Here is a 219,072-nt window from a genome sequence, read left to right on the forward strand (position 1 = left end):
TGCGTTTATGTCAACAGCCCCAAATGATTCCCATCACCAGACAAGGCTAGGAAATACTGCTCTGGAAAGATTTCGGTCATCCTCAGTGGCTCAGTGCCAGCAGTCCTGGGAGGACCCAATGACCAAAGTGCTGGGCATTTATTTATATGTTGCCAGTGGTTTGTTAATAGCAGGGTTTAAAGGAGGCTTGATGCCAGAGAGCCTAGGCTCCATCTTTGGTTGTAGACAGGTACTCTAGATGGAGGTGAATTATAGGAGACTGAGGAGTTAAGAGGAAAGGGCTAGGGATCTCACTAACAGTGACTGACTTCCTCCCTTTCTGGCCACAGCGTGCAGCTTGTGAGATCATATTCCCCTGTCAGGGATTGAACCTGGCCCCTGGCAGTGGAAGCATGAACTTCCAACCACTGTACCACCAGGGAATTCCCTTCAGTTCAGTTCAGTCGCTCAGTCGTGTCCGACTCTCCACGACCTCATGAATCACAGCTTGCCAGGCCTCCCTGTCCATCACCAACTCCCGGAGTTCACTTAAACTCATGTCCACAGAGTCGGTGATGCCATCCAGCCATCTCCCTTAACCCTCTCTTAATTTGTCCAGGCCTGATGGCTTAAAACTCAACATTCAGAAAACTAAGATCATGGCATCTGGTCCCATCACTTCATGGCAAATCAATGGGGAAACAATGGAAACAGCGACAGACTTATTTTTTTGGGCTCCAAAATCACTGCAGATGGTGACTGCAGCCATGAAATTAAAAGATGCTTGCTTCTTGGAAGAAAAGTTATGACCAACCTAGACAGCATATTAAAAAGCAGAGACATTACTTTGCCAACAAAAGGTCCATCTAGTCAAAGCTGTGGTTTTTCCAGTAGTCATGTATGGATGTGAGAATTGGACTATAAAGAAAGCTGAGCACCGAAGAATTGATGCTTTTGAACTGTGGTGTTGGAGAAGACTCTTGAGAGTCCCTTGGACTGCAAGGAGATCCAACCAGTCCATCCTAAAGGAAATCAGTCCTGAATATTCATTGGAAGGACTGATGTTGAAGCTGAAACTCCAATACTTTGGCAACCTGATGTGAAGAACTGACTCATTTGAAAAGACCCTGAAGATGGGAAAGATTGAAGGTGGGAGGAGAAGGGGATGACAGAGGATGAGATGGTTGGATGGCATCATCAACTCAATGGACATGAGTTTGAGTAAGCTCCAGGAGTTGGTGATGGACAGGGAGGCCTAGCGTGCTGCAGTTTATGGGGTCGCAGAGTCGGACACAACTGAGCAACTGAACTGAACTGAACTGATGTTGCATCTGACCTAGGTTTGCAGTTTGGATGTGTTCTCTTTCCACGAGGGTTGACAAGTCCATTAGTAGTACAGTATATAGGATTAGTAGTACATCAGTATTATAATACAGAGCTATTTCTCTGCTTCTCAGAGAATCTTCTCTGCTCCAGGCAGTCTTGGAGGGAATGTGGTGGTGATGGACCAGTGGGAGCAGACTGACAGGTAGAAGCTAAGTTCTAGAAGCTTCAACTTGAGACCATATACCTTTCTGGGGTTATGTAAGGCAGCAAGGTGTTAGGATTCAACATGTAATACTTTGGTTAATGGGCTTCTCCGGTGGTTCAGTGGTAAAAAGGATCTACCTGCAATGCAGGAGATGCAGGTTTGATCCCTGAGTTGGGAAGATGCTCTGGAGAAGTAAATAACAACCCACTCCAGTATTCTTGCCTGGGGAATCCCATGGACAGAGAAGTTTGGCACAGTACAGTCCATGAGGTAGCAAATAGTCAGACATGACTTAGCGACTAAACAACAACAGCTTTGTTGTTGGTTGAGTCGCTAACTTGTGTCCGACTCTTGTGACTCCATGGACTGTAGCCTGCCAGGCTTCTCTGTCCATGGGATTCTCTAGGCAGGAACACTGGAGTGGGTTGCCATTTCCTTCTCCAGGGTTATCTTTCTGACCCAGGAATTGAACCCAGGTCTCCTGCATTGCAGGCAGATTCTTTACTGACTGAGCTATGAGGGAAGCCCCAACAACAGCTTTAGTTAATCCTAATTCATTATATTAAGGGATGATTGTTTCTGTTCTGTATGTCAAATTTTAGTTTCCCATGGTGACGTTAGGTATTTATAGAGCAAAGCTGAACATAAAGTTTTAGATTCCCAATGATCTTAGGCCTATTTTATTTTTAGAGGATAAATGATCTTTGAATTGAAATAAAGCATGAGTTAGCTTTTAGTTATAAACCATTACTGTGTATTTTGTGCCTGATAACTTAACCATGTCACTCTGGGATTGATGAATCTGAAGAAACATGGAAATTTATTGGCTGTGGCTATGAATCTAGTGATGTGGAGATGCTGGATTTATGTATGTTAATTTGAGTCATATGCAAGTCAAAACACGCATATTTTTAATCAGCAGATGGTTTAGTATGCTTTCCACACTTGTAAAAAATGAAAAGTACTGCAAGCTATTTTTTGCCTTGTCATTCATTCTGTCAACAGTATTTATTGTGAGCCCAGTGAATGTGGTACATTTGGGTACAAGACAGAGTTACAAATGCAGTGGAAAATAGGTCCCCTTTGTCAGGGAAGATAGGATAAGCATGGACACAGATTTTGCTCACTTTAGGCTTTGAGGAGAGGTTTTCTAAGATTACCCGTGTCATTTGAACTTTTATGACTCAATGGATTTCTTATATAATTTCAGAGCTGCTTCATGACTAACTTTGTTTGACCTTTCATTGACATTTTGTACTAAAGTTATTAACTAATTCATTCAATAAATAATGATATGCATCCAGTGCATGTGGCATACTTGCAAGGTAACATACTACAGAGAAATCGGATCCTTGCCCTCAAGGAGTTTGTGGTCCAATTGAAAAGGTTGCTGAGTGATTGAAATGAAAGCTCAGGTCATCTACTTAGAAGGTAGCTAATGCTCTCACCAGGAGCTTTCCTGGTGGTTCAGGCGCTGAAGTGTCTTCCTGCAATGCAAGAGACCTGGGTTTGATCACTGGTTAAGGAAGATCCCCTGGAGGAGGGCATGGCAACCCACTCCAGTATTCTTGCCTGGGAAATCCCAAGGACAGAGGAGTCTGGCAGGCTACAGTCTATTGGGTCACACAGAATCAGACATAACTGAGCAACTAACACTTTCAATTTTTCCTGTTTTCACCATTGTATCCCCAACTCACTTCAGCTATGTTGGATTCTCCTAGAAGCCTTGAAACGGGCCAGAGCTCCTCTGCGGAGAGAGAAACACATGTGGTTGGTCTCCTGTGTGAGAGACTGTGTGCTAGAGAGGGACCTCAGCTTCCTGATTCCTCTTTCCATAGAATGTTTCTGCTCTCAACAGACTTCTTGGGTTGCTCGTGATCAATTAGCAAACAATAAAGTTTACCGGGGAAGCTCCTTTTTAAAGGAATACTTGGATAAGTCCCTCTATAAAATAGATCCATTTATTTTTATACTTCTGTTAGATTTCCTCAAGTGGGGACACACATAACTTATAGCCTTAGATGCATATATTGGATGTTTAATTTTGATCATAGACTTCAGTGAGCAACTGATTTCTGTATTCCGAACCATTCTTCAGTTTGTTATTTGTTGTAAGTGTAGACATTTTTTATTGTGCTAAAATATAAAGAGCAAAAAGTTTACCATTTTAACCATTTCCAAGTGAATAGTTTAGTGGCATTAAGTATTTTGCAATGTTCTACAACCATCACCAATATCTGTTTCCATAATTTTTCATCATCTCAAACAGAAACCCTATACCTATTAAACAATAATTCTTTCTCCTCAATCCCTGTTAATCTCTATCCTATTTTGTCTCCATGAATTTGCCTTCTTTCAATATTTCATATAAGTAGAATCATATAATACATATCTGTATATGTCTGTCTTCTTTCACAAAACCTGTTTTTAAGATTCAGCCATGTAGCATATATCAAAATACACTTCCTTTGTAAGACTAGTAATATCCTACTGTATATCTACTATATTTTGTTTATCCATTCATCTGTTGATGGACACTGGGCTGTTTCCATCTTTTGGCTCTTGTGCTGCTGTGAGCATTGGTATATAAGTATCTCTTTGGGTCCTTGCTTTCATTTCTTTTGGGTATATACCTAGGAGTAGAATTTCTGAATAATATATATTAATATTTTTTGAGGAATGACTAAACTGTTTTCCATAATGGCTAGACCAGTGTGGTTAAGTGTAAATATTAAAACTTATTCTTTCAGACTCCTGGACTCATTCAAATAAATAACTCAGATACTCAGATACATAGAAGATATTCTGTCTTCATAAATGGAACAAGTTTTTGTTCCTGTTGGTTGCACCTTAAGGCTACTATTACAGAAAAGAAAAAAAAGAAAGAAAGAAAAGAAAAAGTGGAACTGGAAGAGTTTTTTTTTCATGATTCTGCATCACATTGTACTTGGTAGAAATTGTAGCAGTCTATTATGCAGAGTACATCATGAGGAACGCTGGGCTGGAAGAAGCACAAGCTGGAATCAAGATTGCTGGGAGAAATATCAATAACCTCAGATATGCAGATGACACCTCCCTTATGGCAGAAAGTGAAGAGGAACTTAAAAGCCTCTTGATGAAAGTGAAAGAGGAGAGTGAAAAGTTTGGCTTGAAGCTCAACATTCAGAAAACAAAGATCATGGCATCTGGTCCCATCACTTCATGGGAAATAGATGGGGAAACAGTGGAAACAGTGTCAGACTTTATTTTTTTGGGCTCCAAAATCACTGCAGATGCTGATTGCAGCCAGGAAATTAAAAGACGCTTACTCCTTGGAAGGAAAGTTATGACCAACTTAGATAGCGTATTAAAAAGCAGAGACATTACTTTGTCAATCAGGGTCCGTCTAGTCAAGGCAATGGTTTTTCCCATGGTCATGTATGGATGTGAGAGTTGGACTGTGAAGAAAGCTGATCGCCGAAGAATTGATGCTTTTGAATTGTGGTGCTGGAGAAGACTCTTGAGAGTCCCTTGGACTGCAAGGAGATCCAACCAGTCCATTCTAAAGGAGATCAATCCTGGGTGTTCATTGGAAGGACTGATGCTAAAGCTGAAACTGCAATACTTTGGCCACCTCATGCGACTAGTTGACTCACTGGAAAAGACTTTGATGATGGGAGGGATTGGGGGCAGGAGGAGACGGGGACGACAGAGAATGAAATGGCTGGATGGCATCACCGACTCAATGGACATGAGTTTGAGTGAACTCTGGGAGTTGGTGATGGACAGGGAGGCCTGGCGTGCTGTGATTCATGGGGTCGCAAAGAGTTGGACATGACTGAGCGACTGAACTGAACTGAACTGATTCTGACCTGCGTCCTTACCTCTGTTTATTTCTTCCATTTCACTTTTAGGGCAGAAACCATGACGAAAGGTGACTTAATGGGAATTGTGCTCAATAAATAATTGTTGTTGAGTCAATTGATTCTGCACAATAAAACTTAAATGAATATCTGATGAATCTGCTAATATATATTCCCTGTTTCTGGACATTAAATTCAATGCTCCACCAATACAGATATATCAGATTGCCGGGAGAAATATCAATAACCTCAGATATGCAGATGACACCACTCTTATGGCAGAAAGTGAAGAAGAACTAAAGAGCCTCTTGATGAAAGTGAAAGAGGAGAGTGAAAAAGTTGGCTTAAAGCTCAACATTCAGAAAACTAAGATCATGGCATCTGGTCCCATCACTTCATGGGAAATAGATGGGGAAACAGTGGAAAGAGTGGCTGACTTTATTTTTCTGGGCTCCAAAATCACTGCAGATGGTGATTGCAGCCATGAAATTAAAAGACGCTTACTCCTTGGAAGGAAAGTTATGACCAACCTAGATAACATATTAAAAAGCAGAGACGTTACTTTGCCAACAAAGGTCCATCTAGTCAAGGCTATGGTTTTTCCAGTGGTCATGTATGGATGTGAGAGTTGGAATATAAAGAAAACTGAGCACAGAAGAATTGATGCTTTTGAACTGTGGTATTGGAGAAGACTCTTGAGAGTCCCTTAGACTGCAAGGAGATCCAACCAGTCAATCCTAAAGGAGATCAGTCCTGGGTGTTCATTGGAAAGACTGATGTTGAAGCTGAAACTCCAATACTTTGGCCACCTGATGCGAAGAGATGACTCATTTGAAAAGACCCTGATGCTGGGAAAGATTGAGGGCAGGAGAAGGGGACAACAGAGGATGAGATGGTTGGATGGCATCACCGACTCGATGGACATGGGTTTGGGTGGACTCCGGGAGTTGGTGATGGACAGGGAGGCCTGGTGTGCTGCAGTTCATGGGGTCACAAACAGTCAGATACGACTGAGCGACTGAACTGAACTGAAAGTTTTTAGAAGACAAAAGAAACCAAATGGTGAAAAAGGAAATTACTAGATAGGATTAGCGTGTCTAGTGTTAAATGGGGGTGGGTTTTTGAGGAACTGAAATACTTAACTGCAAAATAATTTGAACTGGTGACGGATGAAAGGAAGGGTGGAGTTTGTGGTGTGGGAATGGAACTTTGAGATTGTTTGGAGGTAGGAGTGAGTTTGGAATGTAAGGGAGCATGCAAGAATGTTTGCCATGTAAGAAAGGAAACAAAGACTGATAAGTAGTGGAAAAGGAAAACACTCAAGTGTTAGTGATATGGGGCAATGAGGTTAGAATCCTGACTGGTAACCACAGCCTGGAAATTGAGATGGTCTTGCTTCTGTTCCAATGGAGGGCTTCTCTGCACTATTTGGGGGCACTAGCAAATGGGAACTAGAATAGGTTTAAGGTTTTTTTCCTCTGCAGAATGAGATCAATCATATAAAAATATTTATTAATAAAGAAAATATATCAAAATGTTGACAGTAGTTTCCTTTGGAACTGTTGTCATGGGTGAGTCTTTGAAAACCTTTTGTGTAGTGTCTAACTATTATATAATAAGGATATCCTACTTTGGAAATCAGAAAAAAAAGATAACATTTTCATCTTTCTCTGAAAATGCAGTTTCAAAAGTTCACATGCTGTTGCTTAGGAATTTTTTTGGTCTAAGTCATAGAAACAGGCAATGACTGATTTAATCAGGAAGGAAATCCACTAGGAGGAAATAAGGTAGTTTACAGGACTGGAGGGAGACCAGAAGAACCAAGGAGGATCCTGAAGGGCAGCCTCAGGTGGGATGTCCCAGCACTGCAATCAATGAACTCCAGGTAGGTTTTGGTCTTTGCCTCCCTCTGCACGGTATCAATTCACTCCAGTGTTCTTGCCTGGAGAATCCCAGGGACTGGTTGGCTTCCGTCTATGGGGTTGTACAGAGTTGGACACGGCTGTAGCAACTTAGCAGCAGCAGCACAGTATCAAGTAGGGGGCTTCTGAATGGCCAAATGTGTGTCATGTGCTTGCCCCTGGTAAGGACTGGCACCTTGATTTGGAGGCCTTGCTGAGTATCTCCAAAGCAGGAGGAAATTGAGGTGATATTTCCAAAAGGGGGAATAAAAAAAATAAATGCCTGCCCTGTCATATTTTGTAAAAGAATTCATTTTATTACACAAGCAATTATAATTGATTTTTAAAAGTGAAACAACTATGTTCTACGTATGCTTGTTTAATCATATTTCTGAGACAGATATGCTTTCTTCATGTTCTTCCTGGAGCCCTGAAAACGAGGCCTCTTTAATGGGTAGGCAAGGGCACAGGATGATAGGGGTACAGAGGTGATACTGACCCTGGGGGATCCATTGTTTTTTTAAAGAAATATTTTAATATTTTAACTCACTCACTTTTCAACTAAAGAACAGTAGGCAAAATACTTGATTCATTAAATACAACAAATTTATATCATGGCCAATTAAAAATGCTTTAAGTTGATCTTATTGGATTTGAGGTGAGATGACTTGTTTTAATCAAAGTTTTCTAAAAATATATATATATATTTATTTACTTATATTTCTGGCTGTGCTGGCTCTTCGTTGCTGCATGTAGTCTCTCTCTAGCTGCGGCGAGCAGGGGCCACTCTGTTGTGCTGCCCGAGCTTCTCACTGAAGTGGCTTCCTCTGTTTCTAGGGTGGTTGGGCTCAGTACTCGTGGCACATCGGCCCAGCTGCCCTGTGGCATGTGGAATCTTCCTGGAGCAGGGATTGATTCCCAGCTGCTAGACCAGTTGGGAAGCCCTAATCAAGGTTTTTTGATTTGCACATACAAGATGCCCACTCTGAAGCAGCTAAAGCCACAATGGAGTGCAATGGAAGAATTCTATGTAAAAACTTCTGAAACCTCAAGGATCGGGCTTTCCTGAAGAAATCCAGAAATAGAAAGTCTTTAAGCAGGGCCGGAAGCTGTTCAGAACACAAAACACACCACTGTGTTCGCGGCCCATGTTGTCAAGAGTCTCTGCCCCCCGTGATGTCTGTGCTTCCTTCCTCTTTCTGCAGAGTGAGAGTCTTGGCTTCCTCCTGGAAACACAAGCCCCTGCAGTGCGCCTAAAGAGGCCTCACCTCCCTTTCAGCTATGCAGGGATTCCTTTGGTAACGAATCCCAGCACGAGAGGGACTCGCTCACGGGCTGGCCCAGCCTGGATCACCCCAGGCCTGTCAGCCCTAAGGGACGAATGAGGCAGAGCTGGGGACCACCTTGTTGTGGCTGAGAGAGTGAGAGAAAGGGGAGGGTGTGGTTGGGCAGACTGTGCTAAAGGTTCCCCCTGTGACTGCTGAAGAGCGACAGGGATAGTTGGGGAATAGAAGAGAGGAGAGGGAACAGTGGTACTGAGAGAAACGTGCAAAACCGGTGGCTATTCAAGAAGAGAAAATCAAAGGGGTCGGGAGGAAGTGCCAGAGGGGAGTGCTGGATAAAACAGAATTCTCTGAGATGCGTGAAACTGAAAACCTTGCTTACAGTGTCTTCCCCAGCAAGTTCCCCTGTGACAGGAAGTCCCGAGAGGTTAAGTCAGCGAGGCAACGAGCCCGGCCGGGTTCTTTTCACTTTCTCATTCTGCCCGGCTTGCAAGTACATCCAAGGCCAAGAAGAAAACTTCTCTTAGATGTGAGGAAATACCCAGCAGATTCTCCTCGTTGACTAGAAGTGTGTCTCATGCCCGTTTCTGAACCAAACACTGGTCAGAGCCGGGTTTGGCTCAGAAGGTGAAGATTCACCCAGTGGAGCTGGGCCGGGGCTCATCTTCCCAAGCATATGGACATGAAAAGAGCGGGGACCTTGGAACAGTGGGTGGGGAGGCAGTCGTCTTTGCTGGCCACAGAGAAGGAAGAGAAAAATATAGGACTGGAGGAGCAGAGAAACAGACATCGAAAGACAGAAGGGAGGGAGGCAGAAAGGTGGTGGGAGAGCGAAATACAGAGATAGACAAGCTCATTAAATCTGGTGTCTTAGGTTAAAAAGCTACTGTCGTATCTTGCTGCTTAGCTAGGCAACTATTAAAAGAACATGCTTTACCTATTTGTACTGCCACTGAAAGATTAATTATCTTTTCAGTGATTAAACTTATTAACAATTTTTTTCAACATCAGAATTATAAAGGAGATGGCTGTAGGGGAGTCTCTGGGGAGAAAATTACTCTCATTGTTTTTTCCCCTTAAAATAGTCCAGAATTTATTGAGTCATGAAAGGTAGTGCTGAAATAAATATAATGATTACTTAGTTATTTGTTTGTCTTTACTTATAATTTTATCTTTGTCATTGTAAAAGCGATATAACCACATTAAACAAAAACCAGAAACATGCAAACACAATCACCCACAATCCCACAGTCTAACAACTATTATAATTTCGAAAGAATTAACACCTAAATTTTTTTCATACATAGCCTACTCATTAACAAGGGAAAGTGTGCACAGATAAATTTTCCATTCTTCTTTGTCAACACGATTTATTATATTTATTATTTTAAAAAATGGCAACCTACATTGTATACCATTTTGTATCTTGCTTGTTTCATTTAACTGTCCTATTACTTGGAGATATTTCCACAAAAATAAAATTGAGCATTATAATACAGTCACGTTACCACATACTCTTTATAATCATCATCCTTAATGTCTGTAAAAGATTTGAGTAAATGACTCACCCATTTTTAAAATAAACATTTATCAAGCACCTGAAACACTGGCAGGGCGCTAGTAATTCTAAGATTAAAAGGAGATGGACCACACCCTTGAAAGAGGGCGCAGCAGAGTAGAGGAGACAGGCAGGTAAACAATAATTACAGGTAGTCTCCAAGTGCCAAAAGGGGAGAATGTAGGAGGTGCTGAAAGAGGGAGCCTGGAAAATGCTGATTGAAAGTGTTGAGGATAAGTAAGAGGGCTCAGCTCACAGACACAGGGCAAGGAGAGTGCTTAGGGAGAGATCAGGAATGACGTGTGCAAAGAAGAGAAACACAAAGCAGTGTTGTGGTCCAGGGGGCTACAGGGAGTTGGGTATAGCTCCTATTCTAGCATCTTTAAGTTGTCACCAAGTTTACAATACTGCTGTGACGTACAACTTGCGGCACAGAACTTTTCTCATATTTTGGAGTATTTTGTTGGCTAGATTCCCAGAAGTGGGACTGCTGAGTCAAAATGTAGGAGTACCCTGACCTACGACATATAACCAAAATGCTTCCCAAATGGATGGAATCATTTTATGACACCAGCAATGTATGAGCAAACCATTGCTTATTATCTCTGTATCTTTACCACTGAGTTAACATCTATTTCTTTAATTACTGTAAAGTTAATTTTCACCATATTTATTACTATTTGATGTCTTTGTATGTGATCTGTTTTCTGCTTTTATTCAATCACTGAGATTTTGTATTTTAGTTTACTGTATGAGCCCTACTAAGATATTCATACTCTTTTCTTTATATTTGCTGTCACCATTTTTCGGTTTAGGTTTCTATGTAATATTGATCTATTTGACTGTGTTGGTTCTTAGTTGTGACATGCAACATCTTTGTTGTGTCATGCGGGATCTAGGCTCAGTAATTGTTGCACTTGGGTTGCCCCGTCACATGCAGGATTAGTTGCCTGATCAGGGATCGAACCAGCCTCCCTTGCATTGCAAGGCAAATTCTTAGCCACTGGACTGCCAGAGAAGTCCTCTGTGTTCTTGTTTAAAACAATGTTTGACACACAGAAGTTTTAAGCTATTACCCAGTCATCTCCATTGATTATTTCCTTCTATTGCTTCTAAGTTGAGAAATACTTCCAGCCAGAGGTTTACCAAATAGTATTCTATTTTCATTGGAAAACACACTGATGCTGGGAAAGATTGAAGGCAAAAGGAGAAGAGGTGGCAGAGGATGAGTGGTTAGGTAGCATCACAGACTCAATGAACATGAATCTGAGCAAACTCTGGGAGATAATGAAGCACAGGGAAGCCTGGCATGCTATGTCCATGGGATCAGAAAGAGTTGGACTTGACTTAGTGACTGAACAACAATTCTATTTTCTGGTTTGCTTTAAAAAATATATTTAACTCACAAATCCTCCTTGAACTTGGCTTTGACATATGAAATGAGAATTCAGCTAGTCCCCCTGCCCCAAATTACCAGAGTTATCTGAACTTCTCCTTCTCTGTTAGGTTTTATTTCAAAGACAAATCCTGCTTAGGATCAACTCAGTTATCAGCTGGATCTAATTTCTAGTACTTTTCTGAGTTGTCATATCACCTTAAGATAGACATTTCCTCTGACTTACCCAGGAATCTGCAATAACTGCTCTACTTACATATACGAAGAATTACAATATAGCACCAACAGCTTATGTAAAGTGTGGCAGTACCTTCCTGTTAGTGGGGAATCTGATACTAAAAGTAGAGTTTACCTTTGAAGCCCACCAGATTGGTGGTAGTCTGCTGTGTGCTTTGGGTGGGCAGAGGACACTTTTGAGGTAGAGAGGGTTATTTCATCCAAAGGGCTGAAGTCACTGTTACCAGTGTCATAATTCTATGATTTTCTGGTTCTTCCACCTTTGTGGTTCTTCCACCTGGCTCCTACCTGTGACCTCAGTATAGCCCCAATCCCTCTCAAGGCCAAGCCTGTTTAAGTGTGGTTTATTGCAAGAAAAAGTAACTACTTGCTCCTTCATGTAGGCTGTCAACTAGCTAGCTAGGTTTTGAGAAAAGTGAGGGGGTGGTTAGCTAGGGAAATCCTATGCCAAATGTTATCAAGCCTATTGAAGGATCACTCGGGAGCTTAGGAAGCATGCAGATTTCTGTGCCCAGTACCAGGTTTCACTGGCATGGGGCTGGAAAGTTTCCCTGATCTCATCTCTTTGCAGCTTTTCAAGCCTTAAAAAAACACCCACAAATGTTTGCACACCGTTCTGAGCAGTTCTTCATTGTTTTTCCTTGAAATACTGATACCTGCTTGCCAGCGCCTATGAAAGAGCCCCAGGAGGAAGGCAGGCCACACGAATGGGCGCACATGCTCAGGTAGGGCTCCAAAATAATTTCTAGCTTCCTTCCATCCTTCCGCAGAGGTCAAAAGCTTAGTGGTTCATGATCTGTAAACCCAATTCAGATTCCCCAGAAGACCGTGCTAGAACTCCAGGATTCCTCCTTAGAGTGAGGACCGGTCAGGTTCCTTCCGCGCTATTCCGTCTTGTGGGGGCATCTGCAGCCCGGATTTCTGTCGGCGACAGTGCGTCGCATTCCTTTGGGCCATCTCTCCTTCCTCGCCCCCGTCTCCAGGATAAGCCTCTCTCTCCCGCAGGTGGGGAGGTTGAGTTGGAGCCACATTCAGGGGACTTTCCTATGCAATCCTCCGGATTCGCTCCCATTTCCCGTCTCTTCCCCCCGCTTCCCTAACACCTTATCCTTCCCCTTTGCTCCCAGCAAAGTCTGTGACCTCTTTCCTCTCCGCCTCAGCGGCCCGGCGTCTTTTCTTGCTACAAAACCAGGCGGTGGAGCAGGGGGTGTGAGTGAGGCTACACCCAGAAGGATGCTCGTCCTGCAGTGGGGGGCAGGGGGAATGATGCGCCCTGAGGGTCCCAACTCAACCAGCCCTCTCACCCCGAAGCGATCCTTTCCCTCTGGTCCCTGCAGAAGCTGTCTGCTGCCGCCGGTGGCAGAGGGGGACCATTGGCTCCAGTCGCTCCTCCAAGGCTGCTCCCAGTGGGCGCGCTCTCCGGGCATCCTTACACCTCCCTTCGGCCTGCCATCCTCCCTACCTACCCGCAGTGCTCGGGGGTCCGCGGCGCTCCCGGCCGGCCTGAGAAGCGGCGGGATGAAGCGAGCGGGAGGAGCGGAGAGCGCTGGAAGGAGGGGGCGGCGCGGCCGCGTGGAGCCTCCCGCCGCCCGGGAGCGCCCGAGCCCGTGCGCGCGCGCACCTCGCGGAGCTCGGGCGGCGGGAGGCGGGCGGAGCTGAGGGCGGCGCGGGCGGAGGAGCAGCCGGCCGGGCGGGCGGAGCGATCGGCGGGCGGAGCGAGGGGCGGGCGGGAGCGCGCGAGCGGGCAGGCGGGCGAGTAGCGTCTCCACCAGCATCCGCGGCGGTCGCGTTTGCCCGCAGCCCGGAGGCTGCCCAGCGTCCGGCGGACGGGCTTGGGAGCTCGCCTTGTGCTGGGGGCCAGCCTCGGCGAAGCTCTGGGTTTGCAGCGTGCTTCCCTGCCCGCTCGCGGCCACCCCGGCTCCGGCGGCCTCGGCGCGCGCCAAGCGCTGGAGGTGCGGGAGCCACTCTCCGCCGCTCGGTCCCTGCGCTGCTCAGCCCGGGTTGGCCGCCGCGCCGCGGCCCCGAGCGGCGGCCCCGATCCCCAGCTTCCCGCCGGCTACTCCGAGCAACGGTGCTCCGGGGCTCCAAACTCGGGCTGCCGGGGCAAGTGTCTTCATGAACCCAGAGGATGTCCGGGAAGCATTACAAGGGTCCTGAAGTCAGTTGTTGCATCAAGTATTTCATATTTGGCTTCAATGTCATATTCTGGGTAAGTTGGAGCGCTTCTGGGATTTCAACTATTGTCGCTGATCGATTCGCGAGGATTTTGCGCACGTTGCTCTCAATCTTTACTTTTCGCAGCCCCTCGGGCGCTTGTCGGAGCTCGCAGAGGCGTTTGCCTTCCGCCCTTTCAGCCTGCGCGTTGGAGAAATAAACATTTAATCCTTTCTAGGAACGCGAAAAGGTAAAAAGAAAAACGGAGCCGGAAAGGGGGCACCCAGGCCTTGAGGTTGCTTTTTAAGGGACGAATAACGTAGATGCAGATGAAAGAAAGGGTTCGGCAGTTGGAGAAATGAGCAACCACTCGAATGAGATTTGCTCCCGGTGGAGTATGGATGTTGGGCAGAGCGTGGTGTCATAATAGGGAAGGCTAATCGGGCAGAGTCGACCCTGAGGTCCACCTCTAACGGGGATCTGATTGGACGAGGGCTTGGCTCCGTGTTGCCGCGGCCAGTCTGTGCCATGCTCAGCGTGTATCTTCTTGCACCATCTCGGGCTTTGTGTAGGATGCAGATGCGGCGGTATATGGTTCTGTAATGTGCACGTAAATATCGCTTCCTGCACGCTCCTCTCCGTCTTCATCGGGAAAGCGCTCCTTTTGCATAATGGACTGACCAGTGGGTGTGCGGGGTGGAGGTGTTTATTTCTCTGTCTGTATTATTGTCAGGATAATAACAAGTCACCATCAACATATGTTTCAGTGTGTTCGTATCTCACGACCTGCTTTTCTGAGGAGTGACACATAGAGCGGGCCGTTTGGGGGGAAACCTTGGAGAAATGCAGAGGAGAAGGCATATGAGACATGTTTTGTGGGGATACCGGGAGAGCAGATGCTTGAATGAAAGGTTCATCCATCCTCTGCTGGCACCACAATATGCTGGGCACCTATTGTAATTAGGCTGGGATGTCTACTCTTTTGTTTTGTTTGGATTCTCTTCTTTGATCTCACAAACATGTTCAGCAACCAGACAAAGAGTTCACTAGGACAAGGGGAAACGTTGCTTCAAAGACCGTGTTCTTTTTCTTCTCCATCCCATCCCATTCCATCCTCTTCCTTATTGGGCACTCCCTCTGCCCCCAGTGTTCCCCCCATGGAAAGTAAAGATGGTGGCTGGCTGGGGTGGAGGAGGGGTGTTCTCCAAGTTGCTGTTTAGTGCGGATTCAGTGTGAGGTCAACAATAATCCAGTAGTGGTGGTGGGATCAGTGATAATCCACAGCAGTCTGAACATGGGGTGTATTTATTTTGATTCTCCTTTAGTTTTGGCCGTTTGAACATATACATTGATGAGAAGAGTTGTCAATACAGCTCTTTATATTGTTTTCTTCTTACCACGCATTTACTAGGCTATTTTATTTTTATTCTATTTTCTCTGGGAGTGTCTTGCATTGCTCTTGCATGTCTTGCAAAAGGGAATGAGAGGGATTAGAGACCACTCTCTGTGTCAGCATGTCATCTGGCCTCAGGACTGATAATGGGGTGGGGACACATGAATAAATATCAGAGCCAGTCATTCACAAGCCACTTTTTGCCAGAGATTGGACATGATTCCTGTTAGCAGTCACCCCCCCCCCCACTCCCAGCTTAGTCAAACACTGCTACAAATGTAGGAAGAAGAAATTATTTTCTTTCCTTGCTTCCTTTTTTTCAACCCTTGTTGGACATATTTAAAAGTCACATTCCTGGGTGAGGCGTTTTGATTTTATCTGAACTTGAAACTTTCATCACTTTGAGAGTCAGGGACTACCGAATTGGGACTGGATCTTCTTGGGGTGATGAGTTCAAGCCTCTTGATTTTAGTTGAACACTTCCAAAAGCTGAACATTTCAGCTACCAGGCAACAGAAAGCACCCAAGGGCTTTCTCTGCAGTTTCATAGCAGGAGGTGGAAAAGAAATAAAGGGATTTGGGCCTGTTTCCCTGACAGTTTGGTGCAGTTTTGTAGTGTGTTCAGTTCAGTTCAGTCACTCAGTCGTACAGAGGCACATTTAGTGTTTTCTGTGGCTTAGGTTGTAGCAGAACCTCTGAAATTGTAGAGGGCTGCAAAGAATTGCAGAGTGCTTGCATGGAGAGTTCCAAAAGAAAGTCACATTTTGTCTGATTTTGAAGGTCTTCATCTCTTGGGAGGAGTTTTATGGGAAGCCTCGAAAGAGACAGGGTGCTGTGGAACTAAACCATCTGTCCCAGGCAGAATTGTTATGTAGATACCGTTGTTATAAGGACCCTTCTCTGACTCTGCTTCTACATGCCTGTCCCTCCCTACTGTGCCTAAAGTCTTCCACTCATGTACACCCTCATACCTTTGCTATCTTGCTGTCTGCTTCAAGGTTACCTCGTAATTTGGGGAATTATTTGGGAATTATGGAATCTCTGAGTTTGCAGTACCCCGGTCTCTAGAGTGATGGTCAGCAGGAAGGTAGCCATGATATTTGATCACAGTAATTTAGATGTTAGTGACTGACGAGCCGGGCCTGGCAGCCTGATCTGTAAAGTTACACACCTCTGCTCCTATCTGTGACTGCTGGATTCAGCAGACTGGGGCTGCTCTTACACAGTTATAAAGAAGACATTGATTACAGAGAACATGGTTTCCTAATCTTTCCACACCAAAACTCTAGAAAAAAAAAATTTAAAAACACTGTAGACATTTTGAGAGAAAGTTCTGGTAAAATAAAAACTGAGAATTTGGTAGCCCTAGCACTAAGTGTTTGGTTCTCTTAGTAATGAGCAGTTTGACTTTTCACTACTCAGTTAACTGCCCCGGCCTCAGTATCTCAACTGTTAAAATGAAGAGTTAGGGCTCACTCCGACAGTACAGATAATAAAATTGGAACAGTACAGAGAAGGTTAGCATGGCTCCTGCACAAGGATGACATGCAAATTCATGAAGCGTTCCATATATTTACGGCCACTATGGAGAACAGTATGGCGGTTCCTTGACAAACTAAAAATAGAACAACCGTATGACCCAGCAATCCCACTCCTGGGCATATACCTTGAGAAAACCATAATTTGAAAAGATACATACACTCTGGAGAAGGAAATGGCAACCCACTCTGGTGTTCTTGCCTGGAGAATCCCAGGGACGGGGGAGCCTGGTGGGCTTCCGTCTATGGGGTCACACAGAGTCGGACACGACTGAAGTGACTTAGCACATACACTCCAGTGCTTCTTGCAGCATTATATCCAGTAGTCAGGACATGGAAGCAACCTAAATGTCCATCAACAGAGGAGTGGCTAGAGAAGATGTGGTACACATATGCAATGGAATATTATTACTCAGCCGTAAAAAGGAATGAAATTGCACCATTTGCAGAGATGTGGATTGACTTAGAGACTCAGAGAAATAATTCAGAAAGACGGAAGCAAATATTGTATATTAATGCGTATATGTGGGATCTAGAAGGATGGTATAGATGAACTTATTTGCAAAGCAGAAATGGACACACAGATGTAGAGAGAAAACATATGGATACCAAGGAGGGATGAGACTGGGACTGACATATGCACTGCCATGTATAAAATAATAACCCGTGAGAACCTACTGTATAGCACAGAGAGCTCTATTCATTGCTCTGTGGTGACCTGAATGGGAAGAAAATACAAAAAAAAAAAAGGGGATATATGTATAGATATAGCTGATTGTAAAGCAACTATACTCCAATTTAAAAAACAAAAATTGAAGAGTTAGTCAAGTTGTTTCTTTCTAATTCTGAAAAAAAGAATGGGTCTTTTGAGCTCCAATATGCTGGGCAAGAAAAATATAAGAGATGGGCACTAAAATATAATGAAAATAGCATATTTTGGGACACATTAAATTATAGACTTTTTCTCTCACCGAGATTTGTCTGAAAGTAACTTTTATTAATTAATTTATTTTTCCCTCAAGGATTCTTTCATTTGAAAAAATCTTTCCCTAATTTCTTCTTGGCTTATTCACTTATTGGTGCAATATGCATACTTTTGTGTCCCCACTATGAATCTCAAATGTAGTCTTGTGAGTCATTAAATATATTTTTTATTATTGGAGTTAGAGTTTCATGTGTAAAATCTGGATCCTTTTATGTAATACTTGTAATGGTATTCTGAGTAGCAAAGTCAACATCTTGTACAGATTCCTTTCTCATTAGTTATCACAAGGTGGTGGTGGGAGAATCTTATTCATCCTAGTTTATATTGGAAGAACTCAAGCCAGAAGGGAATTGATTTTATTGAGGGTGTCACCATACTAGGACATTTCTTGGAAACCCTGAGACTGCTCTGGGGTAGGGGAGGGAAGAGAAAGAGAGTTGCTTCTTTTGGGTAATGAACCTCCACATCCCATCACCCAGCATTAATAGATATTTTGTTCTGGACCTTTTTAGGTTCTGACTCTAATACTTAAAAACTGTTACTGGGCAAGTAAATTGATATCAGTATTCTGGTTATCTATTGCGATATAACAAACAACCTCAAAACTTAGTGGCTAAAGATAAAACTTGATTATATCTGACAGCTCTGGGATTTGACCAGGCTCTGCTGGGCAGTTTGCACTTGGAACCGTCCATTGCAGCTGCAGTGAGATGGAGCTGGCTGGAGTTAACTGAAGGCTCATTGGGGTGGGATACCCAAGATGGTTCACCCACATGACTGGCAGTTGATGCCAGCTGAGAGCTCAGCCAGTATTGTTGGCTGGAGCCCCTCAGCGTGTTTTCTTCCTTTCTCTAAGACTAGAAGAAGACGCTTCCAGCCAGTAAAGACTACTCCGTGAACTGGTCCAGTGTCACTTTCATCTCTTCTCTGGCTTCCGCATGCATGTTGCCTGCTCAGTTTCTAGCGGGTGAAGAGACAAATTCCTCTTTTGTCAGACGAGTGTCAAGGTTGTGTGGGTTGTGGCCATCTTTGGAAAATATAATCTTGAGCCTTGTTTAGTCACTGAATTGTGTCTGACTGTTTTGTGACCCCATGGACTGTAGTCTGTCAGGGTCCTCTGTCCATGGGATTTCCCAGGCAAGAATAATGGAGTGGTTTGCCATTTCCTTCTCCAGGGAGTCTTCCTGACCCAGGGATCGAACTTGCATGTCCCTCATTAGCAGGCGAATTCTTCACCACTGAGCCATTTTTGTTTATAAAGGAAAGATAACATTATCCAATGGGCTTCACTGGTGGTTCAGGTGGTAAAGAATCTGCCTGCAATGCAGAAGACCTGAGTTCGATCCCTGGGTTGGGAAGATCCCCTGTGGGAGGGCATGGCAACCCACTCCAGTATTCTTTCCAGGAGAATCCCCATGGACAGAGGGGCCTGGCGGACTGCAGTCCGTGGGGTCGGAAAGAATCGGTCACGACTGAGCAACTAAGCACATTACCCAGTAGAGTTGTAGATTTGAGGGTGCAATCAGATAAGATATTACCGAGCACACTGTCTCAATATTTAACAAATGGTGGATATGGTCTGTGTCATTGTCTCCAGATTTCATACTATTTCCATCCTGGCTATAGAACTTCTAGAATACCTTAGCCTGGTAGTTTGTCATCATTACAACCAGGTAATGATGCTCCTCTTGATACCTACCAAGGAGATGAGGTGAATAGATTCAACAGATTTATTCCTCACTTATTTGAAAAGAGCACTGTGGATCAGTGGAAGCCTTAAATGACTTAGGAGAGCCAAGTCATTTTTCTCTTTTCTGTACAAAGATTAGAAAGCCTTGGATCCTTGAGGCCAAATTTCTCCTTGATGTGCTTGCAAATATTACATTGCATCTTTAAGCGTAGGTTTACCCAGGTTTGATGGCAGAATGTTGCATCTAATTTGTTTCCACAGGGCTTCAATTCAGAGAGAAGAGAGATTTAGAGAACCTTGTGGGGGGCATCAGGTTGGAAGCCTTATCTTATGATTCACTGTAAATTGTAAGATGTTCTGGAATGATGATACATCAGCAGTTTATAAGTCATAATTTTTGTTTTAATTTGCTAGACATCTGTTAGCTTCGATGGCAACCATATGGGAGTCTAAATTGCCTTTTGAATTACAGGGAGATGGTAGGAAGAAAGCTAAATATGGTTATGAAAGTGTCAAATGGGAAAAGTGTAAGAAGGGTGTGCAGATTTCAGTGGGGAAAGTAATTGAATACTGACTTGCTTGGTCTGGCCTCTCACTCTTGGGTCAGTGAGAAGGCACCAAAGCATTCTCGCTTGATGATATGCTTGGAAGATTGAAATGAAGCCAAGGGGAAGAGTTGGAAAACCAACTAATGTCTCACCCAACATAAAATTGCCAAGGTGAGCTCATTTAGATGGATCACTCTGTCTTAATACATCCACAGTAGTAGTTAGTCCCTGGCAAAAGGTGAAAGCAACCTGTATTTTAACAGAGCTTTATAATTATGGTGTCTTTCTTCTAAACATTTCAAAGCGTCATACAAGCACATTATGACATGTTTGTGACAGATGTAGAAATTGGAGAACAGAGACGTGGAGTGACTTTTAAGGTGATAAACACATCAGGGTCCACTTTTAAAGTGTTAAGTCTCTAGCAATAACTATAGCCCTAGCTTCTTATTTTAAACTTATTTTAGAAGATGCTTGTTGCTGCTGCTAAGTCGCGTCAGTCGTGTCCGACTCTGTGCAACCCCATAGACGGCAGCCCACCAGGCTGCCCCGTCCCTGGGATTCTCCAGGCAAGAACACTGGAGTGGGTTGCCATTTCCTTCTCCAATGCATGAAAGTGAAGTCGCTCAGTCGTGTCCAACTCTCAGCGACCCCATGGACTGTAGCCCACCAGGCTCCTCTGTCCATGGGATTTTCCAGGCAAGAGTACTGGAGTTGGGGTGCAATTGCCTTCTCCAGAAGATGCTTTGTTACTCTAAAATAAAACATCAAGTAAGTCATTTACATCTGTTCATAGTTGAAAAGTGATAAGGTTTTTGCATATGCCTCAATTAACACCACCCACAAGCACAGAAAAGTTAGGATGAAAATGTTGTTAAAGAGTATGATAGAATAATAAACTATTGTGTAGTCTATTGAAAATTCATAAATGAAAAATGGAATATTAAAGACAGTGTTCCTGAGTCACATGCTTCTTGCCATATGTAACGCTGATGACTGTCTTAAAATGCTACCGTCAGACTTCCGAATCATCATCCTTCATTAGACTATGAAGGCTTTAATTGCAGGGACTCAGTTATTTTCATAAGTGCAGTGTCTAGCATATTGTCTGAAACACAGTATGTGTTTAATAAATGTTTGTTGAGTGAATGAATTACAAAATCATTGGAGAGTACACAGACTTCTCTCACTTACTATACAGGGAGGCATTTTCCCTGTAACATCTGGCCAACCCTCCTTAGGATGGATTTCTTTGGGACCACTTTAATCACTTGAGAGTTTCATCTTTCCTGCAGACTAGCTGGAATCATTCCCCCTGGAGTGTCCATTTTCCTAATTTGCTGTTGTTGAATTTTTATTTTTATTTTGAAACAGTCTCACACCTGCAGAGAAATTGCAAGTGGTACTATCTGTTTTTATCCTGAATCATTTGAGAAAAAGTTGCTGGCAAATGGCTATCACACACCAATACTTTAGTGTCTGTTTTCTGAAACTAGGATGTTCTCCAAGATAATCACAGTGTAGTCATCAAAGCCAGGAATTTACCGCTGATACATTCAGTTCAGTTCAGTTCAGTTCAGTCGCTCAGTCGTGTCCGACTCTCCGCGACCCCATGAATCACAGCACGCCAGGCCTCCCTGTCCACCACCAACTCCCGGAGTACACTCAAACTCATGTCCACAGAGTCGGTGATGCCATCCAGCCATCTCATTCTCCGTCGTCCCCTTCTCCTCCTGCCCCCAACCTTTCCCAGCATCAGAGTCTTTTCCAGTGAGTCAACTCGTCGCATGAGGTGGCCAAAGTATTGCAGTTTCAGCTTTAGCATCAGTCCCTCCAATGAACATCCAGGATTGATCTCCTTTAGAATGGACTGGTTGGATCTCCTTGCAGTATAAGGGACTCTTAAGAGTCTTCTCCAACACCACAGTTCAAAAGCATCGATTCTTCGGCGATCAGCTTTCTTCACAGTCCAACTCTCACATCCATACATGACCACGGGAAAAACCATTGCCTTGACTAGACGGACCTTGGTTGGCAAAGTAATGTCTCTGCTTTTTAATATACTATCAAGATTGGTCATAACTTTCCTTCCAAGGAGCAAGCGTCTTTTAATTTCATGGCTGCAATCAGCATCTGCAGTGATTTTGGAGCCCCCAAAAATAAAGTCTGACACTGTTTCCACTGTTTTTCCATCTATTTCCCATGAAGTGATGGGACCAGATGCCATGATCTTTGTTTTCTGAATGTTGAGCTTCAAGCCAACCTTTTCACTCTCCTCTTTCACTTTCATCAAGAGGATTTTCAGCTGATACATTACCACCATCTAAATCTTAGACCTCATTCAAGTTTCTCAGTTATTCCAATCTTATCTTCTAAAGCAGAAGAATTCAGTTCAGAAGACACATGTATTTAGTTGGGTCTTTAGTCTTTTTCAGTCTTTCACTGGTCAGATTTTGGACACTTTTGAAGATTTTAAACTGGCTATTTTGTACCATGTCCCCTAATTGGGGTTGGCCTGCCATTTTCTCATTCTTAGATTTAGGCTCTCCATCTCTGGCAGGATAATTACAGAAGTGGTGCCAAGTTCCTCTCATTGCATCCATCAAGGGGCACTGATTTCTGTTTGTGTTTGTTCCGTTCCTGATGATGGTCACTTGACTGAAGTGTTGCCTGCCGTTTCGCCATCGTAAAGTGACTTTTTTCCCCTTTTGTAATTTATGTATATATCTTGTGGCAAGTTATTTTGAAATTATGTAAATAGCCCATTCCTCATCAAAGTTTCAGTTAATTAATCTCCATGAGAACGTTCGGTCTCTTTTTCTCCAGTATGTTTTAGTTAAGCTGGTACTCTCATTATTGCCTTTAATGTTCCCATTGGTCCCAGGTTTGGCAGTCAGCGGGTGTCTTTATGCCCTTTAACTCCCATCATTCTGTGAACACATCTTTGCTTTCTTTCAGAAAATGATATTCTAAGCTCATTTTATAACTTACTAGTGTCGTGTTTTGTATCAGTCATTTCTCCAAGGAGCCCTCGTTCCTTTGCATAGAGAATGATATGTAGAAACCAATATCTGGTTGCTAAGTATGCTCATTGCTTGGAGGCTGTCACCACCTCTGGGCCTTTTTAATGGAATATGTGTGTATATACATATGCACACATAACACCTGTTTACATCTGTGTTTGTATATCTAGCTATATATTTTCAAAACCACGCGTTCACGCTGGTATCTCAAATCCTCATCTGACACCACAGGGCTTACTTTAGATTTTTCTTTTCCATATTTATAACTACCTCACTGACTGTGAGAATCCTGGCTCCCATTGTTCTTAACAGTTTACTCATTTGCTTGAATCTCCCCTTATGTAGCCAGTTTTCCACTGCTGCCGATGACCCTTACCTGGTTACTCTCCTTGCCTGTTGGTGCTGCAACCTGCATCCCACTGTGAACACCTTTCTCTGATGCCCGGCTCTGGCCTTTCACATCTCTCTCCATGCCCGTTCCTGCACAAAGGCCTATCTTCCTTTGTCCCTTCTCATGGCTTGAAGACTGAATTTTTCAGGAAGGAGAAGGGGAAGGCCCTGGGTTACTCTTGTGTGATATAAAACTTATCTGCCTCTGCATAGACCTTCATTATTTAAAAATTGCTAAACCCTCTGCTTTCCGTCTTTAGAGGCTCTTAGGTTTTTCGTGTGATCTTCATATACTATTTCCAGATTGCTCTTTGCCCTGATTATTGTACTCTGCCTGTGGTCCTATTAATGTAGCAACCAGAATGGACACATTTTTTCACACGCTGTTCCTACCATCCAGAGAATGGTGGGTTGTTATTCTCGAAGTCCCCCTTAGGTTCTGGGTTAGGAGGTAGAGCCTGGATTCATCTTTGAGTAAGCTACATTTACATGTTATTGCCTCAGTTGCTCATCTAAAGTAAGTAAAGTGTCAGTTGCTCAGTCGTATCTGACTCTTGTGACCGCATGGACTGTAGCCCACCAGGCTCCTCTGTCCATGGGATTCTCCAGGCAAGAATACTGGAGTGGGTTGCCATTTCCTTCCCCAGAGGATCTTCCTGACCCAGGGATCAAACCCTGGCCTTCCACATTGCTCATCTAAAATACAGCGAAAATAATTCCTATAGCTTACAGAGTTGTTGCTGCTGCTAAGTCGCTTCACTTGTGTCCGACTCTGTGCGACCCCATAGACAGAAGCCCACCAGGCTCCCCTGTCCCTGGGATTCTCCAGGCAAGAACACTGGAGTGGGTTGCCATTTCCTTCTCCAATGCATGAAAGCAAAAAGTGAAAGTGAAGTCGCTCAGTCGTGTCCGACTCTTAGCGACCCCATGGACTGCAGCCTACCAGGCTCCTCCATCCATGGGATTTTCCAGGCAAGAGTACAGGAGTGGGGTGCCATTGCCTTCTCCGGTTACAGAGTTGTTATCCAGTATTAAATGAGATCATACACATGAAAGTGTTAGTTGCTCAGTCGTGTCCGACTCTTTGTGATCCCATACACTGTAGCCCGCCAGGCTCCTCTGTCCATGGGTTTCTCTAGGCAAGAATACTGCAGTGGGTTGCCGTTTCCTTCTCCATACACGTGAAAGTGCTTTCTAAAAGGTCATTCTCTAGGTGCAAACAGTAGGTATTAATGCAGGCTAAACTGCACATGCTTTTCCTGGCAGCCAGAGAACATTGTTGGCTCAAGTTGAATTTCTAGTGGAATGAAACCTTCATCTGTTTTTCAAGTGAACTTCCTTTAAACCCATCTCCCTAGGCTAAGAGTAATCAAAAGCCCTAACCCTCCAGTTAATTATTTGCATTTAGATTTAGTATTATATGTTTATCATATTTAAACGTCTTATTCTGGCCCAGTGGTTTTCACTTCCTTCCAGCAGCTGTAGGCTTCCTTAAGGTGTATGGGGCCTGAGTGGGAGGGTTTCTGCCCTTTGCTGCTCCTGGAGCAGCTCAGATAGTAGGTTTGGTATTTTGAGATACCATGAAGGGTTTTGCTTGAAAAAGGGGGTCTACTGCTTAAACACACAATTGAAAACCACCATTCCAGCCTTCAGATAAATTTGTCTTGAAGGTCAAGGCATGTTTAGAAAAAGTTATTCCTCATACAGGTTTTTCTCCTATGGATTTTCTTCATGCATAGGAAATCCCTCTCCCTAATTCGGGGCTTCCCTGGTGTCTCAGATGGTAAAGAATCTGCCTGCAATGTAAGAAACCCAGGTTTGATCCCTGGGTCAGGAAGATCACCTAGGGAAGGGAATGGCTACCCACTCCAGTATTCTTGCTTGGAGAATCCCCTGGACAGAAGAACCTGGTGGGCTACAATTCTTGGGGTCTCACAGTGGAACACAACTGAGAGACTCACACTTTCACTTTTCACTTTCTATAGGGTTGGTTGATATTTCACCCCTTTATAGACACAGCAGCATAATCAGTGAATTGTTAGGAAATTTCAGTCTTCCCACCTGGGAATCTGATTCTGTAGGTCCAGGATGGGGCCCTGGTATTAGTGGGGATTTTTTAAAATCCCTGCAGGTTATTTTGATGTCCAGCTGAAGTGGAGAAGCTCTAGCTTGTTTTTCTTGGCAAGATGTGTCATCTCTTGCTAGTACTCTCTGGAGGGTCCCTGGGGGAGCTGGGAGTGGGTGGTATAGGGCTCTGAGCAGAGGGTGACTGACTTCACCAGCACACACAGCTAGTGTTCTTCGCTTATGAGAAAAAAAAATTATGTGGCCTATTTTATCCCTCATGGAATTTTTTATTAATCCAAAAATGCCAGTTTATTTTTAAACCTGAAAACCCTAAAAACAAAAGGAGAAAATCTCCGCTAGAGAGAACCTCTTGTGCTGCAATTAGTATGCTAAAAACTAGCATCATATAGGGGTAGAAGCTAGTTATTCATTCTACAGGAAGAATGAAGAAGCAGACGTTTCGTTCTTTTGCCCTTGCAGTCCTGCACACTTCAGTGCAGTGCACTGGGGCTAACCACAGACGCAGGACCCCAGACCCTGCTCTTCTCCACAAACCTGCCTCCCTGTCCAAGGTGCTCTTCCTTGCAGTCTGTTTCCAGAAGCTCCTTCCTGTGCCCCCTGCCCTGAGTGGACCGGAGGTGGGGAGAATGGGAGTTGCTCTCTGCACCTCTGTGGCAGTTTTGTTGACTTCCCTCTGCCGACATGCCAAGCAGGGACATTTCTTCTCTCATATCTAGGTTTGCAGCATGAGAGCCGACAGTAAAGCAAACAGGAGAGATCTTCCAGTTTTCCTTAGAAAGAAAAGTTTCAATGCGCATAACACGTTTTTTTATTTTTTTCTGACTTATTCCTTTTTATCTACTCCCTTTTGAAACAAACAAACAAACAAAACATAAGAATTAGATGTTCAATTATGGCTGGGCACCTAAAGTGGAAATCTTTTGAAAGATATAAAATTTACAAAAAACTTTTATTTTATATTGGGGTATGGCCAGTTAACAATGTTGTGATAGTTTCGGGTGAACAGAGAAGGGACTGAGCCATAATATACGTGTATCCATTCTCTCCCAAACTCCCCTCCCATCCAGGCTGCCATAAACATTGAGCAGAGTTCCATGGCTATACACAGTAGGTCCTTGTTGGTTATCCATTTTAAACATAGCTGGGTGTACATGCCCATCCCAGACTCTCTAACTATCCCTTCCTCTCATTCTCCCCCTGCCCCGGCATAAGTTCTTTCCCTCAGTCAATGAGTCTCTGAAAGAAATAAAATTTTGAATTAAAATCTGAATGATTTCTCTGAGATGTTTAACTGGAGCATAGTTATCAGCACTCATAAACACACCCAGAATAGTATACACATTCTGTGGTTAGCACTATGGTATTATCTGTACATAAAGAATCATTAATTATGAAATATAAGGTATAATATTTAAGTAACGTAATCACCAACCTCAGTAACAAAATAGCGTTGGGAAGTGGTTGGCCAAACATTTTGGCTCTTCTCATTGAAAAGGCATAGTAATGTTCTATAGCTCTTCCAACTAGTATTTACTATTTGGATAAGTATTGCAAGACATAGGGCTTTTTCTACTTGTTGAATTTTTTTTTTTTCTAAATTATACTTGGCACTTCATCTTGAATTTCTAAAAATCTGGAGGGAACAGCTGGTGCTCTAATAAATATTCAGGCCAGCTATTTTAATGCTTTGTACTTAATTAAGTCGTCCTAATAAAAGAGGAATACTTGACTTAAGCATTTCTCAAAGTATAATGTTTTGCTTCCAACAAAAATTTCCCCCAACTGTTAATATTTCCCTGAAGCGGCCTTAAAACTTAGTTCTGCCAAGTGAGTAGTTCTAATCACTTCTGAAGCATTTAATGCCAAAACTCAGTTTTCCTGTTTTAAGGTACAGTCCTATCAATATAGCCCAGCCCCTTAACTTGTGAAGATTCCACAGGCATTGACCTTTTACAAGAATTCTTTGTAGGGTCCAGTATTAGAGAGTGATAAAATGTTCACCCTGCGTTGGGCATTCTGGTGATCTGGTGGTAGACAGAAGTCTGGTGGTAAGGAGTTTGGATTCTGAATGTGTCTGGATTTTCACCCAGTTTTATTTCCAGACTTGTGATCTTAGGCTACTTACTCACCTCACACTTATGTCTCCTCATCTGCAAAATGGCATTTTTAGTAGTAATATTAAGACCCAGCATCTATCTCATAGTTGTGAAGATTTAGAGGAGTTAGTATATATAAACTGCTTGGGATGATCGATAGGTATTAGCAGTTACTACTTTTATTTTCCTCTATGCCTATAATTTCATTTTGGTGGTTTTTTTTTTTTTCTTGATTTCTTTCAGAACCATTACAGTAATCTTACACTGTAACATATATTTTTTTGTTCTCTGTAATGTTCTGCCTACATAAGTACATTCCCAAAATAACTAAAGGGAAAAAAGATCTAACAAATGTTCACAGTGTTCTTTTCATTGTAATGAATGGCATGTAAGTCTTATCATGGATACCAGACCATGAATTCCTGTCGATTGTTTGTTGTTAATGTTCCCTTCTTTCTTTACCCAATTGGATTCACTCTTGATTTTCTCTGCAAAACCAGACTGTCTCATGTTGGTGTTTTGTACTGGGAAGTTGAGTCTCTATTGTTGGATCTTGGTGTTAGGACTAGCACCTGTGAGAAATAGAAACATTTTATTAAAATCTGTTAAATCTGGATATTTTGAAAATACCTAGATGGCTGTCAGTTCAGTTCAGTTCAGTCGCTCAGTCGTGTCTGACTCTTTGCGACCCCATGAATCACAGCACGCCAGGCCTCCCTGTCCATCACCAACTCCCGGAGTTCACTCAAACTCATGCCCATCGAGTCGGTGATGCCATCCAGCCATCTCATTCTCTGTCGTCCCCTTCTCCTCCTGCCCCTAATCCTTCCCAGCATCAGAGTCTTTTCCAGTAAGTTGACTCGTCGCATGAGGTGCCCAAAGTGTTGAAGTTTCAGCTTTACCATCAGACCAACCTAGATAGTATATTAAAAAGCAAAGACATTACTTTGCCAACCAGGGTCTGTCTGCTGCTGCTGCTGCTAAGTCACTTCAGTCGTGTCCGACTCTGTGTGACCCCATAGACGGAAGCCCACCAGGCTCCCCTGTCCCTGGGATTCTCCAGGCAAGAACACTGGAGTGGGTTGCCATTTCCTTCTCCAATGTGTGAAAGTGGAAAGTGAAAGTGAAGTTGCTCAGTCGTGTCCGACCCTTAGCGACTAGTCAAGGCTTTTTTTTTTCCAGTGGTCATGTATGGATGTGAGAGTTGGACTGTGAAGAAAGCTGATCGCCGAAGAATGGATGCTTTTAAACTGTGGTGCTGGAGAAGACTCTTGAGAGTCCCTTGGACTGCTGGGAGATCCAACCAGTCCATTCTAAAGGAGATCAATCCTGGGTGTTCATTGGAAGGACTAATGCTAATGCTGAAACTCCAATACTTTGGCCACCTCATGCGACGAGTTGACTCACTGGAAAAGACTCTGATGCTGGGAGGGATTGGGGGCAGGAGGAGAAGGGGACGACAGAGAATGAGATGGCTGGATGGCATCACCGACTCGATGGACATGAGTCTGAGTGAACTCTGGAAGTTGGTGATGGACAGGGAGGCCTGGCGTGCTGTGATTCATGGGGTCGCAAAGAGTCGGACACGACTGAGCGACTGAACTGAACTGAAGTCCTGTATATTTTAGTCATTGTTTTACTCTGTATTTCTGACACATTCTTTCAGGTTGTAAAGGTGAACACTGAGTTGGCGATACAGATAATTCAGCCTTTCCCCTTAGATGTCTTTCCTGCTGATGAAGAAGTAGGATTTTGGTCAGAACTCCCTGGATCATTGACTAACTAGGCTGCCGCCCTTGGTGAATGAGTGACTGCCTCGCTTCTCCTTTGACGTGTCACTGAGGTGCCCACAGAGTGTTGTACTTCTGCTTCCAGTAGTGTCACCTGACGGAGAAGGCGATGGCACCCCACTCCAGTACTCTTGCCTGGAAAATCCCATGGACAGAGGAGCCTGGTAGGCTGCAGTCCATGGGGTTGTGAAGAGTCGCACATGACTGAGCGCCTTCACTTTCACTTTTCACTTTCACGCATTGGAGAAGGAAATGGCAACCCACTCCAGTGTTCTTGCCTGGAGAATCTCAGGGACGGGGGAGCCTGGTGGGCTGCTGTCTATGGGGTCGCACAGAGTCGGACATGACTGATGCGACTTAGCAGCAGCAACAGCAGTGTCACCTGATTCAGAAGACCTAGGCTGCCCTATTTCCAAGCATAATTCTCTCTCTAATTGGGCTTAACTCTGAGAAAGGGCCAGGGGATGCGAATTCAGTGGGTGCAAGGGGCCTGGGCCCTCATTCCCATGCTGAAGTTGTTCAGAAAGCCCCAGCCATTGAAGGAAGAGAGGAGGGATGAAGGAAGGGTTAGGTAGAATTTTCATTATATTATTCATTAGTAAAAAATATGATCTTTGTGGCACGATCGGATATTATAAGAGCACTTAAAGTTTTTTTTTAAATTGGAGGGTAATTGCTTTACAATGTTGTGTTGGTTTCTGCTGTACAACTATGTGACTCAGCTATATGTATACATGTATCCCCTCCCTCTTGAGCCTCCGTCCACCCCATCCCGATCCCATCCTTCTAGGTCATCACAGAGCACTGAGCTGAGCTCCCTGCCTTCTACAGAAGCTTCCCACTAGCTAACTGTTTTACACCATGGTGTAGATATGTCAGAGGTACTCTCTCAATTCATCCCACCCTCTCCTTCTGCCGCTATGTCACAAGTCCATTCATAAGAACATATTTAAAGTCATTTTAGCATACCCACAGCACCCCCAAAAGTGCTGCTTTATATTCACTCACTGACCTCACCATCCATTGATGGTTTGTGACTTGCCAGGGAAGGCACTGGAGTTTCCTCCTGGTCCCCCTGCCCTCCGCTGGGTGGTTTCAGTGAGTGTCTGAAGGATGGCTGTCTGATGAGTCAAAACAGCAGATCCCAAAACGAATGGCCTGCATGGTTTCAGACTGACGTTTGTGCTACCCCTAGAGTTTCTCAAATTTTAAGTCACATGGGGATCTTGATTAAAATGCATTTTTTTGGTTCAGTGGGCTTGAGAAGGGCCTAAGATCCGGTTCATTAACACGCTCTCAGGTGAGGCTGGTGCTGCTGGTTCACTGATCTCATTTTCAGTTGCAAGGATCTAGACCATTTCAAACTATTTTTCCTTTAAATTGACTCCATTTTTAAACCTTAAATACATTTATTTAAAAAGGAAACTTGAAAAAATCACTATTCAAATGCGTACAGTGACAACTATATGGCTTGTTAACTTCTAGGTGATTCTTGGTGCCTGCTGGCAGGCCTGAGTTGCAGACGTATTTTCCTTCGTGACAGTGGAGGTTAACAAGTATTCCAAGTGCTCAACATCCTGGCATCAAATGGAGGCTTTCTCCTTGACTAGACCAGAGGATAAGGAGAGAGTTGAAAAGGAAATGACTTTCTTCTTCTAGGTTGTTTAATGCTGTATTCTAAAATTGTCTCCTCTGTCACCAGAGGTCACCAGGGAATCTCACTTTGGGGAACACTGCTTTTAAGTAATTTGCAGGAAGACATGCATTTATAAGCTGAAACCTATTAGTTAGATGGATGAATCTCTAGAGGGAAAATGACTGGGGGGATGTGTTCAAATTTTTGCCTCCTCTAGGTTGTATTTCCTATTGGGAAAAAGGAGGGATACTCCCAATTTCTGAAGAGTTGCTAACCCCAGCCTCAGTGAATAATTACATCTTAGGTATAAAAGGGAAAATGCTTTGCGAAATTGGATTTTTGACGAACAGAAAGTCAACCTGAAATAGTTGGAAACCTATCTCAGTGGGCTTCTTCCTCTACTCCTCTGTCTCCTCTTCCTTCAATTTACTGAAACTGCAATACTTTGGCCACCTCATGCGATGAGTTGACTCACTGAAAAAGAGTCTGATGCTGGGAAGGATTGGGGCGGGAGGAGAAGGGGACGACAGAGAATGAGATGGCTGGATGGCATCACCGACTCGATGGACATGAGTTTGAATGAACTCCGGGAGTTGGTGATGGACAGGGAGGCCTGGCGTGCTGTGATTCATGGGGTTGCAAAGAGTCGGACACGACTAAGCGACTGAACTGAACTGAACTGATGTTCAATTTGGAATGAATTCATTTATTTGCTGCATTTTTTAGAATTTTTTGTTGTTGTTCAGTCGCTAAGTTGTATCTGGCTGTTTGCGACCCCATGGACTACAGTGAGCTAGGAGGCTTCCCTGTCCTTCACCATCTCCTGGAATTTGGTCAAACTCATGTCCATTGAGTTGATGATGTCATCCAACCATCTCATCCTCTGTCGTCCCCTTCTCTTGCCCTCAGTCTTTCCAGCATCAGGGTCTTTTCCAGTTAGTCGTTTCTTCACATCAGGTGGCCAAAGTATTGGAGTTTCAGCTCAGTTAGAATAGGGTACTTTACTTATACTTTCTATTGTAAAAACAATACATCAACATTAATATACTTTTTTAAGAAAAAGAAATTGTACTGCATTCCCAATAATAACTTTCAGTTCAATTTTATTAAAAGTGGAGAGTCTTAGTCAAATCCTCTGAGAGTAGTGAACAAACACCCCAAAATAAACCAAAACGCCCATTTTAGAGTTTTAGTGGCAGGCATCTACAAGAACTCTAATTTAGCAAACCACAGTTACTTGACTTTGTGAAGTAAAAATGTGCTTTTCCATCACTAGCTTTTAAGCATTTCTTCTGACTTTACCAGTATTTCCCCTCTCAGGACAACATTTAGAATAAGTATTTCAACATACAGAACAAATACCTTGTGAATAAACATCAATTTCACACAACAACAACGACAAAAAAAAAAAATCAATAAATCTGCTTTAGGCATTTGAAAGCCCCTGTACTTTTAAAGGAAGGAGTTATAGTGTTCAGTAACTGAAAAACAAAACCTCCAAACATGAGCTCTTAGCTTTAGATGTTTTTCAGCATGACCTTTACTTGGGCAGAAAAATGTAGTTGGGAACTACATTGTTCCCATTGAATGTTTTAAGGTATCTGCTTGTTCAAGGATGGACAGCAACTGCCCATATGGCAACTCATGTGAGTAAAGCTACTTAGTATTTTTGTTTTCTAATCTCATTACTGGAATCCTGGGGGAATAGTGTTTTTTTTTTTTCCTTTTTAGTACTTTTTAGCTTTGTCTATTGGTTTTTTAAAGACTAAATTGAGTGAAGAGGTGACTTGATAAGATCATTATATGTGGCATTTAAATTTTTTTCCTGTCTGTAACATTTAATAATCCCTAGTATTCTTACTGTATGCTCTGAGAGTTTTACAGTTGCTCTCCAGTGAGGGCCTGAAACAACTGCATAGAAGTTAGAAAATAATGTCTTATTCATCCTTTTATAGAAATGAAAGGATTGGTTTCACTAAAAAGAGGACTGAAATATCTTTTATATTTTGTGAAATACATAGTGAAGTCGCTCAGTTGTGTCCAACTCTTCGCGACCCCATGGACTCTTATGCCTACCAGGCTCCTCTGTTCATGGGATTTTCCAGGCAAGAATACTGGAGTGGGTTGCCATTTAGTATTCCATTTAAAATTGATATATGGCCTTGGAATTTTTGCATATTAAATGTTGATTTATGTCTTTTGCTTTTTTTAAAAATAAGTAGATACGTGCTTTCTTTGGATAAAGAAAGAGACACTACTTAAATGACTATGTAACCTCCAAATAATTTAATTGACAAGAATACTGGAGTGGGTTACCATGTACTTCTCCAGGGGATCTTCCTTACCCAGGGATTGAACCCAGGTCTCCTACACTGCAGGAAAATTCTTTACCATTTGAGCTACCTGGGACGCCCTAATTTGTGATAAAAGATTAAAACTTCCTTATTATAGTTTTCTATAAAGATCCAAGGGCTTCCCTGGTGGCTCAGATGGTAAAGAACCTGCCTGCTAATGCAGGAGATGTGAGTTTGATTCCTGGGCTGGGAATATCCCCTGGAGAAGGGAATGGTTACCCACTCCAGTATTCTTGCCTGGAGAATTCCATGGACAGAGGAGTCTGGCGGGCTACATACAGTCCGGTGTGGGAATCGAAAAGAGTTGGACAACATTGAGTGACTAACAATAACAGTATAAAGATGCAAACTGAAACTTTTTTTTTTTTAAGTAAAAAATAAAACTCAAGAGATCAATCTTAGTACCTAATACCTATGCAGGAAAAACACTATTCTTGCTATTTTGGTTCTTGGATGAAGAGTAGAAAATAAACTCTTTTGAAGTATGAAATTACTACAGCTTAGCTGGAGGCACCAACAAATCATTAATTATTGCTAGGAACTTTTCAGAATGCAGTTTTTTCATTTCAAGCATCATTTCTATTGAATCCCCTCCTCCCCCTGCCCCCTTTCCTGTGAATTTAATTCCAGAACTGAGAAGATAGGACTTTTTGCTTTGGGGGTAACTAAATCTCTTTCTCATACTTTAAAAAGGGTAGCCTGCTGATAAAAACATGGAAGGTTGGAATTATTTTGAAGAGGAATGGCTGTTCAAATATTTGAGTGTTCTTTGGCAAGTCTTTTCAGTGCTCAGGTATGGGACCTACCATTTAATTGGTCTTTTGCATTCTTGATTATATAATCTCAAGGCTTACATATTGAAATAGACCTGAAAAATCGGTTCCATCTCTAGGTATTGGCCCTCTTCCCCACCTTTTTCCCCCTCTTAATAGAATCCTTTCTTTTTTCCCATCGACCTGTGCCTCAAAGCCCCCAGTTTATAGAGCAGGGACAGCTGGTGTCCTGGGCGCAGAGCGTCCCCGTGGGCTCAGTGGTTCCGGCCACGCTGCTGGGGAGAGCGCAAGGAGGGGACGGCAGTGGGCGTCCTGGCGGATTTGATGTCGTGCTGAGGACGATGGAGAAGGTATCTGTGTACCGTTTTATTCCTTGAATGAAGATGCAGTTGGCATTTGGCATGGAGGCTGGGTGCTGGCTGAACCGCTCAAGTTTCCTGAGTCCCAGTGCTCTGACCGCCTTTGGTTCTACTAAACAGTTTGGGGCGGTCACTTTTAACATCAACCTTGCTTATGTTAAGTAAGTATTCAGGTTATTTATTATGCATTACTCTTGTGCTTTGGAGTGAGCAGATTCAAAAACTCCTTCTTCGTATGGGTTCCATATGTGGCTTTTAAGTCAGCAGAGACGCAAAAATTTCCAATTAAATTGCACATAAAGTTGCACATTGAATAGATTAAGCTTGATGGCATAGGTATTATCTGAAATTCTTTGTCATCTCTAATATTGTTCATATTTCATTTAAACAAGCTGTTAGGTGTTGGGTGATTCTGTGGTGATGAACTAAACCTATGAATTCACGTGTGTCCTATTTGGGTTTTTTATTGTTGAACGAATATGCCCATGGGATTTGTTATTTGTTTTGTACTGATGTGCTCCAGATAAAATTACAAATGATTTTTAAAAAATGATACATTTACTCTTTATTTCTTCCTCACCCCAGCTTCCCACTCCCCCTACCCTCTGCTCTGCAAACAATGAAGTGAACATTGAGATGTTTAAAATAGGGGTTAAGAGTGAGACTGCTGCTGCTGCTAAGTCACTTCAGTTGTGTCCGACTCTGTGTGACCCCATAGACGGCAGCCCACCAGGCTCCCCCGTCCCTGGGATTCTCCAGGCAAGAACACTGGAGTGGGTTGCCATTTCCTTCTCCAATGTGTGAAAGTGAAAGTGAAGTCGCTCAGTCGTGTCCGACCCTTAGCGACCCCACGGACTGCAGCCTACCAGGCTCCTCCGTCCATGGGATTTTCTAGGCAAGAGTACTGGAGTGGTTTGCCATTGCCTTCTCCGTAAGAGTGAGACTACTTGGGTTCAAACATTGGCCTTGGCACTGCCAAGCTTTGTGACTGTGAACAGCTGTGTCATCATGCTGGTCTGCTTCTTATGGGCAAAAAGTGGCTAACAGTAATGCCTACCCCTAGGATAATTGTAAAGATTCAATGAGATGATGCACAAGCAAAGCCTGAGGGCGCAAGTGCTCCGTGACTGCTGACCTTGGAATCAGGTGTGGAATGGGTGGCTGCTTGGGACAGGTGTAGGCGTTTGATTCATTATCACCTGGGAAAGGTGTTGTCAGAGTCCAGGAGCTTCAACTTGCTCTTCTAGGGAAGTGCTGTCTGTATGATAGGACTTTTCTGGCGGAACTTTGTTTCCTTTGGTGTTTCACCTACTGGAAGAGATTGTGTCTCCAGGCTTCCTTTGGCAACTTCCTTTCCTTCCTTTGCTTCCTCTCAGATCTGTCTGAGAGTTTAGGTTTTGAGCCAAGCAGCTGCTCGGCTCCCTTGCCTGCTGGACCCTGAATTCCTCTCCCCTCACATTTAGCAGCAGCTGTTCATCTTATCCATTGTTGGCATGACCGGATCACCCCTCCATTTCTTTAATCACAAATACCAGCATTTCTCTTGGCTTGCCTTAGAGGGTCATTTTGAGGCCACGGACCTACCTGTTTTTTTTTTTTTTAATGGTAGTATATGTAGAACATTACAGTTCCAATAAAACAATAATTCTAATAATAGAAATATGTCTGGAAAAATGCCTGAAATATAGCAGGTATCCAGTAATTGTTAACTGAAATAAGTTAATTGAATCTATAATTTTCTTTCTCAATAACCGTTTTTCAGTTGGTGTATAACTAATTTACAGTGTGGTGTCAGTTTCAGGTATACAGAAAAATGATTCAGTTATACACATACATCTTCTTTTTCAGATTTTTCCCATCATAGGTTATTGTAAGATACTGAATATAATCCCCTGTGCTATACAGTGGGTCCTTGTTGTTTATCTGTTTGATCCATAGTCGTCTGGAACCGTTAATCCCCAAATCCTGCTTTGTCTTTCCCTGTCCCCTCATCCCCTTTGGTAACCAGAAGTTTGTTTTCAATCTGTGAATCTATTTCTGTTCTGTAAATAAGTTCTTTGTTTTTAGATTCCACGTTGTACGTGGATATCATATGATATTTTTCTTTCTCTGTCTGACTTACTACACTTCATATGGTAATCTCTGTGTCCATACCTGTTGCTGCAAATGGCATTATTCTCTTTTGTGGCTGACCTTTGTATGTAAAGACTACATCTTCTGTACCCACTCATCTGTTGATAGACACTTAGTTTCCATGTCTTGGCTGTTTTAAATAGTGCTGCAGTGAACATTGAGGGTACATGTGTCTTTTGAATTATGGTTTTTCTGGATATATGCCCAGGAGTAAGAGTATAGGATCATATGATACTTTTATTTAGTTTTTTAAGGAACTTCCATACTGTTCTCCATAGTGGCTGCACCAATTTACATTCCTGCCAGAAGTTAGAGGAGGGTTCCATTTTTTTTTTTTCGGTACACTCTCCAGCATTTATTGTTTGTAGACTTTTTATTGTTGGCCATTTTGACTGGTGTGAGATGATATCTCATTGTAGTTTTGATTTGCATTTCTCTAATAATTAGCAATAATGAGCATCTTTTCATGTACCTGTTGGCCAAATGTATTGCTTTCTAAGCTTCAGAAAAAGATTAGCATCCACCTGAGCCCCTCTAAAAAAATTTGTTATGCACAAGTAGGTATGTGTATGAAGTTTAATTTATTAATATATAATTTATTTTGATTATAATTATAGATTTTCTAATTTAATTTTTATTTAGATAGTTCCAAGTTTTTGTTACAAATGGTGTTTTATGAGCTGTTGAACTTTAAGGAATCTGGCATTTTAAATTGTTTTCCACTGTATGCTGCCTAGTCACTTCAGTTGTGTCTGACTCTGTGTGATCCCATAAACGGAAGCCCACCAGGCTCCCCCGTCCCTGGGATTCTCCAGGCAAGAACACTGGAGTGGGTTGCCATTTCCTTCTCCAATGTGTGAAAGTGAAAAGTGAAAGTGAAGTCGCTCAGTCGTGTCCGACCCTTAGCGACCCCACGGACTGCAGCCTACCAGGCTCCTCCATCCATGGGATTTTCTAGGCAAGAGTACTGGAGTGGCTTGCCATTGCCAGGAAGTAAAAAATATGTCTGAAAAATCACTAACATTATAGTAAAAGCAAGCAGTTTCCCTCCCTGAAGTTAGTGCCTTTCAGAGTGTGAGCATTTGTCAAGTGGACTTTTGTTTTTTGTTTGCCAAGTTATCGTAAGTGATTTCTCTTCCTTCAGCTATATAGATGAAGATTCATGGAACTAAAATCTTGCCCAGATTGAGACTAGCTTCTGTCCTATTCACTATTAATATATAGTTGTTGTTGTTCAGTCTCTGTGTTTGACTTTTTGCGACCCCATGGATTGCAGCCTGCCAGGCACCTCTGTCCATGGGATTTCCCAGGCAGGAATACTGGAGTGGGTTACCATTTCTTTCTCCAAGGGATCTTCCCAACCCGGGAGTCAAACCCACATCTCCTGCATTGGCAGATGGATACTTTACCTCTGAGCCACCAGGGAAGCCCCATATACACAATATATGTATATATACACTTTATTTTTTAAATTTGTTGTGCATTTCTAACTACAGATAAGTTTCCAAAAGTAGGGGAGGTGAAACAGGAAGGGGGTGGAGATGCAGAGGTGGTTTTGGCTACTGTGTTGAGGGAGGGATATGCTTGAGAGATCTCAGACTGTGCTGTTCAACAATTATGGGGTGTTTCACAGTACCTTTCCAACGAAGGGCATAATGCGGCTGCTTTTGCAACCCATGGCATGAAGAGTAGAGGGGGCCTCCCGTGGAGGAGTTGTTGGGACCGTGAAGCCCATCAGGACAGTCGTTGAAATTGAGGAGAACACACAGGTTGCTTGGAGATGCTTCTTCACATGTCTCTTGTGCCCTCCATGGCTTGCTGGGTGGGCCGGAAATGCTCTTGGCCTGTCACTTAGAACCCTAAGTTGTTTGTGGCAGGCAACTTTGAAAGATGAGATCATGTCTCTCTGGGACACAGAGAAGTCTCACCTACTGCTTGTTATAAAGCAGTAGGTTCCCAAAGCACAGGTTCCACAGCTGTGTGTGAAGCAGCACTTCTGTGGCTTCCTTCTGGGCGCCTCAGTGTCACCGCCGTTGGACTTTGGGGTGAGCAGGACTGACAAACACGGCACCCATGTTGCCTGCTGTGCTGTGGATAATACAGTCCTTTGTCTCTGACCCGGGAGTTTTATGTCTTCTGCCAGCTTCCATGAAACAGTCCTGAGGCTGATTTATTACCTTGGAAGTAGGGTAAAAGCAAATCAGGACCAGACACAGGTGTGCTGTGTATAAGTTGAATATATAGCCAGTTAAATGTGTTCAGATGTGTCCTGTTTAGGACATAATCGCCTGGGCCTCATCTACCAAGAATGTGGCTAGGAAAGCCAGGTTTAGAAATCTCAGGCTTCTCTGATTTCTCAGACCTGATGAGGGCTTCTCAGATACTTCATAGCTGTGCCCTGGGCCAGTGTGACTCCAGGGAACCAAAGGAGACCAAGGCACCCTTTTACCAAGAAGTGTAGCATCCTGCCTTAGAGAAGACGGAGAGCTGACACACAGGACCGGCTGATGGTAATGGTGCCAGGCAACAGGACCCAGGATTACTGGTGGCAGTGGAGGAGGGCCCAAAGTCCTGGGAGCCTCGGCAGCCCCAGAGGGCACAGACAGGGGAAGTTGTAGAGACTGTCAGGTGTCTGACCCTGAGAGAAGCGAGATGGAAGTCCGGGCCAAGTCTAGGACCAGAGCTGAGCAGGAGCAGGAAGTGCTCATCTCAGAAGCAGTCTGGCTCTGCTGACTTGGACTGGGGAAGAGACTTTCTGTTTGCTTTTTGATACTTGTGGAATGAATTGTTTTCAAGCAATCAGTGAACCTGCGTCTTGGAGTGACACTGAGATCACCTCCAAGCTGGTATAGGTAATTTAGAGAAGCATTTGAAGTGGCACCACACTCCAGTATTGTTGCCTGGAAAATCCCATGGATGCAGGAGCTAGGTAGGCTACAATCCATGGGGTCGCAAAGAGTTGGACACGACTGAGCGATTTAACTTTCTTTCTTTTAATTAACAGTGGTGTGCCTATGAAAGCCAAGTAAGACCATTTGTTCAGAAGAATAACTTGGGTGTGTGTTTTTTCAAATAGAACTGTAAAAGCCTAGTTACTGGTTATATGCAGTAGGTATTTACTTCTTCATCCATCAAAAGAATAACATGTTTGTGTGGTACTCGTTGTTCAGTTGCTAAATCGTGTCCGACTCTTTGCGACCCCATGGACTGCAGCACACCAGGCTTCCCTGTCCTTTACCATCTCCTGGAGTTTGTTCAAACTCATGTCCATTGATTCGGTGATGCCTTCCAGCCATTTCATTCTCTGTCACCCCTTTCTCCTCCTGCCCTCAATCTTTCCTAGCACCAGGGTCTTTTCCAGTGAGTCAACTCTTTGCATCAGGTGGTCAAAGTATTGGAGCTTCAGCATAGTCCTTCCAATTAATAATCTCAGTGGATTTCCTTTAGGATTGACTGGTTTGATCTCCTTGCTGTCCAAGGAGGCCTGCTATAAAGATTCTAGATGGAGAGAGGACTCTCAGGGCTCAGATATGTGAAATAAGTTGTTGTTATGTTTCCCACTCCTGTTGTTTCCAGTGTGAATCTTATCAGCAGCTAGTCAGAACCAAATTCTAAATAATATTTTTCATTCACTTAATGATATGTAAAAATTATTAACTTCCTTCAGTCATCGGTTGAAATAAATGATGACTGCTAGAATCTGGGGGATTTATAGATTAGGTTGAAAAAAAATCCATGGATGAGGAAGTGAACTTTGATGGGGAAATATCTTGGGAGTGACCCCTATTCCTGAGGGCTGCCATCACTCATAGCTGCACAGGTTGTAAACTGCACAACCCTCTGGGATATGCATGGTGCTTGCTCCCTGGATTGTGCACTGTGGCAGCTTGCATGCATTGGGCAGCCATCCAAAGGTTTAAATAAGTGGCCTATAAAGTGGGTGATCCTTTTAAGTTGAGTGGATTCAGACATTTCTGTTAGTGTGATAAGCACCACCTGTGCCTTTCACCACTGGAAGAGGAATCTGGTGGTGATGGTGGGGGCTTCTCATGGGGAGTGGGAACTTTCTGCTGAGGGATAGGGCTCCTCAGGCTGACAAGGACTGCTCAGGTGGCTCAGGACCTTGAAGACTGAGCTAAGAAATCTCAGAAGAGAGTGTGCTGTCCAGCTGTTCATCATTGACACCAGGAAGACCTAAAGTCCTGCAAATGCCAGACATCTCTTATTGTCCCCTTGAAGCTAAGCAAGTCGTTTTTTCACTTTTATGTTAATAAATGAATAAGCTTGATCACTCATGTTCAAAATAATGAATCCATAAACTCAAAATAATGAGTTTATGAAGTAACTCTGAGGTTACCTTTGATTCTTGAATCCAGTATGTTTGTTATCAAAATGAAGGGTCTGCTAACCAAGTTATTTTCAGTTTCTTAATCCAGTTGCTTTTGCTGCTATTGTTTGGTGGCTGAGTCATGTCTGACTCTCTTGCCACCCCATGGACTGTAGCCCACCAGGCTGCTGAACCACCTGGGAAGTGTATATATTTACTTTCTTTTAATTATGTATGTGAAGTGTTAGCTAATTTAAATGCATGGATGAAGAGAGATCATCTTTATATGGAAAGTTATTCTGTTTCATACCTCTGCAAGTAGTTTTAGGGAATAAAGACGGAGTATTAACATATAAACTTTCTTTACCATTCTGATAGCATTCCCCCATAAAACTTGTAATTTTGCAGGGTGGATTTAGGGAGGGGCTAACCAAGGACTTGGGAGTAGATCTCCCCACCACATGGAGATGCACCACCGTTGACTTCTATAGCAGCCTAGTTCTGCTCTATCATTCAAGTTTTGAGATACATGAGCCAAGCAGAACCTTCATCTTTGGAGCTGGGCAGAGTTCCCAGCCTCTAGTGTGTCCCTATTCCCTTCCAGGCAAGCTGACAACCTCCAGGAGAGTCTGAAGGACCCATTTATTGTCTCTCTACTCCTTCCACTAGCAGAAGTCCCTATGTTCACGTAATAGGATTTTGAATAGTGGGGAGGGCAATGGGACTTGGCATCCTAAGGTCTGGGTTTGAATCTCACTTCTGTTACCTTCTAGCTATGTTACCCTGACTCATCTTAAGCTTTTTGAGTCTTAGTTTCCTCATAGGCAAAGTGAGGATGTTGGAAAACAATTCTCCATAAATCTCATGTTTCTTGCAGGATACTGCAAGCTGAGGTACTGACCACCTTTGTTCTGGATCATCTTTTCAAGGATGTTTGTAGAGTGAAAGGCCTTGGAAGATAGACACACGTGAAAAAAATATTTGGGCTCCCTAATTTAAGGGTCCTGTCTTGTAGTGCAGTTCATGATGTGATCCCTTTCTGCGTGGTCCTGTGGGAATTGTTGCCCAGGGCACTGGGGCAGATGCTGTGGCTCCTGTACTGCTGTTGAGTGATGAGCCGGCCTTTGTCTCTGACCCAGGGCTGGCACGGGTCCTGCTGGCATCTGAAACTGTGGCAGGCTGACTTGTTAGCTGACTAGAAGGTTGAGACCTCAGAACCTGCACAGTACTGTCAGCAGTGACACCTGCTCAGTCTTAACTCTGTCAGCGCATTCTCTCATCCTCTTCTCCACCACCTTTCTTTGCCTTGGTTCATATCATCAGCATCTTCATTTGCAGGGTTGTAATTCTCCCTTCCTTCCCCCACACTCCATCTCCCAGAGCCTTCTTTAGTGGTAAATCTGATCCTGTCACATCACCTGCTTTAAGTACTTACTAGTGTGTGTCTGCAGCCCCATGGCCTTCAGCTCCTGTGTGCATGGGATTTTCCAAGCAATAATACTGGAGTGGCTTGCCATTTCCTCCTCCAGGGGGTCTTCCCAACCCAGGGATGGAATCCGCGTCTCTTACATCTCCTGCATTGTCAAGTAGGTTCTTTACCACTAGTGCCACCTGGGAAGCCCTTAAGTACTTAAATGACTCTTAATTTGGATGGGATTAAAGTCAAGCTCCATTACAGGGACTTCGCTTATTTCTCACCTTTCATCAGCATCCTGTTGCCCAGCCACACCTGTGTGGAGCAAAGAGATAGGCAAATATGTCCATTATGAAATATTTGAGTTCCCTATGGCTTGAAGCTCAACATTCAGAAAACAAAGATCATGGCATCTGGTCCCATCACTTCATGGGAAATAGATGGGGAAACAGTGGAAACAGTGTCAGACTTTATTTTTCTGGGCTCCAAAATCACTGCAGATGGTGATTGCAGCCATGAAATTAAAAGACGCTTACTCCTTGGAAGGAAAGTTATGACCAACCTAGATAGCATATTAAAAAGCAGAGACATTACTTTGCCAACCAAGGTCCGTCTAGTCAAGGCTGTGGTTTCTCCCGTGGTCATGTATGGATGTGAGAGTTGGACTATAAAGAAAGCTGAGCGCGTAAGAATTGATGCTTTTGAACTGTGGTGCTGGAGAAGACTCTTGAGAGTCCCTTGGACTGCAAGGAGATCCAACCAGTCCATTCTAAAGGAGATCAATCCTGGGTGTTCATTGGAAGGACTGATGCTAAAGCTGAAACTCCAATACTTTGGCCACCTCATGCGACGAGTTGACTCACTGGAAAAGACTCTGATGCTGGGAGGGATTGGGGGCAGGAGGAGATGGGGACGACAGAGAATGAGATGGCTGGATGGCATCAGTGACTCGATGGACATGAGTTTGAGTGAACTCCGGGAGTTGGTGATGGACAGGGAGGCCTGGCGTGCTGTGATTCATGGGGTCGCAAAGAGTCGGACATGACTGAGCAACTGAACTGAACTGAAGGTTACTCTAAGTTCCCTAAGAGTCTTGTACTCTCATGCAGTCTGCTGTGTTTGCAAGTGTCCCCAGGTTCTCTCTGCACCACCCTGTGGGAATAGGGGCTTTGTAACTAGCCCTAGATTGTGGGCTTTTTTATGTTTGCTGACTATAACTTTGCACTTACCTCTGCTTTCAGTGATTTGTCTGCCATTTCTGTCTGTGTTCTATCAAAGATGTGGTATCTACCATAAAAAGTTGTGAAGAACAAAGAGGCCATGAGTGCAAAGCACTTAGCTCAGGGCCTGGGGGGCTGCTGCTGGAGCTCCTGTAATTGTTCTTGTGAGAGCTGTTTCTAGAATTACAACCTTTGGGAACACTGCTGAACTTCCACTAGGTTATCCCACCCCATCATTTAGCTATACTTCATTTAGCCATTTTGTCCTTCCGCATATATTTCAGAAATGTTTTGAAAACCATGAAAAATACACCAACATCTACTACAGTACTGAAAAGAAGGAGCTTATGTATTTTGCTTCTGGCCAGTTGGATGGCATGTCTAGAGGGCGACTGTGGGATGCTCTTAGCTACAGCGTGCCTGGCACTCTGCCTTTCTCAGTTTGAGTGGTTCTGGGCAATCTGTTTTGTTTTGTAGTCTCTCTTTCTTCCTTTTAACACCCAGTTTTTCACCTCAGAGTCTTTGATTCACAGCAAATTGTTTGTTTTTAAAAGGATACATCAAAGGTGGGTTTAAGCAGTTAAAATACAAGCTGGCTATTGTGAGTTTTACAAGCTGTCAGATCATATGGATTGTGTTCTATCTAGCTAGGTCCGTCCTTGGAACCATTTTAAACAATGGTGAAAAGATGAAGACCTGAGGCAGTGAATCCCTCCTTCCTGTAGGGATTCTGTCGGTGGAATTACACCTCCAGGGGCCCTTGTCGCAGTGGTCGTCTCTGGTGCTGATTCAGTGAGGGGGTCTTTTCCACTGTTCTTTGAGGTCTTTGTGGGACAGGACCTGAATGAGGTTTCATTCCAGGTCTTGACAGGGCCTGGCTCCTAGAAGGCATTCCAGAAATTGTTCTGCATGCATGAATGCCCAAATAAGAGAATGCGAGAGGGTCTGGTTAACTGTTAGTGCAACTCGGACTAATTTGTTCCCACTTCGCTGATGTGGAAAGATGTGCTGGTGCGGGAGCAGGGGCTGACAGTGGAGACTCGGGGTGCTGGGAAATGCCTGTTTTTCTTGGCTTTTTCTCTGCTGAGCTCCCATCCTGCTTGACCTCTCCCTGGAAGCTAGCAAGCTTGGCTGTGGAGGAAGCCCTCAGTACTGTCACCCTGACTTCTGTGATCCGTTTTAGCTCAAACCTAGAGGGCTTTCCAAAGATTGGGTGTCTTTTGTCACTTCTCCCACACCATCCAGTTGGGTTGATAACCTCTTCAATTCCTTAATTCTCTCCACCTCTGTTCCCTTCTCCATCTGTAGAGACTTCTCTCTGATACAATTTTGCATGTCCAGGAGACTGAATTTCCTCCCAGAACCATAGATTCCTCCTTTGTGTTTTAAAACCTTTCTGTTTTTGAGTGAGCTGGAATATGTCTGGTAAGATAAGAGAGAGGTGACTGTATATTTTAAAAAATCCTATTGGGGCAAAGCATCCAAAACAGATTTTCCTCTGTTTGTGGACTGCTTTTATAGCAAACACCTTGTAATCAGCTTCTCTGGTGTCTCAGACAGTAAAGAATCTGCCTGCAATGCAGGAGACCCAGATTCGATCCCCAGGTCTGGGAGATCCCCTGGAGAAGGGAATGGCAACCCACGCCAGTATTCTTGCCTGGAGAATCCCATGGACAGAGGAGCCTGGTGGGCTACAGTCCATTGGGTTGCAAAGAGTTGGATGTGACTGAGCGACTAACACTTTAACTTTGTAATCACATACAAATTAAACTGCATTGAATGAACTGGTTTCATTGCAAAGAATACATTTACTGAAAAAGCGGGAAAAAAGTGCACATATGTGTGTGTCAGTTGACAGTATTTGAATATTTGCAATCTGGAACACAGCACTCTCAGATAGGGAAACTTTACATACTGTCACGCAGACTTTGGTCCCAGACAGGCTTCCTTTGTTAGCTTATGTAGGGCCCTTGTGACAAATCTTGATAGTTGTGTGTATTTTTCTGCTTGTGCTTTCAAGGTCACTGGGAAAAAAAATCAGAGCTTTGCAAACTAGAGGGTATGATATGAATGTAAGTTGTAAGTAATTTTTACTATGATCATTGTTAGTTATGTGCATGGGAATTCTGACACACAAGAGAGGCTGGACACTGTTTTATTTTCTCTTTGTGATATATTTCATGAAAAGCTAATCTTTTAGGGGTCATGATATGGGACGGTATAAACTCTGTAACCAAAATGATTCCTTTCCATTTATTTATCATATCCTCTCAAAGGGTGACTACTAATCATTTTTAGTTCTGTTCATCAAAGTGATGAAATAAATGGGGACCAGATGTGATTTTATAGATTTTCAATCCTAGATTTAAATCCCAGGATTTGCGATTTGAATACCATCTCTAAAGATAAAAGGCAAACTTCCTGTATCACTCAGAGCTCTTACTAACTTCATTTTCAATTGTATGATTGGGTGATATAACTAAAGAGGTCAAGACAGACACTGAGACTATTGGTTTGTTGAAGTGAATCTCTCTTTAGATGTGTTGAAAGATTCATTGGTTTGTGGAAGAGGGATAATTGTGGTTAGGGTAGTTTTAGCATTTGTATTTAATTTTAACATTATGTTGCTCAGGGTTTTAGAGGCTGTGTGAGCAAGGTTACAAGACAAATCTAGGCATTTTCGGGTTGTTTTGTGTAAGGAACTGATTTTGCTGTCTTCTGTGCAGGGCCCGCATTTTTTTCCGGCTTAACCTTCGTGGCAGCCTTTTCCCCGATCACTAGCATAATCCAGCATTAAGTATCTTTAACATGTGCCCTCACTAGTCCTCTGACCAGCCATCGCCCTGGTCTGAGCCTTCATCTTCCTGGCCTCCTGCTCTTTCCTCCCTGAGTCCGCTCTTTGCCCTCGGCTGTTGTGGTCTGGTCCTGACACTCTTATGCTTGGAGTGATCTCCTTGGCTTCCCACTGCCCTTGGTCTCACCTGAGGTTCTCGCTCTCGTCTTTGCCTCCCCGCCCCCGCCCCACCCAGTTCGTGGCTTTGTCCCCTCTTTCCTCCTCTCCCACTCCAGCGCTCTGGCCTCTCTCTTCTCTCCGAAACGCCTTCCTCTTCGGAGCCTCGGCACAGAGAGCGCGTGGACACCAGGCTGCAGAAGTCTTAGTGCGGCGGTCGTGTCCGACTCTGTGCGACCCCGCGGACGGCTCTGTCATGGGACTCTCCAGGCAAGAATACTGGAGTGTGTAGCCATTTGCTTCTCCAGGGGATCTTCCAGGCCCAGAGATCGAACCCGGGACTCCTGCAGTGCGGGCGGATTCTTTACCATCTGAGCCACCAGGGAAGCCCAAATCTGGTTAACTTGGAATGAATATTCTCTCCCAACACCCAGGACTTTTCCTTCCAAGCACCCATCATAATCAGGTGAGATCATCATAATTTATTGGGGGTAATGATGTGATTGTGCTCTGCACTGGTCTGTCAGCTTCGAGAGGGTGGGGGTTACCCAATAGATGTGACTTCAGTGGTAATCGCAACACCCAGGGCTGCATGTGCTCAGCGCGTCTTGGTTTTCTGCAGCACTTTCGGTTTATACCTGTAGTCCCCATGAAATGATTAATTGTGTCCCCTTTGACTTGGAAAATTATTCATTTTGGATGACAGGCTACATAGTGATCCTGCTGAAAGCCCGAGGATGTTAATCACTCTGGTCAAGGGTTCCCCTGTCAGGCGTCTAGAGCAGGAGACCCTCACACAGGGTGGGGAAGGGAGGGGCTGTCACTGGGTTCTGATTCCGTCCCAAGGTAATTTACACTCTTGAAACCCTGGCGGCATATACAGACGTGCGTGTTTTTAACATTTGGAAGAGCTGAGAACATTCCCTGTGCACCTGGGATTTTAGAATGTGACAGTGGAGGCATCGAGGCTGTTTAAAAAAAAGAAATGGAAAGTAAACACAGGGTAGCGGCAGGTAGGTGCTTCCTCCGTCAGAGGCTGACAAACTTGATCGGAAAGGGTTGAGGATGCTAACGGCATCTTTTGGGGTCAGCCAGCAAGGTCCTTGCCATCCTCAGACTTGGGCAAGCTGGTCTCCAATGGGCATTGTGTCTGGGAGTGCCTGGTGGGAAGCACAGAGCTCATCTGTGCTCCAATTTCCCCGCCCATCTGTAGACTCAGAGAATGTGATGCGGACAGTGCCAAGTGATCATGTGGAATTAAAAAAATACAAAAACCTGAGAGGCAGCATGAGGAAGGCCTGGGTTGGTGAGGTCTGCTATGGCCCAGGCCCCCGGAGACGCAGTTTCCTTGTATCTGACTTAGAGCTGCCGTGTGCCCGCCTCAGGGAAGACTCTGAAGATTAGAGCAGGAACATGCTCTGTGAGACACTTTCAAATTGCTGGGTCCCATTAGGGGAAACGGGCTTTTGTGACACTAGCCTGAAGATAATTTTTATCAGATCCCATCGCCTAAGGTCTCACAGCAATGACAGTGGCAGGAGCCCCTCTAGACCTGGCTTCTCTGCACAGCAGCCCAGCCAGACGTTGGAGAGGTGGTTTCCTTCCTGCTGTCCCTGCAGGGCTGGGGAACCCCCAGAAGACCCTCAGGCAGGCAGAGGTGCCAGAGAAGCAGACAGACAGCAGAACACAGATGAGTGCGTGTGGGTGCACGCTCAGTCATATCTGACTCTTTGTGATCCCCTGGACCGTAGCCCACCAGGCTCCTCTGTCCATGGGATTCTCCAGGCAAGGACACTGGAGTGGGTTGCTATGCCCTCCTGCAGGGGATCTTCCCGACCCAGGGATTGGACCTTCGTCTCTTATGTCTCCTCCATTGGCAGGTGGGTTCTTTCTTTCTTTATTTTTATTTTTTTTTAATAGAAAGATTAATTGCTTTACAGAATCTGTCAAACTTCAACATGAATCAGCCATAGGTATTATCACTTAACCACCTGGGAAGCCCTGATGAGAGCACAGGTGGGGTCATCTCAAGGATGTCGACTCAACCAGCCGGAAGCTGGGGCAGGAAGTGCATGTTAAGGCCCCAAGCTTCTGGGATGTGCAGGTGGACCTCGAGTCCTGATGGGTTCCATGAAGCTGAATGCAGCCTGCCTTGCTCTTCTGCTCTTTCAGTCAGAAGGTTGTGTGCAGAGCGGGGGTCTCTGTTTGCTTCCAGTCAGCTCAGGCCCCAGTATCAGCAGGTAGATGCGGAGCCTCGTGGAGACTTTGCCACTCGAATGATTCAGCAAAGCCCTTGCAAGGTTTCTCTGTTAGTTAACCGTCTACAACAGGCGGAATTTGGATTGGCTGTAAAGAAAGGTGAAATGAGGTAATCGGAATTCTGTGATTTTTTAAGTTCTGGCATCTTGTGTTCTCTGCCTACCAGAAATATTCCAGCAGAACCGTGATAATGCCTTTCATGTGCTAAGCCTTCCAGATGGCAGTTGCTCAGCCAGGGAGCAAAAGAGGGAGTGGTGTGTTGGAGATTTATGAGTAAGTTAATGCCCTTCCTCGCCGTGACCCAGTGAACTCTTGCTCTCTGTACGAGCATCCCAAAGTGCTCAGGCCTGCGGGGCCTTTAAAAACCACCACCCCTCATTTTAAGGGGCGGGTTCACGTTCCTGCTAAAAGGAATGTGTCATTAGAGAGCTTAAGGTGCTTTCTCAGACAGTTTTCTGGAGTCTGGGTAGACTCTGAGTTCCTTGAGGACAGAGGCCCTCCCTTCTCTGGGGAGCACCCACGTGCCGGGGAGCACGGCGTTGGCATGCGTGGGCTCCACCTCAGTGCCTCACTGTTCGTGGGGTCCTGCCCCTGCCTGAGGCAGCCTCCCCTTCCTCTCGCTCCAGGGGTGTTCACTGAGCCCGCAGGCCTAGGGCTGCAGTACAAGATGGACTGGAGTTCTCGGCCTAGCGGAGGGAAAACATAAATACACATCATGGGAACAGTGTGTAAGCCCGAGGAAGGAGTGGCCAGGCAGTGCTTCTCAGGAGGCTGTGAACTGTGCATTTTGAGAAGGATTAGGGATTTGCTGAACAGAACAATTGTACTTGTACTGCCATGGCAAATAGATGGAAAAGCAATGAAAACAGTGACAGACTTTATTTTCTTGGCCTCCAAAGTCACTGAAGATGGTGACTGCAGCCATGAAATTAAAAGACACTTGCTTTTTGGAAGAAAAGCTACGACAAACCTAGACAGCATATTAAAAAGCAGAGACATTACCTTGCTGACAAAGGTCTGTCTAGTCAAAGCAATGGTTTTTCCAGTGGTTGTGTGTGGATGTGAGAGTTGGACTATAAAGAAAGCTGAGTGCTGAAGAATTGATGCTTTTGAACTGTGGTGTTGGAGAAGACTCTTGAGAGCCCCTTGGACAGAGAGTAGATCAACCCAGTCAGTCCTAAAGGAAATCAGTCCTGATTATTCATTGGAAGGACTGATGCTGAAGCTCCGATACTTTGGCCACCTGATGAGAAGAACTGACTCATTGGAAAACACCCTGATGCTGGGAAAGATTGAAGGCAGGGGAGACGGGGACAGCAGAGGATTAGATGGTTGGATGGCATTGCCGACTCGATGGACATGAGTTTGAGTAAGTTCCAGGAGCTGGTGATGGACAGGGAGGCCTGGCGTGCTGCAGTCCATGGGATTGCAAAGAGTCAGACACGACTGAGCCACTGAACTGAGCAGAATACTTTCAGTTATTATTATTTTTTTTTTCCAAAAACAACAAACAGCCCACACCGCCCGCCCAGCTAGCTAGGATGCGGCATGTGTAATGCATGTTACACTTGGGTGTGTGCAGCATGGTGGGCAGACACGGCTGTGTGATGGTGCGCTGAAGACCTCCTCCTTGCTCTGGATCCTGTTCTTGTTCCCTTTGAGGGCACTTGCAGTGTCCCCTGGGTGCCCCTCTTTGTGAACCCTTATAGTAGATACTTAGAGGTTGTTGTTTAGTTGTTAAGTCGTGTCTGACTCTTTTGTGACCCCATGGACTGTAGCCTGCCAGACTCCTCTGTGGATTTCCCAGGCAAGAAGACTAGAGTGGGTTGCCGTTTCCTTCTCCAGAGTAGATATCTTCCTGACCCAGGGATTGAACCTGGGTCTCCTGCATTGTCAGTCGGATTCTGTACCAATGAACCATCAGAGAAGCCCACTCAGAGGTTTATCACTGTTAGTTTTGTTCCCCCCAACTAGATTTTAGATTCAGGGCAGGGACTACCTTGTTAATATGAGCACAGATACATCAATGCATACACAGATTGTTGAGGGAATGCTAATTGAGTATTTTCGTATGTCATTATTACCTGGCTCTGTAAGTATGACAAGGCAGTTGACTTTTAAGTATAAGCATATTAGATTTTTTTTTAAAGAAATTACAAATTTATGATCAGCTGCATATCTCCAGTTTGTTCATTTGTGGTCATTTGTTTAATTTGTTCATTCATTTACAAGGCCCTACCTTTGTGAATAATGCTTGTCTTTTCCTGCTTTGAGGGTTTTTATTTTATCTTTTTTTTTTTTTTTTTATTGAGAAAGCACAAATGCAAAGAAATGAACAGAGGAAAATTTATGCGTCGAACCTGGACTGGTCACTTATGATAATATACATGCTACAATTCCATTCTCCCCAATCATTCCACCTTCACCCTCTCCCACAGAGTCCCAAAGACTGTTCTAAATGCCTATGTCTCTTTTGCAGTCTCTTATACAGGGTTCAGGTTACCATTTTTCTAAATTCCATATATATGCGTTAATATACGGTATTGATGTTCTTCTTTCTGGCTTACTTCACTCTGTATAATTGGCTCCAGTTTCATCCACCTCATTAAAACTGATTCAAATGCATTCTTTTTGATGGCTGAGAAATACTCCATTGTGTATATGTACCAAAGCTTTCTTATCCATTCATCTGCAGATGGACATCTAGGTTGCTTCCATGTCCTGGCTATTATAAACAGTGCTGCAATGAACATTGGAGTACATGTGTCTCTTTCAATTCTGGTTTCCTCGGTGTGTATGCCCAGGAGTGTGATCGCTGGATCATATGGCAGTTCTATTTCCAGTTTTCTGAGGAATCTCCACACTGTTCTCCATAGTGGCTGTACTAGTTTGCATTCCCACCAACAGTGTAAGAGGGTTCCCTTCTCTCCACACCCTCTCCAGCATTTATTGCATGTAGACTTTTGGATAGCAGCCATTCTGACTGGTGTGAAATGGTATCTCATTGTGGTTTTGATTTGCATTTCTCTGATGATGAGGGATGTTGAGCATTTTTTCATGTGTTTGTTAGCCATCTTTATGTCTTCTTTGGAGAAATGTCTGTTTAGTTCTTTGGCCCATTTTTTGATTGGGTCACTTAGTTTTCTGGAATTGAGCTGCAGGAGCTGCTTGTATAATTTGGAGATTAATCCTTTATCAGTTGCTTCATTTGCTATTATTTTCTCCCATTCTGAAGGCTGTCTTTTCACCTTGCTTATAGTTTCCTTTGCTGTGCAGAAGCTTTTGATTTTAATTAGGTCCCATTTGTTTATTTTTGCTTTTATTTCCAATATTCTGGGAGGTGGGTCTTGGAGGATCCTGCTGTGATTTATGTCGGAGAGTGTTTTGCCTACGTTCTCCTCTAGGAGTTTTATAGTTTCTGGTCTTACATTTAGATCTTTAATCCATTTTGAGTTTATTTTGGTGTATGGTGTTAGGAAGTGTTCTAGTTTCATTCTTTTACAAGTGGCTGACCAGTTTTCCCAGCACCACTTGTTAAAGAGACTGTCTTTTCTCCATTTTATATTCTTGCCTCCTTTGTCGAAGATAAGGTGTCCATAGGAGCGTGGGTTTATCTCTGGGCTTTCTATTTTGTTCCATTGATCCATATTTCTGTCTTTATGCCAGTACCATACTGTCTTGATGACTGTGGCTTTGTAATAGAGCCTGAAGTCCGGCAGGTTAATTCCCCCAGTTCCATTCTTCTTCCTCAAAATTGCTTTGGCTATTCGAGGTTTTTTGTATTTCCATACAAATTGTGAGATTATTTGTTCTAGTTCTGTGAAAAATATTGTTGGTAGCTTGATAGGGATTGCATTGAATGTATAAATTACTTTGGGTAGTATACTCATTTTCACAATATTTATTCTTCCAATCCACGAACACGGTATATTTCTCCATCTATTCGTGTCCTCTTTGATTACTTTCACTAGTGTTTTATAGTTTTCTATGTACAAGTCTTTTGTTTCCTTAGGTAGATATATTCCTAAGTATTTAATTCTTTTATTTTATCTTTTTAATGCAGTGTTTTTACTGTGCTGGGGGTTTTATTCTTCAAACTTGATAATTGTTTTGATAAATCTCTATCTCTTGGATACTGGCTTAGAGTGAATTCTTTTCTACTAAGTCCTTTTTAGAGTGGTTGACCATAAACCATTTGAGAAATCACTGCTTTTATTGATGACTTTTGAGATTTAACTTAAATTGATGGTAGTGGAATGTCCTTTGAGTAGAAAACTAAGTAAGACAGTGTTTCACTGTGCAAAGCAGGGCAGAGATGAGTTTCTGATAAGAGAATATAACTTATCAATAATTTAGGTTATTGTATCAAGTGATGTAACGCCAGGCAGTAGTGATTGTTTCTTTTTAATTTTTATATGATGTTTATGATATGGTAAGCACTGTTCCCAAGCGCTGCTTTTATATTAACTTATTTAATCTTGCTAGTGGACCCCATGCGGAGAAGGCAATGGCAAGACACTCCAGTACTCTTGCCTAGAAAATCCCATGGACAAAGGAGCCTGGTGGGCTGCAGTCCATGGGGTCGCTACTAGTCGGACACGACTGAGCGACTTCACTTTCACTTTTCACTTTCACGCATTGGAGAAGGAAATGGCAACCCACTGCAGCGTTCTTGCTGGAGAGTCCCAGGGATGGCGGAGCCTGGTGGGCTGCCATCTATGGGGTTGCACAGTCGGCCATGACTAAAGTGACTTAGCAGCAGCAGTGACCCCATGAGGTGTCTTTGAGTTCTTTACATTGTACTGGTGAGCACACTGGTGGACAGAAAGTGTATGACTTGCCTGTGGGCATGGTTATGTGCCCATGGACAATTACTCTGGGGCTAAAGATATTCTGATTACACATAGAATGCAACTGGAAAATTGGAAAATATTTGGAAAGAAGTTAAAATATTCATTCTTTTGACAGTTTAGGGCAGTTAATGTTTGTTAAATTGTTTCCATTACAGTATGTATGTATGATTTTTTTCCTTTTTATTTTCTAAAGTGTAGTAAGATATAACTGTGATGGTTAGTTATCGAACTCATGTAGAGGGCTTCTAAAACAAACAGCTTCACATTTTGATAAGCTGAGAGACTTTCAAAGGATTCCTGTTCCCACAGCAAAATGGTTTCAAATGATAAACCTTGCCTCTGACAGTGAGGCTTGTGAGAATGCCTTTGGAAGAATGTGAATGTTGTTTATTCTGCATAATGTTATTAACTTGTGCTTTCTCTCTGAAGTCTAATTAGTGCAGAATTTATTATATAAGACATGGTTCAGTTTTGCTATCCTTGCAAGTTGGGTGTTTTGTCGTCAGTGTTGTTCTGGAGTTTTTCAAAGCTGGGGTTACAGGTTCCTCCACTTTGAGGGACCAGGCAAAGGACAAGCCACTGAGGGTCAGAGGTGGAGTGTGGTGGAGGGTCAGAGGTGGACTGTGGTGGAGGGTCAGAGGTGGAGTGTGGTGGAGGGTCAGAGGTGGAGTGTGGTGAACGGTCAGCCACCCTTCTGCCCAGTGTGTGTGGTGGGGGGTGGTGGCGGGATTGCTTACCCACAGCTGATGGTTGCCCAGAGAACAGGAGCCTGTTCTGTTGCCAGAACTAACCATTTCCCAGGAATGGTTAGAATTTCATGTTTTTACAGTGAACAGTTTCTCAACTTCACTGCTTTGGAATAAAACTTAAAACCATCCAATCTCAGAGAGCAAGCTGGACCCCAAATCCAGAGGATGGCAGGAAATTGGAAGGTGCTCTCCGCCTCTCCATAGACCCCTGCTGTGGCATTGAACTTCTGCTTTCTCTTGCCTGTTGACGTTTGACTGTACTGAACATAGCTGCGTCCCTGAGAAGTTGTATGTAAGCTAATTTCATTGCTTTCCTGTATTTTAAAATAGCCTTTTCCCTTCTTATGGAAGACCAGAGAGCTTCTTGTGAGTTCTTTTTTGTGCAGTGTATTTCTTTTGTATGTTTGCACTAATGTGTTGTTGAAATTGGAGAACACTGTTTTCACATAGTGCTGGAGATGAGGAGGTCATTAGCTAGGTACCCTTGGGGTCACTCAGAGATTCTTATGGCTGTGGTGTTCGTCGTAATACTATTTGACCTGTCAACGGAGCTGTAGATGCTTGGAAGAGCGTTCAGTCCTTAATACTGGTGTCTAAATTCTAGTCATGTTGCCTGTAACTTCCAGTTTCAAAAAACAAACAAGCTGTGTCAATCTGTTTCTTGCTACCCCAGTGCTGTTCCCCCGACTCTTGTTTTATATTTAATCATTCTCTTTGGCTCACAACAACAGTCCAGTCCAAAGATCTACTTTTTCTGTTTCCATCCCCATCATTATTTTTATGTGAGAAGTATGTTTTGAGTTACAGCAATTCATGGGGATCAAGCCTCTACTCTGTAGGGAGAAGAGAGATGTCATTTACTACAGAGTTTATACAGACGAATGTCCTGCTGCATGCTGTGTTTCCACTGTAATTCATGGGGTTTATTTGTGTTACACTTAAAGAAAAATGACCATATTTGGCCTGACTCTAAGCCAAGATGCTATGGGCCCAAAGTTTTTCTTGGAGGAATGGGGGAGCAAGGGGACTAGAGATATTTGGAAGAAATAGTCGTTTTTCCTCTTATTTTATTCATTAGGCATTTAATCCATGGAGTATTTAATGCATTGCATTCACTCATTCACTTGTGTTTTCTTCGCCTCCCCCTCCCCTGCCACCTTCTTTTTCCTTCTTTTGAAACAATTTAGAACTTAAGGGAAGCTGCAGGAATACTAAAATAGAACTGCTATATGTATACCTTCGCTGATGGACTCCAGGTTTCTTTAGTTTTCCCAATAATGTCCTTAGAGCAAAAAGATCCAGTTCAGAATAGCCTACATGCAGCTATTACGTCTTTCTAGTCTCCATCAGTCTGGAATAGTTCTTAATTCTTTCCTTGTTTTTCATGACGCTGTTTTTGAAGATTGAAGGCCAGTTGCCACAGAGAGTGTCCTTCCTTTTCTTAGAGGGTGTTCTCTGTTCTTCCTTCAAAATCCGGCTTGCGTTACCTTCTCTGAGAGGAGCTGGGCTGTTCCCATGAGGAACTGGTAGTCTCTCCTCTTGTTTCCTATAGCACTCTGTTAATATCTTTATTTGAGCATTTATGATACTCATTCATTTCTTCATCTATCCAGTGAGTACTTTTTAACTTCTCTGTGCCAAATGGGATGCATTTAGGATCAAAAGTGATAAAAAAAAAAATGCCTGCTTCTTCTGAAGCTTACGTTTTCAGACACTAAGAAAGATACAATAAGTAAATTGTTAAGGAAACTTCCCTAGTGGTCCAGTGGCTAAGACTCGGCACTCCCAATGAAGTGGGCATGGGTTCAGCCCCTGTTTGGGGAACTAGATCCCACACACAACTAAGAGTTCTCATGCCTCAACTAAAGATCCCACATGCTGCAGCTAAGACCCGACACAGCTAAATAAATAAATGAATATTAAATAATAAACTAGTAAGTATTTCAGATACTGATAAGTGCTAAAGAGGGTAAAATCAGGAAATAGTGTGTGTGGGGGAGTGGGTAGGTGGAGTGGTTCTTGATAGGGTGGCTTGGTGACACTGGAGCAGAAGTGACGTGATCTCACTTATGATTTAGGAAGGAACCCTCTGTCGCATAGCAGGGCTTCCTGGGTGGCACCTAGTGTAAAGAACCCACCTGCCAATGCAGGAGACATAAGAGATGTGGGTTCGATCCCTGGGTTGGGAAGTTCCCCTGCAGAAGGGAATGGCAGCCCATTCCAGTATTCTTGCCTGGAGAATCCCCTGGACAGAGGAACCTGGCGGGCTCCAGTCCATCCTTAGCGTCAGGAAGAGTTGGACACGGCCGAAGCAACAGAGCATGCAGGCACGCGTGCTGTTACACAGAGAGGAGCAGGTGTGTGGGGATGCGGAGGAGGGTGAGACCAGGGAGGCCAGTTAAGGGGCTGCGATGAGCTCTTTGCATGGTTGTCTAAATTCTGTCTAACTTTAGGGTGCCTAAGACTTGCATACACTGTTTGTGAGTGATGCAGAGTTCTTCACTAGGAGTGAAATTCGTTAGCCTTCACCTGTGTCAACAGTCGCCTCCTGGTGATTTTCATGTGGATGGTCCTTGAACCACAGGTTGATAAATAGAGTAACAAGTGATTCTGGAATGAGTGAATAATTGGTTTATGGAATATCCTTTAGAGACACTTGGATATGAAGTGTTTCCACTCTTATTGACACATTTCTTATAAACATTACTCAAAAAATTATTCGTGGTAGTATAAATTTCCTCTTGCAACTTATCTAGTAGGTAAGGATCTAACTAGGCAAAGCTATTTTTTTTTTTAAAAGATGAGATGTGTGTTTTATGAAATAAACGTAGTATTCTGACATGCTATTTTCCTGCCTCCAAATACAGGGTTTCAGAGGGAATGAATAAATTGTGCTAATAGGATTCATTCACAAAAAAGGTATTAAATGTATTCAAGAGGAAATTGGATTCAGGGAGTAGTAGGAGAATCCCAGGGACGGGGGAGCCTGGTGGGCTTTCGTCTATGGGATCACACAGAGTCGGACACGACTAAAGTGACTTAGCAGCAGCAGCAGCAGCAGCAGGTTGGATGAAGCCATTAAAGATATGAATGAGTATTTTAGAGCTGGAGAGAACCAGATCTGGCTTGGCATTTTATTGTACTAGAGGCTCACAGGACACGTGTCAGAAAGAGCCCTGGAAACAGAGTTGAGAGTAAAGCATTAAGGGATTTCTGTTTCTTCTCCTTGGTGAAGTATGTTCAGTCTTGCGTGGGCAGTCCCGAGTTCACCGTGAAAACAAGTTGTGCCTTGTTTAACTGTCTGACGTTGTGGTCAAGAGCACAGGCTTTGGAGCCAAACTAGCTTTGAATCCTCTGAACTCTTGCTGTGACTCCGGTCAACTCCCAGACCTCAGTTTCCTCATTTGTTGTTTAGTTCAGTGACTAAGGCCTGTCCCACTGTTTCTTTACAATGCCTGGGACTGTGGGCTGCCATTTCCTTCTCCTGGGGATCTTCCTGGACCAGGGATCGAACCCAAGTGTCTTCTGCATTGGCAGGCAGATCTTTATCACTGAGCCACCTGGGAAGCCCTAGTTTGCTCACAAGCTCATTATAGGCATTAACTGTCAATCCTCACAAGGTATGCAGAACAAGGCTGGGCATATTGTACTCATTCAATGATAATTAACATTCCTCTTCCAGCCTCTATTACTGGTATTACTAATATTGTATTTCAGTGCTTTCAAATCATATTTGGCCTTCTAGCATACTACAGATTTTCAATTGTTGTTTTAGGATGAATGTGGTTATTGTGGCTAAAAATACGTTCATCCATGCCTCTGTGTATTCGAGGAATTTAAAGTCTTCTGTGCAGTGTTTGTCCTTTGTAAATATGACCAACACTTTTCTGAAAGTAGGTTACCGTCACTTTTGTACCATTGCTTTCCCCCCTGCTGTGAAAGAGCAAGCATACCTGCTTCCGGGACGTGTGGTGAGAATTGACGAGTGAGTTAATGCTTGTGGCTCTACTCCATTAAGTGCTGATTAACATTAGTTACTGCTCTTTTATAATCTAAGTGCCATCATCAAGCTGATTCTCTGAACCAGGGGCATTGAGAGGACTCTTCTTATGTACTGTGGGGGATGGTGTTTTATAACACGTTGGCTGTTTTATTACTTCCACATCGAAAACATGATGAAAATGACTCCACATATCTAAAATTTTATCCCTCCCCACCACCACCAACAGAATCATGTAACCACTTCTCGTAGAATTTGTAGTGTTTGTCTTCTGGAAGAGCACTGCCTTTCAATTTTGACTTTATGTTTTGTCATCATTATGCTGTGGTTACGTCTGTACTTAGCGGTAACATTCTGAGAAGTTCCACAACAGGTTTTTGAAGGCCTAGTATGGTAGAGGCAGTTGTATTCCGGTTTAAAAAAGAAAAAAAGGTTTGAATTTCAATTTCTGTGTCACCAGAGGCAAGATTTGGAGTTTCTATGCTTCCAGACCTTTGTAAAACAGGGATAATAATACCTTTGGAATAACATGTCAAGTACCAGGCACAAATACCAGTGCATGAAGGCTAACTGGCTGATATTCATAGTGATTTTATTACTTTTCCCAATGTTATTCAGTTGTCTAAGGTAACTGGAACCAATTTCCTAGTTTTCCTGTAAAGCAGAAGATATGTTTTAGGTCCTAATGTCCATTGGATTTCTGCCAGCCATGGACTTATAAATAGCTAATTTCCAGACTTACTCTGGAAGGACACCTCTTCTATCAGTCGGTAATATTGAATCTGAAAGGGATGTGACTATAGAGTGAATAAGGGAATTGTGTGTTTTGTTCAGATAAAGTAATTCAGTGTAGTGCGATTTTACATTCCCCGATTTTGTATCAGTGTGGCGGGTCACCAAAGGAGTAGGCTATCCAAGCACAGGTCTGTACCCAGATGTATCTCAAGAGGGTCGCGTACTCAGTTCCTTTCTCTCCCTTGAGACAATGTTTCTTTAACCCCAAGAGATCTTTGTTCACCTAGTTAAGAGTTAAAATTCAGTTCCTTGTAATGTTGGCCTGAAAGGTTTGGCTACACTCTCAAGTGACATGTATAGCTTTATAATCTGTGATATGGCTTTTGAGGTCTTCCCTGTAGCTCAAATGGTAAAGAGTTTGCCTGCAGTGCAGGAGACCAGGGTTCCATCCTGGTCAGGGTTCCCTGGGTTGGGAAGATCCTCTGGAGAAGGGAATGGCAATCCACTCCAGTGTTCTTGCCTGGAGAATCGCCTGGACAGGGGAGACTGGCGGGCTGCAGTCCATGGGATCGCAAAGAGTTGGACACGACTAAGCAACTAACACTACTGCTGTGGCTTTTGAGGAACAAAGTAATCTAAACTGTAGTTTTAAAATGGGACAGATGTTATTACAGGTTTATTCTTAGGATTCTCATCTTTTGATTTGCCTCTGTAATTAAATACCTACTTCTTGGCTGGGAGGGTACGTAGAGGATTTTTCTCCCGGTTGAATTGCTGAGGATTTCTTACTTTGAAGTTGTGCGCAACCGTCCTCCCTGGCTTTCAGACACTTTGATGAAACAATAGGAACTTGTTAAGTACATAACCAGATTCTTTCCATGTGGCTTCCTGATGGGAGGTCTATTTTAAATTAGGTTTGATATCCAGACTGAAAAGCATTTATTCACCAGTTCTGATAAAAGGTCAAGTAGTTTAACCTCTCACAACATTAAGACTGAGGGAACTAAACCAGTGCCTCTCTGTTACACGCCACCTCCCCTTCCCACTAAAAAAGGATGGGGGGGGTGGTAGAGAAAAGGAAAAATGTAGGAAGAAGTAAAATGGTGCTTATCTGATTCTTAAAGTATAAGGACTTACTCTTTTCAGATCTTCTGTTTGTTATTACAGTTTTCTGTCTCTTTCTGTTGTCTTTTTTTTTTTTATTATCTCCTTTCTCTTCCAGGGATGGGGGCGCCTGGTTGGCTGCTGTCTATGGGGTTGCACAGAGTCGGACATGACTGAAGCAACTTAGCAGCAGCAGCAATAGCGAAGGGAATAGTATTTCCTTTTCAGATAGGAAAATGTTCTAGAATTCGGTAGTAGTAGTCGTTGCACCATAGTTTGAAATGACTGAAAATCACTAAATCACTTTAAAGTGGCTTAAAATGGTGACTATTTTGGTTCCCCAGGGCTGCTGTAACCTGGATGATGTCAAAAGCAGGCATTTACTGTCTCGAAGGTTCTGGAGGCCACATCTGGCAGTTTCCTCTGACGGCCATGAGGGTGACTGTCCCGCACCTCTCCTGAGCTTCTGGTGTTTGCTGGCATCCTGGGCCTTCCTTGGCTTGTGGACCCATCACCCCAGGCTCTGCCTTCATTTTCGCATGCTGTCCTCCCTGTGTACTCATCTATGTCCAGATTTCCCCTGTTTATAAGGACACATCCTATTGGATTAAGACTTACGTTAATTACCTCACCTTAGCTAATTACATCCCTGGTGGCACAGATGGTAAAGAATTTGCCTGCAGTGCAGGAGACCTGGGTTCAATCCCTGGGTAAGAAAGAGCCCCTGGAGAAGGGAGTGGCACCTCATTCCAGTATTCTTGCTTTGAGAATTCCATGGACAGAGAAGTTTGGTGGGTTATGGTTCTTGGGGTCCCAAACAGTTGGACATGACTGAGTGATGAACATTTCCGTTTCAATTTTAGGGTTTCCCTGCTGGCTTAGAGGGTAAAGAATTCACCTGCAATGCAGGAGACCTGACTTTGATCCCTGGGTCTGGAAGTTCCCCTGGAGAATAGAATGGCAACCCACTCCAGTATTCTTGCTGGAGAATTCCATGGACAGAGGAGCCTGGCTGGCTACAGTCCATGGGGTCACAAAGAGTCAGATGCTACTGAGCCTCTAACACTTACTTACTTCACTAATTCTATCTACTGTGACCTTCTTTGGAAATAAGGTCACATTTTCTGGTCCTGGTTTTGACTTCATATGAATTTTGGGAAGACAGAATTCAACAATAAAAGTGACTTTTATGTGAATTTTTGCCTCAATTATAAAAACCCAAAACCCTAAAAACAACCCTCTAGGAACTTCTTGCTGCTGACGAGTAAGAGACCACAGCCCCGAACATGGTCTGCCCTTGCCTTCCGCGTCGGTCTTTTGCTCCTTTTTCCGTCTTTGCTCCGGCCGGCTGGCTTTTCCCCCTGTGCTGGGCATGCTCCCTCTGACCACAGGGCCTCTGCTGCAACCTGCTTTTATTCCTTTTGGACCATCCCCTTGCTTTGTGTTTGTTGGAAGCCTTTTCACCCTTCAGATCTCAGCTCTAATGTTCCTTGCGTGTGTAGGACTGGCTGTATAAGGCAGGCTGTTTTACTGCAGACACTACCTCTTATCGCTGGGTAACAAAGCGCTCTAAAGCTTTCTGGTGTTGAACAACCATTTTGTTATGCTCTTTGATCCTGTGGGCCCGAACCTCAGATACACTGAAGACGGCTTGTCTGTCCTCTGTGATGTCTGGAGCCTCAGCTAGGAGATTTGAGCCACGGGGGCCTAGAATCATCTGAGCGCATCTCCCCTCTTGTGTCTGGGGCCTTGGCTGGCATGACTCAAAGACCAGGCTTGGCTGGGACTGTTGACCAGAGCTCCCCTCCAGGGTTTCTTCACGTGGCTTAGACCGCCTCATGCAGGGGGTCCTTGAGGGTAGTCAGACTTCTTACATAGCACTTCAGGGCTCCAAGGCTGACAAGTCTAGTAAATAAAAAGGAGCAGGAAGCAACATGAATTTTGTGACCTCGATTTGCAAGTTACATAGAATTGTTTCCACCCGACTCTGATAATGGAAGCTGTCGGCGCCTACCCAGATTCACAACAAGGGGACACAGACCTCACCTCTCAATGCGAGGAGTGTCAGAACCTGCAGCCGTGTGTAAAGACTGTCACAGTGAGCACTGATCTGAGGTCCTCACAGTGCTTCTTTGCAAATCACTCTTTTGTGTCCTTATTTGGCTCATTCTGCCTTTCCAACTAGGCAATCAGCTTATTTTGCTCACCCTCATAGTCCCAACATCTAACACAACAGATGGCACATAATAGGTGCTTGGTAAGACTCTATGAAATAAAAGTTGACTGTGAAAAATTAAAAAAGGTAGCAGGGGAAGACATTTGCTTAGATCATAAACATCACAAGCATTCGTGGCTGATCCGAGCATGATCACCTAAGTAAGTGTGCCCTGTGGCCTGTAGCTTTATTATTCCATCCTTTTGATCTTAGCTGTGGAGCAGTAAATCTGTGGCTGCCTTGTGACTATCGATATTCCGTGAGGTGCCTGAAAGTTGCTCCCCAGGAGAAAGTCATATTGATGTCTGCAATAAAACATAGCATCAGTAGTATAAGTGAAGCCAAATGTTTGCTGAATGAATCCCCCCAAAGAGAATAAACAGTATTAAAAATTTACAGTTTAAATAAGCTAATATTAATAGGGTTTTTGTTGTGTGTTCACAGATTTCTGTGCTTGTTAGGTGAAGAAGGGGAGGTTAATAAGGGATACAGTTTTTTTTTTTTTTAACCCACTGCCTATCAGAGCTGTATGGGACTGATCATGTTTATTTAACATTCTCTGCAGAATTTAGAATGAGAGTCTCCTCTCATCTCCTTGGCTTCTCATTTCTTTTAAAAATGTCAAGCCTGAGACAGATGCACACGTAACTTTGCCAGGCACACGGTTCCCTCGTCCCCCCGGCTTCTGCACAGCTGCCTGACATCTGTGCTACAGACTTGGTAGATGAGTGCCAGTTTCCCTTCCTTGCCTGTGAAAAAAAGATTTCAGGAAAGTCATTTACACAGAAGAGGGATACGGTTTGATAAATTAAAATGCAGTTGTCGTTTTTGCTCCCACACACCTAAGCTCCCAAGCCTGAGTGGAGTAATGTTACGAACACTGGCTTTGGAGTTACATGGATGCAGCTTTGACCCTTGACCCTGCTGCTTTTTATTGATGTGACCTTAGGCAAGATAGTTACCCTCCATATGCATCCTTCACTTTAAAACTGAGGTGGTAATAGTAGAGCTGTTTAGAAGAATCCAGTGAGACCGTACTTACAGAGATCCTAGTGCAGTCTGGCACACAGTGAATGCTCAGTGTTAGTTAGTTTACGACTATTATTATACAAATGGAACTGCTTGGGGTTTACTTGGAATTTAAATGTAATGGTGTTGGAATGGCTTTCAAAGAATGTTCCGTCTTCTGGTTTTGCTCTTAATTGGAAAGTCAGTTTATGCTGTTTTTAGGTCTGAGATATTTGTGTGTTATTAGTGTGATTGTTCCTACCTTGTCTTTAATACTTATAACTTTTGCTTTGAGAAGTGACTGTTAAATATAAATTGAAATGGAGAAATGGTTAAAATCCTAGGACTTTTAACAAACAGAATGTGTTTTTCTGGCATCTACTGTGGTTAATGCTGCCAGCAAATACACGGAGGGGTTTGATTCAGGATGTCTAATGTGAAACCGGCAGCCCCCTTGCTTCTGGACAAGGTCAGCCGTGAGAAGGCCTCATCCTTGGCTCAGAAGGCTGTGGCTAATCCCCTCTTGTGTAACCAGGGACAGTGGTGGATGCCACGGTGTGTTTTGAAGTGAAGTTGGAGATGGGAGGGCTTTGTAACAGATGGTTTTTTGAAACCTGGGGGCCTGTCCAGCTCTAAGTTTTGAGAATGATGGGCTGGACCCCGAACAGGCGTGCATGTGGTCCTGACTGCCAGGACAGGAAGTGAGGGCCTCGGGTGGTATGTTCGGGGCAGCTGCTGCCGCTCAGCTAGTTGGCTGGCACTGCAGCGCTGGCTTTCCGAGGTTTGGTGAGGCCGTTGTGTGTGGTTCAGTAACAAGCCATGAGGTGGGAAACCCAGCCTGGAGTCCGAGGAGGTCGTAACCACTTGGGGCTGTTGGCCTGTTTTGGAAGGAGTGTCAGCTCCCGTGCCTCATGGTACTGTGCCACCTTTGCTGCGGATGGAGATGTGTGAGTGTGGGAGCCGAAGATACGTGCGTCCTGCATCCATCTGCCTGGTGTCCCGGCTTCTGTGGAACAGTAAGCGCTGCTTTGTGGGAGGGCTTGGCTGTCCTCTTTGACATTAGCCTCCAGAGACTAGGAGCTTATTCCAGACTCTGCTAGCATCCTTTGATACCTTTTTGGAATGATTAGATCATTCTTGGCTGGTTCCTAGTGTTTGGAACTGGCTGGGTGTCCTTGGACAAATTACTTAATCTCTCTGTGTCTAACTTATCTATATAACGAAGAAACTGGACTAGGTGAAGTCATAGGTATGAGATGACCTTTAATGTCCAACTCTGATTAAACCATTTTATGTTTATATTCATATATCTTGGTATTTGCTTCTTTGACTACTGGGCTTCACAAATTTGCTTTGGTACAAAGTGAGACATACACTTTTTCTTTTGCACTTTAATTCTTCCCTAAAGACTCAGGTGGTACTTCCGCATATCTAGTATGTGGTGTAGAATTTTAGAGGTGTACTATTGCAATGGCAGTAGAGGCTGTGTGGTCAACTCTGTCATGCTGAGAGAGTCTGAGACGCAGAAAGTTTTCACCACCTGTCTGAGACTGTGCCTCTGGACCCCATGAGGACCAGGGTTGTCCTTGGTTCACCTTGATGACTCCAGCGCCTCTTGGGCATTACATCCAGCATCCAGATAATTTCTCTATCAGTGCTTGTCAGAGTGCCCTTAGGTAAAGACGATTCAAATAAATTCTCACCTGATTCATTGGGTTCTAAAATGTCAAGTCACCCGTGTTCCAAAGTACTGTTTTTAGAGCCAGTGCCAGGAGTCTTGGGTTTCTTCCTCTGCATGGTCTATGTAAACAGGGACTGGTTCTCAGGAGTTGGGCTCAAGCCCTGGAAATACTCTTCATGAGAGGTCACTTCTTTCCTCCTCCTCCTCTACTATCACTTTTTTCTCTGGGGTTTTAATTTGCAAGAGGGGAGCAGAGGTACAGTTCCGAGGAGTGATGCAGATTCTATGGAATGTGAGAGAAGCAAGAGCTAAGTGAGTTGGGTTAATAAGGAACTAAGAAGCCATTGTGAAGGAAAAATGCAGCCAGAACAGCCTTGCAGATCTACCTAGTGTTTGGATCTAGTTCTTGTGTGCAGCTCTGGGAAATGGGAAACATTCTCTGGAGACTGCATACACGTTGTCTAAAGTGAGTTTCGGGGTCTTTGTTTTGCTTCCTCTTGCCTGTCATTGCTTTTACTTACCTCACTGCAGCCATCAAATGCTCTGTATGCCATTTCCTAGGACTCTGCTGCCGGCCAGGTTTGGCCATTTCTGCTTTAATTCCGCCACTTCTTCCTAATTGAAATGGACACATTTACCTTTTTTCTTTTTTTAAGGATGCAGATAGTTCTAAGTATAACATTTTTTTCCAAGTATCAATTTCAGTAAACAGTAATAGAAAAAAAAAAGGTTGATAAAAGGTTTGTAATTATGCTGCACAATAGCCAATTAATTACTTGAGTATGTTCTCTCAATTTATAATGAATAGTCTAAATGTGGCTGAGTTTTAAGTTATGTCAAGAAGTTAACTTTGAGCCATCATGTGATACCTGAGAAATAACTTTGTGGGAGGAAAGATAAAACAAGAGATGGCATCTGCTTTCTGATGGCACTCACTTTCTGGAATCATGTCTCTAAGCTCCTCTGGTTTCCTTGAGGATCTTCCAGCCTCCTCCTGTTATCTCCCTTCAGTCCCCATTGACTTTAATCCTCTTTTGGCCTTCTCAATTCAGTATCTAAAAGATTTAGCACTAAGTCTTGGCTGTCTTCTCTGCATACCCCACCCTCCACCCTGGATCATCCCAGACACTCCTGGACTTTAACACCATCTGCATGCTGCTGCTGCTGCTAAGTCACTTCAGTCATGTCCAACTCTGTGCGACCCCATAGATGGCAGCCCACCAGGCTCCCCCGTCCCTGGGATTCTCCAGGCAAGAACACTGGAGTGGGTTGTCATTGCCTTCTCCAGTGCATGAAAGTGAAAAGTGAAAGTGAAGTTGCCCAGTCGTGCCCGACTCTTCGCGACCCCGTGGACTGCAGCCCATCAGGCTCTTCTGTGCGTGGGCTCCTCCAGGCAAGAGCACTAGAGTGGGGTGCCATCGCCTTCTCCGATCTGCATGCTAGTGGCTCCCAAACTTACATTATTTTCTTTATTCTAAGAGACTAACTTGTTGTTGTTATTCAAATAACTCTTGAAATTATTTCTCAGGTACTTGAGAGGAGTTCCTTCTCTTGAGATGTGTTTGAACTCTTCCAGTGGGTGCTTGTGAGTTAAGTCATCCAGTAGTAGTAGGTTTGATGTAACCAGGTGGTGGCGGTTTAGTTGCTAAGTCGTGTCTGACTCTTTGCAACCCCAGAGGACCTCAGGCTCCTCTGTCCATGAGATTTTCCAGTAAGAATTCTAGAGTGGGTTGCCATTTCCTTCTCCACATTCTAAGGTATTAACTTTAAAAAACATGTCTGAAATTCCAGTGAGTCCAAGAATCAATTGTGTATATTTAATGTGGTGTTTTTATTTTCCCTAAAAGCATTGTTAGGAAATCTCTGTATCTGAGAATCCAGAAATAGCAAGAGTTAGCACTTGGGCTTTCTTAGTGAAGAGCAAAGCTGGAGGACTGAGCAAAATGATTAGAAGGAAAGGGCAAGAAAACCATAGAGGTGGGGATGATTGACTAAGTGAGGTGGAAGAGCATTGTGTTCTCTGGCTTGTGCACATTTTGTCCAGGGATGTCATCTCAAGGGTTTTCAGAGAATTATGGCTTTGGGCTCTCTTGGTCCCAAGGCCATGGGTTACATGTGGCAAAGGAGATGGGATTCTTGGGACTGTCTGAGGATACAGATGGTGTCCTAGGCCTCACAGGTACTGGGCTGACAGGCTTGTTTTAGATCCACGGCAGCATTGGGATTGTCATCAGCAAGAGTTCACGATCACCGCTTCCTCCTTGAAACCTGCTAGGATGACTTACTGTGGGTCTAGCTAATACCATCATCTCCATGTCAGTAGAACTTTGACTTCGGTACTTTTTCCTCTATTGCTGTTCAGCAGGGCCTCAGTGTGTGTGTGTGGTCAGGGAGGATGGTGGAGGTGGTTAGCTGCAAGGCCATTTAGTTCAGGCCTTTCCTTCCTAAAGGGCCTCAAATTTATCCCTTTAGTTTTCCCTCCACTGGAACTCATATACTCAGTTGCAGAGAAAAACTGGCAAGATTGAAAGAAGATAGCATTCATCATCCAAATTTAGATTTGTTTCTCATTAACAGACATTCTGCCTGTAGCGCCCTATGAATTAATATGTTTTATAAATCTTGTAACTGTCTTACGAAGAGCATAATTAGTCAGAAGTGTTTGGGTGTTAGAAATGTTAATTTATTCAATGTAGGCATTAAAATGTCTTGCCATCTCTTTATTTTTAACATAACTGGGAGCGTTAAGGGTTGAGAGTGGCTCCATCCTCTTGACTCTGAGAGGCCCTGCTGAACTGTCTTCCCCATTGGTTGTCCAGAGTCTCACGCTCGCTTCTGGTCCAATCAGCTGGGAGCAGGGCTGCCACCTGATACAGGAAACTTTGCCTCCTGGGTACCAGCCGGGACCTTTCACCTCAGAAAGTGCTGTGGGTGTGACAGGCTCACGACTGAGCTGGAGACGAGGAACCTGGGAGTCTGACTTACCAGACTGAAGGATACAGCCCTCAGCAGAGCTCTGATTTAGGCTTGAGATTCCTAAAGTTTTAGGCAGCTCAGTTCATTGCTCTGTATCTCCTTTTATAAACTACAGATGAATGACACCAAATGACTTTTGAAAACTGAAGACTGTAGGACTCATTTGTGCTTTGAGATATCAAGCCAGTGCCAAAATACTTCATTAAAAATGAAGTAATTGTTCAGACAGTTGGCAGTTGTTTTGGTAAAATTTCAGAGCTCTATGGGAAAAACAGTTCCAGAAATAAAAAGGGGATAAAGAGATGCAAGGGGCCATTTAGTCGGCTAGATGAAGGCTGGAAGTGATAATTGGTTGTGTTTCAGTTCAGTTCAGTTCAGCCGCTCAGTCGTGTCCAACCCCCTGCGACCCCATGAATCACAGCATGCCAGGCCTCCCTGTCCATCACCAACTCCCGGAGTTCACTCAAACTCATGTCCATCGAGTCGGTGATGCCATCCAGCCATCTCATTCTCTGTCGTCCCCATCTCCTCCTGCTCCCAATCCCTCCCAGCATCAGAGTCGTTTCCAGTGAGTCAACTCTTCACATGAGGTGGCCAAAGTATTGGAGTTTCAGCTTTAGCATCAGTCCTTCCAATGAACACCCAGGACTGATCTCCTTTAGAATGGACTGGTTGGAGCTCCTTGCAGTCCAAGGGACTCTCAAGAGTCTTCTCCAGCACCACAGTTCAAAAGCATCAATTCTTCGGCAATCAGCTTTCTTCACAGTCCAACTCTCACATCCATACATGACCACGGGAAAAACCATAGCCTTGACTAGATGGACCTTGGTTGGCAAAGTAATGTCTCTGCTTTTTAATATGCTATCTAGGTTGGTCATAACTTTCCTTCCAAGGATGTGTTTAGGGAGGGCTAAAATTGGAAAGTGATGTAAAAAATGCAGCTTGAGTCATTGTTGGGGGGAACTGTGAAATGAAAAACTGGTGTTCAGTAGTAATACTGACCATGCATTTTGAATTCATGAATCAGCCTCCCTATCCCTACCCCAGTTTCTCTTTATCAAACTGTAATTATTTATGTTGTGACCATCACCAGGAAATACCTTAGGCAGTGCTGGGTTGCATCAGTTAAGTTCAGGCACGCAGTCATGTCTGACTCTCTGTGACCCCATGTACCGCAGCACACCAGGTCTCCCTGTCCATCACCAACTCCCACAGCTTACTCAAACTCATGTCCATTGAGTCGGTGATGCCATCCAACCATCTCATCCTCTGTTGTCCCCTTCTCCTGACTTCACTGTTTCCCAGCATCAGGGTCTTTTCCAGTAAGTCAGTTCTTTACATCAGGTGGCCAAAGTATTGGAGCTTCAGCTTCAGTCCTTCCAATGAATATTCAGGACTGATCTCCTTTAGGATGAACTGGTTGGATCTCTTTGCAGTCCAAAGGATTCTCAGGAGTCCTCTCTAACACCACAGTTCAAAAGCATCGATTCTTTGGGGCTCAGCTTTCTTTATAGTCCAACTCAGTCACCGTTTAGGCTGTTGTTACACTAAAGGTTTGATGTCTGCAGTAGGGACTAGAACTAGAAAACTTTATGGGGAAAGATTGGCATGTTCATAGACATTGAGGTAAGCAGTCTGGGAACTTGTTACATTATAAGAGAAGGGATTTCGGACCTTGCATGCACCTTTGCATGACTGGGGAGCACAGGATTATTTAGGGGCCAAATGGTTGTAACTACTCAGCTAGCCAGTATATGTGGATTCTTGTTCATTCACAAAAATAGCTTTTCTGCGTGCTTGTGGAAATTGTAATATCCTGGATAGGTTTTATTACAGTCATTTGTGGTGCAGTCAACGTATCTGGAAATAGTAAGAGAGAAGAGCATAGACTACTGCTGTGTCTGTAAGCCTGCTGCTTTCTGGGCAGATTGTGCTTATCAGAATTGTTGCATTACTGTAAATTTTTCTTCAGACTTCTTTCATAGAGAGCAGTTGGCGTGGTATTTCAGGGTATTATTTTGCCAGGAAAAGGTCAGGTTAGTACTCCTCTCAATAGGGCATTGTGCATCTCCGTCACCTGTGGAACTTAAAAAGGGGCTCAGCCCTGAGCTGTTTGACTCGGTCTCTAGTCCCGAGCCTGTTTCTGTCCTTTTCATTCTAATGTTCCTTCTGGCCTCCATTCTTTCTGTAAATACATATTGAGCTGTTGACTGTCTCTGACATGGGTATAAAATGGCAAACCCAAAGTGATTCTTAACTTTGTGTTGTTTACATCTGCCAGGAAGTAGGGAATAAATATATAAATAGTGCAGGAAACAAATTTCTCCAATTCTGTGGATAGAGCAACAAAACCCAGTGGGGCAATGAAAGAAAAGGACAGGAAGGACAGTGTAGGTGGGAGGGAAAGACTGTCTGAGGAACTGATACTGCAGCTGACCCTGGGATGGGAGGGGCGGCTGCTGAAAGGCCCTGCAGTGGGAGGAGGCTCAGGGAGTTGGAAGGGCTGAGCTGGAGGCCTTGGGGGGTAGGTGGCAGAGAAGGGGAGGAAGGGAGGAGTGTGTTTCTAGGGGAGATGGCTGCTCTGTGTCTATTCTGCCTTCCCTTGGCCTTGGGATTTCAAGATGACTTGCTAGAACGTCCCTTTAAAGGCAGAAGGGTCCTTGCCAGTGACAGCGGTGTCTCTGTTTAGGTCTGCTAAGAAAAATCCCAGGTGTCTGTTGGCTTTGTTTTGGGAGTTGTAAATGATTTTCACTTGAGAACGTCACAAGAGCTGAAAGATTAGTTTAAGCAAAAGAATTTAATTGAAGGACGCATCATTGTTCTTGCAAATCCTCTGATACTTGGCTGTTGTCTCCTAGCCTTTTCATTCAGTGTTCACTCTGCTGGGAGTACTGGGCTGTAAGCCTTCACCTCCAACCTGTCTTTTTGTAATGCTTGCAGCTTTCTTTTTTCCCCACTAGCACATGGAAGCGGAGAAAGCAATGGCAAGCCACTCCAGTACTCTTGCCTAGAAAATCCCATGGATGGAGGAGCCTGGTAGGCTGCAGTCCGTGGGGTTGCTAAGGGTCGGACACAACTGAGCGACTTCACTTTCACTTTTCACTTTCACACATTGGAGAAGGAAATGGCAGCCCACTCCAGTGTTCTTGCCTGGAGAATCCCAGGGATGGGGGAGCCTGGTGGGCTTCCGTTTATGGGGTCACACAGAGTCGGACACGACTGAAGTGACTTAGCAGCAGCAGCACATGGAAGGGAGATGGGAAAAAGAGTTCACTTAGCTGCTCTTCTTTGAAATGAAATATACCTCCATTTCCAATGAAGGAATTCTGGTGGATTTAGTGACAGGTAATGGGACGGGGGAGCCTGGTGGGCTGCCGTCTATGGGGTTGCACAGAGTCGGACACGACTGAAGCGACTCAGCAGCAGCAGCAGCAGTGGGTTCTTTGGACAGGATTGGGGTCCCCAGGAAACATTAGGTACAAGTACATTGTTGATAATAATGCTGTGCACGCATGCATGCTTAGTTGTGTCTGACTCTTTCCGACCCTGTGGACTGCAGCCCACCAGGCTCCTCTGTCCATGGGATTCTCCAGGCAAGAGTACTGGAATAGGCTGCCATTTCCTCTTCCAGGGAATCTTCCTGACCCAGGGATTGAACCCTTGTCTCCTGTGACTCCTGCATTGGCAGGCAGTTCTTTACCACTGAGCCACCTGCGAAGCCCAGTGATGCCATATGTACTTAAAATTTGGGACAGGGCCCTGTGTACAGTTGTAGGGTGTTTTTTGGCACAAGGGCCATGTGGCCAAGGGCTGAATCCCCTGAAATGTAGCCCACTCCCCGCCTCCAAGGCTGTGGAAACGGATCAGCCTGGAGGAAGGGGTTGTTGTTTTGCAAATTTGTTATGAAAGCAACCGAGCAAGCCAAGCCTATTTCTAAAATGTCCCAGCCATAAGGGCTGGCAGTGGCCCTGCCTGGGAGAAACGTCGGGTCTCCGCCTTCCCGCCCCGGGACGCGCTGCCCTGACCTGGTGGCTAAACCACGTTCAGTCCTCATTGCACCACGCCGGGCTGCCTCACTGTCCCCTTTTGGTGTGTCGGCCGGTTTTAATGGACATAACTGTGCAGTTAGTGCATACAAATCACATTTGTAAGTATGCACTGTATTTTAAAATATTTTCGTCACCATGCTGAACTCTCATTTTAGTTTGTCCAGAATAATAGTAGTGTGGCATAATTCAAACCTAATTTCTTTCTGGGGCAGTACTTTCCACAAGTGTGTGGGGCCTGAATTAGTTACAATTCATTATAGTTATGATGCTGCTTCTTAACTTTCCAAAGCATTTGTACATTAATATTGCATTTATTCTTCTTGCTGATAAGATTGAGCAGGTACTTTTTTCCTCCTTTTATAAAGGAGGAAACGGTGGAATGGGAGATGTTAAGGGGCCTGTGCTGCATCGGAAAAGGCAATGGCAAGCCACTCCAGTACTACTGCCTAGAAAGTCCCATGGATGGAGGAGCCTGGTGGGCTGCAGTTCATGGGGTCACTAAGGGTCGGACAGGACTGAGCGACTTCACTTTCACTTTTCTCTTTCGCACATTGGAGAAGGAAATGGCAGCCCACTCCAGTGTTCTTGCCTGGAGAATCCCAGGGACGGGGGAGCCTGGTGGGCTTCCGTCTATGGGGTCACACAGAGTCGGACACGACTGAAGTGACTTAGCAGTAGTAGCAGCAGCTGCATGCATGGTAAATGTCTTCATTCGTGCCCAACTCTTTGCGACCCTGTAGACGGCAGCCTGCCAGGCTCCTCTGTCCACAGGATTCTCCAGGCAAGATTACTGGAGTGGCTTGTCATGCCTTCCTCCAGGGGATCTTCATGACCCAGGGATTGAACCCAGGTCTCTTACGGCTTTTGCATTGGCCAGTGGGTTCTTTACCACTAGAACCACTTGGGAATGCCCAAGCAAATTTAAGGTTGGAATTAGGGCTGAAAGAGGAGTTCTCTGCTTCCTTCTGGACTTAGTCATGAGGTGGATTAGTCTCTTTTTGCGCCACGTGTACCTCCCAAGCGCAGTGGTCCTCAGATCATAGTCCAGAGGGGAGGTGAGGACGGGAAGGGTGGCTCTGCCTTCTTCACCCCTGACCCCCGCAGCTCTGTTTGCCTCCATGTGTCAGCTAGTGGTTCAGGTGGCTGTGTCTTTAAGAAGCTGACCCTGTAGAGAAAAGTAAGTATCATGTGGTATTGCTCTATGTGGAATCTTAAAAAACCCTACAGATGAGCTTATCTACAGAGAAGAAATAGAGTTGCAGATGTAGAAAATAAGCGTATGGTTCCCAAGGGGGAAAGGAGGGAGGGATGAACTGGGAGATTGGAATTGACCCATGCACAGTACTATATGTAAGATAGATAACTAGTAAGGACCTGTTATATAGTGCAGGGAATTCTACTCAATGCTCTGTAATGGCCTGTAAGGGAAAAGACTCTAAAAAGAATGTATGTATAACAGGTTCACTTTGCTCTACGCCTGAAACTAAAGTGCATGCGTGCACAGTCGTATGCCACTCTCTGCAACCCCGTAAACTGTAGCCCACCAGGCTCCTCTGTCCTTAGGATCTTCCCAGGCAAGAATACTGGAGTATTCTGGAGTATTCATTTCCTACTCCAGGGGATCTTCCCGACCCAGGGATTGATCCCGAGTCTTCAGGTCTCCTGCATTGGCACGAGGATTCTTTACCCCTGCACCACCTAGGGGGGCTTATTACCAAAGTAGCAAGAGAGGATGCTGAGGGACTGTCTCCCAAATTATTCCTCATTCCTTTTCTAAAAATTGAGGTGTAGTTGATTTATAATATTGTGTTTCAGATGTACAGTGTAGTGACTTTTTGAGGATTATATTCCATTAGAGGTTATTACAAGATGAGTATAGTTCCCTGTGCCAAGCAGTATACCCTTGTTGCTTCTCTATTTTCTATTTAATAGTTTGTGTCTGTTAATCCCATACCCCTAATTTGTCTCCTCCTCCTTTCCCTCTCTCCTTTGGTATTCACAAATTTGTTTTCTGTGTCTGTGAGTCTGTTTCTCTTTTGCATATACATTCACTTGTATTGTTTTTTGGATTCCACATGTATTGTTCAGTCACTTAAGTTGTGTCCAGCTCTTTGCGACCCCATGGACTACAGCATATGAGTGACAATTGTGTAGTACTTTTCTTTCTTTGTCTGACTTATTTCATTAAGCATAATAGTTTCTCTGGGTCCGTCTCTGTTGCGGCAGATCGCATTATCTCAGTCTTTTTTATGGCTGAGTAATATTTTACCATGTGCTTATGTGTATGTGTATATGTATGTATGTGTGTGTGTTCATTTTTTTTTCCCTGGATATATACCCAGGAGTAGAACTGCTGGATCATATGGTAGTTCTGTTTTTAGTTTTTAAGTAACCTCCATACCGTTTTCCACAGTGGCTGCACCACTTTACGTTCCCACCAACAGTGTGTAGGAGGATTCCTTTTTCTCCACACACACTTTCCAACATTTGTTTCGTATAGACTTTTTAATGATGGTCATTCTGACAGATGGAGGGGATACCTGATTGAAGCTGCATTTCTGTAATCATTAGCAGTGTTGAGCATCTTTTCATGTGCATGTTATTCACCTGTGTGTCTTCTTTGGAAAAAACGTCTCTTCACATCTTCATCCTTCTTAATACATTAGAGTGAGGGGGGGACACACTGTGAGTGGTTCGCTAATAAAGATGCATAAAGAATGACTTCAGCAGAACATTTTGTGATGGTTCTCCTGTAGCTGTCAATTTACCAGACTGCTTTTCATACATAGACTTTCATGTTTTTCTTGGAGTCCAGTTCATTCCCTCAGCAAATACATATTGAGTACTGACTCTGCCCGAGCAGTCCAGTGGTAGATGGTACCTGTAAGCTAGCCTGGACCAACCCTGCTCATGACTCATGATGAAGGTCTTGCTTTGGCGGCTAATTTTGCACCCTAGACAAGAAGGAGATTGGCTTACTTGTCATCAAGTTTTCAAAGAAAGATTTTTGGTACTGAGCGGAGCTCCAGGAGGGAGGGCTGTGTGGGCCCCAGGCGTTTCCTGTACAGCAGCGGAGCTAATGACGCTGCAAATTCTGTTAGTCTGTCTGTGTTGAATGAGGGGCCCTCCCGCTCATTGCATGAAGGCAAGGTGCTCACAAAGCCACAGAGATCAGATAGTCAGCCTCTTCTGACTTACATGCGCTTTCCTTCTGCTCAGAACCCTCTGCTGCAGCAGGTTGTCATGCTCACTTTGGCTCAGCTCAGTCTGCCTAGGCCTGTGATTTTTGGGGGCATGCCCTTCCTGCCTCATTAAGTAAGATAGGGAACCAAGTCTGCTTTGACCCTCAGGTAAGCGGAAGCAGTTGAGGGCATAAGGGGTGCTCTGAACTAAGAAGTGGGAGTGATGGTGCACAGTGCTAAAAGTGTTATCCTTTAACACACCCATGAGTCGGAAGGATATCTTCACCCAAGAGGCTGGGGACTGGGTTGGGGGCCGTGTTCTTGTCCCCCATGCCACATGGGCTGCTGTCCATCTCCACTGTTGGTCAGAGAATACATGCCCTGCAGACACCTGACTTTGTACCAACTTGGCGATTTTTACTGGGAGCACCTGCAGGAGGGATGCACACGGCCAGCCTGATTTTCCTGTCTAGCATTCTAGCGCCACTTCGCCTTTTCCCTGATGCCCTCTCCTGCCTGCCACTTCCCTCAGCAGAAGGGCTGGTTTGGGTGTTTCTCTTTCCTGGCCCCTGTTGGGGAGTAACGTGGGAGCCTTAAAATATCCAGTGTCCAGCTCCCACCTCCAGCAATTCTGAGTTAATCAGTTGTGGATAAGGCTTGGGCAACAGTATTTCTTTCTTTTTTTTTAAAGTTGTGTTTAGTTGAATTTAATGTTATGATTGGGATTGAAAATTCTGGTCTAGGTGGACTATTCAGTGCTGGTGGGATTTGTTTTCTTTCTTTTTTTTGGCTTCCATTTATTTTACTCCCTCAAGGTCACTGTGATTTTCTAGTCTACACTGACATGCTGTATAAAAACCGTTAAATATGTCTTACACAAGGGAGTGATACAAGGTGTGATTTATGATAAGAGATATCTTGTTGAATAAAAAGAATGAATGCAATGTATTGATGACTGCAGATTTATCTGAGGGAACAACAGGAAGGATTTTCAGGCAGTGGTGGGGGAAAAGAAGAAACAAGCATCTGTCTTTGAGGGCAAGAACTAAGGTTTTGGACTAAGGTTTTGGACTTAGTGGATAAAAGTTCTCAATAAATTCACATCACTGGTGAATTTTAACATTTAATGGGGAATTAACCACAATCCTTCTTAAACTCTTCCACCAAGTCTCAAACTCATTTTATGAGGCCCCATGATACCGGAACCACAAAAGGACACTACTAAGAAAGAAGTATATTTTTATGAATGTGTACAATGGAATGTTATTCAGCCACGAAAAATGAGGAAACTCTTCCATTTGCAACATGGGTGGACCTTGAAAGCATTATGCTAAGAGAAATAAATCATACAGAGAAAGACAGATACTGTATGATCTCATTATATGTGGAATCTTAAAAAAAAACCAAAACCTAAATTTAGAGAAAAAGGGTCGGACTTGTGGGCCCCAGAAGCAGAGGTGAGGGGAGGGGAGCTGGAGAAAGGTGATCAAAAGGCACAGGTTTCCCTTTATAAGACAAGTCGTAGGGGATGGAACATACAGCAGAATGACCAGAGCTGACGCAGCTGAATCGTATATAAGAAGGTTGTTGAGAGCGTAAATACTGTCAGTTATCATCACAAAGAGAAACTTTTTCCCCCTTTTTTTCTTCTCTTTTTATTGTGTCTGTGTATGAGAGGTCGGATGTTAGTTGAGCCTATTGTAATCATTGACATCGATAGATCAAACCACCATAAGGCAGGTCTTATACAGTGATGTAGGCCCATTATTTCTCAAAACTGGAAAGTAAACTCTTCAAATCAGGGAGAAATACTCAGGGGAGAGACTGAGGCAGCAGTGTGTGAATTTTTCGGCGGGTAAAAATAAGACACTGCATTTATACAGTCTGTTTCCTCTGTAACAGCGGTGAAGTGTTAGAGTGCTTCTCTTTAGGAAAAGAAAAATCTATGTCACTTAATATAGACAGTGAAAATCACTGGCGTTCGGGTGGGGTCAGGCGCCCCGAGCCTCATTCTGCCCCGTCAGCCGCTAGTGTGGGGAGCTGTTCTCTCACAGATGGCTGCTCCTCGTGGTGACTCGGGGGGCAGGGACGGGGAGAGGGGGTGCTGGGCCCCCCCAGCTCTGTGTGGAGCTGCACTGCTGGGCGTGTTAGTGCAGGAAGGACTCCATGTGGCTTCCTGCAGAAGAAACCAACCATCTTCCTTGCCATTTCTCTAGGAACCCAGATGGGGTGCAGCGTCTGTGAACACCTTAAATTATGTTAGATGGTGTATATTTGAGGGTGTGTGTTTTTCTGGAGAAGTCCCATGGCTTTTAAAAATCAGAATCCTAAAGGAGTTCAAGGACTATAAAAGGAAGCGAAGGATTCCTGTCATAGGTACGTTTCTCTGCAATCGGGGAAGAGGATGTCTGTGTAATGTAGCAGAGAATTCCATGAATTGAAACAGGTTTTTTCCCCACTCACAGTCTAGCAGCTTATGTCTAGCATATGACTCTATAATGCGTATGGTTCCAAACTTAAACCACTTGATGATTTCTCAAAAAATAAAATGCAATTTTATTAATAGTTACAGTGTATATAACTTTTACTGCAGGTATTACAAAAATTTAGATCTCCGGCAGTTGGTGATGGACAGGGAGACCTGACGTGCTGTGATTCATGGGGTCGCAGAGAGTTGGACACGACTGAGCGACTGAACTGAACTGATTAAGCTGTACTTTAATTGTAGGCAAAATATATTTAAGGAAGATTGTAACAATGTAACTATAGGCAACAGGACTGATAAAATACAAATAAATGTACTGAATAATTTAGGCTGGTGAAGTTACTGCAAATGAGTGTTACATTTAAGTTGGAGCTTCCTGGAAACCAAGGTAAAAAGAGAAACATGCTGGGTATTATAATTCTTTCTTAAAGTGAATTATTTTGGTAGGTGAGATACTGTCTGTGGTTAATTTCTAAGATTTTATAGCATATCTCCATGTATGTGACATCCTCTATGCTTTTACCAAACATAGGGAAATGTCCCCCCGGCCCCCGCCACTTCTACAGTTGTTTTATAGGGAAAGTCTTTGTGTGGAACACTTAGCTATTGGGATCCCAGCATATGACTCTGAGTTTTCTCTCTCATCTTCCTGAGAACTTAATTTTCTTTGCTGCCAGCTATTGTAGTAGCTGACAATGCAAGATTGGACTCTGGAACTGCAAGAGTATGGCTATTGTGGGATAGTGTGCTTTCCTTCAGGACCTAGCAACATCAGCGGTGACTTTCTGCTTTGGGAATTCAGGATCTTGACCAAAATATCTGAGAGCTGAGCTATGGGATGGTGCCTTGTTATGGCCAGTCTGCTGCTTGCCCCTTACGAAGAACTGTTTCTCTCACTTCCTTGCGAAGGACATTCACTTCATGGCTGTTCATACATGCCTCAAGGTTGAAAATGTATTTTCTAATTTGGAATGTGAATCGTAATAAAGCCTCTTTAGAATCAAATTATGTTTCTTTTCTGAACTTCAAGGCTTTCTTTTCCTGCTCCTTTTCATCCTTCAAAAAGTCATAAAAATTCAGGAATAGAAAAGATTTTTTATTCAGTTCCTCATTTTCTTCCGTGTGTATTCAATAACTGTGTAAGCTTTTGCACTTAAGGCGTTACTAATAATAGCTTTTAGGTTGTTTCAGAGAACTAAAAACACCAGGTTTTCTAATAATAAGTATTTCAAGTTATATTTCCTTGATAATAGTCTTTGATCTGGAGTGAGGGGTAGCGAATGAGGTGGGGGTGGGAAATATTTAGATGCATAGTTTTTAAGAAGGATCTGTTTCCATTATGATTTTGCCCTGAAATAATATGTGGTGCAGACAGGTGTTTCCTTGTCTTCCTGGGACAGCAGTAGCTGATACTGCTTTGGAAAGTTTTCTTCTCTGAGTATTTTGTGTTTGTCCTGTTGTCTTTTGAGAAGTACAGGTCTGGGCATGAACCTTTCAAAATGAGGGTGAAGCTAGAACTGTACGTGACAAATTAGCTTTATGTAGTAAAGACTGTTTTGAGGGTGCAGGTAATCTGCAGAAATAAAATCAAACTTCTTTGAGTCTGTTTTTTTGCTCTATCACATGGAAATGGTTCAGTGGATTTCCCTTGATTTGGAGAGTACCTTCAGGGTGTTCTGATGTAAAACACAGGTAGTCTCTTGTGATGTGCATAATCTTAGATGGTCCTGGGTGCCCGGACCAGCTGAGAGCGCTGTGCAAAGAGACACATGTTTAACTGCCCTCTGGGAGAAATGTGCCAGAGGCATAAAAATGTCAGAGACGACCAATAGTGGTTTCACTGTGAGCCCACATCAGGTAGCCAGGGCACACTCTGTATTCCAGGGGCAGAGGAGCAGTGGAGCTGCTGCTTCTGAGGGCAACTCCGTGAAGTCCACACAGCAGAGAGAGGAGCTGGAAAAGTGTGCATTTCACAGTGATGCTTGATTTTCCTGAGCAACCCTGGACAAGCCGCTAAGATGTCAGAAACAAGCAACCCAATGCAACAACAAAAAAATACACAATGCACATTAACTGAAAATGGGTGACTTTTAAGTAGCCACGTATATCTCCATTTTGAGACTGTTTAGAATTCTTGAAAATCGGTTCCTCCTACAGCTATTCACAGGGATGGAGTAGAGTACTGCAGTGCCACATGATCCACGGTTGATTGAAGCCATGGACACAGAGGACCGATGAGAAGCCATGCGGGCTTTTTCAACTTTCAGAGGGTCAGTGCCCCTAGCCCCCACCTGGCTCAAGGGTCAACTGTCTTCAGAGGGATTGACCATTTGGGCCTGAACTTGTTAAAAGCTTTGTCAACAGGAGGCATTTTAAATTAGCCTTATAAATGAACTGCAGTATCCTGTAGAGTAGTTTGCTGAAAATTGTATGCTTGTCTTCTGGGCATTCCTTGTTTTAAAGGCTCGAGAGAGTCATGTAGGAGGGCATGGTGAGGGCAGCTGCCATGGGAAGAGGTGGAAGGGCGAAGGGACCTTTGCTCATCTCACCTCTGTAGTTGTAGGTCAGGAGTCTTGTCCACAGGTCAGTCCTGGCACTAGCTTTGGAAGGGTGATGCAACGGTTTTTGGTGAATTAGTTAGTGCCCCCACAATTGAACTTTAGCCAAGTTGTTGCTCGATAATTGGCATATTTTTTCCCTGACATGCTGATAGTCCAGTTATTGCTTCAAGGTTACGTTAAAATGTTTGACTCTTTCCAGCCTTAAGGTTTACGATGATGTCAGCAGAGCACTAGACTTTATGAATAGTTCTTTGTTTTAACAACAGCAACCCCCCACCCCACAAATACACACACAAAACCCAAAGGGAACATGAAGGACCAGGAAGCAGTAACTTGCTCTTATTGATTGTTAAATGATCATGAGCTATCTTCTCTCATGGAAAAATTTATTTAACATATTTAATATATATACTATTTAAAATGTGGAGCAAATGGAACGTGAATTCAGTTTTGGATCTGCTGCCTTTGCAGTGCCTGGAGCAGTTGGATGTTGTAAGAGTGAATCTGAGTGGGAGAGATGGGTGAGGCGTCCTAGCTGGTGTTTCTGGGCAAAGCCTCCTCATATTTTTGAGCCTTGGTTTCCACAGTTTGTACAAAAGGCATGAAAACTCCCTTTTAAGGGTCATATTAGAGATGAAGCAAGGAGTCTTATAAAGAGTACTAAGAGCATAGAATATATTCAGGAAATATTTTCTTTTCCATTTCCCTTCTTATTGGATTTTGAGAATCATTGTATAAAACTTTTGACGCATTTAGGGAACACAGCTTTCTCTAAGCCTCCTGGGCTCATCCTGGTTCATTCACAAATCTTGAACGTTGGAATCTCGGATGACATTTGGAAACTCAGATGACATATGGTATTGCGAGACGAATCCCACCACTGCCTCGATGATGCTAGGGTGGTAACTTCCCATTCCTTACGTACCTTCTTCCTGTGAATACGTCTCAGGTCATGTTAGCTGTTTTGTAAGTCGATTCATTGCTGATTCATCTCAGCTTTTCGGTTCCAGGATGGCATGGTGTCAAAGCTGCCGTGACTCTGTCATTTTGATGAGGACATGTTAGAATGATTTTCAGTGTGAGAATCTGCTTGAGCATTGCAAAACATTCATTTTTGTGGAAAGAAATCTTCATGAAGCCCGGAAATGGACTGAAATGACTCTTCTGGTTTAGTATGAAGATGAGAACATCTTTGAAGTTTGGGTGATTGGTGATGGGGAGCATGATCATACGAACGGTTTTGGCCTGGTTTCCTAGAGGGATGGTAACGAGCTCACCTGGTGCCCCATCAGCCCCCGAGTCACAGAGCGCCCCGAGCTTGCCGCGATGCTGGTTGATGGAGAGCGCTGATATCCTCGCCCTTTCCATCCTGGCTCACGCTGTTTTCATACAGCTGCAAAGGCTGAGTAAGTGTCAGGAGGGGAAATGGCAGGCGAACTGAGTGGTAGTTCAAAATGGCCAAATAATTCCCGAAATTCAAGAAAGGTAATTGTTCTTCAAGTGCCTATTAGGATTGGGCAGCCTGAGAGTCAGCACAACTTGGAAGTGATTAGAGGGGCTTTGTGGCTTTTCTGTTCTCTGGTGGCTGGAGCTGGCTTCAGACTCTAGCCTAAGTAGTAGGGGAGGGAGATGAGAGATGCTGAGGAGCCAGCGTGGCACCGGTTCTCTTTGCCATTGTGGAGAGCTGCGTCTGTGACCTGCCACAGGATTAGCCCACCACATTAAACTGGACCCTCGTGTGGTACATTCACTGTCCATTACTTAATTGAGAGAGCTGTCGTCCGCTTGAAAGTGTTGGTTACACTAGAACTCTAAGATGGTTGCGTAAGCCAAAAGTGGTTTATCTGTTTCCTGGCTGCTGCTAACCTCTGTGGGGAGGTGTATTCATGAGAGTGTGAGATAGGAGAAGACAGAACCCACACTGGCATGGATGAGTCAAAGGCACTGGGGTTTGTTTCTCTTCCATGCCCTAGTGTGAGCTGGCTACCTAAGAATGGTTTTAGACTTGCAGTCTATTGACAGCAGACTTACTTTGGTAGTAAAATTACTTGTAGACTTGAGTTTCTGAAATCTGATCTTCCTTTACAGCAGGTCGATGGCAAATATCCTTTCACAACATCATGAAAATGTATGCTGTTAATGGTATGGCTGGGGGATTCTTCTTCAGCAAGGTGCATGTGTATTTGTTGCTAAGGTCCAGAATGTCACACAGCAAAATGCCTGGTAGGGTGAAGGCTGCAGGAACTAGTGGCTAAAATGATTGTCCAGGATCTTATTCTAGTATAGATGGCAACATCCAGCTTATAAATGACATCTTCTTGCCCTTACCATGCCTTCCGTTACTATGGGTTCTAACATAAAAAGAATCCAAATTCAGAGGTATAGGAGAAGGAAAGAAATGGTGAAGAACAGAAAGAACCCTGTGGGACTGACTCTCACTAGGCAGGTCTAGTCTATGAACGCAGTGAACTTGCTGTCCTGACATGATAAAATAGATCTTCTCCTGCCTTACCTTGTACACCCGCCTTTCTTTATTTCACTCTGTTGCACTGCTGTGTGTCTTGCACGTGAGGGACTCATTTGGAATGAGTAATATTGTAGAGTTATAGACAGCCATCTCTTTAACCTTTGTTTGAACACTTTCCTTTAACCAGTCCTTTGTGCTAATGTCCATATAATCAGATTGCCTCCCTCATCCCTAAACACGAAGAGGTAAACAGAGGGGCGGAAGTTTTGGTTTGCAGTGGGGGAGGAAGGCAAGGGGAAGAAGGTAGCTTTAGAAAATGGAACAGTTTGGAAGAGAGATGGGCCAGTTCTGTAGCTTCATCAGGGATTTAGAATAAGGTTAATGTGAGGGCTGGGAGCATTGAGGCTTCGATGGAAGTGGAGGGATGGGGGAGAACTGCATGAATGGGACTTTGTCCAGAGAAAATTTGGAATGGGCAAAATGCTTCAAGTTTTGCCCATAGAAAAACAGGACTTTCTTCTCAACAATCCTCTTATACTGCTGGACTTAAAAAACAACAACAAAAAAACAGCTCAGTGATAATAGTTTCAGGCACACAGCAGATTGAAAAGACATTTGTGGGTCAGCTTTTAAACTACGCCATTAATTACAATGTAAAATGGCATAGTTACGTTGGAAAACCATTTAGAGTTTCTAGAGTAATTAAAACGTGGTCACAAAAGTCTGGTGTGTGAATATTCATAGCAGCATTATTTGTAATAGGTCAAAACTGGAAACAACCCCTGTGTCATCATCCAGTGAAACAGACTGTGGTATATCCATACAACAGAGTCCTACTCAGCAAAAAAAGAATCTGTGAATGCCATCTTCCCAGGCAGTTATCAGTAGGTACGTAGAAGGTGCTCAGTAAATGTTTGGTGATGAAAAAAAAAAAGAGGAGTAAACTATGGGTAGACAGCAACATGCCTGAGTCTCAGAAATGTTGTGCCCAGTCAAAGCAGTGAGAAACAAAGGAATACATACTACATGAATCCATTTATATGAAGTTCTGGAACAGGCAAAAGCAGCCTGCATTGATAGAAAACAGATCAGTGGTTATCTGGGGCTGGGCATGAGATTAACAAAGCAATATTTTTGGGTAGTGGAAATGTTCTATATCTTGATGTGGAATGACCACATGGTATATATAACTGTCAAAACACCCTTCACTGTCCTTTCTGAATGACTGTATTTTAAATAAATTATACCTCAGAATTGCCTTTTTTAAAAGTTTCGGTTAAAAAGTAAAGACATTTCTGGTGTTTTTTTTTCTTTTTTGTAAATATTGCTACTTCTTATTACCTTGCTTCTATAGACATATTACTTTCCAAGTTTAAAAAACCAATTTAAAAAGTGACTTTAGATTATAATCTATAGGAAATTGAGGATTATCTGAACTTTATATTGTTGGTCTGTTTTAATTCTTTTTGAACAGTGTTCTGGATTATGTGCTATTTTCAGAAAGCTTTTGAAGCCTTTTTAAAGTGTGTGTTTTAACAGGATTTTCCTGTAGATCCTTGGCACACTTTCCACTTTTATTGTTTAAGGAGTATAAATAACAACAGGACAGAATTATTTTCTGGCGCATTTTCCTCTTGTCCTGATTCTTTCATGTTAGGTGACTCTTCAGCTCCTGTAGCTCCTGCATTTGAACTTAGGAAAATAGACCATGTCTCATATACCTCAGGTTAAACAGGAAAAGACAGGAAAACCTGGCAGGACGAAGATGCTAGTTTCTAATGAGTTATCACTAATGGCAAAAAGCAAGGAAAGTTGATGGACACACAGATAATTGAGGTTTGCCAAAATGGATGTTCCTTCTTCCGTCTCTGTTTCTTGCATTGATGGCTGATTATTTGGAGAGTCAGTTATTTGAAGAACTCATACTTTAGGATCTCAAAATTTCTTAGCTATTATGTTGTCAAAGTAAACCTAAATTTGATGACCTGCAAATTAAAGGGAAATGTCTGAAGAAATCAGTATCTTGAATGCTGGGCATGTAAAACATGAGTTGAAGTGGTTTAAGCCCGGTTGTTGAGTTTTCAAGGGAGTGAGGACTGCTCACTTAGATAATATGCTAGAGTCTAAGACCAACCCCACCTGTATTGCCAGACTATTTATGTCCTAGAGTTATCCTCATAGAAGCAGATTAGATCACAGGCAGTTCTGAGCTTCTTCAAGATCAATACTAGTCTTTTTTTAATGCTGGTCACTAGGTTAAACCACTTCATCCTGGTTTAGGTTATGAGTAGAAATTGCACTAGACTTGGAGTTTGACCCATGTTCAAATCATGGCACTGGCCAGCACCATAGCTTTGGGCAAATTAATTCGTCTTTTGAGCCTTAGTTTCTTTATCTGTAAAATGGGGATGTCAACTTCACAGAGTTTTCTGGAAAATGAGATGAAAGAGGGGACAGAGCTGGGCATCGTGCCTGGCACACAACGGGCAGGTGGTGAGCCTGCGTTTGTTTCCTTTCTTTGTTGGGTAGCTTCCTGACTCTCATCCATGTTCCATACCTATGATTGTATGTCCAGGAGCATTGTATTCATTTCATAAAATGCTTGAATGGTAAGAATGAGGTGAGAAGAGTGTGAGGCTGTGTGCTCATGTTTGTCAGTGCGTAGCGCGTTTGGAACTGGAGCTCGGCACCTTCATTTCTTGGCCTGTGTTGTGAACCTTACCTTCACAGTGCACAGCGATGTGACTGGAATTGCAGACAGCAGGCTGGGATGCTGAGAATAAATCTGAGCATTGGGGACTCATTTACCTAAGATTGCAGTGCCGGAGAGGGGAGATGTGACTGTGTAAATGGAGCTTGATGTGCTGTTGAAATAACTCAGCAAATTCTTGAAAAGAGAAGAAAAAATCACCCCACTTTCCAAGGCAATTTTCTTGATCTGTTTCTACTGATACTGCAGTAGAGAGAGTCAGATACTGCCAGAGAGAGAGTCAGTGTATTTTGCTCCAGCGCTTTACACTTTGGTCAGAGAAAACACACTTTTAACACAAGGTGATGAAAGCTTTTGTGCCAGGGTAAAGTAAAAAACTTAATTATTAAGTACAATATGAGGGCTTTTGTTCTAATTCTGGTAGTCTGTGTGTGGATGGCGTGCCAGTCCCCAGTTGTGGGTCTAGGCAGTTGGAGAACAGAAGCAATTATCCAGCTGATATAGAGAAATCCTGCTATGAAGGAAAGAAAGGCACCCCTCACCCTCTCATCAATTACTCCAAATCAGTGTTTATAGGGAATTAAATTCCTTGATAATTGCTTGTTCTTTTCCTTTGTCTGTTAGCATCATCATCAGAGGCCTCACTGAAAACCCAGGGAGTATTTTCAGCCTCTTCTCTAAGTCAGGCCAGTGATCCTGCTGTTAAAACCCACTTGGGTGGGATTGGGGTTGGGGATCATCAGTGGTGCTTCCAGGCCAGGATTGGTTTTCGTTTTGGGGGATTAGTTGACCCTTAAGAAATATTATGGTGCAAATATATGCCCACTCCAGTTTTCTGATCAGTGTTAAATGTGCAGAAATTCACCCTGTGGTGACCTCCAGTTGTCAGTATTAAAGGTAACATGCATCCTGTTTCCAGCAAGATGGACATCATGGACCATCATGGACCAGTGCATGGTGCTTCCTGCCCACCTGGAGAGCACTGGGGTGGGGGTGGGGGAGCTGCAGAACCAGCGCTGGATTAGGGGTCAGGGACGTAGAGCCGGGTCACCTTCCAGCTGTGTGTCATTTTCACGGCCTCTTACCTGTTCTGGGCCTCGCGTTCCTCATCTGTAGAAGATATAGTAGTGGCTTACTTTCCTGCCAACCTTCTAGGGTTTTTATCAAAAAATAACCGTGACATTTATAATGATGCATTGTAAATGAAGACTCCTTAAAAATCAGAGCAGTCTACAAATGTAAGTGTTATTAAATGTAAATTCAGTGACATTATTTCAGCGCTCACGTTGGAGGAGCAACATCTGAAGTCTTCTAAGAGCACACAGATGATTGTAAAGCTTAAATTTCCTCTAGGTGAGGTCCTTCTGGTGGATCAGTACACCACAAGGCAAAGTCCTCTCTATGAGTATCATAACTGGACTTCTCTTTGCTTTCTTTTTCCATTGTTTAATCCTATTATCTTTGTCCTTTATTTTCAGTCATTGGGAATAATGGGGAACACTGGAAAATTGTTACAAATAGTGCAAAATAAGTTGCAAGATCTCTGGAAAGAGAAAAGAGGTTCTTTAAAAATGAAAAATGGTAATTTAAAAATTTCTTTTTTCAGAAGTGACAGACTTGGAAATAGAGTTGACTTAAAAAAAGAAAAATGAAATTGAAACCCAGACTGCCCTTTCTTTACTTAGTGAACATATGGTAGGAACAGACTTTGTGACCCTCTGCAGTCTCTGGTACCGCTCACTGCATTCAGGTGACATTGCCACAGCGGGCTCATTTAGAAGACTCAGTGATGTCTTGGAAGCCTGATGACTCTATTTAATTTTTTTATCCTGCAGGACATGAAGCTAATGTCGTTTCAACTTTCAACCACTTTTACAAAACAGGAAAATGAAAGGGCTCTCAAAAGTGGGACACAGAATATCCAGTTTGCAGTGTAGACAGTACAGGTCTGTGCTCCGCTGGAGGATGGGTTTTATTTAGGAACTTTAAGTAATAGAACAAGGTGGGAAGTGTAAGGAATGCCTTCAGGGAAATACCAAAGGGACTGATTATTATTATTAGAAAAGCTGGAAACGACCAGGCCTTGGAGACCTGGGTCCAAGTGCCCCGGTCTTTGTGGAGATGGCGTGAGCGCCTTGCTTCCAATGTCTGGACAGAGGGCTTTATCTTCCTGACTCGTCTGTCTACCCCTGCCACTGCCTTTAGAGTAGTGAAATATGTTTACTGCTCACGGAGCTGAGAAACAGGCCAGCAGCCGAGGAAGAGACTAACAATTAGGCTTCTTTGGAAGGTATGAGACAAATGGGCAGCACGGATGCCTGGGGAAACACAGTGGATCTTTGTTAGCCACTCGGGACACTGGAAATCACGGTGTCCCAGCGCTTTGCGGGGAGTCCTGTCGCTGTGGGGAGCCTGGCCCCGCCTGGGCCATGCAGGGCCCTCTAATCGGACCACTGGTGCACACAAATGTTTCTTCATCATCTCTGCCCGTGTCCCTCCCCAGCATCTCTTTGATTTTGTTACGGCGGTATTCCGAATTGACCCATCGTGCCCACCGCCCTTTCTTTGGTGTCTTCCATTCTTCTTGGAAGGGGACTCGAGGCAGTCGTTGGTATGTGTGATGGCAGCGCTGCAGGCTGGCCATCGGAGGATAACTGTCAAAGGAAAAGCTGCGCCCCCTTGGGCCCTTACCCCCTGGTTTTTGGCCCCCTCTGCCTCCCCACTGCCAGCGCATTCAACTCCCTGCCTGTTTCCTATTTGGAAGCCAGAGTCACTCCTCCAGCTCGGGAACTGTGAGCTTCTTGTGAAGGCCGTTGGCTTGTTGCGAAGGTCAGGATGGGGACTCTGGCCGACTGTTGTGTGCTGAGTTGGCCAGGATGCCTGTCCTGTGCTGGGCTGTTTGTTGTCTGTTATCTGTAAGCAAACCACAGAAACAAGCGTCTAGAATTAGATCCATTGCTCTGGACCCCCCGTTCCTTTCTGCATATAGACTTCCTCAACAGGAGCTACTTTTCGCCTGATTAACTGTAACAAACTCTCTTTGGATTTTTGTATTTGTTGCCAAAGAAGGATCACTGTGTCTGTTGTAAATGCCTCAAATTAATTCCTCCTAGTATGATAGAAACGGAGCAGGCAGAACAGAGGGCTTTAATGTATCTTCTTGCCTATTAGTGAAATACTACTAAGTGACCTAGTTCATCTGCATATTAAATGTGCTAGACCTGTCTCTGCTTTTTTTCTTTACTTGTTACCTTGGCAACTATACCCTGGCTCAGGAATTGCGTGAGGCATGCTGCAGACCTTCGGGATGGCTTCTGCACACTGAGAAGGCAGTTAATGGGGTAAAGATTGGATTTTTTCAAAGGGTCTTCAGAGAAGCAAGAAGGAGAAAAGTGAGAGAGGTTTATTCTTCTGGTAATATTTCCAGAATAATATTAATACTTTTAAAATACTCGAAAGCAGTTTTACCTGCATTCCAAAGAAAATAAGACTATGGCCTCTGATCACGTGAGACTGCTTTGAAAGAAGAACTTTCCAGTGCCTTTGGCAGTGCTGGGAGCACATAGGAAGATGGGATACCAACCAACACTGAATTCCCAACCTACCATTAGGGAGTCTTGCCTCTTCTGCTTGTTTAATAGCACTGTTCTTCCAGATTGTTTCGTGGCATCTTATCTTCTCAGGCCAACTTTTTCAGGAGACTGAGAAGCAAAATTTAAAAACAGTATTTAGTCAGCAGCCAGAGAGCAAAACTGGCCCATCTTCCCAGATGAATATGTAGGCTGTGTGTACAGTGGGAAACCTCCACGGTCTTCTGCATTCTCAGCGCCCAGGGGGGTAGATCACCCATGGCACACCTCTGCTTGGGAGCAGAGTCTGGACTTCCCATCAGAGTCCTTGTCTCCAGGTGGAGGGCTCTTTGGACCTCAGTCCTGACCTGTTAAATCACTTGCTCTGAGTTCTGTTTGAGGTAAAGTTGTGTGAAGCAAGCGTGAGACGAATGATCTTCTCTTGAGTAAAGGCATCCACCAGTCAACTTGGGAAGGAAGGAGGCACCGTGTCCTCAAATTTTAAATCTCCTTTTGTCGGTGTTTGTTGTTAATGGAAGGAATTAGAGTGAGTCTGGAACTGTGGGGTGCTCTGAATATGCACTGTCAAAAGGGTACCTTACCATTCAAGGCGCATTTGGTTCTCTTCGTAACTCTGTCTTTTCTGAAGTCCCCTTGACCATGCTTTGCTATGGCCATGGACCCTGTGGTTTGAGGAGACAAGATGTCCCTTAGGCTTTTTCTCTTGAAAACTTGAATATGGACAAGTTAGCCTGAGGCAAACACAGAATCTTTTAAAAGGAGACTTCTAGCTAGGAAATGATTTTTTCAGTAGGACACAGGATTCTTGACTTTGAACGGGAAAGTCTGCAGGTCAGATAGGAACCACATATAATATCTTTTGTGTATTCATTTCTCATTTATGTTTTATTGGTGGCTTAGTCACTAAGTTGTGTCCGACTCTTGCGACCCCATGGACTGTAGCCCACCAGGCTTCTTTGTCCATGGGATTTTGCAGGCAGGAATACCAAAATGGATTGCCATTTCCTTCTCCAGGGGATCTTCCTGACCCAGGGATCGAACCTGGGTCTCCTGCACTGCAGGCAGATTCTTTACCAACTAAGCTACCAGGGAAGCCCTGGTATGTTTTATTACCTGATGGTTATTCATTCTTTCAACAGGTACTGGCTTGTATTGAGGGCTACATTCAATTGAAGATGTTAGAGAAACAGAGTTGAGTGTCTGGCTTCAGTAATACTGAGGCATATACTTGTTCAGGAACTGGAAAATTTTAAAAAGAGATGAGCATTTTGATTGCTTACATTTAATGTGAAGGATTGAGTAACTTTTTAAAAGACGGTGGTAGTTCTAGCATTCTTATTATACTGAGAGTAATTAAGAAGCTCTTTCTTTGTAAGGGCTCACCTGTCATTTTCCTCAAACAAGCTCTGGTGCCAGAGGGTATGTGGGGTCCTGTGGCCTTTGGCTGAGGGCGTTACTTGAGATTGGAGGGTGGGGTGGAGAAGGGCCAGGGCCAAGTATAGCAGAGTTTGCGAGAATGTATGTGTGTAAATACCGCAAAGACTTATTGACTGAACAGTGGAGTTCAGAACAGTGGAGGGGAAAGGGAGTGGGGAAGCAGTGAATAAAGGCAGTATTTGGTACAATTTACTGTAATACCCACCGTGATCCAGGCTCCATGCTGGGGACTTCGAATATATCGTTTCACTTACTTCTCTTAACAACTCTGTGAGTTGTGTATTCCCTTATGCTGATTGGGACACTGATGCTGTGAGGATCAACACAGATCGGATCCTGTGGCTGAGCGAGGGCACTGGTGTTTAATCCAGCGCTCTCTGCTGTCCGAGGGCGCTGGTGTTTAATCCAGCGCTCTCTGCTGTCCGAGCCCACCAGCTCTTGTCTCATAAAACACTCCTTCCTCTTGTAATAAATTGCAAATTTGTCGGGACCACAGGGCTAGTTTTTTCCCTCCTTTTTATCATTAAAATGGGATCTCTGTGCACCAGCGAACTGGAGGAAAATTATACAGCTGTGTCCAGAAGAAAGCAAGCATTTAGGACCAAAGGGGTGAAATGTGGTAGAAATGAAAGGCATCACATCCGTGGCTTCCATCCCACTTTGCCTTAGATGATTTCAGTCGACAAGCTGCCTTTGGGTTAGTGTAACGGGCATAGTGAGAGGAGGGGCTGGTGAGTTTTGGATAGGCACAGCTTTCCAAATTCTAGGTGGAAGTAGGTCTGTCCCCTCTTTTTGCTTTTTGTATGGTACTAAGGAGAAATTCTAGGTGGAAGTAGGTCTGTCCCCTCTTTTTGCTTTTTGTATGGTACTAAGGACTGTGTCTTCGGAGAAGGCAGTGGCACCCCACTCCAGTACTCTTACCTGGAAAATCCCATGGACAGAGGAGCCTGGTGGGCTGCAGTCCATGGGGTCTCTAAGAGTCGGATGTGACTGAGCGACTTCACTTTCACTTTTCACTTTCATCCATTGGAGAAGGAAATGGCAACCCATTCCAGTGTTTTTACCTGGAGAATCCCAGGGACGGGGGAGCCTGGTGGGCTGCTGTCTGTGGGGTCACACAGAGTCGGACGCAACTGAAGCGACATAGCAGCAGCAAGGAGTGTGTCTTGCTTTCGTCTCACATGGGGAGCTCATAATTAATGGTAGTTGTTTTACCTTTTAAGTGGGTACCATGCACACTTTTCTTCCTTCTTGGGACTCATGCTTTCATACAATAAAACCAACATAATTTCCCTGCCTTCAGAGAGTTTGCAGGGCATGGCTGGTTACAATATAGTGGGATTAGTGCTGGGGAAGCACCAAGAAACATAGTGTGAATTCATATTTAAACTTTAGTGATGTGGAAAACAAGCTAGTGGAAAGATATTTTGGACTTCATTTTACAAGGAGCTTGAGGAACTCCTAAAAAAATTGTTCTGCAGAATTGTTTGTTATAAGACTTGTAATTTTCAGTTGTGATTTAGTGTTGATCATGTGAGATTTTTCTTCTGATCTGATCTCTGTGGTGGATGCATTCCTTTACTGACTATCAAAACTGCAAGGGACCTTCCCAGGCAGTCCAGTGGTTAGGACTTCACCTACCGATGCAGGGGTACAGGTTCAATCCCTGGTTGGGGAGCTCAGATCCCACGTGCCTCGTGCCCTAAAACCCAAGACATAAAACAGAGCAATATTGTAATAAATTCAATAAAGACTTTAAAAAATGGTCCACATCCAAAAACTGCAAGCAAGTCTCTTCTGTACCCTTTTCCGTCTTATTTGTTAGTGCATGTGGAGTGTGATAAAGACCCTGCCTACCAATGCAGGAGATGTGAGACACAGGTTTGATCCCTGGTTGGGAAGATCCCTGGAGAAGGAAATGGCAACCCACTCCAGTGTTCTTTCCTGGGGAATCCCATGGACAGAGGAGCCTGGCAGGCTACAGTGCATGGAGTCACAAAGAGCTGGACATGACTTAGCAACTAAACAACAGCAGCAGCAGTGTGCATTTATTTTCCTTTCTGGCTTGATGAATCTGGTCCTAGGTAGCACCACAATTTGAACCAGATTTTAGTGGTAATCACTCAAGGCATCTGAGTTATTCTGATCAGCATTTGAGTTTCTTCCTACTGGGACCCTAAGTGACCTCAACTCCTAGCCAGTCTTGTGAAAAATAGTATAACTTGGTTTCATGCAGCATATTTTCTAGACAAAAATCACATCTATAGGCAAATTTACTGGCTGTGCAGTTTACTCCAAAATATTTTTAGTGCTTTAAAAAATCAGAAGGGCTTCCCTGCTAGCTCAGTGCCTTAAAAAAATTCAGAAGGCCAGTAGGGCTGAAGGCAAAGGGAAATAATTATATTTTTCTTTTTCATGTTCAGCAAAATATGCACTAATGATACAATTACAGTATATTAAGTTAATACAGTAAATACAAAGTTAATCCATTTTGGACTTTATTGTGTTGTCCTTGTTTGTGGAGTAATGTAATTGTGACAGGGTAATTAATGTCCCACAGAGGGATTAACGGTAAAGATTGAGATAAAAGTGCAAGAAGAATAAAAGGACTGAGTTGTCCAGAAGACAGGGGAGTTTAGAAAGTGCTGAGGCATGGAATTGCCTGAGGGTGATTTTTAGCTTTCCTGACTCTAATTATACATGGTCACATCTGCTAGTGATAATCAGCTGGCTGAGACAGGTAAAATGTATTAGAAATGATCGAGTCCTGAGATGATGGATCAGCAAGAATGATGTTCCAGCCAGGTCACTGGCCCTCTACTGGGACTTTTCTATGTTCTCAAAGACTTTCTCATCTCTGTAATTCACATGTTGTTACTTTGTTATTAAAATATCTTTCGGGTCATTGTTTCATCTATATAAGTCTTGGAAAACCAGGAGGAGGAGTTCCCCTAAATGAGTGCTTGCTTTTCTGTCAAGCATTGTGGGCCTTTCAAGGCCAACTAATTGTTCCAGTTAATTTTTCTTGCCCCTTTTATTGGCTTTAGAGTTTCCAGCAGTCAGCTTGTGCTTCAGAGTGAAATCATTAACTTGGACCCAAGTAAAACGGATTTGAGAAGAGGAGGCAGTAGAGTAGAGAAAGGGGAGAGATCTAGCTAGCTGTTGCTGCTGCTAAGTCACTTCAGTCGTGTCCGACTCTGTGTGACCCCATAGACGGCAGCCCACCAGGCTCCCCCGTCCCCTGGATTCTCCAGGCAAGAACACTGGAGTGGGTTGCCATTTCCTTCTCCAATGCATGAAAGAGAAAAAGTGAAAGTGAAGTCACTCAGTCGTGTCTGACTCTTAGCGACCCCATGGACCATAGCCCACCAGGCTCCTCCATCCATGGGATTTTCCAGGCAAGAGTACTGGAGTGGGGTGCCATTGCCTTCTCCGATCTAGCTAGAATTTCTTGTTTTCCACAGAAATAATTGCAGTTGGAAAAAACTCTAGGAATCGGATTAGGTAAGCCTTGCCATTCCTCACCGGAGAAGGCAATGGCAAGCCACTCCAGTGTTCTTGCCTAGAAAATCATGGATGGAGGAGCCTGGTAGGCTGCAGTCCGTGGGGTCGCTAAGAGTCAGACACGACTGAGCAACTTCACTTTCACACATTGGAGAAGGCAATGGCAACCCACTCCAGTGTTCTTTCCTGGAGAATCCCAGGGACAGGGGAGCCTGGTGGGCTTCTGTCTATGGGGTCACACAGAGTCGGACACGACTGAAGTGACTTAGCAGCAGCAGCAGCCCTTCCTCACAGCCCCTGCCCAGGCATCAGAGAGAGGACTTTCTTCCTATTCCTGTGTCCACCACACTGACATGGTAAATATTCTTAAGTGGCAGGTGACTCATTTTTGAATTAAAAAAATAGGCTTTCATGTTAAATTATTTAAAAGTCTGTGGTTTGGCTTTAAAATCAAGTAATTTATTCACAGATGAATTAGATGTTAGTTTTAGTTTTCTTTTAGTTATTTGCCCTCCAGTTCACCTTGGCCTTTTTGGGCATGGTCTTGATGTTCCGATGTCTGCTCTCCTTCTGTCCTCAGCTCTGCAGCAGGCAACCTTCTCCAGGTTGGTTGTTGCAGTGTCCGCTGCTGCTCTGTGAGCAGGTACATGTAGGACGTCCTGCCTTCCTTGGCAGACTGAAGCCAGAGTAATTTTACCCTCAAAATCTTTTCTAGAGTTAACATCAGAGTCAGGGAGGTCAGCTGGACAGCTCAGCCTCACTGGCCCCGAGCAGTTCGAGCCAGGTGGTGTTTCCATGGACTGTTTTGTTGGGTCAGATGGACTTGTCTCTGTAGCCAGCGTCCTCAGCCCCCATCGGTACTAGCCTGGTCCTAGCGGGTGGTCACTACCTATACTATCTTTCAGAGACTTCTGCAAGTAAGACCTACATCTAAGCATGTATATTTACAATTGTGATGGGCTAGAGTTTGCAAGTGGAAGTGTTAGTCACTCAGTCATGTCCAGCTTGTGGCTCTGTGGACTGTAACCCGCCAGGCTTCTCTGTCCATGGAATTTTCCATGCAAGAATACTGGAATGGGTTGCCATTCCCTTCTCCAGGAGATCTTTCTGACTCAGGGGTAGAACCTGGGTCTCCTGCATTAGCAGGCAGATTCTTTGCAGTCTGAGCCACCAGGGAATCCCACTTTAGCTAGTGGTGGTTTAGTGGCTAAGTCGTGTCTGACTCTTTGTGACTTCATGGACTGTAGCCCACCAGGCTCCTCTATCCATGGGATTCTCCAGGCAAGAACACTGGAGTGGGTTGCCATTTCCCTCTCCAGGGCAAGAGCTTACTATTTTTAAAAAGGGTGATGGAAATTTGTTTCCACTACTATTTCCATTTCTGTTTTCTAGGGCAAATAGGTATGAATTTTTTTTTTTCCTAGACAAAAACATAGAGGAAATTACTAATGGAAAAAATACTGTTCTGTACTGTTAAAATGTCACAAAGCAGATATCCTAGCTAGTTATCATATGTACATATAAATTCTTTTAAAGGATAATTTAAACATCCTTTCGGATTTATTGTTTTAAAAAATGTTTTTCTGGTAGCTAAATACAAATGTATGAACAATTTTACATAAAGTCTCACATAGAATTTCACATAATAATTACAACCAAATTATTTGCTTTTTTTGAAAATGTCTTTCACATTGTTTATGAAGATTTGACTTGAATAAACACAACCTTGGGAGATTTTGCTTTCTACAGGTAAGCCCAAATTCCATTCTGATGCTGTATAAAATAGCTAGGATTGAACTCTTGAAAAGCAAGATTGGTAATGGGGAAGGATAGCTGTGTGTGAAAGCCTTAATGCTGAAGTATGTTCTTGTAAAGCAATTTTCTCGTCCTCCTTGTTATCTTACTGTTTTAGTGGGAAAACTAATAATAATGTTATTCAAAGATGTGGTTTAAAAATAATCAAATTTAATGGAAAATGGAGCTCTGGCCTTTGGTTAAACATTCATTTACTTTGCTCTCTGTGAATATTTATATATATTTTGCACAGTTGCATGGATTGGTGTTAACTCTTTCTCAGGTTGCTCATTGGTTTGGGGTTTCAGAGGTTAACTTGCTCCTGGTTCATGTGTGAAATGCTGCACTTGGGATAGGTTTGTGGGGTTGATAATTAATTTTTTTCCTTCAATTGTTTTATTCAGTTTATTGAATAAATTCAATAAGTCGAATTTATTTTCTTCCTCCAATTTTTATTGGAGTTTGATCTATTTACAATGTTGTTGTAGTTTCAGGAGCACAGCAAAGTGAATCTGTTATACATTTATCCTCTCTCTTTTGGATTATTTTCCCATGTAGGTCATTACAGAGTTTTGAGAAGAGTTCCCTGTGCTATATAGTAGGTCTCTATATTAGTTATCTATTTCATATAGAGTAGTGTGTATGTGTCAATTGCAGTCTCCCAATTTATCCCACCCCCTGTCTTTCCCTGCTTCCAGTTGGGTTTATGGTGCTTTGACCTGGGAAGAGGATGCTGGAGAGTGCCAAGATGGAGCCAGGAGTGTGGAGGGACCAGAGCCAGCTTTGGCTCCCTGGAAAAGCAGTACCATTGTAGATGTCCTGCAGCAGCTGCTGGGGCCCTTTCTGGGGCCCTTTCTGGGGCTTGTTCTGCTTCAGCCACTCTATGTGGAGGAAAACTGCCCTTCCCCCTGCCCCTCTCCCAACACATCTCCTTTTTTTCTTTGCATTTATACCATATCGGGGATGTAGCTTCCCTGGTGGCTCAGATGGTAAAGAATCTGCCTGCAATACAGGAGACGCAGGTTTAATCCCTGGGCCAGGAAGATCCCTTGGAGAAGGGAACAGCTGCCCACTCCAGTATTCTTGCCTGGAGAATCCCATGGACAGAGAAGCCTAGTGGGCTACAGTCCATGGGGTCGCAAAGAGCTGGACACGACTGAGCAACTTTTACTTTTCTTTCATGCAAGAACAGAGGACAACATGGTCCATGTTGTGGGATGTACACAGGTGAAAAATAGACCATCCTTACCCCTTCAAAGCTCTCAGCTGATGTGTGTTGAGGGAGATGTGTGTTGAGGGAGATGTGCCTTAAGGAAGAGCTGTATTCAGATGAGAGGAAAGGATTTCTTAGGAGGATGGGGTGGGCGGGGAGGAGGCGAGAGCTTGCACCAGATCTGGAAGTAAAGAGGGGGCACAGGAATCTTCCACCGCTAAGTGGGTACTTAACAAGGAAGCGTTCCCTTACTCACAGGGGAGATTCAGGAAGAATGTTCAGGTGTGCGTGGATGTGTGCTTTGGGATGTACAGTTTTGTATGCCACGAGGACCCTTTTGTCAATGTTTGTTCCGCCCAATAGCCTGGCAGCCCTGTCTGTTCCACATAACTTCACCTTACTCTGAGGTAGATTTTTGAAAACTTTAGGTGGTATGAATTTTCAAATAAGGGAAGGAACTGTGGCTCTTTTGCTTGCATCCTGTTCCAGGAGCCCAGCATAGGGTTTGGCATGTAATAAGTGCTGATAAATATTGGTGGAAAGAAGGGAAAAAGTCTAGGGGTTATTATTCGGGGAAGAACTAAGAGGGGAACTCATTTTTGAGTAGATAAACTACATATAATCTCAGGATTATTTTCTCTTCAAGCATTTGGAAGGACTGTGATGAGCTTCCTTCGCAGGTGGGTTGGCTCCGCAGGGATAAAGGGGGTGGGGTTTTCAGCTCTAGTTCCAAGTTCATGTCTCGGGAGGTTCAGCGAGACTGAGGGCTGCCTCCTGACCATACAGCTTTGCATAATTGATTAACTCTGTGTAGCTGTTTGCCTTTCTTTCCTAAAATAAATTAAATTTTCTCATGAACTCTCTGGAGTTAATAAATGCCAAAAACCAAGATATGTGTTGAGTCTTGCGATCTAATGTAACACACTGAGTTCCTCGAAAAGGTGTAGTTAATGATCTTGAGTCTCAGGGCATCCTTTGTTCCCTAGTTGGTAGACAGGCCTCTGAAAAAGCTAGTGTTTGTTGTTTACCATGGGCCAGGCATTGTTTTGAGGTCTTGTCCTGATCACTTCCTTTGATTCTCTTTTTTTGAAGCCATCAAGAACACCAAGAGTTAGCACCATGAGTATCTCCATTGCTAGCTGTGGGAGCAGATCCTTAGAGTGGTGAAGCCACTCCAAGTTGACACAGCCAGTGAACAGTAGAACTGGATTCGAGTTGAAACAGTTGGGCTCCTAAAGTCCAGGCAACACAGCTTTCTGTTGGGCATTTCTGTTTTCCTTACTGCTTCCTCACAGCTTCTGTCTGTCATCCTAATGCTCCCGTCAGATGTAATAAGTAGCATTTGAGCACAGGTCTTGAATAAACAGACCCTGAGACCATAATACAGGTTAAGAAATATTTTGGCAGATCTCATCGCTGTGTAAAGATAGGCCATGATCACAGCAGTGCCTTAGAGGTGAGTTTTGGAGCCATACAATGAGGAAAAGGTGTGTAATCTACACCAGCAGAGACCTGTGGGCTGGGAGAAACCCCCTGATGAGGGGACTGGGGGTTTCAAGGCAGAAAAGATGAAGGATTCTGGTCATCTAGTCTCTTGGAACATTTAAGAGTAGTAAACATTTTACTTTCAGTACATTAGTAGCTTCTGGATGAGGCGTTCCAGGTACATCACCACACTTAAATATAATGTGTGAGCATTGTGGTTGATAAATGGAGATGACACTGATTCTCTCTTCTGTGTTAACAGAAATATGAAAATGACAGAAGATAAAGAATTTTTTAAAAATTAGATTTTAGTAAGGCAGAATATAAAATAACTGAATACTAGGCTAAGAGACTTAATGTGCTCAGTCGCTAGGTCATGTCTGAGTCTTTGCAACTCTGTGGACTGTGGCCCACCAAGCTCCTCTGTCCATGGGATTCTCCAGGCAATAATACTGGAGCATGTTGCCATTTCCTCCCCCAAGGGATCTTCCTGACCCAGGGATCGAACCAGTGTCTCCTGGATTGACAGGCAGATTCTTTCTTGGCAGGCATATTCTTTCATAAGTCTCCTGGGACTTCCCCCAGGAGACTTAATAAAAAGCAATAAATAAGTTTATGCTAGAAAAAAATCATTAGTTATGACATTTATTTGAATCAAATGTATCTAGAAAATCAAAGATAATCAATGTATTCAGATAATCTAATTTGATGTATGACTTATTTTTCTTCTTTTTAAAAAAGCAAATTCGGTGCATGTGGTTGACTTGGTAATACAGCTTTAAATAACTTTTGAGTTAACTGAATATTTTGAAATCTCAGTAACATTGGGAAAGTGAATGTGAGCACGTAAATTTAGGGAAAAAGCAAAAATTAATACTGTTTGGTTTTTAAAAAGATCCTGTTATAAATAATATGAATATCCAGAAAGTGAGAATACTAGGTCTTTGGAAACAAGATAATTTTCTTTCTTTCAAGGGGATGGCATTTGATACAATATTTAGGTTATTATAGTTTTGAATGAAAGAAAAAAGTTCTCAGAATATTGTGTAAATACTGTTTTAAATGCTGATTATTTAGGAAAAAAATTTAAACCCTCAGGAGATGTTTTTCATTAGTTAGAGTATGTACAAGAGTTTAGATACTCTAACTGACCGGCCTTTTCAATATAAGGACACCCAGGGATAAACCCCCATGGCTCTTGCTGGCGAAATCAATCAGTAAGTGATCACAGATAGGTTGTAAGCAGGCAGAGAAGCAGAAAGAGCCGGGAAGCAAGATGTGCTGGGGGCTCACAGACTCTCAGGTCATCCATGTACCGAAGGGTTTAGATCTGAAAGATGAGCATTTCTTTTGTCTTATTGGGAAGGGGAAAGACAGTATGGACTCCTTCTTCTTTCAAAACAAATACCCGCACCCCGCATTATAGATATACTGTGTTCAAATCATTCCCCAAAACTTAAACTTGTATGTAAATATGAGAGAGGGAACGAGAGAAAGAGAGGAGGTGGGAGGGAAGCAGGGGTGGGGAAGGAGAGAGAGTGTGTGTCGGTGTATTGGCTGTCCCGGTTGATCTATGTTTTAAAACAGTTTTCTGTATTTCTGTATTTTCCAAATATTTGCATGTATGTATCCACAGCTTCTTTTCTTTGTTTATGGTTGGTTTTTTCACTGTAGCAGGACATAGTGTCCCCGTGCCACCAGATGCTCTCTGAAGAGGGGGTTTGTAGGCTGCAGGCTCCAACTGGGCCATCCACTCGGCACTCAGTGCTCTAGCACCTGCTCTGCGCTCAGCTCCTGCAGTCTCTGTGCTTTTAACCTACATGGTACTCTTTAAAAAAAAAAAAGTTAGATGGATTTTAATGCTTTGGAAAGTGTGCAAAGACCATTTTCACTGGATTAGGAAAAGTAGGCTTCTTTGGGCAGAACAATCTCGAACCTGTTCAATAACATCATCATTTGTTGTGTGTCCCTTGTGAGGATCAGCCCCTTGCTAAACACTCTTCATGCGTTCACATTGCGTTCATAGTTACCCTGGCTGGGAGGGGCTGTTCTTATTTTAGAAAAGATGAAACCAGGACTGAAAGCCACTTCTGTCTCTTTGTCCTTGGATCCTGTTATTTCTTTTATTTTTGACTCTCTAGGACATTGCCAGGAGCAGAGGGAGAGAAATCTTGGTAGGGCACTTGATGAACCACCACAGCCATGGTAACTGTTAGCTATTAGCAAGGCCCTGTTGGACTGGAAATAGTATTCATTAAAAGACCTCATCCTGAACTACCTTAAGTTAAGGAGGTCTCTGGGAGAATGTTGAAGATCTCTAAGAAATAACTTAAAAATCTAAGGATTAGTCTTTTTTTAAAAAAATTGGTGTATAATTGTTGTACAATGTTTTCTAAAACAGTTTCTGCTGGCGGCAAGGTGAATCAGCTGTATGTATACATATATTGGCTTCCCCAGCCGCTCAGGTGGTAAAGAAGCCACCTTCAGTGCAGGAGATGCAGGTTCATTCCCTGGTCGGGAAGATCCCCTGGAGGAGGAAATGGCAACCCATGCCAGCATTCTTGCCTGGAGAATCCCACGGACAGAGGAGCCTGGCGGGCTACAGTCAATGGGGTCTCAAAAGAGTCAGTCATGACTGAGCGGCTGAACAAGAATCATGGTACATCCCTTCCCTCTTGAGCCTCCTCCCCACTGCCCAGGCCCCTGCCCATCCCACCCCTCTTGGTCATCACAGAGCAGAGAGCTGAGTTCCCTGTGCTATTCAGCAGCCTCCGACTGGCTAGCTGTTTTACACGTGATAGTGTATATATGTCAATGCTGCTCTCCCAGTTCATCTCACCTCCACTTCCTGCTTCCCCCCGCACCATCCACATGTTTATTCTCTACATCTGTGTCTCTATTCTTGTCCTGCAAATATGTTCATCTAATCATTTTTCTAGATTCCATATATATGCATTAATATACGATATTTGTTTTTCTCTTTCTGACTTCACTCTGTATGACAGACTCTAGGTCCATCCACATCACTCCAAAAGACCCAGTTTCATTCCTTTTTATGGCTGAGTAATACTCCATTATATGTATGTACCGCATCCTCTTTACCTGTTCATCTGCTGGTGGACATGTAGATTGCTTCATGTCCTGGCTATTTTAAACAGTGCTGATATGAACATTGAGGTACATGTGAAAAATCTAAAACTTAGTTTTATGCTAAATGTGTATAAGGTAAATGACTGTGGTGCAGAAGGGAAAATAATCTTTAGCAAAATCTCTGATCTCTGAGGAGGAACCCTACCCATAATTAACAGTTGGTATATTTAAAGAAAATAAAGGAACGCAACTCCAGTCAGATCATGCAATATGATGTACTAAACTTTTAAAGGTTTAATAGGTTGATTGTTTCGGTGACAGGGGTTAACTTGAGGATTAATGTGTCAAAAAAGCTGCAAAGTAAAATTTCTCTTCTTTGCACCATTCAGTTCAGTTCAACGAATACTTTCTTAGGCCAAATGAAATCATTAGCCTTGTAGAAAGGTCTTGGCCTTTTTTAAAAATGATGAAATTGTGGTCAGGTTTGTAAATGTAATTCCTGCTTGACTCTGTAGACCTTGAGTCGGATGAATTTTGTGATGACCTGGGGGCAGCTGGTGAACGGAGAACTGGTTTCTCTGCATCTTACCTGCCGTGTTAATAACCCATCTCTACCATGAGATTCGGATGTTCTTCATTATCTAAATGCTTTTGTGTTCCCTGTCATATAATTTTAAATCATAGGCACATTTTTTGGGATACATTTTATTCATATTTCACTTAAAAAATTAAACCAAACTCGAGAACATTTTGTGCGGCTGCTTCTTATTAAGATTGTTTAGTCATTGGTGGGGGATATGAAGAGTATTCAGCACTTTGAAAATTCTCTCATAAATCAAATGAGCATTTGGTGATAGATTTTTGTACTGCTTCAAATGATGATTTAAAATCACTTGTGTTCATGTCAATGTATGGCAAAAACCACTACAATATTGTAAATTAATTAGCCTCCAATTAAAATAAATTAATTAAAAAGAAAAGCAAAAAAAAAAAAATCACTTGTAGTTGTTACCCACTTTAGAGTGGAGTTATTCTGATGGGAAAGTTGATATTTCGTGCCTTGGAGTTCTAAAGTGCACTAGGTGTTAGATAAGAAGGATTGCTTGTAACATGCATTTGCCTGTGTGTGTGTTCCTCTTCACATGACCAGAGCAAACCATAGAAGAGAACCAAAATGTGGGGCTCTAAGCCTGTTCACCATGTGTTTCCTGGAAGAGACTTTAGAGACATTTCTAGAAATTGCTAGGGTTGGTAGCCATGGACAAGACATAAACAGAACAAATTAATGATTTTTTAAATTAAAAAAACACGGTAAAGGAGGAGTAAGTGTGCCCCCCCCGAGCCCCTGCACCCGAGGGTTCACAGCATTTTTCTTGAAGAGGGGTGTATGCTACCCTGGTTCAGCCGTTGATGAAAACAACATATGGTTAGTTTTATGAGGACTTAGAGACAGATGGTGACCTATGGGCTAATTATGTAGTGGGCAAGATTCTTTAAACAAATCACTGTGATTGTGACATAACTCTTTCTCAGGAGTTAGACAATCTGGACTATTTATTGTCACACTAGGTAAGCACGTTCTAGATGAATGGGGAAAAGGTGCTACAAGAGGGAAGGATATTTGCAACTCCTTTTCATCTTCTTATTCATTTTTATGGCAAAAGGGAAAAAAAGAAAAGAGGTTGAGAGAGGCAGTTAAAATAAACCTCAGCTTGTACTATGGCGCTATTTGGGACAGCTAACTTTCTGGAGCGTGCATGCTCAGTCCTGTCCAATTCTTTGCAACCCCACGGACTGTAGCCCACCAGGCTCCTCTGTCCATGGGATTCTCCAGGCAAGAATACTGGTGTGGGATGCTATTTTCTACTCCACGGCTTTCTGGAGAGCTAAGGGTAGTCAAGGCTATGGTTTTTCCAGTGGTCATGTATGGATGTGAGAGTTGGGCTGTGAAGAAAGCTGAGTGCCGAAGAATTGATGCTTTTGAACTGTGGTGTTGAAGAAGACTCTTGAGAGTCCCTTGGACTGCAAGGAGATCCAACCAGTCCATCCTAAAGGAGACCAGTCCTGGGTGTTCATTGGAAGGACTGATGCTGAGGCTGAAACTCCAATACTTTGGCCACCTCATGCGAAGAGCTGACTCATTGGAAAAGACCTTTATTCTGGGAGGGATTGGGGGCAGGAGAAGAAGGGGACGGCAGAGAATGAGATGGTTAGATGGCATCACCGACTCAATGGACATGAGTTTGAGTGAACTCTGGGAGTTGGTGATGGACAGGGAGGCCTGGCGTTCTGCGATTCATGGGGTCGCAGAGGTCGGACACGACTGAGCGACTGAACTGAACTGAAGGGTTTTAAACATCAACATTGGTGTTTTCATTGTTTTGAATAGAACCTTGTTAAAGGCTTTGTTGTGCTCTGAAAGCAAGGGGAGCAGAAGTAAGTTCTGAGATGGGCACCCCCGCCTCCTGGAGTGAATGCTGCTCCCTGAGGCTCACGGTTCACTTGCGCCCCTCCTGGCTCTAAGTTTGCACCCCCTCCCAGGCTCTCCCTCTCCCTGACTTTAGTTTCTTTCACCACACTTTTCAGTCATCTGACATATATATATATATATATATATTTTTTTTTTTCCTTATACATGTGTTCATTTTACAGTTCTTTCTCCGAATGTCAGCTTCATGAGGGCAGGGGTCTTGGACTGTTCTCTGCTGTGACCTCAAGCTCTGGCACATAGCAGCTTTTGAATATTTACTGATAAAGGTAATTGACTGGTTCGAAGTCCTTTGCTCTTCGCCGCGTGCTGCACAGTGCCTTGTTCTTTGGTCTGTGTGCCGGCCTGCTGACCCTCTGAGGCGTGGCTGCTTCTGTGCTTACGGTTGTCGTATTCACTCACTGCCTCGCTGATGCCTTCTCTGGTCTGTCTCGCTTGTTGGACTGGCTCATCCTCAACAGTGGAAATTGTAGAGGTTCATCATTGTATTCACAATGCCTGGTGATACTTACTGCTTGTTTGTTGACAATGTTTGTAAACTAAGGCACCAAGGGAAATGGTCACTGCCTTGGGTTCTTTCCTTCACAAAACCCTATGAGGTAGGTGGCTTCATGCCCATTCACAGATGATCAACTGAGAGAAGCAGCCGTGATTTGAATCCAGATTTGTCTGATTTCAGAGCCCATCTTTGAAGATGTTGGTAATTCTCAGCCTTTTCAAGCAAAAGGATTTCCTTTTCATTCTCAGACTTCCCAGACCTCACACATGATGGCAGATGTACTTTGTTTTTATTTTTATTTATTATTGTTTTAAAATATTTTGCTTTTGTAGAGCAGTCTTAGTTTTATAACAAAATTGAGAGGATGAGACCAAGATTTCCCATATATCCCTTGCTCTCTAGCGTGCCCTTTTCAAACATTTTTTCCTGTTTATTTTACTGCATTGGGTCTCATTATGGCATGGGGGATCTTCATTGCAGCCTGTGGGATCTTGTTCCCTGGCTAGGGATCAAACCCATGCCCTCCTGCATTGGAAGGCATATTCTTAACCACTGGAAGAAGTTCCCCACCTGGCCCTGTGTGCCTTTTGATAACCTCTTCCATTGTCAGTATCACTCACCCAGAGGGATACATTTTTTAACCAAGGATGACCTTATGCTGCCATGTCACCCAAAGTCCATGGTTTACCTTCAGGTTGGGTTTCTCTTGTGGAGACCTGGGTTTGATCCCTGGGATGGGAAGGTCTCATGGAGAAGGGAAAGGCTACCTACTCCAGTGTTCTGTCCTGGAGAATTCCAGGGACTGTATAGTCCATGGGGTCACAAAGAGTCAGACACAACTGAGCGACCTTCACTTTCACTTTTTCAGTTTCACTCTTAGTGCTGTATATTCTATGGGTTTGGACAAATATATAATGACATGCGGGGGCTTCTCAGGCGGCGCTAGTGGTGAAGAACCTGCCTGCCAGTGCAGGAGACTAAAGAGACGTGGGTTCCATCCCTGGGTTGGAAGATCCCCTAGAGGAGGGCGTGGCATCCCACTCCAGTATTCTTGGCTGGAGAATCCCCATGGACAGAGGAGCCTGGAGGGCTACAGTCTGTGGGGCCACAAAGAGTCGGACACGACTGGTGACTTAGCACACACACATATAATGACACGCATCCATCCTGACAGTAGATGCATTTTTTACTTACCTGATTGAAAAATTCTATAATAGAAATGCTATAAGATTAGTAGTGCTTTTATTTAATAGTTTTATTAATGATACTAACGTAGTTTGGAAAGTAGCCTGCATACTCCGTGGGAAGCTTCTCTCCTGTGACGGTGCTTGGTGCTCCCTGGACCTGGCCAGCTTCTTACAGTGACCCTGTGTCCCGCTGGCAGCCCTGGGTGTCCTGCAGCCGCTTCTGCGCCCCTGGGCATCCTCCCCTCTGTGAGGGCCGCAGACTTCTGGACTAGCTTAGTCTCTGTACTGCCTTCCAGCCTGTGATGTCCCCTTGACTGCCAGTACAGCTCATGGCCAACCCTTCTCTTCACTTCTAACCTGCTGCTCTGTCATAAGACTCTGGTTTGAAAGACAGGTGACTAAACCTGCTGGAACTTGTTAGAATGAGGAAAATGGACAGGTGGGCTGAGTGAGCTGAAAGAAATTGTTGTTTGTTACGTCAAGCTGGGCTTTGGCCCTGGGAGGCCCAAATCTTGAGCTCTTTCAGGGTCCCTGCTGCCTGATGTTGCCTGGACGCTTCTTGCACACCAACCAGTTATGCGGGATGTGGGCTGTGGACTTTGGCTGGGAAAAGCAAAGAGGGCGAGACGAGGTTCAAGATGAAAGAGCATGGCCCTGGGCAGAGGTGAGGACTCAAGGGGTGAGTCAGCATTCTCAATGCCGCCTCAATCTCGTCCCTCTGTCTAAGCTGCCATCACCCTGAGTGTTTCAGATTCTATCTTGTGGCTCATCAGATACATGCTCCCTCCCACACTCCCCCGCTACTGTAGAAGGCTGAAATTTGTAGTCAGGGTTTATATATACCCTATGCTGCTGCTGCTAAGTCGCTTCAGTCATGTCTGACTCCGTGCGACCCCATAGACAGCAGCCCACCAGGCTCCCCTGTCCCTGGGATTCTCCAGGCAAGAACACCGGGTGGGTTGCTATTTCCTTCTCCAATGCATGAAAGTGAAAAGTGAAAGTGAAGTTACTCAGTCTTGTCCTACTCTTTGCGACCCCATGGACTGCAGCCTACCAGGCTCCTCCGTCCATGAGATTTTCCAGGCAAGAGTACTAGAGTTGGGATGCCAGTGCCTTCTCCAATATATACCCTATAAAACAAGGCACATGAGGGGTATACATAAGACGTTGTCGTGGATTATAGCCTTTGTACTACAGGGGAGTACTTAAATATATAAAATTTAATATATATTAAAAATACTTATTTGGTTTAAGGAGTCATGACATAAGAGATGTATGGACAGGCTATGATATTAGAATGTCTAGTAATAAGCACTCAATCGATATTTGCTATTGAAGGTTATACTGTTTTTGTTCGCTGTTTTTAACTAGGACAATGTGTGAAGGGAAGATCAGAGATAAAAGTAATACCTTTCCACTGGCCGGTGGTTGAACTTGCTGAAAGTGTGCTCCTAATGTTTTCTGAGCTTCCTGTTAGCCAGTGCAAAAAGGGAAACTTGTCAGACTCATGTTACAAAATACATGCTATTGCTTAGAGAAGTCGCAGGGCCTGGTGGCATGGATGCTCTGTTATGAAGTGGAAAACAGCCATAGCAGAATCCCTGCAGTAAACACAGTAAGGACTTTTTTCCTGTAATACTCCTCAGTATTGGCCATTGATGTTGTGTTGTTTGTAGTCACTCAGTTGGGTCCGACTCTTTGTGACACCATGGACTGTAGCCTACCAGATTCTTCTGTCCGTGGGATTTCTTAGGTAAGAAAACTGGAGTGGGTTGCCATTTCTTTCAATCTGTGCCTCCTGCATTGCAGGCAGATTCTTTACTGCTGAGCCACCAGGGAAGCCCATGTTGGCCACTGGGACAACCAAAGAAAGCCATCTCAGTAAGAGTAGTCCACCAGGGACAAAGTAGTTTTGAAGGTATATTCTATAGACTGTATGATGGAAGTATTTGCAGCCAGATGTTGCCGTTTTAACCTTCTGCAAATAGTGTATGATAACACAGTATGTTAGTCCTTTATACTAAGACTGGTGGATGTGGGGAGGGGGGAAATGCAGGCGGAGGTATGAACTCTAACCAATATTGTCTTTATTTCTGCTTTTGGACCTCTATCTCCACTTTCTTTTTTTTAATGTTTGTCATTCAGTGCTCTTAGTTATGTATTTTTCTATGTACCTCTGTCAGTTCTATCATGGTGATTGAGGAAGATCCTATGTCTTTCCAGCATTTCCAATTTTTCATGGCCCTAGGATATTTTCTTTGATTTATACTCTGGACATCATTACTTTTTTGGAGAAGTCCGTTGGGTTGCATGATGATAATATCCTGGATTTGTCTTGCTTTCTAATTTTGTCCTTCTTATCAACCCGGAGATTTTATGATCTCTTAAATTCTCAGTGACTGGAACATTAAATTGTTAGTATGAATTGCACTTGGGAATTCTGTACCAGATGATGAAACTGGATGAGTGTGTGGTCTTTAAGTAGGCAGTGTCTTACGAGTTTGGTTTTTGGCCTGAATATTGGAAGCCTGCATTTTCCTGGGCTGTCATAGATCTGGCATCTACCTTTATTTTATTATTGGGAGTTTTCTACACATGTTGCAACACATGTCTCAGCTAAGATCATATTTTTCAGTCCTCTTGCTATTTCTTTTGCACCGCTTATAGGATGAACGGAAGTAAGGTTAGATGTGATTTGTTGTCTGATTTAAAATTCAGCATTTCGTTGGATTCAGAAATTCAAGAAGGTGAAAAAGGGCATTGATTCTTCTCTTTGAAAAACGACTGGTCTTTTTTGGCTGAAAAACTTTGGTGTTCCTCCCCTATGTGTGTGCATGCTAAATTGCTTCAGTCGTGTCCAGCTCTTTGCAACCCTAAGGACTGTAGTCCCGCAGGTTCCTCTCTCCATGGGATTCTCCAGGTAAGAATATTAGAGTGGGGTTGCCATGCCCTCCTCCAGGGGATCTTCCCAACCCAGGGATTGAACCCTTGTTGTTCATTATTTCAGAGCATTATACTCTGTGCATACCCTCATCATAGCACCTATATTTACTAAAATAGTAAATTAACCTGTTAACACCACTAGACTGTAAGTTCATGGAAGGCAGGGATTCCTGGGGATGGTGGAGTAACATCTGGCATGTTGTAGGAACTCAGTAAACCTTTGTGGAATAAGAAGAGTGACCGGCAGCATAATAAATGCCTTTATGGTCCCAGCCAGTCATTGGATTGGACAGAGCCATGGTTCTGTCTTGCACGCTAGCTTTGCTGACACCAGTCTCCCTTGCTGGCCCCGCCCGAGTGATACTGGCTTCTCCCAGTATCCCTCCATGAGGTCACCCCTGGAGATGGTCAAAGTGGGTTTTCCCAGGACGATTGGCCAAGTGGCCTATTCCATTCGGCGTCCTTAGGATGACCCAAAGCTCTAAAGTCTCAGAAATGATTTAAGGAGCATAACAAGAGTTCATCTCTGTATCGTGTTAACCTGGTTTAGAAAGTGGCTATAGAAAGCCGGATTGCCAGCTTTACCGACTTAAAATGAGAAGCAAGCTGTTGATACTTGCATTTCACGGCCTGTGATTCCAGTGTGGGAACAACCGGTACACATTCTCTTCCTGTGGCCTGTGTGGGAAGCCAAATCATAATCAGATGCTTCGTTGGCCAGGACGGAGTGAAAACAAAGAGAAGTTAAGTGTCAGATGGCATCAGGTTAAGTCCGAGGCGTCCATTTCACGGTCAGCAGGCTCGCCAGCAGAAATACCCAGAGGGAGTTGGCTGCAGCTGCCTGTGTCCTGCTTGGTGGTGGGGCAGACTTTGCCAGTGGGTCCTGCACTCTCCGAGGCCCAAGAATGTCGCCTATGGCTCTCTGTGTTTGTTGCTTAGAGTGGCAAGGGCACTGTGGCTCTCTTTAGATCTCTACTTTTCTCCACTTTCAGATCTGACCAGGTCCCATCTGACGGTCATTCTTGCCCCTGGATTTAATACTATCAGGTTAGTAGGCTTTGGAGATGTTTCTCTTTGAAAGTCAAGATCCACAAAGATAAACACAAAGTGTAGATCTGAGGGTAGCACTGTGTCCCTAATTTCAGAGCCTTAATACCACCAAACACCCTCTACCCCATAGCTCTCTTCCTCAGAAACCTTGTAAACTCCTTGCCTTTTGGTGGTAGATGTCTGGATTTCTCTGCTTTGCCTTTGAGGTTCTGTTGGCCTTTGTGGCACCATTATCTGCTGTTCTCCTTGTTGGATAAGCCACCCAGAGCAGAAGCCCCAGTGCAAGTTGCTCTGTGTCTCTGCTGCAGTTTCTTAAGCTCTAAAATGTTGTCTATGTCATAGGATTGTTGTTAGGGTCACATAATGTGTGATCATTGATTTGTCGGTGCATGGGTGAGGTGCCTTTTTTTTTTTTTTAAAGCTGCCATGTGTTGAGCACAAGCATTTTATATAGGACACAGTACCTCACTTGTGAAGTCGCTGAGTCGTGTCCGACTCTTTGCAACCCCATGGACAGTAGCCTGCACCAGGCTCCTCTGTCCATGGCATTTTCTAGGCAAGAGTACTGGAGTGGGTTGCCATGCCTCGCTTAGTAGGTACTATTATTGTCCTCATTTTACAGATGAGGAAGGGAAAGCTCAAATGTCTCAGCACTGATCGGGACTGCCAGAATCTGTCCAGCTCAATTCACTCTGAACTTCCCAGTGTCCTCTGCCACATCAGGCCGAATCTCCCACTCACCTTCAACCCAACCCTGCCTGTTTCTACATATCTGCCCTTCCTTCCCAGCCAAGATCTCCTCACCTTTCCAAGTCTCTTTCTCTCCTTTCTTCTCCAGCCTTTTTTGCTCACCATTATTCCTGAACTCCTGTGGTACTCAAGGATGTACTGGAGTCAGAGCCATCTGGCATTACATCCAGGCTCTGCTGTGCTGCCTTGAACAAATTGATTAATATCTCTTGAATCACTGAAAAAAATGGGCAGCTTCCTTATGGGGCTTCTGGATGATTTCATAAACGAGTGTGTGTGGAAGTTCTTTGTAAAGGGCTCCGTGTTCCTGTCTTCTACTACTTTCAAACACTTTTTGAAATGTTTGATCATTTCAAATGATCAGCTACCTTCAAACATTTGAATGATGATCATTTGAATGATCAGCTACTTTCAAACATTTTTTTTCTTCTTTGACCTGCAGCACGGGGTATATTTTAACACCGTGACATGATGGTAGTGAATACACACGTTTGAATCAAAAGTTCCACGAGCATGTTCTCTTTTATTCTTGTATGTGTGGGGGTGAAAAACAAGGCTGATTTTGACCCATTTAATTGATTTTGACTATCCGCTGTGGGAGGCCACCCACGGTTTGGGAAAAAACTGTCTGGCCCAGATGACAATAAGCCCTTTGAGGGCAGAGGGAGTATTTCCCAGGTCTACCCCATCACAGGCTGACAGGTTAGGAGCACCTTGGCCGGGTCTGATGGATGGGTTTTTCATCTGAGAGGGCCGGAGGAGGAGGCTTGAGCCAATTGGACAGTCATGTATCGGATGCCCCTTTGCAAGACTTGGCCATCAGGACCCGGGGGCACTTGGTGTCCGCCCCTCTCAGGAACCTGCACCCTCTTGAGGACATGGTGCCGGCGGCCCTGCATGTGGCTGCCCGGGCTGCGGCACAGCTGTTTCGGTGACAATAGACTCCAGTGTTCGATTCCTCCTCTCTCGGCCAAAGCGTGTGTACTGGCCTGGATGGATGTGCTGTGTCAGATTTTGGATCTCCTGCCCTGGGGGCTCTGCCTCTGCCCAGGGCCCTGCATCTACCTGTCTTGCAGGCTGGCCTCTCTGTGTGCACCATGTCTTCCCTGCTGTGCTGGCGGGGACAGCCTCCTGCAGCCTCAGTGAAGCCTGACTGTGTCTCTTGTCGCCTGCCGGCCCTCCACAGCATCCAGGCTTCCAGGGTGAAAGCCTCTCACAGCTTACATCCTCAGAGCCGGAGAAAACAAGCCTGCCGCTTGTGGTGCCTTAGCACCAATTTGTCACCCACTTCACTCAGCGCTGGCCCCCAGCTTCTCCTCTGTATGGCATCTTTCTTTCCCATGGCTGCTCCAGCTGGGCTGAGGCCTGACATTGGGATCACATGTCTTGGCTCCAGCCATCTGTATTGTTCTCAAAGTTGTCAGCATACCTCCCTATTGCCACCTTTCTCTGATGCAAAGGTCTTTGCATTAATAGACGTTTTTCCCTTTGAGACTTGTCTGGGCTGATGCTTCAACAAACCCCTACCCCCTGAGGCTTTTCCATGCCAAGTCAAAGCCTGATTTCCAACCACTTTCAGAAAAGTGTTAAGGCTTTTTGCTTTGTTTTCAGCACAACCAGCACACGTAACTCTTGTTCTTCTTTACTTCCATTAAATGTCACGTGCTTCTAACCCTAGAAAGAGTTTAGAATTACAGGTTTGGGATGCTAAGCACTTGTAATCTCAGGAGCCAGAGTGGGGAAAACTGTTCTGCACCATTTTCCCCAAACAGGCTGAGCAGACAGCTGCTGCCCCACCTCTCCTCTCGTTTCCCATCCAAATGGATCCAAGATGCTCTTAGCCTCTTTCCTCCGCTTCTCAAAAGCCAAAGAACTTTCCCCTGTGTTTCCTTTTGACTTCTAAATTGCTCACTTGGCTTTTTATCCAGGCTTGTATTAAATTGCTTCATGATTTCATGCCTGCAGAGCCTTTGGCATAACCTGGCTCAGAGAAGTGTTTTTGTGTGTGTGTATTTGGACCACTTCACTGCAGTGGCATCTGCTTATGTCTGAGTTGGGCATGTGGGTGAGAGGCTTGCGCTCTGGGCCAGCAGAAAAGGAGCGAACACAGGCATCCAAGCTGGCCATTGCAGCTATGTTTTACTCAGCAGAGATGTTGCTTAGGTGACTTTCAAACAGCCCCCTGTTGTCCTCAGCTGTTTGTGATAAGGGCCACAAAAAAGCAGGCAACTTCAACCCCTCTGGGAAGTATATAACTTGCCTACTTTAAAGCAGGCTGAATTTAACACAGAGCAATGGAATTAGATGTATATGAATGATGTCACACCAACAACAGAATCTTTCATCATGATTCTCAGCAATTCTGTTTCAAGAGGATTAAGTAAATCCGGAAATCCATATGGGGAAAAATTTCTTGACCACTAAATGTGAGGTCTGCTATGTGTCTGTATTCTCTGCAGTCCTGTAAGACCCACTCCCCCCAACCCCCACAAACCCCCAGCCAAATGGGAAGAAAAATTGCTCGAAAGTTCTCATGCAGAATTACAAGAGCAGGAGATCTGATCCACATGGAGATATATTAGGAAATAATCAGATAAATATGTTGCTAAAATCCTATTAAAATGCTCAACAGTTATATAAGCCATGCAAATATTTAGATATTTTAAGATTTAATTGGCATGAGGAAATTGGATGTTCCTGTGATTTTAATTCAAAAAAATTTCACTGCACAAGGGGGGAACACACCCCTTAAGAGTCAAAAAGGGAAAATGCCCTTTATCTACTCAGGCAAACAGTTGCCTTATTCCTAGTTGTCACAGAGGACACTATGAACCATGTTGTGCAGGGTCCAAGGTTCATGAGAAGCAGGTTTGTAAGTGGCAGGTAGTGGGGAAGTGATTTATGTTCCATGAAAATCCATTCAGCAGTTGTAGCACTCACAGGGCGTCTAATGCCTAAGGGAGCCATTGTCTGGACCTTGGAGGGACAAAAAGGCTTCAGTTACCGAAGGGTGCTGGTTTGGGTAGTAATATCCTTCCTCCCTTTCCAGTAAGGACAGGAGCATGATTATCTAGGTTTTTTATTTATATTTTTTTTAAAGAAAAAGCTTTGGTTCTTTCTCATTTAGTTACAGTGGAAATTAAAATAGAACCTTAACAATTAGGAACACAGTCAATTTCAGCGTCAGGACCCAAGCACATGGTGGAATGTAAATCAGATGTCTCACTGGAAAATCTGTGATTTCATTTAAATTTGGGGAAAATTAACGAATGGCTATTGAGGTTAGGCGTGGGAAGCAGTGACTAGTAACGGGATAAAACGACTCTGAGTGACATTAACTTAGATCACATATTGAGCTTCTACGTTTATTTTACTCTCTGGTTTTTTCATTAATCTAAATTAACTGTCAGAATTGCATTTCTCAATGTGGAAAACAATGGTGAAGAGGTGTTTGTATTTTATAATGGACCCTTATTTGTAAGAATTTGACAGAACTTTATAGAATTTGCTTTGTCAGAAAGCACTTAACTTGTGTATATCATTTAGGTTTCTAACACTTTTTGTCAGCTTTTTTGTAATCTGAATTGGGAGCCTAAATGGAAGGCAATAATAGCAGGAGAAAAAAATAGGTGAAATTGTTGCCTATTTCTTCAATATAGTGCAATAACTGTCTTCCATTCTACTTTGTCTTATCAAACACTTTTGGGCATCACAGGTACCTAGGCCTCAAGAAGCTTATAGTTTAACAGAGCTTTTCTCAACCTTGACTCTTCTGATATTTTGAGTCAGCTAATTCTTTGTGATGGGAGCTGTCCTGTGCATTGTGAGGTGTTTAGCAGCATCCCTGGCCTTGACGCACCAGGGGCCAGTAGAACTAACCCCACTCCATTTTCCTGTTGTGACAGCCAAAAATGTCTTGATATGGTTAAACGTCTTATATAACTGTATGTGTGTTAGTCGCTCAGTCATGTCTGTCTCTTTGTGACCCCATGGATTGTAGTCCGCTAGGCTTCTAAGCACGGAATTTTCCAAGCAAGAATGCTGGAGTGATAGCCATTCCCTTCTCCAGGGGATCTTCCCAACCCACGGATCTAATCTGGGTCTCCTGCATTGCAGGCGGATTCTTTACTGCCTGAGCCACCAGGGAAGCCCATGGGGCAGAAACCAAATCTTCCCACTTCACAACCACTGGTTTGATTCTGTGCATCTTGCTATAGAAACTCAGCAGCATCCTGTGCCATTCCAGATTTTCAGCTACTTATGTTAGTTCCTAGTTTTGGAAAAGCCATTTGGAAATGCCTTGAAGTGATTTTTTGAATTCTAGGCCAGGGAAGAATTGTTAGTCATGTGTAGGGAAGTATATAGATAGGTGTTTTCTTTATCATCGTCATTACCACTTTACAAAGAAAATGCGGCCCTGGAACCTGTGAGCTGAAGGAAGACCCAAATTGAGATCTCATGAGTGAGCAAGCAGGGTGAGGATTGCTTTCAGTAAGCTCCTGGTATTCCCTGTGGTAACCGAACCTGGTGAGACCATGAAAGCTTTAAGGGTTAATACAATTGTTGCAGTCTTCAAGGTAGAGGGTATAGGAGATTTTTAGAGATCAGTTTTGAAATGGATTTGCTTTGTCCCGTTTCTCCCCCACCTGCCTTCTCCCTTTTTCTTCTTCTTGCCTCTGCTTGTTTAGGGGCAGCTCTTTTGCTTAGAAAACCTGTTGTTCATCTACACAATAACTCTGATGAGATAGAAAATGTTGCCCTTCTCTCCAGATAATGCATGGTAATTATCTACCAAAAAAGTGCTGTGTTACCTGAGCAAAACTGCAGTGACCTGGTGCAGCTGATGCCTCGGGAGTTGTGTGGTACATAACTCGTGCAGCAGTACATGGTGGCCACGTCTGAGCAATCTATTTCATTCCCCTGACCTGGATGCTACTGGTTCTTCCATTTCTGAACCCAGACCAGATCTTTTCCTGGAACATCACACCTGCATGCCCAGCTGCCTTTTGGACATTTCCTGGAGCATCCCAAATGTAACATATGCAAAATCAGGTTACTGTTGTTTTCTCCCAGCTTGCTTTTCCTTAAATATCGGAGTCATCTTAGACTGTTCTGTGTGTGTGTATGAAACCATCACAAACCCTGAGTCCTCCCCATATAATTCCTGAATCCTGTGATCTTCATTCTACCCACCCCCACACAAACACACCCCGTATTTCGATTTCCATCTCCTTCTTCTGGAGCCCAGACCCTTGGAATCATCTCCTAAGGATTTCTTCTGGTGGCACACCCCTTCCTGGACCTTTCAACCAGACAGTTAAATCTGATCTTGTTCCCCTCAGGGTTTTGTGATTCCTTCTTTTATCCAGTCCCCTCCCCCTCCAACCTTGTTTCTAAACTTAACCCTTTTCCCCCAAATCTCCTGATCTGCTCAGGGCAGGCTGCGTTCCAGGCATTGGACATTCCGCAGTGAAGAACACAGTGCACGCTCTCCTGGAGCTTACTTTCTAGAGGGCTGAGCTGTTTGCAGTTCCATGAACACTCTGTGCCAGGTGAACCTCTGCTCCTCCCCTTCCTCTGGGGTGCCCACTGCGGCCAGTCTGCCCAGAGAGTTGTGCTGCAGCCTCATGGTCTGCCACGGCCTCACCATCTTCAGCAGAGTCCCCATTCCTTTTTATGTCGTCTTTGCATCCTGTCCTTCAAGATTCGTCTCCAGCGGTGCCTAGCCTTACCAGGCTTTGTGCCTCTAGCATCTTCGATAGTGCCCAGCACACAATATGCTTAATAATTGCTTATTGAATGAAAGATATACAGGTGTGGACACCTTTTGGGTCATGTCCTTCCAATATATCCTATATTTTCTTCCTCTCTTTGCTTAGGCTCTTTCCTCTGCTCAGAATATCTACCCCTACACCCCACCCATCCCTTGTTAAGTCACTCACTCTGTCCTTTAAAATGTCCTTATTGTGAACCCTTTCAGATTCTTTTCCTTAGTTACCTTTTCACAGAATCCCCCCCCACCCAAACTATTTCAGTAGTGTTTGTTCAATTACTGCTAGGAACCTGCCATTCACTAGAAGTCATGCTGGGTTTTAGGGCTCTGAGGATGAGAAAGACTGGTCCCAGTCTTCAAGGAACACACAGTATAACAGGAGACAGCATTTGTTCATGCTTGGTCAGCAGATGGCTGTCCTGATGCAGGAGGCCAGCCCCTTCCACATGGCTCTGCTGATGTCACTGTACTGTGCTTCACAGAAGGGAAAAGCAGGCGTGGAGGAGCCAGGCCTGTTCTGACAGCCTTGCCTTGGAAGTGACACATACCGTTACTCACACATTCCTTTGACAAAGGCAGGTCACCAGTTCTCAGCTGAAGCAAGAACAGCTGAGACTTGTGGTCTCACTGGGTGCCCTGGAAGAAGAGATGGGGTTTTGGTAGACATCTCGCTATCCCAGCCACACTTCTCATTATGCTGCTCACAAACTGGGTTATCATTAGTTGCCTGCATATTAGTTTCTTCTCTCTGTCTAGATCACTTTAACCCCCAATATTTGCAAGACTTGCCCCCTTATTTCTTTTAAATCTAAGTCTCATCTGAAAAATCTTCCAAGTGTAAGGCTACCCAGTCTAGAGAGGCTCCCTGGCTTATTCACTGCTTTTTTTCCTTCCCTGTAGAGCCTCTGTCAGTCACACTAGATTTATACATACACACACATATATAAATACATATATATAGTTTGTGTATATGTATACATTATATATATATGTGTGTGTTATATAAAATATTCCTTACCACTAGCATCACCTGGGAAACCCACATATGGGCTTCCCAGGTAGTGCTAATGGTACAAAATCCGCCTGCCAATGCAAGAGACATAAGAGATGCAGGTTCCATCCCTGAGTTGGGAAGATCCCCTGGAGGAGGGCACGGCAACCCACTCCAGTATTATTGCCAGGCGAATCCCTTGGACAGAAAAGCCTGAATGGGCTGCAGTCCATGGGGTTGCAGAGTCACACAGGACTGAGCATCTGAGCATTGCATACATATAATTTATTGTTTACATTTCTATATAATTTGTTATTGTTTTATATAATGCATATTACATATAGTTTAATATTTTGTCTCCCCCATCTCACCCCCTAAAGTATAAGGGCCTTGAGGGCACAAAGTGTCTTGGCTCACAGCTGTATCTGCAGAACCTAGAATAGAGCCTGATACTTCAAGGATTATGAACTGCTTGAAGACATTTGCGTTTCAGAATTATACAGTGATACTGCCTTTTGCTGGGCAAGCCTCGGGGCACATACTGAACCAAGTACTGAAGCCCCTGTCCTCCTAGAGCGTGTCATTTATTCAGGGTCTCTTTCACCTTGTACTAAGCATTTATAAGTACTTATATTTGTGGAGTGAAAAAAATCATTAACAGCATGCTTAGGAAAAAAATCTCCCTGTGGTAAATATATTATTTAATTTTAGAAAATCATGGTAATTGAAGTGAAATACTTTGCAGATCATGAGAAAAAAAACTTGGATGAAAATCTGTGCTCTGCTCTAGCCTTTGAAAAAGTCTGCCTCTAAGTCAGTCTCTTCATTGCTAATAATACCACCAGTTGGAGGACACTTGAATAAAGAGGCATTTGTCACTAAATGGTAAGTTAGCAGCATGTCTTGTTATCTGGGTGGAACACATAGTCATTAAGTGGCATTTGGACTGAATCTGATTAGAATTTAGAATCGACTTGGGGACAAGCAGAAGTATGTTTCTACTTAGAAAAATTGCTTTTTTCCACCTCAAATGTTTTGAATTATAAAAAGATTGCAATTAATTTTTAATGGAATGCCTTTGAAAGGATGGTTGTATGTTGGTGGAAATTCTTCAGGGAAGTCACATCTTAAGAGGGGGAAGCACAGAAACAGCTCAATACAGTCAGTCAATTCATTTTACTTTGAAGAAAAAAATAACTGAAAGTGCTTGTTGGTTTTCTGTAAGCTGTAACAGTTGGTTGACTCAAATTTTCACTTCCTACCAATTGTGAAAATTCAGGCTCAATTTGAAGAATGCCTGAATGTTCCAATTCTGTACAAAGATATTAGGGCTGAGGAATATAGCTGTGGCTTGTGTGTGGTTAAAGTTTCAGCAAATGCAGAAAAGTTTTCAGAGCTAGTGACCACGTTTTGAAGTATTTCCAACTAGTCGTTATGAAAGTAATTCAAGCAAAATCAGTATCTAAGGATAGTGAAAAACTGCTTTAAAAGTGTTCAAGAAAATTGTGTGTATATAATTTAGCATGTATAAAGCCTTAAAGGCTCTTGTGAACTCCTATGCAGCAATTTATATACTATCCTATTTTAATTTAAATTTATAAATTCTCTTTCCTTTTTGGATAAGGACAGGAATAAATAAGGATAGATATAAATTCTGCCCCCTTTCAGTATAATGTTGCCTCATTAGACCATTAATACCAGCCACACATTTTGAATATCTGCTCATGTTTAGCCATTTGCGTTGTATTTAAACTTGTACAATTCTCAAATTTGAGAGACTTGGGAGATTCTAGGCTGTGAGACATTTTACCAAAACAGTGATGCCCTTTTGCTGTGGAGAGTGTGGAAGACACACGGTCTTACTGTTTTTACTGATGCTGTCTGGATTCTTGAAGAGCTGTTTCCATCTCTGTGCTGCTGCATGGTACTGGGGGAAGGGAACACCCCAGCCAGAAAGAATACAGGTTTGGGGCAAAGAGGCATGGGTTAGAATTCTGCTCTGACATTCCTAGAGGGAGTTACTTCCCACTGCTGATTCTGTGTCATTGTTAGTTAAGTGGGGATATTTCCAGGACCTACGCCGTGGGGTCCTGGGAGACCGAACAAGAAAACATACAGAGACCTAGCAAAGGGTAAGCAGGAACTCTGGGTCTTGCTTCTGTCCTGTGGCTAAAGAAAAGGAATGAAAGTTTTCGATTTGTTGTCTAAATGATGGTCTGACAAATCTTGCATCCTCTCAAGACTCTGGTCTGTTCCAGTCAGATCAGCTTGCTCATGAAGCCGGATACACATGGACGGGTCATCCTAAACACAGAAAGCTAAGGTAGAAGGTAGAAAAAGCTGAAACTAAACATCAGAATTCAGACTGCCTCCTGGAGAGTTCACATGATTCGGGAGGTGGGGGTGGCGGTTTGAAAGGCACTTTGGAATAGGTTGCATATGTTAATCAGCAGCCTCAAAGCTGAGTTGGTAGAGACCTCTCAAGTGACCCACTTTAAAAGCCCCCGCCAGGCCTGTGTGCTGGCAGCAGTGCACTGGTCCTCTTTCTGCAACTTTTTAGAAAACTTTCTGCTTAATAAGCTCAGTCTGAGCTGACTTTGTCAGCCAGGAGATTGAGATCCTGGGGCAATGCACAACATACATTTTAATTACTAGTTTTCATTAAAAATAATGTTTTAAAGACTTTTTTTTGAGCTTTTTAGTTTTTTAGTCTTATACTCCAGTAGAATTTGATGTGCTTTTAATGTTTTAGTGGCTTTTTAATATTACATTAATAGTATTCTAGTAGCATAATATTTTAGAGAAGCTTATTTTTCTTTTAAGTTGATTATGCTCAGTTCTCTGAGAATAACATACTTTTTATTTTTGTTAGTCTTTTTAATTCAAACTGATATGTTTCTAAAACTGATACTTGAGTGATCAATAAAATAGCCTCAATAGCAAAGAGGATTCTAAGGCTGATTCCTGTGTTCTATTCAGGGACTTAACTGGCTACAAAGTTTGGGTAAATAAAACCCTTCATCAGCCACATTCAAGGACAGGCATAATACTGTATAACTGCTACATTATAACCATGGTTAGAATGGCTAGGAAGGGAAATGATTTATTTCAGTATTCATTAAATTAAATCTAATATTTTGGAGTGCCATGCCAAACGTTCTACCTACATACTTATTTGATTTTTTTTTTTTTTTCATTCTAGTTTTGGACTCTGGGAGAAGGCGAGGGGATGATTTGAGAGAATAGCACTGAAACATGTATATTATCATATGTGAAATAGATCACCAGTCCAGGTTCAATGCATGAGGCGGGGTGCTCAGGGCTGGTGCACTGGGATGGCCCAGAGTGATGGGATGTGGAGGGATGTGGGAGGGGGGTTCAGGATGGGGAACTCATGTACACCCATGGCTGATTCATGTCAATGTATGGCAAAAACCACCACAATATTGTAAAGTAATTAGCCTCCAATTAAAATTAAAAAAATACTGTTTAGTGAAGAAATTAAAGAAGAATGAATAAATTTGAGTAAAAAAAAAGTTAGGTTTTTTACCATGTACTGATGGTCCCAGCTGTTAGGCTGTTCAGTCCTTAGAGGATCAGCTCAGAAGGAACCCTAGATCCTGATTCTTGGCTGAAAAAGTTCCTGTTCTTATCTGCAGTGACTGATCCACAATTTATGAAGAAATGTTCCCAAAGTCCTATAACTCTTCCTTCCAAATTAAAGTCAGTAATCATATCTGTGGGGTGCATAGCAACGAGAAAATATACTCTTTGTAAGCTTTTCTTTCTCCCAGATAAAAGCACATGTTAAACCCTCCCACCCTGACTTTTTAACTATAAACTTAAATAGAGAAGTGAAAAAGTTAGATAGAAATCTGGGCTTCCCAAGTGGCACTAGTGGTAAAGAATTAGCTTACCAATGCAGGAGACCCAGGTTTGATCCCTGGGTCGGGAAGATCCCCTGGAGTAGGAAACGGCTCCAGTATTCTTGCTTAGAAAATCCTATGGGCAAAGAAGCCTAGCAGGCTACAGTCCATGGGGCTGCAAAGAGTTGGACCAGACTAAACACAAGATAGAAGTCCATCTGCTTAAATAAATAAAAATAATTCTTAGTTGTTAACTATATGGGGTGGGTAGATGCACAGTGTCAGGAAGCTAAGAATCCTGCAAGTCCTGGGTGCCATAGTGGGAGGCACAGCTTGCCAGAGGAGGCTTTTATAGGAACTGTATTAAGAGCTGTGGTAACACTGCCTTCAGAGTTATGTTTTCCAAAATTAGACCATGACACCTACTCTCAGGGGATGCCCCCTCCGCACCTCCATCCCTTCAAAGTTTTCAGGTTGAAGAAGGTTAGAAGATGATGCAAAAAATATCATCCTTTTCACTGCACGTTGGATTAGAGACTCTAAGATGTTCACCCACAAAGGAGCCTATTTTACCTTGACGTTACTAAGCTTGCCAAGAGATTTTGGCACTGAACATCTGCAACACACACCCACATTTGATTCTTCTCCATAATAGCTCTGTGGAGCTGGCAACTCTGCATCTACTTTGTACAGGAAGTTGGGAGATGCCTGTTAAATTTAACAATATAAGAGATACCACTGCTTCCTGAGAGGGAAGTACATAATAACAAGTTCATCTTATTTTTTTTAAGGCCATGTTGTGGGGCATATGAGATCTTAGTTCCCTAACCAGGGATTGAACCTGTGCCCCCTGCATTGAGAATGTGGAGTCTTAACCACTGGACCCCCAGGAAAGTCCAAGGAGCTCATGTTTGTCTTCCTTCTTGGGATGATGTTTTTAGAATCTCTTGTTCTCATTCAACTTAGAACAGAACAACAATGGAAACAACCTTTAAAATGTCGGCAGAACTTTCATCAGCATATTTCAGTCTTGTCTGTGGGTATAAGGAAACTGAAACATCAAGCTCAGTCAGTTTTAAAAACAAACCTTATTTTTTTAGAAGAGTTTTAGATTTACCAAAAAAAAAAAAAAAAAAACGCAGAGGTAGTATTTTATAAAGAGTTAGTTCCCTTTATTCCACACCCAGCTTCTCATTATTAACATCTTAAGTGCTTCTATCATGCTTTGGTTACAGTTAATGAACTGACATCAATCCATTGTTATTAACTAAAGTCCACATTTCAGAGTTCCTTAGTTTTTACCTTATGTCCTTTTTTTTTTGCCAAGATCTCATCTCTGGACACCACATTACATTTAATCATCATGATTTCTTTGGCTCCTCTTGCCTGTGATGGTTTCTTTGACTTTGATTTTGATGGTCTTGAGGAGCTGCTCAAAGCTCTTTAGGTATTTTGTAGGATTTATCTAATATTTTTCTTACAATTCCACTAGGGTTACAGTTTGTGAGGGCAGATCACAGAAGGAAAGCACTATTGTCATACCAAGGGTACCTGCTGTTACCAGCGTGACTTACCGCTGTGGATATTGGCCTTGGTGCTTGGCTGGTGAAAGGTCTGTCATGTCTTTCCACTGTAAAGTTACTCTCCACCCCCTGCATTCCCCCCTGTTCTTATTGGAAAGAAGTCACTATATAAAACCCTTACTTAAGGAATAGGGTTGTGCCGTTGTGGGGAGAGTGTGTACCGTACTTTCCTTTGGAGTCTACATACGTTATTCGGAATCCTTAAATATGCATATATTATCACACATATTATTTGGGGTTCTTAAATGTATTTGTAAGTGTGTGGCTTTGAAAACTACTTGGGTGGTAGAATGGTTACTGTTGAATTCATCATAGGTACCTACAAACTTGTTTTGATAAACACTTTATTCTAACTAAGAGGGAAAGATAGGTTTCCCAAATTGAAGCCACCCAGCTTTGAGCAGAGAATGTGTGTCACTGCCAGTGTTTGTTCTTAGTAGCATGCCAGAAGTTCCAGATGCTGCCCTCCCTTCTTTTCTGTGTCAAGATTTAATCCTGTTTGTGCATTTTCTTCTGCTTCAGTTGCATTGGTGTCATGTTTGGAGACCACAGACTTATTTGTGCATATGTTACTGTCAAGTGTGGACTCTGTTTAGAAAAAAGCTATTATGACAAAACTTACTATTTTAACATCTTTATGTGTTTTAAGGGCATTTCCATCAAAGATATCCTTTCATGTCTATTAATTGCTTTGACTTTAGTTATCCCCAGTAAGAGAATATAATTAGAGATTTTTCTGTGTAATCAACTTTCAAATTACTCCATATTTGACATTTATGCACATTTTAATGTGATGTCATTGTGGGGATCGTTTTGCTTCTTAGTTCTTTCAAATTATTGGTGTAATTTTTAACAAATTTATTTTAGAATAGCCATTTCACTTTTTGATAAGTATGAACTTGGTGAGAATTGGAAATTTCTTTCTAACACAGAAGTGTGTATATATATATTTTATATGTATATTTAATTATCTTTATGTAGCTATTAAAGATGAAAAAGAAAATATTTTAAAATATTTAATATGAATATATCTTCCTGACCCAGGGGTTAAACCCACATCTCCTGCATTGGCAGGTGGGTTCTTTACCACTAGCGCCACCAAGGAAGCCTATATATACACACATTCATATATACATACATATACATGTATATCTAAAGGTGAATAATATTTTTTTTAGCAAAGAGTGAAACAGTGATAATATTTGGACTTTAAGAGATGATTTCTCTTAAGGTGGTGATTCACAGATGCTCTTCTAACCCAGCAATTTTATTTCTAAAAAGACTAATGCCCTATTCCTAGTCATAGAAGAAGAAAATGGGTTAATAGAAATAGTTTTTCAGTTTCAAGTTTTTATCTTGTCACCTTAACTGTTTGGCGTCAGCCTCCACATACCTGTTAAATATTAGTAGAAGTGAATAAGTTGTGAAAGAATCTGAACAGAAAAACTCAGATGGCCAGTGAGTTCAATAACTGTCTATTAATTTTGTTGAACACATGAGTTTAGGCTGTGGTTTTACATGGCATTCATATTCTGCCTCTTCTGCCAGAAAGATTGCTCCTGGTTCATGAGCAGCAGCAAAATATTTCAGTATTTCATGTCTTTCCTCAGTGGACATCATGACTGTTAGGTGCTCCATCATTGGAGAAGTTGGAGACCCACTGCCCTGGTGAATAAGAGGCAATTAGGGAACCTCTGGGAGCTTCCTGAGACAGGAAGGCATGGGTCATCCTAAAGTTGTGTAATAATTGTCTGTATATCCTTCTGCAGGAAGAAAAGAATTGGCTTTCCCACCCACAGTTTTGGCATAAAATGTCTGTATCTCAGGCCAAGGTTGTGTGTAAGGATTATGAAGTCCCCAGTGGGTTGAGTTGTAGGTGGAAATACTAGTTCAGTGCTGGAGAACCATTCTCACTGGGTGTGGGTGTGTGTGTGCATGTGTGTGTGTTCATGCAAGTGCCTGAAGTGTTTTTCCAGCCTTTTTACAGGAAGGAAAACAATGAATTTATAGAGTTGCTTCTTTCCCCTAGTAACATCCTAAAAGTGTGGTAGATCTTTTTTAATTTAAGAAGGGTGGGTTAGACTGCTGAGAAGCTGTTAGCTTATTGTTTGATCATCAGCATTGTGGAGATACTGATGATGGTGGTGAGTAAAGCAACAAATGTGAAAGCAGTCTTTAGACATAGTTTGCATTCTATTTAATTTCAAGCTAATTCTTAATTTTTATCTACTTATTTTTAAATCTACCTTTTAGCATAATAACTGGAAAAATTTTGATGTGCGGTCCCATTTATTCATTCAGCCAACTTGTTTTGGAACACCTATGTGCAAGGTGCTTTGTGGGGGAAACGCAAGAGGAAATGACATGTATGGTCTCCGTTCTTGTGAAGCATACATTCTAGTAGGGGAAACAGCTGAAAAAACAACTACAAATACAATCAAAAGAGGTAATTTCAGGATGTGGTGAGGTGAAGGGGGAAGTAAACAGCTAATGGAGTCAAGACCAGCAAGGGTGGGCCCAAAAAGACTTCTCTGAGGAGATGTCATTTGCAGTGAACCCCTAGGTCATGAAGTAACACATCTCTGTAAAGGAAAAGGAAGAGATTTAACTAGCACAAGGGTTGAAATGGGAAATTCTGTGGTGTGGTCAGGGAGTTGAAAACAGACCTGTGTTACTGGAGTGAATGGTGAAAAGTGAAGTTGGAGAGGTGGTAGGAAGCAGGACATGGAGGGCCTCACGGATCATGAAGTGTGATGTCTACAGAGAAGTGGTTGTAGTGGCGAGTTTTCACAAATTGAACATAACTGTAACCGGCACGCAGACTGAAAAACCAACCATTTCCACTGGGACCATTAGGAAGCATCGTTTGGGACTGTAGTTCACCCCTCTTGTTACTTGTGTGTATGGTCCAATCAGGTGTCAGGGTTTTGGTTTGATTTAAACTTGTAATTTTCTCAGGCTGTTTCTTTTATAACAACCCAATGCCTAAATGCTTTTAGCAGCACCCAGGGTATTTTTCTGTGGGATTTCATCATGAAAGTGAAAGTGTTAGTTGCTCATCATGTCTGACTCTTTGTGACCCCATGGACTGTAGCCCACCAGGCTACATGGGATTCTCGAGGCAGGAATACTGGAGTGAGTTGCCATTCCTATCTCCAGGGTATCTTCCTGACCCAGGGATTGAACCTGGGTCTCTTGCATTGCAGGCAGATTCTTTACCATATGAGCCACCAGGGAAACCCATCATAGTGCCACATTTCTACCCTACCCCGACCAGCTTTCACAATGAACATGGACATGGAATTATTTGGTAACTAAGATACATATATGTTTTCCAAAAGTTTTTTCTTTAGAAAATGAGCTTTATTCTATCAGAGGATTCTTTCTCAAAAGTATTTGTGAATCTGCCCTTTGGGTCCAAGCTGAAATGTTTGTTTTCGTTGGGAATTTATGTATGTTAACAGAGTTTATATTTTCCGTGGTAATGGAATTTTTGGGGATTGTTGCTTCATTATATTTATAATCTTACATAAAAAGCCTGCAGGGGCATCTAACTTAATTTAAGCTAGAAATAAAGATAATGCAGTAATTTCAGATAGTCATGTGTTCAAGATGAATATTTTAAAGTGATGATTCCATGGTGAATTTTAATGGTTATTGTGTACAATGGCACTTATGGAACATCCGTTCAGTCACTAAATGAATATAACTAGTATGTTAGATTATGGATTTGTAATGTGAGATGAGAACTTTTAATAAGCTTTCTCTATAATGGTTCGTGCTGCAAACACAAAGTATGAGACACTACCCTAAATCATAGCAGGGTTTTTGAAATCAATAGGCTTATGTTTCAAATCAAGATGAGTTTCAAATTTTTAAAAACACAGCTAAGAAGTTAAAAGGCAGTTACATAACCAGATATTTTGTATCCTTTCAGGGATTTGGGATAAGATGTTTCTTTTTATAATGTAAAGAAAATTTTACTTTTGAAGGTATCAAGTATAAAATGGAATTGAAGTTACACTTTGAGAAAAACTTATTGATTGTAAGACCCTGTTAACATTTAACACATCACTGAAAATGCTTTTGACATTGTTGTTGAGAGACTTTTGGAGAAAAACTGGCTGATGTGTGAAATTTGGTTTGGTGTGGTCTTGTCCAAACTGGTGGTTAGTTATTTTGCCCCCCGATCTGGTGATTCCAACAAACTTTCTGAAGATATCCCTCAGTTCAGTTCAGTCACTCAGTCATGTCCGACTCTTGGTGACCCCATGAATTGCAGCATGCCAGGCCTCTCTGTCCATCACCAACTCCCGGAGTTCACCCAAACTCATATGCATCGAGTTGGTGATGCCATCCAGCCATCTCATTCTCTGTCATCCCCTTCTCCTCCTGCCTACAATCTCTCCCAGCATCAGAGCCTTTCCCGATGAGTCAGCTCTTCGCATGAGGTGGCCAAAGTATTGGAGTTTCAGCTTTAGCATCGGTCCTTCCGATGAACACCCAGGACTGATCTCCTCTAGGATGGACTGGTTGGATCTCCTTGCAGTCCAAAGGACCCTCAAGAGTCTTCTCCAACACCACAGTTCAAAAGCATCAATTCTTTGGCGATCAGCTTTCTTCACAGTCCAACTCTCACATCCATACATGACCACTGGAAAATCAATAGCCTTGACTAGATGGACCTTTGTTGGCAAAGTAATGTCTTTGTTTTTTAATATGCTGTCTATATTGGTCATAACTTTCCTTCCAAGGAGTAAGAATCTTTTAATTTCATGGCTGCAATCAGCATCTGCAGTGATTTTGGAGCCCCCTAAAATAAAGTCTGATACTGTTTCCACTGTTTTTCCATCTATCTCCCATGAAGTGATGGGACCAGATGCCATGATCTTAGTTTTCTGAATGTTGAGCTTCAAGCCAACTTTTTCATTCTCCTCTTTCACTGTCATCAAGAGGCTTTTTAGTTCCTCTTCACTTTCTGCCATAAGGGTGGTGTCATCTGCATATCTGAGGTTATTGATATTTCTCCCGGCAATCTTGACTCCAGCTTATGCTTCTTCCAGCCCAGTGTTCCTCATGATGTACTCTGACAATATACAACCTTGATGTACTCCTTTTCCTATTTGGAACCAGTCTGTTGTTCCATGTCCAGTTCTAACTGTTGCTTCCTGACCTGCATACAGATTTCTCAAGAGGCAGGTCAGGTGATGTTGTATTCCCATCTCTTTCAGAATGTTCCACAGTTTATTGTGATCCACACACTCAAAGGCTTTGGCATAGTCAAAAGGAGAAATAGATGTTTTTCTGGAACGCTCTTGCTTTTTTGATGATCCAGCGGATGTTGGCAATTTGATCTCTGGTTCCTCTGCCTTTTCTAAAACCAGCTTGAATGTTGGAAGTTCACGGTTCACGTATTGCTGAAGTCTGGCTTGGGGAATTTTGAGCATTACTTAATGGCAACCCACTCCAGTATTCTTGCCTGGAGAATCTGCCTGGCGGGCTAAAGTCCACGAGGTCACAAAGAGTTGGACGTGAGCGTGTGAGATAAGTGCAATCATGTGGTAGTCTGAGCATTCTTTGGCATTGCCTTTCTTTGGGATTGGAATGAAAACCGACCTTTTCCAGTTCTGTAGCCACTGTTGAGTTTTCCAAATTTGCTGGCATATTGAGTGTAGGACTTTCATAGCATCATCTTTCAGGATTTGAAATAGCTCCACTGGAATTCCATCACCTCCTCTAACTTTGTTCGTAATGATGCTCTCTAAGGCCCACTTGACTTCACATTCCAGGATGTCTGGCTCTAGGTGAGTGATCACACCATCGTGATTATCTGGGTGGTGAAGATCTTTTTTGTACAGTTCTTCTGTGTATTCTTGACACCTCTTCTTAATATCTTCTGCTGCTGTTAGGTCCATACCATTTCTGTCCTTTATCGAGCCCATCTTTGCATGAAATGTTCCCTTGGTATCTCTAATTTTCTTGAAGCGATCTCTTGTCTTTCCTAGTCTGTTGTTTTCCTCTATTTCTTTGCACTGATCGCTGAGGAAGGCTTTCTTATCTCTCCTTGCTATTCTTTGGAACTCTGCATTCAAATGCTTGTATCTTTCCTTTTCTCCTTTGCTTTTCGCTTCTCTTCTTTTCACAGCTATTTGTAAGGCCTCCTCAGACAGCCATTTTGCTTTCTTGCATTTCTTTTCCATGGGGATGGTCTTGATCCCTGTCTCCTGTACAATGTTATGAACCTCCGTCCATAGTTCATCAGGCACTCTATCTATCAGATATAGTCCCTTAAATCTATTTCTCACTTCCACTGTATAATCATAAGGGATTTGATTTAGGTCATACCTGAATGGTCTAGTGGTTTTCCCTATTTTCTTCAATTTAAGTCTGAATTTGGCAATAAGGAGTTCATGATCTGAGCCACAATCAGCTCCTGGTCTTGTTTTTCCTGACTGTATAGAGCTTCTCCATCTTTGGCTGCAAGGAATATAATCAGTCTGATTTTGGTGTTGACCATCTGGTGATGTCCATGTGTAGAGTCTTCTCTTGTGTTGTTTGAAGAGGGTGTTTGCTATGACCAGTGTGTTCTCTTGACAAAACTCTGTTAGCCTTTGCCCTGCTTCATTCTGTACTCCAAGGCCAAATTTGCCTGTTACTCCAGGTGTTTCTTGACTTCCTGCTTTTGCATTCCAGTCCCCTATAATGAAAAGGACCTCTTTTTTGGGTGTTGGTTCTAAAAGGTCTTGTAGGTCTTCATAGAACCGTTAAACTTTAGCTTCTTCAGCGTTACTGGTTGGGGCATAGACTTGGATTACTGTAATATTGAATGGTTTGCCTTGGAAACGAACAGAGATCATTCTGTAGTTTTTGAGATTGCATCCAAGTACTGCATTTCGGACTCTTGTTGACAAGACATCCCTAAAAATGCACAAATGCCTATTTCACCATTAAAGTTTCTTTCAGTAAAAGCATATAAATAGTTTATTTAATGGAATGAACCCATTCTTACGACATTTTGAAGCAGAAGCACATTATTATTTTCACTCTGTATCATTATCTTGCCTTTTGTTTTTAAAAGCTCAGTTTTCCCCCATATCAAGACAGTATGATTTAGACGGCCAGTTTGGGAGAGACAGGATTCTTTTCATTCTCCTTTTCTGTTATACCGCCACCTAGAGATAACAGTTTTCAAACTATCTACTACTTAATGCATTTTTTTCATTTTCAGATACATTTGAGTGTTTTAGCCTTAAACTTTTTTTTTCCCCCTCTTGGAGATTTTGGTTGGTCTTAAAATACTATTATATTGTTTCATCTTTACTTAATTTACTCTTATTACTTTGGACAACGAATCAGATAATTTTATACTAGTAGTGTTTTCTAGGAGAAGGCAATGGCAACCCACTCCAGGGTTCTTGCCTGGAGAATCCCAGGGATGGGAGAACCTGGTGGCTGCCATCTATGGGGTCACACAGAGTCAGACACGACTGATGTGACTTAGCAGCAGCAGTGTCATCTAGCAATATGTTTTGCTTACTGAAACGTTTTAAAAACTTAACTCACAAAAAAGTTTTAGGTGTAAATGCATATTAAATAAAATATTGAAAATACATGCTTGTGTAAATAAAGACCATTGTGCTGTTGACTATCCTTGTAGTGGCATCAAGTAAAGTAACAATAAAGGAGTCATTCATTGTTTTAAAGCTTCCATCTTACGTGACAACCTTAATAAATTCTGGGTAGTTCTTGAGAGGTAAGCCAGTTACAGGAAAGGAATGGAGAAGTCTGGAAGCTGAACTTACTGTGGTGAACCATCAGAGTGTTAGTTGCTTAGTCATGTCTGATTCTTGGCGACCCCATGGACTGTAGCCCTCCAGGCTCTGCTGTCCATGGGATTCTCCAGGCAAGAATACTGGAGTGGGTTGCCATTTCCTTCTCCAGGGGATCTTCCCAACCCGGGGATTGATCCCAGGTCTCCTACATTATGGGCGGAGTCTTTACCATCTGAGCCACTGGGAGGCAAACCAGTTACAGTGAAGAATGGAGAAGTCTAGAAGCTCAACTGTGGTGATCTCTGAAAGTGTTAGTTGCTCAGTTGTGTCCAATTCTTTGTGACCCCATGGACTGTAGCCTGCCATGCTCCTCTGTCCATGGAATTATCCAGGTAAGAATATTGGAGTCAGTTGCCATGCCCTCCTCCAGGGTACTTCATGAGATTGGAGTTTATTAGCGCATATGCTTGAAAAGTGCTTTAGCCACAGCTGCATCCAATGAACAGACCACGTCATAAGGGATCCGTCCATTTCTTGGCTCTGTTTTCTCTTGGGTTGATTCCATTCTCCATCAGGCTATCCCCATATGGTTTCAAGATGGCCACCAGCAGCTCCTGGCATCTTTCCTACTAGTTTAAAAACCCAAGCGAATGAGAGTTTCTTTTGCCAAATGCTTGAGGGGAAGTCCCGATATTGAGTCTCCCAGAACTAGCTTCGATCACTTGCTATTTTTCAAACCGATCGTTGTGGTAAGGTAGGTAGAACGCTGTGATTAGCAGTGTTGGATCACGTCCCTCCTGTCTCACCCAGTGTGTTGCCCCAACGAAGATCAGGATGATGTAATAGAGGAGAAGAAACAGACTCTAAGCAGGAAGAAAAGCCCCTGGCTGTCTGATCTCATGATCAGTAAAGAGTGAAGTCTGCTGCTACTGCTGCTAAGTCACTTCAGTCGTGTGCGACCCTATAGACAGCAGCCCACCAGGCTCCCCCATCCCTGGGATTCTCCAGGCAAGAACACTGGAGTGGGTTGCCATTTCCTTCTCCAATGTGTGAAAGTGAAAAGTGAAATTGAAGTCGCTCAGTCATGCCCGACTCTTCACGACACCATGGACTGCAGCCTACCAGGCTCCTCTGTCCGTGGGATTTTCCAGGCAAGAGTACTGGAGTGGGTTGCCAGTGCCTTCTCCAAAAGAGTAAAGTCTAGTTCCCGTCAAACCTTTCGCTGGATGCCATGTGGCTTGGCATATAACTGTATGTGGACTTCTTTTTCCACCGTTGCTTCATTGCACTGGTTTTGTTAAGATGAAAATCAAACTTCTACTGTTTTAAAATTTCCTTTCAGCACTAAACATGGTCCTAAATAACTGACCCCAAATCCTTCACTGATTATCAGTCTCTGAAGTAGACTTAAGTAGAGTTCAGTAGAAAATGTTGAAATCATTGTTTAGGTTTGGTTTTTGGTATGTGTTTGAGAGAAATCACTTAACTCCGTAAGTGGGCAGATTATTATTTTTTTGCCACGAGGATGTGGAAGAATTTTCCCTATAAATGTATTTAATACTGTAAAAAGCAACAGATTTGGACTGAGAATAGTAACCTGAGGTTCATATGATTTCTGAGAGGGTATGGATGATTTTGGGGTATCTGTGAACCCTCTAAAATTCTAGCAAATTTTTATGTGTGTGCACATCTGTTCCTTTGTGCAACTTCCTTGAGAGAGCATGCATAGCTTTCAGTAGATCCTTAAAGGGGGATCCCTAACCCACAGAAGGTTCAGGACCCAGGAATGAAAATATCTTACACTGACTGATAGTTGCTGACTTTACCAAGGTTAAGCAACTTCTTGTGTGGGGGAGAAGTTAAAGGAATAATGCAACTTTGGAGACACTAAAGGACTTCTGACTTTAGGATGGACTGTTCACTTGTGTTAGTAAGTTCAGTCTGTACAAGGTTCAAGTGAAATATATTATGGATGAACCTGTAATAAAATGGGCTTCCTCACTGCTGCAGTGCCATGGTTAATGACAGGGAACGTGCTGCCAGCTGATTTTGGCTCAGGGCTCTGGAGCAGGTACAGGCTGCCTCTCCTCCTTAGAAAGTAAAGGGAAAGTGATAAAATGCACTACTTTGCTCTCATAGGGCTTTCCTGATGGCTCAGATGGTAAAGAATCCACCTGCAATGTGGGAGACCCAGGTTCCATCCCTGGATTGGGAAGATCCCCTGGAGGAGGACATTGAAACCCACTCTAGTATTCTTGCCTGGAGAAACCCATGGACAGAGGAGCCTGGTGGGCTATGGTCCATGGGGTCACAAAGAGTCGGACACCACTGAAGGCACTTAGCACACACGTTCTCACAAGCTGTTTATGACAACAGATTAATAAAAGTGTGAGAAGCATCCTTTGCCAGGGTGAGGAGGGAGGCCTGGGTGGCAGTTAACATCAGCGGCACATGCCCTCGGCATTTCTTTGTGAGAAAGAGGGAGGAGGGGTGAGCCTGAAGTTTCGTTTAACCCAGTCAGGGCTGCTGTTCCTCTTGTCCATTTTGTTTTTTCCCTCCAAACTCAAGTTGGCCCAGTGAGTCTAAGCTTCAGCCTTGAGTCTGTGGGGCTACCTGGAGCCAGGTGCGAACCTTCCTAGTTCACGCACAGGGCATTCTGTGTTCACGTCGCTGACATCAGTCTTTTCAGTTTTGAATGACTACATAAACATCAAATATTGAGGGTTTGGTGAAAGGATTCAGTCTTCTATTTCGTGAAGGAACAAAAGTTCTCCCAGACAGTCCAGTGGATTCGGGTGAAGGAGTTCCCTGTGACAATATAGTGCCGTGTGAGTTGGTTTGTTTTCCTCAGCTCTTGAGGCCATTTGGTTTTCACGTCTCCCTCTGTCCCCAACCTGACCCTGTGAGTCCTGGTGTCAGGGACTTTACAGCCAGCATGCACAGAGCCTTTTGCTAATTAATGGCTTAAAACTCTTTTGACGATGACCTACAGTATAATATAATGTATATTTTACAGCATGACCCAGTATATACCTGTATAAATGTGCATATTGTTGTTCAGTCACTAAGTCAGATCTGACTCTTTGTTACTTCATGGACTGTAGCATGCTAAGCTCCCCTGTCCTCCACTGTCTGCTAGAGTTTGCTCAGTTTCATGTCCATTGAGTCAGTGATGCTATCTAACCATGTCATCCTCTGCTGGCTCCTTCTCCTCTTGCCCTCAATGTTTCCCAGCATCAGGGTCTTTTCCAGTGAGTTGGCTCTTCACATCAGGTGGCCGAAGTATTGGAGCTTTGGCAGCAGTCCTTCCAACAAATATTCAGAGTTGATAAATGTGTGTGTAGATATATCTAAAAAGGTTTCAGAAAGCAATATTTCCTCTTATACACTGTGCTCTAATACTATATTTTCTATGCCATGGAGGGAAATACTGCTGATATCCTCTCATTGAATCAGTTTCATGACTTGCTAATAATAGTTTGCTACCTGTACTTGGAAAGCTACCTTTCCCAGGGAGGTGCTACCGTGTATTGGCTTATGTCACTGGGGTGATGGGGGTTCAGGGCACCACCGAGCAGTTGAGTCTGTTTGTGGCACAGCAGAACCAAGTTGTGTATTGGCAGTAGCGCTTGTGATCTCTTAGAGGCAGTAGACATAGCAGTTAAGTGAGAATGTTCTAGTTAGACTGTTCTGTTCGTTCTTGGCTTTATGACATTACCATTTGCCTTTGTTGTTGGGTAAGTTTCTTAACCTGAGTTGGTTTCTGTATATTAAAAAGAGAGATAATAAGAAAAAATTTAGCATAAGCACGTAGTAATGTTTAACAAATGTTTGCTGTGAATGTTGTCAATATTATAGCTCAGTATTTACATGGACCCTTAGTTGTCATGCATTTTCCTTCTTCTCTTTGGAATAATGTATACTGAGCCCATTTAGAGTATGTGGCTTAGGTGTAGGGATAAACCGTATGTTCCAAAGTGTGGGTTATAAGCCATATAGTTAAATGGAAACAATATATTGCAACCATTTACACCTTGAATGAGTCAGGGCTGCTTTCAATTACAAGTAACAGAAACCCCAATCAAACTGGCTTCGGTGAAAACAGGAAATTATCGATTCACATAACGGAAAAGTCTAGGTGTATTGCTTTCGGTGTTGGCTCTATCCAGCTGTTGTGACAATGTCAGAAATGTCTTTCTCTCCCTCTCTTGCTCTGCCTTTCCCTGTTGGCTTCATTTTCAGGCACGCTTGCCCCAAGCAGTGGCAGAAACAGCCACCAGCTGCTCTGGTTTTATATATCTCAGTAGCAAAAAGAGAAAGCCTCTTTTGTGGTTTTGACTTAGTGCTACTCTGAGGGGCCTTGACTTGGATTGTTACTGAAAACAAGTCCATGAGCCCAAAGCACAGTGAGGCCAAACGATACTAAAACATCAGAGTTTGGAACAGAGAAAGGTTTATTACAGGGCATGCAAGATGAGTGGCTCATGCCTTAAGAACCCCAAACTCCCCGAAAGCTTCCAGCAAAGCCCTTTTACAGGAAAGGTGAGAGGGGGCATGGTGAGTTGTTGCAGACTTCTTGGTGTCAGATCATTTGTTCTTGAAGTCGGGTCATGATCAAGTAACGATGGTCCTGTAACTCTACCAAATGAATGTTACTGTCTGTTCTGACAGGGAAGGGCAAGATCCCAAGACACAGCTTTACCCCACAAGGTCCTAATCTGGACTAAGGGGAGGCAGATCTCAGTTGGCAGCCCCCTCAGATCCCCAGACCCTGCCCAGTTGTCATTGCTCAGGGAACCAGGCACCCAGGACTCAATTCCTCAGGTCTTCCAAACATCGGGGACCAGGTCCCTCAGACTGTGACCTAGGCAGATGGCTGCTGCTGCTCAGTTACAGAGACAGGGATGGGGGAGACGTTCACTGCCACCTCAAGGTCCAGGCCCAATCAGTGGGTGACCTTGGCAAGGGCTTTGGGGCCCTAAGGGACCCAGTCCCCCATCCTGTTCCCTGGGTCCCCCAGTTCACCCACTGGCCTAAGGCTGGGTGAGCTGGAGAACCTTGGGCAGAAGGCCAGGATTCACCTCTTACCTCACTCCTCCCCTGATGACCAGTGGCTGAATTGCCTCACTAATGGTCCTCTCATTGATAGTTGGTTGCTTATGGGCGGGGCCCACTGTGGCACTGCCCACTGGCTGAGCAAGACCACTAATGGTCACTCATAGACATTTGGTAGCTTGTGGGTGGGGCCCATTGTGTTGCTGACCAATAGGACCCATTGCCTAGTAACCGTGCAAAGTAATGATGCACAGCAATGGCTGCATTCTCAACTCACCATGGTCTATTAAAGGATGGACTCTGGTTACCCCCCTGATTTCTGACACCTCAGTCACGGAGTCAAGGTGGGCAGTGGTACCTGCCTGCCCCACTCAAACCACACAGGGCAGGGCTGCTGTGTGGGCAGATCACAACAGGTGTGCACTCTGCACCTCTACCATTCCTTCTTGGAATGTAGGACTTTTTGCATAAGATATTGTCTTTGACTAATCTGATGCTGGGAGGGATTGGGGGCGGGAGGAGACGGGGATGACAGACAATGAGATGAATGGATGGCATCACCAACTCGATGGACATGAGTTTGAGTGAACTCCGGGAGTTGGTGATGGACAGGGAGGCCTGGCGGGCTGCGATTCATGGGGTCGCAAAGAGTCGGACACGACTGAGCGACTGAACTGAACTGAATCCAGCTGAGAGTAGTGTTATCACTTACTTCTCATTCCAAACTACCTTTTATTTCCACTTGTTATAGTACAGCTATGTAGGAAGATGAGCCATCCCTTCTTTTTTGATTACTACTAAAAAAAAAAGTCTTTCCAGCCATCCCGTCTTTTTTGTTGCCGCTTAGAAGTTATCTTGTCCTTCTGTCTTATTTTATGCCTCCCTCTCTCATAGGCTTTCCCAAGCTTTTAGCGCTTGTTGCTCTCATGGTAAACAATCAAATACAGATATGTGACACCCCATTTCCTCAGTGGTCACCCCCTTTCATTTTGCAGTCTGGCCAGTCTGAGGGTCAGATTGTGTTTGCAGTACCCTTTTCAGCCCTGGCTGTGAGTGAGGATCACTGTTTGCCAGACTCCATGTTGGGCCTCTGAGTTGTTGGACAGCCCCTGACTTAGTGCCTGTACCTGCATGCATAAATGCGCGTGCATGCGTGCACACACACACACACACACACACACTAATGCACACACACACACACCAGTGCACACAGACACAGATGGGGCCAGAGACACTGGGCACTGTGGACATTGGGGCTCCAGATGGTGAACTGTGTCTGCCAGGTTGTATAACAGAATTGTGGGTCTGGAGCCTGTGAAGTTGAGGTCACAGCCCAGAGCCTTTCATCTGCCATGGGCAAGATACGTTTAGCCCACTAATTAAATTAGAAATAAGGTAGGCACTTGTTTATTTTTTATTGTGTTAAAATACATGTAAACTTTAGCATCTTAACCATTTAAGTGCCCAGTTCAGTGATATATTTAGACTGTTACGGGAGCCATCACCATCATCCATTCCCTTCAAACTTTGCATCTTATAAAACTAAAACTGTGTGCCTGTTAAACAATAACTTTCCATTCTCCCCTCCCTCTAGCCCCTGACAGCCACCATTGTACTTTGTGTCTCGATCATTTTGACTTTTTAAAGTACCTCATATAATTGGAGTCATGCAGTATTTATCTTTTTGAGACTGGCTTGCTTCACTTAGCATAATGTCTTCAAGGTTCACCCATGATGTAGCATATTAGAGAATTTCCTTCCTTTTTAAGGCTCCTTAGTGCTCATTGTATATGTATACTATGTTTTGCTGATCCATTGATAGACAGTTGGGTTGCTTCTGTGTTTTAGCTAATTGTGAACAATGTTGCAATCAATATTACCATACAAATATATCTTTGAGACCCTGCTTTCAGTCCTTTTGGGTATGTATTCAGAAATGGAATCGTTGGGTTGTATGGTAACTCATTAGTTTTTAGAGGAAACTCCATCCTGCTTTCTGCAGCAGCTGTACCATTTTGCATTCCCACCAGCAGTGCAAAACGGTTCAGATTGCTTCACATCCTTGTCAGCACTTTTCGTTTTCTGTTTTTTTGATAATAGCCACCCTTTTGGGTGTGATATGTTATCTCATTGGAGTTTTGATCTGCATTTCCCCAGTGATTAGTGATGTGGAACATCTTTCCATGCTTTTATTGGCCATTTGTACATCTTCTTTGGAGGGATGCATATTCAAATTCTTTTGCAATTACTTGCATTCCTTTATTTTTAAAGCCCAATATTGTGTTCTAATATTTTATGATTGTGTAGGATAGATAAGCCAAATGTTGTGAAGTACAGATATACACAAATACATGAATTTACTTATTCCCAAAGTGTTACTTTCAGGGCAAAATTAGGAAGTTCCCTAAAAATATTTAAAAACTCTTTTTAAAGTCACGAAGTTTTTATGTGTAAATTTACACATAAGTGTATGTAAAACATAAGTATATTAAATATCAGACAAGAAACAGATGTGACCTGGATGTATTATCCACTGGGAGCTTTGTAACTCCTAGCATGTACACTTGTGTGAAAACACGTTCACGCACACCGTTGCCGCCCTGTTGTCAAACTCGGAAGAACTGGTCACTAGTTAACCTGGAGACTTGATGAAAATGATGAGGATACATGAAAACTGACACATACTTGACACAGTTTATTTTAAATGGGAAAATTTATAAGCAGCATGTTGATTAGCATTTTGATTTTTACTAGCTAGTGGTTTACACATGGAGACCCTGATAATTTTTTCCCAGTGTTGTGTCACTTGGTATAAAATTTGGAGTACCAAACATTTTCTGATGTTGGCTCAAGTCCTTTTCCTAGAAGAAGGATGCTCTGACTGTAGTGACTGTTATATAAACTCAGCCATAATCTATTGCCTACATCGCCCATTTATATTTCTTTAAGGCAGACCTAGGGTTTAGCAATCCTTGCAAAGGTAATCTACGTTCAGAATTCTTCGAGACTTTTTTCCAGTCTTTAAGAAGTCTTTCTTGTACATCTAATTCACCAGCAGAATTTTTAATGATTTGCCTTCACTGAGCCTTTACAAGGTATTTAATTTTGTTTTTAGAGAAATGACTCCTTTTTGACATTCATAGTTAACCGTTTTTACATGGTGCTTGGAGAGTATAAATGCAAAGCAAATACAATTGGCACAGAAAGGAAGCACAGTTCACCGGGCATGAGCACACAGCTCTGTTGGTGGGAGCAAATGTGAGCAGGTGTGTTGGCGCTCTGACCACCGATGACTGACACTCGTGTGGGAGTCGCCGGGTGTTCTGAGCGCTTCATGTGGATTGACTCATTTAATCTTCCCAGTACCCGCTTGGGTAAGGTGCTGTTGTTTCTTTTTTCTAGATGGGGAGAATGATGCACAGAGAAGCTGCGAGATTTGCCCAAGAGTAGCCTTCTAACTGCCAGCTTTAAACCTGCCTTAGTTATTTCATTTTGGAAAAGGAATGAGAACATTTCACATGGAGGTAAATTAAGAGCAGGGAGAGTGAGTGAGATTGCAGCTGTGTAGAGATATTTGTCCGTTAAACAAAAACCCCGTCATAACACACAAAGCCTTCCAAAACATTCTCCACAGTGCCCTAAAATTAGAATCTAGGCTTTTAGAAGTAGAAATGACCTACATAATCACTTATCCCATCCCCTGCATATCCTGACAGGGTAACCAAGGCCCAAAAGGGTGAGATGATTTCCTTTACAAGGATCCAACTAGTTAGTGGCATGTTCTTTGTGAGATTATGCTTCCTAGCTTGCTCCACATTTTCTTCCAGGAGAAAGGGATGCATGCCTTCCTGAGAGAAACATTCAGGAAATGAGTCAGAGCCTGCCAAGGGAGGAGGAAGGTTGGTAGATAGGAACACCTTAGTGTTAAATCGAATCCACATCTGTCTCAAGCCAGTGCATACCTTGTACCAGAGATTCTTAGGGCTGGAAAGGGTCCAGTGTTGCAGTTTTATCCATCCTGTCTAGAAAAGGAAGGAATGAGGCTAGCTGAGCATCTCCAAAGCAGACGATTCTCTCGCCACTTGAGAGAGCTGAGCCTCAGAGAGGTAAATTCATTATCCAGAATCACACCACCAGAAGGGAGTGGAAGCTGGGTGTGGACCTCTTCCTGATAAAGCTGAGGCCCGGGGTCTTTGTGATGCCCCTCATGGGGCAGGGCAGTTGTGTGACAACAGGTTCTCTTGGCAAGAAGTTCTTATAAAAGCTACTCCTAAGTGTCTCTTTAATTTCAATCTCTATCCTTCTGAATTGCTTCTCTGCCTTTTGGCTAAGACCAGTGTGTGTATAATATCCTGCTGCAGTCCTCAGTAACAATGATAGCAATTGGTCATAGTATTTTGGGTAATAATCTTTATATATTTTTTAAAATTGGGATATAAAGAACAATTTATATATAATTTATATACAATTAATTCTTGTATAAAGAACAATTGTATACACTTTAGATGTACGGTATGATAAATTGATACACACATGCGTTGTAAAATGGTTTTAAGGCTTTTTCTCTGTTATTGAACTTTTAAAAATTGAAATAGAATCAACTTTTAATGCTGTTAGTTCTTGGGGCATATCATAGCGATTCGATATTTCTGTATATTTCAAGATGATCACCACCATAAGTCTTGTTATCATCTGTCATCATACAAAGCTCTTACAATACTGCTGACTTATTTCGCTTGCTGTACTTTCACCCCCGCGACTCATTTACTCTGTAGCTTGAAATTTGTTCTTCTTCATCTGCCTCACCAGTTCTACTCATCTCCCCCACCCAACCCCTCTAACAACCACCTGTTTTTTCTGTTTCTATGACTGTTTTGTTATGTTTGTTCATTTGTTTTGTTTTTAGATTCCACATATATAAATGAAATCATATGGTATTTGCCTGCCTTATTTAACTTAGCATAAGATCCTTGAGATTCATCTATGTTGTCACAGATGGAAAGATTTCTTTCTTTATTATAGCTGTGTAATACTAAATTTTATATTTATACACAAACAAACACTCACTACATGTTCTTTAACTACATCTATTGATGGTTGCTTCCATACCTTGGCTGTTGAAAATAATGCTGCAGTGAACACAGGGGTGTGTGTGTGTGTGTGTGTGTGTGTGTGTGTGTATCTTTTTGAATTAACGTTTTTGTTTTCTTCAGAAAAAATGCCTGCTGCAGTGAACACAGGGGTGTGTGTGTGTGTGTGTGTGTGTGTGTGTGTGTGTATCTTTTTGAATTAACGTTTTTGTTTTCTTCAGAAAAAATGCCCCAAAGTGGAATTGCTGGGACATATGGTAGTTCTGTCTTTAGTTTTTGAGGAAGCTCCATACTATTCTAGTGACTGCACCGAGGTACATTCCCACCCACAGTGCGTGAGCATTCCCTTTTCTCCACATCCTTGTCAATACTTGTTATTTGTTGTCTTTTTGATGATAGCCATTCTGATGGGTGTGAGGTGATACCTCATTATGGATTTGATGATATTTTGTGAGTGAAATTGCACCTTGGATATTTTTGAGTCTACTTGAGGGGGAAAGAAGACCAGTTCGGAGTGTTTGGGTGCTAGTTGAATCCTAAGGTGGAGGGAGTCTCTTTCAGATCACCACTACTCACGGTTGCATCTGTTGTGTAGCGTCTCCAGCAGGCTTGTGCTGGGTAGTTTTCAGTCCAGGAATAAGAGATGTATGACAAAGGGAACTCACCACTTTAGACAGCCGACTCCATCTTTGGCCAGGAAGTCATGCTCACATATAATCTTTTACAGGACGAAGCTTTTTAAAACATTACTTTAGATTTATGTTTACAAAAATAGTTCATGTTTAGTATGGAAACTTGGAGAACTAAAGAAAGCTCAAGGAAGAATATGAAAACATATGCATACTGGTTATCTTTTGTTATATAACAAATTATCCGACACTTAGCAGCTTAGAGTGACTAACTCTTCTTATTTCATATTATTGGAGAGTCAGGATTCTGGGAGTGGCTTAGCTGGCTCAGTGGCTTAGTTCTCTCATGGAGTGCAGCCATGCTGTAAGTTGAAGCTACGGTCATCTGGAGGTTTGACTAGGGCCGGTGCGGCTGTTTTCAGACTCCCTCACGTGCGTGCTGGCAGGAGGCTTCAGCTCTTGCCGCACCGGCCTCTCCCTCGGGCTGGTCATGGTGTTGGCTCCTCTCTGCACCAAGCTGATCTGAGAGAAACACAACTTTCACTGGGGAGTGACGGAGACAGAAGCCAGAATCTTTTATAAGCTTGTCTTAGAAATGGCCTTCCATCACCTGTGTTGAATTCTGTCGGTCACATAACCAACTCAGGTATAATGTCGTAGGAGGGACTAGCTGAGGCTGTGAACACCAGGTGGTGGGGATCACTGGAGGCCACCACGAGGCTGCCCACCACTGTTTGTCAATTAAAGTTTTGTTAGAATAAAGTACATATGTTTTTACTCACTGTTCTTTCTATTCCCCTAAAGGGTATTACAAAATAGAGAAGATCATTGGGGAAAAGAACATCTGAAGGGAACACACTGTAGACAGATGAAGGCACCAAAGAACTGTTCAGGGCACTCCCATCCTTGAGACTTTTGCTGATTTTATTCTGAGTCTGCAGTATTGAGCTGTGTGTAGTCTGGGGAGACGGGAGTGATGGGAGTGGTATGAATGGAAGGATCTGGACAAGCCTTGATCCTGAGGTCGTTCGTGTCTTGGGAAACTGAAGAGTCCTGCTGCCTCAGAGATGGGATAAGGACTTTAGGATTCTGTCCAGGCTGAAGCGTGGAGAGAGTCTTGGCCCCTGGACCCCATTCACTCTCCTATTTTGGATGCACTATAAAAAGCAGAGATTTGTAAGAGATATTCCAATGTTTACAAAAAATTATTTGAAGAAAAGTATGTAGGCACTTCAGTCATAAATGTATAGAAAGTGACTTAAAAGTGTTCTGTGGGGGAAAGAATTTTGTTTATGAAAAACAGTGTACTGAGATTTACTAGGAAATTGTAACATCTGGATAGGCAATAATGTTCCATAACCCCTTCCTCCAGCTGTTAAGTCACACAGATAATACAGGAAACTCACGGGTACACACTTATAGATGTGACATTTTAAAATCATACGTGCAGAGCGTTAAAAAGAAAAGCACATACCTGTATAATATTTTGGTGAATCATGGTATTACAAAAGCAAACTGTAACATCGAGTCCATTTAAATGAATTCTTTTATAGTCAAAGGAAATTTTCAAGTAAAAATTGGCACAAAACAAATAGCACAATGGAATAAGTTTGAATAAGTACCTGCATAGGCAGTCACAGGACATGTTGATAAAATTTCAAAATAAACTGATACAAGTGTAACAAGATATGAATTTTGAAGGAATTCCTCGGTTACAGGTTCAAGAGAAGCTAATACTTCACTGAAATGCAGTGTGTGCGGACAAAGTAACAGCAGGGAAACCGCGTTAGTTTTCCCAGGGTGGCTTGAACCTAGTGTCTAGGACTGCTTGTCTGCTGCTTTGGGTTGCATGTTACACTAGTCTTGCAGCTGTGAATCCTAGAGGCTGAGGGGTGGGGAGAAATCCATTCCCAGCCTCTGGTCAGCACAGTGGTCCGTGGCTCCCTCCCCGCCCATTTGGGGACCCTTTGGCAGACTAGGAGCTAAAACAGCAAACTGGCATGACCTCCCCACCCTGCATGCCTCAGCCAGAGGCAACTCCTGGGTTTCCTCCTCCCAGGCCAGACCTGTTGGCTACCGCTGCTCTTGGGCTGGACCCTGGGAGGTGAAGTGCCCAGAGGCATTGTTTTGAAAATGGAGCGACTTCATGACCAGCAGTTGGTTCTGGAGCCCTTTACATACCCTCTGTTTCAGGCCTGGAGCTCTGTGCGTCCCATGATGGATCCAGATGTGGTCCCCGTCAGAGAGTCTGAGGAACCTGAGACATCCCATGGGCACGTTTGCTCCTGTTGCTGCTTATGCTTTAGAAGATTCTCTGTCAGGCTTTGAGCCGAGCCCCTTGCAGGCGGCCACACACCCCAGCTTGCCCTGCAGTCAGCTGGAACCCAGCCAGCCCTGTCTGGAGCATGCGAGAAGGTAGACCCTGACACCTCTCCCTGGGGAACAGCGCTGCGCGTAATAACAGGACCACAGGGAAGATGGAGCCGGGGCCCGGTGACAGGATGCTGGGGGACGTGGCTGCAGATGGGAGCCACGGCTCGGCTTGTCGCATGCGGGGTCCTCACAGACTCCTGGCAGGAAGAGGCTGTGTTGCAGACCTGAATGTTGGCTCGTTCATTGGCCAACCCTGGGTGGGTGATGAGGACTTTGTAGGGAACACAGGGTTTGGCAGCAGAAGGATCTAAAATCAGTTACATAACCTCATTTGCACCTTAGTGTCCTTATCTGTAAAATGGGGCACCTGCCCAAGGGAGTCACGGCGAGGATAGAATTAGGTCATGTGTTGGGAGGCACTAGGGTCATTGCTGGTACGTGGTGAGGGTTTAGTAATCCTGGTTGAAAATATAAACGTGTGATCCTGTGTGAATCTAATAACCTCTGTGTGCTGTGCTAAATCCCTTCAGTCATGTCTGACTCTTTGCAGCCCTGTGGACTGTAGCCCACCAGGCTCCTCTGTCTGTGGAATCCTCTAGGCAAGAGGAGTGGGGTGCCATTTCCTTCTCCAGGGGATTTTCCTGACCCAGGGATAGAATGCGCGTGTCGTGTCTCCTGCATTGGCAGGCGGGTTCTTTACCACTAGCGCCACCTGGGAAGCCCAAGAGCGTCTTTAGTTTACTATAAGTGAAAGGACTGGACTCTTTGTTGGCTGTCAGTGTCTCATCCTCAGATGAACTCCCCTTTCCTTCTCCCAAGGTCCAGCCTCCACCCAGGATCCTTGCTCCCGCTCCTGTAGTGGGGTACGGGTAGAGAGGAGCAGGCGGCTGGGAAAGTGGGAACAGCTGTGAGCTTAGAGGGCCCGAGCCTTCAGCTGCTTCCTAAGGCTGTCTGCCTTCTGAACTTCAGTCTCCTCGGCTGTGTGGTGGGTGGAGGCTAGCACTGTCTTCTTCATGGGGCGGTGAGAATTCCTACTATGTGGTCTGTAGTTCCTGGCACACACTGGGGACCAGCATGAGGAAGCTGTTGTCACTGTGTCTTAAGAGTCAAAGGGACTTCCACCCCCGGGCATCTGAGGTTGTGTCATGGGCTGTGCTTGTGAGCCCTGTCTGCCTTGGACCTGTGTTTTGCCCCGGTCTCGGGGGCCTCGTCAGCCTCTGGCAGCACACATCCATGTCTGCCTAGAGAGTGAGGGGGAGGCCGGGTGAACCGGAGCACGGTGCCTGAGGCTGGCGGCAGTCTCCAGCAGTCCTTTTCCCACCAGGCAGTCAGTGAGAGACTGGAGGAACCAACCACACTCTAGTTTTCTGACCAACGCTGACCTTTGTGTTTCCGCAGCAGTGTGGACCTCTTTGCTGGAACATTCTCAGATTCTTCATCTTTAATTGTACCACTCCTTAGGGTCCTACTAGTGTTTGGACTCAAAGCCAGAAGGTTCTGAATGATCATAAATCTGTGTTTTTCTGACAGAATGATCTCTCTTGACCAAACAGGACAGGCAGTTTCCAGGGGAAGCTGGTTGCAGAAGTCCCATTTCTTCTCCAGCGGTAATGTAGATGGGGTTCAGCCTCTGGAGTGGGATGCCTGGCTCCCTGCTCCAGGCCAGGTCAGTTATGTCTGCAGGTTCTACACTTGCACACTGAAGGTGGTAATGGTGTTCGCCTCAGAAGGTTGTTGTGAAATGTCTGTGGGATCATACAGAGAAAGTGCTCACCTGTACCAGGGCCATTTCAGGGATTCAAGTGTTAGCTCTTGTTTCTATTTATAACGGGCATGTGATTTTTACATGCTCTCCCACATCTGGCAGTTTCTTACTCATCAGAAGTAATCATTTCAAATCCTAAAATAGACCCTGCCAGTTTGCAGGGCAAGTCTCTGGTCTTTGAGGGCACACCTGTCTTGGTTGAATGCGGAACCACCAAATGAAGATGTCTAGTGGACAGTTAAAGATGTTAGCATCTTCTGGATCATGTGCTCAACCACATTATAAGATAATGCTTGGAGGCAAGGGCTGCACCTGCCTCTGTGTGTATTCTCAGTGTGTGAATGGGGGCCACGTGGCAATTGCAGTGGTCAAGAAACATTTGCGGTTTAGAGCTTGGGGTCTGGTGTCCAAGGAAGGCTTCCTGGTTTCACATCCTGGCCTCACCACTGTCAATCTGACCATGGTGACCGTGGGTGAGTCACTTAATTCAACTGTCTCCTCACCTGTTAAATGTAGATAAAGTACATTTTCCCCTGGGGTAATTGCAAAGCTGGAATAAGATCAATGAGAAGCAGTTTGCACTGTGGTCATTCTGAACTGGCTGCAGTCAGCACCACACTCCCATGCCCTGTGGGACGGTGGGCAGGACCAGCTTGGCTTGTGCACCTTGCACCGTAGTTCCCTGGTAGTGAGCGTAGCTGGTAAATACACAATGGAAAAAAACACAAACCTGTTTCTCACTCTAGAAGTGATTCGATTAGATATGCAGTTAATACATAATCTCATTTATATGTGGAATCTGAAAAAGTCAAACTGAAAAACAGAGTAGAATGGTGGTGGTCGCTGGGGGCTTGAGAGAGCGGAAGAAATGAGATGTTGGTAAAGGGTACAAAGTTTCAGTTATGCAGGGTGAATAAGTCCTGGAGATCTAATGTACAGTAATGTGACTGTAGTTAATGATACTCTATAGTATGTATGAAATTTGCTGAGAGAGTAGACATTAAGTGTTGTTAACATACAGACACACAGAAAGGTAACCCTTTGAGGTCATGGCTGTGTTCATGAGCTTGATTGTAATTATTTCACAATGTATCAGAATATCACATTGTTGAGTAAACATTCTGTTTAAGGTGTACAATTATATCTCAGTACAGCTGGAAAAATGCAAATCTCAGTAATGTTGCAGTGCTGACTCTGAAGGACTTCCCAGCTGGCGCCAGTGGTGAAGAACCTGCCTGCCGACACAGGAGACCTAAGAGACTTGGGTTCAAACCCTGGGTCGGGAAGATCCTCTGGAGGAGGGCATGGCAACCCACTCCAGTATCCTTGCCTGGAGAATCCCACTAACAGAGGAGCCTGGCGTGCTGCAGTCCATAGGTCAGAAAGAGTCAGACACGACTGAAGCGACTTAGCACATGCACACACAAACACATACATGCACACGCATGCTACCTCTGAAGTGAATGGGAGAGCTTTGCGGAGTTATCATGATGCCTTATTATAATAACTGGCTGGCTTTGGGTTAAATATGAGGTCTGATTATCCCAATCTTCCCTCTGGGGTTTTTGCTATTTTATTCAACATTCTTTCATAAACAAGTGTTGTCTAGGTAAACATTTATGAAAGTCAAAACACCAGAACAGATTAAAGCTGGAACCAGGCAGGATGCTACATCAGTGTTTTAGTGGCAGGGAAAAACATCATCTGTTACATTTAATTATTGTAGTTAGTTTGAGTTCTGTTAGTTTGGTAGTATTTGGAGTTGATTTCCAAATGTATTTGGGATTTTATACCAGTTTTCTGATTCTGCACGCTTAAGGACTATCTTAATAAAAGTAGATTAAGTCAACACTGAGAGTCAGAAGTTTTTTCTTTTAAAGAGGGTCCATACGAAGAATTGATGCTTTCGAACTGTGGTATTGGAGAAGACTCTCGAGAGTCCCTTGGACTGCAAGGAGATCCAACCAGTCCATTCTAAAGGAGATCAGTCCTGGGTGTTCATTGGAAGGACTGATGCTAAAGCTGAAACTCCAATACTTTGGCCACCTCATGCGAAGAGCTGACTCACTGGAAAAGACTCTGATGCTGGGAGGGATTGGGAGCAGGAGGAGAAGGGGACGACTGAGAATGAGATGGCTGGATGGCATCACCGACTCTGTGGACATGAGTTTGAGTGAACTCCGGGAGCTGGTGATGGACAGGAAGGCCTGGTGTGCTGTGATTCATGGGGTCGCAAAGAGTCGGACACGACTGAGCGACTGGACTGAACTGATACTTCAGTCAAGAAACATCAGCTAGATCAGAGTGTGCAGGGCAGAGTCCTGTGCTCAGTCCTGTCCTCTGGTCTGCAGGACACTCAGCACACATTCTCTGTGCAGTTCACACACTGGACAGGGAGTCCTTTTACTGTCCTGGTTTCTCTGGGCATTGGGCGTCTGGGTTATTCTGACTGTGGAGGGCTCTTTTGATTCTTGTGTGTGTATTTTTTAATTCTTGTGTGTTGTTTTTAGCAGAAAAAGGGAAGCATATTTTCTCTCTTTTGCCACTCAGTACTCCTGCCTTCCATATTATATCCATCAGATACAGCCACTTCTTACTTTTCTCCTGTTACATGAGACAGACCATTGTTCTATCAACTGTTACTTCTTTTTCACGTTCTTGTGTTAGGAAGTTGACTGTTAGCAGGTTCTCAGCACGCATGCTTCCACCCCCACTCCCATGATGATATCCAGACTTCCTCCAGCCTTTCTTTCCCCGGAGCTCTGACAGATGACAGTCTTAGGCTTCATGGTTGTCCGCGGAGGTAGGTAGGATCAGATGGAGCTTCTGAGTGTGAGAAGAGAGGGCCAGAGTGAGGGAGTCTGAGGAACGCAGTGGGTTACTTATTTTATGTCAGTATTTCTGCTTTCGGCCAACTTCTGCATTTGGACCTATTTTTGTATTTTCCTCAAAGAGTTTTTCAAGTGATAACAGTCACCAACTTCATTACTGCAGAATGAAATAAAAGGTATACTAGTGTTCAGTTCAGTTCAGTTCAGTCGCTCAGTCGTGTCTGACTCTCCGCGACCCCATGAATCACAGCACACCAGGCCTCCCTGTCCATCACCGACTCCCTGAGTTCACTCAAACTCATGTCCACAGAGTCGGTGATACCATCCAGCCATCTCATTCTCGGTCGTCCCCTTCTCCTCTCACCCCCAACGTTTCCCAGCATCAGAGTCTTTTCTAGTGAGTCAACTCGTCGCATGAGGTGGCCAAAGTATTGCAGTTTCAGCCTCAGCATCAGTCCTTCCAATGAACACCCAGGATTGATCTCCTTTAGAATGGACGGGTTGGATCTCCTTGCAGTCCAAGGGACTCTCAAGAGTCTTCTCCAACACCACAGTTCAAAAGCATCTATTGAGAAATAAGAACCTTCACTCAAATCTTTCTAGGGTTATTAAGAAAGTGCAGTTTTAACTGTTGATTTTGGTGTGATTTTTTTTCTCCCCTAGGATTTGAAGTGTATTTAAATTGATCTAAAATTCTTAAACTGAATGATCAAAAGAAACCCCACTAATAATAGTTGTCTAAAGTCAGTTCAGTTCAGCTGTTTGAAAGTACAAGATTAATATGCCTAAAGCCAGGCTCTGATCATTTCATAGTTTTGTTTTGTTTCTTTTTAAATATTATGAGCTTTGAAGTCAAAAGACCTGGCTTCATTTTATGGGCTGGTTATATAATCTGTCTGATTCTCACTTTCTTCCTCTGAAATGGAGATAATAATACCCACTTCAAAGGAGGTTTGTTGAGATTAAGTGAGATCGTGTGTGTGAGATACTAAGCATAGTTCAGTTCAGTCGCTCAGTCGTGTCCGACTCTCCGCGACCCCATGAATCACAGCACGCCAGGCCTCCCTGTCCATCACCAACTCCCGGAGTTCACTCAAACCCATGTCCATCGAGTCGGTGATGCCATCCAGCCATCTCATTCTCTGTTGTCCCCTTCTCCTCCCGCCCCCAATCCCTCCCAGCATCAGAGTCTTTTCCAGTGAGTCAACTCATTGGCAAAACCTAAAAATAAAAAAGGTGAAAAGCTAAAAACCTATAATGACCTCTTTGCCTTTAAAATATAAAATGTATATTCTTTGATAGCATGTTCCAGACCCTCTATAGTCTGGCCTACGGTGACCTCATTACCAAGTTTTTATTTTCCAGCCAGACAGACAATTTCACTCTTCATTTTCCATAAAACTCTCAAACATTTTGACCAAGACCCTCAATAAGAAGTACATTTTACATATGAAATAAAAGTTTCATGAAGCAGTACTTCATCTTGCCGCATGAAATACATTCTGTTCCATATAGAACATGCTGGTCTGACCTATTTAACTCATATCAGCAGATTTTCAAACTTGCTGGTTGAAAACTCACAGATTTAGAAGACTCATCTCCATTCCTTGACATTCTCACCTTCCCTTGATACCCATCTCCCTCCTCCCTACCATGTAATCTTCCTTCATCTTGGCAGCTGGTGGCCTTCTCTGAACTTACCGTTTTTTTCTCAATCTCATTTATGAAATTTACTGCAAATTGGTTTTTAGGTTAATTATTGACTTATCTCTGTGACTAGATGGCAAATGCTTGGTCCCTGTGGTCATTTATCAGCCTGTGTGTGTAGCGGGAGTCCTGCCCGTTGCTCTGAGGTTCAGACTCCAAGGTGTTTGTTAAGAAATTGCCTGGTGTCTTGGCTGCTTCAGTCTTTTGGCTGCTTTGCTGACACTCAAAAGCCATAAAACTGGGTTTGTTGTGGACTTGGGAGCAGCAGGAGCTTCTTGCCATGACTGTTGCCTTGGATTCCTGTGTCTCTGGAAAAGAATGATACAGGTTGGCATCAGGGTTCCAGCTTCTAAAGGGAGATTCTCAATTTCCTGTTTCCTGACATGACTTTGCTAGATCTGAGGTGCCTTTCAGCCCCAGCAGTGTGTGAGCAAAGATCAGTAACAGCCTCCTCTCTGATTAAGCACAGCCTGGTATCTTTAAACCTCAGGCCTTTGCAGCATGGAACAGATAATGATTTTAGCCCATGAAACCTGCATTTTATAACATAAGACATTTTTAGATATGTTTCCATGTCCAGATACACTGTTCTCTAGATCCTGTATTGATGGTATTTATACATAGTATTATTGATGCAGACCCTTTCATCTACCATGAAAAAATATTATATAAACCGTAATAGAGTATTTATATCTTAGCCATGCACCATTATCTCATGTTTGGAGCCCAGTTTTAAGATCCTGACTAACGATGAGATTTAGAGGCATGCAGGACCCATTTTATGTTTACACAGATTATCTACCCAAAGGTCAACCTCATTTAAAGGGACTGATTTAATTCAGGAAAGTTATTTTTCTCTTTTAAATCTAATTTAAGAAGCTTGTCTGAAATAGTAATAGATAGCAGAGAACTGTTTGTGCAGCAGTATAAACCAGCAGATCTAGGCATGGTGACATCTTTCCACAGTGAAATGGACACAGCAGAAATATCTACGGAATTATAGATTAAAAACAAATTACTTAACATCCAGTGAAGCGGTGCAAAGATAAATAGCACACTGATAACTGCATAAAAAGCATCTAGTAGAAGTTACTGATGCACAGTTTTTATAATAACTTTTTTAAGAGGCTGACAGACCCTTAGGATTTTACAGTAAACCTGTTCATACATAGGCACGTTTTTCTCATTTGAGCATCAGACACTTGTAGGGACTTATGAAGTGAGCCTAGTTAAATTCAGCACTCAGAGAATTTGCACAGAAGCTTCCTTATTTTGATTTTTCCCCATCCAGTCTGCCATTTATCAGAGCTAAGATGTATGTCAGAGGAAGCGGGATTTGTCTTAAAAGAGATTTGGAGGAAATCTTCCTTCAATATTTATAGTGCTTGACAAAGTCATGTTCACACGGAAGTCAGTATGGAGATGAGAAAGTTAGGATCAGGTGGCTTATTTTACATTACTGGCTGAAAGCCTGTCTGATGGGATTGATGTGGAGCACTAATTAATCACCCAGGGTCTCCTCATTCACTAATCACATTGCATGAAACTTCCTTGTTGGCTGAGACTCAAGGGTAAACCATGGGCATCCAGCCAGCTTATTTTTCATAAGCGTTATGCTACCTTTATAAATTAGTGTGAACCTAATGTATACTGTCAGCGGTTTACTTTCCCATGGCGACCCTCTCTGGTTAACCAGCTTTAAATGAAATCTTATATTGAGAATGAGAAGAAACTTCTTGAAAAATGGGGGGTGGAGGGGAGAAAAGGTTTAAAATCATCTTCATAATCTTTTTTTTCCAACGATATATACAATTCAGTTCCGGTAAAAAATCTGATGGATTGACTTAACACACAGATGACATGATCATTGCTTTTTGTTGTGAGCCTATATGACCTTTAAGGAAGAGACTTTTTCCATAACATTTTTAATTGCAATAATTTGTTCATTGGGTGCATACTATACACATAACATTTACCTTAACTTAGATATTCTCACATCAGTCCTGTGAGGATGCTGTTACTACCACCATTTATTTATGGGTGAGAAAACTGAGAACTGTCAACTTGTCCAGGGTCACATCTGTCTTGGCCAGGGCCCAGATTTGAACCACAGTTTGTCATCAAAGGCCATGCTCATTTGATTGTGTTACTCTTCATGGCTCATCTGGTCCCTTTATACTGTCCCTTTTAACTTGAGGAAAATGTGGTCTTAGTCTTTAAAAAATATTCCTATTTCCATATTCATTTTTTGCATTCATCTGGATTAATAAATCCTTTTAGAAGCGTGTTGATCTCTAGCACATTGTTGTGTGTCTTCAAATCATGTTAATGTCTTACAGCTTTGGCTCAGAGAACAAAAAAACTGTGGGCATCTTTAAACCAGAGGAAATAGGTACAGCTTATTCACACATCACTTATGCTGTTGTTCATCTTGAAATGGTTCCAGACAATTCCAACAGAAAAGGAAAATTCCAGAGTGCACATGCACGGATAGTTTCCAAGGCAGTGCCTGTTGAGAACACAGTCTTCCATCCTGAAGCTGTGAATGGTTCAGCTACAGCTTGTCCTGTATGTAAATTAATTTCCGAGAGTCTGTGTGATAAACTCTTCTATGCAAGAACATATAAAAGAGTGATTTGTCAAAACCCACTTCCCCTATTAAAAATACCTAACTAGAGACACTGGGTTGATATTTAGTGGTTTATATGGGCCCTGTGTTAAGCCCATACTTTCCTCCTTAGTATGCAGTGCTGATGTTCCTGGTTGAAAAGAATCCATTCCATTTCTTTTTATGGTTTCATGAAAAGTTGGAAAGGGGAAAAACTGAGCCGAACATACAGAATAAATAGCTAAGTGGTGCCAGCAGTCTGCCCTTTTGTTTTCAGACGTTCTGCCTCCCCATCTTTTGTGAGTCATTGAGCCAGTAGGAGCTATCAAAGACGCCTCAGTGTATAGAACATTTATGTGGGGCTTATTTGTCATCCACAGCAAAGGCCTAATTGCCTCCAGGCCTCCTTTCACATGATAATCAATGGATTTGTGTCTCCTGGGTGTGCTCTACATATTCTACATTCATCTCTCAAGATGTCTTAGATTGTGATCAAATATAAAGCATCAGAAAGACGCTGTCAATCCAGTAAAAACATTAAGGGCATTTAAAACATGTACGTGGAAACGTAAAAAGAGCTTGAAATGAAGGTACCTACTATTACTCTTTTTTGTGCATATTTAATTGGATCAAAATTATAACATCTGTGATAGCTATTAAGAAGGCTACATGGCAATTTTAGGGTGTAGCGTGTTTCTCTTAGAACTTAGCATTTCAAAGGCCCACTGGGAGAAAATTCGAGTCCTGTTTTAATATGAAGTAGTGGTTCTCAAAGGTGACTTCGTGGATGCCTTTGTTACTGCTGTTATCAATGAGATTTCATTTCGTACATCCTGAATTCTAACAAGAGGTCAGTATACTCTGAATATAGTTTCCTGCAGTGGTTTTGACTAAGTGGGGTGGAAGGAGGCTGTGCAAGGGGGTGATGAGCGGGCGATGGAGGCGGAGAGGGTAGGCAACGCCATTCCACTCACTGTGTCTATAATGCCTGGAAAATTGGAGTTACATGCCCCTGGTGTTCTTAAACAATTATTTCTAACTAAGACACATGATTACTAAAATTCACCTGAAATATGCAGTTATTTCTTAGAAGAATTTTTAATACTTACAGTTAAATGAGAGCATTTTTAAATGAAATATTTATACATTGACTATAGCAAAAAAATTTGTTCGGTAAGAGAGTCACTTTTCCCCTCAGAAAATGTGTAAATGTCACTATATTTCTCTGAAAAGAAAGACTATATATGTATGTGCATTTGATTGTTGTTGTTGTTGTTTTTTTGCTGTGCCCCAAGGCTTCTGGTATCTTAGTTCCCCAACCAGGGATTGAACCCAGGGCCCTGGCAGTGGAAGTGCTGAGTCCTAACCCCCGGACTGCCAGGAAATTCCCAGGAAAGGATATTTTATGGAATAAGGAAACATTTTTTTAGAAAATGCATGCTCTGCCTTTTGTGTGCTCAGTCGTGTCTGATTCTCTGCGATCCTCTGGACTGTAGCCCACCAGGCTCCTCTGTCCGTGGAATTTTCCAGACAAGAATACTGCAGTGCCTTGCCATTTCCTTCTCCAGGGGATCTTCCCAACCCAGGGATCAAACCTGCATCTCTTGTGTCTTCTGCACTGCAGGTGGATTCTTTACCTCTGTGCCTCATGGGTAGCCCTTAAAAGGCATAACAAAAATTTAAAACACACAGATACACAGGCATGGGGAGTATTTGTATTAGGTTTTTTTTTTTTAAGAATACCAGAAATAACTCTGAGTTAATAGCTCCACTGCCTCCTCAGCTCTGACCGAACTGACTTCCAACATGGCAGACCAGGGCAAGCCATGGGCACCAGGGAACAGTCTGTTGGGTGAGAGGGGAACACTAGCCCTCCTTCTGTAAAACAGTACCACTAAATGTCAAGAGCTGTGAGGGAGCTGAAGTTGTACCCTTCCTGCCAGCTAGCAAGTTACCTACCTCAGTGTCATAGATGCTGGCAGAGACGCCAGACTCCTGGGTCAGAGATACAGGACACAATATTAATAGCCAGTGTGTCAACATTCTTCACTCTTTCCCTGAGCCCCAGTTTCCACAGGGTGATGCAGAGCAGGCCAGTTGACACCTGTGCACATAATGAGCTGTGTTACAGGCTGGGAGCCCTGAATTTAGGGAACTCAAAATTTTATAATGGGTCATAAGCCTGCTGCATCCTTTGCAACGTTTCTGGGAACACTGTCTTCCTCTTCTAAGGCTGTCTGCTGTACACGTCTCTTGAAAAGATAGTCTGTCACAAATGACTCACTTGTAATGCCGATCGATTCACAAGGAGTGCAGAAACTCAAGAAAATGATCTGCCAACATAAAATACTTTGGAAACAGACCCCAAATAAGCACAGATTCCATGAACAGCTCCTGTGCACTGACGTTTCAGGGCTGCATATGTTCTGACAACACAGCCAGTAGCAACAGCGTGTATCTCACTGTAATTTTATCAGATGGGTGAAATGTGATATTTTAATTATATCCGGTATCTGGATCACAGATCCTTTTAAAACGTCTTCCCTTCCCTCGTGTTGGTCACTGCAGTCCTGTGTATCTAGAGCAGGAGCTGTTATTCTCCATCTGTGCTTGAGGAAACAGTTGTCCAGTGACTTGACCCAATTCGCATGCTAGTTTGAAACCTGGGGTTTCCTGACACCCGGTCTGTTAGTCTTTGAGACCCATTGCCTAACTCTTTCCCTTTTGTCTTTTACGAAGGCAGAGGGCATTACCGGCCATTATAGAGCTGACCCCAGGCCACGTTTGTGATGGTCGCTGTCTCAGATCATCTTGGGTCTTGCTCAGGCATCCTGCTGGGATTGTCTGGCGGTGGTGCCCATGGTCTCCAAGGCCAGGGACGAGTCTGAAATAAGGGACGTGATTGTATTGAATGTTTTCTTGTTGCTCTACGTTTTATTTCCAGTTTGGTTGAACACAAGCAGTCTCTACTGTGTCAGCTCTTTTGCTTAGCAGAGCAGCCCCATTCAGCTTCCCTAGAGGCTCAGATGGTAAAGAATCCACCTGCAATGCAGGAGACCCGGGTTTGATCCCTGGGTTGGGAAGATCCCCTGGAGAAGGAAATGGCAACCTGCTCCAGTACTTTTGCCCAGAGAATCCCATGGACAGAGGAGCCTGGCAGGCTACAGTCCATGGGGTCGCAAGAGTTGAACACGACTGAGCGGCTGACCCTTCACTTCAACATTTGATCACAAGTGGCAGACTTCTTATCTTTGTTTTGGGGGCAGCTGTCTGTCTGGGTCTACTGCTGCCCCTCTGTCAACCTCTCGATCCCCTTCCAGTGCCCTCTGTGCACTTGACCATGGATCTTACTGTCCTCAGGATGATGCCTCGGTCCTCTTGTCTACGGACTGTCTACGTGGCCTTAACAATAACCACAGGAACAATTACTCATTGAGCATGTCCTGCGTGCCAGGCCCTTTTCAAAGCACGTTACGTGCATTATTGCTTTCAGCCTCCCTCAGTGGCCCTGTGAGATGGATACTGCTGTCTCCACGTTTAGAGAGGAAGAAATCGAGAGCCGAGAGGGTCAGCTGTTTGTCCGAGGTCACACAGTAAGGGATGGAGCTGGATTTCTTACCTGAGTGTGCTCCCTGGCCTCCTGGCCCTCATGTGACTATGCCAGGACACCTGAACTTGCATATCTGAGACCATCTGAGTGGTAACGTGTCTGAAACTGATTTCACCAATTGACGTTTCTCCTAAAATCTTCTCCCTCACCCACATTCCTAACTTTGGGAAGGACAGTGTAGGCTATTAAGTTGCTTCAGCTAAAATCCTGGGAATTTTCATAGACTCCTCTTTCTTCCTCATCTCCCACCACTAATTCACTCATTCATTCAACACGTGTTTAAGACCTATGTGAAGCACACATTGTTCTGAGTTTAGGGGGTACAGAGGAGCTGGAAGAATCTCTGCTTCCATGGAGCAGTGTTTTCGTGGAAATCAGTATCCTCATTTTATGGATTTGGAAACTGAGGAATAGCGAGATTGAGTGACTTGCCCATACTGTCACGTATTTAGGGTGGAAACTGAAACGTTCTCGTTGAGAAAACCATGGTCTTGACCTTATACCCCATGCTTCCTGCCACCATGTCCTGTGGAATCTCCTTCATCTTACTGCCACTGTCTCTGCCTTTCTGGGCTCGTGTCACTGTCACCAGAGTTACTGCAGGAACCTCCTTACTCATCACACCTGCAGACTCACCTCCCTTCTCTATTCTCTGTACTGGACTGGAATGATTTTTCCAAAATGCAGTCTGATCCTGTGACTGTCTCTCTGGAAATCCTTGGTTAGCTTCAAGTAGCTCGGTGGTGCCTCGGTCCCCAGGACACACACAGCCTACTTAGCAATGTCAGCCTTCACCAAGTACCACAGTTCGCTGGAGTGCTGGTTAAGACAGGGCATGCAGGGCCCCATCCCCAGAGTTGCTGAGGAGGTAGGCCTGGGACCACCTGAGAATCTGCGTTTCTGACAAGTCTGTGGAGCAGGACCCACACTGGGAGTTGCTGCTGGCCCGGGCCCTGACCTGACGTCTCTGCTCCAGCCCAGGCAGCACTCCTTGTTTCCTGCGGGACAGGCTGTTGCAGGCTTTGTTCCTTTTGCAGGCACTGCTTCCTCTGCAGGAGACACTTCCTTTCTCCTTCCCTGTCACTTCCTAGGAAGCTTCCTCTGACCGCCTACCCCCACCCCACCCCGCAGGGAGCCCAGGGCCTCCCCTCTGTGTTTCTGTGGCTCTGCATCTCTGGGCAGGTGCCATGCCATTCCCTGTGCTGGAGTCTTGGTTTTACTTATCTGTTCCCACTTTCTGCCCCTCGACAGTTAGCTCTTTAAGAGACCATCTGTTATGCTTTTCACCTTCCTGACCCTGATCTAGCATAGTGTGCAGTGTATATAGAAACTATGTATTTATTGCTTTTAAAAAAGAGTAATCCTATTTTAATTTTTCTCTGCATTTACCATTAAGCCTTGCCTCAGATATTTCTTTAAAACTTTACGATGTTTCAACACAAAAACAGTGTACCTCTGAGAGTCCTAAACTTTTGAAGCTGCCATTAGCTGGAGCTGCACTGCTCGGCTGTTTAATGCAAACAACAGGAGCTTATTTCCACAAGGCTGATGTTTTTCTGCAGCTTACTTCTCATACTTGTCATGTGAAATTCTTGAGTCCTTCAGTCCTCCTCAGCTTTCAGAACATCTGTGTGGTCTCTTCTTAGCCTTGGTTTTCATCTCATCAGAGAAGTATAGATGGAGTAGCCAGGCAGTATAAGCCTGGCTTTGACTGAGACAAAGATCAGTGGTCTGTAAACTTGCAGCCTCCATGTTTCCATCCAGAACTGCACGATCCCCTGTGTGCGTGCCTTGCCTGAGAGAGTTCCAAGAGGAACATGGATTATATGGCCTGCAGAGCCCTCCCCACCTTTCTCTCCCTTCCCATCTCAGATTACTGAGAAACTGAAATTGCACTAGTTCTTGCCAAATGTTAAGCTCCAAACTCTCAACAAAGGAATTTGTGAATGAGATTGTCCCTGGATTGTAGACATTTCTTCAAGAGGTACTCTTGCTATCTCCTGGTGCAGGGTGAGTTCAAAGGCAGAGAGAGCCCTGTCCTCCTCTCTGGGAAAACAGGAGGAGAAAACACAAGTCTATAATGCTTGGGAACCACATCTCTGCCTGGGAACCATTTCTGGGGTTCTGCCTGTGTCATTCTGCTTCCAAAATTCAATCAGCAAGCAGAAGGCAGCCTTTTCTCTGAGGAAGAACATGGCTGAATCAAGTGTAGCTTCACACACTAGGTCACAACAGCTTTCCCTGTAGTTCAGAGCCACCAGAGTCTGTCCTCAGCTATTGGGAAAAGCACCCTCCACCAGATCATTGTTAGTCTCTGGAGCCCCATCGTGCTCATGCCTATCCCACACACTTAATTGTTTATAGCCAGCTTGTCACAAGAGTAAGCGTGAGGGAAACTGGTCTCTTATTTCTGTCTTAGGACCCTCTTGGTAGCAAGTAACTTGAGTCAGGATGGGAGGAGAACATGTACAGTAGGGACCCAGGGGCATCGCGTGGAACTCAGGATCAGGATGTGTGGCCGGGGTGCTGGGGATGAGGAGTGGAGAGTGGGCAGGAACAGAAGTCGCCCTTTTCTGCTTCTGTATCTGCATGCTCCCTCCATAGCAGCCCAGTCCCTCCATAGCAGCCCAGTCTGTTCCAGCCTAAGGGAGAGTGAAGCTGACAAAAATCACCATGTCCAACACTCAATTTCTGGGCAAGACAGATTCTGGTCCCTTATTTAATGAATGGCTTTCTGAGACGCTGGCCTACCGCAGTCGGCTGCTCAATCTACGGAGGGTGGAGACGGGGTGGGCCCTCCTTTGCATACATGAGTGCAGGGGCCCACCCTTGAGGGGTGTGGCCAGTTTTCATATTAGGAGGGTGTAGATGGAGATGTTGCCCCAGTCAATATTACTTATAATTTTTTTAGATTTTTTTTTTAAATGTAGACCGTTTTGAAAGTCTTTATTGGATATTACTTCTGTTTTATGTTTTGGTTTTTCGGCCATGAGACATGGTCTTAACCTCCTGACCAGGTTTTGAACCCATACCCTCTGCATTGGAAGGCAAAATCCCAACCTCTGGACTGCCAGAAAAGTCCCGATATTGGTTATAATTTATATTCCACATTCTTCCCCAAAGATTCCATTTTTAAGAATGGATGTAATGGAACCAAAACAAATCATGAAGGGTATAAAGTAAAAGTGAAGCGTGATCAGGTTAGCGGTAGGACGCTGCATTGAGAAGCCCTGATGGGGAGAAACTTACTATAATGTGTGGTTTCAGAATTAGCAGGTGTTTAAGTCCTGACGCCAGTGACGCTCAGTATTCATGAAGGAGACTGACAGACCAGCAAGAGGAAAGGCTCGAGGTTGAACTCGGTCTGACTGGAGTGTGTTTCTTGTAAACGCGCCGGGGTGCTTGTAGACGCTGTTCCTGGAAGGAGCCTCCCGCCTGCGTCAGGGGAAGGAGATGATTCATCGGAGGCAGGTGTTCCTGCCCCTTAAATAGGCACATGCCGTGCGGCTAACACGGCGCCGCCACTCGCGGGGGCTGACCTCGGGCCCTGTGGCGCCTTTGCAGCTCCGTGTGTGTAAATGTCAGGTGAGGGTCCGCGGGCGCGGGGTGCCGCGGCTGAGGAGAGAGGGCCCGCGGGCCACTGTGATCGAGGGTGCTTTCTCATCCTTGGAGGAGGCAGGAGTCACCCTGACCTGGCCTGGGTCTGGGGAGGGGAGGCCTTGGCGGCTGAGAAAGGACTGGGGATGGGAAGGAACCGACATGTAGGAAGTGCCAACTATTCAGGCACGTGAGTCGAGTTTACACTGACAGTCCTTACACTGCCACATTGACCCCTGAAGTTGCTCTGTTTCCTCCGGAGCCCTTAGTATCTCTGTTTGACACATTAGGACCAGGGGGCTCTGGGAAATCAGGAAACCCTCCCGTGGTTCTTTCTGTCTCCAGGAGAAACTAGTCACCGCCACGGCCTTCAGAGCCCAACCAGTGTGGCCCCTGTTCCTCCGTTAAACCTGGACACCTCAGCCTAGGCCCCTAGCCGGACTGCTGCTTTGCCTGGAACTCGGTTCCCTGACACCTGCCAGCCAGCTCCTTCACGTCCTTCGCGTCTTTGCTTAACCTGACTTTCTTGGTGGAGACTTGCTCTGTCCGCTCCATTTCAGCGTCACAACAGCTCACTCCTCCCTGGACCACACCTCATTCCCCCGTGCTGTTCTCTTATCCCTCAGTGTTTCTCGTCTTCTACAGCTGTTCGCGACCTAACTCATATATGCTGCTTTTTAGTGTCTTTCGTTCCCCACATGGCCCGATGACAATGTCAGCTGCAAGAGCAGGCACATTTGTCAGTTCTGCTTCCCAGTGATAATCATCCAGGGCCCCCAGAGGGCTACCTGGCTCATAGCAGATGCTCAGTAAATGTGTGCTGAGCAAACAGGGAGCCTTTCCGAGCTCACGAAACCACAAGGCCGGCCAGAGCTGGGCTTCTTCCGGCTGCGTGTGTTCAGGCTGCATCAGGAGGCCACGGGGGTGAAGTGAAGTGAGAGGTTGACCCTGGCTCGGATGGGAAATATCCTGTTTACAAGTCTGGACTTTATCTGCTATGCCATCTTATCATGAGGATTCTGGACACTTTGACTGTACAAACTGGGACATGGGGACCCAGTGGCAAAATTGGGATTGCCTTTCTGCCTATTGAATTTTCCACCAACCCGTGTTTATACGCCTCTGACATGGCAAGAATTATGCCCAGAGGTGTTTTATTCCTGCGTCAGCCCCTGTTTGATAGAGACAATATAGATTTTGTTAACAGAAGTATTTAGCATACTTGTGTGGACTGCTCCGCTCATCCACCCTGCCAGACCTGGAGTCTGGGTCACACTTAGATGTCAGAAAAACATCTTCATAAAATGTACATGTACTGCAGGTTCAGGAAAATACATCTCTTCTTTCCCTTTCCTCTCTTCTGTGCCAAAGGTTTTAAAATGCATCTCTCCTGTTTATTCAGGCACAGCTTAACGATTTTTAAAAACAACGTCATCAGACTGATTAAGGAATAAAAGTTCTTTCCATTGTTATTTAGGATAATATTTTCCAGGTTCCAATTAGGTGAGAAAATTGACCTGATTTTTATTTTCCTCTACTGTTTACCTTGCTGCATTGTTATTTCGAGTCTGTTCACAGGGTGCCAGACAGATGTCATTGTTGTCATTTTTTAAGCAAAGAGGATCAGAAATGTCCATTTAAGAACTGCCTCTGGGGGGATAAAAAAAGAATTGCCTGTGAACTTTAACATACAGCTATACATAACTGCTTCCTTTTATGAATAAAAGTTGTAGGGGGTGGTGGACATGTACATAGGTTTTAAATAATTTATTTTTTAAAAGTATGCAAGCTGAAACTTGCTTCAAAGAGAATTCAGAGAGCAGCCAAAATACCCATGAAAGAAAACTGTCCTTCAGAAATGCTGCTACATCTCAAGCTAGTTATGAAATTGACACCCGAGAGTTATTTCTGTCAGAGAGGACATAGATAGATTTAGAGGAGCCATGGTCTCCACTTAAAAGATGTCAGAAACACAGGCATTATCCTTAGTATTATACTTCCCTCTCCTTCACCCTTACCCCCATGCCATCCAGTCACCATATCCAGGCATCTCTGAAGATGTCAGGTTTACTTCTAAATGCTCTCGATTCCATGTGCTTCTTCGGTACATTTCAGTCCAGGATGCAGTTGGGTCTTGTCTGCATGACCAAAGCTCTCTCCTTCTAGCTGCTGTGCATCTACCCTGAACTCTCAACTCATCTTTTCTGCAACTCAGGTCATTTTCCCAAAGACCGAATCTGATAAAAACCTGCTTTCTCACCCCATCTCAGCCAACTACATACATACAGCCCTGAACGTCTTCCTGTCACTCTGAGGGTGATGACTGGATTCCTTAATGTGACTTACGAGACCCTGAGCAGGCCGGTCCTGCTTACGTCTCTCATTGCACACCTGCCGTGCCTCTCTGCTTCCCCCTCATCTGTGCACCTGTCATACCAGTCACCTTTAGACCCTTTACTAGCTGTGCTTCTCGCACCCCAGGGCCTTTGCACATTCTCTTCCCTCTACCTGAATCATTCTGCCTTCTTTTATTTTCTAGTTAACGTCTTCTCATCTTGCGGACCCCAGTTCCTACGTTGCTTACTTAGGGAAGCCTTCCTGGACTGGCTTTTCCGGTGGTTCAGCAGTAAATAATCCACCTGCCAGTGCAGGAGACATGGGTTCAGTCCCTAGGTTGGGAAGATCCCTTGGAGGAGGAAATGGCAACCCACTCCAGTATTCTTACCTGGAAAATTCCATGGACAGAGGAGCCTTGTGGGCTGCAGTCTGGGGTCATGAAGAGTCAGACACGACTGAGCATACACGCACTTTCTGGACTACTATTCTAGGTCAGATCTCCCTCTTATCATTTGTGTTGGTCTTATGTTCTTCTCCTTTAGAGCACCGTCAAGGGTGATTTTGTCTTTTACACATTATTTGGTGAAGATGTATCTTCCTATCTAGACTTTAAGATCTCTGGAAACAGGAACTGTGTCTGTTTTCTTACCTACATTTATCACAAGATAAAAGCAGTGCCTAGCACAAAGTAGGAACTGAAAAATGTTGAAGGTTGTCGATAGATGAGTGAATGGCTTCTCGAAGTACCCGTTTTGGTACTGAGTAGCATAATGCAACATTGGTCCATTTCTGACACGTTGGGAGCTCAGCAAGGACAAAAACAACAGATGGAGGAAGAGATTTTCTACATGTAGAACCCAGAGAAAAGGGGGCAGATGTGACCCTCCTGGCAGAGAAGCCCCATCGTCCTAGTCATATCACAGGGCCGCTGTCCTCTCCAGCTTTTCTTGAGGATCAGCTCTGCTGGCTCTTGTTCTGCGAAGTCTGGTGGGCTTCCATCCACACGCCCCTCTCTTTTTCTACCTGCATGCTGTTCTCATTCCTAGTCAGGAAAACATACTTTGCTTTGAATACCTAGAGATACAGCATTGCCCAATAGTAATATAGTGCATGCCACATATATAATTTAAATTAAATGTTCCATTAGCTGTATTTAAAAAAAATCTAAGCTTCATGGATACATTATACAGCACAGGGAAATATAGCCATGATTTTGTAACTTTAAATTGAGTATAATCTATAAAAATATTGAATCACTATGTGGTACACGTGCAACTAATATAATCTTATAAATCAACTACTTCAATAAATAGTAAAATGAAATAAGTGAAATTAATTTTTAATATATTGAACCCAATATAGCTGAAGTATTATCATTTCAATGTGTAATCAAAAATAAAACAGCTGTAAAGAAATAAGTCATAAAGAAGAATGAAATAATGCCATTTGCAGCAACATGGATGGACCTAGAGATTGTCATACTGAGGGAAGTAAGTCAGACAGATATCACATGATAGCACTTTTTGAAGCTAAAAAAATGATACAATTATTTGTATCATTTGTTACAAATTATTTGTTACAATTATTTGTAACATATACAAAACAGAGACTCTCAGAAGTAGAAAACAAACTTATGGTTACAAGAAAGGAAAAGTGGGGGTGAATAAATTAGGAATTTGAGATGAATAGATATGTCCTACATATTTAAAATAGATAAACAACAAGGACGTATCATATGACACAGGGAATTATAGCATCTTAGAATAACTTATTATGGAAAAGAAGTTGAAAAAGAGTAGATATATTGACATATATGTATTACTGAATCACATTACTGTATGCCTGAAACTAAGACAACATTTAAATCATCTATATTCCAATTAAAAATAAATAAGCAGCTGTTAATGAGAACTTTTACATTCTTCAAAATGTTAGGTCTTTTGAATTCAGAGTATATTTTACACCTACTAGCATATCTCACCAGAGAAGGCAATGGCAAGCCACTCCAGTACTCTTGCCTAGAAAATCCCATGGATGGAGGAGCCTGGTGGGCTGCAGTCCATGGGGTCGCTAAGGGTCGGACACAACTGAGCGACTTCACTTTCACTTTTCACTTTCACACATTGGAGAAGGAAATGGCAACCCACTCCAGTGTTCTTGCCTGGAGAATCCCAGGGACGGGGGAGCCTGGTGGGCTTCCGTCTATGGGGTCGCACAGTATTGGACACGACTGAAGTGACTTAGCAGCAGTAGCAGCAGCAGGATATCTCACTTTGGACTAAGTATGTTTCAAGTGCCCAGTGGCTGGAGCCTGCTGTGTTAGGCAGTGCTGTTTTAACTCATTCATATAAAACATAGTACTTAGTATGGTGCTTAGTTCATAATTAGCATTTGACAAATGTTGGCAAATTAATATTCATTTTTCAACATCAAAGTGGGATAGATAAACATTTGACTGTGTGTTTGCATATATTGCCACATGGGAGGATGCCTCAGATCTGGTCTTGTTTCTATTTCAAAGGAATAATGAATTGACTTTAATGTTCTCATTTGTTCCCTGTAAGGTGGCCTTTGGGTTTCAGAACAAGGTCTATTTGGGGGTTTATGGTCGCCTTTTCTTCTGGAGGTGGGAAAGGGGAAACTCGGTGTGCTTCAAGTGCTGCGTGCCTGTGTCTGTTCTTTTGGCTCTTCCCTGTTTAATTGTTGGAGCTGGAACAACTTGATTTTAAAAGAAAACATATGGGCTGAGAGTCATTGGGAGGATGTTTGCTGATGATGGAGCAGTAGAGCTATGTATGGGCTGAGGTCCCGGCCCTGCACCACTCGCTTAGCGGCTGAGTGCTTTCCTGGACTTCAGATTCAGTGTCTTTCTCCAAATCATCAAACCTTGTTTGGGAGGTCACAGTTAAGGCAGGAAATATTGGAGCAAAATTGTAAAGGAAATTGTCTTTCAGTCTTCTTTAGATCCTGATTTTTTCCCCCCTCTTTGTCAAAAATTTTGTTTCCAATCTGTTTATATGATTTGGGAAAGAAAAAGATTTTTCAAAGTGACAGATAATCTTTCTTTTTCAAAGAAAAAGATTATTCAAAGAGGAGAAAGTTGACCCACCACTGAATTTCTGTTTTCTATGTTATTCCATTGCTGTCGCCAGCATGGGGAATGTCTGTTCTACAACCAGTTCTTCATGTGAAGGCAAGGTTCCCATCTCTTTTTACCCTCTCAACTTCCCATTGCTTCCTTGGGTGGGTACAGATGATGTCCTCATCATATCCCATATACTTCTAACCTGAATCTATCAACTTTCTGTCCCACAGAGGAAAATGGGGACTTATCACTACTGGTAAGAATGCAAACGTTGGTGTTACATTCATGTTGGTCCAAATCTCTGCTTCTCTACTCAGAAGCTGTGTGCCTCTGAGCAAATTACTCTTTCTTAAAATGGAGTTAATAGTAATGCCTCCTTCAGGATAAGTAGTTGTGATACTTAAGAGAGACAGGGCATACAAAAAGCACTAGGCACAGTGCCTGACAAGTAATAAAGAGAAGTTAATGTTAGCAATGAGGCAGGGGACCTCAGCGATGACCTGTATGCCCTCCTCAGCAAGAGGGGCAGTGGGCCATGGTGTCCTCTGTCACAGCATCCCACCATTGCTCGTGATGACACTGTGATTTGCTGCATCAGGGGAGTGACCTGCCTTTGTCCGCAAAGCGCTTGAACATGAGAAAGTCTCGGGTTCCGTGGGCTGAGTTTGAGGTCAATAAGGATGTTGGTCTAATGGTCTCCCGTGTGTGCCCTTGTCTCTGTTACCCTACTGTGCTGGGACCTGTGAAAATGCGAGTGACATCCTGAGTGGCATTATTTTTATACTACAGAGACCCAGAAACGTTTTGAGTCAGTTGAGAGACTGGTGCATTTGTGGCTTCCGATAGGAACTGTAAAGTGAAATAGCATTCTGGTCAGGGCAGTAGAGAGGCTGAGCATACTGGTTTTTTGTTGGCATGCTGAAAATACATTTTTCTAAATGTTCTCAGACTTCCGTGACCAAGGGTAGCTTGGAAGAAAGGGGTCCTTCAGTTTTGCTCCATCAAGGCCACGGTGCTGAGCTTTTCTGTGCAGGAACTCAGAATGCATCAAGTGCTGTGTCACTGCCGTGTCAGATAATTGTCCAGGGTTGGGAAGTTCTGCTTATAAAAACACCGCCACCTTTTCCGAGCAGTCACTCCTCTGTGTTATTTTCAGTTCCCTCTTTTCCCTCTGCTCCTGCTGTTTTCCCAGCCCATTTTTGGATTTATTATCCATTGCCTACAAAGTGTCAGTAACTCCCCGCTGCGAATGGCAAAGACCTCGCCAGGTGGACCCTTCTCAGCTTTCCCTGAAGCTGGGGAGAGTAACCACCCTCACCCTCATTTTCTCTGCAGCTCCCTCTCGGTGGACAGTTTCCCTGATGTTTAACTTGATCAAGATGTTAGTGAAATAAACAGCGCGCGCCACGGCCCTCAGTCTCAACCTGCCCACCCTCTTTTCAGCTCACTGTGTGGAGAGGAAACTCAGAGTTGCTGTGGATAATAAAGATGAGGACTGAGATGTGTGGCCAGTTACACCCAGTCCTGATCACCGAGCTCTGAGTGGGTGGACAGCCGTGTGCCATGTGTTACCAAACCTTTGGAACTCTGGTTATAAGACACACTTTTATTCGAGGTACAGTCAAGGGGGGAAAAAAGCAATTAAACTGAGACTGTGTCATTTTTAAGACACATCCCAATTTCAGAGATGTTAGAGTGTGCTAGAAAAATGTGTCTCTTGAAGGAGATGGAATGCCGTGAGAACTGATTCAAATGGACTATCCCCCTGGTTGCTGTAGCTACCCTCTCTCACCCCATACTCAGCGCAGCTGATGGATGGCTGCGTCCGTGTATCTTCAACTCAACCTTGCATGTTATTTGTGTGCTCTGTGTTATGCATGGAGTTAAAGCACTGAGTTTAGGCCAAGTCATGGAAGCCCTTTCAACTACAGTGTAAGTGTTATAAGTTTCTGACGAAGATTCCAGGTGTTTTCTTTGGGTCATCCTGGACTTGATAAGGGTCCTGTTCCCTTTTGAAGGGGTGATAAAGAGTTGACTGAGGGACACTGGGGGTTTCTGCAGGCCCTCCCTGCCCCAGCCCATTCATGATGGCATGATGGCAAGGAGAAAATCTCCAACTCTCCTCAATTCATGCCCCTAGTTATCCATTTCCTAGTGAACGTAATGCTTAGGTTTATGGGGGTACTCACTGCTTCCTCTCCAGTCCAGAAAGGCAGCATTAGACATTATTGATGACTAATTTTATTCAAGATTCTGCCTAATTATTATTCTTTATAATCTGAATGACTTCTAAGCAAGTGCTGTTCTTAATGCAGTAGTAATTTTATCAAGGGGATGGTGGTATTTCTTTTCCTATTGAAGACCGTTAGATTTTAGAGAGAACTTTCTCAGCAGATTAACAACAAAAAAAAAAAAAGATTGAAACTTTGTTTGTACTAGTAAAAATATGGCATTTACTCTCATACTTATACCACTTTCTTGCTTTCTTTCAGTTTTTGGGAATAGCATTTCTTGGAATTGGACTTTGGGCGTGGAATGAAAAAGTAAGTCAAACATCATTAAAATACATACGTTTTATTTGTAAGAAGCTGCACGTTGTATGCTGTCTCTTTTTCCTTTTTGATGACTGCCAAGTGTATGGAAACATGGCTCTTTAACGAAAAAGTACCCCTGAAAAATAATGTCACAGTTCAAAGACTCAAGAATGGAGCCTACATTGGCCATTGCACCAAAATAATTACAGAAGTAACAACACATGTACATACCACAGAATGTGTAATTGGAATTTTATCAGTTAGCTGGAGAGACATGTTCCCAGGGAACATGGCCTCACTCTGGCACAAGAATTTCAGTAATGCATATAAATAATACTAACAATACTAAATAAGCACCTGGAGTCTTTTTTTCTCTTTTACTTTTTAAAAAACCCTATGGAAGATTATTCAAGCCATGAAGATTATATTTGAGTGTGAACATTATGTGCTAAGCTAGTAGCATGTGGTACGTATGGAGGAAACTAGATACAATTCATGTTTGAAAATCAGATAAACGTATCAGTGTTGCTAAAGAGTGCGAACACTTGTGTGCTGGTTGGAAATGTTAAGGAATATCCAAACTTTGTCATCAAATATTGCACAGTAAAAGAATCAATCTGGACCTATGGAGAAGGCTGTATGAAGACACAGTGTTCCAGGTGGTTTATTATGTAAATAACACCCTCACGACATCACTGCCCTGTGTCCGTTCCTCCACTTCCCTTCCCATCCATACCTTTTAAGTTTTTTTCTGCAGCTTCTCCTTCTGACGCCAAGCAGTGGAATTCAAAAATAAATACATACTCCTTTTTTCTTCCTTCTTTGGACATGAGATCGTTGGCAGCATTTTATCTGTTCTGGTATTTGGCTACACAGTAAAGCTTTATCATCTCCCACCTATGAGAGTGAGGGAGTGGATGGATTGGTTAAAAGTTGTAAACTAAGATGTTAGCTGACATTTTCCCAGAAGACCATTCTCTTATCACATTGACATTTCACCCTTTGAGCTTGACCAAGGCCTGAAGTCAGGCATTCCTTTGAAGTGGTCTATGTATTAGGAAAGGAGAGAAAAACTAAGGAAGTCCAGGAAACAAAAGCCCTTCAGCTGCAAGGAGGCATTTCCACAAGTAAAACAATGTTTAGATAGATTGTATCCAGTAAAACTCAAAGTAAATCCAGAGTTTTGAAATTGAACCGCCATCTGTTTATTTTCAGAATACTTGTACACATTGTGAAATGTTTACGGAAAATGAACCACCTTCCAGCAACCTTATGAGGAAGAGTGGTGACTATACATCAAGGGAAACAAATTAAGTTCCCAAAACAGAGAATGTTATCTCCAGAAACTTTTCTGTTGAATAACTGACCTTCTTTTGGATTATGATCAGCTTCTGCGTTGATCCCTTTATAAGCTTGGAGGTTTGTACTTGTGGAATCTCAGAAATTCCACTTTTAGAAGCCCTCTGTTTGATTCAGGGCCAGATCATTTAGCTTTGTATAACTCTTTTTTAATCAGTCCATTTCTGTCTGCTCTGAAAAGATGCTGGAAGGCATTATATGAACTAATTGTCTGTTCTAGCAATAAACAGACAATATGTTGTTTTGAAGGTTTTTCTCTTTGTGAAATATAATTATCCTTTTGACTCATTGGTCGCCCCGATGTCTCTTTGATAAAAATCACAAAATTCTAAAACTGGCGGTATCATACAAACATCAGAGCAAGGAGATGATGTGGTATCTAGGGAGGGATGAAATAGCAGTTCCCTCCTTTGTCAGGGCTGGTATCAGCAACGGGAAGGCTTCTCTGCAGAGCTGGAGTTATGGCCAGGGTTGCCCAGCTACTGTGTAGCAGAACTCTGTGTACCTACTACGCGGAGGTAGGGGAGGGTAAAGGACATGTAACAGCCCAGTATGGTGCCCACTGGCCATGTGTTTGGGCCCTGAGTCTGGGGGTGAGGATGCAGCAGCAGATGATGCTGAGTCCCTGTCCCGTGGGGCGTGTCTTCAGTGGGGACACCAGCAGTAAGCAGTTACCTGGCCAGGAACACGTGTGCAGGTGTGGGCGAGTGCTGAGAAACGCGAGGATACAGTAAGAGCTGCTTCAAGAGTGGTGGAGAGGAGGGTCTCTCTTCCTTTTTATTTTCGGCTGTGTTGGGTCTTGGCTGCTCTGCGGGCTTTTCTCTAGTTGTAGTGAGCAGGGGCTGCTCTCCAGTTGCAGTGCAGTGGCTGCTCTTGTGGAGCACAGGCTCTCGGGTGCACGGGCTGCAGAAGCTGCAGCTCGTGGGCTTCGGAGTTACGGCCCCTGGGCTTTAGAGCACAGGCTCAGTAGTTGCAGTGCATGGATTTAGTTGCTCTGAGGCATGTGGAATCTTCCTATACCAGGGATCAAACCTGTATCGCTTGTTTTGGCAGGTGGATTCTTTACCACTGAGCCACCAGGGATGCCCCAAAAGGGATCTCTTTTAGAGAGAGTACTTGGGAACGGCCTCCCTGACAAGGGGGCGCTGGAGCAGAGACCTGGATGAAGTAAGGAGGGGTCTGCAGAGCACTGGGGGAACAGCATTCTAGGCAGAGGAAATGGCAAGTCCAGTGGCCCTGCATCAGGCACATGGCGATTCCGAGGAGCAGGAAGAAGGCCAGTAGGAAGGGAGAGCTAGATGTAAGGCAGGTGGCCAGAGAGGCAGGCAGAGCCCGGAGGGGCAGGGGCCTGTAGAGGGTGAGTGAGAGGAAGTTACCAGGGCATTAAGGGAGTATCCTAATCTGGCTTTTGTTTTAAGATCACTCTGGTTACCATGAGGGAAAAAAAAAAGCACAGCTCTGGGGCTGAAAGACCAGAGTTTAAATACCGACTCTTTCCTTTGCTGTCAGTGTGACTTTGGGCAAGTGGTTTAGCGTCTCTGGGTACCCTTCCCTGGTTTATGCAAAGGACACTCGTGTCAGCTTGCAGGGTTGCTATGAGGATGAAGCGGGGTGGCTCCCTACACTGGGCCTGGTGTAAGGTACACACTTTCTGGAACATGGTTCCCTTCCTTGGGTGCCCTGGTGTAGTGTGTCCACTTCTACATGGGTACCAGCACAGAATGGGGGCTTTGGAAGCTGCCTCAGAGTTTAGGAGCATTCCAGGCTCTGACCTGTGGACTGAGAATCGGCTTTGTTCTGGGGTCTCTTAAGGAGGGTGTGATGTTCATTGATTGACTTGGTAGCTGCAGAGGCTTCTCCTCTGAAGCCCTTGGGGATAAGTTCTAAGCTAGACCAGGCCACTGCTGGGATGATGTTCTGAGGTGAACCGCAGCTGGCCGAGGGTGACGGCCACATGCACCTGCAGGGTGGGTCACACCAGCCTGTGAATCAGTAAATCCCCTCAATGGAGATGTGGTGACATTTACTTGAAAAGAGGCCCAGAGGGTAAATCCCCAAACTGGGTCACGGCTGGAAGGATCAGATTTCTTTAATAGATGGGGTTTTGCACATTTTTATGTGGAGCACAGAAACATTGGAGGCAAAAATCATTACCCCTCCTGCTTAATACCAGGCTGAGATTTAGGACTAATATTACAGTTGAATATTAGACTTAATAATTAAATAATACATTTAATCTAGTTTCTGGATCACCGTCAAGATGCAAAGGATGAATGTGTCTCCAGGGGAAACTGGTTTATGTGCAGTTTTTCAGAAATCATAGGATCTGCAGTTTTAAAAAAGGAACCTTAACAGTCACGTTGCATGAATTACCACCACAACAAGCTTGGCAGTGTCTGGCAGTAATCACCTCATCCATTCAAAGAACATTATCAAGCACACAGCATGGCGCATGGCTTGTGCTGGATTCTGGGTGTGTAATTCCACAGGGAATGCATGTTTAGGATGGGCGTGCTTATATACATAAACTATGAGTGCTAGTTTGTTCTAGGACGGGTGTGCTTATATACATAAACTACACTTCAGTTATGTCCGATGCTTTGCGACCCCATGGACCGTAGCCTGCTAGGCTCCTCTGTCCATGGGACTCTCCAGGCAAGAATACTGGAGTGAGTTGCCATTGCCTCCTCCAGGGGATCTATAAATAAAGTAATACATTGTAATTCGTGCTGATTTGGAGTGTATAGAAGTTGAACAGTTCCTGGGGCAAAGCACTCACCACTTTTCTCTGGGTTCCTCTTACTATTAGAAAGACCTTCCTCCTGCCAAATTAGAATCATGTCCTACTGGTTTTCACTAATGGAATGTGGGTCTGCCCCATAGGGTCCCGCTGTAAGCCCTTCTCCGTATTAGTCCTTGGTGTGGTTCCTTGTGAGTTTCCAGGCTCTTCCAGGTGGAGGTGGGGATCCCTCCACCATCTTGATCTCGCTTCTCGGATCTCCCTATGGGTCCTTTTCTCCAGGGAGAGGATGATTTAGGGACCGAAGAGGGTATGGCTGGATCATGTCCCCTCTGTCCTGTCTGCTCTCAGTACCCCCTGAGGTCACATCGTGTATCACTGAGGAGTCTCAGGTTGGTCCAGGTCCAGCCGGGTTCCCTCCCTCTATCTCACATCTGGCTGATTCTCAGAGGCAGATGCGAGAGTCCAGATTGCCCCAGGTCTGTTCTACCTGCCTGTCTACCTGCAGAGATTGCTCTGGAGCTGGAAGCTCTGTGCTCTGTCAACCAGCACATTCCCTACTCCGCCCAGCTTGGTTTTAGCCTTACTTTTGATCAACATCCTCGCTCAAGTCCTCCTTTTAACTCAGACCTTCCTTTAACTCCTTGCCCCGGTGCTACCTGGCAAATTCGGATTCAGCAGGTCTGGGGTGTGGACACCGGGAGGCTCTGTGTTTTACAAGCTTCCTGTGTTATTCTGATTGCAGTCAAGTGTAGTTGTCACTGATAGAAGGCAGTGACATATTGAGCAGGCCGAGGACAGAACCCAGTGACATGTCGCTGGAAATTTCCTTTGGGGTTGACATCATTGACTTGTGTGTGCCCTTGGGTGTCATTAGTCAAGGAGTCTCTAATCCATCTACTTGTCATTGTATCAGACTGTCTTTCTGCATCCTGTCTTTTCTCTGAATAACTAGCCTAGGACTCATGTGGACCTGGCTGGCACTTTCTCATTGAATCGCTTTTTTGCCCAGGTACCCAGAAGCCTTTATCGGTCAAGTGAGGACTGAGGCATGTTTAATCATTCTTCTCTTCTAGGAACACTTTCCTACTTGGCTTCCAAGACCCATCACATTCTTGGGTTTCATACCTCATTAGCAGTGCCTTCTCATACTTGTTTGCAAAGTTCAGCTGCCTCTTGAACCTCTGAATCCTGGAGAAACCCCTCATTTCTCTTCACTCACGCTCTGGGAGTTCTTCAGGCTCAGGGCCTCGAGCACCGTTGATCACTGATGACTTCCAGATTTACACCTGTGGTCCTGCCCTCTTCTGAACCCCAGTCTCATGCCCAGCATCTCTGCTGAAAGGCCCGCCAGGCTTCTGGGCTTCACAGCCCAGAGAAGCACTCCCGATCTCTCCCCTCACACCTTCCCTGCCCAGTTGCAGGAGACGGCGGCTCGGTCCTCTTCACTTGCTTGGGTGTTCTTGACACGCTTGTCTTGTGTTTTCATACCGCGTTCAGTCTGTCAGCAAGCGCCGTCAGCTCTGTTTTGAAACTGCACTGAGAATATCATTTCTTCCAACCACCTCCACTTCCACACACGAGTCTAAGCTGCCACCTTTTGCCTCTGTTAGTGCAGACACCTCTATTTCCCCAGCCTCTGCTCTTGTGCCTCCACTCCCAGCCCTGGCCGTCTCCAAATAGCAGCCAAAGTGATTCTTTTATTTATTTTTTATTTTTATTATTACTTTTTCTATTTTTGGCTGCACTCGCAGCTTACGAGATCTTAGTTCCTTGACCAGGGTTTGAACCTGGGCCCTCAGCAGTGAAAGCATGGACTTCTAACCACTGGACTGCCAGGGAATTCCCCAGAGTGATTCAAGCATAAGACAGGATCCTGTCGCGTCTCTACTTCAAGCCCTCCAGCGCATTTACTGTCTCACTCAAAGCTGTGTACGGTACTGTGTCACTTCCGAGTCCTTCTTTCCCACACTGTGCCCTCCCCTGATGCACTCCAGGCCCCGCTCATCGTCTTGCTGTTCCTCTGCCATCTCAGATGGACCCACCACCCCGGGGCCTTCATGCCACTCTTCCCCTGCCAGGTGTGCCTTCTCCAGAGGTCCACACAGCTGCTTTCCTTTGCACCCCGGTCTCTGCTCCAGGGTCACCTTCACCTGTGGGCCTCCCTTGCCTATTTGAAGCAGCCACTCTCATGCTAGTCCCAGCCCCTTCCCCCACTTCCTCGTGCTTTTCCCCCATTCTGTGTTGTCAAAGGACTTATCACTCACACGGATTATTTTTTTTTTCTCCCTAAACAGGGACTAGAGTGTTTACTACTACACTCTAGTGCTTAGAACATTAACTGACACGTAATAGACATTCAAGAAACATTGCTTGTGGGAGGATGAAGGCGCAAAGGGAAGATGAAAGCATTCGTTTCAACCCTGGCTTTATCATTCAGACCTCTAGTAAGCATATTATCAGTTCTTACAGCCTAAAAGGAAGTAAAGTGACATGTGGTTTCTGGTATCTGATATGGTAGGGGTTCAGTGTTAGAAACAGCAGATTTCTAACATCCAGGGGGAAAAAATTATTTCTGGCATATAAGTGGTAATCTGTGTATGATTGTCTTGACTTACGGAAGAATTGGGGATATCTTCCCTTTTCCGTTTTGCCCAGTGTTTATACCTTTTCCCTGCTTTGTGCGGGGTTTTATGCAATTTGAGTTCCCCAACCCAGATTGAACCCTGGGCCCTCAGCAGTGGGAGCGAGGAGTCCTAACCACTGGCCCGCCAGGGAATTCCCGTGGTAATGCTTTTGACTTAATTCTTAGGTCGGGGCAAGAGGCTGGGTGTTAGAGCACTAACAGTCGTAAGTGGGGCTGCTGTCCCCAGCACCGTTGAGGGCAAGGGGGAGACTCGGCTTTTCCAAGTGGGCAGAGTGTGCTTCCCTGGTCCTCGGTGTGAGCTCTTGGTCCCTGTTGCGTCTCCTGCCACCGCTCACACAGCACCAGCCCTCTGGGTCGAGGGCGAACCTGGCCTGGCTTGTCTGACCCGGGAGCTCCTTGAGGGCAGGAGCCTGTCTTCTTCAGCCCATTATGCTCAGGTCTGCATCTCGGATGCCGGCTGTTCGTGACCACGTGAATGAGAATGTGCAGGAGGGCTGTGGAAGACCCCATGGGGTGGGTCTCCCTCCTGAGTCTCCTCTCTCATCTGTCACGGCGCTCTCCTGGCCTGGCAGGAGGAAGCTGGGGCACAGTGCTGGCCCTGGCAGGCGGGATGGCCGTGAGAGGAGTTCTCTAGTCTTTATCACTTTTCTCCCTGGTTGTCCTGGGGACAAGGGTGAGTCTTTTTCCTGGAGGCCTTCCCCCTGACCACTGTCTATAATGCTAGTCTCACTTCAGAACCCACCGGTTGCTGCCTGTCATGATTGTACAGTAGGCTCAACTTGGAAGAACTTTCCCGATTTTCCCAGGAAGGAAAAGTTAGACAAGGAGATTCAGTGATTCAAGCAATTCATAACGGTGGTGGTCAAGGTAGCCAGAGGGAAGTGGTAGGTGGAAGCAGTTACCCAGGCAACTTAAAGAGAAAAATGCTTGCCTCCCCTGAGAAAATACTTGAAGGAGACATTTCAGAGATGCTGAGGATGCTTTTGAAGGCTTCATTTCATGGACTGAAATATAAGTTTGCATCTCTTTCTCAATTGTCCATGTAATCCCCACAGGTTCTCTGTTGCAGTTGAAAATCCGCAAACTGAACAGCTTTTGTTGAGTACCTGGCTGTAACCAGTATGTTATGAAATATGTTAGGGGAAAAAACCTTAATTTTTCCCTTTTTGTATGTCCCTGTAAATTTTTTTTGCAGAGAAATTTATCAGGAATGAAAATTAAGGTGGATCAAAAATTGAGTGTCTTTTTTGTCCACCGTCAGATACTGCAGTCCTACCCTGGGCCAGGAAGATCCCCTGGAGGAAGAAATGACATCCCACTCCAATATTCTTGCCTGGAGAAATCCCATGGACAGAGGAGCCTGGTGACTACAGTCCATAGGGTCGCACAGAGTTGGACATGACTGAAGCGACTTAGCATGCATGTATTCTCATTTTAGGCACCAGTCCAGGCCCAGTTATTAGAAATGAAAATACTAGTCAGTCATACCTGACTCTTTGCAACCCATGGACTGGTGTCCACCTCTGTCCATGGAATTCTCCAGGCAAGAATACTGGAGTGGGTTGCTATTTCCTTCTCCAGGGAATCTTCCCGACCCAGGGATTGAACCCAGGCCTCCTGCACTGTAGGCAGATTCTTTACCATGTGAGCCACCAGGGAAGCCCAGTTACTAGACAGGGCTGGATAAAAGTTGAAACCCCAAACCTCACTTTGCTTTAAAATGTTTGCCTTGCCTGGCACAGTCAACCTTGGGCCCCTGGAGAGAGGAAGGGGTGAGGCCTTTGCCCCCTGCTTCCTCCTGTCTCCCGTCCCTGATCCCCCAGAGGTTTCTCTCCCCACTTCCTGCCAGGGCAGAAATGTGGGTGCAGCTTTGCTCTCTGAGCCTGGCAGGTGGTAAAGGGGATGGTGCCTTGGCCCTTTTGAAGTTTCCCCAAGAGTCCCTCCGCCTTGGAGTTCCCTTCAGCTGGGTGGGCATCCCTGTTCTAGGTGTCCATCCAGTCCCCCTGCCCAGACCTGGTGTCTCCGAGCTTCCTCAAGGATCCTCTTGAAACTTCCTTACTAGGTTTTGGATAAAAAGAAATCTGCTCCCTTATCTAGGAAGTGGAGTCACACAACGCAGCAGGTGCTTTCTCCAGAGAAATCTCATTCCGTAACCCAGCCCCTCACCCCGTGATTTCACTGAGGTGTGCAAGAGAAGGGAGTTTTTTGCTTCGTGTGTGTGTGTGTGTGTATACGCGTGCAGTAGGAGGTCATCTCCTGTTCACTTGGGTTTTCAGATCGTGATCAGTAAGGTCTGAGTTAAGACTATCATATTTTTCTTAACATTTTAGAGACAGGTATATGTTTCCCAGGTGGTGCTAGTGGTAAAGAACCTGCCTGCCAATGAAGGAGACATAGAGACTCGGGTTTGATCCCTGGTCAGGAAGATCCCCTGGAGAAGGGCATGGCAACCCACTGCAGTATTCATGCCCGGAGAACCCATGGACAGAGGAGCCTGATGGGCTACAGTCCATAGTGTCGCAAGGAGTTGGACGCGACTGAATGGCTTAGCACGCATGCACGCACATGTGATGTCACACTGGAAACAAGAACAGTCTTGCCCACTGCTGCTTTTTCTCTTTAGACAGTAGAGCATCGTGGTTGGAACACTGCTCTGGGATCAGGTGGTGGGGCTCAAACCCCTGCTCCACCACTTTCTCACCTGGGTCACCTGGCAAGTTCCTCCATCTCTGGGTCTGTGTCCTGCCATGGAAAATAGTCGTGCCTGGAAAGTTAACTGTGAGGGGGAAGTTATCCAGGTAGCGCTGAGCCTGGCAGAGTCAGTGCTCAGTCGTGTGGCTCTTACATGGCTTTCATCCCACAATTCAGCATCACCACAGGGCCTCCCAGCAGCTTCCTTAACCCCTATCTGCCGCCCAAGGAGTGAGCTTCCCGAATTCACACGTGACCCTCCTCTGCTCCGAACGCCTTCAGAGTCAAACGTAGTCGCACTCCGCCAGCCTCTGTCTCCTCTCCACTGACAGTCAATGTACACCCCGCGGTGGGCCAGGTCCTGCCACTGTGTCTCTGCACTTGCTGACATGACCTTCTGCCCCTCCCGTGTACACTCACGTAGCACACACTAATACCTCTTCCCAGAACCCTCCTACTAACCTGTCCCCGCTCTGGACTAGCTCCTGAGGCTGTCCGCGTACGTTCACTCTGAATATCCATGACTTGCACAGTACCTGGCACCTCACAGGTGATTCCCCGGGAACTGTTTGCTCAGGAACTGAATGAGTTGTGCATCTCTGAAGCTCTAGGATACATTGATCACCTACCACTACATTAGACTTTTGTTTGTTGTTTGGGTTTTTTTTGCTTTAGTTGCAGGGACTCTGTGATCAGAGCCTCTATTACATATTTCAGTTTAAACGTTATACTTAGGAATATTCTGGATATGTTTCTCATCTTATGCATGTGGACACGAAACACCCGGAGAGTGGCTCGGAACATGGTGGGTTTTTGAAAAGTGACACTTTTGCAGGTGGCTGTGTTTCCTTGTTCGAAGAGGCAGTTGCCCCACGCAGGTGGCGGTGGTGGTTTCCTGGCCTGAGCGCGGTACCAGCGAGGGCACCGCACAGCTGGCCTCCCCATCGGAGGCTCGGTTGCCAGATTTTCTGGAGCCCCGAGAGACGACTGTCTCTCTTCTTCCTTACCATAAAAGCAGGTCATGGCCATTTTTTATCTTCAAGAAAGGATTACTTGAATTTCACCATGACCTTTTCTGACAAGAAAAATACGGGAAACCACATGTCTTGAAAGCGTCCGGTCTTCCTTTAACCTCGTGTCTCTTTGCCAGGCTGTGAGTTATGCTGCCCTGCACCCTTACATCTCTCTGAACTGCTCAGGTCCCAGTGAGCTCCTGCTGTCTACATCTGCTCCGCAGATTCTGCAGCAGTTTCTTAGACGGGGGTTCTGGGCTGTGCAGAGCAGCTTTGCCCTGTAACATCTGTAGAGGATCTCTGATGGCTTGTTGGGGGGCAGGTGGCCCTGTGGCCCAGCTTGGACTTCCTGCGGTCATTGTCACCAGCTCTCCAGGACCACTTCGTCCAAGTAGCGCATTTTCTTGAAACTGTCCTGTCTTGGCATTCTTTCTCAAGTAGGGAAATGCTGCTCCCATCTTACTCTAGGAAAACTGGTGCCAGGTTCCCCCAGCGTAGTAGTGCAGAGAGGGTGGGTGAGGCGGGATGCGGGATCATAAATCTCAAGGGGCCCATCTGGCCTGGCTGTGCCTGCACATTCCATAGGCTTGTCCCTCTGTTTCTCATCCAGCCGCTGGAAGGAATGTGCTCGTATATGCCAAAGCAGAAGAGTCCCAGACCATAGGGGCTTATTGATGCTATTTTTGCTTTTTTTTTTTTTCTCTTTTCTTTTTTGCTGTGTGAATTGAGAGAAAAGAAAGTGAAGCTTGCCAGGTGGCACACAGAGGCCGCTCTGTGCTGCTGGGGAAAACCACAGATATTCGTGAGGTTTATGGGTTTGAAACCCCCCTGGAGCTTTGCTTGCATGTTCATATCTGCACGTGTGTAGAAGCCTGTTACAGGAAGAAACAGTAACACTCAGAACATAGTCTTTGATTGCAGAACCCTGGAAGAAATGACTTGAATTCCAGAGATTATTGAATGCATGAGGTGCTGATGAGGAGACAGAAGTTGGAGGGAAGATGGGCTGGTTTTTCACATCCTGACTGAGACATACCAGGGACTTCTCAGGTGGCACTAGTGGTAAAGAACCCGCCTGCCAAGGCAGGAGATGTAAGAGACAGGAGTTCGGTCCCTGGGTGGGGAAGATCCCCTCGAGGAGGACATGGCAAACTTCTCCAGTATTCTTGCCTGGAAAATCCCCTGGACGGAGGAGCTTGATGGGCTACAGTCCATGGAGCTGCACAGAGTTGGACACAGCTGAAGTGACTGAGCACACACACACTGAGACAAACCAGGCCTCTCAGACCACTGAAGGATGAGACCTCACAGGGAATGGGATGTGGTTTAGTAACTGGAAAGTCATCCAGGAGCCGTGACTCTCTGGTGACCACAGTGCCTGGTGGGGTTTCTGAGCAGCAGTGGGCCCCTGGCCTGGTTGAGGTGTGTAATGTCGGCCACGTGGCGGCTGACCTGCACCTGGCTGCTTCTCGCTGCTCTCTCCTCTGCTGCACCGCTTCCTTGTCCTCTTGGCTGCCACCCCCTCATGGCTTCTGCTTACTCGTGACTTCTGTCTCCCTTCTGCCTTTACTCTGAGTGCCTTTCAGGCCACTTCCCATTTCTTGAGAAAGAAGTGTGATTGGCAGGTCAGTTCCTCCCACCTCCTTAAGACATCATCCTATGTGGGCGTGGCTTTCTTGGAAGGGGGTCAGGCAGGTCAAGTGCCAGAGCAAAATAGATTTCTCTCCAAAGCTGTTGGTTAGAGGCCCCTCCAGTGTGCTTCTATAGCAGCGGTCCCCGACATTTTTGGCACCAGGGACCGGTTTCGTGGAAGACAGTTTTTCCATGGGATGGGCTGGGGCCGGGGGGATGGTATGGTTCAGGCAGTAGTGCGGTGATGGGTAACTTAACCAAGATCACTCAGGTAGTAAGCAGTGTAACTGAAATTCAAGACAACGTAGTCTGTATTGCAGCATCCTCTCTGTCTGTCTGTCCTACATTTAATGCTTGTCTGTTGTTCAGTTGCCAAGTCGTGTCCAACTATTTGTGACCCCATGGGCTGCAGCATGTCAGGATTCCCTGTCCCTCACCGTCTGCTGGAGTCTGCCCAAGTTCATGTCCATTGCATCAGTGATGCCATCCAGCCATCTCATCCTCTGTCATCCCTTCTCCTTCTTCGATCTTTCCCAGCATCAGGGTCTTTTCCAACGAGTCAGTTTTTCACATCAGGTGGCCAAAGTATTAGGGCTTTAGCTTCAGCATCAGTCCTTCCAATGAATATGCAGGACTTTTCCTTTAGGATGGACTGGTTTGATCTCCTTGTTGTCCAAGGGACTCTCAAGAGTATTCTCCAGCACCACAGTTCGAAAGCATCAATTCTTTGGCATTCAACCTTCTTTATGGTCCAGATCTCACATCCATACATGACTACTGGAAAGACCATAGACTTGACTATACAGACCTTTGTTGGCAAAGTGATGTCTTTGCACATTGTCTAGGTTTGTCATAGCTCTTGTCTGAAGTGAAAGTAGCTCAGTCATGTCTGACTCTGCGATCCCATGGACTATACAGTCCATGGAATTTTCCAGGCCACAATACTGGAGTGGCTTGCGATTTCCTTCTCCAGGGGATCTTCCCAACCCAGGGAATGAACCCAGCTCTTGTCTAGGCTACCCCTTTTTCTGGATTCCAGGGGAAATTGCAGGTGAGCCAGGGAGCTTGAGTACAGGATGGTTCGTGCAGAAGGAGACTGGAATGTTCTCTGCCACACCCTAGAGCAGGCTTGTCTGAGTGGCTGGAATTTCAGTCTCCCTTGTATGGTGACAGATGTACATCAGTACATTTCTTGTTTGTTGACTCTCTAAACTTCTGTTATAATGATATTGCCTGAGCTGTGTTCCATTAACATATCTTATTTCTTAGACACCTGTTGGTCTCCTTGCTTAGTTCTGGGAGATACTGTCTAGTACTTCGGGGATAGTGGAAATCTCCTATTTTCACTGCTGAATCATCACTTAAAAGCTCCAGATTGATACGCCAAGAGCTAGTTGTCTTGTAGCCAATTTGTGGACTGGCTAATTTGCTGAAAGTGTTTGTTTCAACTTTTTAAATTGGCTGCTATTCATTTTGTCTTTATAGCAACACTTTGTTATAGTCCGTTTGTTTTGCTTCTGCTCCCTGCTGCAGCAGCAGCTGTATACTTGGAGGAGATGACTGAGAGTCACAAGAATATAGATACAGGTATAGATAGTACAGGCTTCCCTGATAGCTCAGCTGGTAAAGAACCCGCCAGGGAGACCTGGATTTGTTCGATCCCTAGGTTCGGAAGATACCCTGGAGAAGGAAAAGGCTACCCAATCCAGTATTCTGGCCTGGAGAATGCCATGGACTCTATAGTCCACGGGGTTGCAAAGAGTCAGACCTGGCGGAGCGACGTTCACTTTCACGTAGATAGTATGAATATGAAGCATTCTTATGAATGCTCATTTCTACTAGTTTTTCTTAATATAATCTTAATATATTAACAGGCTTCCCAGGTGGTGCCAGTGGTATAGAACCCACCTACCACTGCAGGAGACGTAAGAGAGAGGGGTTCAGTCCCTGGGTTGGCAAGATTCCCTGGAGGAGGACGTGGCACCACACTCCAGTATTCTTGCCTGGAGAATCCCATGGACAAAGAATCCATGGGTTTGCAAAGAGTCTGACATGACTGAAGTGACTCAGCATGCATGCGATGTATTAACAAATATATGTGTGTAGGAAATCCGCCTCCTCTCTTGAGACTGTGGTCTTTGAAACACTCTTCTTGTGACCTGCAGTCTTGGTCTCTGGCTTTCTCTCTCATTCCGACTCTGTCCTTTTCTGTCTCTGCTGCTGCTATTCAGATTTTCACCTTCACATCAACCATCGCAAACGACTAAAGGAATAAGTACGTGCGGACAACTACTCCGCTTCTCCTCCATTTATCCTTATTCCAATTAGATTCCACTTTGGAAGATATTTTCTGAGCTTACGCACAAAATCTAGTACCCTTGACGTCTTTGACTCCCAGGGCTTTGCTGCAGGATACACGCAGGAGGAAGAGGAGGGCTTCCTAGGGGGGGTGTACATGCAGGCTGTGTGTGTTCTTCTCACATCAGCAGTAGTTTGGGGTGCAAAGGAGGGCAGCCAGGTAACATTTTGTATTTATTTTTTTCAACAAGTTTGAGTTTTAAAAAGTTGTTATTTAAACCCAAGGACTGAACATTCAAGTCAGTATGGAGAACTAGAGCTGAAATCATGTACGTATTGTTGGTGACATAGACAAAACCTAAAAGTTCCTTCCATAACTGCTTGTTTCATAAATGATGCTGAGTTGATAGTGAGTTAGTGTGAATGAGACTATTTGCACTGACTCAGTTGCTGTGTGGACTGGAAATACCAACTAGCTGAGAAAGGCTTCGTTAACCCTAACACTTGTCTCTTCACCTTCCCATCCCGCCTCCCGTCTGCTTCTCACCCCACCCCCAACACTTTTTCCAGTGTAAACTGGGAGCTTTAGTTTTGTTTTTAATAAAAACTCAAATGGATCAATTTTACTTCTTTTTTGTCCTTTATATTTTTTTTAAATTGAAGGATAATTACGATACTGTGTTGGTTTCTGCCAAACATCAACTTGAACTGGCCAGCCACAGGTATACCTGTGTCCCCTCCCTCTTGCACCTCCCTCCCACCCCCCACCCCACCCCACCCCTCTAGATTGTCACAGAGCCCGTTTGAGTCCCCTGAGTCACATAGCAGAGCCCCACTGGCTGGCTGCTTTACCCATGTTAGTGTCTGTGTTTCCGTGCTGCTCTCTCCAGAGAGCTCTAGTTTGGTTCTGCTTTGTGTGTGTGTGTGTCTGTGTGCGTCTGTGTATGGGCCCATACGTGCAGCGATAAAGCACAGTGTAGTCAATGCTTCGTTTTGTTGTGTGGAACTCCTCAGGTGCAAATCGGCTCCAGATAGAACCCGTTTATGCAGTCATGGAGTCTAAGGACCCTCAGTGACTTGCAGAACTCAGGGTCAGGCCGGGATCTAGTATCAGCAGGATTTCGCTCCCTACTCTCCTTACCTGTTTCTCGCTGCAGACTAACTTTCTCTGCAAATGAAAACCACACAGCATGTGGCTCCAGAGTTGAACCTTTTGTAGCTTCAGCCACTAGAGGCAGATCAGTTCAGTTCAGTTCAGTTCATTTCAGTCGCTCAGTCGTGTCTGACTCTTTGCGACCCCATGAATCGCAGCACGCCAGGCCTCCCTGTCCATCACCAGCTCCTGGAGTTCACCCAAACTCATGTCCATCGAGTCGGTGATACCATCCAGCCATCACATTCTCTGTCGTCCCCGTCTCCTCCTGCCCCTAATTCTAAATCCTGGGGTTGAAGAAGGGGAATTTCAGGCTTTCTGACTCTCACCCAGGTGGTGGGGTTGGACTGGGTTTGGGGAGAGTGGACCTTTACAAAGAGAAAGAGGCCCTGTTTCCAGAAAATCAGGGTGGTGCCCTCTTCTAGGTTCCTCGAAGCCTAGGTGTCTGCTGCCAGCGGGCTTGCACATTCCTGAGGATTTACCACGAATCTGAATGTCTATTTTAAATCCCTTGGCTGACTTAACTGTAATCTTAGATTTTTTTTTTTTTTTCCTTCCGGCTTCTTGTTAACTACAAGCTTTAATTATAATTATTCTTCAGCTGGCATGTTCTAGCACTTCTTACTCATTTGTCAAATTGAGCTTAACACAATCAAAAAGTTCAGGGAAAGATCCCATCTTTGAGACAGCAGAGGATGAACTGTTGGCTGTACTGTCAGCTGCCCGTCATTTTTGTAATCCTCAGTCTTTGTTGCCACGATTATGTTCAGCTCCCCTTTGGTCACTCTGTGTAGTTAGAAGCAGTAAGGCTGCTCTTTAGTGACTATTTGGAGGCATTGCACAGGGGAAAAAGTCTTTTTTTCTATCTCCATTCAGGTAAGCCATCCTAATCCTAAGGAAAAGAAAACTGGGCATTGACTGCTGCACTTTGTGTTTTAAGATTTGAGTTGGTTTCCAACAGATAACCACATGGAATTCATTAAAAATAAAGTTCTTGGTCGTCTTTTCTGTCCTTTGCAGAATTTTATTTCTTCCGAGCTCTCAGTATCTGGCTCCAGCCCTGTCTTTTGCCACAATGTAGGATTAAATGAGTAGGATCTGCAGTCCAGCTCGGGCCCCAAATGATTGTTGTTTCCATGGAAACAGTTGAAGGCCTCTCAATTAAAACTGCCCCTGCAGGCTGGGGAATCTAAAAGTATGAAAATGAGTTTGTCTGAGAAGCCAAATTCTCATATTCCAAATTAAACCCAGAGAGGACAGTGCCCCAGGAATCCACTGACAGTTGGGATCGCAGTTTTTTTTGCCTTTAAGGGAGGGAATGTCTTGGTATTTCAGACCCAGGTGTGTGTATGCGTATGTGTGTGTTGGTTTGCTTGGTTTGCTGATTTCCCCAGGTAACTGTCCTTGTTATCCACGGAGCTCTTGTGTACAACCATGGATCACCGAAGAGTGTTTGGGAACAATCTGATCTTTGCTCAGACTTTGGTGTGAATCACAAACAAGCCCATTAAACATGGATGAAATCATAGAATGGTCTTAAAGTTGGAAGGAACCTAAAGGTCAGTAAGTCCCCATTTCCCTTTCACTTGAGAATCCCTCCTGAAGCCCTGCTGATGGAGGTTCTCAGCTTTGACTCTCCCTTGAGGGGAAGTACCCCATGAAGGGAAGCCCTGATTTCTCAAGCAACCTTCTCCAACCCATGATTGGAGACCTGCTGGCATTAGAAAGGTTTCTCTATGCTGAAACTGACATCTCTTCCTGTCTCTTCCAGCCTTGGTGTCAGGTAAATTGAATCTACTTCTCCCATAATTAAGTTGACTTTGTAAAGTGTAAGAATGTTATCACATATCCCAAAAGCCCTCTCCTCTCCTGGCTGAGTGGGTCTGAAACATCAGGACCTGAAGAATTAACACTTATGTTCATAGGCATTCTGAGGGGAGAGGTTGATTTCTCCCCATTGTGCGACCCTCACCACTTACTGTCACTTAAATTTTGTCTGATTTCTCTAGCAATTTTTATTTTCCCCTCAGCATCATTTGTGTAGGTGGAGAATTGATTATGGCATTTCTGTGTTTTCCTTTTTCCCTGTGCAGTATTCATAGTTCAGAACTTGGAACTCTAAGAAACACAAGATTGGATCAAACCATTGGTCTGTGCAGTTTCATGAAGGGTGTGGTTGCCTTGTATGATGTCACCCCAGACATTAGTGAATACACCCTACATTCCTAAGTGTTTAATAATCTCTCAGTCCTTCATTTGTGACTTTATTTAAACTCTGGCCTTTTTCATAAGGTTTAATTGAACATTGTAAGAGTCCTTTATGCCTCATGTGTATTATTATTAACATTCTATTATTGTCCTTAAGGTGATTCCTGCCCACCGCCGCTCCCCACAAGAAGCAAAATCCTTACAAATAAATTATCTTGTTCAGCGTTGCTACAACTTTAAAATGGGTTAAAACATAAAAACCCTAAACTCCAGTGTTGATTAGTGCTGACTGAGAAGTGCTGGGAAGCAAATACATAGCTTCCATTTGGTAGACAAGGATTATTGAAGTAGGTATTCTGTTCTGGTTCTGAAAAACCAATAGCTGTGAGACCTTCAGCAAGCCGCCAAACCTCTCTGTTTCCATTTTCCTCAAGTATAAAAGGAGGTGATTGCTTCCGATTCTTCCAGGTTGCTGGGAATGCTTTGAAAACAAATTGTCTAATTTTAAAGGCTTTATAGCAAACTGTATCATGGTACTCTGGGGGTATTTTGAGAGCTCAAAACAAATTTAATAAGATAAAAAAAATATTGATGGTATTGGATATTTAAGACTCACAAACTTCCACGGTTCCAAAATAACAGTAGCTGGCCTCTGTAAGAATGAATATTAAATAAATATATACCTTCCAACATAGAGAAAAAATAAATCTCATATAATTTCTAACATAGATTCTGGGTGGTATTTGATGTGGTATCACACTTAAGGAAGAAAAGATTTCAGTAAAGAAGTGGTATTATTTGTGGAGAGATGAAATTACTCTGAGTTCTTTTGGCAGGAGAATAAACAGGTTGCAAGCCAGGGAATAACCTCTGATTTGTAAGTCATTTAAATCCCAGTCCTTAAAAAAAGGGGAGTAAGGAAATACCGTAGTAACTCAACATGGGCAGCCCATCAGTACAAACCACCCAAGTGGGCTTTGGGGATCTGAGCTTGATGGGGTCTCCTGAAAGTTCAAGGGTAGGCCTGAGGTGAGTTTTTCTCTGGAAAACTTTTAGGGTCTTGGAGCTGGGGCTGGCTGCCATGTTGGCTTTAAGACTGCAGCTCTACCCTTATTTCCAGAGAAAAGCCAAGGGCTCAGAGCTGGCCCGGGTCTGGCATCTGCATGCCCCGGGGCTGTAAGGATGACTTCTTTTGGGTGTTGAAAGGTGTTTTTCTTACACGTCTGTTTTTTACTCAAGACCACATGTATTTGGAGATACGGAAAGCAAAGGTAACAACCGTATCTTTTCCATGCAGGGTCTAGTGACAGTTTCTTGGGATCATGTCTTTGCTTTATATAGTTTTACCAAAAATATGAACCCATCTAGACCTTGGAAAGAAAGTAGTTTTTCTTTTCTTTTCTCTGTCTGTTTTGTAGTGTTTCGTGACGTGATGTGATGTGATCAGATCACCTGTGCAGTTTTTCCTGGGGTGGGGTGGGGTGGGGAGAGACCACGGCAATCATTTTTTCATGCTGGAAAACTGACCTTGCCTCCCGATGCCCTGTTGTGTGTTCTGTCCAACAGGGAGTTCTGTCCAACATCTCTTCCATCACCGATCTCGGCGGCTTTGACCCGGTTTGGCTCTTCCTCGTGGTGGGAGGAGTGATGTTCATCCTGGGATTTGCTGGGTGCATTGGAGCTCTGCGAGAAAACACTTTCCTTCTCAAGTTTGTAAGTACCGTACTCCACTTACACACTGAGAGCCAGACCTCATCTCACATCAGGACACCCTGTTGAGGCAGGAGTGAGCCGCAACCAAAGGCACTGGCAAGACTGTGGCCTGGGTGATGCTCCTCTTTTAGGAGTGCACTTTAGATGCCCACCACCATCCTCCTCTCCTATGTGCCTGCGTGCTAAGTCGCTAAGCTGTATCTGACTCTGCGACCCTATGGACTGTAGCCTACCAGGCTCCTCTGTCCATGGGATTCTCCAGGCAGGAATCCTGTGAGTGGGTTGCCACGCCCTCCTCCAGGGGATTTTCTAGATCCAGTGGTTGAACCCATGTCTCTTATGTCTCTTGCGCTGCCAGGTGGGTTCTTTATCACTAGCACCACCTGGGAAGCCCCCTCTTCCTGTGGCTCCTTAATAACATCAGCGCCACCCGTGGAGGTTTTGTACATAGATATCACAAGTTTGCAGTCCAGCCCCGAAAATAGCTTTAGGACTAAGGTAGGTCTGTATACATATCTAGTTTTCTTCTTCTGGGTGATTTTTGTCCCCTCTTTTAAGCACATAGTCAGTAGAAAGCTGACTGACTTTCAGGTAGTTGGTTCAGAGAAGCCAGACATAAGCACAGTGGCTGTGACCTGTCCAGATTAAACCTGTTAAACAGTACGTTCTGGTGACTATAGAGAAACAGTAAACACACATTTCCTGTGTTCTCTGCTAGTGCAAAGGCCTCCTTTGTGTGACCAGTGTAATTTTTAGATCGCTTGCAGGATATTTGGTGTGATCTGTTAGCATGAGTATTTTTGGAGGAGTTTGACTCAGGGGTAGGTAAGTATTAAAAGTCAAGAATGAAAAGGAAAAGCCTCTTCCTTTGGAGATTTCTTCCATAGGAGATCAAAATGGCATGTGCTTCCCTGTGTGACTCTGAAGTCAGTTTGGTAGGTGTAGTCAGTGGTCAGCGAGTGTGCCTGTCTGTCTGGAGCTTGGCATTCTGGTGGGTGTCTGTCTCATGGCACAACAGCATCCACTTCCCCCTCCAAGAACAGAAAAATGAATTAAAAAATAAAACAACCCACCTTCCCATGGTGAGGGAAGGCGGTGGGACTTGGAGAGATAAGCGTTAGTGTCACAGCCGCTGTCCCTGGGCTCCTCTCCCTCTGCTGATGCAGCATTGTCTTGGGACATGTTCACCTCAAACAATAGCATCGACCGGAGCTGGTCCCAACAGCCATGCTGCATGGGATTCCCATCTTAGCACTTTCACCGTATCTCCTCTGGAATCTTTTCTTGAATTTCCCTAAGAAAAACAGACTCAGTTTCACCGTCTGTGCCCCCAGGCTAACTCTTTGAATTTGAGTGCTTCTGCCTCAGACAAAGTTCTGGAGGCTGTTTAACTTGAAAGTCATATAACTCATGCTAACAGGGAAAACCAAGGATTGCTTGGTCCTGTGTACAATTTAATGAGTGCTTGGTTCCGTGTTCTTTATATGTAGGTCTGTGTTGCTAGTAAAGACTCTTCCTGCAATGCGAGAGATCTGGGTTCAATCCCTGGGTTGGGAAGATCCCCTAGACAAGGAAATGGCAACCCACTCTAGCATTCTTGCCTGGAGAATCCCTGTGGACAGAAGGACCTGGCGGGCTACAGTCCATGGGGTCACAGAGAGTTGGACATGAACTGAGCGACTAAGTACAGCACAACCACATGTTGCAAATAGTTTTCCAAGACTCCATCTGTCTTACACACACACACACACACACACACACTGTTGGGACTCCATCTGTCTTATACACACACACACACACACTGTTGGGACTCCATCTGTCTTACACACACAAACACACACACACACAGTGTTGGGACTCCATCTGTCTTACACACACGCACACACTGTTGGGACTCCATCTGTCTTACACACACGCACACACTGTTGGGACTCCATCTGTCTTACACACACGCACACACTGTTGGGACTCCATCTGTCTTACACACACAAACACACACACACACACTGTTGGGACTCCATCTGTCTTACACACACGCACACACTGTTGGGACTCCATCTGTCTTACACACACGCACACACTGTTGGGACTCCATCTCTCTTACACACACACACACACACTGTTGGGACTCCATCTGTCTTACACACACGCACACACTGTTGGGACTCCATCTGTCTTACACACACAAACACACACACACACACTGTTGGGACTCCGTTTGTCTTACACACATGCACACACACACACACACGCACACACACACACTGTTGGGACTCCATCTGTCTTACACACACACACACACACACTGTTGGGACTCTGTTTGTCTTACACACACGCACACACACACACACTGTTGGGACTCCATCTGTCTTACACACACACACACACACACTGTTGGGACTCCATCTGTCTTACACACACGCACACACACTGTTGGGACTCCATCTGTCTTACACACACGCACACACACTGTTGGGACTCCATCTGTCTTACACACACGCACACACACTGTTGGGACTCCATCTGTCTTACACACATGCACACACACTGTTGGGACTCCACCTGTCTTACACACACACGCACACACTGTTGGGACTCCATCTGTCTTACACACACACACACACACTGTTGGGACTCCATCTGTCTTACACACACGCGCACACACTGTTGGGACTCCATCTGTCTTACACACACGCACACACACACACACACTGTTGGGACTCCATCTGTCTTACACACACGCGCACACACACACACACTGTTGGGACTCCATCTGTCTTACACACACGCACACACACACACACACTGTTGGGACTCCATCTGTCTTACACACACACACACACACACTGTTGGGACTCCGTTTGTCTTACACACACGCTTTATTCCTCACCCAGTCTTGACCTCTGGAGTCCTCAGGAGAGCTTTGTTCCTGATTGTGACCTACCAACCCACCAGTCTTCTTGGCGTGAGATATTTTGGTTTGCGCTCACCTTGCTCAGCTTTTCTATAGCCTCAGTGGCCTCAGCTCATACTTGCTGCTGGCCACTATTGTATCAGTGTTCATCTCCTTTTCCCCTTTAATGTGATTTACTTGCATGTGCTTTAGTTTATAAGCGTAGTATCTTTCATAGATCTGATGATTTTTGTAGTTGAAGATTGCAGAGTTAACTGAACAGACAGAAATACATACATTTCTCTAGATTAGCATCTTAATTTACAAAGTCCCACATTAAAAATGAAGAGAATTGTGTTGTTTCTTTTTTTTTTAAGACTTGGAGAATATTTTAAATGTCCTCTCTCTCCACTTGGTACAATCAAAACTGGCCTAGAATATGCTTTGAGCAGGAGCTGTGACAGAAGTAAGAAGTAAATGTCAACACGGCTCCAAACAGCCTCAAAGGTCGGATGCCAGAAGGCTAAGAGAACTGCTGAGGGAAATCCAGGAGCTGGGACTGGAGCTTCCCTGCTGACTGAGGCCCTGCCAGAGATGCGGCCTGTGCGTCAGTCTCTGCCCCATAGGAAATGGGGGAAATTAGCTCACGGCATCCGAGGGAGGCAGATTTCTGCCAAATACTTGAGAAGAATTTTATTTGGACTCAATTTCTGATTATGTGTGTTATGATTCATTATGAGAAAACATACCAGAGTGATTGGAAAGTGAACTTGCTTCACCTTGATGGAGGCAAGGACAGTCATCTAATTAATACCTTTGCATGGCCTCTGGTTAGCGTGTACACACCTGTGAACCAGCTATGGTTTTTCTCATTTCTATAGTGTGTTATCTGTTATATGTACATGTGTAGAGTGCTCCCTGATAAAGGAGGGAGTCATTTTATGTGGTGGGGTAGGCACTGTGTGAAAGTGATAGGATTTTTTTCCTCTCTTTTTTCTAGATTGAGGAAAGCTTACTTTGAAATTATTGGTACTACTGATGACTGTTAAGAGCTGTTTAGATTCCTTTTCTGGTGAACTCACCAAGGACAGATAGCCAGGAGCTCAGTGGAACCTGAGGGGCTGAGCTAGAAGGTCTAGAATTGTGGCCTAAACCGTGGGGTCCTAGACTTTGGCAGGCCCTTCTTTCTTCCTTCCAACCCTTTCTCCCCTCCCTCCCACCCCTCCTCCCAGCATTTTGGATAAACACTGTCTAATGTGGAAAGACCTGGCCCCATGGTCCTCTGCGGCGGCCCCCAACTGCAATCACAGAAGACTGTGGGCTCTTCTGGGGCGGGGCTGTGGTCCCACTTGCCCTTGATTCTGCAAGGCCCACCCAGGCCAGGGCCTGTACTCTCGGCGACCATTCAGTAGATGTTTGTTGAATTAAAAAAAGCATTTAAAAAAAAATTTTTGTAAGCAAATTGCGAAGCTTCCTTTTCACCCCTCGCCAATGTTTTTTCCTCCCCTGAGCACCTTGCAGTCTGCTTACTGAATGTAGACACAGCAGCAGCTTTCACGCCTTTGCCCCCTCAACCACTGAGTGAGTGGCAGGAGCCCAGCAGAACGGGTGGCCCCAGTGTCACCCTCTCTTTCCTAGTCACCAGAAGTTTACCCTCTGGTCCTTTATAGCCTCATTTCTCATAATCTGTGTGAGTGAAATAGTTTGCAAAGGGTGCGAATGTAGGGGTGGGAGGAGGCGGAAAGAACCATGGGCGTGAGCGGGCTGTGATATGACTAAGATGAGGCTCTTCGGGGTGTTTTAGATGAAAGGGAAATTTCTCCAGATTTATGGGCAATGACCGTGTATCCTGTGGTCTCCAGCCTTCCTCTTAAATTCTTATTGTCTGCGTCAGCTGGAAGTCTTCCTCTGGCTGCGTGTGAAGCCTGGTGCTTCACAAGGGAAGGCTGGCACGGCTCGCATTCCCAAAAAAGTGCTCAAACCAGTGGTTTCGTTTTGTTTTCCTGATGGGAAATTTCCTTCGTGTCACAGCTTACCTCCTCCCCGCCCCCTGCTCCCCACCAACTTCCTCTTTGACCTGTTCATCTGAGATGAACGCATCTGCTCTTTACCTTGTGTAGCAGGTGCAAAGGGGAATTTAAAAATGGTGTCCTGAATCCAGAAAAGGAAGATATTACACCCAGAATCAAGGCCACAGCAGCAAATGACAGACAGTCTTTAAAAATTGGGATAATTTATCTTTCAACGTTACAAAAGCTTACCAGAGGTAGGGGCAGGTCATTGTTCAAGCATCTGACAAGTACATTAATCAGGAGAAGCTCATTAGGCCTTAATGTGGGTCTAATGAGAAATTCCTATTATCCATGTTTGCTTATGGGCTTTGTTGGTTAATTACCAAAATGGAACACCAGAGCCCCTAAAATGTGATTATGAAATGACTTTTAAAAATCCTTTTTCGGAGTGTGATACTCTATTCATGAAAATTAAGAAATTGAAGGTTATCTGCTTTGGGCATGGGTAATAACCAGTCCTAGGTGTTCATTGGAAGGACTGATGCTGAAGCTGAAACTCCAATACTTTGGCCACCTCATGCGGAGAGCTGATTCACTGGAAAAGACCCTGAGGCTGGGAGGGATTGGGGGTAGGAGGAGAAGGGGACGACTGAGAATGAGATGGCTGGATGGCATCACCAACTCGATGGACATGAGTTTGGGTGAACTCTGGGAGTTGGTGATGGACAGGGAGGCGTGGCATGCTGCAGTTCATGGGGTCGCAAAGAGTCGGACACAACTGAGCGACTGAACTGAACTGAATAACCCAATATAATTACAAACCTTTTGAGAAGAAACCAGTTAACTATATATGACCAAAAATAGCACTTACAACTGTTCTCTGTGTGTCTTTTGTTTTAGTTTTCTGTGTTCCTGGGAATTATTTTCTTCCTGGAGCTCACTGCTGGGGTTCTGGCATTTGTTTTCAAAGACTGGATCAAAGACCAGCTGTATTTCTTTATAAACAACAACATCAGAGCATACAGGGACGACATAGATTTGCAGAACCTCATAGACTTCACCCAGGAATATGTAAGTTTAGATTTGGCTTCTTTTCAGGTTGAGAGCCTTCTCGGAAGGATGAACCCAATGGATGTTCCTCCTGGCTTCTGCGTCTGCCAGTTGCAACCTACCTCTGACTCTTCTGCATGGTTTTTTCATTTGTTTCGCTTGTTTTCTAACTTGCTATATAGCTTACATGATTTGTACCCTAATGGGAAATGTCTGATTTTTCATTTATCTCCGTTTCTACTAAGAACAAAGAAGAAAACTCTTAGGCAAAGAGGTTATCATCATGGGTGCTCACTCCTGCCAACATTTGAAGACTCTTGTTTTGCTATAGGTTTACCCACTTTTTGGGCGGGGAAGGTTAAATGTGGATTTTTTTCTATTCTTGGTCCCCTTCCTGGTCATTCTCCATGCTTCATAGCTCATAATAATGTGCTTAGCAATAGAATATTTATCCACCAAGTTCCTGAAATTATGCCTATCTGAATACCTGAAACTGAAAACTGAGAAACTGCTAAGCCTCAGTAACGTCTCACAAGTAAATCATCTATAGAGTAGAGCTACCTCCCATTCCAGTTTCTCAGCATGTCTGTGAGACAGTGGCCTCTGCGATGCAAATGAGGTGGCAGATGCCCAGTTCCACTCAAAATGGAACATGGTATAAACAGGGGACCAGAAGACACACAGCAAGTGCCAAAATCTCATCAGCTAAGTGACCTTGGGCTAAAAGGACCTTGAGCTGTTTCCCTAAGAGTAAAATAGAAATAATAGTAGCCACTGCTTAACTCATGGGGACATTCTGACACTAATGAGAGGTCCATGGTTTTCTATTAGGCTTCAGGTGTTATTGTCCTACAAACTGACAGCCTTTATCTGCATTCTCTGAAAAGCTAGATAGGGGGAGCAGACCTGAACAGCTGTGTGCATTGACATTCGTGTATGTGTCATGTCCGTGGCCCAACTGGAGGCCAGACAGAAACTCAGTGGACCAGGGGCTGTCTCTTGGTTGGCTGGTTTTCCAGAGTGAGCTGGGTCCCTTTGATAAAGGGAGGAGAGGGCTGTGTCGGCGCTTGCTGTCGGGGAGGCCCCCTGCCCTGTTAGGCACTCAGAAGTGAGCTGAATTGTGCTGGTTTTGTTCTATGATGCAACGACTGTCCTGGAGCCTGCTGTCCCTCAGGTGTGAAATTAAGCCCTGATTCATCTCCGCAGCAGACTTGACTGTTTTGTTGGGTCATAATGGATGCAAGCTCACACCTTGCCAAGTATTATTGCTGACTAGTTTGCATGACAGATCTGATGGAGCTTTGTAGGCCAACTGGAGATGTACAACCCAAGCCTTTGAAGGATCAGATGAGCTGGAACAACATGCGGATACACGTTCTCTTGAGATGCTGTCTGCTTTATATTGGAATTGTGTTATTTCATGTGATTTCCCTTTTCTTTCTTGGATTTTAATGCTTTGAAGTAGCTATTGATCTTGAAACCCTTACGATGGTCAAGGCTTGATGTTTATTTAACTTAGAGAAGTCGGACTGGGCCAGCATGGGGGTGTCAAAGGGGCTTATGATGGAGCCACCCTAGAATCTAGCCTTAAGAGTCACTGAATTTAATAGCTTGTTTTATTATATTTTAACTGATTGCAGTTTTTAGGTTGAAAATCTAAATCCATGCTCTTGTTTTTAAAAATTCAGAATAGAAACAGATGCAGAATAAAAAGTATGCCTTTCAAACTTGGGGGTTGGTAACGGATATGTTCGCTATCTTGCTTGTGATGATGCTTTTATGATGTATAAGTATGTGAAAATGTACCAAGTTATACACTTTAAATATGTGCATTTTATTGTATGTCAATTCTATCTCAGTAAAATAGATAAAAACTGTGTAGAGATGGAAATTTTAAAAACAATTAAACCCATGGATCTCCAGTTGCCTCCTTCAGACACTGCTGCTACTTGCTGTCTTGCTGTCCTTCTAGAATGTTCCTTCATGTCCTTGAACCAAACAGACTTTGCTCTGACTGGACCCTGCTTGTACAATCCTTCCCTGCCCGTTCTCTACCTCCCACTACGGGCCTCGTAGCTTTTTTGTCCATCACTAGCACAGGCTTACTACACACCCTCAGCCTTAACTCAGAAACTTTTACGGTGGCCCTTTAGGTTCATCTTGGTTTAAAAATAAAATTCTGGGCCAGAGAGAAAGTTAGAGCTGGCAGAAGCTGGGTATGGGTCATTCTGGCAGATAGAGCGTAGGCACCTGGTTGCCTCTAAGTTGAGATGTTCTAATTCTCTCCTGTTTGCTCTAGTGGCAGTGCTGTGGGGCTTTTGGAGCTGATGATTGGAACCTAAATATTTACTTCAATTGCACAGATTCCAATGCAAGTCGAGAGCGATGCGGCGTGCCCTTCTCCTGCTGTACTAAAGACCCCGCAGTAAGTGACTGTCAAAAACCCGCTGGCTGCACATCACACCAACAGTGTGTGTGGAATGAACAGTTTCTTTTTTTTCTGGAAACCTCTTCTTACCCACCTATTCCTAATTGTAGCTTCTCTTGCAGGGGTTGGGGGGTTAGAGCTCAGATCATCTCAATAGGAGTAATCATATATGTATATGTTAGTTGCTCAGTTGTGTTCGACTCATGCCCAACATTAATTTAGCGGTGCATGCTGGTTCCTGTTCTAAGCCTGTGTGCATGTTGGCTCATTTCACTTTGGAACCTTCCCGCTGGCGGATATGACCATATCTTCCCTTTCCAGGTGAAATCAAGGCCCATGGAGTTTAAGTAGCTTTCCCAGGCTCACAGTGCTGGCGAGTGATGAGGCCAAGCCTAAACTCAGGCAGCTGCCCGTATCGCCTGTATTCCTTCCTTGTGAGAAGGATGGGCTTGTACGGAAGCACTGTGTTGCTTGGGGTTAGTAGCCCTTTTCTTGCTGACTCAGCTCTGAAGGAGTCCGAGGAATAGGAGAAGAGTCTGAGACAAGCTAGGGTGAGGCCACTGCAGGAGACTGTGGCTGCCCACACTCTTGGCCAGAATGGAGACAGTCACTGCAGTTTGTATTTTAGGAAAAATTATAAAACCTGTCCACAAGCCACCCTCTTTACTGTGGGTTTGATTGTATTTTGAGTCAAATTATTTGTCTGGTATAGTGAATGTGTCTGAGTCGAGTCAGACTCTTTGCGACCCTGTGGACTGTAGCCCGCCAGGCTCCTCTGTCCATGGAATTCTCCAGGCAAGAATACTGGAGTGGGTTGCCATTCCTTTCTCCAGGAGATCTTCCCGACCCAGGGATCGAACCCAGACCTCCCTCATTGCAGGCAAATTCTTTTGTCTGAGCCATCAGGGAAGTCTGATACATAGTATGGCTTGAAGTGCAGCTCCCCAGCTGTATGTAAAAGCCAGAATTGAGGGTTAAAACTGTAAATGTGAGAGAGAAGGTGCCCTTGGCCCTTCCTTGCTCCTCAGCCTGTCTCTGGCTGGTCAACCCCATGGTGTCCTCCCCAAGACCCGCCCTTCCCTGCAAGGGACAGGGCCACGTGGGTGCTGATGAGTTCAGTGGCTGATTCTCCCCTGCAAGGTGGGGGGTGCCGGGCTCTTTAAAAGGGGCCACTGTTCATCTGTAAAAACACTGAATCATTATACTATGCCCCTGAAGCTAATATAATATTGTAAATCAACTATCCTTCAATTTAAAAAACGAAAAAAGAGAGAGAAGGGGACAGTGGTCTCAGGTAGCAAAGGAGAACTTCCCCAGGCTCAGCCTGGGCTGTTCTCTTTGTCTGAAGGAGACTGAGAATCGGTGAGGACTGTGCTCTGGATGGACCCTCCCCTGGAAAGCCAGCCTTCCTCACCAGCTCACTTCTCCTTTCCCCTGGGTGGGCTGGGAGGCAAGAGAGCACCCAGCACAGAGCCCAGGGCGCCCACCCAGGCAGCAGACACAGCTGTGCTCTGTCTGTCTCCTGCCTCTGCCCTGAGTGAATATTCCAGCAGAATTCTGAAGGTTCTCAGAAGATGCCCCCGCTTTGCAGATCCTTTGGGACAAGATGTCTCATTCCATAAATGCTAAGCTAGTAAAATCCACCGCATGCCCTGCAGAGGAGAAACATAAACAAACCTGAAACAGCAGAACCCACATCTCTTCTCAGGCCTGTGAGATGTCGGGGCGCCTATCCACACGCTTGTGGTCAGGGCATTGCTTTTAGTTATTAAAATTACTTGTTCTCATGGAAAAACCATTTAAACAATACACAAGTGTGTGTATTGTATCTTAGACACTTGGTCATGTCCGACATTTGTGACCCCATGGACTGTAGCCCACCAAGCTTCTCTGTCCATGGAATTTTCCAGGCAAGAATAGCCTGGAAAAATGGAGTGAGTTAACATTCCCTTCTCCAGGGAATCTTCCTGACCCAGGGATCAAGCCTCAGTCTCCTGCATTACAGGTAGATTCTTTACTGTCTGAGCCACCAGAGAAGCCCAGTACACTAGTATATCGATTCAAAAATAGAATTCCCCACTGAAGAGCATAAATGGAGATAATCATTATGAAAGTCATTAGAAGAAACTTTAACTGTGCTTTTTGTCTGTCTCCAGTTCCCTAAACCCATAAGCTTCTTGAGGTTATCAACTTTGAATTCAGATACTCCCACATAATGGAATTGCTAGTCTTTCTAATATTTCCTGAGTCTCAGTTTTCCTCATTTGGAAAGGAAGGAATATTTAATACCTCCTGAGGATTGTTATAATAATTCTATGGAATTTTGTATAAAAGTGTTTAACATGGTGCCTGGGACGTCTGTGTGCCCGAATAAACATTTTATGACCAACATTTAGCAGGGATCTTCTGCTGACCGTGGATGGACTTTCTGTCTGACAGTAGTGAGTTTCAGTTTTCTGTTTCTTTTCTCCACCAGGAAGATGTGATCAACACTCAGTGTGGCTATGATGCCAGGCAAAAACCAGTAAGTGGAATCCCATCTTGGCACTTAGCACGAAGGGTATTGGAGGAGCTTTTGAATTTGCGTGGTGACGCTGTGCTCTCCTTTTCCCTTGTGAAGGAAGTCGATCAGCAGATTGTAATCTACACGAAAGGCTGTGTGCCCCAGTTTGAGAAGTGGTTGCAGGACAACTTAACCATTGTGGCTGGTATTTTCATAGGCATTGCCTTGCTACAGGTAAGATAGCTGCGGTGGGAGACGGTGCCCTGGGAGAGCCCTCACCAGGACAGACACTTTGCTTAGTCCCGGCGTGTCACAGTTGTTAAGACACCTTGGAGGGCTGGGGAACAAACCTCAACTCTGTTTGGCTTGTATTTTGTTAAGGTTCTGATTTGAGATGCTACTATCCTGAAAGACTTTAGGGAACCTTTCTTCCTTTTCAAGATGGAAAAATTGATGGGGTCACTAGTTGCCTACTGGCTTTCCAGCATCTCCATGGGGTTGGTGATGTGGCATTATGACAGCTGATCAGACAGGAATGGTCAGATGGAGAACCTTGCCCAGTGGCCCAGCTGAGGCTTTTTGGAGTTTCCCAGACACTCTGTGTTCCTTTCTGTCTCTGGGTCATCTTTCCTAAGTGCTGGGAAGGGAAGGGAGCACCCACTTTTTCTTCTGGGAAGCCCCAAGAATGGGGCTTTTCTTTTGGTGGAGATGTGATACTTTCAACAGAGAGGGCCACAAATGAGGCACAGTGGTTGAAAGAAATTAAAGAAGATCTGAATAAATGGAAAGTCATCCATCGTCATAGATTGGAAGATTTAATATTGTTAAGGTGGCAATACTCCCCAAATTAATCTACAAGATTCAGTGCAGCCTCTGCCAAAATGACACTGACTTATTTTCAGAAAGGGACAAGCTGATCCTACAATTCATATGGAAATTCAGGGGACTCAGAATAACAAAATACACTTTAAAAAGCACAAGGTTGGAGAATTCATATTTCCCAATTCAAAACTTACTACAGAGCTACAGTAATCAAGATAGTGTATACTGGCATATGGTTGGACATATAGTTTAGTGGAATGGAACTGAAAGTTCAAAAAAAGCCTCTAGTCTATGGTCAAATGACTTTTTTTGACCAGGGAACCAAGACCATTCAATGGGGAAAGAATGGTCTTTTCAGGTGCTGGGATAACTGTTTATACAAAAGACTGCTTTTGGATCCCTAATCACATATAAAGGTTAACTCAGAACTGATCAAATACCTAAATGTAAAAGGTAAAGCTATAAAAGTTTTAGAAGAAAGTATAGGTGTAAATCTTTGTCATCTTGAATCAGATAGTGTTTTCTTAGATATGATGCTAAAAGCGCAAGCAACCAAAAAGAGTGGATAAATTGGACTTCATCAAAATTAAAAACTATTGTGCTGAAAATGACACAATTAAGAAAGTGAAAAGAAAGCCCACAAATGGAAGAAAAAATTTTGCATATTAGTACATCTGATAAGGGTCCTGTGTATAGAATATATAAAGAACAACTCAACTATAAAAAAAGACAAACCCAATTTAAAGGTGAGCAAAGGATTTGCATAGACATTACTCCAAAGAAGATACGCATTAGCTCTTTGTAATGACATCGTTAATTATTAGAGAGATTCAGAACCACAGTGAGATACTACTTCACACATACTAGGTTGGCTGTGATAAAGACAGACATTAATAAGAACTGGTTAGGATATAGAGAAATTGGAACCCTCAAACATCACTAAAGGGAATGAAATGGACATAGTATCTTTGGAAAACAATTTGCTAGTTCATAAGAAAATTAGAGTAACCGTATGACTCAGCAGTTCTGCTCCTAGGTATGTGCCCCAAATTACTGAAAGCATGTTTACCCAAAAACTTGTACATCAGTGTTCATAGCAGCATTATTTGCAATAGCCAAAAAGTGAAAACTATCCACATGTCCATCATCTGATGAACGGATAAACAGAATGAAGTTTATCCATATAATGGAATATTATTCAGCCATCAAAAGAATCAAACTACTGTTGCAACATGGATGAACTTTGAAGACATTTCACTCCATGAAAGCAGACCGACACAAAGGCCATATATTATATGATTCTATTTTTATGTCCAAAATAAGCAGATCCACAGAGACAGAAAATAGCTTAGTGATTTCTAGGACTGCCAGGATGAGGGGGAGGGTGGGATGACTGTCTCCAGGTACAGAATTTCTTTGGGGGGTAATGAAAATGTTCTGGATTCAGATAGTGTGGTGATGGTCGCACATTCTCATGAATGTACTGAGAATCACTACATTATACACTTTAAAAGGATGAATTCTGTGGGATGTGAATTCTATCTCAATTTTGAAAATCAAAGATTAAAAAAAAAATAGGATTCAGTAGCCAACAAAAAAAGCCTAAACTTTCTGCCGTTTGATGCCTTTCTTCCCTTTCTCAGATCTTTGGGATCTGCCTGGCCCAGAACCTGGTGAGTGATATCGAGGCTGTCAGGGCTAGCTGGTAGAACGCCTGCCACAGCCACTTCCAGACACTGGACAGACCCAGCCTTCCTGACCCTCCAGTGTGCCCACCTGATACCCATGCTGCACGGACTCTGATCTCAGAGGCATCCCGCAATCCCAACTGATGGAGCTGCCAAGAACTTAGTTTTTTGGGGGGAGGGGTAAAACTGGGAAATGCTGCTCACTGACAGAATTAAAAAATAGCCAGTGTGAAAGTCTTTGCGCCATGAATCTCTACTGTAGCCATGAACTTCTGGAAGGTTGGATACTTACCAAATGAAAAAAAAAAAAAAAGGGAGGGTGGGGGAGCCAGATGTACTAAGTTTGTGGATGAGTCTTGTCCCTGCTTCAGTGATGGGAAGGCTGTCTTCTGTGCTACGGCCTGAGAAAGTGTGTCATTTCTGAAACTGGGAGCGGTGTGTTTTCAGCAACCCTTCACTGTGCATTTCAAGGAACTGTGAACAACCATCGTCCCAGGAAGAGAACAGCTTGCCTTTGGGTTCCCACTTTGTGACCACATTCGACAAGGAGCTTGGGTGGACTCAACTGGTCTCTCCTGGAGTGTGTCCTCGTAGCAGTTGTGTGCTCGTTGTATACTGAGCAGGGGCTTTGGAACATTTCACGATGCTGAATTCTAGCAGGACAGATCTTTTCTGTAAGTAGGCCTGAGCTTTATTTATCAATGAAATCCAAGGAGAAAATGAGGTTAAAGAAGAGGTAGTGAATACTGCAGCCCACCAAGTTAGTTATTGGGTTTTTTGGAAACTCTGGAATACTCTGGGGTTTTGTTTTGTTGTGGCCCACCCCCCCCTTTTTTTGTCTTCCAGAAGCGAAAGCTATGATACAGTTTCTCTTAAATTTTAGATTTTTTTTTTTTTACTCAGCTCAAATATTAATTTTTTATATAATCTCTCTGCATGACCTGTGAATCTGAATCCACCAGCTCCTTTTCATGCGTCTTTCCTACAAGCCTTTACAAACGTTCTTCTGTCAGCGTTTATTTCGTGGGTCCGCAGCCTTGAGTGGTGTGTCCTCCCCGTCTGGGAAGGGCTGGGCGTCCCAGGCGCATCTGTGGACTCAGTCTCTGAACCGCGTCGATCGATCGTCATGGCCTCTTCTGCAGGCTCCCCCTTTCTCTCGGAATGGAATTAAACCCAGTTCTGAAATGGTGTTGACGGAGTCAAAAGCTTCTGATGGTTTTTTCTTCTGGTTTTTGTTTGTTTTTATGAAATAACAACAAAAGCAAAACCAGAGTCCAAGTCCAGAGCTGCTTCTGTGCTCAGTGCCGATTCTCAACAGGATGGTAACAAAGCACAAACATCTCAAGAGGGAGTGCTGATTGGCCGGGAGTTCTGCGATAATGTGGGGAACACTTGTAGAAACTGCCGCCTGCCCTGTCCCCACTCCAGGTTGGGGGGGGATGAGTTTTGCCCCCAGAGTTTAATCCTAACTAGTGTCTACCAGGATGTCACCTACCCCGGGGAGCAGATACTAGTCTGTGGGAAAACCGCAGGCATGTTTCACAGTGATGACACATTTGCCCACACAGAACCAGGCAGCCAGCTAGCATAGCTTGTGGAAACTTAGCAAGGTTTTCCATTTCGGCCCCATGTTGTGTTGCTGTGGCTGGTGAACGTGTCCGTCTGCTCAGAGAAAGGACAGAAATTCTTTGGAAATCTAGTCTCCAGAGTTAAGGTGTGTATGACTCTGCATGTGTGTTTTTGTGTCTCTGTGTAGTTAAGAGGTGTTCATTCCATATTCTGGCTGTGAGATTATTTTATTTCATCTCTGTCCCCACCACTGCTGTCATTCCATATTGATTGTCATTCCAACCTGGAGAAGACTTGAGCCCTCTGGTCGGCACTCGTGTCTTGTTTCTTACCTCATTCATTCTCCAGTGAACTCCACCTGACCAGCTCATTCAGAATCAGGCCAGCTTCCCACCCGTTGGCACATCCAGTAAAAGGCCAAGCAGCAAGTCCGAGTTCTAAATTTTAATCACCCCCTTTTTTTTTTTTTTTACACTTGAGCGTGGTTGTAATAAAGGCTGTCATTAATAAACTTGGTTCTACCTTACATGGAGTTCTATCTGTCTTCATTCTCTCTTATGGTTGTGAAATTCTCTAATCCAATGGTGATCAGACGTTAGCAGGCATTGGAATCTCCTGGAAAGCTTGCTAGCACACAGCTTGCTGGGTTTGCCACTTCCCCAGAATTTCTCATTTAGTGGGTCTTGGGTGGAGCTTGAGAACGTGCATTTTTGACAAGTTTCCAGGTGAACTGTTGCTCCGTGTCTGGGAAAGACACTTGTCAAGGCACCCCTCTGACCAGGTTCTCTCAGAGGGAAAAGAGAGCGAGGGAACATTTTGTGTCTGGGGAAGGAAAGGTCCTTTGTGCTGCTGGACGCAGACTAATGAGAGACGGGCAGAGCTGAGGATGTAGGAAATCTGTCTCTGAAATCACTGTCTGCGATCACCATCACCTGGGGACCGTACAGAATACAGATCAGGCTTTGCCCCGAGCAATCCTGGAGTGGGAGTTGGAGCTTGTATTTTTTTTTTAAGAAACTCCCATGAAAATTTAACACACAATAAGATTTAGGAGCCGTAGACCTAGGTAAATCTTAATGATATTCACAAGCTTTTTATGGGAAAATAATTCTAGCAGTCTCTTAGAGCAGGATTCTTAAAATCCCACCTGAGTTTTTAAGATTAAAATACCAGTGTATTGATAAATGTCCTTTCATTGTGAACTATCTCTGCAGAAGGCTTCTGTCTTGCAAACTACTAAAGACTTTTTTCAAAGATCAAAATTGAAGATTCATACAGTATTCTCAGACCTTGACACTGTGTTCCAGTACTTGTTTGAGAAACAGTGTAGCTCACTTTTCTGGATATTTGAGACAATGTTATTTTGTTATTATGACTGTAAGGAAACTTATCAGGGGTAACTGGAGATAACCAATTCATATTTCTTGAGTTTTCTTAGCTGTGCTGTAGAGATTATGTGTACATGTGAGGTAATTGGACCTCTTTGTTCAGAGCAAACTAACAAAGGAGGCATGTCACAGCTCAGAAGTAAAAAAGATGCTTTGTCTACAAAGCTTAGAACTTACAGGAAGTTTCTTCCAAGTTTGGTAGATAGACGTTGGAGGATGATTATTGGATTCGTCTTTTATCTCTCTCGTTTGACCAATTGCCCACAAATAGCATTCCCTTCTGTGATTTACAAATATCTAATACAGATTTTTTAATGAATGAAGGAATTCAAAAGTAGAGTTTCATGTCATGAAGCACTTGAAAAAGAAGTGCCTTTCCTTGTTCTTTCTCCTCTTTTTTTTCCTCACAAAGAATAAACCTCTCCTTCTCTTTCAGCTTTCTTCCTGCTCCAGGTCCCTGCCACCCTTTTCTCAAGGGGATGCTGAAAAGTGTTGCTTGGCTTTTTCTTCTTATGCAGCCCGTTTCCTCCTCCGTGCCGTGTGTGTTGTTTGGCGGGGGTGGGGGTGGGGGGAGAGCAGGCAGGGATGCACTAATTCTGTAGTTTCCTGTTTCCGGCGGGCTTGGACCCGAGCCCTGGGAAGCTGGTGGGTTGAACAATGAGAACCCCGAGCCCAGGGACCTGGCAAGGCCCTCCCCAGCTCTTTTGTCATTTATTCCACAGAGCCCTCCTCCTCTAAGGAGATCCTGTGGAGACCTCCAAGGAAGGACTGGGAACCTCTCCATAAACACTGGCCAACAGGGTTGGTGGCCAGCTCTCTCCAGGGAGGCCAGGGGGCTGTTTCTTTGTGATGCCTTCTCAGGAGGAAGAAGCCTAAGCCTTGAATGAGAAGGAAAATGCAGAGTTTGGAAATACTCTGCTGCTGCTGCTGCTGCTAAGTCGCTTCAGTCGTGTCCGACTCTGTGCGACCCCATAGACGGAAGCCCACCAGGCTCCCCCGTCCCTGGGATTCTCCAGGCAAGAACACTGGAGTGGGTTGCCATTTCCTTCTCCAATGTGTGAAAGTGAAAAGTGAAAGTGAAGTCACTCAGCCGTGTCCGATCCCCAGCGACCCCACGGACTACAGCCAACCAGGTTCCTCCATCCATGGGATTTTCTAGGCAAGAGTACTGGAGTGGCTTGCCATTGCCTTCTCCGTGGAAATACTCTATCTTGGCCTTATTGTGACATGATAAAGTCTAGGCGTAACAACAGACAAGGCAGGTATATCTGGTTGGGAGTAGGGGTCAGAGAAGGGGGGCCAGACTTCTCAGGGACCAAAGCCATCAGGAGACTTGAGCCTTTCTTTTTGGAAGAGTATGCAACAAAAGAGTTTATAACATTATAGTTTTCAAGACTTAGTTAAGGAATATAGTTTATACAGTTAATTGAATACAGCTTCCTTTGGGGGATTTTCATGCTGAGTAGTTCTTGTGTAAGTTTGGCCTCCAAGGGGAGGGATGCCCGAGTGAGTCCATCCTGATTTCCTTTAACCCAAACCAAATTCCTCAGGACCTGTCCTGGCCAATGTAATTTACCCCTTCACTTCCAGGAACTCCCAACAGTAGAAAAGCTGAAGGAAGAGCAGGTTAGTTCCTGGGCTTTATACTGTAAAGCTACTCCAAAAAGAAAATTGTAGCATACAAACAAGGTAGCGGTTTGCCTGCTGTTGCTCTGCATTGACTGTGTAGTTGCAGTTACTGTGCCAGAGGGCCACCTAGAAAGCCGCCTTTAAAATGTGCAGCTCTTCACCTTCTGTTAGCTTTTGCTTTTGCAGAACCTCTAGTTTGAAAGGAACGTTTTAATAGCCTGCCCTCTAGTGGCGATTGTGTAAAAGCACTCCTGACAAGTTGGAAGAGTGACCGCAGTCTATTCAGAGGCACTAGCTCTTTGGAGAAACTTGAGGGTGTACAGCCATATGTTGCTTGCTGAGAGTGGGTAGGTGTTTTATTCCTTTGACATTCATGAAAATGACAGAGCTGATTTTGGAAAGTCAAGGAGCAGGTGTTAAGCTCCCTTCGCCATCTAAGTCCTGATATTGCTGCTGAAACTTTCTGGGGCACTGCGGCAATGTGTACAGGTTGAAGCTGGGCCCTGCCCTGCTGCCTAGGCTCAGAGTTTATAGATGGGGTGGCGATGGTCTGAAAATGCTAATCTGCGGGCAGGAGGCACTGCCTTTGTCGGAGTGCCCACCAAGGAGGTGTGCTGATCTTTTATAGTTTCCCTGCCCCCCACTGGCACTCAGGTTTCTGTGGCCCCCAGGGTCCTGACCTGCATCTCAGTTCCTCTTCAAAACAAATAACACTCCTGAAACGGAGATTAGACAAACCTTGTATGAATATTTCCTCTGAAAGCACCCCTGTGGATCACCACGTGGCGTTCACTTTGATCTGAGACTCTGCCACCTTGGTTTTAAGGGCTGTGAGGTCTGGTGGAGTGCTCCTGACTGTACCTTGTGTTTTAGGAGTTTATTACAGATTGAACCGTGTCTTCCAAAAATTCATGTGAAGCCCTAACCTTCAGGACCTCAGAGTGTGACCTTCATTTGGAAATAGGATGTGGGAGACGTAATGAAGATAAGGTCATACTGGGTGGGTTCCTACTCCGGTAGGTTATTGTCTTTATATAAATGGGAGATTTGGACACAGATGCACACAGGAGCATGCCATGTGAACATGAAGGCTGAGATTGGGCGACGCATCTGCAGGCAAGAAATGCCAAAGACGGGCGACACGGCACCGGAAACCAGGAGAGGCACGGAATTGATTCTCCCCAGAGCCTGCAGAAGGAACCCGTCATGCCAGCACCTTGACTTTGGCCTTTTAGCCTCCGGAGTTATGAGACAAGGAATCTCCATGGTTTAAGCCATCTACTTTGTGGCATTTTGCTTCCGTAGTTTCTAGGAAACTAGTAGAGTCCGAACACCTATTGCTGGCTTTCAGGATGAAAATATATAGAATATGTATGTGGCTTTTATTATTTGAACGGACATACCCGACTTGGGACTTGCTCTCTGTATCTGCTTTAAGCTCTTTGAAAATTGCTTTGATGTGTTTTGTGGGACATTTAAGACATAATCAATGTTTTATTACATGATGATTAAAAGTGGTCACACTGCTGTATGTATTTCTTTGAAGTAAACCATCTTAAATGCAACTTGTGAGAGGGATTAAAGTCTTATAAATAAAACAGTTGATGTCCAAGACAGTGATTTCTTTAGTCTTGTTACTTTGTGACCGAATCAGCCCACTAACTCACCAACCCCTGCTGCAAGCCAGCTAACCAGGTGTGTGTGCTAGTCTAAGCCTTGAAATAAGAGGTGACATTCACTGAAAGTTTACTATGTTCCAGGCACTTTGCTGTAAGCACTCTGCATGCATTTTTGACGAAATGTAAACTGAAAGAATAAAACCACACTTGTGGAAAATACAGACTTCACCAAGAGCTTACCGAGGTGGTGCTGCTGAGATGGGAGGAACACAAGCTAATGGAAGCAGGCCCAGTGGAAGGAGAGTGGCCTGACCCGGGCCCCTGAGGGCGAGCGAAGGAAGAGACTCCAGGGCAGGAATGAGGAGGTGAGTGCTGCTAGGGATATGGCGAGGCCCTGGAGCTTCCAGAAGAGGGGAGAAGCATGGATAAGCCATGATAAGTTTAGGTACGGAGAGTCCAGAAATTGCCGGGCACTCAAAAACTTGCTGAATGACTTGGGTAGGTAATTGTGGAGATGGGTTTGAATGAGGAGGTAACTGATGCAAAGTAGAATTTTGGGTAAAGCTGGACAGTGTCTGCAGTTACCAACCCCCTGCCGTCTGAATCAGAATTTAAAAATCTGTTTAAAAAATCAGACTTGTCTATCAAAGCATTTTGTGGAAGGTAGTAGTGAGTTTTTGGTAACACCCCAGGCCTTCTAAAGAAGTGACCATAACTTTGCAAACTGGCAAGTCAAACAGTCTTAGAGCGCTGCAGGCCATGGGAAGTGCCATATTTTATCCCTGTTCTGAAATCCACCTTTCTCCTCCATCTGGTTCCACCATCCCTCTGAAATGTCTATGACCTGGGGGCTGGCAGGGAGCTCGCCGTGTGGCAGTGGGGGACATTGCCCTGAGGCTGGCAGAGGTTGGAGTTTGTGTGTTCCATGGTAGTTCTCAGCTCTAGTTACCGTTAGGATCACCCAAGACCTTTAAACAAATCCCTGTGTAGCCCCTCCCCAACCCTGTTTTAAAGCTTCCAGGTGGTTCGAACATGCCACCAGAGTGTCTCAAACTTTATACACACAAATCACCTGGGTCTTAATTTACTCGGGTCTAAAGTATCTGGATTTGGGAATTCTCTGGTGACCTAGTGGATAGGATTCTGGGCTTTCACTGCCATGGCCTGGGTTCAGTCCCTGGTCAGGGAAATGACATCCCACAAGCTGTGCGATGTGACCAAAAAAATAACAACAACAAAAGTAAAACTAAATTATCTGAGTCTGATTTAGGTGGTCTGGAGTGGGACTAGAGAATCTGAGGCTCTGCAGGCTCCCAGGGCACGTGGATGTCCTCTGCAGAACACACTTGGAGAGGCAAGGACAGTCTAGAGGTAGGCCTTATGTACAGCTGTGCAAAATTGCTATCATATGGACACTGCTGGTTGAGACCTTTCCTAAAAGTTCAGTCACTCGGTCGTGTCCGACTCTTTGCGACCCCATGGACTGCAGCACGCCAGACCTCCCTATCCATCACCAACTCCCGGAGTTCACTCAAACTCATGTCCGTTGAGTCGGTGATGCCATCCAGCTATCTCATTCTCTGTCGTCCCCTTCTCCTCCTGCCCTCAATCTTGACTAAGCTGAAATTTTCAGGTCTGGGTAGGAAAATAAAGGGTGATTATACATGGGCAATATGCATATCTTTGTTAAATACATTTTATTTTGATTACAAAATAATGCAGAAAACACAAGAAAACAGAAAAGGAAATAGCCTGTGTTTTCGCCACCTAGAGGCCTGTGCTGGTATACACGTCTAGGGCCATGTTACTGTGGGTCTTTCCGTTACTTTCATGTTTGTTTTAAATTGTATATCTAGGTATCAGGTATACAGTAAAGTGAGTCAGTTATGCATATACATATATCCATTTCCAACACTGTAAGTCAACTATACTCCAATAAAATTTAAGAAAAGAAAAAAAATAAATAAATTGTATATCTACTTTTTAAAAAACAGCATTTTCAATGCCAGCGAGTATTTTATGCAACAGCATTTTAAATCTACTATATTCTATATACTAGTCTATTGTATTGATCAAGGGTCCACAAGACGTGGTGAAGAGAACTGGGGAGCTTCCCAAGACCCTCTCAAGTCCACAAGCTCAAAATTTTTCATAGTATAAAAGACATCATTTCCCTTTTTGGTACCTTCTTTCAGAGTATACAGTGGCATTTTTCAGAGACTGCATGATGATGTGATATCACTCTGACAGCTAATGGAATATGTGTGTATTTTTGTGTTTAACTATTTCTCTCTTTTAATTTCTAATATAGTAAATATTCATGGAAATAACCCACACACACAAAAACTCTTCCGGGCCTTAAGCCATTCAAAGGGATCCTGAGACCAAAAAGTTTGAGAACTCCTGATGCAGATAAACTATAATTGAATTAATCAACCCATCAAATTAGAAATTTAGACTCTTCCCAATTAAATAATATTACAGTGAACTTTCTTATATATTTCTTATACTTTGCACATAGATACCCTGGTGGCTCAGATGGTAAAGAATCTGCCTGTGATGTGGGGGACCAGGGTTTGATCCCTGGGTTGGGAAGATCCCCTGGAGGAGGGCATGGCAGTCCACTCCGGTACTCTTGCCTGGAGAATCCCATGGACAGAGGAGCCTGGCAGGCTACAGTCCATGGGGTTGCAAAGAGTGGGACACGACTGAGTGACTGACACTGCGTCCTAATAGCGTGGAATAGCTAGATCAAAGTGTTTCAAAGCATCTCATTTGTGGCACCGAATTAATACTTTACCACAGACATTTACATTTTAAAGAGAAAATTGTTTCAGTCAAGATTTGTACCTAAGTAGAGGAAAAATTGTCTTCTGCTCTAGATTAACATTTTTGTTTACCTTTGAATTAGAATGCCAGTTACACCACAACCCAGCTCTGTCACTGCGGAGATGCTTCACCCCACGAGGTGTCTCTAGTGCAGAGCTGCGTGCCCTCCCCTGTCACATGCCTGGACTGGAAAAGCTTGAATGACAGAACGATTCTCAAGGGTCTGTCAGGCCATTTTAGGAAAGATCATCTCAGGACTCTGGCTTCACATTCTAATTTAATTTCTGCTTCCTAGAATAATTGGTAATGGGGACGCTCAGCACACATTTTTTTTTTAAACAAGAAAAAAAGCATACAAATTTATTTAATTGTTTTACATGTATATAGGAGTCTTCAAAAGGAAAATGAAGACCAGGAGTTATTAGGATCAAAAGTTTAAATACCTTGTTGCACAAAGAGCAATAATTTGGGGGGATGACAAGACAGAGGGGCCTGGGCTGGGGCAGTGTGTTCGGGGCCAGTGACCAGCAACAAAGTGGGGGGAACAAAGGGAAGGTCATCTTAGTAGGTGTGTCTATATAGGTCCCTTTTGGCATTGATTCTGCATCGCTGGTGATCTAAATGTTCTCTTCCTGGTAGAGGCCGGGCATCTTTCTCAGGGGCAATTTCATGTCCTGCTGTTTCTCAAGCTGAGTGCACGTTTCGAGCCTTATGTATATCAAACATTCTGTTAATACTGAATTCTAGAGCAAGAGAAGGGGAGAGTAGGAGGTACTCAAACAAGAACAAAGAGTAAGGCAGGGCTCATTCCTTCCGCCGCAGGGCAGAGCAAAGCCCAGAGGAGATGTTGATTCTTTTATTGGCTTTGTCATGGAAGGAACTGGAGTTGAACGGGACGGTGGAACATGTGCCTTAATGACTCAGTCTCTATGGAGACCCTAGGCAGCTGGTCACTTGCTGAGCCTGATGGATATCATATGGTCTGTACTCAGTGGAAAAGCTCTTTAAGTTGCTTTAGTCCATGGGGAGCAATATAAGAAAGTCCCAGACAGTGTGCTGGTGGCCCCAGAGCTTTGGCCACTGACGACAGCATCTCTCTTCAGTCCTCAGTGCCTGCCTCCTAAGATGGAGATAATCATGCCTGCGTCACGGAGACGCTGCAAAGATGAAAAGGGTCGACCTGCTCTCCTCCCCCAGACCTCACTTAAATCAGCTTTCTCAGGGAGGTCCCCTCAGAACTCTGCTAAGCCCACCAAGATGCGGTCTTGCAGCATCCTCTCTGGGAGAACTCACCACATTCAAACTTACTTGATGACATCTCTTTTCCATGGAATTGGGAACCTCTGTCTCTAGCACCCAGATCAGGTTGAGGCTTTGAGCAAGTCAAAGGGGGATAAACAGGTCTTTGTTTCTGGGTAGACAGTACCCTGTCCACAGAGCTCAGGAGTCCTCCTGCTCTTTTTTTTTTTTTGACTGTGCCACACATCTTGCACAATCTTAGTTCCCCAACCAGAGATCAAACCTGGGCTTACCACAGTGAAAGCACTAAGTCCTAACTACTGGGCTGCCACGGAAGTCCCAGGAATCCCCCAACTTTATAAGGGGTCTGCAAGCAATCCTGACCAACTTTCCCCCGGGGGCTATTATTCCACATGGTACAAAAATCTGCCCCTGCCTCCAGCAGGAGGCACTGTCTCTCTTACAAGTATGCTGCGTGAACATCCTATGATTGAGACGAAAGCTCTTCACAGAAGTATAGAAATGCAAGACGCCCATGAAGAATTGTCTCCCAACACTGGGAACGCAGCACAATTACCTGCAGATCTCGATTAGTCTCTCTGTCTTCCATTAGCAATAGTTCTGGTTCTAGATCAGAAGATAAAACAATCTGCCAATCTTCTGTTTAAACTTTACTTTTCCACTACGTGATAACAAGCTAAAATGTCTCAGGCCCTCTTCTGCCTGCTCCGCTCTATATTTCCTTCCCTGTTTCTTGCTGCTTCTCTGCTTTCACAGGTGCCTTCTGCCCTAGGAAGCCCAGAGCTGAGTCATCTCTGCAGAGCCCCATGATTCTATTTATACAGCAGTTAGCATCCTTACTTGCTTGCTTTACTATGACCGTCAGGTAAATGTCCCTCTTCTCCTCCCTCAGTGGTCCATATCTATCTACTACATCCAGAGTGCAACACAGTACATGCTCAGTAAATCTCTGTGTAGTGAGGCAGGCTTTTTGGGGGGATTTTCTGAACTTTGAGGGTTAGAGTGTGTAGCCCCTGCTGTCTCAATCCACTTTCTGACTTCTGTGGCCATGGCCAGTAGGCACAACCAGTTGTTCTGGGAAGGTCTTGATGCTTTAGTGACTAGCCATGGTGCATCAAGATTTCATCCCGATCCGAATAACAGAAAACTTCGCTCTGGGGGTTGAAGCAGGCAAGTGTGTCTCCTGCGTTGTCTGAGGTGCCTTGTTGTGTAGCTGGTCTTTTGGTTCATTAGTGATACAGGCATCTAGGCTGTTTCCACCTTTCTGCTCCACTGTCCTTAATGTGGAGGCTTGCATTCTCAGGATTGTACCTCATGGTTGCGAGAGGGCTGCTGTACTTCCAGGACCCATGTCAAGGTTTGAGGGCGGGAAAAGAAAGAAAAGGTGAAGAGCCAAAGGCCTTCTAGCAGGTCTTTGCCTAATTCACTAAAGGATACCTTCCCCATGAACCTCTATAGACGGGTAATGCCCACTTGGAAAGCTGGGGAACTGGAGTGTTTTAAGCTTGGTACATTGTCCCCCTGAACACAATTGGGGTTCTGTAAATAAGGCATAAGGGGTAGCTGGATGTTGGGTAAATCACTTGCAATATCTGCCCCAAAGACAAAATGTCCTTTTTCTTGTCTTTGTATTTTTTAGATTTATTGGCGTATCGTAGATTTACAGTGTTGTGTTAGTTTCAGGTATGCAGCAAAGTGATTCAGTTATCATATATTTAATAGTTTGCATCTGCTGGCCTGTGCTTAGTTGCTTAGTCAGGTCCTATTCTTTGCAACCCCATGGACTGTAGCCTGCCAGGCTCCTCTGTCCATGGATTCTCTAGGCAAGAATACTGGAGTGGGTCGCCAAGCCCTCCTCCAGGGGATCTTCCCAAACCAGGGATCGAACCCAGGTCTCCCACATTGCAGGCGGATTCTTTACCGTCTGAGCCACCAGGGAATCTGTATTATTTATTTATTGGTTCTACTGTCAGCCTTTGCTTAGGTCCACTGTTCCTGTCACTGATTTTGAGTCCTGATTGATTTCTTCTTCCTCTTCCTTTTCCATGTTCTATCTCATCTTATCAGAAACTGAAGGCAGTTTTGTTTGTATCTCCTATTGATGTTATTTTCATATTCAATATTGATACTATATTCAATCATGGCAGGGAGGTGGGGAGCCCTGGCATTTTTTGATCCTGGGCTAGTCACCTCTAGAGAAGCTTTACAAGGTTTGACAACCATTTGTGCCCTAGTGCCACACTTTAGCTCCTGATCTGTGTGGCTGCTGGTGGTCAGAGGCGTGGAGACTTACCTGGCTCGGGACCCTCAACTCCAGGGGAAACAGGGAATGTGCTCTCCTTTTGCGCATGAGGCCAGTGAAACATTTAGCAGCAGGCTGTTTCTCTTCATGGGTGTTTTGGCTGAGTAGATTGAACCTTTGAATTGTATGTGCCTTTTTAAACGAAGAGACTTATTTCTGAAGGGTTGACTCTTGCTAAGTTGCTTTGGTCATGTCCGACTCTCTGCCACCCTATGGATTGTAGCCCACCAGGCACCTCTGTCCATGGGGATTCTCCAGGCAAGAATACTGGAGTGGGTTGTCCTGCCCTCCTCTGGGGGATCTTCCTGACTCAGGGATTGAACCCAAAGGAAATTGTGGTTGATCAGGTTACCCCAGGAGTTTGGCAGGTTATTAGAATTCTCCGCTTCTCTAAGAACAGAGAATAATTGCTTGGCTAGCAGGTCCCCCATTCCATAAGAGCCCCTTAATCATGGGGTAAAGGGGGTGGGGAGGGTACTTTGGGCCTCAGGAGAAGGGCTGCATTCCTGATCCAGCTGAGAAAGGATGCTAAATTCCTGCAGTCCCTTCTGGGTGCTGCTAGCCATGTGAAAGCCCAGGAGGTCAGCAGCAGCACCCTCCCGTCAGCAGGATGGCGTGGGTACACGTGTGGGCACGGCAAACAGCTGTCTAGGTCTCCATATTCCTGACACTTGACAGATTGCAGCTGTCACTGGCCTTCAGAACGTCAAGTCTTTTTACTGAGGCGCTAAAAACAATGCAAGTTTGCACAGGTCATAAAAACGCCCTTGGGTCAAGTATCTGGACTTGTGTTTGACAAGGCCTTTCCCTTGGCACTGCTTTTCTCTCCCTAAAAATCCCCACCCCTTACTCCTGCTCTGGAAGCAGACAGATGGCACGTGAGGTCTCCACAGGGTCAAGCCACATGGGTTTCAGGGGCTGTGGCGTTGAGGGGAGCTGGGCCAGGTGTGGGGGACTTGAAAAGGCTGGAGATGCATGCTGTGTCCAGAGGCACACGGTCACAGTCACACGCTGCCCTCCTGGAGCACAGAATGGCTGGTTGCCAGCTCTCCCCATTATAAAAGCAAAGTCAGTTAACTGGATTTTGTGGGTGTGCAGGTTCATCCAAATTTTCCATGTTTACAGCTGTTTATTTTCTTATTTTTTCAAAATACCATGTGGACCAGACAAAGATGTATGAGGGCCCACAGTCTGCCATCTCTGAGGAAGAAATGGGTCAGCCAGGTCACAGATGCCTCGGGAGGATGAAATGAGGATTCCTGTGGGAAAGGGGGCCCTCTACCGCTCTCCCTCCTCTCCTTGTGAGTGCTGCCTGGAGAGTGTTCATCACTGGGAACCAATCAGAATGGCGGCTCACAGGCTGTGGTAAGAGGTCTGTGTTGGGAGTGGTGGATGGCAGTGCTGAGAGGCAATTAGATTTCCATTAGCTATAGCTCCAGCAGGTACTTGGAGGTGTGTTCTGTGCCCTCTCTAATATCAGGTAAGTGGTGGTGCGGAAGGATGAGTGGGTGGAACTGATTTAGGGCCTGGATGTCAGGAGGGAGGTGCAGTCACCCCACCTTTGTGACCCCACTCCCCCTGTGGTGGGCTTCCCTGGTGGCTCAGCTGCTGAAGAATCCGCCTGCAATGCGGGAGACCTGGGTTCGATCCCTGGGTTTAGAAGGTCCCCTGGAGAAGGGAACGGCTACCCACTCCAGCATTCTGGCCATGGAGAAGTCCATGGGGTCGCAGAGTCACACACGACTGAACGACTTTCCCTTCTTTCCCCCTTGTGGTAGGTTTCCTTAGGAGACTAGGAAGGGCTGGGCGGTAGCCATGAGTGTCCAAAAGGTGACAAAAGTACAAGTGGGTCAGGAAGAGTGCAAAGAGGCTGCACTGGGAAACTAAGGGACCTTGAAAAAGAAAAGGAACATGGCTTTTAACTTAGGATGTGGGGCAGAAGGCAGAAGGACTGACAGCTCAGATAGTTTTTAGTTGAGCATCTGTAAATGTTCACAACTTAGCACTTGGGGTTTGTTTTTCTAAACTCAAAATACGTCTTTAATGTCCAGATGTGAGAAAATGGCTAAGTAAATTATGGTACATCCATATAGCTGAAGAACATGCAGCCATTAAAAATGAGGTTATGAGACAGAGTTCTTAGTAATGTGGAAAAATGCTTATTGTATAAGTGGAGAAAAAGGAGAGCTACATGTGGCGTAACACCTCAACTACATAAAATGCACACAAACACAAGGCCACTGCTGTGAACACGCTAGGACATCCTTCCGAGATTGCACCAAAGCTTGCGGTTTAGAGTAAGGGCCTGGCGATTCAGGACGTCCAGATGTACAGTCAAGGTCAAAGGCGGCTGACCTTCTGTGGCCCTGGTAGTGGGGTGCTGGTGACTGTGGGAGGGCACTGTAAAATGTCCTCAAAGGAGCAGGGGCTTTTCATCTGAGGTATGAACACCCCGCGGACAGCGTCTCAGCAGGCTTGGCTCCATCCTTTATAATACAGTCCATTAAAAACCATCCCCTGCCCTGCCCCCAGTCCCACCATCTGGGTAGAAGAGAGGCCTATGTTAAAGTAGATATGGCTGTAAGATTCAAAGTGAGTATTCATATAGGAGTTTATTTTTGACAGTAATCTGAGGGTACAGCTAGAGTTTCTTTCCTTTAGGATTCCTGGGAATCAATAAATGACAGAAGAACTACTGCAGTAGTGAGTAATATCTGTCACATATACTTGAAAATTAGATTGTTAGAAAACTGAAGGATAGTTGATGTGCAGTATGTTAAGTTTCAGGTGTACAACACACTGGATTGAAGTTATTACAATATTCTTGAGTATACTCAAGAATACTGTATCACATCCCTGTGACGTTGTAACTGGAAATCTGTAGCTCTTAATCCCCTTATTTCACACAACTACACACCCCTCTCCCTGTGGCAACCACCAGTGTTTTCTAAGTTTGTTTCTGTTTTGTTAAATTTCACAGTAAGTGAAATCATATGGCATTTGTCTGACTTACTTCACTTGGCATAAATACCGTCTAGATCCATCTATGGTGTTGCATATTTCACTCTCTTTAATGATTAATATCTCATTGTAAATTACAGTCAAACCTTAAACAAGGTTTCAGCTGCGTGGGTCCAGTTATATGTGGATCTTTTCAGTGTAAGCTATGGCACTACACACTCCAAGGTCGATTGAGTGCACAGACGTGGGACTGTGGATCCATGGTACTTGAGCAGCTGTGGAGTTGGGTATTCAAGGCAGGTCCTGGAACCAGTCCTCAGTGGATACTGAGGTACCACTGTGTACACCACTGTACCTTCCTCCATTCATCTACTGATAGACACTTAGGTTGCTTCCTGTCTTGAACATAGGGATGCATATATCTTTTCAAATTAGTGTTTTTGTTTTCTTTGGGTAAATACTCAGAAGGGGAACTGCTGAATCATAGTGTACTTCTATTTATTTTTCTTGGAGGAATACTATATAATATTTTAGAAGATCTGTGGTTGGATTTAAAATTTATATACTGGAAATCTGGCTTAAAGCTTTAAAATGTTTTATCTCAAGATAATAGAAATCTAAAAAAGATCTTTTTGAATTATTTAAGAAAAAAATCCAAAACTTGACACTAAACAGCTTCAAAGTATGACAGGATTAGGTTTTCAACTTCCTTGATGAAGATTAAAAATCCTAACTAATTTTCTTAAAACTGAATCCTGAAACAGAAAATTCTCTACATATGTGACCAAAACCAACTAAACATTATAAAATTTCACACACCGCTGAATGTGGTTTTACCTTTATAGTGTTAGGCAGATTAAGATTGCACACATGCCTACCAGCAAAACCACAGATCTCTGAGTCATGGATAAATTCCAAGAATGTGCTCTGAGGTTGGGGGTGAAGGAGAAAGCCAAGTTTGATTTTTAGGTTCTATGTATATGGTGTTTGAATTAATTCACTTCTCCCTTGAACCTCTGTTTCCATGATTCAGCCATCCACCTTGCTCCATTTTTACTCCCTGAGAGCTGCATTAATAATTATGGGATGAGAGAAACCATTTCATTTAAGTCACTTGGAAGAAGAGGGCATGGCTCATGACATCACCCTGATCCTCCAGCTTGCTTAGGAAGTGGGAGACTCTCCATCTCTCTGTGGATAAACATGACATCAGGCCGTAGAAAAGCCAGGGACTAAGGGAAACAAATGGCAGGAGAACCCAGCCATCAGTTCCTCCCTGGCTTAAGTTTCGTCCAATTATAATTGGTTCCAGTATATAAATGAGTCTTTGCCATATTAAGTGTCTCTCTAGTGTTATAAATAGCAGACAGATGCATATTGCCCATTTTTTTGAAATGTTGTTAGATTACAACCTCTATGGCCATGGCTGAAAAGCTCAGTTTGATGAAAGGGTTTGTTTGTTTTTCTGGGAAGAAACAGAGTAAGGATAAGGAAATAATGAACTTTAAAAAGTCAACTGAGAAAGAATAAATAAATTGAACCATTGAAGTTTGGAGCATAAATTTCATGCAAAGCTCTTTCTTTCAAATACTGTAGCTGACCATATACAGTAAATAAGAAACTAGTAATACCTTACCCCTGAAACAGGGACTCTGTCCAGTCAAGAAGCATAATGATAAATGGGCAGATTCTACCAGAGGATTCAGGGCACTGCTACCATAAACCTTTATGCAAAGCACACAGCAATTATATATAAGAAAAACACAAAGTATGTATATTTAAAAGGTATATTGTATATATAAACAATTGGCAGCACTGAAAATGGAAAGGGGGATTGTTTTGTTTCTATACTGAGAAAACACTCATAGTTAAGTTCAGTTCAGTCGCTCAGTCGTGTCCGACTCTCCGCGACCCCATGAATCACAGCACGCCAGGCCTCCCTGCCCATCACCAACTTCCGGAGTTCACCCAAACTCATGTCCACAGAGTCGGTGATGCCATCCAGCCATCTCATTCTCTGTCATCCCCTTCTCCTCCTGCCCCCAACCTTTTCTAGCATCAGAGTCTTTTCCAGTGAGTCAACTCGTCGCATGAGGTGGCCAAAGTGTTGCAGTTTCAGCTTTAGCATCTACAGCCTTATTTGCATTGATTTAGTAATTATGCTAATAGAAGCTAATATCACTAAGCTAGTACTGTGATTCCCACTTTACAGATGAAGAAGTCTGAGACAGGAAGAGGAGATACTACAGTGGGGGGCTATGTCCAAGGCCTGCTCTGCCCACCTGGCCATCTTCGTTTCAGGAAGGAGGTAAGGGGTTATGCATTCCACATTGAGGATAACTGGGTGCTCCTGAAACTATGAATTGTTTTTAGTTGCTAAGTCGTGTGTCTTTTGTGACCCCATGGACAGTAGCCCACCAGGCTCCTCTGTCCATGGGATTTCCCAGGCAAGAATACAGGAGTCGGTTGCCATTTCCTTCTCCAGAAACTAATAATAGACACAATTAATGAGACAGAACCTAATATCAAAGGAAATTCTCTCAAGTCAGACGAATATCGAAATCTCAATTTCTCTACCTACCTAGAACCAGTTCTCTTGTTTGGCTCTTGTTCTTTGAATTCCCATAGCCAGGAATCCTGACGGGGCGAGTATAGTTTAGGCCATGAGATGTCACAGTTCCCTCCAGCCTCAATGTCAACCTCCTTAATAGTTTCAATTGTCAGAAAAACTCTAGAAAGTAGAGATTATTAAACTCGATGAGAAAACAGGCCCAGAGAGTTTAAGTAACGTGGTGATGGTCACACAG

General features: G+C 44.2%; 1 protein-coding gene and 1 non-coding gene across 2 annotated transcripts; both read left to right on the forward strand.

Moving 5' to 3' along the window:
• The first annotated feature begins 13,445 nt into the window (after positions 1 to 13,445).
• TSPAN5 (tetraspanin 5) lies at positions 13,446 to 202,803 on the forward strand. Its single transcript, XM_055435085.2, has 8 exons — positions 13,446 to 13,936; positions 167,817 to 167,867; positions 187,166 to 187,312; positions 193,118 to 193,288; positions 195,567 to 195,692; positions 198,172 to 198,219; positions 198,316 to 198,432; positions 200,664 to 202,803. The coding sequence occupies exons 1-8, from the start codon at positions 13,856 to 13,858 to the stop codon at positions 200,727 to 200,729; spliced, it is 807 nt and encodes a 268-aa protein (XP_055291060.1). The 5' UTR covers positions 13,446 to 13,855; the 3' UTR covers positions 200,730 to 202,803.
• LOC129562254 (U6 spliceosomal RNA) lies at positions 16,743 to 16,849 on the forward strand. Its single transcript, XR_008687169.1, has one exon. It is a non-coding gene; the product is annotated as a U6 spliceosomal RNA (small nuclear RNA).
• Positions 202,804 to 219,072: the final 16,269 nt, after the last annotated feature.

This window comes from Moschus berezovskii, chromosome 5, assembly GCF_049115385.1.
Source record: "Moschus berezovskii isolate FMDL1 chromosome 5, NW_MosBer_1.0, whole genome shotgun sequence".
Taxonomy (NCBI): domain Eukaryota; kingdom Metazoa; phylum Chordata; class Mammalia; order Artiodactyla; family Moschidae; genus Moschus; species Moschus berezovskii.

Excerpts from the sequence above, each read along its gene's own strand:
- TSPAN5 (XM_055435085.2), top strand. The coding sequence starts at position 13,856 with ATGTCCGGGAAGCATTACAAGGGTCCTGAAGTCAGTTGTTGCATCAAG. Across the intron at positions 193,289-195,566 it reads TAGACTTCACCCAGGAATAT|TGGCAGTGCTGTGGGGCTTT; the intron begins GTAAGTTTAGAT and ends TGTTTGCTCTAG. Across the intron at positions 198,220-198,315 it reads ATGATGCCAGGCAAAAACCA|GAAGTCGATCAGCAGATTGT; the intron begins GTAAGTGGAATC and ends TCCCTTGTGAAG.